We start from the raw sequence: 288,358 nt of genomic DNA on the forward strand, positions 1-288,358 counted from the left end.
GCCATGTACCTCCCAGTATGCAGATCAGCCAGGCCTTTTTCTAGCACATATCTCTCACAGCTTTCCAAGCCTGCTAGGGAAATGCTGTCAAGTAATTTACTCTAGACATAGTTTTACAGATTTGTTTTGGAACAAAGTGCTTTCACTACCAGAAAGCTCACTATTTCAGAGCAGAACGAAAATGCAAAGACTTCAAAACTACTTTAATATACTTCTGTATAATAATCTTTGTGTGATACAAAATGATGGCTGTTCTGATTAAGGAATGACGGCCATTATTTCTGAATGAAATACTTTAAATATCAGGAAACATCCAGTTAAAGTAGCTCCTGTGTCATCCCTCGGTCCTACACAACACACTAACCTCCCCCTTCGTTAGGGCCTATGCCTCTACAGTGCTGGTAGCACAGCTGACCTGGTGTGGCAAAATTTATATCTGCAAAAAAAAATTCTAAATACTCTCCAATTTGGTTCAAAGTTTAAATTCTACTTAGAAAAGTAGCTATTTTCGAAACTATTCTGCTTGTTGTTTCTATTCATTGTTTCCATGGTAGAGCTGAAAAACTATTACAGCTGTGTTTTGGGTGGTCTATTGTATACTGCTGTTGGTTTTGATTATTGTGTTCAACACTCTTGGTATGTGTTTCACTGTCCCACTGTCTCCACACAAATAAGGAGTGGTGCTGCCTCCACCCGTTGTTTATACAATTGCTGTGCGGTTACAAAGTGGGAAACTTAACTTCTTTGCCTTCCTCTGCTTAAGGGGATGACATGTCCATACACCAGTTCCTAGGAGTGTGCCCTAAACACTTGGGTATAGCTTAGTACTTAAGGGGCATCACCCTGCCCTTCTTTTGGGAGTTTCTGAGAACCCAGTAACATTGATGGGCCATACCATCATCAGACTAAAAAAAAAAAAAAAAAAAAAAAAAAAGGAGTAGAGTATAGATAGATAGATACAAGCTAAGGTATTGCTGACCTGACTTTTAAACATGCTTTTATAAACACCTGCTGAAGTCAATCAGACAATATATGGTGCATTTTCCTAGAATATGCTGATCAGTATAACAACGTAGACTAACTTTCGGTAATATTTTTAAAGGTCTGCATTTGGACATTGTTTCAGAAAATGTGATTTATTAAAGTTTCGTAACCCTCAGAACTGAAACATGACTAGTTAAAATACAGTGCTTTCTGTGAAATACACACCTCATTTGCTGTAGAAGGCAGGAAAATAGAAATGCTTCCTGGTACCAAAAATTGTGAAAATGAGTGACCGTCTGTAAAATGCGTGATTATTTGCATAAAATACCACTTTAATGTATAGTATGTTTAAGCTGACTAGCAGAGCACATGCTGTCCTGTGGAAGAGCTAGCAAGGATCAGAATAAACAAAAACAGCATTGTGGCCTGTTTTTTTCCCTCTTTGCAATTCTACAGCATTTGACCTTCTGCAGCTGAAATGGGACCTTGTAACATAGCCATAAAAAACATCTTTTAGAAACTTGCACCTTGAAGTGGGTTTAGGACAGATGATACACATGTACCTGGAATCGAAAGTAACTGATGCCTTAAAACATGCAACAAAAATCTTCCTTATACCACTGATTTTTTGTTTTTAAACTGTGCAGTCTCATGTGTTTTTAATTACTTGACGTAAATGTTCCCATTTTATTTTGGTTTTCATTGTCCAGTTTTCACCAAGAATGAGAAATCTGTAAAGGCAGAGGTTTTAATTTAAATCATTATTCAAATACGCTTGTCTGAAATTCATTTAACTTTCTGCATGTATATCTGTAGTTTAGTTCTGACAATATTCATTAAATGATATTTTTTGTCTGTAAGATCTTCAGTCTGTCATTTATAATGGTGGCAAGGTAAAGGTAAAAACAAAAATCCAGGCAATTATTTGTGCATTATTTAGGGGAACTAAAATTACAGTAAGTTTTCAAGTTGGAAAAATATACAAGATGGGACACAACAGTCTTCTATATCGTGAAAAAATTCTCTAAGTTTTTGTATTCATCATAAACAGAAGTCCATATCCCGGCTGGCTTAACAGAAGAACAACAGTTGGTTGAGTACCCAAATGGACATAACGCTGGGCTGTATGGGGATGACTACAAGCCACACAGATCGTGTCATCAACTCCATTACCTCCTCCCTTTCCTCTGACTATATCTACGTCTTGAATACATATTTCAAGGAATCATGACCTGAATACTGATGATTGATGACAGTACCAGTAGAATGAACTTTTAGTATATATTCGCATTGACAGTGAACCTGATACCAAATTTTAACCTGAAGCATTTTGCTTTTCTGTAAAATAAAAATTCTTTGTCCTAAATTACTGCCTTTTCAGAAAACATAAACAAAAATGCCAACTCTTTTTGACTGGTGAACTGATTTCCATATAATTCAAGGTTTCCTATCTCTCTGATTTCCCATGCACTCCCTCTTACTTTTGCTGATCTCCCATGAAACCCTGGCAGAATCTCAGCAGATCTGATAGTTTCTTCTGGGCTGTCTGCCATTACCATATTTTATGTACTTCAGGGTTTCTGTGGAATTGATGACGCACAATACATCATTGGGCCGCTGTGACCAAACAAGGTTTGTATGATGGAGCTTACCCTAGCATTTTGCCAGAAGTGCTGAGACCCATCAAGGAGCTGAAGAAAGATGAGTAAATGTTGGTGATGGATGAAGGAATAGTGTTGAAACACAGCAGACCTTGGGTAGGAGGAAAGGTCTAAAAAACAGTGGCAGGGAAAGAATTAGTAGGTGTTTCGGAAATACTTGAAATTGAAGAGAAGATACAGATATTCTGTTTCAGGGTAAGATGTAAGGAACGGCTATTGGGGGAAAGAAATGGGGAATGGAACGTAATGGAAGGAAAAGAATAAGGCAATTTTGAATGGGGAGAATGATGAATGTGAGGCAGGACAATGGTGCAGAGGAAGCTTCATTAGGGATTATTAAAATAAGCATCTTTGTACATATGCCTTTGGCTGAACTGAAGTATACTTTCTAGCCATTGTGAAATAGCCTGTCCTCAACCATGACCCATCGCTGTACAAGGCTGTTAGTGTCAAGCAATGCATTCTGAAGATCAGTGTTTATGTCTACGCTGCAGGACAGGTACGTTTCAGCATCCCATGGGTGATCCTTGCAGTGATGTGCTAACCCTGTGATGGGAACACAACTGGGCATGTTCTGTACCCCTTTACATCACTCCCAGTGGAAGAAGACCTGGCTGCATTAGCTGCCAGGTATGACTATAGAGACATCAGTTTGGGCAGCTGGGGAATCAGTGCCACGACGCACACCAGAGTGTGTCTGCCTTGATATGCACAGCCAGTTTCCAGTGAGCCGATGCTCTTATAATATACGTAGGAATGGCAGAAAATGATGTGAGCACAAGAAGCCTATGAAAGTGCCATTTGAAATTAGCAATAAATGATGTCAAGCTGTATGCATGATATATGCTCCTGGTTTCTTACAGGAAACATCATTACCTTAAATTTTAGGTTGTTAAACCACATTTACCACCATCATATACTGTTAAAATCTAATAAATAGCTAGTACAGTCTCTCAGATCACTAGCCAAGCATTCCACCTCAGTCCCACCTCTTGCTACTTCATCTCAGTGAGCACTCTCTTTGAAGAAACATTTGTGGGAGATGCATGCAGAAGACAAATACATGGAAGTGGAAATTTTGGAAGAAGAGGCAGAGGAGTCTCTGTTTTTATGTTATCACCACATTGCCACACTCTCAGAGACTGTAAGGACAAGTGTAATTATATCTTTGTAAAGGCTTGCAGTTTTCCCTAAAAAATGGGGAACTTGCATTTGCTTTAGACAAGATATGCTGCAAGATCTTCCCATAGTGACTCAATTTGATTATTTTGAATCAAGGAAATTAACGTGAATTTGAATTTTAGAGCTTCCAAAGTGGCAAAGGCTTAAAATTGTGCCATAGTGAATATATTTACAATTAAGACATTCTGGGAAATGTGAAAGTAACAGCGGTGAACATACAAAAATTAGTCTGGACAAGTTTCCTACAGGGGAACATTCTTTTAAAGTGTTTCCTCTGTAACAGTTAATAAAAACAAAGCTTAAATATGGAATTTTTCAAAAAGAAGAATTGGATTTGACTTACTTGTAATCAGATGTGCTCCCAGAAACTACTTAGGAAAAGAGTGACCTGCAAAGTGAAGGTGTGACTGCAGATCAGAAACGTACCAGCTGCTGTCTGCCTTGAAAAGTGAATGGTAGCAGCAAGGTAGACAACCAATGGACAGGCACCTCCATAAACTTGGCTACACATACTGTTTAGATACTTATTCTGATACCCCCATCCCATTGTGTTTTTAATGGTTTTATAACTCCACCAGAAAACTGACAATGAACCTGGGTACAACTGACAACATTTAACTCTGCTCTGACCCGTAGTGCCAGGCAGCTTGGAAAATCTAAATTCAGTTCATCAAAATGTGGAATGATTGGATTTTAATGTTGTTTTAATGGCAAATTTCAGTGTAGACTTAACTGAAGGCTTGTGAACACCTCCTTTGTTTTGATCTCTATGTAACGCAAATTATTAGGTGGGGTGTGATTGCAACATATATACATGAAATACAAAGATTGAATGAAGACTTAAGAAACTTTTCAGTGTTCATGTCATTAATGTGAAACAATCTTGTGATTGTCCTTAGTATGTTAATAATTTATCTGACTAAATGTCCCTTCTCACAAACTTTCATTTGCCTTTTGTCCCAAATCTTAAGATTTTAATTTTAAAATGCAGAAGCCTAGTATGTTGTGGGTTAGAATTGTAATGCTTCAGTTCTGTTTGAAAGTTCGTATCTTATATTACACTATGGATTAGTTGGTTTAAAATAATTAGTATTGTTGTCCTACCCTTTCTAGGTAAGGATCAGGAAAGTTTGACTGCAGGTCCTCTGGTAATTTTTTTTTTCTTTTCTTTTATAAATTAACACAAACATCTTGCAGGTTAATTTAAAGCCTTTTATGTCCCCTCCAAAATTTCTATCTTTATTGGATTCACATCTGTAGTTTTATTTAATATGAGCCAGATGTTGAAATCAAGGCGATATTCATTAGGGTGCTTGCTCTGGTGAAGGCTTGCTAGAGACAATGTGTTGTGCTAGTTTTCTGGGTATGGTGTCAAGCAGAAATGAAATACGCTGGATGTTTTTTCTGTTTGTCTAATTAGAAACAAAGCTTTCTAATCAATAACCTTCAAACTCTGATCTTCACAAGCAAAGATATGGACAAATGTAGATAAAATTCCACAAGCTGCTGTACTTTGTACACAAAACATTGCAATGTTGCTAAAACTGCAGGTTGTTAATGCAGCAGTGGAAATGGGGATAAATGGCTGCACACACATCCATGGGATGGAATGATGCTGAGGAGACAACAGAGAGCAGAATGCATAGTTGTAACCCAAACCAAAGCTACTGACGAGAGCAGGAGGTGGGAGCTGGAGCTGCTGCCGTGGAGCAGCTGGTAGGTGCCAACCTGTCTCTGAGCGAGGCAGCAGCTTCTGAGCTGGGCTGAGTCACAAGTCAGGGGCAGCTCAGATCTGCTGCTTCGGCAGAGATGTCAGCATCTTTCCATGCTCCCTGGAATATGTGTATGTCAGAGATGTATAACGTGTCTGGTGTGGTTTAAAGACTGAATTACGTATGTGGTCACTTTTTGGGGGCACTATATGGTGCGAGATGGAGAAGGAACGGAATCTATAACATAGATGAGATAAAGATTTATTCAGTATATATTTTGCTTAGACTCTACTTTTCTGTGCAAAATCATTATTCACTAAAAGGAGAGACATAGCCAGTCTTTCGCCCTCATAAGCTGGAACATTTTGCTCTTGCAGCATAATCAGATTTTCCAAGCAAAACTCCTGGTTATTTCAGTCACATTTATGCAGCCGTACAAGGCCTTGGCAAAATGCAAGCACTGCAGAGCATGGTAACATTTCAAAGTACAAAATTTAAATCAATAACGTATACTTAAATTTTAAAGGCCAAATTAAAAAATATATGTATCTGTTGTGCCTACAAAATATGCATGCAGGTAACTGATTGCATTTTTCAACTACTGAGTATACAAAATACAACACTGGAGACAGTACCTGTAACAGTGAAATCCAGAATTGAAATGGATCATATTCAGCATGCTTTCATTTCCTGGCAGGTTTTGGCTTGTGCTTTGGAAGTTCAAAGGTTTATGTTTAAAATCAAATCTTTATAAAGAAGGGAGAATAAGCTAGAAACAGGAAACAAAAGACTCCAGCAAAATCTGTACAGGAGACGTTATTTTCCAACATAGTTTTTTTCCAACATTGTTTGGGAGCTGGTGTTAAAATAATTAAGTGAAACAGAGTGTCACTGAGTGCATTGTAGTAAGGCATAACTGCAGGTTCAGAGCTGGATGCAGTACAGACTCTGGGAGCATGGATCACTTGAAGGATAAAGGCCTAATTACACAAACCAAATGTCAAATTCATGCCACCTTAGTACCAGAATTTCTCTGTGCATTGTTCCCTCTCATACCAGTTCTCCTGTCTGTCTGTTGCTTGTTCTGCTTGCAGTTTGGAGCAGCGTGTGTCTGCACTGCACAGGATCCAAAACCAAACCTGAGGTTAATGACCACATTTCTGCTACTCCTTTTCTATCATTGATCTCTGCCTTACCTTCCCCACCTGTAAAATGGGGAGAGATGCCCACATGCAGGAAGTTGCATCGTTGTGTCTTTCTTAGTGATCACCACAGTGTCTCCATGAATGTTTGTAAAGTGCTCTGAAGATGAAAATTGCCAAAGAAGGGCTTGGGATGATTATTATAAGTTAACGAATAAATTTCAATGTGTATTTGATTGCAAGGTAATTCAGAAGGGAATCACCAGCCCTTCCCTCCCTTCGAAGAAGAAAAGTTGACAGTCAGCTAGTTGCTAATTAGCACTCAACTGAAATTCCTCCAAAGCTGAGTGCTCCCAGTTGAGTCCCTTAAGAAGAAAGCTTTCAACTAATTGAAATATGCTGAAAGTTGAGCAGTGGGTGAGCTGTGTAACAGGTAAATCAGGACTGGGGGGTTAGGGGAGTGGAAAGAATATTCAGTTGCTCTAGGTAGGACTAGAACATTTTGGGGAAATGCTAGCCAAAAGGAGCAGCTCTTTCATGTTCACCCATCCGTTCCCTTTCTCAGGCCTAGTTTGTAATCTGTGACAGGCTATCCTGCCATGTGTTAGTGAGGACAAGGTAGGGAGGAAGGGTTTCTAAAAGACTGTGTTAGAGTATGGCGTTGCTTATTTCTTAGGATATATTGAAGGGTGATTCTATACCGATTTTGAAAAACACATTGCTTAATATGTTAGAGCTGAGTGTCTGTGCCACCTGCATTTAATTCATGTCGAGCTTGTCTTTAAGGGAAATGAATGCGTCAGAAAGAGGCTTGGATTTTGCTGGCCTGCCTGATGTCTAGCTGGAGGGCTGGTCTACCAGGCCTCCCCCACTACATCTTTGGATTTTTGTTGGCCATCCGCCAATGTTACACATCACAGAACTGTCTTCTGTGCCACTGCAGGCTGCTTGCTTCCTCAGCTGCTGGGAGGTGGCTGCAAGAGGCAAATGACAGGAATTTCATCCTTTTCTGTTCTGTGCTCGATTGCTCTGGATTCACCATCCTCAGTATCAGCTCTTCAAGCTTCCTTCAAGGAAAACACACAGCTAGACTTGTTGAGCACTTTGGGTGAAGAACCCTAGTTGCTTCAAACAGCACTTTGCAGTGCCAGCCTCCAGTGGGAATCCACCCTAACCTTCAGCAGCAGATAGCAGAGGGCAGGAGAGAACAATGGGGTGGGGTGAGAAACTGTGAAGGCAAGCACATGGTTCAGGGAAAAGGACCAATGGAGAGGGGTGCTGGGTAGGTATGGGTGGTACAGAGGAAAACGAGGGAAATGAAGTCAGCAATGAAAAAAGGAGATGGAAGAAAACAAGACAGAAGTGTTGTCAAAGCTGCTGGATTCTGGAGAGCAGCCTTCGTAGCATGCTCAGAGATGCAGTAAGCCAAGGTATACAAAGGCTCTCACTAGTCTGGAAGATGATCTGGTTCTGTCAACGGGCAGATGTTCTGCGGTATCCTGGATGTCAAGGGCTGAGTATTTCACACTTGGGACCTCATCCTCTCCTCCCCAGCACCACGTGGAGCTGTTTCCTCTGGCACGGTCACGATGTACACAGCACTTACCATGCCCAAATGAGATGCAGGGTAGATGCAGCCCCCCCAGATACACTGCTCAGGCTGCAGCTGTATGATGTGATGGCTGCCACTCTCTGACAGCACAGTGAGGAGCAAAATGAAGCCTCTGGTGCTTAAAGCTTAAATCTCTCCCTTGTGAGCTGAAGAGCCAGACTCTGCAGCTGAGAGCTCTTACAGGCCAATATCCTCTCTGTGCTAGGCACTTAACATGCACCGAACACTGGGCTACCATAGCTTAAATGGGGAGATGAGTTGGTTTGTTTGCTATATGTTGGTTTGTCTAGAGGTCCCATCGCTGTAACATTATGATATGGTGTTTAAATTTGTCTCGTTTCCTTCCCCAGCTCTAACTGGCATAGGTTGCTCTATACGTCCCGTGCGGGTGAGGCAGGCTGCCTGCTTGCTCACAGATGGGCAGGCTCCTCAAAGACTGCATTCAGATGAACATTCATAAAGTTCCAAGACAAAATTGAAAATCCTTTTGGTTGTGGACAAAGACCTTGTGCATACTGCAGAGCCCAAAAAGGTTTAACATCTCTTGTGCTGTCATCAATTCAGAGATACTTCTAGCACCATTGGTGTGCACTACAGCTATAACTTAAAATCTTACTTACTAGCATTAAGCAGATGAAGATAATACTTAGGATTGCCATATGTACAGAATTATCATTATAAAGAATTCATGCAAGTTAAGTTTGAGTTTGCAAACAGCCTGAAACATTTAAAAGAGGTGAACCCTTCTTGCTGCAACATAAACTCTGGAACACAGTAGTTTTGGTGGGCTCACATAGGGACTACTGAAAAAGTTTATGATAAAAATAACCATGTCATTTATTAACGACAGAAAAGGACATTAATCACAATTAAAAGAAAAAAAAAAAGAAAAAAAAAAAACAGCATACATGGAAAAAGTCTGGAAGTGCATACTGAGTCTGGCAAATATTTTTAACGACATATTCAAGAAATTTATTTAGTTTCCTGTCCACAAATTGTGAAAGGACAGTGTTTTCCCAAATGTGTTTTTATTTCACTATATTAATATTTAATGCAAACAAATTACAGCTTCTAGATTTCTTATAAATTGCAAGCATCTGCTACACTAGGTTCTATAGCTGTAGAAATTAATGGCAGTGTGCATCTCTGAAACCTGTCAAAATTCTGTGTTTGAGCTCAGTGATTGTGTGTTACATATGACAGGGTATTGCTGGTGTTTCTTTGTTGTGCATCCCAACTTTTGAGAAGCATGTTTCATTTAGTCCTTCTGAGCATTCTCAGGAAAACAGTTTTGTTCTTTTACCTAAGGTCACTCCATCAGAAGTCTTTACTGCTGTCTGGCTTTTGTATAAACAAAGGACAGCCTGAAAAGGTAGTTTGGTTAATTTTTTCAAGAAATTCAAGTTTACTTGAGTATTCTCAAGAAACCTCATTTCGAGTACCTCTAGTTATTAGCTCTTCACTTGCTATGCATCTTTAACTAAGATCATTCTCTTCTGTTCCAGTCTTTTCAACAGCTACAAACCACCTTAAATGTATCCTTACAAACCTGATTACTGACAGAGACTGAACAGTCAATGCATACCAGGGATAAATACAGCAATTACACCTATTTACAGCTGTATCTCTTTTCTGCATTATTATTATTACTAAGTGGTTATTAAAAATAGTGCAGCCTTCAGAGCTGCTTGTCAGTTTTGCAAGGCAAGGACCGTGCCTCGGTTGCGCGGGTGCTTTTGGCAGTGCTGTGTTAGAGGGCTGTGGGTGCTGGCTGGTGGGGTGGAGGGGGACAGCACGGGTGCCCACATGTGTGGAGCATCCCTGGGCTCCAGCCACAGCCTCAGCCCGAAGGCAGCACCCAAATGTGGGGAAGAGTACAAGCAGCAGGGATGAATGAGCTGCCCCAATTTACCCTTCTTCGCTTCCTGCTTGTGTTCTGGAGAACGTTTCCACTGCTGATTTTTGGGCTGTTTGAACAGTCCTGCTATTGTAGCACATCCCGGCTATGTGTAGGCACTGTGGGTTTCACGCTGGGGGGGTGCAGAGGAAGAAAAAACAAACAAACAACAACAGCAAAAAAGCCATGCATCTCCCTGAAATGAAGGAAAATTGTCCTCAAGAGCTGTCAGAGTGGAGTCCTTGACTTACATGGGCCCTTCTGCTTCTGCCCAGGAGAGGGCAATACGGCACCCAGCCATCAGCCAGCACATTGCTCCATGTCTTGAGGCTCCTTGGGGTGTCTGAGGCCCACATGGAGCATACCTGGCCAGAGACACGACTCCCAGCTCCAGGTCCACAAGTGGGGTCTGATGGTCCTGTCTCCCACCCAGCTCCACATGCTCTGTGGGGACTGAGGGCATGCAGCCCACCGCCACCTCCTTTTGTGCGTGGGCACAGCACCCACATGGGGCTAGCACTTTGGGATTGAGGATGCCCAAGGTCCCTTTTGGGTAAGGCTCTGCGCTTGGAGATGCGGGGGTATTCACATGTGTATACGCCTGTGTAAATGCAATGCTGCCCACACACTTTTTCTCATAGATTTGTAGCCATGCATACGCAGGCATATGAATCCCTTCGGTTTCAAGTTTGGGAAGACTTAAATAGTCCATTCCTCCCGTTTTCCTCTGTTTTTTCTTACAAAACTCATTTTCCAGATTAAGCAACATACTGGCCGTCCTAAACCTTGGGCCAGATGTCTGCCTTTGACCCCAGCTCCGCTTTCAGAGCAGTTTCATCCCGGGAGCAGGAGAGCCGAGCTGCGCACTCCTGCAGAGCACGCCAAACTTTAAAGGCAGCTGATCCAAGTGGGAATTGAACTGACACCGTCAGGATCCCTGTAACTTTATTTTCCTTTGATTCCACCTTCTGTTTTACTGTTCGGTGCATCATGCTGGTCTAGATGATAACAGGCAACTGGAAGTGCTGCTGGAGCCTGTAATTAGCACGTTCCTACCCTGGGACTCGGTTCTTGCCAGTGGGCTGTAGGTGTACAATAATTTGCCAGTTAATCAATGGGAATTATTAAAATATCACTGCATTTTTTTTTTTATTTTTTTTTTTGCATTGCAGAAGAGCTGTACACATAGGCTCTTGCATGGGGAAGTAGCTGGGGTTCTAAATCATAAAAGCAAATTGTCCTTCTAATTCAGTGCTTAGAGGTGGTTGTTGTTGTTTTAAAGCAAGCTCTGCCCCCCTTCTACCTCCCTACAGCAAAGTGAAGAATATTAATTTTGTTGGCAGGTCCAACTTCTTGAGGCAGTGATTTTTATCATGGTCAGAAAGTCCTTAAAACAGATACCATTTTGTAGCTGTGCAAAATTCCACCATCTTAATTATAAAAAGCAGTGTATCCTGTCTTGGGTAAACATGTTTTACTTCAGGTTTGCTTTGCAAACAAAGTAAAATCCACAGTTCGGTGTTTTTTGTTTGTTTGTTTGGTTTTTGTTTGTTTGTTTGTTTTTGTTTTTTGACATTTATTTAAGTAGGTGATACTTAAAATAAAAATGCATGTATTAGCACTGTAACTTTGCAATTTTCCCATCATTTTGGTTTTTGGGTTTTAAGGTAGCTGGGATGGGAATTTGTTGGAATACAATGCAGGAAGACCCAGGAAAGTTTTCTCCCAGGCCATGTAGCCACTTTATGGACTTACCATGCAGTCAGTGAGCACTGGAGGAGCACTGTTACTGTCACTGCAGCACTCCTGAGCCAAACGTTGTATGTGCTATTTATTAAACTCAGCATCTCTGGTGATGGTACTGGAGCGACAGAGTAGCATTGCTGCATAGCTAGGGAGCACTGAAGGAGAGAAGTGCAATACCCCGTGTATTATCTGTTGGCTCCGTGTTTAGTGACAGAAGCTGTGGGAAGTCTATAAAACAGCTCAATACGTCACTTCTTCTGGAAACTGTTATTCCACAAGAGCGTACAGAAATAGTTTTGCTAAACAGCAACTGGTATTTCGAAGATAAATTGTGATCCAGATCAGTGGTCAGCAGAATAAAGTGATGCCCTCTCATATTTTGTCCTGCAAAGAGAACTTGGATTTTCCAGATTTGGCCAAATATGGAAATGTAAAAAGGCAAGGAAAACTGGGATTTTGCGAATCTGTCTTGAAATATTCCTACATTTGGCTGGATTAAAATTATTTTGGCAGTTGGGGGATAATGCTCCAACATTTTTTTAGGATTACTACGTAAAATTTGAAAGTGTAATGGTGCGTGCCTCGACTTCCCAATCTGTGAAATGGGCAAGCGTGCAGGGCTGATGCCAGGCGCTCCAGCTGAAAAGCGCTGTGAACACAGCCCGATTGTTACTCTCTTAATCATATTAGTTAACTAAATCTGTTCCTAGAGTGGTTCCATTTGCTTGAATGAATTTGCATGAGAGATTAATTCAGCGCTGTTTATTGTTGTTTTTACATTTATTCAGCACTGTAAATAATGCCTGATACTTTACAGCTGTGTGTAAAGGCAGGCTGTGCTTCGAGGGCTTTTTTTTTCCCCCTTTCCCCCCCCAGGTAATTTGTAGGCTCCCCTCCCAACCCTCACACTTTCCCAAGGAGCGGACAAGCCCATTTTGTTTTTCCCTGCATTTTCAGGACTTTTCCTTAAGGTGATGACCCCTTTCCAGCACTTCCACCTAAGTCTGCTTCAAGTTCCCCCCATGGGGTGCTTCTTGCCCCCCACAACCCCCTTTTTTAATTTTTATATATATATATATTTTTGGAACTTTTGGGTTCACTCTCGCCGCTCTGCGGGGCCGGATTACTGCTGGCCAGGCTGGGAAGCCCCTGAGGGAACGGGGCGCCCCTTGGGGCGGCTGCCCTCAGGTAGCGACGGGGGGCGCCCTGCCCCGGGGGGGAGGTCCGTCTTTTGGGGCGGATCCCCTCCAAACGCAGCACCCCCCGGGGCAGAGTCAGGGGCAGGGGAAGGGGTAGGGTCCCCCCCAGCTCCCCCTGCCCCCAGGCGTGGCGCAGCCCCGTGTGGAAGCAGCGCCGAGGCTCCTCCGCGTCCCCCCCCCCTCCGCCCCAAAGCGGCCCCAGGCCGCGGGTGGGCACCGCCGCGTCCCCGGGCTGGCTCAGGCAGCTTTAAAACCACCTATATGCTAACGAGCCCGGCTGCCAGGTTCCCGAGGGGTCCTGGCGGGGAGAAATTAAAACCAAACCTTGGACCTCTGTCAGGCTGGGAGAGGAAAATGATATTTTCGAACTAGTCCACAGCGTGGACAGGAAATGACCCCTCCAGAAACTGCTTCTTTAAAAACGAGCGGTGGTGCCTGAAGCCATCCAGCTCTCCGGAGCCTGTGCTCTCCCTCTCCCTCCCGCTCCCTCCCCGGCTCGCTCCTCTCCTCTCTTCTCCTCTCTTTCCCTCTCCTCTCCGCTCCCCCCCCCCACCCCCCCGCCGCCTCCTGCTCTAGAGGGCTCCCACAGCAGTTCCCAGCCAGTGTGTGCAGCCTGTATGTGTGTGTGTGCGCCTGCTGCTACTTTGTACTGTGGAGAACACACAGCCCATGTGCTCTGTATGGATGTTGGTGATACTCTGGGTAGCTTGAATCGCTGCAAGCAGGCAAGATGTCCAGCACACCACATGACCCTTTCTATTCTTCTCCTTTTGGCCCATTTTATAGGAGACACACACCATACATGGTGCAACCAGAGTACCGAATATATGAAATGAACAAGAGGCTGCAGTCGCGTACAGAGGTAAGTCCCTCAGCCTTGTTTTACTGTGCATGGAGCGTGCTGGGTTTCAGCCTGAATTCCAGCTGAAGCGTCCCATTAGGCAGTAGAGGATATGCAGGCATGAACCCTAATTAATTTAGTAGTTTAATTGGGTAATCCCTCATTATGTTTCCATGCAGAGCAACTCTTTGAGTAGATACCAGCTTAGGCTGAAATCTTGAAATTACAGCACAGCACTTCAGGACTGATTGTAATGCTGTTCTGAGGAAATTTCTTTGCCTAGTGTGTTGTTTGCTCAGGATCTGTCCTGCTGGCATTTGCAGCTATAATATTGCAAGGTATCTCTTCAGCTTCTGCACAAAACTAATCCAGAACCGTTGCAGGTTTAGGGGGAGAGGCGAGCCTTTATCTGCTTTTGTTTTGTAAACTCGTTAAAATTAAAAATGAATGCTGGCAGAAAACAGGAGCAGAGTTTTAAAAACTTGTGCCTAAGCTGCACTTAAAGGTGGAACACATGTCCAGAGCAGCCGACAGAGAAATTCGTGTTTACATTGGGAATGCGGTTGCTTTTAGCAAGAGGGATGATCCGTTCATGACTTTATCGTATAGCTGTCAAAAGTACCTAATAATGTAAACTACATTCACTGTTGCTTATGCTTTGTATAATCTGTTAGTGGTTTACACACCCTGGCTCCTGCACCCTGATCAGCTACCACAAAGGAAAATGCTAAATGGAGAGGGGAAATACTTTTGTCACTTAGGAGAAAAAATAATCGTGGTGGCTGCATCTTGTTATTTATGTGGTTAAATAAAGCACACTTTTTGGTCTGCTGAAGTGAAAAGTGTGTGGACTGCACCCGGCTGCATTTCTGCCCATGTGGCTGTGTTTGTGCAGCAAACATTCTTGGGGCTGCAATTTTGCATAGTAGTTTTCTAGCGGTGCCCTGCAAACACTTCTCAAAAGTATTCATCTTTTGTAATTAATAGCATTACATAGAGGCAAACGCCTGCCGAATTCGTGTCACAAAGCACGGTGGAGGATTTTAACTTGACCTGTTTGCTGCATTGTAATTCTTGACGAGAACATGAGGTTATCATAAAACAAAACACACATGCATGCCTGAATTGTCAGCTAAGCCATGGAGGGGCTGTGACGTTTAATGTATATGATACAGCTAACGAGATGTGACCTGCTTTCGGATTGGCTAGCTGCTCGGGGGAACTGGGTTTCTGGCACTCTTATCGCTGCTAGTCCTAAAACACTGCTCTTGGGTAATTGTTAAATACACTTCAGGCTGGCTGGAAACTCGAAGCAGCTCCCCAAACCATGGGAACTGCTCTTCAGTTTTGCCCCAAGTAGTTGGTTGCTGGTGGTCGCTGTCATTTAGCTATTGGTGTTTATTTTTTATTTTTTTTCTAAACTGTTTGTCAGTGACTTACAACTCCGATCCTTACATTCCTGTACATACTAGCATCATAATTTCTAGACTGTTCCAAATGAATAGAAGTGTGTATCATTAAGTGATTCCTTCAGGGCTTTGTGTGGAAGCTGTTCTGAAAAGCTGTCAGTGTTAATTTCACATATTATTTTAGCTGTACTTTTAGTATTTTATTAGGCCAATTTTCCTTGATGAATGTTACACTCAAAAAGTTTTCGAGGGACTTGTGAAACAACTTCTGCCTCCTGCATGGCTGAGGTGTGCTGAGAGGGACTTCGGTTTAATGGCAGGCTTTTCTGTTGGGTGGACTGTTGTGAGCAAAAAGCAGTAACCCGCTCCTCCTGCCATGGGTTTCAGCAGGATTTTACTTTGACAGATAGTGCCTAGTCAGTGAAGGCCTTATGCTCAAGGTTATTTTATTTCATTTGTTCACAGTAAAATTTGTGGTAGTTCAGTGTTTACATTCTGGTTGTCTTTTTTAATTTCTGAGCTTGTTGCTGTACGTATTGTTGTTCCTTGAAATGTATTGTCTAGTTTGTTTCATGTCATTTCATTCATCCCCCAATTAAAACAATTTCCTTTAATAAAGAAATGTTTTAGAAATTTACCTCCCTGGGACGCTTACAGGGACTAGGTGCGGGCAGCCTGCAGAGAATCCTGCTGCCTTCTTGGGCAGATTGGGAGTGGAAGTTTCACGTAATTTTCTGCACTTCCAAGTGTGTTTGTGCTCAGTTGCTGAAGGCTTCTGGAACATGTATAACTGGCTCTGAATTTCTTAAGTCCAGACCGATGGAGCCTCCTATGTCCTGGGAGGAATGTGCTTGTGCTTTGGGTGATAGAGGTTTACTGCTTGAGCATTTCTCTTCAGGCAGTCTTTGAAATAATGTGGGCACTGGTCTGAGGGAGGCTGCTTGCACTCTGCGAGCCCCAGGGGGTAGGTGAGCACAAGTAAAGCAGCTTAAGGGGAAAGGAATTACAAAGAAACTGCCCAAAAGACTGGGGGTAGCAAGATGTCAGATTCCACTTGGACCCAACTTCTGGAGAGAGCCGGTGGCAAGTGAGGATTTATTTTAAAAAAATTGAACCCTACAGCTCTTATTCCTTCGTCCATTCCCATGCCTGGAAAGCCTTTGGGATTGTGTTGTTTTCCTATGGAATTAAAGTGGCCTTGATAATCTTTTCGAGTCGGATTCTCTGCTGTCCCTTGCAGTGGTGAAAGTTCGAAGGCAGAGCAAAATGTACATAAATGAGTGAAGTTGTACAGCAGATGGATGGAGAGCCTGTTAAGGAGTAACTATCTGTATGTCATGTCCTTCTACCTCCTCTTCCATCTGTAGAGCACACCTTTGTAATAAATCCATGTAACTTCTCTAGAGAGCTTGCAGGTAGGTGAAAAGTGATTCAGTAAAAGCCCTGGGGTGGTAGAGACACCATCAGGGAAGGCACCAGTAAATGCCATATCTGTTCCTGCCCCACCAGCAGCAGAGAGGATGGTACGTGGGGGAGGTAGAAGAGTCCTGAGAGTGGCTCTGTGCTTAGGGACCCTCCCTGAGAAATCCGCTGCTCCCACTCTGGTTTGTGTCAGCATCCGATGGGAAGGAATAAATAGCCTCAGTGAAGGATGTGCTCAGCGTGTTAAGCAGACAAAATACCGAGTGATAAATAAAGGTCATTTAGATGCAGCATGGATATCTTTGTTATTCTTGTTTTCTTTAGGAAGAAACACTAGTGATGAAAGTAAAGAATCAGCAACTCCAGCCCACGCTAGACGTACAAACTTTTGCTCTCCAAACTTGTTGCAACTTTCTGGGCTCTTCAGGCAGAACCTACAGCTGCCTTTTTAAATTCAGGGTCAGTCTTAGGCGAAGAATTCCAATCACACCCAGGCAGGGGGTGGTTTTATGATGTAAGTACTGGCAAAAGTCCACTACCTAGCTAATTCTTATGTGATCTAAAGTAAATTAGGGGGCCTGAGTTACTAACCAGCATACAGAAACACCTTAGCTTCCTTAAAAGTTGTTCAAAGAAATCTAATCTTGTAATACTTTTTCTTAAATTATTTTATTTTTGTCCTAAATGGAAATGAATACATACTTTCTTAATAATACTTGGGAATGTCTAGTGCCATTTTGTAATATATCAACAATCCTGTTTTGAAGAAGTAAAATGCATATTTCAACGTTTAATAATCTCTGTCAGATATAAAGGCAAATCTTATTTACTTCCATCACAGTTAACTAACTTTCTGGTTAACTGAAATACAGCTGTTTCCTTGTATGTTTGTGGTTTCAAGGATTTCATGACTATTCACTCAAACTCAGTTTATCTCAATATTTTTATATCTATGTTAGTTTAACATTTCAAGGAAGGAAGCCTGTTGTGACTTAATCAGCAGTTTCTGAAGTCCTAGGTAGCAGATACGCAATGTAGGTAAATTAGCTTAAATATTTTCTCTGTTCTTCGTAAAATTTGATGTTAAAAAAAAATCCACAATAAGAACTCTTTTCCTCTTTGATGTTGTAAATCCTTTTCCATTATAATATTTAATCATTTGAAATTGCTCACACTTAAAAGAAAACAAAAGGTGATTATATCTTGTATATAATTATTTTCCAGTAGCATTACAGCATGCTGCACATAGATCGCTTAAAGTTGCTGACAGTTTAAAGTTTGAGGCATTGCTTTATTGCCAATAATCAAAGAAATGCATGAAGCCTTTCACTTGTTTATTTAGTCCTCTATATTTTTAGAACTTTGTCTATCATAGTATATTAAATTCACCTGTCTCTCTTTCTATTAGAAGAGAGTGGAGCCCTTCTGGCTAAGAGTGTTTTAAAGGTGACTGGAAAACTTGACTATTAGCATATTTGTTTTAAAGACAATCAGCTTAATCAGATCATATCATATTAAACTCCTACTGAACTGTATAGTGAATTTTCAAAAGTGGAGATTTCATGATGAAAGAAAATTTAAAGCAGATTAAAAGGAAAGTAAAGAAGGATGTTATGATTATTTAAGAGCTACTAAATGAACTGGAAGCTTACACAGACATTCATATTCAAGCAAATATTTAAAGCAAAGCAAAGCAAAACAAAATTTTTACAGTTTAATGGAAGTCTCTTATTTTACTTCCTTGCGTTGCTACCCGATGAAATGATCTTCTCTTCTTCTTCCTCCTGATGCATTTTTAATGGATTAGTCATAAAAATATCTGTTGTGACATCACATTTGTTCACATAGCAACTTAGTATCACAAACAGATCTGATATTGTATACATAAATCTGAGTTTGTCCAATGAGTTTGCTTTGTGGAGAAGAAACATAAACTTGTGTTTCAAAGTATTTTTGAGGAAATATTCCTTCTTCCACAAATATACTAATAGTACACAGCAATTCTAGGAACATGAGTAAAGTATTTTCAAAGCCTAGTTTTAAACCACGCTTTGCTGAAATTGAAAGGTCAGTTTTAAAAGAAAACCCTTGAACCCATTTAGGCAGACACTGACTTCAGAATGAATTCAAGGCTCTTTTTTTTTTTTTTTTTTCTCTGATTGTCATTTTATTTCATATAGTCTTTTTTCATCCCTTTAAAAAAAATGAGTTGCAGCTGTTTTCAATTAAAATTGTTACAAACTAACAATACTTATGAGGCTGGGGAAAAAAAAAAAAAAAAGACTACTTCCTTTCCATGCTGATCCTTAGCTTACAGCCAGGGATGTCTTGCTGCCTCCCCCCCCTCACATAGTAATATAGAGTGTAAACTTCATGCTGAAGGGATGGGAGGTTTGGGGGACAGGGGCTGGTGAGGGGGTCGAGGGAGAGTCAGTGTGAAGTATTAAAGCTGGATCTCCTCTGTAAATAGCTGTGATGCTTACCGGATCATTGCTATGAAGAAACCTTTTCAACCCTTCGTTTTCTCTCTTTTTTCCTCTTTACTATTTAAATCATAAATCCACTTTAAAAAAAAAACCCTTAAACTCAGTCCTTCTCTGATGTAAACAAGATTTACTATGCAGATCAAGTCTCAAAAATAGAAGTCTCTGGACAGTGAGAAGGAACAAAATAAAGAGCATTACAAGGACCCAGTCTTGTACTCTTACTTAAACGGGAGTTTTGCCTGCAGTTGGATTGCAAGATTAGATTAAAAAAAATATTGGTTTTGATATATACACTTCCTTTGTTTATAGAAAAAGTATATGGGGTAGGTTTCTAAACTCATTACAATATTTTTAGCTAGACTCCTCTCTTCAAATGGTATTTGTTCGTATCTTTTTGCCAAAAGTTGTGTATCTGCTGTAAACAGGCATTCCAACCAAGCCGATACTTTGTTCGGTTGCTTCCTTCCCAAGCAGAGCTTGCTTTCCTGCATTGTGCTGTGTAAACAGGCCAGCATGTATCCTCATTTTGCTGGGTGCTCTCTTCCAAAAGTGGTTCCTGGGCTTTTCGAGATCTCAGAGGGGTGACCCTGGCAGGAACAAGGTTGCCCCCAAATGGCTGATGGTCAGTAGTCTCCAAAACTGGCTGAGGTAGGACAGGGCCTGTTGGTCAGGTCTCAGTGGTTTTATTTTTTTTAGCCAAAAATAGTAGTGAAAGAAACGTTTCTGAAACACTGGCTGAAATCTCTATAGGCTTGTGTGCTTCTTTTCCCCAGTCCTTTCTTTCTGGGTTTGGTTATTGAATTCATGCTGAATATTCAGTTCAAGACTACTCCTAGAATACTGTTTCCATCTCTTTTACGTTCTGGTAGATGGCCACATGCTCCTAAACTGTAGCTTATAAGTTACTGATCTACGCCAAATTGTACTCTTGGTACTTCAGGGGATCAGCTAGAATCACTTGAGGGCAATAAACCTCTGTGGGAACGGTTGATGTTTCTGGAGACAACTCTGGCACTTCTATGCCTTATGGGGCTAGTGAAAAATCACTGACCTGGAAAAATAAGACCTTTCTAGAAATAAAATACTGGGGCTTGGTGGCCTTCTAAGCTTATCTGTTCATCAGGACTGAAGTGCGTAACGTAGAGTCTTTGTAACAGCCGTACATTTTACAGGAGCAGGCTGTCCTTTCCACGAGACATAGGTTCCCTTGGCACCGCTTTGCTGCCTGTTTGTCAAGGCCCACTTGCAGTGAGCCTCCTGGCCAGGCTGCTGTTCCTGTCCACATCATGCAGACCTGAAGCATGAGACTTGGGTGTAGCTGGCTTATTTTTTATGAATAACTCATCAGTAGTATTCATAACTCTGCAGCTAAAAGGTAAGCATCAGGCTAGACCTTCTCCCTAAGGTCTTTCTGTTGTCAGTGCTCAGTACTTAGCCGGGGCAGAGTCACAAGTTCACGACTGGCACAGTAAATCTAGAATGTGATGTAGATTTCTAAGTGTGCTTGAACTCGGCTGCCTGTTTACTTGCAAACTACCTGCTGGATTGTTGTATCCTTCCAAGAATCTGATAAATTAAAGCATTGCTGTTATAACTATCATGTGTGATCTGTACTACCTGCTGATAACCATCCTGCTTGATCCTAAGCCACAGGGTCAGCTTGCCAAGCCTAGGTAGCCAAACAGAAACTAATTCATATCTGTCTGTACCATTTGTGTGTGTGCTTAAAAAGGGAAGGGGGAAATCTAATCTCTGGGTGTAGTTTTGCAATCAGATTGCTCATGTACAGCAGACTCAATCCAGATCCCATCCATTACACGGCTGCTGGCTGAAGAGTAGAGCATCCTTCATGGTCCAGAAGGGTTGCACAGGCTACTTGGGTACCTCATCTGTTGCATTCAGGACACGAAGGAAACATTGTATGTGAATAATAGAGATCAAATATGGGCACCCCTGATTAAGGCAGACCCAAGAATAGACCTTAAATATAGTCTCACTGTGCTCATTCTTCAAAAACTTAATATGTGGAGAAAACAACTGTTCTTGTTTCAGTATTACTATGTGCACACTTGCATCACCTATGCAGCAGACTTTTTTTTTTCTTTGGACTTTCAAGCACTTGTTTCTTCTAATTATTTTTATTAGGTTTATTTGCTAAAGCAGTAAATTGATTGAGAGAATTATGACTTTCAATACCTTGCATGTTTACAGTATTTCATGTACCTTATTGTGACTGGTGTTGTAGTTGTGTAGTTTTGCTTCAGCCATTAGAGGAACATTGTCTCAGAGAAAGACTTGCCATCTGTCCTAGAGCAGGATACAAAGAGATTTCTGAAATATTAATAACCACATTGGACAAAAAGAAATATTCTAAATTTTTAAATAGAGTAGTCACATGGAAAGAGGAAGAAGTTCAGAAACCACAAAAGTAAAGAGTGAAACTTTTTATTTTTATTATTTAATCTGGAGCACCCTCACTTTATCCCTCAGGAAGGCAGCCAGCAGCAGCAGTGTTCCTAACCAGCTCCTTTTCTAGGGGGTACAGAACCTCCAGCTTCAGCTGAGATAGGCATGAAACCTGCTTTGCCTTTGGGTTTGCAACTAGGATAGTGTTGTGGGTTTTGTTGTTTTTTTTGCAATTGGTTAAAGGGAATATGAAATGCCACATGCTCAATCCCTTGTATTCTAATAGTATAATAGTAACTTGCCTTTTCAGATCAGTGTCACTGTCTTCCGTAATTCTTGTTTCCACTTTAAGCACTGAAAATCTTTCCATGTTATTCCATTTCACATCACAATAATGCTATTGCAACTAGTAAACACCATTAAGTAAAAGCAAAATAATTCCTTTAGAGAAAACAAAAATTATTCCTGTAGAAGTTGTCCGGGATCTTGCAGGACACTCCTTTTTGGTACTGGGCCAACATTTCTCCACCTTTCTTTTTCCCCATACCTAAATGGTAAAAACATCAACAGGTTATGGATTCTATATGTGCATCTGCAACCATACCACTTGCTTTACTGCATGAAGGCAGTACAATAGCTTCACCACCTCTACCTAGACTTAATCACTGGAGTATCAGTTAACCCTTAGGGTAATTAGGTAATAATGTTGTTGATATGATTCGAAGCATCGTTTTAAGCAATTAGAAGTTCAGATATAATGTGCTGCAATTATGCATTATATAGCACATCTATCTGTTTTACAGAGCAAAAATTACCATATGTTTTGTGGGAAGCTTGGCATTTTACACCGAGTGGAGTTCTGCTTGTATTTACGAACAGCATGCCTGTAAACTATGGTAATAACTCTTTGAAGGCCACACCTATGCACGTTGCTGATTATGTTAAAAGGCATAGGCCTGTTTTAATGAATGTGTTGGCATGAATAATGGGACATGGAAAGGCAACGCTCTGGGTAAAGGTTCGTTACCTGAGCGCAGCAAATACTACGTGTAAAATTTCCATGACTATTCACTTGAGTTTAACAGTGAATTTGCTCTGGCTATGCTCATGCTCTTTATGTGTTTCTGTGCCTGTTTGATCACTGGAGTTTTATTCCCACGAATAATTGCAGAATGCAAATTTCAAGTTGTTAAGGATTCTCAAAAGAAGTGGTTTATTTTATACGGGCTAAGCTGAGAGGCAGTGTTACTGTTTTGAGTTTCCAGAACCTCCCAGGTAGAACCATGATCTTTAGAAATGAAATACACCAGAGACAAATCTCTCATTGCTTTGCAATGAGGACTGACAAGTGTATGCATATAAAGCAAATTAATGTCAATGAGTGGTGGCAATGGGAAATTAAAGATCAGTAAATATGATGTATTTGGACTTTTTAATTTTTTTTTCCAAGGGGCAGGATATACTGCTTACCATGTAGTTACTTTAGAAAAAAATGTAATATAAAATTGCTGAAAAAAATTAGAAGCTTCCTGGCATTATAAGCTCTAATTCCATCTGTGCTCATCCAGTCAGGGATGAGAAATAGTAACATGCGATATATGACCACTTACAGTATATAGTCTTAGCAGAATATTACATGCTTTACTGCACACTGCTTGTTATGAAAGACAAACATATGTCTTAAATTTGAATAATTAATGCATTGAAATAAGTTGTTATTAATTCCTAGCAATTCTGAGTAGAAAGAAGTGGAATTCGTGAGATTTATTATTTGATGTGAATGATTAGCTCTGCTCTTTTCAATATCTCTTAACACTCTGTCAGGGTTAATAATGCAAAGTAAGAAGATCGGTCAAGATGCCAGCACAACGAGTACATCTCTTCTGTGACAGTGCTGCAAGATTATTTAACACCCACATCAAGAGCATCCTGAAGCAACTGAGTTACACCTTGACTGATTGTTCCATCCAAAGGGCTGCACTCCTAAATACGCAGCATCGCACAGACTTCCTAGTACAGAGCGGTGTTAGCACTGGTATGTAACCTGAAGCCACAACCTGCGTGTCTAGACTGACAAGAATCCTTCCAGTTGAGCCACTGTGACACCTTGTGGCTTATGAAGTAACACAAGTATCTTTTAGAAAACAGGTAAAAATTCAGAGGTTAGTGGGTGTTGATAAATGCCCTCTCATATGAGTATGAACAGAAATCTCTTGGCTAGATTACTGTGCTGTGCTTTTGTGATACAGTAAAATTAAGCAATAATGGGCTCATTTCTGTTCAGAGCCCTTATAATACATATTTTTCTGTGATGTGATGCGTCATAAGATGGGGCATCACTTCACTGAGTCTGATCTGCTCTTATCTCCAGTGCTCTGGTGTTTGCTCATCATTCAGATTACATAAAGAAACATGGTTTTGGCTGCTGCACAGAGTAAATATTTTGTTTCCAACCATTAATTTGGTTAACCAAAAGAGCGCTTGAAGCGATTAAAGTACATTTTGGTGCTGAGTATGTTCAAACAGTAGCAGAGTTGAACGAAACAAAAATACAGTAAGCATTTGGCAATGGGCACACAACTCTGTAAAACCCTGAATTTAGTGGGTTAAATAGATCAATATTTCAGCTGTAGGTAATTCATGAACTGCTTGCCTTACAATGAAGTTATATTTTTGGGAGAAATTCTTGATAAACTTAAAATTGGACCAATAATAATTGGACCAGCACTGCCAAGTCTACCACTAAACCACGTCCCTAAGCACGACATCTACGCATCTTGTCGATATCTCCATCCCTGGACGTAGATGAACCACATCACTGGGCAGCCTCTTCCAATGCTTCGCAACCCTTCCAGTGAAAAAATTTTTCCCAATATCCAACCTAATCCTTCCCTGGCACAACTTGAGGCCATTTCTTCTTGTTGCTTAGAGAAGAGACTGACTCCATTGAGGTAGTTGCAGAGAGCCATACGGTCTCCCCTGAGCCTCCTTTTCTCTAGGCTAAACAACCCCAGGTCCCTCAGCCCTTCCTCATAAGACTTGTTCTCTAGTAGTCTCTGACCCTCACTTCTTGCATTGTTACATCTTGCATCACCACAAGACTTGCATGTCTGTGGTTTCTTCCATGATGATCCCAAGTGTTTGAAAGGAGTTTCCCAAAAACAGTCTCTTTGCTGTACATACTCCCTTGTGATGTAGGGAGTCTTCATCCTTTTGTTGTCCATTACCTTCAGGTGCATCCACACTGCTGTCAATTAAACATAACAGGTAGGCATATGGCCCAAACTTGCATTAAACTAGCTGGTGTGGGAAGCAGTAGCAGCACAGGGCTCGGTGCATACAATCTGTCTTATTTCACACAGCGGTATTTTATCTTTGCTGAGCTTTTAAAGTTGGGTGGCTACTGACGTTCATCCACACTCTTGCCTTCAAGATGTGCAGCGTTACATTTATTATAATATTTATATTATAAATATTTATATTATAAGTATTTATATTATAAGTATTACTTATTACTAGATTCTTGAGGCTGGGACCTTTTTTTCTGTTCTTGTACAGTACCAGCACAGAGCAGCTGTGGTCTGTGTCTGCAGCTCCTTGTTAGCACTGTGCTATATAATGTAACGAACTGAAGACTAGGAGTGGATAGTATTTAAAATACTTTCAAACCCAAATCTAATTATCCAACATTCATTTTGATTTCACAAATCAAATGTTTTAATTGATTTTACATATATTTATGTACTACAAGAAATTCTCTGACTAGAAATACCACAATACAGTAGGTTCTTGGAAGATGACTGTTTAATGTTATTAACACATTTCATTACTTCTCAAATAATTCAGCATGCCCGTGCAAACCTCCTGGCTTTGCCAAGAAAGTACAAATATATTTTAGGGTAGTATTCAGCTGGTTGATTTGTACATCTGATACTGTTATTAAATCCATTACTTTTTAGTGTGATTCTTCAGTAGTTTCATGTCAATCAGAGAAGCTCATTCCAAGTCCATTTTCTCTTAACAGTGGAAGGACTAACTTATCTTAAATTCCCCAAGAAAAACATATTCTTCTCAGTGAGGACTGGTGTTGGGAAATCTTATTTCATAAGGATTTGGGGAGGAAATATTATAGTCTTGTCATAAATAAGTAGAGATGAACCAGGAGGTTGTTCTAGGGAAGAAAGGCAACATTTTTTTTTAATTGTTTGCACTCTACTGATTTAATTAGCCAGTGAGAACAGACCCACTTTGAATATTAAAAAGACAAAATCAACTCCCCCCCTCTCCCATCCCCACATCTGTTGCCTTTTGGAGACTACTCACAATACCAGAACTATCCGATGCCTAGTGGATTTTGCTTTTTAACAGACACTACCTGTATTTGCTTGCAAATAAAGGGGGCAGTTGTAAATCTTTTATTCCGCTTTGGAGGGAAAGGGGCTATTTAAATTGTCATTTTGAAAGAAAGCGGGCTACCTTAAGCAGAACTGAAGCATTATTGGCGTGTTACACAAATGAAGGTAGTTACAGTCTCGATACATTTCTGAATGGTGATCTAATAGCAATATCTTAATGATTACCATATTAAAGAAACTTAAGTTGTTCCTGAGGCTGCTTCAAGTTGAAAAGAGTGGAGTCCTGTGAGGGGCATACATTGGTTAGGGGCAGGACAGCATGGATGGGTAAAAACTACCAAAATGATCTCTGCTATATTTCATTATGCTCCTTCTGCAGTATAAATTGGATTGAATTTCAATAAGGAAGGGAAGCAATTCACTGCACCTCTGCTGGGTTAGGCCCACCCCTGCAAAGGAGCTAGTGCCTTCCCTCTAATCACAGTCTAGATTATGAATATTAACGCCTCATCCTGGATCCCAGCCTCACAGAATTGAGGGATGCTTCTCTTGCTCAGTGCCCATCCTTCCAGCATTTGTGGACCACACAACTCCCTTAGCTTTGTTTAATGCAGCAGCTAAAGAAAAAGGGTGGAATTTTTAATGTTTTTCTTTTTCTTTTTTTTTTTTTTTTTTAATGGAAGTATACTAGCTATTTTATTAAAACATTTTTCCTGTTGAGAGGAAAGAACCCTCCTGGTTTTGCTGAAGTTGCCTTTTTACAAACACAATTACCTGTATAATTTTGAAGATTATTATTAGGGAGTATATTAAACTATTAGGACCATGGGAACTTGGACAAACCCACCTGGCATGCAAAATTTTGTTACTGGAATAGCTGCACTAAGCTTGAGAACACTGAGTGTGATTATAAGAGGCAACTGAGAAATATAAATTGAGAGCTCAGCCCAGCAGTCTTTCCCTTCCTTGGAGATTGATGGCACACAGATGCACAATTGCAAATAACATACTGTTTGTGGGCCAATGGTACTGGTGTGGTTTTTATCTTTATTTTTTTTTTCTCTATCACAAACTTCCTAGATTTGTTTCAGGCAGCTCTTACTATCTCTCTGTAATGCAGTACCTCATCCCAGGCAAAGTTTTCCTGTTTGTGTCAATGGAACTGGGATTTGGCCATGCATTTGGAGGTGCCAGGGCACAACACTGAGGCAGCTTCGAGCACGCACCTCATTCCTACAGAAGATGGTTCAGCAAAAACTCAGTTCAGGGACCTACCTATTCTAATAGCTTTAACAATTTAGGGTGACTCAGTTCTTCGGGATGAATTTCAGGCACTTTGAAGGTTCAGAAGGGCATATTCAGATTTTAGGTGTCGTCTATAGTTGGCGATGTGATAGAACTGTGTGTTCAGGGGCATAGATTATGTTTGCAGTTATCATTTCACAAATGCCAGAGGTACAACAGAAAGCATGGTTAAAAACAGCAGCACTCAGTATCAGGGAATATTGAGTAGCAAAGCAAATAACAAGAAAGGGGGTTAAGTTTTCAGTCAAATTTAGCTGGAGAGAAATGAACTGCACATAAATTAGCAGAATAGCAGTTACATCTGACAAGCTGTAGGAAGTAAATCATTTAGGTGAGCTTATCCACACTCATTGAAAGTGGACTCTGAAGCCTATGATGTTAGCTGTATTAATAAATAACAATTTTCACAAGATTTGTTATTAGGCTTTGTCTTCATTTGTTTGGTTTTAATACCAATCAAAAACAAATCCTCGACATTCATAGTTAATATTTTTCAACATTTTTCCTCAAGCAGCTGCTAGCCTCTCTGCTTCACTGGGGAGGGGAGAGGAGACGATTAAATGAAATTCATAGCCTCTTAGTGTCTGTTCAGTCTGCAACTGGCAGCATGTGTGGTTTGTGGCTGCTGGACTGGCAGACTTGCAGCCTCGGTATGACGTCAAGTGCACACATCATGGATTTGTGTAGGCTAAATATGGGCCTTAAAAACGCACCCTCCCCTGGTTGCCCTCAGTTAGGAGGCTACGGACTTCTCCAAGTAAAAATCAGAGCAAAGAAATTGTGCTCCTCGTTACAGCTACAAACTTGTGTGCTTGGCAGAGTGGCCTCGGTTACTCAGTTCAGCAGCTCTTTTTTATTTTTTTGTAGCTGGGTTTTCTATATTTCTTTATTTGCCTGGCACAGTAAATGATAACTTACTGCTTTAATAAGTGACAAATGGATGCAGCTAGCAAATCTTAGTTCTGCTGAAGTAAACAGCAAATTCTTCATTAGTTTGAACAGCACCAGCGCCATGCATTTACCATAAAGTAAGGATTCCTTCAGCTTGTTATTTGTAGGAACCTTTGAAGTTCTTTTGCTAAGAAAATGAGATTGAAATAATTATCTCTACAAGGTTGTGTGTATGTTGACAAAATGTTACTATCTGTCTTATACTCCGTTGCATTTAAAACCTCTGGGTGTATTTCAGGCCGTAGAGTGTTTACAGAAGTATAGCCACTTGCATTCATAGTCATCTCTCTTGCACCTACTTCATAGCTTATTTATTTGTAGAAATTGCATTTGGAATTTCCAGGCATCTAAACTATTTTCAGCATCAAACTGACCACTGATCTTAAAAAATGATCTACATCAGCACCAACTCAATCATTGACAAGGGCTGGAGGAAATTAAACATCTGGGATCTATTAAGATTTTTATTTATGCTTTTAAATATTGAAGTGTGTATTGCTGCTTGCCTTTTACGCTTTGAGCATGAATCCATTAAAGAAAGCTCTCACAACACAAGCAGTTGTATGGTAAAGTGATTTGGGCTAGAAAGCTGGGACACAGCTATGGAAGTATGGAGGAATCAGAATGAAGTCGATGACTGTGGGGAATGCCGATTGATTTATTTATTTAGTGCTGGCATAGAAGACATTGCCAGATTCTTCCCAAAGACAACAGACTAAAATTCTTATGTGGCTTCTCTCTGAAAATGCTTCACTCTTGCATTTATCTGCTTTCCCTATACTGAGTCTTCGAGGTGCAAACTTGTTGGATTTTTCAGTCTTCCATGGAAGAATGATGGCCTTGAATTTTCTCACTAGCATGCTTTCAAATAATCCTCTAATTGCACCCTCACCAAAGGAGGGATTTTTTTTTTTAATTATTCATTTGCTTTAGTAATCACATAATTTTTTTTTTTTTTTTTTTTTTTTTTTTTTTTTTTTTTTTGAGGAAGAAGCAGGCCTGTTGGGACAGTAGCCCAACAGCCTGCTGAGTTTCTTGCTGAACTGCCCATGCCTGAGGCAAACTCCACAAATTCCCCTCTGCTCCTGTGGAGGCACGGGCAGAGTGGGGCATGGGATTAGCAGGTTAAGCCTTTGAGGTGCTTCATCACCATGGGAACAAGGAGATTTTAAGTATTTTGTTAAAGAAAGACATTTGGGCAACAAGAAATGCTGCTACTGGGCTTTTTGGAGCCGAGTTGAGGAAAGGTCTATAGTATTGTTAGGTTTTCAGCGAATGAAGCCTTGCAACAGAACTGGAACTTCCAACATTAGCATTGTTTAGATGTGTTTTTGTGTTTGAGCCTCAATTTTCCCAATTGCAGGCTCTTAATATAGTTTTCTAAATACAGTCCTCTGCCTTGCTCCTCTTTAAGCCGAAACATTTAATTTCTAAACTAATGAGCTGCATAGGCTATGCTTTTGTTAAGCAAGTACTTGCAGATGCCCTTAGGTGAAGAGGGCACCCTGGATGGATTCTCAGGTGTGGTGTAGGAGCCTGTTGCCAATCTCCATTGGAGTGCGTGTACTGAGCCAACACCGCTGATGTGCAGGCACCTTTAATCAACAGCACGCTCAACACCTGGAATTTCAGCATCTAGAGCAAGAGCTGAAGGCTCCTGTTAACTCTCAGTAAACTGCTGTATCCTATTGTCGCTGGGACCAGTCACTAGAGGGGGTGAGATCTCATACCTAAAGTATTACAGGCATTTTGGAGGAACTTTGTAAATCCTATTCACAGTGAATGGTGGATGGAGGAGCTTATTACCTGGTAGCAGTCCTTCAGTGGAGGCTGAGTCCCTTCCATCCCACAGAAACACTGTTATTAAAGGAACTCAGAAATTAGTCAATGGCTTGATGTTCTTACTGCAGAGACTGAACACAGTATCTGTAAGCAATTAATTGGAAACCATGCCATTTTGTGGGAAGTGGAAGGAAAAAGGATGCACACTTGTATATAATCAATGTATTTGAGGTATATTTCCCATTGTAAGTTTTACCAAAATTTTCCATTATTCACTTTGGATTTACAGAAATGGGAGAATAATACAGTAAATGTGAAAGTTAGCATTAGGAAGGGAAGGGTAGGAAAAGGTTTTCAGAAATGGCTTGCTAGCAAATGTACCAAGCTGACTGGCCGTGACCAGAGTGATTATTTAAATAACTCAAAGGGAAGAGCAAAAGCAGATGGGTTTGTTGATGTAGCATACAGTGTCTTTAAAAGGACATTCTGATTTTGTTTTTGGTGACCTGATGCAAAAGTTCAAGATTGTATAATGTCCTTGATTATATATGTTTAGAACTTGCCTAGGATGTATCTAAAAGCATATATTGAATTAATAACTCAGCAAAAAGCTGCTATATTCTTATGAGACCCCTACTGAGTACTGTGTTCAATTCTACGGCCCCCAGCACAAGAAGGACGTGAACGTGTTAAAGTGAGTCTAGAGGAGGGCCACAAGAGTGATCAAGGGGCTGGAGCACCTCTGCTATGAGGACAGGCTGAGAGGGTTGGGGTTGTTCAGCCTGGAGAAGAGAAGGCTCCGGGGGGACTTTACAGTGGCCTTCCAGTATGTGAAGGGGGCTACAGGAAAGCTGGGGAGAGACTCTTTGTCAGGGAGTGTAGGGATAGGATGAGGGTAATGGTTTTAAATTAAAGGGTAGAGTTAGATTAGACATTAGGAAGAAATTCTTTACTCTGAGGGTGGTGAGGAAGTGGAACAGGTTGCCCAGAGAAGCTGTGGATTCATGGAAGTACTCATGGCCAGGCTGGACGGGGCTTTGAGCAACCTGGTGGGAGGTGTCCATGCCCATGGCAGGGGGGGTAGAATTAGATGATCTTTAAGGTCCCGTCCAACCCAAACCATTCTATAATTCTATGTTTCTGTATTTTTTTTTATCAACAGAAGTTTAGTAGGTTACAAAATTTGAATATCCTTCAGGATTTCCCTTCGGGTTTTGTCCCAACATACACATGAAAATCTTAGCCATGCCATCCTAAAAACTTAAAGAAAAGTGAAATTAGTTGAAGTTTCACCCAGAACCTCCATCACTGATGTAGGGAATTTCAATGAATAGAAATAATTCCACTACTGATGATCATTCAAAATATCAATGATTTTCTTTTTTTTTAGGTGACATTGTAAGATTTTTTTTACAAGTTTAAATTGGCATTTCTCATTCATTTAGAGAGATGCTTAGCGTTCTGACAGCTGACAACCTAAACGTATGCTGTGAATGAAAAAGAAATTTTAAAAAATCTCAGAGCTAGATCATAGTGTGGAAATTCAGCAAAAGTAGCCTATTCACTATAAACGATTAGTTGCAGCACTCCTACTAAATGTGTTTCAATTCATTTTTTGTCACTAAGAAATGGAGAAATAGGTATCATATTAAAGGAGACCACATCCTTTTATGCAAATTTAATGCATTTGGCAGGTTTATCATGATAAATGGTCAGGATGAGATAGTTCATGATGTATCTCTAATCTCTTCTGTGAAGATGTTCATGTCTTGCAGGAAGTAGCCCCTTGAGACATCAAATCTTTAGAAGTGTGTGGCAGATGGTGATGTCTGCAGAGCCTCATAGATTGCTTTGAAGTTCCTCCAAATGATGCCTTCAGTTAGCGTGTTTGAGTTTTTGCAAGTTCTCTTGCTTTGTCTCTCCTTCGGTGTCATCTCTCCTCCTTCCTAAACTTGTGTCCCCAAGTTGTTTTCTCGTATTGGAAACACACAGCACACCCTCATTGAGTGTACCTCAACTCACTCCCCAGTCCTGTCATATCATTGCCTGCAAAGTTGTTCTTCCATTAGGCATCCTATGTATTTTAAGAGCAGTGCTTTACAACAGCAAAACAGTAAAATGGAAAAAATGTCTTAGAAAAGCTTATCTATCACTTTTGCTTTGTGCTCACTGAGTGAACCTTTGGAGCTAACATCCATGCCAGTGTCATGTTAACTAATCAGTTATAATCAATTACCAATATTAATCAGGCCAACTTCTCTTTAGGATAGTAAGAAGAAATGGTTAAGTTTTAATGCTGCTACAGGGAGTCTGAGGAAACTGACAAAAGAAAAAAAAAATGCTGCAAACCTTTTGAAAATGAATACCTAATTTAATGGAATATAGACAGTGAAATAGATAGTCTAAAAGTATAAAAATAATACAGGTTGCAGATCTGAACAGTTGCATATTTTCAAATCTGAATATTTTCACCTTTCTTCAGTTAGTGCTGGTTAATCTGAATTTGGCTGAGCACATTTAATGAAATCAAGTACCAAATTTCACGTAAAATTTTACACCTGTCATGTTCCTTGTAAGTTCACATTTTAGAGTCAATCTCCTTAAGTATTCGTGTTACCTTCTCCGCTGTACATAATTTTTGTGTATTAGACTGTAATATTCTTGTATCTAGGAATTTTGGGGGGCGTTACTTCTCTCTCAAATGCAATTGTCACAACTTGATACGTTTAAAATATCTTCCTGCGTAATGCTTTTTCAATCATGGCCTAGTGATTCCTACTAATTCACATATTAACATTTCAAGTAATAATTTCAAAATCATTCTGTGATTCCTCAGTCTGCTATACTCTGTGTGACAAAGTCCATCTTCTATTAAGGCGAAGACCTAAATATTTCTGTTTGCATCACATTTGCTTTTCCAGTTTAAACCATTCTCTAAGACTTTTACCTTTTTTTTTTTTTTTTACATGTAGAAGCCACACCTAACAGTTCTGTATTACCCAGTTGCTTTAAAAAGGGAAGGGACCAATGAGTTGTGTGTTCTTGGAAAATTGAGGGTAGTAATTAACTTCTGTGATAAGTTCAGTTTAAAAAATCTTGACTTTGAGGCTGTACTTACAAGCTTCTTAATCTATGACATTACCTAACCACTTCTGGAGAAGTTGGCATTTTTTAGAAGATATCAGTAATTAATTGTTGAAGGCAACTTAGGGTATCTTCAGAAATATGGTTTAGGTTCTTATTATTATGCCAAATGTTATGGTTTTATATCACAATTTAGTTTTTTAAAAAAGGCCCTGAAAAACTCAACCACAGTTCTGACTCAGCTGTCCACAACCTAGAAGGGGCTACTAAAGACTTGAAAAACTTGCTTCTTAAAATTCTGCTAGTGCATGAAGGAAAAGATTGTAGTGGTTTTTCTGTCTCCGTGACATTTCCTTCATTCCAGTTACTGCTATATCATTTCATCCCATGGGGATTTGTAGAATCACTTAGAATGATTCTAGATTTATAAGAATTTATTTGTAGAGCAAAGAGTTTTTTTGCCTTTGGAATGTTAAAAGAAAGTACCACTGATAGTCACAATCTTTAATTTAAATATATATGTATATATTCTCATGCCTAATTGGTACTTTACAACACAGCTTATCAAAATGTTTCTTTTCCCCTCCACAAATGATTTTTGAGTTTCTCATACAGACCCAACTAACACTGTAACAATGATGTATCTGGTACTGCATTTAAATAAATGATGCGACTGAATACAGATTTAAATTAATCCAAACTCAGAGTACCTGGCTGGAATGTCACTTTTACATTTCTTCCCCCAAACTGAACTGGCAAAATATTTGTACATGTAAATGAAATCATAAATATTTACCTGCTTACTGTGGTTTTCATGAGTGCATATTTTTTCTGGATAGAAATGAGACAGATCTGGCAGTTGATTCAGTCTATTCCAAAACTCTTGGCCCATATCAAGGAGGCCATGTCAGTATCTGTGACTTACTCTATCACATATGGTATTAAAGCCTAATAGACAAGACCACTGGAGGCAATCTGGCTATAAGCAGAAGACTCAATTGTTAAAATCTCACCTGTTTTCCAAAACAGGTGTTAAAAATATGTTTGGTCATCTCAGTCTTAGGCTTTCTGGAAGAGAACCCCAAAGACTATATTGAGAATATATTCTCAAGAATATATTCTCGAGAATATATTCTCAATTCTGAATTTAGAATATATTCTCAATTCTGAATTTTCCAACTTCAGTGTTAATTTTGTTGTAGTTTTATTTTTTTAAATAATAGCAAAATAAGAAACTTCTTTCAGTACTATTCTGATAATCATCATTATCTAGCCATGTTGCAAATGTGTATTCAGTAGAGTCAAGAAACCTGTGTGAACAGAATGTCCTGAATAGCATATCCAGTGCAAACATTGTGAATTATAACCCAGATCTTTTGTCTAGGGCATCTTTAGACTTTGCTTATGAGTATGGAGTGATCTAGTGATCTTCAGAGGAGAAAAGCTCTGGGGGGTTTAAAAAAAAAAAGTGTGTATCTCTCTCTCTCTCTCTCTAGAAAAAAAAAAAAAAGCCATCGAGACTAAATGCTCCACCAATAGCTATTAGGTGTGTCCACACAACTGATGCTACTTTTTAATCAATAATATGCACTGATGAAAAAGAAGGTTATGTGTTCAACTGCAGAAAATCCAGAAATATTTGCTCACACATCTGTTTGCTTTTATATCAGCAACCAATCTAAACTTTTATTTGCAGACTGTGAACAAAGATGAAACACTAAAATGGCTGGGAAATTTCCTTTTTTTTTTTTTTTTTTTTTTTAAATTATATTTGGAAATCCTTTCCACAAGTGTTGGTTCAGTAAATGAACACGTTTTTAAACTTTAGGCATCGTACATGGTAGCTGTATATACTAGCCAAAGTCGTTTCACTTACAGGAATGCCAAGAAAGGTCTGAGAACTAAAGCAGACCCTAAAGCTAGCTTTAATTGTCCTGGTTGTGTGGGCACATACATGGAGATATGGTGCCATCACTTGGCCAGCCTACCTGGAAAGAGAGATCAGCAAAGGGACAGACTGGCATAAACACTCATGATCTGTTCCTAGGAACACCACAAAAAAAAAGGCAAATTCAAACACGATAAAAGTATGGGCCAGCTTGCAGAGTAAGGAGAATATTGGCAAAGTTACAACCTTGGTTTCAGAACAAGCCAGAGGCTTTTCTCTTTTTTTCTTATTTTTTCTTTTTCTTTTTTTTTTTTCCCCATTAGGCACTAATAGTAAAAATAGTTGATATACGCAGTTTAAAATAGTCAGCTTTGATGCTGTCTTCAAAATGCTAAAGATTGCTTTAAGTAAAGTAGAGGTTTTTATTTGCAGAAGCACCTTCTCCTGGATTTAACAGAAGGGTTAAGAAGGGTAACATGGTGATAACCTGGAGTAACTTTTGCTTTTCCAGGGACATAACTTAGTCATGAGTGTGTACAATTGGCTTGTGTGGCCATCATGTTTATTCAAAGGCCAGAAATGACACAGGTCTTGAAATATGTTACTTGACTATTTTCCATGAGCTCTAATACAGGGAGAAGGTGAAGGAATCTACAAATATATCTAATATAGCTGTAAAAGCAGAGGATATTGCAGGATTTCCCCCCAGCTATTTAAGAAAACAATGTATGTATGAAAGAAAGCAAGAGGTTGGAAGCTTCTAGGATGGTCTGCAGCCAAAAATTGGCAATTCTAGTTACTGAAATAGAAAAGGCAGTGTGTTCCTAACAGGAGAATATCACCAAAAGGAGCAACTGAATACATTGTCTATAAAAAGTATGCTTTTTAGGTCCTGAGAATTTCTCAGGGTTGAATCCAGTATCATTTGGAAGAATAAATAGACAAAACCAAAACCCAGACAATTCTCTTGACACTTTTCCATCCACAATCCCTGTCTGATTTTGTCTAAGATTCATATTTGAAATTAAGTTTAAAAAAAAAATAAAAGCTATATAAAAAGAAAAAAGTGAGAAACCAGAATTGCTTGCCAATAACACTATAAATAGGAGACACTTTTTCTTTTCTTTTTTTTTTCTTTCTTTTTTTTTTTTTTTTTCTCTGATGGTCTGATTTACCTAGCACTGTTTATTATGTAATGTTCAACTTTGCAATTTTTTTTTTTCTGCCTGGTAGTGAAAAAATATTAATTCAATATTTTTTTTGTCTGCGAGTGGCAGACTTCTGGGAGGGATTTTCTGGGACTGGCTGACCTGCAGGACTACTTCTAAGGGCTTCATAAAAGGTAACTAGGAAGAGCAAACTCCCCACTGTCAGTCTTTTATTTGCCTTACAGGGGTTGGCATATCTTGCGTTTATAATTTGTCAGTGTCTGCATATCAAAAAATACTGAAAAATGGCGCACTGTTTGGTTTCGTTGTCATCTTTTAAATACTCGCTCTGTTGTGTAGTGTCTGGATTACAAATAAACTGATCACAGTCCTCTACTCGTGCAGGCTAAGAGACCTTGACAGAGATCCATTGATGTTCATTAGCTCTGCCTGTAGGTTTCAAGTCCGTTTGCTAATTGATAAAAATACTAAACAAAGCCTTAAAAAATTATCCTTTCCACCTCTAGGGAAAAAAAAAAAATGGAAAAGGTAAAAAGAAGTCCTGGATGCCTGAGTTGAACTGCCAGACATTATCTGTTTAAATTCTCCGAGACGGAGAGTGAGATCTACAAAGAAACTCAGAAAGAGCATCTATAGACCGAACATTTTCTCACATGTCAGTGCTCTCACAGGCTGGCATGTCACAAGAGGTGTTGCAGTTTTGTTTTTTAGGGTGTCACAAGCTAGCACAAGCATGCAACATTTTTACATTGCATGAAACTTGAAGAAAATCTGATCCCCTTGGATAAGAATATGAAGGAACCAGGGAAATTCTGCTGTTTTCCTTCCATCTGTCCTCCATCTTGCTCCTGTTCAGAGGGTTACATTTAGATGGAGAGTTTAGACCTCAAACATTCTCTCACACACAACATGTTTTGAAAGATTGATTTGGGATGGGTTGTGTGCTGTGTTCCCATAGACCTTCACCTTTAAAGTGAGGTACCCTTGAGAAGCTCTGCACCCACACACAGCCTCTTGGGGAAGGCTGCATGACTTCGTTGTAAGTCAGGGGCCTAAGTGAGGTTTTTCAGCACAGATTGACACAGTGAGGATAACTTCTGCAGTAATTTTTTATTGTACTTGAGCTTTTAGAAGCCTTTCCCCTTTCTGTGCCTCTGCATTCATGCAATTCATTGTTTCAGTTGAGATCAGCAAAAATAAGCGTGTAGTTGGACGACTGGATGAATAGAAGGAATGAAGCTCTCAAAGCTACCAGCGGATCTTTAACATATAAACTACATGCTTCTTCCTTCAGCCTTTCCAACTATTTTAGTGCGCCCAACAAGAGCTCATCGAAGGGCTGGCATCTCTTTCTCTTATAGTGAAGCAGATTTTTGAGACTCTCCTAATGTGCCGGTGGCAGACGTGGTACAAACACTTGTTGTCATTGTATCCGAGCACTTCCCAAGTGTCAGAACAACAATGGTATCTCTCCCTTCCCTGCCGCTGATGGAAACAGTTAGTTTGTTCTTTCCTAGTAAAGGAACGTAAATGGGGTCAGAGAGCCCGGATGGTTTACAATACGGTTTTGTAACTTAGCTGGATGGGTGGACTTTGTACCCATTGTTGTTTTCTTCCTGCTTTGTGGTGGCTGCGCCCTTGCTCGCCAGCTTCCCTTCGTGGTCACTGGCACCACTCGAAAAAGGAAAAAGGAAAGGAAGGCCCTAAGTGGCTAGCTGCAGACGTGGGGCTGGGAAGAGGCGAGAAGTTGCATGAAGCAGACTGATAAGGAAGAGGCTTGATGACATGGTCAGATAGAGGAGCTTTAAAAAGCCAAAGGCAGATTTGCTGAGAAGAATTTATTGCAGCACCAAGAGGTTGTGCATTTTTCCCTTTTAAAGCCCCACAGGAATGGGCTACAGTGCAGCAAACTATGTGGAAAGCCTAATAGCAAGGAAAAGGGGAGTTGGTGCTCCGTCACAAGCCAGTAGAGATAGACATACACTGAACTGTATGGCAAATGTACATGCTGCAGGTCTTAGAGCTGGGGCAGAATCAAGCTTTTGCTGCAAGTGGGTGCTGTCCAGTAACTTCTTCTCCCAAAGGCAACGACTTTAGCAGGGTGCTTTTAGCAGGCAGGTCATGCTGCCAGAAAGTGACTCTGAAAAATTTTTGTGGAGATAAATACATTAAATCTGCTGATGAAAATATGCTTCTGGCCACAGGTTTTGTTTATCTGTTTATTTAGCTCCAAAACATTTTAGTAGTGACCGTGTACCCTTTGCATGACAGGTCTGAGGGATTTCATCTGACTTCTCCGAGATGGCCTGATGGCAGGACGAAGGTAGCAGAAAAAGGAGAGCAGGGTGCTGGCAGGCTCACAGCTGGAGGACTGCAGGGTACAGGATGGATTTTTTTTGTAAAGGCAGGGCACAACATTGGCACAAACGTATCAGACATGCTGGTCACACGGTCAACTCAGAGGAGTGCCATATCCTCACGGGTTAAGTTTTACAAGTCTTTTCAGAATGTATGAAATGCAGGGGTCTGGAATTTCTTCTTTGCCAGATAGTATTTCCATGTGATGTGTATCCATCCGGATCCTCTCTACAAGCAGTGACAGTGGCATGACTGAGAGTAAGAGACCAGCATTAGGCACGGCGTTTCCACGTTGTTCACTTATAGGCAGTAATTCTGCAGGATTCTCTACACAGAGAGTATTTACAGTAAGAATAGCTGCCAGCTATTCACACAGCTAGAGGCACGCTGTTGCTAGAAGAGTAAACAGCAGAGAGCTGAAACTACCAAGGGCCAAAATGTACCATTGGGTTAATTACAAGAGTCCCCTAAATGCGTTAGGGGGATTCGCTCGTGCACGACCAGTTTACGGAGATGTCTGTGTGAACACTTTGCCTTCCCAGTTTTTGTAGTAGAGGATTCCTTTAGATCTACCTTATTTCTATTTGGAATGAAAGCATCTGGTCTTTAAGAGCACTTCCTTTCCCTCTTGTTTCTCCACTACTTTTTAATTCTTCCCTGGTTTCTCAGCTTTGGTTCACAGAAGTTGATGTCCTTAGTAGATGGCAATGCACAGGATGCCCAGTGATAGCTGGTGATTGATAGGTCCTTTGCTGAACCCATGTCGTCTTTCTACATCCCCTTCCCTTTCCGTGTTTCATTTCCTTTTCCTCTTGACTACGCAGGGGTTTCCAAACTGGATGTCTTTTGGCACTGCGTTGGTTTTAAAAATATTTCAAATTTACATGTTTTGGGAGTTCTGGAAAGGAAAAGGGGATGGCTGGGGGCTTTTTGTTCTTATTTTTTATTTTTTTATTTTGTTCTTATTTCTTATTCTTATTTTCTGCTAGAGTTTGAATTTCCTTGAATTCCCATGGGAAAGAGAACAACTTTCACAAGGAACAGCTTTGCTGGACTGACCGGGAGTTAGACCCTGGGAACTTGTACACCTATTCACCTGTAATGCGAATTCAGCAGGCAGAATATCTCCTGTAATCTCCTTCCTCATGCAATTCAGAGGTTTCTATTCAGACTGCAAAGAATGTTTAGTTCAATATCAAAAGAGGTGAGAAATACAGGTATCCACCTCTTACTAGGCTTCTAAAGCTGCCAGAGAATGAAAAGCTTTCATTCTTGTAGCTGCTGCTGCAGTGCTGTCGTCTCTTGCCTTTGCTGAGAATTGTGCTATTTAGGAGGGCTCTGCACAGCTTACATTAGGGATATTTCTCTGTAGGTATCTTCTGTCTCAGTTTTGCTAGTTAGACTTGACTCCCTTCTGCCATTTTCTTTCTGACTTTGGATTTGGTTCATATATTTGTTCCTTCATAAAGTGTAGCCAGAATACCAGAGGCAATTCTTTCCACATCACTCGCTGTGATAATCTCCCCCCAGTAACTGTAGCGGCCTGGCTGGCTGGCAAAATCCCTCATCTGACAATCATTTGCATTTGTTTAGTTTATGCTATACAAATCTCTAAACAGTTTCTACAAACCCAAAGTTTGGATGTTTGCTATATCTTCTACTAACTCTGCACTGTTCAAGCTCAAAGCTCTTGTGTGCTGATGAGATGCCCTGGGAATGGAGAATTTTTAAGCTAGCTCACCTGTACCTCCATATATCTAAGTGATTGCATAAAAGGAATGGAAACAGTCAGAGAAAGATTTACCATTTTAGTCAGAGAAAGTGTAGAAATCTGCGCGTGACTGTGGTATCAGAGAATTCTTACAGAAGTGTGCTCTAGCCGTGAGTGCCAATGGACATCCCAAACTAACTCATGTGGTATTTTGGGGAAAACTGCTAATGGCAGAAGAAAAGAAATGTGTCCTGACCACTCTGTTTTCATGTAGCAGAAATCTGCTTTGCCCATGGCTTGCTGACTAAGGTGCTGCCTTGATCCTTTTGGTCTTGGAGACTAAGAATAAAAGTACCAAGAACTTAACATAACTCGGTTACAAGTAACTACTTGCTACCCTGAATAACACAATCTAGTTAGCTTTTCCTTCGTTTCTACATACTAGTTTTGGCTTAATAGTTCAGGAGGATGTTCCAGAAAATAGCTCTCATACTTCAATAATTTCAGCAAATGTTTATTTATATTCAAGGAATTGAATGCAGACTGAAGCTCACTCAAGTAATAAATATAATTTCCTTACACATGCACTCATGTTTTCTAGAATCCATGATATTTATTAGCAAGTGTGTTTAAAATAACACTACACAGAAATGCTAGTCCAAGCTTTTTTCCTTGAGCACGATCCAGTTTAACCCTTCTCTGCATGGTGGGTTGTTCCTGTGCTCCATTCCTGCAGGACTTTCTTCTCTCAAGAGCTGTTGTAACCTCTGCAAATGTCAGGCTAAACTAGCCGGCTCACCAATAGCCACTCAACATTTCCCACCTGTTAATTTGGGTGTGAGGGAATATGAAGTAAAACCACTCCTGCTTCCCTGTGACAATAAATGATGTTTTGTTAGTTTGAAAATTAGTCTCTTAAAACATACACAGAATTGAGGAAAATTTTGGGTGTATGGCTGTTAAACATGCTCGTCTTAGTCTGTGTCATCAGAGTTGATAAATGCTGATGTTATGCTTGTATTATTAAGAAGAGAATACGTTTGACCTATTAAAAAAAAGGAAAGGACTTGCCACATAGGAGCATTCAGAATTGAGCCTTCAGGACTGAATGTCACTTTTAAAAGATGGAGAGCTTAGACAAGGCAAGGACTGACTCTGTGTACTCCTGAACTACAGGACATGAAATAAAACACATCAGCTTAAATGTTTCATGTAAGTGGTTTCTGTAATGTGTCTTACCTTGTATTTGTGGTAGGCTAATAGTATGCACACAGTCAGGTATTGCTTGACTGATGCACAGACACTGGCTGGATTGCAGCAGCTCATTTTCTGGGTCCAAGCCCCAGGTAATACAGCAGGAATGGTCTATGTTTAGGGGACTGGGCTTAGAAATGCAATTCCCTAAAGGCATTTCTTACAGGCACTTCTTCTGTAACAGCTCTCTAAGACAGAGGCTCCCTAGCACTATGGTGAACAGAGGTTAGTTTAAAATAGAAAATAAAAACCCACCTGTATGAAGAGGTAACATTATCCATTAGATAAAAAGCACTGCTTTGGAACCTGGAGAAAGAGTAAACACGTCTGATAGCCCTTGTTGCTCCCCCGGCCCTATTTTTCAATCTTAAGATTCAGTCTGAGATTTCCAGACCATAATTGATTTTTCCAAGTCTAAATAGTATCTCCCCAAATACACATTACATACATTATATATAAATGTAGTAAGAGTACATTGTATTCTACCTTTGTCTGCCTTTGTTTTACTCTCCCTTCAAATGGGAAAATGTGGGGGAGATGACATAGTATTGCCCATGTAATCTTACCATGTCCCTGTGTTAAGCAACTTGGAAAAAAAAAAGCAATGGAAGACTGTTTTGTAGAAATTTTCTCTTAGTGATTGCTCTCAGGCATTCCTGCTTAAGTCTTCAGCCAGTGATCAGAGGCAGGGAGATGCCAGAGTTGAAGATCTGTTCCTCTCCATGCCTCTTTGCTTTCACCCTTCTCTTCTGGGTTGCCTCTGGATCATATCAATTAGTTTTGCTAGTGTTCTCATTTTTGTTTTGTTTTGTTTTGTTTTTAATCAAGCTAGTTTCATTTAAAGCATCTAATACAGATTTAGAAATGTAAGTATTGACAGTCAAATTCAAATATCTTGGCCATAATGTTCGTACAGCACTGAAATATTGAATCTGTTCTCACTAACGAGGCAGTTTTTCACACATTAAAGGAATATGTCTAATGTTGGATCTGTTATATTCTTGAAAAGTGTTGGATCTCTCCCCTACTCCAAGACGCAGTCTTCATCATATATTGCAATTCAACAGTAAAATACCGAAACAGCATTGAATCACATAACTTCTTCCCATGCTTCAGTCTCATAAAACCCTGGAAACAAAGCTCAGTTGGCCCCTTGAGCCTGAAATAATAATATTTCAATGCTGCTAAAAGAGAATGGATCTTAAAGCGTTAGCATAATTTTTTTAGTCTTATATGCCCCCAACAAATATTTGGGAAAAAAAAAAAAAAGGGCAAGCCCAAACAAGATTATATGACACTGAATTCTTCCGTGTCTTTTCAGGTGTTTCTGGAGAGCTTGTGTAAAACCAATATGCCTATTAGGTTTCCTTAAACCACGTTTATATGCTCTCCTGGACCTCTGCAGGAGAAATTTTATTCACTGATAAATACTTCATCTGTTTTCTAGGTAAATGATAGAATTTTCCCCTTCAGTAAAACTGAGGTAACAACACAAATCTTGACTAAAAAGTGGAATAGTTGATACTTTCAGATACTATGTAGAAAAAATAAAACTATATAAAATAGAATTTCTGGTGAAATAGTAGACAATGCTGGACCAGAAATATCTTTAAAACATGACATTACCGGATGGTTAAGGTTTTTCTTTTTTGTAGTTAACATTACTGTGTTGCACGTGCGTATTAATGCAGTTTTCAAAGTCAATAAATAGTGCATCAACTCCTGTATGGAAAAAGGATGTTGCAGAAATAATTATGACATGATGCGATAACCCCTTCTTAGAAAAAAAAAAATTAAAAAAGAAAGGAAAAAAGCAAAGCAGAACAATGCTGCAGTGTTCTGGCCATCAGGAAACAGCGACAATGCTCCCACCTTTTTCCTGTGACTTACCCAAAGTTCCTTCCAGGCGACACAGATAACTGATAATGCTGTGGACTGAGTTCTGTGCCAAATGAAAATAGAGTAATTTTTTTTTTTTTGTTAAATTTATATCTGATTAAAAATGGACCTTAACAACACCCTTTCCATGCAGCTTTACAGCTCTTCTGGATAACGTACTTCTGTGTGGCTTTAAGCACTGCATCATTTCCTAGTGTAGGTGTTATTTCAGCAGGGGACAAGCATGAAAAAATATTTTACTTTGTAAATTCATATTGGGTAAATTAACTGGGATTGATAAGAAGGTTGTTCATCACTGTTTCTTTTGAACAAAAAAATCTTTGGAGTAACATTTTTTGATTCCCAGGGCATTGTGCATTCCCAAAACAGCTAGATTTACAAGCAATGCCTTTCAAAGTACAGGTGACTTGGTGAAACTGTTTCATCTCGGAGTACTTTGAATGCAGATGTGGCCTTCCAGTCTACATGTGAGCACTGGAGGTTGTCTGGGTGTCTTTTTGGGCACCCCCTATTCCATGTGCAGGCATGGCCGCGGGCTTTGCCATCTCCGTCTATGGGAGCAGCCATGATGAGCTGCAGCAGGGCTTGGGCAGGCCCTGCAGGCCCTTGGCCTGCCAGCTAACATAGGGCCACCTCTGTGTCTGCTCCAGAGGGGGATCAGCTAAAATCCCCATCAGTGCAGGGCTCTGCAGGCATTGCTGTGCAGCATGGGTTAGTGGTATCATGGCGAGAAGGGGCCCTGCCACTGTGTGTTTGTGGGGTTAGGGCCCATGGGGACTCATGGTGGTTCCCATCACCACGCTTATCTCACACTCTCCACGCGGGTAGGGAACTCTTTTGAGTCCCTTGTTTTTAGCTCTGTTCACTCAGTTAATTTCCTCAGGCAGTCTGCAGGGTTATTTATCCTTCCGCCTGTACTTAGCAGCCAAGTTATTTTTTTTTCTGACTGCTTACTAATGAAGAACAAGTCAATTTATCCTCATCAGTTAAATTACAAATATAGTGAAAACAGAGTGAAAATGTCACCACATGGAGATGGCTTCCTTTTTTTCCATTCCTAAATCCTGGCTTATGTAAACTGAGATAAATATTTATAAAAAATGCTGGGCACAGTAACCCTCATTTTTAAACTATTTGGATTAGCTTGTGAGATGTAGCTATTGATAACAACATTTGGTACCTTTGTAAATAGATTTCTTCTGTACAGTTATGCCTTCCACCAGGATTTACAACAACTGCTGTGTTTTATTTGAGCTGTGTAAGAAAGGAGCTTGTGAACCACCAAAAAGATAAAAGACATCAAAAGAAGGTTAGTCTTCATAGTATATGCTGTGCTTTAAAGAAAAAAGGAAAGCACTGTGCTTACAGGCCAAAACTTTGTCCTAGACCAAATGTAATTAAAGGGGACAGGTAGGAAGGACTTCCTCAGACACTGGATAGGTTTTCTGTGCACCCACAACACAAGATGCGAAGGGTGCCTAAAGGGTGCCTTTCTCAGAGGGGCTGATCCTGCTGCAGTTGAAATTGATGCCAGGGCTTCCCCATATCTCAAGGGAACATGCCTTGGAAGCTGTCCCATGGTATGTTCTAATTGTGCCATTCCCACTTCACAATTATTACTTCTGCTGTAGTCAGTGTGCAAGCCAGAGAAGTTTGTATAGTTTTCTTTTCTAAAAAGTATAGTGAGGAATTTCAGCGTTTTTTGAAGTTTTAAATAATTAATTGTCCAAAAATGCAACAGAAATAGATAGAACGTTAAAGCAAATTTGCAAGCCATTGAAGTAAAGAGCTGCAAATAGAAGCAACGCCTGTATTCTACCTTTAGCTATCAGTATAAAACTCATCAAAGTAAACCAGTTTTATTTAGACATCTGGAAAATGTACTTTGACAAACATTGATGTCATCACAACTTGATGACTGTCAGTGTCTTATAAAGAGACTTTGATATCAAAGATCCTCTGAAACTGTCAGAATAAATCATATTTTTTTATGACAGAAGAATGTTTCCTAGCTGTGATTTCTATTGTCTGGTTGATATGTTTTTAGTATCTTAATACAAAGGATTATTTTTACAAATGTTTTTGTACCTACTTGTGCAAAATAACATTATATTAAGAAGATGTTTTCAGAAGTTAAGCAAACTAAAAAAGCAGGCTCAGTATTCTCACTCCTGCCAGCACTCCTAATTGTTCTGTTCTGGAGGTTAATGGATAGCAACTTTAAGACTTTGTATTTTCAATAGACTCACGGAGCTTAGGTAATCTATCAAAAAACCTTGTCAAACAGATGAAGAGAATACACTAATCATGTACTTTAAATGATATTGTTTCCTTGCATTTATGCTACTGAAATATATAGGAACAGGGCAAAATATGGTTGTTTCTCTTACATATTCTAGCTTTTCTACAAATGGCTTTTCATCAGCCATATGCAGCATACCTCATCTTAGATACAAAGAAGATAATTAGGGACTGAACTGTTTAAGGCTGTAGGCAGGACTGCAGATATCCTTTTTTTTTTTTTTTTTAATTATTATTATTTTAAATCCAAAAAGGAGGTGTTGCCTTGCAGTGTTACTGGAGATGCTGAATACATTAAAATAGGAAGATGAGAGGAATGCCTTGTGGGGACTTCATCTAAACATGCAGCATGATTGCTTTTTGTTGGGGAAGGCATTTCTGCAATGTTTCGTGCAGTGCTGTAGTGCCATACTTAAGATGAAAATGCTATGAAAGCCTTAACCATTTAATTCTCATAATTTATCTGCAAGCACTAAGTGTGATTAGTTGCAGTTTATCCCAGAGTGGAAGCCATTCCTGCTACTTGCATCAGCCTGCCCTGCAAGGTCCTGCTGGAGACAGCCATGGCACAGGCTTTCCGCCCATGGTTGCTGTCACTGGCAACACTGATGTCTTGGAGAGCAAGAAGAGGTCTGGCAAGGTGGTTCGGCGTGAACAGAAAGCTCTGCAAGAGTTTAGCAGTTCAGTGTGGTTAGGGGAATAGCAGTGAAGTGGCTTGATGGCAACTAGAGTGCTCCCACTACTTAATTTGAAGCACCCAGTGCAGTAAAGTTCCCTGTTTTCTCTATAGGGAAGGGAGGCTGTTCACATAGGTGAATAAGAGCAAGAGGCAAACTGAAGTTTTTATTTATATATTCATTTCTAGGTTCTCCTTTTCAGACTCGTTTGGATAGTCTGACTCCTCCGCTGCAGGACTATACTAGCAAATTATTCGTTAAAATATACATTTCTGCACATGCTCTTTTCTGGTACCAGAGAGACACTGTGGCATATCTCAGCATCCCTGCCTTGGGAGAATACTTTGTTTGCAGAAAGGCATTTTACAGGCAGATAAAAGAAATCCAAGAATCTTGAGAGAGTTTGTTTTAGGAAAGCAGACTCCCTTGGGGTGGATATCCTGTATGGAGCCAGGAAGGTATAGGAGGGGACAGGAGATGCTGTGCTTGCAGTCAGTGGCTGTAGATCTAGAACTGGATAAGGGGGGAGGGGGGACTAATTGCTATATCTCACACAGGCTATTTTTCTCTAAGAAATATCATTCAATCAGTATTATAAAGCGGTTCTCCTGAGGAAATGGGGTATTTTCAAGTTTGTTTTGTTTGCTGCAGAGTTTCAGAAAGTTGGGCCAACTTCATCTCAAAATGAAGTGACTGAATTATTTCATTATTTACCTACTGGATGGCTAAACAAGGGTTCACTTCTAAGACACTGAACTATTTCAGAACAATTGCTTATGATGCAGCTAACTACGTGATACAGTTTCCTCACTGAAGGATGGCTGTTCACAGGTATCAGCCTTCTGGGATAGCATTGGGCACAGCCTGAACGTGTTCAGATGTAAATACTGATAACAGCTGTGGTATCACAAATTAGGAGGAGATTGTTTCTGCCTTTAAAAGCCTGTTTTTCGTAGGTAGCTTTCTGAGTATCCTTCCATGTTTTAGGTCAACCTCAGCTAGTGCTCCAGTGCAACAAACTTCAGCCATGCTCCTGAACTGAAAGGTAGCTCCATATAATCCCTGCTATTGCCTACTGTGTATGATTTCTCATGGGTCTGCACAATGCTTTGTCCAGAATTGCCTGATGAAATAAAAAAGAATTATCAGAAGCTTAGATTTTACTGGCATGGGGCAAAGCTTATTTAGCAAGGAGCTAGAGGATCCCTGGGAATATGCATATGTTGCAAGGCAAGACCACAAGCTGTTTTGACTAGGTGGAAAGGTTTTTAAGGGTGAGGCTCCACAAAAGTAACTTGTATCTTTGTGATAGTTGTGTCTTGAATTGTATTCCCCAGTGTGCTTCCATGTGTTTGAGCTCACCCCCTCATATTTTAAGTAAGGAGTTCATTTCTACTTTGGCTTTGACCAAGGCATGGTGGTCTTCCTCCCCACCTGCACATCTGGCTTGAGGAAAGTGGCCTCCTCTGCTGGTCATTTTTTCCGTGAATGTGGGAGACAGAGAGCCAGTTTCCTTTTTTTATTTTTTATTCTTTTCTCCAGAAGTCATCTTCTGTTGTTTGTTTTGGCAAGTGATTTCTGAGGAAGGATCTGTGAGAGAGATTGCTGGTATTATATTAGCTTCCTCTAACTCGTATCTCCCCCCTCCGACTCTCCCTCAGCAAAGTCACCTCCTATCCCTGCTTTTCCTCTTCTTGAATATTTTCCCTCTGATTTCCTTTGTGGCTGCTTGTTGTTGTTGTTGTTATTGCCTGTTTGTGTCTTTTTGTGGTCCTTTCGGTTACAATTTTTCATCCATCAACTTAGTGCTTTTCTAAGCCAGGCCAAGACAGCAGAATAGTTTGCACCTACCCCTATTTAGCCATGCAGAGACGCAAATGTTCAAGCTTCTGTCTGTAATTTGTCATCCAGTTGTCAGCTCCCTTTCTTGCCGTATTAACAGCCTGTGTCTTTCCAAATTCCAATTTTGGGATACTCTTTTTTTTCCCTCTTTATGTTTAATTCCTAGCAGATAGGCTGAATTAGGCAGAATAGATTGTTGGCTTCGCTGCCTGCTCCTTGCTACAGAGAAGTGCCCACACTTTTCATCTCTGTGACTCATAATGTACAAAATTAGTGCCTGCAAAGCTCCAAGAGCAGGGAGAAGCTGCAGTTCCCATAAACACTCTGAGCAGGCGTAAGCCAGTGCTGTCACTGAAGATGGTGTGGTGGTCTTTTTTGGGTTTATTCCTGCTGCACACTGCCTTTCCTTTTCCTATGACAGAAGCATTTGTTTAACTTTCCAAATCAGGGAAAGATCTCAGGTAAAACAACTGGGTAAAAGAAAAGGTTAGGCTTCACACTTTTCTGTCAAACTCAAAGATTTTTAAATTTGATCTTTCTTTTTAAGAAATTTCCATTAATTGCTTTTCATTCTGCTTTTCATGAAAGTTGTGATGATGGAGAATGCTTAAATCCTCTGTTCACTGTTATAAAATGGCAGAGAAAATGTGACAAATTTTATAATATAAATCTCTCCTGGCTTTCCTGTCTAGCCAGAGACGTGGCATTGTTTTTCATCAAAAAACATAGATTCTCTAAGAATTTCCAAGGCCTCCCATAGATACATGAGTTATTTATTTTATTTTATTTTATTTTATTTTTTTATTTTATTTTATTTTATTTTATTTATTTTTTTTTTTTTGCTTTTACCACATCATCTAGGCAGCAAAAGTCACCATCCTACAAGGATTCCCAGTTGAAAGCTATTTTGGTCTCAAGTGGAAGATGAGAAACATGATGTGCTCAGAGCATTATGTCAGCAGCTAAGGTTAAAAATTTGGTTTTCAAAATATTTTAAAACAGAGAATAAAAGTCACCATAGATGTTTACATCTAAGCCCAAACTAGTCTCCTTATTTGAGTAAACTTTCAACACTGTTATAGTTTCTAATAAGTGTGTATCTAATCTGAGTTCACGTACTAAGTGTTTAATTGTCATCCAGAAAACTGAATCTTTTAAGTCAGTAAAACTAAAATATTTAGGAGTCCAAAGATCTACATTTTTAGTTTTTGATTGAGCAGTAATATATACATTTATATGTATGTATATGTATACACCCTTTCCTAATCATAGGTAACAGCGTGTTCTTCTGCTAGGTTAAAAAAAAAAAAAAAAAGCTGTAGTGGTCTGTAATAACCTAAAAGAAGTCATCTGAACAAGCTGAGATGACCATATTTCATTCAAATTTGCATAATTCTGACTATTTCAGAAGTATGAAATAACAGAAATGTACATTTATCAGCACAGTTTTTTGAATTAAACCATGTTTTTTTAACTTTTTAAACAATGTGTAGTATTCTCTCTGTTTAGTGATGTTTTCCTGAAGATGCAAGACTGCTTCTAAATGCTAATGCAAGAGCTAGCTGTGCTTCAGTTGAATTTTAACAAGTGTATGGGTGGCACATTTTGGTGAAATAACATTCAAAGTAACCTAGCAGTGTAGTTGCTTTTCCAGCGAGGATGTAATTTCCCAAGCTAACTGCATGTAGTAGTTGAAGGACATCTTATGGGTTCTGGGGTTAGAAACGGCAAAGCATGCCAAAACTGGTCAGGATAGGTAATGTTATTTTGAGCTCAATGCTGTCTAGGACTGAGCATCTCCACCGCTTTCCTTCTTCCTCATGGGAGACCACTGGGCTGGAGGCACTGGGGAGCCCAGTTTTGCTCTGCCCCATGTGGAAACAGCTCCAGCTGCAGCTGATCCAGAATGAATGGATTGTACCTTAGCCCCGGCCTGGGTCTGCCCATGGAACTGGCTTGCTCACACCCCGCTCTGAAACAAGGACAGCTTTTGGTTTTAAGGAGAATCAGTTCAGAGAAGGGGGTGAAACGTAGCTCGGCTGGCTGTGAGGACTGCGCCGTGTCCCTGAGCTGCGGCATGGAGTGGGAGAGAGGGGGAATGAAGGGGATGGGGAGCAATGTGAGTAAATGAGGTGGGTGAATGGTGGTGCTACCTCCGAGCTGCTGCAGGTCAATGTTTGGTCAATGAGCTCTTAGGCCCCTGGCTTTCATGAGGGAAGACCTTGTGCCCACTCCTGCCATCACAAAGGCATACCTCGAACTGCTCCAGCAGCTGATCCAGCTCCCTAAAGCAACAGAAAACCACTCTAGACAAAACAACAGACACATCTCCCCATTTTTTTGCCAGGTGAATGACTCAAACGGGCTCCCAGGGGAGACAGAAAAGCACCAGAGCTCCAACACGGGGGTGGAGGGTCTGTAAAGCCAGAAGGTGGGCAGGAAGGAGAAGGAAGGAGGCAAGAGGCAGCTGGGTTTGGCACCGGGGCTGGTGGACAGGCTCAGCTCTGCTGCTGGATCCAAATGGGGCTTACAGCTGCCAGAAGGCTTTGCAGGGAACCCTCTAACCTAGCCAACAGGGTACTGCTGGAGCAAAAAACAGTTGTAAATTCTTCCTTCTCTTTAGTCTGCAGAGCAGCACTTCAGTTTGGGGCTGTCAGCCTGACCACTTACCCTGTTTACTCTCTCCTCTTCATCTCCTGTGCTGGTGATGAGGACGCTCCTCAGTTTTCTTGCTGCCAGCAGGGAAAGGGCACAGCATATCTGTGCTCACCAGGCAGAATGGGGTCAGAGAAGGGGCTCGAGGTCACAGGTTGGGCAATGGAAGAAGGAAGTCTGAGATCCAGTGCCAGTACTGGCCACCAGTCTGATTATGGGAGACTTCTGCAAAAACGAGGGGTGGGATTCACCTGACCAAAAGTGTATATAACTTAGCTGCCTTCAAGCTACATTTCTAGCCTCCATTTAAAGTTACTGGAGAGAAACATGTTCTCACAGATAACAACTTATCTCTTTCTTTATATGGACATTTAAACCAGATCAGATGAATTGCAGCCTCAGAGCATCCCTGCCCCTCCACTGACTCCAAGGAATGTAGAGAAGTAGCTCATACGTAGATTGCTACACTGGAGGAGCCTGGTTACTTGAGGTAAATCTTACAACAGGTGCCTAAGGAATTAAATAGGCATTTTGAGAACAGCACTTTACGATTCTATTGCCTGAATTTTCCTTTTGGCATCTAAGTAATTTAGTGGATCTGGGTCATGTTACCTTATAGAATGGGGCCTTTGCTTTCTGGAGTATAATGATTTTCATGTTCAAGAGTGCCCTTCATGTTGCACATTCCAGTGAAATTTACAGCAAAAAAGTAGCACAGAAGAAAGATAAAATACCTGACAATGATCACCTACTGATTTAAACAGTGAGCAGAATTTTTGTGTAACTTCATGTCAACCTGGGCCTTTTTTCATATCATTAAGAAGCACACGCTATTTAGATTGGAGAAAAATGCACACTGACCTTGTAGCCACAACGCTGGGGTAATATTTGCAATGGCTATCAAATTGTTATTGCCTTTGAAATATTGCAGCCTGATCTTGCCAATTACAAAAGCAGTTTTGTTTCCAGTCTGGGAAGGCAATGGTTGATCATAGTACACAAGCGTTCCCACCAGCAGAAACATGGCTATAGCACACCAGGAGCAAGTTCTTCCCATCCAAGCTGCTGTGTTACTGCATACAGGGTCATAAACTGGTGTGCATAGAGGGAAAAAGGAAGAAGAGAGGAAAAATAACTCCCTACTATTCACAAAGCTGGGCTGTACCTCTGGAACTAAAGGTGTGGTGAAGAGAAGTTAATTGTGCCATTTTCTTCAATAGTATCTGATTTTACTTCTGGTTTTATTTGCTCATTATAGACCTCTCATGGAAATTATATTTCTACTTGAGGAGCGAGAGAATTAGAACACTGAAAAAGTGAGCTTGGAAAAAGAAAAAAACATGTTGCTGATTGTAGCACAGTTCTGTTTCCTTGATTTGGCTGTGCCCATCCTGCATGGAATTCACCTAATTTCAAACCATAAAATAAGTATCAGAATACTTGTTTTTCTAAAATTTGTGAAGTTATGTGAATCTTGAAAGTCTGTTAAGGTTTCTTTTCACTGGAACGGATCAATTAAAGGCCAGTTTGGCCACTGAAGGAAAACAACATTTCACTGTTAAAAACACATCCGTATCCATATAATAGGAGTGATTATGATTCAAAAGGGTTGGTGCTGTGCAACTGTGCGTCAATGATTGTGGTGTATCAGTAAGTGCTACATGGGGCTAAACGGGCCTGGTGACTAAAGGCCCCTCTCTTCTCCATAGGTTATCAATAGACAATGATTTCTTTTGCGATCCGTGACTGCACCGTCATGATACATTCTCACTAATGTCATTCTCAAATTCAGAACTTCAGGTCTAAAATCAGCATCTTTATGTTTCGTTGAAACAACAATACCTCAATAAAAATGGGCTTGTAGTTTAAAAAAAGACAGCCATTATTACAAGCATCTGAATAAAATGAATTCATGATCAACTAATCAAATTTCAGTATGTATATATCACAGAGACATGGACTGCAGTCCCCTTGAACCAAATGAGAGTTGCTTTGTAAGGGAGAGATCCGGTACTTCGTCCACAATAAAGCAACAAGTGAAAAACATGGTAATTTAATTCGTTAAACCTAAAGAATCATTTCTCCCTATATTTAAGTCACCGTTTTGGGAAAGAATCACAGAAAAGTTGTTTGTTTTTTGAAGTTGCTCCTACATAGCAGCATTCTTTTATCTATTTTTTTTTCCTAAGCTTCACACAGTGGTTTGATTCTGATTTAGTTAATGCTCAGCCTATTCAGAAGGGTAAAATTACTGGGGTGAGCTTTATTGCTGTAATGGAGGTCTTGAGAAATTTAAATTGAGAAGTATTCTAATGTATCTCTGTAGAATATTATCTGCCTTGCTGCCAAATGCCTTGCTACCGTGTGCAGAACATGGCACATAAGTGGCTTTTGGGGCCTGATACATTTATGCAAGTGTTTTTCCTTTCTGTCTCCTAACACAACAAAAAGACACTTGAAGCCTCTTCTTGGGGCTTATCTTTATTGTTAGCTTAAATGCAAAGAGACTAACGTCCACCACAGTGCGCCTGTAGGTTTTTTTCAAATGTAGAGCTTTTGATGATTTTCAATGAAAAATTCTCTCGCTGATTAATTGTTGACATGAAGGTTTGTAAAAATCTATTGTTGTAGATGGAATCAAGATTAAATTAAACAAAATTAATTTTGCAACTTGTTGTAGATGGAAATTGTTTATAAGCTTATATTAGCCAGTCAGGGAACATAAACTTTATCATGTGCTTTAGCCAGCCGGTCCTACCGTGCAAATGTTGAACTGCATCTAATGAATTATCTAAGGAATATGCTCTGTGAACAGTTGCAAACATTATATGCTGAGATGTGTTCCATACGCTGTTCATTGAGCAACTCTGAAGAGTAATAGTAATAATAATAATAGGAGCCTATTTGCAGACAGTTGCAAGCAGGAGAAATGGCTAAATGCTGCAGTTAAATTAAGCCTTATTTGCCTTGTCATACTGTGTGGTAACAGTTAATAATATAATGCATTTTAGTAATGGGTTGGGTTGTTTTTTTTACTGTATTACTTCCTCTGGCCAGATCATTCTCTTCCATTAGCCCATTCTCAGTGGTTTGTTTGTGAAGTCCTTCCAATGATTGTAGGCTGAATTCAAGCTCAGCCTTCCTACTACGTCCAAGAGATGAAATAATGTCTTCTTGAGGACACTTTTCCAGCAGATCTCCTAGTGGAGGGGTTTGTTGCTATTTTATTTAGTTTCTTCCTGAAAGCTTTATATTGCTTACTCTCAAAGCTGGAGATGGATATGGATCTCCTCTACACATTTTTCAGAGAATTTCTAAGCCCGCTTTCTGACCTTTCAATACCATAAAATACTTTAACAAATATTATGAGCAAATATTATAACAAACTGAGCTTTTCAAATAATCAGACTTGGGATGTTATTAACTCAGTCATATCAGTTTTGTAGTTCATTACATCAGCTTTGTAGTCAATTGCATCAGTTCTGTAGTTCAAATGTAAGACTTTACGTCTCACTAAGCTTTCCTATTTGTATTTAACTCCTCTGGTACTTTCTGCAGAAGAAAATATTCAAGGAAATTGTAGAAAAAATTATCTTCTCTTAGCTGTTTATAACAAAGCTGATTAATGTAACATATTACAGATAATGTGGTAGTCAGCTTTTTTAAGCTAATACAGTCAGTTCATGTCAGACTTTATAAAAATGCTTAAGACACAAAGTGTATTCAGATACATCCATCTAAAAGCAGAGGAACAATGTGCATTAGAGTGAAGCAAGAGGAATTTTAGTGTATGCAATGGATACTGCCACTTGCATAACAATTCACCTCCTTCCCTTGCTAGTGAATATTCATATTCCTGTAGTAGAGCTCTTTGTATTTACTGTTCTGCCGAAGTGCGAGGTGGCATCCAAGCCCTCTAGTGTTTTATCAGAGTAGACATGTCATTTGCAACGTTATTTTAAGCCTTCCTAAATAGAACAAGCTGAGATGAGCAATATTGTTGCATACCTCTCCTAAAACTCCTTAGAATGTAAATGTAACATGCTGTTGACTCCTATATAGCTTCCTCATTCTGTAAAATCACTTAAATGGGCTTGACTTTGAATAGGATCTAAGGTGGGGAGAACGGAGCGTGGTTCTCAGGATGCTGAGCAGGACATATTTGTAATCCTGAAAGCAAACTCGAGCTCTAAAAATGCCCTGAATTAGAATAGTTTTCAGTATAACACGAAAGAAATATTACACAGAAGGCAAATTAGGTATGTTATAGGAAATTCCATTTAAGGGTCCTAGATGTAGTATAGCTGGAGTACAAACTGCAATAGCCATCGCTGCCTGCCTATAGAAGAAGCAGAGCCTGTAATTCTGGGTTATAACTGCTTATAAAATAAGTAATCAGTGTGATTCCTGGCAGTCTGCTCTGCTCTGGTTCCTTCACCCTTGCCTTCAGGGCACTTTCCTTGATCCTTATGCTTTCCTACGTACCCGCACTCAACCTCAAGCCTTCTTTTCCTGCTATTACTTCATGCCAGCAGCTCCTCACCTCGGCAGGTGAAATAACACCTATAAGTTGTGTGCAAATTTTTGCACACTTCATTTATGGCTGTATTTCCTACGTTTCTCTAAGGTATCCTCACTGAAGTGATCTGGACCCAAACTGGGACAGTGCTGGGACAACTTTGCAGGGTGGGGTGCAGCTGAGTTCGATGCAGGGCCTGAAATCTGGGCTCTCCCAGCCAGACCAAGGCTCAAGGCACATCTACAGCACAGCCCCAAGCGCAGTGTCTCAAAACAGATGTAAATACCTGTAAATTTCTGTCTTGAAAGAGATTCAAACCCACCTGTGTAGCCCTTATTGGCTAGCTTGTTCTTACACAGTTAGCTGCTACAGTGTTTGTGTGCAAACAGTGCTTTAAAGTGATCAGGCAGTGTAATTAAGCAAAACCGTACTTTCAAAGCACTGAGTTTCCTCTTCATCGTGGTGGGAAAAGAAGAAACAGCCATCAGGCATCACACTTCAGCACATCAGAGTCTCACGACTTCTGTAGCTGCACTCCAGCACCTCTCTAATCAAGGCACTTCTTTGCAGATTGCAGGTAATGCTGTGGCAAACCCTCATCGGGCTTCAGAGCACTGCAAGGCTGTGGAAGGCAAGCAGGGAAATAGCAAGCTGTCCTTCTGGCAGGTTGTGTGTGATCTGCTGAGGGTGTAGCTGCCCAAGTGGGGTCGGTGAACGCACTAATTGGAGGTGGGTGCAGCAGAGTTAACTTTTAACATGCAGGAAAGGGCTGAGCCTTCAGGATTTTTCAGCAGGAGATGCTCATCCCTGGCTGCGGCTCCTTGGGGGAAGGACGTGGACCTGAACCACACAGGGCTGCACAGCAAAGCCTGCTCCAGGGTCCTTGGTGCAGGGACTCGAAGCGTACCGGCAGGCCCCACCAGCTGGCGTCAGGAAAATACTTGGCTGCTTTTCTCTGCTGCCCTCATGTATTAATGTTCCCAAATACAGAAGGGCTGAAGTTTTGGGGTTGTAACCCCTCACAGATGCGATGGGTGACTTTTGAGCATCGCCTCTCCTCCAGAAGCACACAGTCAGCATGCTCTGGCTGCAGCATGCCACTCCAGGTAGGCTGCATTACCCAGGGAGTTGTCCAGAGCCTCTTTCCTAACAAAAACCCCATTGCTACACATTTCAGTCAGAGCAGGGGACACAGAGCTACCAACAGGACCTGGGTGTCTCATTGGAGAGAGAAATCCTGTTGTATTTCTTTGTCTCTTGAGTATCTGGAACATGGGCATCCTTTTTTTCTCCTGCAGTTGTCATTGCAGGGCTTAAAGGACTGACTTTATTGTGAGTGTTGTTGTCAATAAAGATAATTTTAACCATTATCTTTCTATAACCTTTTCTTAGCTTTTTGGAGTGGCAGGGTTACATTTGCTATTTGATTCTATTGCAGTCTCTGTTAATTCAAATCTGATTTTTGTTACTTTATTACAGTATTCAGCAGCCATTGTATTTTATAAATATAAATGACGTGTAACTTAAAACACTTGAGTGGGACATTATAACTTGTCAGTTTGTATTTTAGAAACCAGATTTTCATTATTTTGTCAGGCAAACAAAGCTAAAATGTCTCTACCAGCAGATGTACAGAACGACTTACCTGCCTGGGAGCTCTGAAGTTATTTGAACAAGCCAACTGAAGTGCTTGCTTCGTGCATCTTACACAGGCAAAGCTCCTATCAAAAATAATCACTCTTAGAACCACCCTTTTTTTTTTTTTTTCTTTTTTTCTTTTTCCTCCCTTCAACACATCAGCAGATACAAGAACTTATTTTAGAGATGTATATGCATGTGTAGAGGTGGCGTAGGGATAGGGTATGTTTCAGATGGCACCAGCTGCCTCTGATGCAAGAGGAGGGGAATGCAATTACTTCTGTGGAAGTCTGTACATATTTGCCAGAATTTATAAATGTTTACAAGTAACTGGTCTTCACATAAGCAGGGCCCTCAGGGAGTGCTAGGCCCCCATCTGCTGGAGAGTTTTATGTCAATTCTGGTGATTTTTAGGTTATTTTCCCTGCATTTTTCTCTAAGAATTATCATCACTTGGCTTTCTTATTTAAATTTTGATAGTGCCTGGAGAGGCAAAGGCCTGATTGTTCCGAGTACTCTACATACATATGGTGAGAGACAGTTACTCTCCCAACAAGTTTTCTATCTAAATAAACAAGGTTAACAGGGCTGGGAAGATGCAGTAACTAACTCCCTGTTTCACGGAGGAAGCACTAGAAAGTGAGAGGAGCTGAGCACCAAGCCCCAATCCTGACAGGCACCAAAATGCTTGCTCCTGGCGAGGGCAGAGGTTTTTGGAAAATATTTTCAAGTCGAAAACAGTTGGAAATGTATTTCAAGAAAAATAAACATTGCAATCTGCTTGGATAGCTAGGAAGGAATGGCATAGAGCTTGGCATCCCAGAGGTTATAGGCATTAATGGCTTTCAGCTGCTTTTATACCCTTCTGGGGCTATTCTGTGGCCTTCTGAATAAGTTTGGTGGTTTGGGGAGGTTAATTTACAGCACTTCCATGTTGTGATGCTGCTTAGAGCTGTGTCTTTGATTGGAGTCTCTCATCGGTCTCTCACACAGCAAAACCCTCACTGTGACTTGACTCTGCTCATGAAGTGATCGCCTTTCCAGCAGTTTCAAGGATGCTGAGAAGGTAGCTGAGATGTCTGCCTCAGTGTCTGCAGAGAAATTGGGACAGGCTTGGTTAAGGAGCTTCTCACATGGCTGCAATGAAACAAATGGGAACTCCTTCTAGGATGCAGCTTTCCTTCTAGGCATTGTTAGTTGGGATGGTGGGGAGTGATGTAGGAGTATGTAACCAAGACATGCAGATCAGTCAGGCTTATACGGAATTTCCCTCCTCTGTCCCCAAAAGCAGCAGTGAGAGTGTTCCTGAGACCTTCTTTGCAGCTTCTGTGAGCCACCTCATGGCAGCATGTTCCAGTGGTTAGAGCAAGATTATTTGCACACTTGCATTTTGCTGACACTTTTAAAGGCACCTTTAATTAGGAATGCATTACAGGTTACAGTTAAAAATTATTTAAAAACTGGGGAAAAAAACAAACAAACTTGAAATTGTAAAAATGGGGGGTGTTTAAGCACAGATATTTGTCACCAGCAGGGAATTGTTTAAGGAGGTGAGTCCTACTTTATTATTTTCCTGCTCTCCTGTGTAAGAATAGGTAGGACATAGGGGGAAGGTCCCTCACAGCCCACTCATTCAGACCTTCCCAAGTTCACAGAACAGCAAGAACAGGCCAAAGCATCCAGATTTTGGAATTTCTTCAGGAAATCTGCTGTTTCTTCTCCATAAGGTCTCGGAAAGGAAATCCATCACAGACCTGCCCAAAGAAACTAACATGAATCCAGTCTTAAGTTGTGCCAGTGAAGAGTAGTTAAAGTTCATCACAAAGTGTAGTTTGAAGAGTCCATCAGGGTTATAAAGGTAGCTGCCTGGTTACAACATGGGGCTGATTTGCAGAGGAAATGAATCATATTTAGGTAGAATCCTGTTTTATTGCTGCAGATTATAATCACTTTGAAAGTGGCTGGATTCACCTTATTCTTCTGAAGTCCTGCTGTCATTCTCTGACCTGATGTGGTAGAGAATGGATCAAACAATCTCTCTATATATTTTGAAGGAAAAAAAAAAGAGAGTGAGAGAGGAAGAGAGAGAGAGAGAGAAACTGTACTTAAACCACGACAGGGTTTTGGTTTCTTCAAAAGGAGAAGTCTTTCCATAAGTTTACCAAACTGCATTTATAGTGCTTATGCCCACGGATTTAGCTTGTAACGGGGAAATATGCTATGTTTAAATACCCAGAAGGAGTCTGGAAGACAGATTTGTCCTGATAGCTTGTCATTTACCAAAATGGGTAGTGATAATTGGACACAGGAGACGCTTGCAGATCAGCCTTTAGTGACAGTGCTGATAGTTACTGAAAACATCAAATATCTCATGGTGGAACTTCAGTGCCTTTTCCTCTGATCAGCCTGGGCAATGTCCCCAGCAAATGCCATATGCACCATTCTCAACTACATTTTATCAAGATATTCTCAGTTCAATCCCTTTCCTATTCTTTAACATATTGTACAGCTGTGTGCATATTAAAATGTACAAAATATTAATGAAATCAGAGAGGTGTAAGATAGGGATGGATAAACCCATCCTTCTGAGGTTGCCTTTGGCTCTGATGGCTCTGGTCTAGAGTGCAGCAGGCATTTTAATTACCTCCCTGGTTTAAACCTGTTCTTCAAACCTCGCTGCCCTTGATGAGTGTTATACCCCTGATCTTCACCTTTTAGCCCCCCCTTTGGTATGCTGCACCATAGGGCTCAACACTGCTCTAGTGGAGTGGAACAAGATGAAGAAGAAAATAACTTCTTCAAAGAATAAAAAATCACAATTAGCAGAGCATTCAAGTATTGGAGAGCCTCCCAATCTTTCTGAATTACAACCTTTTCTTTGCATTGCTTTTAGGTGCCACTTGCTGCTACTTCCTTTTATTTTAGGTAATGCTTTTTAAAAAAGTGTTATATTATTGTAAGGCACTGCACACAACTATGATATAATAGTAGAAATCTCAGAAAAAATCTCAAATCTTTCTGACTTCTCCAACTACTTCTCTGCCTGTCAAGAAACTTCGGAGAACTGTGGGGTTTTTGTTTGTTTGTTTCATTTCATGGTTGGGTGCCACATCTTAGATGCAGGGCACTCATCTCATCTTTACCTTTTCCATTTCCCCTTTGTGCTTCTCTCACAGGGTACCCAACACTGCCTGCAATGGGTGTCTAGATTGCTTATTTGTAACGTTTGTCTGTTTAAAGAGCTGCTGAAAGTGATATTCAGATGAAGCTAAATTGCTAGCTAAATATTGAATTGAGCAGTACATGATGAAGTCCCATGTGGTATTATATTATTAATCACATCAGGAGGTTGTAAAGAACAATACTGATAATTAGTCAGTCTTCTAACCTCACAAAATAGAACCTATTAGCTATGTTACCCTTCATAGTGTATTTTATGAAGAACTTCCTATTGTCCTCATCATATAGTATGACATTTGAAGTATAGTTGCTGGATCATTATAAGGGCATTATATAAATTAAATGATGCAAGTTGACTGAACAGGTACCGTGAAGTTTATAGCAATAAAAATACATTTATTTATGTCTGAGTCAGTGTTCAATGCATTATATATATATATATGTATTTAATATTACACACAGGTTAGAGTGTGTAATATAAAAGGTAACTTCTTGTTTCAGAAATGAGACCTTGGATTAATGGATGCTGGAAAGATTTAAGAATTCAGCTGCACTTTTAGCTTATGTTGTTACCCTAAACACAAGATAGTCTTATATGAATATGTTATATTCATATCCCCTGCTTCTAAGACAGATGACCTGAATGTAGAGAAAAGATAATTCTAAAATATAATGGTAAGGATTTGTAAGGATATGAAATGAGGCCATTAGTTAGCCTACAGGGAAGGTTTCTTTTCAGGAAAGAACTCCTGTGCAGGAGAGACATTAAAATCTGCTGAAATAAATGGGATTCAGGCATATACATAACATTAAATACGTACTTCAGTGTTACTATTAATCAGGATCAGAAAGTTTACTGAAGTTTGTAGTCGAGTCAAGAGAAGGTGTTTGATTATGTTCCCCTTGACCTGTTATGACTTCAGTATACTGTACACTGCGATTTTGTCATTTTCTGAAAAATTATTGGGAATAAAAGATCCAAGGGAGTTCAGTAATGGAGACTGGCTCAAGTTCTCATAGGAGCACAAATGCTAAATGCATTTACAGATTTAAGTTCAAAGTATCTTGCTAAAAAATATTTAATTTAAAATCTGCTGCTATGTGCCAGAAACGGTTTCTCTGACCATGCACCATATATACATGAGTACCAGGCTGGCTTTGTGCTTTGAACTGATAAATATTTACATAGAGAATTGTTTTTCTTTTCTCTAGTTATTAACCTGCTGATGGGCTAGTATTGGTCTCATGCACAGAAAGATGTCATCTCAAGCAGCCCTCCTTAAAGCAGGCTGGACTCTGAGACTGCCTGTTCTGCTGCTGTCCCCTCAAGTGCTCACCACAAGCCACAAATCGCCCTTTTAGGGAAAGAGTAATAAACCGAAGGTGATGTTAATCAGCAGCACCTATTCAAAAGCACATTTAAAAGGGGCTTACAATGCTGTACAAACACACACACAAAAAAAAAAAAAAAAAAAAAAAAAAAAAAAAAAAAAAAAGTAATATTAAGTGTCCAGTATTTAAACTTAAGGTTGAAATCCCATCCCTAGCTTTCCTCCTACAGATTGTTGGGTTAGATAAATGTGTAAACGAGAAAACTCTATTTTTGTGATTAGATATCTTCCAGTCTTCAATTTATTCTTTGTAACTGGCCCAAATTAATCCAACTCTGATAAGCTTAATTTTACCATCTTTTTTCAAAAGTTTTGAGAAGAAGGAGTTTTTTGGTTTCATCATTATGGTGTGCTTTTTTTTTTTTCCTTTTTCTTTTTTCCTGAGAGCATTCTTTTCCATGTGTCTAAGATGCTGAGAGCCAGTCTAGTGGGTCTCTTTGGTGCCTGAGAGCCATGCCATTCAAACACCTTGTAAACCATATTTATTACCTTGTGTAAGATGCAATGATAACAGAAAGAACTGATAATGCTCTGTGTACAAGTTGTGTTTACCTGGTTCTGCACAAGTATGAATGGAAATTTTACTTACTGTTTAACTAATAATTAATTAACCAGCTTCATTAGTTCTGCATATTGGTTTTACACCAGCAGCAAATTTGATAAATCTTTTTACATCTATTAAATTGTTTAATTTCTTGTTTGTAGATACTAAAATTAAAAGTCATGGCTGAGACATTCGGCTGCCAGGAATGAGCACACACCAATACAAACATAATGATAATTCTTCTCCCCCCCAAATTCTTTGCAGCATTGAATCACTGTCTGATCTGCATACTCATATCTTGAATTTTGTACACGTTGGAAATAAGAAACCTCTGACAGTACAGGCAGGTGTCTGAGTATGGAGTAAGATGCCCACTTAAAGGTCCCAATGAGGAGTCATCCAGGTGGATGTTGCAGCCCGAATTAGCTGCCCTGTCACTATTGTCAATTAGTTAAAGGTGCTTACAGATGCACAGAAGCACTGTAGGGTACAGGCCATGGATGTGAACCTACACAAGCTCTAACTGAAGCTCTTAGACATTTTCTTCTGTGTGTAAGTATTGTTCATGGGGGGTAAATGGTGCAGGGAAGCATGTTTGGAGCAGTGCTGGTTAGGAGTGATGCCCCGCTGCTCATTTAGATCATGAACTGTTCGTCAATACTAACAATTAGTGGGCTAAAGATCCCATTGACCACATGACAAGAATCAATATACACAGTACTTGTTAGTTATTTACCACAGAGTGTATTAAAGCCTATAGATTCACCATAAATCCTTTAAAGCTATCCCGCTATGATCCTTGCCACAACATGCATTGACACATCAATAAATCCTTTTGACAGGGGCGATATGTGAAAATCAATACCAGTTTATCAGCTATTTCCATGTAGTCTTTTCTACAAAGGTTTAAAGATCTTTTCCCAAAGCTGTATAAATGACAAGGTGTAGGGACAGATCTTGTACAGTGACCTTGATTAATGCCGTTCGCTCCAAGAATTTTGTAAATCCCGTACAAGGGACATAAAACTGGTTGTGATGAAGTTCAATCTGGAAAGTGCTTTTCAAAGCTTTTACCAAAAGTATATATATATATATTTTTTGTAAAAGTGAGCGAACTTTCTGTATGCACACAGAATGAGTTTGGCTTTTTCTCTTAAAGAAAAGGAAGTTTCTAATGCTGATAAAAAAAATTTCCAAGTGTTTCCTTTTCACTAAGCTATTCGTTATAATGTGAAGGCCATCAGCATACACACACTGTGCTATGTACTTATTCTGCTATACAAACAATGTTTCATTATAAAATAGATTTAAAACGTATGTGTATAATGTAAAAGTATAGAATTTTGGTGGAGTAGCCCTTTTTTAACTGTTTTTTTCTTTAGTGCTTGAGGAAATTTGAGGTGATCCCATCTGATTTCAAGTGTCAAGCAGTTTTTTAAAAATTAGGTTCCTTAGGCTCCCAGTGGTTAGCTTTCACGTCTAAGTAGCGGATTATTTAGATTTTTGCAGTGATTGCCTCTATGCAAACTTTCTTCCAAACTTGTTCAATAGTTTTATCCCGGACTTATGACATGACTGGTTTTGCCAGCGAGTTCTAATTGTCCTGGAGAATGCAATAACCTTGGAAACTATTAGAAAAAAAATAAATCTCACTAAAATACAGAAACACATCTGAGGCAAAACTCAAACAGAAAATAATATCTACATTAATAGCATAGTAATTCTTTTTTAGATTAAACTTTTTCCCCCATTTCTTGCACAACAAATGAATAGCTTGAATTCCAAAGTAGGCAAAATATTTAATTAGTTCTGTATCTTGCATTCAGGGCCATGTAAGTCATGCAGCGGCTTAAAAAGCATCTCAAACCCCACAGAGAGGAAAGGATAAGGAAGCCTATTACATGGCTCTTTGGGAGTACCTCTGCCAAAGTCAGCTTTGATATAAGCAAATCCAACTCCCACTTCAGTCAACGGGAGCTGGCGTTGCTAATGGTAGGGTTCAATTCTGCCCCTTCCGTATAATTTTTCCTGTGAAAGCCGAATGTATTGTGTGCTACAACTCAGTGCGAGCGTTTCCTGAAAAGTGTTCCGCAGAGATACTGGCCCTAAAGGAAAGAATAATAATGCTTTGGCATACCTTGAGAAGGTTTTAAATGAACTGATAGAAAAGAGCTGTAACATTCATGATGGGAGATTCCATTTTTTCTGTCTCCCCTGCCCCGTGCTATACAACATTTTACTATAAAAATCTTACCTAAAGCCTCTGCTCTAAAATCTCCGTTATTCTGCTACACATATCATATAATTTTATACATTGCATTATCTGCCTTTCTTTCTCCCTTTTTTTTTTTTTCCTGACCTCTCCTTTATTTCTCCTTTATGTTTTTCCCTGTGATGAATCTCTCAGTACTGATCAATGTCATGATTAAATGGCAGTAAAATACAGGGAGAACTGTGCATTGTTTGACTGCCTTGTTTATCGTGTAAAGCTTTTTGGATGGCATCCCCTTCCCGGTTTAAATGCATGACCTATCCTTAAAACTTAATAGAGAATTTTTCACTTTTCATGACGGATTTGTTAAATACCTTCTCCCTGTCTCTCTCTCTCTTTTAAAGAGGAAAACTGTATTTTCATTCAGAGCTGTTCTTTCTCATTAGGGTAGTCAGGATTTCTCGGCACACAACCAGGATGGGCTTCTGGTATGTGCTGTAGGGACCGTCAGCTGAAAAGGGAGCAAAGAATGGAGAAGTGGGTGGAATAAAATCCACATAAACAACCGAAGAACAATGATCCCTGAATGAAAAACAAGGTAGAGTAGCCTCGGGCAACAGATAACCCAAGCTCGAGCTGACCTTGGCAACATGACAGGGTCTTTACATAAGGACAGAATCCTCCAGCAATTTCATCAGGTTTGCCCCAGTGTCAACCTTGCGTGTATTGTTATTTTACATCTTCTTTTCTTTTTTCCTGCTGAAGTGTATTTATTGCTCAAGTGTGTTTATTATGGCTAATGCAAGAAAACTCTCTAAGTACGCTTGAGCTCTCACAAGTCTCTCAAACTCCAGCGTACTGATGAAATTCAGGATTGTTTTTTTGTTGCTGTTTCAAAACTCTCGAGCCAGGGAAAATGAGATACTAGTTCTGCACCAGCAGGGTTGGATTTTGGGCATAAGAGCAGTCTTGCTTTTCATTTTGGCATAGACATAGAGTGTATCTTTCGCCCTTTCTGCTGTGAATGTGCAGTTAAACTAACAGCAGAGGATGGAAAGGCAGCCGCTTCAAGCACGTCAGTTGGCAGCAGCAAGACCTTAAGCATGAACAGATTTGTTGAGGCAGCTTTCCCAGCCTATTCAGTAAAGGCAACCAATTCTGAGCCTTGTGTACTATGAGCTGATGGAGTCTATTAAATATCCTCACATAAAACACGACGGGGCCAGTGTAAGGGAAAGAAAGGAGCATTCATTTGGAGACCCAAGTTTGAAATTGTCAACAGTTCTGTCTTACCGAAGATACTTGTTTGATTCCTCAGTTGTGAAGGATGTATCTTAGAAATTGTTGAGGCTGCACGAGATTTTTATATTATAATAACTTTGCTGTTTCTTTGGTTAGAACAAATGATCATGCTGCTGCACCCACGGCTTGTATACACAAATGAAGCTCTGGCCAGCTGAGAGAGAAAGAGTGCTTGGTGGTGGTTTTTTACCGACTGCCACCTTCCCTGCACACCTGTGTTGTCGCATGAGAAGAACTTCTAAAAGTCACAATATATCAGCAAAGCCAAATGCTCGTGAACTAAGCTGTAAAGGATAAAAATGTGTTACCATGGTAGAATAACTTTTGATGTTTTAGTAGTTCAAATGTTAATATTACTGAAGACAGTGAATTGTGAATTAATCGATGATTGCTGAAGGAGCATTGCTACTATTTGAAGTATTTTGTGTACATTGTTATTTAAAAGGATGAGGCTTTAAAGAATCAAACCAGTAAAAACACTATTAATTTGTAATGCTGCTGAAAATAAAGGGGTCTTCTGGTTGCATAGTTAAAAAGAAAGGCTGTTGTCATACAGCTAGTTAATAATTACAAATTATTACATGGAGTGCTGTTTGCTGTTTGTTGTTTTCAAAGGCAGAGAGAAATTTTGTCAGTCTACTGCTGATTGTGCCCATCGTGATCAGATGTGTTCCTGATTCTGCTGCAGAGGAGGTGCAGTGGCAGAAATCTGTGCAAAAAAAAAAAAAAAACAACAAAAAAAAACCCTCTAGGAAATACTGCTGCACAAATTCATGCAGGGAACCACGAGGTCCCTTCAGAAAATGACTGTCCCTACAGCTGACAATTCAGGTTAGGTAGGAGCAACGTTTGAAATTTGAACAAACAAATAACAAGGAGCAAGAGAGAGGATTTCAGAGGCAGGGATTTGTTTGGTAGCCAGGAAGATAGTTTTATTCCTGCCCTCCAATCTGACCTACTTCCTTTGCTTTAGTTGTTTCTCTCTTTTGCATGAACGATGAACTAGCATGTGTATTAAATAAGTAGCAGTGTTATGGCAAGAAGAGGTTATATTTCAGTAGAAAGGCTGTATCAATTGCTTTAGAGAGTTTGTAAATCCACTAATAGACATATCTGAAGTTTGAAGTCTGACAAAGCTGCATGGATATTTAACCTATTTAATGGAAAGGTAAAAGCTTAGTAGAGTTGGTTAGATGGGGAGGTAACAAGCAGATTGTGTTTTCAGCATAACTTCAGTTGTTTTATGACAAAACCAAACCATTTTTCAACTTGTGCTGTGTGCAGTGGGATGACAACATTTTGCTTCTTTCCACGTATATGAAGGTAGTATGCTAAAAAAAATAAAAAGCTTTTCTTCTTGAAACAGTATTTCATCAGCTTTGAGGACTGTAAAGAGAACAGACATTTTAAAAACAAACAAACAAACAATAAAAATCTTAATGGAGTCTAGGCTCTGTGCTCAAGTCTGCCCATCACACATGTCTGTCCCCGGGAATCTGTCAACCCCACGGACTCTTGCCAGGCTATGGGACAGGGCAGGTAGGTTGGGTAGGGGAGGGCTTGCTTTTCGACATGTCCCATCCTGGTCCTCTCAGGTGGCCTAAAGGAATCTGGCAGGTGGCATTCAGGAGACCTCTGCAGAGATGTGTCTTTAAACCCCTTGGACGGCCGCTGAAGAGGAGGGACAGCTGCCAGTCACTCCTAAACTCTTCCCAGCCCTTTTTGGGAGAAACTGATGTCATGATTCATCTTTGCATGAGGCAGTGCTCATGTTACCCTGCTGTTTAATGCCTCGGCACAGGAGGAGGTTCTTTGTTTTCTCTCCCCTCATGCTCGCTCCTTGCAGTCCCATGCAGGGCTCAATGCAATCTGGCCCATGGTAGAGATTTGGAAACCATTTGCTTGCTCTTCTACAGCTTTCAAGGCTTGCCAGCAATACTGTGGGAAGCCTGGAAAAAATTAAAGCGTTATTCTATCCTGAAACTTGTCTCTGCAAAAATGCTATTCTGGGCTCCCATGTTTATTGTTTCTCCATGATTCTCTTATGAAATTTGATCCATTTAAAAAAAAAGGGACAAAAAAAAAAAAAAAAAAGAAAGAAAAAAGAAACAGAATCCCTAATTACCTGTCCAGCAACCTCCCTCGGTGAGCAGCAAGCCAACCTGAATTCTTGCTCTGGAACATCAGGAACAAGATTCTTCAGAGGTATTTAGCTAATAATTATCTTTGATAACTGAGCCACAACAGGGCTTGGCATATCCTCCTATAGCTATTTTGACCATGCCACTAAATAAAAATACCACTGGTAAACACCAGTTAAAAGACCACTGGTGGTATGCACCGCTGGTAAAAAGGAGTCAAAAACAGCTGAGAAAGTCTCTACTATGGTTGAGATTGCATTTTTTTTAGTTGAAAAAACCGAAGCAACTTGACAGCAAATTCACAGTGCAAGTCTATTTGTAAAGGTTAGTATATTGACTGGTTCACAGGGAAAACTGAGGGCTGCAAAGTGTGGGGCAGGAGGAGGGATTTGCTCTTAAGTGCTTTCTTCACCTGTATTTCAGCACCCAGCCTGCAGAGTAACTTCTCTTTCAAATGCAAGCCACAAACCAGTCCTCCACTGAGCCCTCTTACAGCTGCCCATGTCACCCCCATACGTAGGTCATTTGTAGCGAGACCCTGGGAGTTTCAATATTTTATCTCTTTAAAATTCAGTGAAGTTCCTCTCCAACTCTGCTTTAGAAGCTCTGTGCATACTCAGAGAAATGCACATGGCACATAGCTTGGCTTTATTTACATTTAGGCTTGTGGCAGAGAAGTTGTGCTCTGCTGAAGGAGTTCCTGTGCCATTTAATACAGTAAGGTCCATCCTCCCACGTTGTGATGTGAAGGAAATTGGTGAGAACTGGGGATTAAGCACAGCAGATGCATTAATGGTCAGATCTTGCAAAGTGGTGAGGAGCCTTTGAAACTCTGGAAACCGTTTCTGTTTCTGTTTACACACAGAAAGCAAACAAATAAGCTCAATCAAGTCTCCTTGATCTGTGAAAAGTAAAGCTCTTCTGGCCTACAGAGCAGTAGAGCAGACCTTTGAACTGTTCCCCAGGGAGCTAAGAGCTTGCTCGTTATTAGTTAGCTTGGGAGTGTAGTTAGCTCCTTAAATACAATTAACAAAAAAGATCAAACTCAGTGGAGCACTTAGTATGTATTTCTGCATGGAAAAGCCAGGAAACTCAGAAGTCACATTTGCAAATCTACCTTTTATTCTTCTGGTTGCTCCTGTACAGCATGTCTTGATAGACATTGTGAGGGGAGAGGCTTTGTACGAGGGACCTGACCTCACATTTTGGCCCTAGAGGCCCCGGAGGCTGTCTCAATGGTGTTTGTCCATCCAGCATCGAGCAGTGCAGGCAACCCCACACCAGAGCTTTAAAGTTCAGCACCAGGCAGGTGAAGTCTGGCTTCTCTAAGCACGGCAGGGTAACTGCCTCAAGCCTCAGTTCTGGTTGAGAATCCCTCTGGCTATCTGCATTTCAAACTGCCTCTTGCTGGTAGCAGGGCACATTTTAAACACAGCTGTTTTCCCCTTTTTGAACATCAATTATAATATAGCCATTAAAAAAAAATAAATAAATTGTGGATACTTGCAAACAAAGAGAATTGCTGGGCATTACTTGCTACAATCATTGCCAGGGTTGATGTTCTCATTACTTCTAGTTTTAAAAGTCCTTTTGGCCCATGACAAAAGGATTTTTTTCAATTTGATGACATCTTGCAAAATAAAATAATGCACTCTTAAAATAATGTGTAGTGAAATGATTGCCAAAGCCTATCACAGAAGACTGTGCTTTCATTATATCAGAAGCATCAGTAATCACATGTTTTATACTATGTTTTGTGCTCCTTGGTGGTGTAATAGATGAGGTTTTTCTAAGATTGCCTGACATTCTCCATCATAACTCACTGCTTGCAGTCGCTGATAAGTTTGCCAGACTTTAACCATCTCTGTGGGCTGAAGCTTTCCATGCTGGGTTTCTTCTTAGTTAAATCTGTTTTGGAAAATTTCAGCAAAAAATGATTCAAACATTTCCAGGCATTAGGCAAGGGGAAAATATATTTGTTTTGACCACACTGAAAAAAAAAGTTCTGGCAACCCTTGCTCTGAATAGCTGTAGCTTCCCCTCCCTCCCTTTTCCCCCCATCCTATTGTTTTGGAATAAGGATCTGAAATTTGGCAGGGGGGTGATCTTTGTCTTTTAACATTTTTATGGAAGGCATCACATTGAGCAATGTTATAAATCTTTGAGAAAGTTTAATGAAGGCAGGTGGGAGCATGGAATTAGCTGAGGGAAGAAATAGTGCTATCTATGGTTAGTCCTCTGGAAGCAATGGGTGAAAGCACGGGGGAAAGGGATATAAAGAGAAACAATTGATGGGGCATGAGGCACTAGTATTAAACTGGAAACCAAAGGGAGTTACAGGATTTGGTATTTCCTACACAGAAGATTGGGACTCAGAGTCTGCATTTGCAGAAGAGAAGATCCATAGGGAAAGAGGGGTGAGATACCCGCTGTCCTGTCACCAGCAACAGCTGGTTTGGGAAAATACAAATGAGAGAAACACCGAAACGACCAACCACTTTTTACTGATGTACCAGCTCATCCTGAACTGGAGGTTGCACCTGTAGCATGATGGTTAGGCATGACCAATGCATTCTGCCTCCACTGAAGTACTTAGTAATATGTTTTAAAATTTGTTTATGCTTGTGGCTTGTACAGAGCTCGGCAGCAATAAGTTCTGCAGCATGTGCATTGAATGAAAAATTACTTCCTCTCATTGGGTTTAAAACCGAGTGCTAATTTTATTAGGTGTCCCCAGATTTTTATTTTTATTTTATTTTTTGTAATTTATTTATTATAATTATGATTATTATACTGTAAAAAACATTCCTAATCACAGACAAGAAAGTCCAGAACTTTTATGACTTGTAAACCTCTGTTGTACCCATCCCCAGTTGCCTCTTTTCCAAGCTGAAAGCATGCGGTTGGCCTTTTTTATCACTACATATCATTAAGCCAATATTTCTATGGAATTATCCATAATGGTTCCGAGATTTTTGTGCCGAGTGATAATAGCTAGGGTCCGTTGTGGTTTAGATCTAATTAGGATTGTTTTCCCTCATATGCATTACTTTGCATTCATCAATACCCTCTGCTGTTTTATTGTTGTTTGGTATTTCAAGCTTCTCACAACTCCTTGCATTCAGATTGACTATCCAGAGTGACTCTCCATGCCTGGCAAACTTCTTCATGTTATTATCCGTCTTCTTTTCAAAGTCCTGCAAATATGATCTCAGGTCCTTGGGAGATCAGTGGCTTCCTCTTTTCTCAGCTTTCAGCTGTCCAGTTATTTCTACCCTCTGTTTGTTACCTTTCAACGATTTATTAAGCAAGTCTTTGGTTTTCCTGTATTAAAACTAGGAGTATGATAAAACTGTCTTACTTTCATAAAAAAACTTCAATGCTGCCACTTAGGAACTTGAAGATGCAAGAATTCAGTTTGCCTACGGAACTTCAACAGGCATCTTTTAGCTTCTAATAAATTCTTTAATTAAATGATCACACAATGTCTTATCTTACAATTCCTGCTTTCTTCAGTGGCCAGCATGGCCCTATAATGGGAACAAATCAGTATAACAATGGACTGTTATCCTGATTGTCTGGAGAACTTGGTAACTACTGTCAGTACAATGGGAAAATACATCTCCCAGTTAAGGTGGTTAAACACTAAGCTGAATAATTGGTTGCATTTTCACTCCTAACTTCAACACACTAGCACATGCAACGCAGGCAGATACATGGACAGATAGATCTATGCACATAAGCTCCTTCTTCTAGGAGTAATTCAGAATTACATTATTATTGTTAGGAAATTGCTTCTCCTCCAGGCAGTAGCAGAACCACTGTCCACTCTGGTACAGAACAATTGCTTGCAAATGATTAGGCTTAAATGTTGGCAAAATAATATCTAAATTCTCAAGACAACTCTGGTGTTTATAAATCAACACCAGCTGTTCCTGTTTATGCAATACTTTGTAAAAATAAAAGAATAAAATAGAATCTGATATGACAGCTCATATACCAAGACTCAGCTTTCTGCAAAAACAAACCAGGCCCTTAAAAAATGCGGGGTTTATTTCAGATACTCTAACAGAGCCAAGTGGTCTCATGATAATAAATTTAACCATGTTTCTCTAATGCCTTTAGGCATATGGCAGGTACTTGGCAAAGAGATTCCTAAAGCTGAGCCATTAGAGATGTTTTCTTGCTGTCCCTCTGGAAGAACGAAGAGGAAGACCCTTTCATACGTAGCACCTGTCAAGCATTTCTGAGTCATGTCAGGCTCAAATTTGCCCGAAGGGCCAAATTCTGATTTCTGTCACACAGGTTCTGTCACAAAATGTGACGAGATTCTGTGAAGTTGCTGGGATTTGCGGGCGCAGATTTGTCCTCAGGATTTAGCCCCCAAATCTCTCTCATGAGCTGGGTGTGTAATACTGTTGAAGTATTTATTACTCCTTGCATAATTAAAAGCTCTTTCATTACTTATTTTGATGATTATTACTCATGTGGAGTGGTCCAGTTTACACAGTTTGCTAGAACCAGGTAAGTTGGAAAAAAAGCCAGATACTTGGCTTCACCAGTGGCAACCCATGTTGCCATGCTCCCATCCTCAACACAAGGCTTGTGGCAGGGGGGCCTTTAGAAGGGAGGGGAGGCGTTTTCTGTTTTGTTGTGAATGCTCAGCAGTTCTGCAGAGATGGTCCTCACCTACACACAGCTTTCCACCCTAATCCCTCAGGACAGGAACCTGCAATTTTCTTCTCAGAAAATGAGTAAAGTGAGCGCTATTTTTCCTTTTAAATGTCTGGAGGGGGTAATAGGGGCTGCGTCATTACCTCTGCTAGGGTTTTAGTTTGCAGTTAGGTTGCCACTGGTGAAGCCAAGTATCTGGATGTCTTCACTTGCTTGTTGGGTCGCATTGCAAAGCGGTCGTGACGTGAGAGCTGGAGTCCTTCCCAGCTGAACTAGAAGAGGTGCTCCAGGAGCACACCGAAAGGTCTCTAGCTGCTCCTCAGCATTCAGTCTGTGAGCTCTTCTGTCCCCATCTCTCACCCCACAGAATCCACATGTTGTGGGCATGGGATCATCAGCACCCAGTGTTTTGCTCTTATTGCAACTTGCTAATGTAGATGTGCCTGTAGATGCTTCTGTATGGAAAGCTATTGGTTAGCCTCCAAAAAGCCAAACTCTCTACCTCCCAGCAGTGCTCTGTTCCCTGAGATCCAGAGCAGTTTTCCCTCTGGTTTTGTCCCTTCTTGGCCCTGCAAGTTTGTGTTTCCTTCTAAAAACAGTGGCAGATTCTCAAAAAGATGGCTAAGAAGGGATAAGCAGCTTCTTTTGGACTGCACTGCTTGGGTGCCGGAGAAGACAGTTTTGAACCTCTGCATGCTGCATGTTGGCTTGACTTTGGACCTCCTCAGTAAATACTTCAGTGATGAGACTGTCATGTAGAAACTTTCTTGTCTCCAGCTATACTGTCCCATCCCTTCAGGGGCCCTTGGTGCTGTCTGTCACTTGCTGAGCCACACTGCAGCTGCAGGGAGGTCCTGGGCTGGACAGAACTGAAATCCAGCTGATTTAGGATCCCTCAGTGCAAGCGTGACCGTGTTTGCAGAGTGGGAGAGCTTACTTTGTGGAGGCTGTTTTATTAAAAATATGGATGAGGGTGGACTTTAATTGACCCAGTCTCTTTTAGGTAATAAAGGCATTCTTTGGATCTGGCTTCCTATTCTTTCTAGACAGCAAAGCTGTAAGTTTTTCATTCATGAGTTGTTCAAAAGCAGATCTTAAATTTTGTGACTACTTCTGGAAATTGTTCAGATAAGTGTTATATCTCAGCGTTTATTGTTCATGAACTGCTTGTAACAAATTTCCTATCTCTATTCAGATTTGCTACTCTTGCTTTATGGTTGGTCACCTTTACTCATATATTTTTTTTTTTAAAGCAAACAGAAATCCCAACAGAATGTCTATCATCTGGCAGAATAACTAGTAGCAATAGTAGGTTATCATGCTGTTTTTTCTAGTCCCTGATTCTGCAACCTGTTTCTTTATAAGCTACCTCTGTCTCTGCTGGAAATAAATTTAATTTAATCACAAAGTGATTTTTTCTTTTGATGATTGCATTCATCTTGGCAACATGCTCCTAAATTCATTGTTCACAAACATTTGCATGAAATAAGCTTTGGTTGCAAAAATCTACATAAACAAATGACAATGAGACCAGATTTGTAATTTGAGAAATTCCCTACAAAAAGACTCCTTCATTATTCAGTGACTGCTCCTATTGACTGTAACACTACAAACAGATGCCTGTAGATTTGTCACCAGTGTGGTGGTAAGACAAGGTATTAAATTGAATACCTGAGAAGTGGGATGTACTTTTCTCTGCCTGCATTTTATGGGCCTTGCCTTGGTAGAACTGTTCTCAGAATATTTATTGTTCAAAAGCCACCTTTATTTCTAAATAGTATATAGCAGTAACTATATACAAAAACATGCCATCATTTTTTGAGTGCAAGGTTTGGGTGATATTTGTTACAGTGATTTAAAGCAAATCAAAAGGATAAAATTAAAAATACTGTCCTGTTAGCAGTAGCCTGATCGCAGAGTGGAACAAAAGAGCTTACCTGGGAAGGGAGATGTTACATCTTGATCTGCAACCAAATGCTGTAGTCAGTGGTGCCTGAAGACCACCATCTTCAGGGTGTCACTGTCCAAAGGGACATGTAGACATCCCTCCTACTTACTGAGTTGTGGGCATCTGGGAAGAAAAGGCATGAAACTGTGAAACTTTCCTGTTTGGAGATTATCTGGGGCATGACATTTTAGTGGCAGAATCAGCTAAATAGAACACATTATTTTGGAACTCTATTTTTAGCTTATTTATTTACTACTTGGCAGACTCCTAGTCAAGAGGGGATAACCCTGGCCCTAGTGATAAGTTTTAACAACTGCATGTTTATGCACCGGTAGGTATCAGGAGGTCAGTCATAAAAACCTGTCAGTTTGTATTACTTCTCTGTTGACTTTCTACCAAGGCATGAAGGAAAGAGAGCTGCCATCTTTCTTGTCCTAGGAGTGGGTGGTATGTCGTGAATTAGATAAAAATTAAAAAAATAATAATAAGAAAAAAAAAAAACAGTTTTCTTTCCTATGTTGGTGCAAAATGCTCTACCTTTGAGGACTGCAGAAAAAAAAATAATTTCCATGTATTTACTCTGTCACTGAGGCAGAGAAACAGCTTTTACAGGTGAATGCAGTGGAAATAATTTACAAGACATGCTTCTTCTGGTTCTGTAAAAAAACCTCATTGACAGTGCTCTCAGATGCTTGTGCTATCTAGTGTTGAATTCTGATCAGGTCTCTCCAAAGCAGATCTGTTTGGATATTAATGAACCGTTAATTTTTAAGTCATATGCAACAGGGAATAGTGGCACTAGCATCATCTTTAATATGTTCAGGTCAATTTCTTTTGATACCAACACTGAAATCAAAGAAGCTGAATGAAACAAGATCGTATCAAAGATGATCACAGTTTTTTTCTGCACCAAATGAAAAATTTGTACTCTCTTTAACACCCTGCCTCCAAGTAAGTTTCCAGTTTGCTGATATTGATGGCCATGAGGATGAACATCTGCAATTAAAACAGGAAAGCCACTCAGTCATTCCACCCAAAGCAGAGCCAGGCTCTGAAGGATCGTGTGATTGGCTTAAATGTCATTCTATTAAAGAAGAAAAAGAGTTTGGAATTCCCTTTATTCTCTCGTTCATGTTTAAATGCATTTTGTCACACTCAAGCATCTCTCTGCAACCATAGCTACCATCAGGCTAGGCTCCTGTTCTTAAGAAAAATAACACGCTTTAATATCTATCTGGAGTACCCGAGAGCTTCAACTTCAAGTTAATTTTTAGATAGGACAAGCTACAGAGTGCAGGTCTACAGCAGAAGAATAGGAGACCTAGTTACTCTGAGCTTGTAGCAAGAAAGCAGATCCTGAACGCTAAGCTACAAGGCCTAAACGTTTCCTCCCAGCACTATGCCATGCAGAACTGACACTGCTGCATCTCATGTGGGGTAGCACCTATGGGTCAGGAAGTTATTCAGAACTCTTTTGATCATCTTCTGGGTGGGAAATATATATATATATATATATATATATATATATATTTAATATATTGAAATATGATCTACAGTAATTTTCTTGGGGCCATTTATGGTAGCAGTAGTCAAAGTGAACAAGTTGTGTACCCTCTTCTCTTTATTTCATAAAGGGGTAAGTTACTCTGGTGTTTTTCTTTGTCAAAATCTGACAGAATTGAGGCCCTAAGTTTTGGCCTCCTTGGAAGTACAAAAGTACTTGATCAAACTGAAGAAGGACTAAGTCCTTCTTCAATGTAAATGGGCATTTTGTGAGAAAGACAAAGGAGTATAGTCTTTGAAGTAGGAAACCAATTCTTAGAGAGATGGTTACTTCATATAGTACCACCTTTTCACCTTACATGTCTTAGGAGACATTTTGTATGCCCAACTGCTATGCTTATTTTAATAGGAACACTGTGGAACATCATATTTCCCTTTATGTTTGCACACTGCTGCTGCTGGCCCAATAGGTTAGATATTTCCATATGACATTCTTGATTGTGGGACTCATCCTATGTGACACTTCTGTTTTCATGTCCCATCCTGAGCAATGGGATTGGTTGGTACACATCATCTGAAAACCCACAGGACTGTATGTCTGAAGCACACTGTGTAGTACAGTTGAGAATATTCAGCATTTATGCAGTTTTGAGGCCATTTTCCTTGGGCAGTTTGGTGTCACCTGCTCGCTTGCTACTAATGAGTACTTGGAATATCAGTAGAGGGATGAAGAAAATGCTGACAGATTAATCCTGCTTGTGGTCCCTTCAGATAAAGGGTCATGAGTATTTTCAGGGAGAGATGGGCACAGCTGTTTTGATGGTGCACTTGTTCTACAAGTCCATGGAGGCCTTAGGCCTCAAAGGCCTACAGTTGTCAGCGGTACTGGGGGGTGCTGAACCGAGTCAGAAGGCAGCCAGCCTGGGTCTCACCCCTGCCAGATGTTGCGTCTTACTGAACTAGAACATTTCTAGGGGTCTGAACAAGGGGCTGCTTGCTTAATACAAAGCATATTTGATCTTCAGTACACTCCTTTGTCCTTGCTGACATGCACTAGATACGTGGTAGGCTCTGTGCTGAACTGGCAGTTTCTAGTGGGCCTCTTCCAGAGCTCAGACCTCACATGTTGTGGAGGTTATAAAAAGTTCACATTCGTTCTACTGCCCCAGACCAGGGATAACTTAATACATGATTTTAAGAGGCAGATGACCTGATCCAGCAGACTGGGTAGAGGAGCTGAGAATATCAATAAAAAAGTGAGTGCTATGTGTATCAGTGTATCTATTTGTAGGAAAAAAAAAAAAAAAAAAGTAAAAATGCTTCCAAATCAGAAAGTGGAACTGAGAAAGCATAGAAGGAGGAAAAAGAACAGGAATAATTTCTTCAAAAGCGGACAGGTGATCCTTTGGTGTGTCATACAGAAATCAGATGTGAAAGTCAAGCTGACTGTGGAGGAACTAACGTGCAGGAGAATCCTAAAATGTTTGAACACCAAGCACCCAAACCCAGCACCCTCAGACATGGACCTATAAGATTTTGATATAGTCTTTATTGGAGGACCTAGAGAGAGATCCAGCTGTGATCTGGATCTGATCAATTTTATAGTCTCTGATTAAAGACAGTGCATAGAAATATTATAACATCTCACCATGGTTGTCACTGCATTGGTAGAAAGCAAGCTCTTTGGTTTGGATCCACATGAAGTGCCTTCCAACCTCAACCATTCTGTGAATCTGTGATATATTCTGAGCTGGGCTTGACTTAAGCTTCCCCTAGTCTAAGAAGACGTTAGCAATGAATCTTTTCTGATTTCTTTTCTCACTTTCAGATGACAGCTCCTCTGGCAGTTACACATTCCCAGGAATGGGACCATGTAGTTTCTTGGCTTTGTCAAAGGTACTGCTGCCTTCTCAGGCTGTTTAGCAGTCTGAACACAAATCTTCCCAGAAAAGATCAGAAATTGTATGGCACTCATAAGGAACACATAGTACTTTAAAAAAAGTTTAGGGTTTTGAATACAATTATTCCATATTTTAGCTAGAAATACACTGTGTTTGTTTTATTGTAGCAAACCAAACCAAAGCCACCTACTGACCAACCAACCAACCAACCAAACAAACAAAAACAACAACCAAGCCCCCCCCCCCCCCCCAGTATTCTTTTGTTAAGACCATTGAAAGAGGTCTTAAGAATTTTCAGAGATCTTAAGGTCTTTGAAAATGGGTCTTAGTTCCCTGAGAAGTTCATTCCTATACATAGCTGCTTTAAGTTATTTCACTCTCCTCTGCAGCAATTCTGTGCATGATTCACCATGTTATGCAAAAATGTTTTCTTTCTTAAAATAGTTGTCTGTGTGTTTGAGCTTTCTCCCAGGCTTCATATTCTTTATGGTTATAAAAGGCTGTATCAACACTGATATTTTTGTTTAGGCTATAGATATGTACCATGTCTCTAGATCCTCTTCCTTGAAGAAACTGGGGAGAAAGGGAATTGCTTTTCCCGAGGCTTTGTTTTCTCTTTGTCAGAAGGTGCTTTCACCTGTAAGGCAACTAGGGTAAAAATCTACATCAACAGTCCTACGTATCACTCAGACTAGGCTCTCAGACTAGTATGAAAGTTAAAAATCAGAAAGATGTGTTAGTTTTCACAGTGGAGTTTGTTGGATGACATAAGCACACCAAGGAAGCTCATAGTTCCCAAGCAAATTTACAAGCTTTCCATAAGCAAGCTTTGCAAAGTGTCATATGCTTATAATCATTTTTATACCATTTTATGTTCTACCATTTTACTCTAAGAAATTTTAAAAGAGTTAGAAAATAGGGAAGGACAAACACCATTTATCAAAACCTAAGAAATCTCAAGTGAATCAGTTTTACTGCTGATCTAAGAGGTCCACAAAGTCTGAAGCAATAGGTTGTAATTCATAAGAGGCTACTACTGTGACGAAAATATGTTTAACATTTCATTAGAAGCTTACGAACCCAGAGGTGAGGCCCCAGTGGATTTTAGTAAACAGCAACAAAAAAAAAAAAAAAAAAAAAAAAAAAAAAAAAAAAAAAAAAAAAAAGGATTACACCTTCCTGTTACGGTCTTTCAGCTAGATTGTATCAGGTCTCAGCTACAAGGATAACCTTTAGTGGGTGATTTCCATATATACATACATACATACATAGTTCACACTTGGCCTTGCTTACTTTGTTTAAATTTAGATTTATACATTTTTCATGTTTAAGCAGTAGGGCAGCTAGTAACTAGACATTTTTAGTAAATAATTGCTCACATTGCTACTAGCTGACTGACAGCAAATGAAATCCTACAAGGATTTTTATACATTTCGGTGGTAGTGATACTGCTAAGTGGCCACTTGGTAGGTGAGAGCTTTGTTTGTCTAGGGTTTTAGCGTAATCATTAAATCACAGCTTTCTCTAATTGCTTCAGCAGCAGCCAAACTCAGTTGGATGGGATTCTGCAGCAAATGGAATTCTGTCACATTCAATATCGGTGTTTGCTTTATTAAATAGCATTTCTCTGGGGACCCACATAGACTTTTTAGAGTTTTTAATTTGTTACAATATGTAATAGCTGGCTTCTGTGAAGGAATTGTTCACAAACTGGATTCTCATTATTACTACTGATGCCTTTTTACTTTAAATGAGGTTGACAAGATAAGACACACCATTTAGAAGAAAGCTGTACTTTGCACAGTGCAAAGTTTTGAAGGAGAGCACTTTTTGGAGTGCATAAATCCCTCCATTTCTTTGAAGTGAAGATTTAAAGTTAATTATTAAAACAAACATACAAAACCACTCTGTTATCACAACCTCTGAGTTTCCCAACATGTGCTTCATTCTCTCTGTATTTCTTTTGGTGCATTTCAGGACAGGAACTAAATATCCTATGATTCAGCTACCATAACACCCTTGTCAGTTATGTGCTACACTCCTGTACAGTATTACAGCAGCAATAACAGTAAAAGTTTTCATTCTAAGTATTGTTTTCATTGTAAGCAGGTGAATCAGACATCTCCATTCAATCAGAGTTTTAATTTGTAAATGCAAATGCCAATTTAAAAAGTTCACTACCCTGTACTAATGCTGTTTTTCAGTGTTGAGTCTTTCAAACATGCTGGGAATCTTTGACTGTCTGAAACACAAGCCAACCCCACTCTGTCCATGCAACCTGGGCTCCTGATTATTGTTTCTTCATTAATCAGACTTGGCTGTCACGTGCCTGTTAGTGAGTGTTATGTGCTTGAGAAGGATAATACTATACGAGTAAAACAGGGAGTGACAGAGTGATAGCAGAAAACTAAATGAAAAATGGCAATATTTGATATGTGTTGTCTTGACTTAAGATTTCCTAATATTTCAGGTTTCTGAGGATGTATGAAGATACAGCTGAACAATTCTTCCTCTAGTTTAATTGTATGTTGTATGGGAATTTCTAACCCAAATGCAGGATAAGATAAAATGCAGTACCTGAGGGCCTTTATTGGCAACTATGGCTAGCTGGGGAGTGAACTTAGGAAGCCAGGCAAATAATCATCACATCTTCTTCATTTTAAACATTTCATACTGGCAGAAATCTTTAACCAGTGCTCCAACTTCTGTCTGCCACTCGGAGCTTTTTATATGAAACAGCGGGAGCCTGGCAGCCTGGAGAGCTTTGAGCGTTACGAGCTAAAAACTTGAATATCATTTATAGGTTTTCCTGCCAAGACTGTAAAAACCTAGACAACGTAGATACGGTTGTTTCACCCAGATTTTCACTTATGTTTGTCCTTCACTGTGTAAGCTCTCAAAAGCTCAACCAGTTTTGTTACCGAATTTCAAATTCTTGGTAGGTACATAGAATAGGATTTATCTTACCTACCTTTATCCCTGTAAAAGTTACATGGCTAGACTGAACTACTCTCTCAGCTCCCTCTACAGTCATGAAGAGACAGATATCTCCAGGAGGCTTTTTATCTCATATGAATTTAGACAACTGTCTTGGGGTGAAATGAATCCCAGCCCTGTTGTCACCCTCCAGCTTTGATTTAGCTAACACTAACAAGTTCCATTTCCATGCTGGGATTTGGAACGCCACACAGAATATTCCAACATCTGATTTTCACTGAATTTAATGGAAAATGCACGCATAAGTCTTTTAATTAGCCTTGAAAATCTCAGCCTTAATGTTTGAATAAGTTTGAATCCACACACATGGAAAATGACAAGCAATAAATGTAGCACTGTTATTTGCAAAAACCTGGGTGTCTGACAACATCAGCTGATTAGTGACCCAAGACAGGGATATGGCTGATACTAATAACACTGTAGTTTTGAAAATAGGACCATGCTTGTAGGTATGCTTGTGAATAGTAACAAAGTACATTGATTTCTCAAATACTCACCTCTTCAATGTTCTCACTTTTTTCTGACTATTTATTGCTAAATTAGGCTTTTGTGCATGAGATTACCCATCCTGGGACATACGATACACTGGATCTTTTCCACTTCACGTACCTTCCAAAGAATAACAGCTCTTTGGTAAGACAGAGCTGTCCAACATTGTGATATGTTCCTACCTGGTTTGCAAAGGTTAATAGGAAGCAATAATCTTTAATTAATTTGACTTACAGGCTAACAAATGCATACTTGGATCCTAGTCCAGCAAAGCATTTAGGCATATCCTTAATTTTAAAATCCTTTTGCTGAGTCTTAGCAAGAGTTTTCTCAAAGTCTCATAGGGTAGAAGGTATGTGCATGTCAATTAGACACATATCTCCCCACTTGCATGTCTTTTCAACCCATTTAATCTTAGTTTAGGATAAAATCTAGTCTTCATTGCAGCATTTCTTAGCCCTGTCACCACTTGATACTTCTCTTGAAAGCTGGAATGTAACGCAGAAGCATGGTTTGTTTTATTTGGGTTTCTCTTCCCTGCCTGGGCCACTAGATTCGTAAAAGAAGGCAGAAGAGCTAAAAGCAGTATGGTTTCTTAATTCAGTTGAAGAGTTATTTCTTACCTTCCAAAATATAGTCTGCTAGACTGTAGTTCTTCAGAGGCAGGGACTTCTGAAGTCCCAGCATCATATTGTCTGCAGTGTGCGTGGAGCTCCAGTGAGATTCTTTTGAACTAAGAGGGGGCAGGAGACCTGTCCAAAAAGGTGTCAAGGACTGCCTTTGGTGTGTTCCTGTTGTCCATCAGTGGAGTATTTAAATGTTGTCAGTAATAATTCCATTTTCACTGTAATAACTGATCAAGGCATTTGTGTTCACTAAATTTTAGAGCCTTGGGATTTGGTGCAGTTGAGTAGATAGACCCAGGGAGACTCTTTTACTAATGTTGCTGAGAATATGACTTTTTTATGTGCCCTCCTGACATAGGATGTTTGATGTTCTATATTCACTGATGGCAATACTAGTTATTGCCTTTTCATTGGGATAGATGGCATAGTAGCTTCCATTTACTCATAAAGATGGAAGTAAACAAGGTAAAAAAGAAACCAGGTCAAAATGTCAGAATAAAATAAGAACATTCATATGACTGACGGTAGTACAATAGATAATAGACACACTTAATATTCCATCTCTATAAACCATTCTCAAAGGCTGAGGCTGTGGAGCATTCTGCTGCAGAATAGAGGAGTGTAACCACAGCTCATTTTTGATAAACACGAAACTCAAGCCTGTGATTTGTCTTCAGTGATTGTGGATGAAGAATACTACTAAGGAAATGGATCTCTGTTCTCAGCCAGCTAGTGACATCCTCATGTCTACTGAAAAGAGGACTCAAATTTAAAATAACTTTGAATATGGATTTAGCATGCACTATATATACAAAGGCCAAAAAGATACTACACTGGGGGTAGAAGTGTCTCTTTCTGTTAACAGCTGCACTGTGGTCATAATTCAGTTGTTAATGCCCAGGTTTTTTGTTCATGCAGCCAGAATATAGGTCTTGCCTCTAGAGACCGAGTGCAATCTTATCCCATATACTTACAAAGGATCAAAGAGCATCCTCTGCTAGTTATTGATAATATTGCTGTGAAATAGCAAGGATGATGCCATGCCTTATTACCAAATAAGGAATTGGCTGTAGAATATGTCTTTTTGAGTCCAGCTTCATTGCTCTTTTTTTTTTTTTCCCTTTCTTTCTCCTATCTATTCTTGTGTGCAAGTTCCAGGAGTAGAAATAATGAATTCAAATTACAGAAGCAGGTTAAATGACACATTGCATAAATTAACCCTTTCTGCTTTGTCCTTCTTACAGTGTAGTATTAACTCTGCAGTCTCTGTATGTTTGTTGTAGATTAATAGCGAAACATGCATAGAGTGAGTATTTTAAGATTCATTTCTCTTTTATCCACAAGCTGCAGTAAAACTGAAACAATGTCAAATAAGAGGTTTGAGATCTGGTATTCTTTTTTTGATTCTATTAGGCTGAACCAGATAACTCACTGTCTTACCTTTTCCCTACAACTGAAGTGAGAAAATCTCCATGATTTTAGGGACTGCTATTTTAAAAGGATATCCAATTTGAAATACATAATGAAGTACATGTAGACAGAAAAATTGGGCGGCTTAGATGAAATGGGCTAACTATACCTTTATTGCTGTGTGTAGGTGTCTACTGGTCTTGCTATTTGCCAGCCTAGCAAGCAGTTGCCCCAACCACTCTAATAAACTGTCTGCTTCAGTCATATTTTAATAGCCAAATAAAAAAGAAGAGGACAACCATCCTTCTGAACATAAGGAAAATACTTCTTCATATCAGTGTCAGCATATTTTGATTAGTCCGAACTCCTGATTTACTTGCCCAATGTCAACTTGCCATTTGAGAATCTAAGTGAAACTATCTCAAAATAGCATGTCTGCAAAGTTGAATTGCATGGCCAGAATCATTACAGTATTTTTGCTGTAGGGATGCCAATTCCTAGATTTCCAGGTTCAGAGTATATCGAGAAAACTGCATTAATCAACTTGCATATTTTGCAAGGCATCACCCCACACCATTATTTTTTGATGTTTTTCCCATTTTCATCTCAAATCAAATAATTAATTGTTGATTTTCACAGTTCCCCATTAAGCAAACGAGCCATTACTGCTTTCTTCCTTTTTTTTTTTTTTTTTTTTTTTTTTCCTCATAGCATAGTGGTTGCTATTGGAAGCATTACAGGCAATAAAAAGAGGATCATCAATGTATTATGAAATTCCATTGAATCTGTAAGAGTGGCTTTCTGTTATGAGCTTTTTCCTGTAATTCCACTGGATTCTTAAAGTTATTTCAGATTTACATGAGAAGTAGAGACCTTGCCCCCTTTTTGCATTGGATTCGGTCTCTTTGCGGCAGCACTGCTGTGTGTGTTTGTTGCAGGCCTATATTCTGGCTTTTCAATAAAACAGAAACTTGGTCTTGTTTCTTTACTGTACAAACTAAGATAAGTTCCAAAGTGGAATGTAAACAATAATTTAATTAATTAATAAGCAAGCTGAAGAAACTGATATGTTTTGAGCACTGAGTAGAGTTTTGGCAAGAAGTTGGAAGTATGTAATGGAACAGAAAACTACTCATGACCAAAGCCAAGTCTTAAAATCTTTCTGCCAGTTTTACTACACATTGTTTGAGAGATGGCATCCAGCCACACTAGTAAGTGAAATAAAAGCAAGCAACACCATTAAAACTGTGAATATGTGTGAAATAACAAATGGAAATAATAGAGTCGGGCATTCCTGGCTGGGGGAAGGGATCCGGAGATTCTGTAGGATATCATTAGTTGCAAGACTAAAGATGTCTTCAGTGCTATCTAAAACCTGCTTCATGTTTCAGATAAAATAAATAAGATAGAATAACAAATATAAAAGCAACAGGAATTGTCCTTGCATACTAGTCCAGGGCAACCAAATTAGTCCTCTATTTTCACTTTTTTCACAGCTGTACGAGGTACCACATACTGCTAGGAAAGATAACTGAATGTAAGATGGGTGTACATCTTCTTGTACCTGCATGACCACAGACAGCCATTTGACCATGTAGGTTTATCAACCATTTACTGTACATGACTAATCCACTTTCACTCTGTTCATACCATTGCCAAGAAAATTAGTTTAAGAATCAAAAGTATTCTGTACAGAATTTTTATAAACAGGAAAACAAAACAAAACAAACTGTGCCTGATCATAAAAATATTGTGCATTGCAGGGCCAGACCTACAGATCTGTACTCAAATGTCAAAATGTATAAAATTAAGATATATGTATCCCTGTTAATTTGTTGCTCCTGTGAGTTTATATGAGAACCTTAAATACGTTGGGTAGATTCAAGATGAGTCTAATTTAAAGCTAATGGGAAAAATTATTGGTTTCTTGTATTCTGGCATTTTATCTTTAATGCTCTGTCAGTGTGCTCTGAGTATAAACATTAGTGTCAGAATTTTTATGATACTTTATCTTGTGAGTTTCATAATTTGTAATGGCTGTGCAGCTTTTACAGGTGTATTTAATGGTAAAATCTTATCTTGCACTGCATTTTAAAAAAGCTCAAGTGTAGCTTGATTCACTGGGAATGGGGGGAAGAGTGGAATAACATTCTTTCCTTGGGGAGACAGCAGTTTCCTCGTGCAGCATTAACTTGAAAGAATATGAGAAGCGTGTACGTTGCCAACAGGCGTGTGGACGTATAGAGTTCTGAAAATAGTAAGTGTCAATAGGGAAGGGTTGCAGGTGCCAGAAGAAAAATGTAAGATCCCAAGGGCACCATCTCTTTTTATTTTTGCCTTGTCCAATGCCAAGCCACAGAGGTTGGCGTTTAAAATTCAGTTCTTCCCTAAAAAGTGATTATGTAGAAAAGGTCCCATTTCAGAACAGATGTGCTTCCTGTGTGTATTCGGAATCACATTTATTGGTTTTCATGACTGACTTTTTCATATACTGTTTACACCTGTTATATGTTGTGCAACCAAAAGCGATGTGAGGGAGAAAACAAAAGTCTGCCTGAGATTTGTAGGCAGTGTGGCTCACATGGACCTGGGCATCGGCTCGTCTTGGTAATGTGGCAGTGGCCCTTTCCCTTCTGCAACACACTAGGCTAGAGGCTTGTAACAAGGGATTATACCACTTAACCCACAGGGGCAGCAAACCAAGTCATATTTTCTCTCCCATCCTTGTTAGCCACAGAGAAGCGATCACTCTCCTCTTCATACCAGCCTCTTCACATGGTTGAAGACTATCATCACATTCCCTGTGATCTTCTTTCTGACACTAAGCACAACACAGTCCTTAAGTCTTTTGGGTTTTGTTTATCTCCATTTGTCTTTAAACTCCGTGATTCCTGTTGTTCTCGGCTAAATTCCTAAAATTAGTCCTTTAAGAGTGGGTGGCCCAGACCTGGACACAGTGCACCAGAAGTGGATGGTCTGTTCCAGCTGAAGTCTTTCCAGGGATGTGCTTGTTTGAACGGAGGGGAACTATATCTGAGACATTTCATTTATTTGCAAGAGCAACAGTTTGCTGACTTATTTCCTGTGTGATTTGGACCATTTTCTACAGTATTGCTTAGCCGTTTATTTCCCATTTTGTATTTGTGCTTTTGTCACTTTTCTTATTGAATTTCATCTTAATTTCAGAAAATTTCTGCAATCTATCAAAATCATTTTGAATTTTAATTTGGCCCTGCAGAATTATCTGCATCCTCTCCTGAGCTTGGTTTCAGGTACTGACTGTTTACATGAATTCCATTCTGCCTTCCAAGTCATTAAACAAAAATAAAGGAATTTGGAGAAAATGCCATAGGCTCCATTGGCCTTATATTCCAGTTGCAAGATCTATTTTGGTTCAGCAATCACCATCACAGGCAAGAAGAAAAGCCTCATTTGGCTTGCAGACTCTTAATCACATAAGTGTGTAAGGTGTAAAGAAGAACCCAGCTTGACTCTCAGATCACACAGTGAATATGTGGGACTATTAGATGGAGGGGGAAAAAGAACATCATTGTACTTCAAATCTGATTACATTTGCCAAAGAAATCAGAGTCAGGAAAAAATATTGAAACCCTAGGATTCCATTTGCTTGGAGACTCTATTCAGAGTTGAGCCATGCTTCAAATTACAAATAATACTGGGGGTGGAGGGGATCAGGAGGAACAATGACAGTTGTGGCAGAAGACATTTTGCTGCTTGGGTAGCTGGAGACATCAGCGTGGCATCTTCACTTCCAGCCCAACTCTCAGGCTGTCTCTACCCTCTTCTCTCCTTTGACCCATTCTGTAAGTTTATTTTAATACAAAATATTTTTTAAAGTATTAATTTTTTTTTTGTTATGTTTAGGCCATTATTTCAGTGTTTGAGCGTGTGAGTGCACTACGTGAAAGGGAAGTTGCCATGGTAATTTCTCATTATTGTTGAATAGAAAAATAATTACTCTGGCAAAATCCCCCGTAACCTGTCAGAGCATAAGTTAAAGATGCCTGGGGGCAGCCTTGCCTTTGCCATCCCCTTTTTGCAAGAAAAAGGGGGTGATTTTTTTAATTTATTTTTTTTTCTCCATAATATCTGGATCCTTTTTCAGTTTGGTGAGGGGACACCTCATTTGGTTTTGTTCACCATTTGGCTGTGAGAATAGATGGGCCCACCTGTGACAGGGGAGGGGAGGAGAATTAATCAGTAGAGCATACCCAAGCTTGACAGAGGATTTTTTTTTTTTTTTTTTAATTTTTGGGAGAGTGGTAAAGTTGGTGGTGGTGGTATATTTTCTGTTTTTTCTTCTTTCTGACATAAAGTATGCAAAAACATGAGATAAAGACTTTGGACAGTATTCAAGCTGTGACAGAGTCTGGATATTTCATTTATCCAGGGAGAGGATCCACAGTAATTCAGTCTCCACATTTTCCTAGCCCTCAGACTTCTTGGAAGCAGGCGTGCATGCAAGTATGTGTGGTTTTGAGGTGAGGCCCCACACTCTCCCTGTGCTTCTCTTCATTTCCTGTGTGCATGTGCATCCTGACGATGCGATGCGTCGCTTGCACCTCTCACATCACTGGAAATCTCACAAGTAGCTCGGCTGATACCGAGCTGGTGAGGTACTAAGAACTTCCCCACGGTGGATCCACAAATGTTGCGTGTGCCATCTCTTAAACCTTACTCCCCTCGCCTTTTGCTGGGACAAGAAGCCTGTCAGGAAGCTAAAGCAATGCTACAGCTGCTCTTGTGGCAAATGGCCGAGTGTGGTGGCAGCACACTGTTACCAGTGGAGCGGCTGGTGATGCCCCCGCCAGGCTGTTACAAGGGCTGGATGCTAGATACCGGGTACTGCGCTTTTGTGGAACAGCTTATGTTCCTCACCCACCCTGGTGGCACCTGAGGTACTGCTAGTGCAGCAGCAGCTGCGTGTGGAGGCACTCAGCAGGGGCTGGGCTAGATGATCTCCAAGGCTCCCTTCCAAGCCAAACCATTCAATGACCAGGTGGGCACTAGCACAGAGCAAAGGGCAGAAGCTCTGCCTGAGAGCAGACTGCCAGGACATGGGGACACTCCTGGTATCTCTTTGTGTGGCTGAATTCTTGAGCAAGCAGCACAGGGCATGGCAGCTCTCTGTCCAGACGCCTGCCGCTGAGGGGGCTGAGGCTTGGGGAGGAAGGTGAGCTACGGGCTCTGAACTAACCAGGAAGCCTCCTGGGGGTCTCTGTAAGAGCTGTGGTGTCAAAACGGGTCCTCACTCTTTCTCTGCTGGGCATTCGACGAAGATCAAAGCAAAGTAGTGGGACAGTAAAGCCTCTGCTCAGCAGTTTGGAGTGAAATCCAGTAATAACATCTTGTGGAGAGATGGGAGCAGAACTAAAAACATCACATAGTTATTTCTCTGCATGTGTGCATACAATGAAAATGATAGATGCACATTTTGTCTGAAATTGGCATTTTCTCTCTCTCTCTTTTTTTTTTTTTTTTTTCTACAAAGGTAACAAATATTTTCTGGCTTAGTTAAACATTGCTCACGCATTAAGAGGTGTTCCTTGCTTGCCATGTTGGATGAAGCTGGCCTTGCACACCAACCAGCAGGGCTGCTGCAGTGAGGGGCGATGAGGAGCATGTCTGCAGCATCCCCAGAAGTGCATTTCCAGCTTTGTCACTGATCTTGTGTGCTGCAAGTGATTTAAATCTTAGGGCTTCAGAGGAGCAGAAGATACCACACCAAAGATTTCAAACCCAGTTAATAAATATGTCCATAGTTTTTAAATTAAATAACTTGTGGATTCTGTTGTTGTTTGACTTCTGTTAAAAAATACCCTGCAAACTGAACCACTTACAAACGTGCTGGACATGGAAGTTTGAAAGATGTTAATTACCCAAGTCTGAAAATGCCTTGTTCAGCCATCCAAGGCAACAATCACCATAGGGGTGTACAGGTATATGCTTTACGTTGGACACTATATTAATATTTGTTATTAATTGTTATGTTCCATAATTATTATGTTCCAACTATGTGAATTACTGCAAGTCTAAGTATACACAGGTCATTTAAAATATTGTTTTCACTTCATGTATCACACTGAAAAGTAAAGATTTCTCACAACAATTACATTTAAGTAACTAGCTGGTATTTAATTAACCTGCAGTAGCATTGTAATTATATTAAATGCATTGGAGGGGAATGGCTATTATATTTAGTTTCTAAATAACTTTCTTGTCAAGTCATGCTGATAATCGGGTTATGTAGCATTATAGAATTAAGTACTGAGGTTTTTTTCATGATTAGGACCAAGCATTTGAGATACATGGCCTAGAAAAAGGGGGAAAAAGTCATAATTGCTTTATTTGCAACTGATTTATAAAAGCTTTTAAGAAGAACTTGTATTTATGAGAATGAAAGTTATTGCATAGTTAGTATGCTGGACAAAATGGAAGGCAGTTCATAGTATAATAAACAAAACATTTCAGCTCTTTTCTTAATTAGAACTAGAACCTTATCTAAGAACATTAGTTGAAGTATCATATAGACATCTACACCCCAAAATCAGGGCAAGATGTGCAAACTGTTGTGATTTGCAATTTCTTTTAAAAAAAAAAAAAAAAAAAAAAATTAAAATATTTTCATTTTGCCTCCTGTTAAGTGAATGATCTGTTGCTTCCTAGGATAGTGACAACCTCTGGTGGGATGCCTTTGCAACTGAATTTTTTGAAGATGATGCAACCTTAACCCTTTCATTTTGTTTGGAAGATGGACCAAAGCGATACAGTAAGAGATACATTTTTTGTTATAATTTTAAGTCTGAGTTTCTAGACACATGTTATCTGTAAAAGACAGATGCAGACCTGGCAATGAAAACACCCTTTGTTTGTATCCAGTGACCATCAAGTTCCGTTAGAGAATTGCATGTGTTGGGATTCCTAATTTTATTATTTTTTTGGTGAAATTCCTCTGAATTTTACTACAGGAAAATAAATTATTTCCTAGTGGAACAGGGAACACATACAGTATAATCTTTGTATTTTTTTTTTAATTAATTTGCTTTGGCTGCGCTCGCACTCTTTGTTAACTTGGTTTCCACAAACACTCAAATGTTGAGTCCTGTGGGCAAAAATATTCACAGAAAGGGAACTTCGCAGCAATTCTCAGTATTGTTGCTGGAAGGGCTTCCAGATTTAAACAGAAAAAATACCAAAAGATATATCCTTGGTGGTGTAGATAATCATTATTCCATCAGCTGCGTGGGTCTGTGCTGTTTGCACACATTAAGGACCTGCTGTTGTTATTGTCTGAACAATCAGAGCTAAGCAGTGGAAGTCTAGAATACTCTCAATCAAGCACTAAATGCAAGCTTGAATAAAATGAAGCAGTGAATAAATCTGATGGCATTGGTATCCATTGCCCACATATTCTAAGCAGGAAAAAGGGGTAAAATTCATTGAACAAATTGTTTGAAGTGAATAATTCACTCAGCTTTAGCACTAAGCAACAGAGAGATAAGTAAACATTGAAAAACTGCATTGCCAATTGTTTCACTCCATTCCGAGTGACCCCTGCTTCACAGTGACAGCTTGTGCTCTGTGCTTAATGCGCTGAATCCTGCGAGGTTCTTATTTTTCTTGAGAATGACTGATTGTCAGTGTATCACTCACATACTTCTAATTCCTTTTATCAATTATCTCAGGTATTTATTTGACAAGTGTTACCTTCTCCTGGAGAAAAAATAACAGCCACTTTGAACGCACGTTCTGGGATTACTGTTGACAGAATTACCGTTTCTTGCCTTTCAAAGCAAGTGATAACTCTGTAAAGGTCCTCAAATTACAGCCTATAGCAATGTTGGTAACAGCTGATCTGTCCTGATTAGGTTGAGTCAACTTGTCAGATATCAGATTTGCTAGTTGTGTTATCAGTCCAGAAGGCACAGATACATCAGCAAAAAAGCAATTAATGTCCGGTTAGATATGAGGGAGTTGTGTTTCTGGAAAACAGTGCTACATATGAAAGAATTTGTCAAAGAGTAAAATATTCTTGTTGTCACAAACGGTTGATAAAGGTTGTGCTAGCTGGAACAGGGGTAGTTTGGTACAGGGCAATGCTGTGATAGTTAGCCTTGCTGCTGAAATGTGACTGAAAGATCGAATTACTGTGGGCATGCTTGTAAAAGCAACTACTGCACATGATTTTTCTCTGGTTTTAATTTCTGACCTCTGCACAAATGGTTGTTGCTTTTGGTGTTACTCTCAGCATCTGGAATTAAAGCTCAGCCTATGGAGTCTTTCTGTTCATTCACACTTCCCTTCCTTCATTAGCAAACACTTATTTGGTTCTGAAGGAGAATATTACTGATGCTGACACAAGAAGTGTTGCAGTACATTCATACTATGGAGAGGATGCCCGAGCTGCTCTGGTCTGGGGGCTTCCCTTGCCATGGGAATGGGGTCTGTGGCAGGGCACTGGGTGTTGTGTTGTGCGAGGCCCTGCTCACACCCTCCAGGGCTGCTCGGGCAGGGCACGCAGTGGTGGCTGCATGTTAAAAGCAGCCCTCTCTTCCTACCAGTGAAACTCACGTCCAGAAACGTGTCCTGAGGCTGAGACTAGAGCAGTCTGCTCCCCTTTTGGTGCAAACATTGTCAGAAGGTTGCCTCTGCCTGCAGCAGGCCCTTGCTGAGCACAGAGGCCTAACGGAGGGCTCCATTCTCCTTCCCAAAACATACACGCTCAGCCATGAACAAAGGGGGGCTCACCACCTCCCAGGGACTGTAATGCTACCCAGTAACTCCACTTCATGTGCACAGTGATGTTTCTGGCCAGAAAGCCATGGCTCCTGTTATATGTGGGGTTTTGGATGAGATGAAACAGAAGTGCCAGGTCCGCACCTCGCCGGTCCTCAGCGAGACCCCTGCCTCCTCACCCCAACACGCACTCCCTTTTGTATTTAGTGGGCATTTAAACATCAGAGCTGGCTGTGAGGGAAGAGAAGACAAATTGTTTGCTCTTACTCTTGAAGGCACAAACAGTAATGGAGGGAACCAAGATTAGACCCTAGGAAAGAGAAATAGGCATCTGTTGAGAAGTCATTTATAGAGTTGAAATTGATGAAGGATGCCGACCTCTTGCCTTTGCTCCAGGATTCAGCTCAAAATTGCCTTCCTTTGTCTTGCTTCAATCTGTGAGGTATTTGCTTACATCTTTGACATCGGTTGTGGCTGGCACCTCATTTTCTTTCCTGTGGGAAATGGTTTCCTGCTTTTGGGGACTAAAATAGTCTCTTCTGGAGTGAACAAATTCCAGAAAAAGAGTAACTTTTTGTGGGGGAGGGAGGAATACGTGAGGGAAGGACAAATAGTTTTGGCCACAATTTCTTCTCGGTTGTGGCAGTTCTCAGCCCTTATGCTCCTTGTTTTCAGATACTATCCGAATATTCCCTAAAACAGTCAGAAATGAGAAGCATGGGCCGCTCTCCCTTTGCCCCACCTTCCTTCTCCAAAGCTCCGAAGAGTGTTGTGGGAGGCTGCTGGGAACCCTTCTGCTCTTCTCCAATTCCACCCTAGACCCTAGTCCCTAGACCCTTCGCAGGGGCTTCTTTTCCCTGCTTGTTTTAAACTTTTTTCCAAGCACTCCCTGCGTTTCCTATTGCAGCCACCCTGGGCCTTTTTCCCAGTTGGGTCTCTGTGGGCTCTGCTGGTACCTGGACAGCTCAGTCCTGTAGCCATGTTCAGAGCATGTGTATCAGGCCTGTAGGTCATTGTTTGCATAGGTTTACAATATTTCATAAAAATACTTTTACTCACCCCCCTTTTAATGTTCAATATATGCTTGTGTGCAGGAAAATGTAAGTGTTGCAAACTTGCTGTTGTTTTTTGTTTGTTGGTTTGTTTTGTCTCAGAAAATGAAGCTGCTTATTTGATTTTATGGCTCCAAACTAAGGCTTTATGAAAATTACCAAATATTTTTAGGCTTACCTTTCAAATATCATATATTTCAAATAGCACCCCTCTCTATACTTAGAAAATCAGTTTTCTTCCCTTTTCTAGTCTCATTTTTGGGTCTGCAAGGTTTCTATTCAACTATCAGCCCTGGGATTCTTCAATTTGTAGGGGAAAATAGAAATGGGTCAGAGTGGGGATTTTAAGTCACTGGGTTATGTTTACTTTACTTTGCACCAGACAAGCACTGTGTACTGATATTCAAGCAAGCTTTAAATGTGCCCGCATATCTGTATGGCACAGCATGTAAAGATGCTTACTTATGCCCTTGGAAGAGTAGAGGTCTGTTAGTTCAGTGATCCACCAGCGCTAATTAATTTGATTGCCAGGTTTGTTAGACCTAGACCAGTTATCTTTGCAGAACATAATTCTGCCTCGTATAGGTGTGCACTTGAAAGCCCAGCTCAACTTTTCATGCCGAGCTTCTGTGTCAGACCTGAGATCACTGCTGTGCCTATCTTTGCAGCCCTTTTTGTTTCTTCGGTGTTTTATTTCTGTAGATGCAAGAACTTTGTCTTCTCCAATTCCTCCTCCCTCGTACAGCATTCCAGAAAGAAGATACCATCTTCTTTCAAACATTTGCTGAAAATATATGTTATTTCCCTGCTTGCTTACACCCGTGAGCTATTCTTTTGGTCTGCTATTATCTATGAACCCTACTGATATGTTATTAAATTCTATGTTGAAATTGAGTTTTAATGAGAAACGCTTCAGAAAATAAAGATATATTTGAATGCAACAAAGGTGTAAATGATGTGTGTTTCCCCTAGTCTGGCTTTTTGGCTACAGTGAGACAGAGAGAAAGATCACACATTCCAATGCCTAAAGACAGGGAAAGATTCCCAAAACCAGAGAGAAGCTGCCTGTTTTAAACTGCATTGAATTATATTCAACAGAAACTTAACTAATAAACCTGTGAAATTCATTTTAGTGACAGTGAAAAGAAATTTGCGCTGATTTATTTTGCTCTGGTTTATTGGGTCAAGATTTAAATAGGATTTAAAAAAAAAAAAAATAGAAAATATGCTTAATGAAGCGTATTTTTTCCCTGGTTGTGGATAAAACATATTCGTTTCCTGTTAAGAGCCTTCTATCCCTGTAAAAGAGTAAATACTAGACTCTGATCCATTGTTGCCCAGGTTCTTTGTTTCTTAGAGACAAAATATTTCCAGAACAGATAAGAGAAACAAGTTTGATTGACAGCTCTTAGCAGAGTCTCATCAGCTGCTGTGCTGACAGCCTGGTGATGCGCACTGTGCTGATGTGGTAGGGACTGACAGCTGATTGACAGCCCAAGACTGTGGAGACAGGAAAGATGAAGCATGCTCAGTAAGAATAATGTGCAGTGTTTATGCAGCACTGCAGAGAATAGGAGCTAGAAAGTTAACTCTTTCAGAGCAGAGCGCCACTGTAACGCCTCATGCACATAGTTGCCACTGTACAGAAAATTAGAGCTTGCCTACATTTCTGTTCTCTTCACTAAAGGCTGTCTGCTCGTTGAAGAGCTCTGCGCTGTGAGGAAGCAAAAGCATGAGTTGTCACGTTTGTAGCTGTAAAAAAAATTCATGTATGGTAGGTATGATGGAGTCTTCCAAAGGGATTTACTTTAGGTGTAGAAGGTGTTGAGAATTTCAGGCACTTGTTAAGGGCTTCCATCCCCAAATTTTATATGCCATTCATATTTCAATTGCATAATGTTACATTGCAGAAATTTCAGAAGGAACAAGTTGAGCTCTTTGCTCTGTGTATTTCTAGAAAAAGATAAAGTGGTTTCAGTTTTGCTGTCGCTCTGAATCTGTAGATGATAATTGGATATGCATTTTGTGCTATAATTCCTACTGCAGTTTGGGTTGGGAATGTACCATATAGCTACACCATGCTCTGCATTTCATGCACTTACTGTTCGTTTTCCATTTGGTGCATGAACCCTTGATTTTTCTTCATTTCTTGATTTCTGATAACTGGAAAGTTAAAAGTGGAGTTTTGTAGGCGATAATTTCAGAGCACAGTGAACACTGGGCCAAATGTTAAAATCTTTGGCTTTAAAGGGCTTATCTAGGTTTGTCTTTGTGCCTTAGGAATATATTACGTGGATGTACCTTAGACTTTACTACAAATTACTTTGTGAATACACAGCAAGTGAGCTGCAACAAATTCATTCTACCTTTGTCCCTGCTTACAACATGTGATGTACAGGTAACTTGAAGACCTTTGTCGGGTAACTTCTGCTGATGTAATTGTGGAAAGCTATGTCTGGTGGGCTTTTCTTACAAGCAAGGAACATAGTTGGGGAATAAACAGCAAAAGTTCACCACACATTACGCACTTGCTTAGCTATTGTCAGAATGATTGTTTTGAGAGGCTAGCATGCTACATTATCACCCCAGGTTTCTGTAAAACTGTCGTCTAGCTTCTCTCACATAACTCTTACAAAGAAAATTAAATTTGTCAAGAGAAACGGATTGTAGTATTTCCATGTACATGCTCATTCTTTTTCTTTCTTCTTTCTCTCTTCTTTCTCTCTTTCTTTTATTTTTATTTTTCCTTCCCCCAGAGAAATCCCAGTCATTGAACATGGTTTGAGGATTCAGGTACAACGCAGTAAATTGACCTAGCTTAGTAAGTGAGACAGATTATTCTCTGTGACTGCCTGGTCTTCATCTATGTATACCACTCTTCTTTTTTTTTTGTTTGTTTGTTTCACCTTCAGAATTTGTCCGCAGTACTTTTGAGTTTAATTTCAGGACACAGATGAAATTTCCATTAAAATCAGGTCTAGCGTGTCCACAAGTGCTGGTGGATCACCACTAACATCTTCACCTGCTAGTTAATGATCTCTAGTTGATAATTCCTTCTTAAAATTGGTGTTTAAGCATTTCTCAATCCAATCGACATATTCCCTGTATATTACTGATTTTTATTAACAATATAATGTAATGCACTAATAAGTCAAATGCATTACAGGTGTCTGTGTGTATTAGCCCCATGCACTTACCCTTATCACCCAAACTTGTGTAAGCTCATCGAAGAATAAAATCAAATTTGTTTGACAAGACCTGTTTTACATAAAACCATGTTGACTGGCATTAATTACATCCCTTTCACTTCAATCTTTGTCAGTGCAATCCTGTACAATTTTTATCTGTTTCATCTGGGTTGATATCTAGCTAGTGAGTGTATTATGCTATACCATTACCAGACTGTTTAGTGTCCCTTCTCCCATAACAACCCAACAGTAGTACCTTTTTTTGAATTTCCTCAGTAATTATTATTTTTTTAAATAGCATCAGATAAAAACATGCAAACAAAACTCTTAGAACTGCTAATCATAAAACATTTTCTTTGAAGAGATGCTGTTTAAGGTCCTACTTTGCTGCTGATGGACAAGGAAGCACTCATCATCTCAAGATCAACATTCTTTCCAATAGCACAACAAAAACACTTTAAAATAAAAAATGTTGCTTTTAACACATTTACTGCTTCCAAGTTAGTTGTTTTGAATATAATTCAGAAAATGTATTTATTTTCTTTATTCCATACAGTCATGAATTTTGCCGCCTTCATTGCCATCTTCAACATCTCATTCTAATATTTTATGTTTTAGAGCATGTTTATACAGAATGCTTTCACTTTTTTTTTCTGTTTGCTTTTACTTTCTATATTCATCCTAATTATCAGATTGCCTTTTTTTTTTCCATCTAAGTATTGCCTTCACTTTACTACTAACTCTTTAGCTACAGTTGTTTTCTTTCTGACAGTATTGTTGTAGCTTTTGGATATCTTATCAAGTATATTTAACAGATTCTTAATTTCATGCATACTTTTTATCCATATTCTGTCTTAGCCAGTAGAGCTTTGGAAAATGCAGTGTTTTGAAGCACCAACTGCCTCTCTCCAACTGGGATTGCCTTTTCTTTGACTGTCCTGAAAGCATGCTATGGATGGCATTTGTATAGAAACATGTGGTCCAGTTGGAGAGTATCCAGAGGAAAGCAAAAGTCTTGAAAATAAAATTTATTGAGAAAAAAAATGAAAGAATTGGAGCTGTTCAGTCTACAAAAGAGAAGACATGGGAAAAAAAGAGAGGGGAAAATGGGACATAATGACAGCTCCTGTAAAGGAAAGGCAAGTGGTATATTTCCTTACCCATGATGAGCAGAATCGATGCTTGCTTTAAATTGCTTTTAAAAAAAAAAGTCCATCAAGGTGTGAGTTCGTACGCGTAGGAAACATGAGGTGCAGGTAGAGATTTGCTGGAGAGGCTATGGAGCCTCCAGCAGCCTTGGCCCAGGGACGCCCTGTAGTCGCTGCTTCCTAAGCAAGTGCCAGCTTCAGCTTGGTCTTAGCCCTCAGTTTTGAAATGATTTTCTCATCTTGGGTGCTAAACTTTTTGTCATTAAAAACACCCTTCTATTTCTCTTTTTTTTTGCAATATGAATAATGTTTTTCTAATACTGCTGGCTATGCAAGACTTCCCGCATGAATCTTCCACTGATTTCTTTCATAACACGCATTTTTCTTTTTCTACATGTTACTGCCAGGCGCTGAAGGACTAATTCCTTCTGTTTGCTGATTTGTGATTTGCAGCTCTGAAATAGACCTTCACCTGTACCCACTGCAGGCTCATTAGTAAGCACAATGTTCCTGCCTCTGCTTTTGAGTTATCAATACCTCTAAAATACAAAAGTACCTTTTTATTTTTGCTTTGAGGGTACAGCCACATGCGCGTATGTACACACACACACACAACCTCCTTTAGATGCTCCAGGGAAAGGTCTGTCATGAGAACTGTCCTATCAACCACTTGTAATGACACTGATTTCAGATATCTTGCAATGGGTATCCCAATCTCTTCTCCTTATTGCTAAGCATGTTACACAAACGAATGTCACAAACCCCATGTCTGTACAGTGGCACCTGGAAAAGAGCTGCTGAACTCCTAATGTGAATATTGCACAGTTGTATATAGTCTCTAATTGCAATGACACGCAGAAATCCCAGTCAATCAGATTGATTCTGTTGCTGTATAAACAGATTAAGTGCTAAGCCCTCTTTGGGAGAAATCATAATATAATCGGACACGATACATTATAGGAGTCTAGGGTCCATTCGTAGAGCAAAAAAATAAAGCAAAATTAACATGAAAGAATCGTGGTGATTTATGTGTTTTTCCCCTGCCCTATACTAATAAGCCCTTTGTTGTGATTAGCTTTTGTTCACCCATTTGGTCCAAATCATGTAGCATTCAGGTCTTTCTCTCTGCTGTAGGCAATGCTAATAAAATGCTGGAAATACACGCAAAATGGTGGAAATCGGTATTCTTTACATCAAAATATTAAGCAACTTTTCACTATCACAAACTCACGGTAAATTACTTCTTTCTTTGCACAGTGAGAGTGGCAGTTGTGAAGAATTGGTCAGTACTTTTTCTGTTTTGCTGAATAACTGGCAGGCAAAATTACCTGGTGATTTTTTAGATGGTCAGTTAATCAGTATTTACCAAAAAACATTCAAAGATATCTACAGAGTCCATTTAAAACACAAGACTCAGTTTGAATATTCATACAAACCTAGACTTGTGTGTTTTATCTTTGTAATCAGATTTTTTTCCTTCATTTTTTATTTTCCTCTTTGCTTCTATTACACTTTTGTTGTTACTTTCTCAAAAGTGAAGCATTCTCCTCTATAAATGATCTAATCAATACTAGAGAAAACTGGAAACCTTGTGGCAGAGCATATTTTCATATTTTTGTCTTGTTTTTGGATCACAAAGTGACATTTAACTAGGTATAGTAGTTTTGTCCACAACTGGTAGGAACTATAATACTTCGGAGCATCCTGGTTGCCTGAAGGTATTAGAAGTGAATTTCCTTGTACAGTGCATTGAATAACAAAGCAGTGGGTCTTGAGACTTTTTTCTTCCTGTTCTAAATTCTCAGATGTAGGTGAATCAGAGTATCAACCCTGATGGGTCTGGGAGATTTATGCATATTATGGTGACCTTATAATAATTAGAAATTTCTGCATTGTGTGTATACACTTAATGCTGCAGGTAATGCTGTTGCAGACCTCGTGGGTTAGGACATTAGCCGTACAAGACTTTTAGGTGCAGATGGTCTTTTTTTTTAAGCTCAGATAATAAAAAAATGCCAGAAAGTTTGTATTCTACCCACAAATTGCATCCTGCATAAATGATCACACACACAAATAGAGCAGAGTCTAATATACATGTATAAACTTTCATCCTCACACAGCATTGGTTCATTACACAAATGTGCACGTGTTTCTGTTTACCATGCAAGTAAAACTTTAATAAAAATTTTACATTGTATTTCAATACTGCAATAGTGCTGTTCCACATGATGCCCCTTATTTTTAGGCAGTAGATATTTACTGTAGTGCAATATTTTTTAATGGTTTAGGAGAATACAATGTGCAGCATCACCAAAAATTATGGAATCTGTATAGAAATATATTTAAACTGGGTCAGCTGCAGCACCATGATTAGTAGAAATAGAGCCAAAAGCTGACTCTGGACACTGAGATACTGTTCCCAATTCCATATTGGAAGTTTTCTTGAATTAATGTAGTCATGATTTTTTTTTTTAAGTCGGCTCTGTATGGGAAGGCTGAGATATTATACAGTGGCTATCATTCTTCATCATATTGAATTCTGCACTCCAAATTATATTACCTTTAAAATGTTGCTGACATTTTGCTATTCCACTATTCTGATCCATACAGATTTTACACCATAGTATTTAAGCCCATTCTGGTGCATATAGCAGTATAAATAGTGCCTTCCATTTCTTGTTTCTTCTTCCCTTGCTTTCTCACAGAAGTGAATTCTGTCAAGGATTTGTTGAGGACTTTTCAAGACAAATGCAGCCAATAGATACTGTTAAAAGTTTACATCAGCGTATGGGAGTATGTATTGGATTTGGAACAGAATGATTGAGATGTGTGATTTTCCTTTGGTTTTGTGGAGTTCCAACTGCTCTTCTATTGAACCATGAGGAATGTCCTGTCTCCTGTAAGACACTGTATGCTATCCGCCTCTTCCCACACAAGAAGAAGTGCTAATCCAGGCCTATTCTTATATTCCAGTAATAATAATATTATTATATTCCAGTAATAATTACATTATATTCCAGTAATAATATTCCAGTACTCCAGCGCTGCCCTTTTTGGAAGGATCTTGGCTCCAAGTCATTGAAAGTGAGGTTTGCTACCTTTATGTTGTATTGTATGGGAAAGCCAAGAAAAGGAGTGAAAGCTAGCTCTGATGCTCTCGGGATGGCCTGGGCTCCTGAGGAGATAGCAGGACAGCACGAGGAGTGCAGGGAAGCATCAGCAGATGGCTGATGGCTATCTGTACAGCACCAGCTTCTGATTCAACATCATCTATGAGGTACACTGGGTGCCTGAAAGTAGATGTTGACCATTTTGTTGTATCTTTTAAAAATCCATTACTGCTCCCATCTCTATTTGGCTATGAAAAAGGCTTTTATATACAATTTTATCTAGTCCAGAAATATTAGAATACTGTGTAATTCAATTTTATTTTTTCTTTAATGTCTGGACCTGAATTAATAGGGCATTACTTTTCATCCTGGTATCAATCTTGTTCCTTTCATTCAGATCCAAATTCCTTTGTAGTACATGATTTAATTCACTAAAATGAGGTAAAATGAAACCCTGGTCCAAGGAGCATTAAATAACATATTTTTGGTGGCACATATGATAGCAGCAGCCTGCTATCACAAACTGTTTGTGTTTCCCTCCCTCTTTTAGTTGCTTAGAGACTCACAAACTTTTTTCTCTCTCAAGAACTTGCATTGTCTATTGTTTTTCAGCCCTTGCCTTTCAGCCTTAAGGAAAATCAGTTCATCCATTATTAAATGAGATTAGAGAGATTAAAAATACACTTTTACAAAATCAAGTCCTTATGATTTTTTTTCCAGCAATCCTGAACTCAGACTAGCTTGGTATGCCCTAACTGAGGATCAGTGCCTTCTTTTGTGGCAAATTAGCTTTGATTTGACAGCTGTTTTTGTTTCAAGATCTTACGCACACCAGCTTTTCTGCTGAGGCCTGGCTCTTAGGGACAGTTGCACATGCATGGCTGGCTGTGCATCAAATTCTGTAATCCAAAGGGATGCTCCAGGTCATGGTTATTTAAAAAAAAAAAAAAAAAAAAAAGGGAGAGAGAGAGTAAGAAAGAAAATAATAAAAAAGGAAAAACTCAGTCCAAAGAGATGTTGTACAAAAAATGTGGCCTTGCACCAAGCAAATGTTTATCAACTCGGAAAACAAAGGAGTATCTGTCCTTTTCAGACTGTTTCTATTCAATATTCTGCTTTTCTTCATGCACACACAACGAAATAAATGAAACTGGTTAGTAGTTTTAGATGGAAAATAAAACTAGAGGATATCTTATACTGAGAGAAGGATTTGACCTGAGCAGCAAAATGTGTAAAGCCTGTGAACTTCTGTACAACTGTGTTAGAGTAGGGTGAAGGTACTTGAATAAGTAGAAGGGAAGAGCCTGGACAGTGAATTCCAAGGTGGTGATCCAGCATCTCCACCCAACTCCAGCAAGCCATTGGCACTCGCAGGGGCATCCTGCTGAGTCACACCAACAGGTTGTTGTGCCAGGAGCCAGAGGCTGTGGCTACACTGGTAAGTAGTGCCATGTGCTAGGAGAAGAGGCATAGAGCAAAACAGCTGGTGTTGAGGACATGGTGTCCACACCAGACATGTTTGGCAGAGGTTTGCTTTGGACTAGATCCACTCCGGTTGAGTGAACTAAAAGGTTGGGAATGGCTGGAGCACGTGAGGTGCCCTTGTGGAGACCATCTGATTCCTCCCCTGTGAAAGGCGTCCAGGCTTTGAGCTCGGAGACCTCTCTGCAGTGCAGACCAAGGCATGGAAAATGGGGGTGATGTGGACACTGGCTTCAGAAGAACCCTTCTCAACTGAGCCAAAATGTGAGTTTGAATTTCTGTGTCTGCATCATGGGTAAAATAGGTGTTTTTTTTTGTTTGCCTTTTTTTAAAACAAGCAAACAAAAAAAAAACCAAACAAACAAAAAACAAACTTTTGATATAATTTATAGTCAATAACCCCTCTGCTCTTCTCCCTTGCTTCCAAAAGAATCACATTAGTCCTGGAGGAGTCCTTTCCAGCTCTGTTCATGTTAATCTGGTAATACTCTTCTCTGCTCTGATGGCAGTTCCTCTTCCCCAAACACCCATTCAATTTTCTTCTTCTAGAGCTGTCGAGAGGGTAGACTATTTATTGATCAAGCTGCCTCCCACCCTCTTCATAGAAGTCACTTATTTCAGTCTTGGTGAGGTCCACAGCCTTGCTCTTAAACTGTGTCTCTGCTGTCTGGTGCTGCTGGTGTTCCCTTAGTGTAAGCTGGTGCCAGGCTCAGCAGTAGTTGGCTTTTCTGCTCCACACCCGCTTCTCCATGCTGGCGCAAGCACTTTGCCACAGCTGACAGTCCTAAGGTGCTATGGGGAAATCCCATCACTCAGGGAATGAGATCATGCATGTCCTTTGCATACTTTGAAAGACCCAAATGCCTTCTTCTGAAGCTTCTTTTCCCCATCCGTTCTGTTTAAGAATGACAAAGATAAAAGACCTATTTAGGATCTGATGTTGTGATTCTACAGTGTAGAATTCAGATATAATAAATATAACCTTAACTGCTCCTAGCAATAACTTTTTCAAAGAATGTAACCAAAATGTCAGTAAAAATATTGTGGGGCTGACATGACTTCAAATTAATGTTAATGTATCTTGATATGTCTCTTGATTGTAGAAAGGTGCGCACATACATCTAGATTGCAGTAAATTTGTATACTACCACATTCATTTGTGCAAATATATGTGATCATGTAATTACAGTCTGCGTTATTGCAATACAGATGCACAAGAAAGCAGGATTAAGATTGTGCTGTCAGCTTCAATTTACACCTCCCTGGCATCTGAGCATACTGCAATGCAACATTAGTTTGGTGAAGTTTCTGCTGCAACTACTAGAATTAGGATTGGTGCCCTCCTCTCTTTGGGAAGTCACTGCTATCCTAATTGAGAAATGCTGACCTGGTCATCTTGATCTGTGCATTTGTCACCCCCAGCCCCACCACAGCACACCGGGAAGCATTAGGGTGAAAGTAATGTCCATGGAGACCATGTTCACTCATACAGAAAACAGCAGCGTAGCTTCAAAGCAGGAGTGGTTAACGAAAGCTGTGACACCAGCACATGTAGCAGAGCATCTCCTGGATCTGGCCATCACTAGTGCATCTTGCTGCATGAACACATGGAATAGAATGTCCCCCTAGACACTTCGCAAGGACTAGCTCTCTCCTTGCCCTCATCATTACAGAACTGCCACTTCTGTAGAAAAAGAAGGACTGACCCAGCTTTTACACCTTAATCAAGAAAGGAAGATGTCAGTACGTGATTTTTGCTTGTATATACAATGTAGCATGAGGTAGTCATTCAATTCTGTTTAAGTTGAACCATTGTTTACAGACAATTTAGTGTCTACTGAAAGTGCTAGTTAATATGCAGAGAAAATAAAGAATATTATTCATAGAGAGCATGTTAAAGCCATTTTAAAGCAAGGTTGTAATTAGATAATATCGGCATGTGCAAGTTTTATGACTTAAATGTCTTTGTAATTTAGTATTCCACTTCTGTCACTTCTTTTTTAAAATCAGGGTTATTACAATTGCACAGAATTTATAATTTGTCCTTATGAAGCTGATACATCTACTCAACAGACCGTGACACATTTCTCTACACCTGTTGATAGGATCTAAACTATACTTCTGTGTGCTTTAATTTGCCAGCAAAAGTCAGCAGGATTGAAAGGGACAATCACAAATCCTTTACCATTAAATTTTGAAATGATTTAATATTAGAAAAAAATAAGAATGGGGATCCTGTGTGGATCAATATGTTATGATAGCATATACAGCTTTTCACATACACATTACTATCCGATTTTCATTCTCACTGAAGAACATTACAGATGGTTTTTGTCAGATCTTCAAGCGCTCGTCTTTCTCTTTTCTTTCTTTATACAGTCATAGTTATATTCTGAATTTTATCGGTGTTTTACTTAGGAAATGTGCTGTTAGATATTTCTAGCCAGTTTAGCTATAAATGAAACAATGAGAAAATAACATCCCAATAAACGTATTATAAAAAAAAAAATCAACTCAACAGTGCTTAGGCAAAACAATGCTTTTGATTTATATTCATCTGTCTCACCTATACAGTGATGATGCAAAGGGGCAAAGATCAGAATTTGCAGAGACAGAGTATGCTGGCAATCATTTTCAGAAGTGTTTATGTAAACTTCTCAAGAATTTCCAAAGGACTGCCATTCTCACCATTCGAGAAAAATATGCTCTTTAAAACATCATTGTGTTGTGTATTCAGAGCCTCGCTATCATTTATGAAACTTATTCATGAAACTTTAACTTCTGTTTTTTCATAAAATAATTATTAATGTCCTAATGTTACTGGCAAACAGAGATGGTAAAATGTTATGCGTATATAGCCTTCCTATTCAAAAAGCAGTCTAGGAAAGATAATATTTGATTGACTATATATGAGTAAATCTACTATTTCAGACATCACTACCGGAACATATTTTATGCAAAACTATTAAAACACAGGGTTCTTTTAAAACAAAGATAGGCCAAAGCATCAGTAATTATAAGAGTCTTTATGCAGGTTCACAGCAGTACAGCAGTTCTCTTTCATTTGATAATTACCTTGTTAAGCTAGTGTCCAGCCAGCTCTGTATCTTTTTAAGAAAAATAATCTGCTCATTAATTCATGGCAGAGCTCCAGCACTCTTCATCAAAATATTGATTTGGAAATTTAACGGAGTTTTAGGTTTTCTGGACTGAAGTAAGCAGCCCCTTCTCAGATTCACTCTGGATCAATTGCCACTGTCTTTTTCCATTTTATCTTTACTTTTATTTTAATTTATGCCATACTTAGTTGCCTGTATTTGAATAAGTTCTGCTCAGTGCTACGTAAATGGCAAGAACTCCCTGCTTCAGTCCAAATTGAAAGAGTATATTATGTTTTCATGCCTATCCATCTCCCCTCTTTATTTATTAAAATTATAAAAAAGAACACTATATATCACCTTTTTAATTCCTCACATATTTTTCAGACTAGAAAGAGACATGGTTCACATTGCAGAGATGGCAGATAACACAAGAATCTTTTAACAAAACATGCAAAAGTTTCCTTGGATGATGTGAGACAAAGTATAGAAGTTTCCTTGGATGATAGGAGAATGGCTACACATCCTCAAAGGAAGTTTCTTCCTTTCTTTGATATTTCAAATGTAGCTCAGATTTGTTTTGTGGGATTGCTGAGAGCTGTTGACAGACTTAGATCAGTGGAAACCTTTCTTAAAAGTTACATTTTCTTCTTTCTCTTCCTCCAGATGAAATCTAACTTCCTGTTTCAGATCTGAGATGCCTGGTGCTTACGGAGAATCGCAACCATCAGATTTATCCTGTTTCTGAACTAGCTTAAATATAGACGTCTACAAAGATAGCAATAATGAATCTCAGCTAATATCCTGTTTATTCTTACAGTGCTTTTGTATAGATTCCTTTGCTGTCACCGAGGATGCTTTTATGATTTCTGTAATGTATTTCTCTTTCAAAACAGCACAGAAGCTTTCATCTGTCTGCCATCATTACTATTTACAATTGCAGTGGCACTGAAGATGATCTTTCTTAAGTTTCCAATCCACAGTATTTTCTCAGGCGCTTGAAAACTGCCAGAAGTTATCTCGGGGATAATACATTTAATATAGACTATTAAATCTGATGCCTTGAATTCCTCAAGACATGTCAGGAGTGACTCAAGCTCTTATTTGTTTTCCCACAGACCACATGAGAGCATCCTTTTATTTGAAATCAACCCAATTTTATCCGTTGCCAAAAGAGCAATGAAAATTAGTTCAGGATGGCTGAAAGGTCATAAGATACATTGCTAAAGGTATATCTCATCAGAGTCCTCCACCCAGCGCTCTAGACACGCTGCAGAGTAGGAAAGTCTGATTTTCTACTTAAAGCAAAATACATTAAAAAAAAAAAAAAAAAAAAAAAGGATGGGAGGTTGGGTAGTGGCGTTTCAAAGTCCTCCTTTGCTTTTGCTTAACGTGACACCTTAAGTAGTCCATTCATTTTTGTCTTTGTATGCTTTCCCATCCTGACCTCATGCATAATCTGCGAACGTGAAGGTGGGAGAGGGCAGGACGGGGCCCTGGCCTGCTGCATCCCCCACACGAAGCACTCATTACCCCGAGCAGCTCCTAAACTGTCAGTGCACAGTGCCATGCTACATGACATCCAAAAGTGCCTCTCTGCAGCCTCTGGGACTAACTTAATCCCATGCGGAGGGAAGGCTGAACTGGCTCTAACAACATATCTGTGCCTCCTGGTAAGAAGCACCCGGCAGTTTTTCCCTTTCAGGAACCTTTACAGGAGCCTTTCTTTCCCTCACTGCACGCTTGCACACTTAGAGGTACAAGGATCCTTGAGATGCTTAGGAAGTACCTCTTTACTGATTCATCCCTCCCAGCTGAGCCACCTGTTAAAGTGTGGTTGGATTTGTCTAGGGATTTTTTGTTTGTTTGTTTGTTTTTGTTTGTTTGTTTTATAATTTTGGTTAAATTAAGAAAGCACATACAAGACTCAGTTCAGACCTTCCTTCCGTGTTCAAACAGCAGTGCAGGATTTTACTGAAGATCACCTGCGTTTCCTTTGAAGTTTGGAGAGGCTGCTATTTCTTTGAAGTTTAGTGGGACACAGGCATTCATCGGTGTTATGCTTCTGGAGGTAGAAAAAAGCTTTATCGGGATTGAGGAGGATTCCACAAAAGGAATCCAAAAGGAATCTCAGAAAATGTCTCGGTTTACAAATTTGACACAAAACTGAATTGGGAACAGTTTTCCTATTGTTTCCATTTGGACATCAGAGCTCCTTCAAGCTCTCTATTTCTGCTACTTGCTTCCCTCCTCACTAGTGCATGAGAAGAGTCAGTGGGGGCCCTAACAGAAAGGAAAGCTCTCATTCTAGCTGGAGCTCGAGGGGCACTGCTGTGGCTGGCCAGGGAAGCAGGGGACATGAGACCCCAAGGGACACTCATACTTGGTATGGGGGAGAGTGAAGGGCTGTAAGTGTAATGTCTGCCAGTGGGGTAAACCCTGGAGAAGGAGGTAGGAGAAGAACAGATCCCAAATAGTTATTTCTGTGTGTTTATTTCTGGGATGTACTTGAGGCTCAATATTTGGCTTATAACAGATGTGCAAGGAAACTTAGCAAAACGATGATCCTCCCCAGACTGTTGTGTTGTTGTTTTTTTAAGTAAACATACGTTGTTTTTTTTTTTCTTAATGTCATTTTTGAGAGCTCTGAGGTATTAACTCTTGTGAAAGGCAATACAGTATGCTGGATAAGTAGTATTCTAAAAATTCTGAAAATAACAAGTCCAAGATGAATTGTCTTTCTCTCATTGTATGTAGATGCTTGGAAGAAAAAGCAAATCCTCTGAGTTATAATTCCTGAACTTGCACTACAAAATCAGATTTTTTCTTTTGACCACCCTTTCTAAAGCTTTGGACAAGACACTGCCTGGTTACAAAACTATTTCTGTAGTTAACCTTTTCTTTTACTATAGCTTATTTCAATTATTCCTGTCCTATTGCCACCTTTGCCACATTTTGCCTGTTTTGGAGTGAAAGCACTGAAATACCATGGGAACTGCTATTTTCTCAGGGTCAGCAAAATTGTCAAATACCATGCTAAGTTACTTATTATTCTAAGGGATCCAATCTGATTTTAAGATCAAAGTCAATGAGGTCTAGCTGTGTAAGCAAAAGCTGGAAAGCCTCCATGATCTAAACTGGACATCTTGTGAGTTATATATCACCATACAATGCAAAGCTGATATTTTTCTTTTGCTGTAAGCATTGCTTCAGTTCTGAGAAGAACTCATGGAACTTGTAGAGGCAAAAATCTCTCTTCCACTTTGGCATCATTAATCCTGCATTTTCTACAGCAAAATACAAATTAATTTTATGTAGCGCAGAGCTAAAAATCAAAGGTAATAAAACCTTGCAGGTTACTTCTAATCTTCTACGGCATGTCTGACTGCATCACATTATCAATGGAGAAAAGACAGTTTCCATTTCAGCACACAGTCTTTGTCGGCTTTTTATCATATAACCTCTTGTTTTTATGAGGAAAATTACCATGCTCTCATTTATTTTGTCTCTGCCACTTTTATCATCTGGTAGGTGAAAAATTCTGTTTCAGGGATTCCTGTTCAATAGCTGTTCTAAGAATTTGTGCTCTTACATACTTTTTTGAGCGACATTTTTCTTCTCTAATTTATAAACAAAAGCCATGGCAGTTAATACTGTGCAAACAAGGTATTGTAGGCGCTAAATAGAGCTGCTGACCATTGCTGTTATTTGTGACTGAAGATATTACTTCAACAAGTGTAGAAGGTGTAAGGGATGCAGCCAGCAAAGGATCAACTTCTTGTCTACTCAGAGCATGAATGTTGTTTCAGGTGAGATTTGTTCTGTTGTACAAGATCAGGTGCCTTCTTTGATTGCCTGTCCTAAACATTGTGGCACAGTGGAGATTGCCCCAGAGATGGGTCTCCAACAGCTCAAACTGGATGTCTTTGCTTGTGGGCAGGGAGCTCCCAGGCTCATCAGAGGGTTATCTTCTGCCCTAATCAACTGTAAACACTTCCTAGTTGACTTTCTTGGAATTAGATGTCCAACCACATCCCAGATAGCATTGGGGCTGAATTTTGGTCATCACAGTTGCAACGAAGTGTTTGTCTTTACTTGCAATACCAGTCCTATTTATGTTTGGTATCTGCATGTCTGATTGCTGAGGCAGTGCTTTAGTGTTAGACTGCGAAGATGATGAGCATGGACAGCAGGTTTCAACAAGGGGTTCCTAGAATATCTTCTACAACATGTATTTAAAGCCTTAGAAAATTGCCCTCATTTTCAAAATACCAAACCACAGAAGTTTCCACAAAAGTCAGTGAAAGATACTTGGAGTTACTTGTGTGGTTGAGGGGAGGATTTTCAAAGGCACGCAGAAGAAATAAATGCCACATGCACATGATGAGCCACACTGAGATTAGGTGGCTGATGCCACTACTCCATTCGAATGCAGACTTGAATATCGAGGCACATTCTGAGAGCAAACCAGTGTCACAGAACAAGCTTGCCTTGCAAATGGCCAGCATTTTCGCCAGTCAAGTTTTTAGCATCCAGGATAGCCTTGCTCTGTGTTTCCATATCTCTTGTAGGTGAGAAGGCCTCTTCGAGGCAGAAGATAAATGCTGGTGTCTCCGTTATTAGATGTCTGATAGAGAAGGGTAGTGCTGGTTCAATCACATGGCAGTTGTGCACGGGATTTGTGAGGCTAAACAGTTAGTGATTCATAGCTGTCTCGTTCTGAATAGGAGAGGTAACCTGCTAGGTCCTTGTGAAAGACGGAGAATCCTCTGTATCACCACTTCATTCATATCTTTTTAGGTAGTAGTGACAGCCTTTATAGACCGCATCATCTTGTCTGTGTCTGTCATTTGTCTTGTAACTGTTAGGTATCCGTACATACATGGCTAAGGAAATATAATTGAATGAATTATACAATAATTTTATTAGCTGACATGAAAATCAACTTCTACACTTCTTCCCCTAGAGAAATACCATGACATTTGTGTAGATGTGAATTAAAAATGCCATATAGATAGGTTCTGGACTTTGAACTCTGTTGAAAACAGAATATATATAGCTGTCAAAAACAGTCACAAAAAACTAGGCAGCGAGGAGGCAGATCTGTCATTCAGACTGATTGGGCTTACATACATTCTCCACTTTCAGCGTCTTGCACTATGCAGTATTTGATCGTCCAGACGGCTTTATCAACTGCTCCACTGACAGAAGTCCATTGAAAATTGGCCTAACGGTGTGGGAATTACCTTGCTGTGATTCCGCTGGCACCTGAGGGCAGCTGTTAAAGGCTGAATCTGATTCCTCTCTGTGCTCGTGTCAAACTAAGCAGATGTTACTTCTGTTTTTATTTGGGTTATCCGATTATTCATTTAACAGAAATTGCCAAATAAAAAACCCTGACAACTTCTTTTAGCTAAAGAGAGCAGAATTTGCTGGAATGCAGTGTTTACTCCTTCCCTAATGTCACTTTTGCTTGCTTTTGTTTAAGATACATATCCATGTTCAACTAAGTTTAGTTTTCTCAAACAGCCGGTTGTCTGTGCTGCTTCAGAAGCAAATGAGGGTTGAGCCTGCGCTTTATGTAATGTCCAAAAAAGAGCAGAGAAAATTGAAACTGGGAGACCTTATTTCCAGGAAAAATACTATGGATGTAAATGGTTTTGATCAATTGAGTAGATTTTATTTTGATATTTCACAATCTCCAAACTTCTGTGGCTACTTATAAAATGCTGTTCTTGCTGTTTGCCAGCACGATTTTCAAAGAGTGAAGACTTTTTGCATTAGTGGGTTCATCTCCATTTTCTGTCCTTTGCTGTTCTCAGGATCAACCACCGGCTGGCGGGGAGGGCACCATTAGTTCTCAGTACCCCATACTATGCAAACTGCGCTGCCTTTGTGTAACGGGTGAGGCTTTTAATATGCAGTTAAACTGATAGAAGTTGAATAGCAGGCTGCGTTTTGTGTGTTACAGGAATTAAAAGTTGCACACGAAGGGAAATGCTCACATTCTTCTGACCTTGCAGCCACAGCTATCACACTCAGGCCCTCATCGAAGAAGCACCTTTCTCCATTCAGCAATCAGAAATCAGTGTGTTATTTTAAGTGCTGTATTTTTGTTCTGTATTCCTTGCAAGTGTATGTGCATATTTTCAGGAGACTAAAATCATAATTCATGTCTGCATTTTTATTTATAAAGCAAAGGCTTTGAAAATTTTAATGTGCACAGCATGAAAAGGGACGTGTAAGCCTCCCTCTCAGCACTCCTGATGGTGTAAGTCTAACTTTCTAGTATTTGGCTCAAATCTGTAAGAAATCAGATTGAAATCAGGGAATGTGATGGCTGATAGTTTAATCTTCTGAGAGGAATTTCATCCTGTGGGGAAGAGTTCCCATTTTAAAGAAGGAATTTAGGAGGTGAGACCTGAACCTGAGCTCACATTTGGATTCCAGTGCTGTAACTTATTGGCTCGGGGCAAGTTGCAAGACTAGATTTACACCCGCGTGAAATGAGTATTAGTCCTCTCATGCCTGACTCTAAGTGCGATTGTCTAGAGTGATTGAGGAAAACTCGTTTGGATGAGTCTAAATCAAATAATAAAAATTGCTTTGTTTTCCTGGAACAATTGGCAGGAAACTGGGCCTGGTTACATCTCAGCCAATCTCCCAAATCCCAACCAAGTCCCATTGCCTGCTAGAAGAGCTCAGACATAAGTTTATCATCTGTGACCACTTCTCTTGTTCTGGGTTACGCATGGGGACTTGAGTTATCTACAAGCAAATGACAAAAGCATCCCTATGTACTGTAGTTCATTTCACAAGGTTTCTGAAATAGATTACGTGAGTGCAAATATTTGTCAGGGCTGGTCTTGGCTATTCACTGATTTTTAAAAATTGCATGACTGTCGTACTCGTTCCCTAGGTGCTAAAAATCAATGATAATGCTGGAGTACTTCGGTCATTGTTATTTTAGAAAATCCCTAATCAAAACAAGTATAAGTGCTGATGTGTGCTCAGTGGTGGAGTTTTGTGTGTTCCTTGGAAAGATGATAGTCCCTGGAGAGAGAGGAAAGGATTAGAAATGATAACCACTTTTTAAATACATCAGCTTGCTCATGTGTGTGGTGTTTTTTATCAGCTTTACAGCAAAAGCTTCATTTGATTTGTGCAGGGATGTGGATAATAAGGAGAGAGGCCAGCGAGCCGATTTTTATAGTCCGTTTGTAGCTTAAACAAAGATCTGGGATTTTGCGGATAAAGACCAACTGAAATACAGCAGATTATGCAGCTTTGTTTTTTTTTTCAAAGATTTGTTAATTTTTTTTTCCCCACACAGCCTGATTTTCGTAAGTCCACTCCACATGAAAATAAGGAGTTTTATAACAGAATTTCGTACAGAACTTCATCAAATCCTGCTCCTTAACAGTGGCCGACCCTTTTATATCAGGGACTGTGCCATGCTCAGGCACTGTTGCATTTGTGCTAAACACGATTTGAACTTAGACCACCACGATATTAGCAGGCGCCATTCTCACTGCTGAAATGCCGCTGTTCTGGCTAAAATCCCTGAAGTCAAACAAGAGATGGAGCAAGCTGCTGGCTTCACTGGAGGGTGGATATAAATAAGTTGCATGGCTTCAGTTTTGCTGTGCCACAGGTAGAAAGTTGGATGGAAACCATGCTGCCGTGTCTGCCGTACAGGGTGGCACATGCCGCCCTGCCAGCAGGTTTTCCAGCCCAGGCAGAAGCAGTGTTTCCCCCTTCCTCATTTAATTTCTGGTGAGCATTGTAAGTTTTATGCTTAGGTTAGGATCACCTGAATGCCAAGCAGCTTCTGCTTGCTCAGAGCTAAGGGGGAATTGCTGTTCTGCTGCCACCACTGCAGCTCCCGCGCCTACTCTGCCGTCACAGCCTGCTTTCTTGCAAAGCTGAGCAAGATGACTTCACAGTACAGCTGAGGTCCTGCACTGGACATGAGTTTGAAATGCAAAGAACCAGATAAATAAAAAGCATCACAAAGATGCTCAGTGTGAAAGTATCTGCATTGTTTTTAAGTACATAGCAGAAAGACAGGCAAGTGCAAGGCAGCAAAGCAGGGCAATGTTTCAGTTCAGCAGTACTGTGTTTTTTCTTATTCTGTTGAAGTTTTTTGTCCAGTGTTGGAGGAAATGGATTTTTTAAATTCCCTTTTAGCCTGGCCCAGAGTTTAGCTTCATTCAGAAACCTGATATGGAACTGCTGGTCATAGTTATTTTTAAATTCCAGAGGAAACAAAGATAGGAATAAATTAATGTTTCCCTGCAGCACTTGGAAAACAACCACTATTTCATCCACCCAGTGCACGACCACCTGGAAATTCAGTAGCCTAAACATTCACTGAACAAAGCTGGATCTGCAGGGAACGTTTCCACTGCAGAGAGAGCTGCAAGGAGCAGCTCAGCAGCATCCATGCAGGCAGCGTGATGTAGTGGGCAGAGCTCCGGGGGAGCATCGGGAGACACGGGGCTCAACCGCAGTGATTTGTAAAACGAGCAAGGGAAGGGTGTTGACTTATGTGTTTTAATTTTTCTGATACATGATTTATATGCTTTACATTTTCAATGAACCAACCTTAAAAAAAAAAATATTAAAAAAATCTAAAGCTGGAAAGAGCAAATTGGAAGAGGTAGCACAGGCAAAACAGAGCATTCTTGAATAAACGAGAGCTACTTGTAGGAAGATTGAAGCAGCTGTCAGTGACTTAGAACAGCTCAGGGACAGGAGCTGATTTTGCTCTTAATAGCTAGACTGTCCCTAGTTTTAGAAGACTGCCAGATATTTTCAGCTTATGTTTGCAAATTTGCCATCTTGGCTGTAGTCTTATCATATCTCATGTACAACCAAACACCCTGATGCAAGATTTCAGGGGAAGGCTCAGCCAGAGTGATCAATTACTGCATATTCGATCTGTAAAGCACTTCAGGTTCTTAGTGAAGTTAAGGTGCTGTCTGGGTTTTCTGGTACTAAGGGTCGGACTCTGAGACTAGCCCTCATATTAGCTAGTACCTAATCTTGTATCAACATCAGGGGGGATATGTGTTGAATGTGATATTACCAAACGTGAGTTGATTCAAAAGAATACACATCAGTATATAATAGATACTGTTTAAAAATGTTTTTTTCTAAGCTCCTTGGTATACATAAGGAGAACAAGCAGAAAAAAATATTCAAAGCTTTCAGAAAAACAGCTATTAAGACCAACACTTCCAAATAATCAATAAATGTGTTGTATTTTGCAGTGTGCTTTTGAATGGTACCAGGCTGTGAATTTAGATCATGTTTAGTCCTCCTGCGTGTGTCTGGCCACAAACATAGTTCTGAACGAGCTGCTTTTTATTTGGCTGATTTTGAAAGCACCAAAGTAGTGGGGCTGCTCTTAGGGCACTAGCAGCCAATTACTATCTGCAGTGGTATCTGGCCTTCTTCAGCCCCAATAGGGTAAAATCACAAAAGTTCATTTAACAGCCTTTTTTTTTTTTTTTTTTTTTTTGTTATACAGCAAGTGTAATGTTTAAGTTATAGTAGTATATCTGTCATGAAATGCTCAGCTACAGGGCAAAAATTACTAAAGGGAGGTAAGTTTTTGTCCCTAGCAGGCAGATAAAATAGACAGCAAGGGAAGAACATCTGATAAAAAAAAATAAAAAATTAAAAAGAATTAGTATCAACAGGATAATGATGGTTGTGTAAGACAATCCCTGAATTGCTGTGACTTCCATACAGCTGAAATCCAGGCTCAGGTTGTGCAGGATACATGAAGGCATAGTCTGGGGACTTGACACAAGGGGAAGAGCTTGCAGTGGGTCCAGCCCCACCAGCACAGGCTGCAGTGAGGGATTTGGTATGGCCGTGTTCATGGCATAGGACCTGAAACAGAAGCATGTGGCACAGCTCAGGATTTACTTTCCTGTTTGTTTGCTTGTTTGTTTGTTGGTTTTTTTTTTTTTTTTTTTTTGCAATTATAGCAGCCAATTCAGGCCCCTACCATGCAGGGTGAGGAACCCCCTGCCCCAAGCCAAGGAGATTCTCCCCCTGACTAATTTTTGGGTGGCCCCGTGTGGAGCCAGGAGTTGGACTTGATTATTCTTATGGGTCCCTTCCAACTCAGGATATTCTGTGATTCTGTGACACAAAGTTGTTAGGCTGCTACCAGTGAGAATTAATTATTAGCACATTAGCCTTGCTGCTAGCCAGAAGGTTGTCACATAACTAAGTCATTTTTTAATTGAAAAAGTGGGTTACCTTGGCCCAGCTCAGCATGTTGACTTCCTTAGGAGCCCCTGGAGGTGTCTGTGTGCTTGGCCCTGCCGGCGGAGGAGGCTGGCTGTGTCTCCAGCCCCATGTTGCTGTATGCCAGAAGCAGAGGGTGCCCAAAGTTGGGCAGCGATGGCAGTCTTCTGTGCTTCTCAAGTGCTGCTTCCAAGAGTGCCCGTCAGCAGTAACTCCTTGCTGCTGTCTTACCGCATTGTTTCTTGCATTCCATTGATCTGCCCGGCACTTCAGAAATGGTAGAAACATGACCTTTCCCATGAATTTTTAACATAAGGGCCCTTATCTTGCAAACTCGTCTGCCTCTGCAAACCCCAGAGTACTAAAGTGAGAGCAGCTGATAGGGTAGCAAGATTTGTTAGCAGAGATCACCCTGAATCTGGCAGGGCTGGAGCCTAAATACTTTCTCATTCTTTTAGAAATGTCCAACAATTTAGGATTTTTGTTTTTAACATATTATGCAGAATCAAAATTTTCAGCTGCACTTTGTCTTAACTTTCTAGCCATAGAACAGTTATTTCAACCTGTCTTTCTTAGTGTATAATGTTAATTTTTAATGTTTCAGTTTACAATTTGGAGTAAGATTTTATGATGTTCTATTACTGTACATCAATTTGACAAGATTCTGCTATTAAAGTTAAATGTTTTAACACACATTTGTAGTTGGAAGCAATCTCTGTTATTGAAAGGTTGTTTAGCAATAAATACAAGCTGAAATGAGTAAATTTTATCTGTTGTGAAAATAGTCTATCATTGTTAAACAGAACTTCTATTATACACGTATTATTTACTATTATTTGAATTTAAAAGAACAATTTATTTACATTACAAACTGTAAATTTAATTTACTGTTAAACAGTTAAATTACAGCATTTGTGAAGCTAAGCTGCCAGTAATTTGACCATAAATATATGCGATTTCTTCCTGAACGCTTTATACAAAACATTATGAAAATGCATACATTACAGGAACCCAGAGAGGGAGTGCAATTCAAGCTCTCCTAATTTTTATCTGAAAATCTATCCATTTTCAGCATTAGAAAGTAAGATGCAATAATGTATTCAGAGTGAAAGAACAAGGGATTCTGATGGCTTTCGGCGTCTAACACCCTTCTTAATGCCTCTAGGTTTTGATCCTTTAAGATATCATCTTGAAAATCATTGTGAAGAAAAGCTACTATAATGTATGTGATACAATGCATCTGGTATCTGCCTCCATGCATTTTTTTTTTTAACTGCCCTTTTTTCAAGTGCCTTAAACTCATAGGTATTTTTGAACTGGTTTCTATAGTCAACAGTTACTACTGACAACAGTTTTTGTGTAATTCGCCAAGGTCTCAGTCCAGCAAGGTGCTGCCTGCTCTGGTACCGATTTCTCTGGTACCGAGAAACGTTTCCTCAGCCTTAACACACATGCAGACTTCCAAACCAAAGGCCTTCAGTTCAAATTGGTGCTTGGCACTCCTGGATGACAGCTGGTGCTCTCATGGTTCTCTTCCACCACATAAACATCAGTAACACCAGTCAGGCCACTGGCAGGCTTAGTCAGGTGGCAACCTTGGTTTTTAATGAGTTAGCGATAATTTGTAAATTCTTAGTGGGACATTGCTGTTGTTGGATGTTTTCTTCATCTGTTTTTTGGTACCTTGGGACATACAGAACATGCACTGGTATCTGCTGCTGCTCTGACACTTCATTTAGGTGAACTGGTTGATGCTGTGGAGACCTTAAAAGTCTTGCTCCTTCTCAATCGTAGGTACTTAAAATTTGCATTTACTTGTCTTAGCTGTGTGCTCTGGGTCTGGTCTCGAGGTTTTTCTGTTGCTGCTTGTATCCCTTGTGTTCAACATGGTCCCTGCCAATATCAGGACTGTGCCTCTTCTTCTGTATCTGCACAGTGATACTCTGCATCTTCTTTGGATCAGAAGTAAGAGTCTTAACTTGTCTAACATATAACTGGTTGAACAAAAATACGTTTAAATTTGATAATAGCAAAGGGAGGTTTAATAAAGGAAAACCTGAATTGCTCGTGCAACTGAAGTGATTACAGATCCACTGCCTTTTCCTAGCTCTGTTCCTCCACCCACCCTCTTCCGCCATCAAAACTCTCTGACAAAAATCTCATCCTGGCTTCCCATTTCTTTTAAGGGCTGCTTCTGTACCCATCACCTCTTATACTGCGGCACACTTGACAAACCAGTACAGCATATGTCTTTACTGTGCTGTCATGTGCAAGAAGCAAATTAAAGTGTTTGGTGAATCTCACTGCTCGTTTCATTTCTACATGATGAGGTACAGTGTGTTTGCACAAGCTGTGCTGACAGATAGGGTGGAGAACATATACCTACCTCGAACAATTATAGTCTTATCAAGCACTAGTAGCTCTGGTTTCGAGTTAGATCTTCTCCCACAGAGGCAGATTCGGCCAGAGATAAATATATTTCATGTGTTCTTGTAGGTAAGCACACCTCTTCTGAAGTGTTTCCATTCAGAGCACACTGGGTTTTCGAGAGGCACCAACATGGCCAGATGCTGATGGTCATGGTTCTGGCTGTTATCCCCCACATGCCCCACTGCCCCATGCTGTAGCTGTCTCTGATTTATTTGTTGTTACCAGATTCACACGGAAAGCTTTGTGAGTACTGGCACGGGCAGCAGGCATGAGCCAGCTGTTTGAGATGCCCAAACTCCTTTCTAAAATCTGAGAAAAAAACATTACCTGGAGCAGTAAGAGGTCATAGTGTATTGTTTTTAACACCAAGAATGCCTCTCATTTGAGTCATGCAGGCAAATTTGCTTGGTGCTTCTTGTTCTCTTGCTGTTTGCTATTGAGTTGTGCACACTGAGCTCCTTGCCTCATGATACCGTGCCATGGGTACGTCTGTAAAAGGTCAGTGTACAATGATACAGCGGTTTGTACCTGATGACATTTTTCACATGGAATTTTTCTCCTCAACATTTCTGAAAAAAAAAACACAACACAGAGTTTTTAAGCCCTTCCGAGCTGAATTTGAGCAAGCTGCCGGTAGGAATTCGCCATCATACTGCTCACCCATCCCTAACCTTGAAATGTTCAAAAATAAATAAATAAACGGATTAGCATAAAATAATATAGTAACCCACAGAATTTATTTAGTTTAATTTATGCTAATCATGGCATATTGGTGCTCTGGCAGATAAAATAAAGCTGGTGGAGAAGATTGCGTTGCGGAAGCTATGACAATTAACCCTAGAAATTATCACTCTGAAAGTGAGTTCAGCTTTGCCACTGAAAAGAAGCAGTCCAGCAAATTCTGTTAGCTGTCAATAATAGGATGGATTTATTATCTTTAGAGGTGTGTAAATTTATTTTTTTAAGTATGTATACATATACTTATGTGTACTTGTGTTTTCTTAGGCATATCTATATTCCTGTTAGATATTATAAGTTAAAATGTTTGAAAAGATTACAATACAACTTAAACCAGGAATGGATTCAAGCTATTGTGTTTAGGCTTTAATTATTTCTGCCTTAGAATTCCAATTATGCTTTTTTTTTCAGGTTATTTAATATATCTTTTTAGGAATAATCACATGTAATATAGAATTTAATATTAGTTTAGGCTCTCAGTAACATCAGAAGTAATAGAAATGACAAAGCAGAAAAGGTTGTAATCATCTTTGGTGCTGTTTGATCAGAGAAGACTAGATGGACTGTATCAGCTTGCATCTGTTATAGATGTGCCTTCACTCTGGCTCGCAGTGGAAGCATACAGCCCACAAAAATAAATAGCATGATTATCATAAACAAACAACTATCTCAGGGCTGCTCATGTGCTCTAGTTCCTGTGTGTGCCAATTTGCTTTTAGATGTAAATTAACTCCTTTGTTGTTTTTTTTTTTACTTACAAATTTGTATAGCACTCATTGGCGAGAGACAGAATTTTAGCTGTAACTTTCTTTCTACAAAAGATTGAAACGGGGGGGAAGAAACGAAAAGTGCTGCCTCAGACTACATTGCATAAGACAAATGTCAGGCAAGATTTAAGTGCAAGCAGTCTTTGAAACAGTAATGTATGTTTACTGTTTGCTAGGTTGGGGTTCAGATTTTTATTGTTTTGATTTGCTTCTAAGAAATAGAACCACAGACATAAAGGTGATGGCAAGGATTTTCCAAAAGAGATGTCTCAATTAGATACTAATTTTATTTATGACATAAATAGATGGCCTGATTTACAATATTGCAGTACAGGCAATGTTAATCCCGGGCCCATGAAGACTGCAGGATGCTTGCCATTTTTAGAATGAATCCATTTGTTTTGCTGCTGATTTTTGTGGGTTTAAATCATATTATCCTGAACTTTAAAACAGTTCTCTCCTTCTGGATACTGCCTGTAATGCCTAAACAAATGGTGGGAGCTGAGCAAGTAGATGCCTCTGCATGGGCAAGATTATGTACGACTTCTGCCAAGTACACAAAACAAACATGAAAGCAAAGCTCATTTTTTCAAATGCCTTTTGTTTGCTGTTATTATTTGAAGCCAGGGTCACTAGCAAATTGTCAGGCACAATTACAGCCTCTTAAGGACTGTATTACATGTTGACCTTGCATCATAGTTTTCATTTGAACTTCTTGTTTTCAGTCACTTTTACAAGTTGCCAGAGTGCTCACTTGGGGTTAAAAACGCTTGTGCTGTGTGCCTGGGAGTCCTGCTTGCCAGTCTGAACAAGGTCTGAGCCATTTTCTAACATGGGCCAAGATGCAACATACTTTTTCACTTCTGCAGAGAATATTTGTAGACTCAGACAGCTTGCTCGGCTGTAGGTAGGAACTTGAAATTTGGCATGGAAATAGCTCTCATGAAGGAGAAGTGCTGCTGCTTTTTCTCGAGAAAATTACTTTTGATTTGACTGAGCTGTAAGCCTTTGAGCAAGTGAAGAATTGTTTCTTTTTTCTCCTCTGAGCTTGCAGGGTGTGCAGCAGAGGAAAGACTCCCTGTGCATATGGTTAATTTAGTGCAAGTGGAGAGGATAGTGCAATATGCTTCTGAAAATAGGTAGAGGCACCTGAGGCTGGGGCTTTATAAGGTATGAAGGACACACTGAAAGAACTTTCAATTTGTGTGAAGTGCAGGCACTGAGCCAAAGGCTTCCTCTCCTCAACTCCTAGAGATCTCCTAACTGATGCTCATAACACAAACAAGTGGGTTTTCCTACACACACAGTCATGTTTCTCTGCCCCAGAGAAACAAAAGAAGCAAAACGCTTTGTACAGATGTTTTTAACCTCTTACAGATTTGAAATGTTGGTTGCACTGTGGAAAATCCAGCAGGCCTATGACGCTATATCACGCTATACACCATTGTCCAGGTGGCAGGTTCTGTATGCGATCTATCTCTTGCCACATCTGCTGCCTCAGTTTCTTCAATTCTACCTAACAACAGTCCCACATTTAAATATTTAAAAATCCATCTTTGGGTATCCTACATGTTTATAGTTTACTCTAAATTCTGTTTTTCCAGCTGTCTTCCCAAGGACAACATGTGCCATTCAATCCTATATTATTTTTTTTCAGACTTCCCATAGGGGCTCTATAGACTTCTTTTCCCTAAAGTTCAAACTTCTCCTTTGTACTTGGTTGCACAGGACAGAAGAAAGGATCTGTGGTGTGTTTCTATCAGAACAGTTTTTGCTGCCTTTGCAGAAACCAGCTCTCCTGAGCTCTGGCAGTTTCTGTCCTGGCTCCAACTCCCTCTGCATCTCCCTGCCTTTCTTGCTGACTGAGCCCTAAGCTTCCTTTTATATGCAGCTGTGTCACCTAGCTGTCACTTCATGAGCAGATTTTCAATTCCAGCACCCATGAAGCAGCTAAAATTGTTGAACCCAAGACACGCTTAAAAGGCCAGCTCTATAACAGGCCTGAATACTTTACACTATGCAGTTTTACACCATAAAGCACTACCCAATTATAATTCCTCTGACGTGTACAGATTAAGCACCCCCAACTAGCTCCAGTTTCACCAAAACACCCTGCCATCAATCCTGGCTTACCTCCCTGCCCACAAACACAAGGACTGAAATGATGTTGTTTTTTTTTTTTTTTTTTTTTTTTTTTTTGGTTTGGTTTGGTTTTTTTGATCAGTTTCTCACTTGCATGCAGTCGGGTGAACAAAAGCATGACAGCAGTGTTACTGGAAGAAGGGGGCAACTAGGAAGACACACAGGATGAGCACTCTCCAATGATGAATTATAGACACCCACACCCTTTGTGCCCCCCCTTCCTGGTATATTGGTGACCTTCTGAGTCCAGGTTCTCCTTCTGTAACTGAGTTGTAGGGATGGATGATCATTTCCTTCCTCCAACAGTTGTACTCTTTGGACTACGTCTTGTTGCTATAAAGTCCTTGTGCTGCTGAGGAAAAAGACCTGTTTCTGGTCCAATGGTGTAGACAGTGTGTTGTACTGTCTACCCTCTCGCTCTCTCAGGGTTCCCCATCACTCATAGGCATGCATGTTCTCCCATCTCTTCTGGCAGGCCTGTTCAACTCAAAGTCATCCAGCCAGGTGTGCTGTGTGCTCCCAAGTAAGCTCTGTGGTTCCTGCTTTCATGTGCTACATCTCACAGTATCTTCAAGCAATGTTTCCATTCTTGCCACAACAGAACCCTTGCTTTAGGAGTGAGTGATATACTTCCCTTCCTTTCAGAAACATTTTTAGAACCTTCTTTTGCCAGAATCTCCTCAGCAGAGGCTGCAGCTGAGGATCAGAGTTCCACATCAGGGGTCAATAAAAGGATATAATTACAATTTTTGTATTTCCCCGTCCTTATTACAAAGCTGTTTTTTCCAGAAATGCTGCTGAATAAATATATCATTTATGCTTGCTCAGGCCAGGCTGTTGGCCTGTCCCAGTCAGCTCTCCTTCCCTGCTCTGTCAGTGCCAGTAACACTCCTGACCCCATTGGACTTGGTCCCTGTGGAGATTTCAGAGAAGGGTTGCTTTGCTTCCTTAGGCCTCTAGCTGCCAGGCTTCCCAAGTACAGACTGACAGAATATCAAAGCCAACTTATTCACTGCTAAATGAATTATGTTGTTAAATGGTTAACCTACGGCAGACCATATGGAAAAAATGCTTAATAGGTGTGTGTTGGCAATAAGTGTGGATGGAGCTGGGCAATGGAGATGCACGGATTATGACAGTGGGACGTTTTCATTGTAAAACATTGAAGGCTGATGTACTATTGAATGTTGTAAAATGTTGTTTTTATCTGAAACTGTAACATCCTTTGGAATTAAATCATAGACTTGTGAGGACTGAGCTCAGGTAATTTGGTATCTCCTCACTTTTTCATGATTAACCATGTGGTCCTCAAGCATTCTCCTGGCTACCTGATGCAGAGTGCTGAAATGGCTGGAACCTGGGCCTTGAATCTGGTTCTAGTAAAAGTACAAAATGCCACTGTGAGCATTTAAGAATAAAAGAAAAATTTCCAGAGCTAAAACATCTCCAGCAATGTGTTGCAACGAAAAAGGCCTAATTAAATTACCCAAATCATTTTAGCCCCAGAGCTTGAAAATGTCAGTAAGTAAATAATTGGTTATGTGAAGATTACTCTTTTCTGCTAATAGAGCACAGAAGAGAAGAAACTAAGCCACTAGGGGTTCCTTCTTTGATCCATAGCAGGTAATAAAAACACAGACAATACCACCAAAATGAAAAAAGAAATTTCCTTTCTTAGCTGTCAGTCCTCTCCTTGCTTTGGATGGGAGGAAGGCAGGTTATCACCTGTGTGTGCATGAAATTCAGTCTTGTTTGCAGTACGATTATAGAAATGACACTTTATTAAAAGCCAACTTTTATTCGTAGACTTTAAACTTAAAACACAGACAAGTTCAGGGATAGATGTAAAATCAATATAACTCTTCAAGTATTACAGACAACGTTTTGAAAGGCACCTATTTAGACTGTGTTGAGTGATTTACTGATAAGGTTGTTCAGCCAACACGTTGGCTGTTGATTTGCTGCACCTTGTCTGTTAACATGACTGCAAAACAGGGCAGAGAACTTGGTTTAATTCTGCTGTAGGAATCATATTTTATCCTCTGAAAAAAACTCTAGAGCAGTGTCTCTGAGAGAAAGTTTATACAAGCGGACATCTAGCACTTAATGTTAAACCACGGTGTGTTTTTACACAAACAAAATGTGCTGTGCATAACAAAAAATGCTACGTTACCAATAATGCCACTAATATTAATATTAATATGATAATATATTAATACTTTGTATTGTCAATACATGGATTCTGATCAAATTATATATAACAGCTGCAGTATTAATAATAATAGCATGTTCTTTATGTTACATGGACTGAAGTGAGCCCAATAGCGACGAAACACAGTGCCAACGTTTCATTGATGGCCCCCTGATTTCTTACTACTTTAGGTTTGTAGCTTATCTGGTTTCTGGATAGTGTTCCCAGTACCACCTAATGTCATTCATGTCAGCGACATTAGTCTGATGTCAAATGCAACTTAGGCTTTGAGGTTGATGGGTTGATAAGTAGCCCACCCTTTCCCCCTGTGGGAGATAATGTCTGCAACCATGCTGCCTTTTTACATTCAAAGGTCATGTCCAGTTGAAAGAGCAACATGTACAAATGGGAATTTAGGTACACAGTCACCTTTTGCCCCTGAAAGTACTGGGTGGTTGCAGTGTAATAAATATGCAGGTTTTTATTCAATCATGCCTATTACTATGACTATTCAAGCAATTTTAAAAATGTACACAGCTTTAGCTTAGGTATGCATTTCTCTTTTATTAGATCCTTCCCCCAGAGAGTCAGCTTTTCAAAGCACAAATCAGTCAAACAATTTAACCCCCCCCACACACACATACACAAGTATAAACTGGACAAGTGTCTTTATATATACACTTACGGCGATGAGCAGGGTAGAAGAACTCCTATATGGTTGGAAGACAACAGATGGAAGTGCTTTAGAAATTCTTTTCTGAAGAGCTTTTTAAGTGAATTCAATGATGATATGATTTTGCCCGCAATTTCTGTTTAGTATTTTAAGTCTCTCATTTTACTACCTACTCTAGAGATCTGAAAAAAATAAACTAAAATATGGAAAGAGGACATATAAATATATGCTGATATAATGTTGAAAATGTGATGGAAAAGATTCTTACCACTTTTCAGGCTGCATTGTGAAAATATTCTTTTTCAGTTGTGGTATTTGATATATGGCACCATATTTTGGACCACTGTGAGTTTTGAAAAGTAAGACCCAGTTTTGCCCAAGGAAATACAGAGTTTATGGTGGTATCACTGCTAGACCTCTGACTACTGTTACCATTACACTTTATAGGGACACTAGTGACCACCTCTGTTATGAGTGTAAACTCTCCATGCACTGAGCTATTATACACAATTTGAAGGATGAGGGAGAGAGGAGGAAGAGGAGACAAGGCTGTACAATGCTTCATGACTGGCTTAAGGGATATTAAAGCAACCTTAAATCCTTGCCAACCGGCTAGATGGATACTGCACTGTTTCTAAAATTTGCAAGTCAAAGGGAGACAGGCCTAAATTCTTTCCGCTATGAAACCCCCACAGTCCTCTGCCTTTCAGGCAGAAGCAAAAAGGAATGGAAAATTCCAAACTAACGAGCGCTTCATTTTTTTTTTTCTGCAGCACTATGCTTAGAAAAAATTGCACTTTTTTTTTTCTTTTTTTTTTTTTCTAAGGCAAAGAAGTAAAATTAAAGTTGTATGACTGTTATAAATATTACATGTTCAGGGTATCAAGAGTACCTGTAGTTCTCTGGTTTCTGAGGGTGTTTTTGAATTAACCCTTTTATAGATATCAGGTTTTTATTGGGGGCAGGGGGAAGGATAACATTCATGCTTAGTCAAATCTTACACTGTTTGCTAGGAAGGCGACAGTCCTATTTTAAAAGAACACTCATAAGACTAATAATTTTTGGTGTTGACATTTACACTTGTTTGTACAGATTATATCTATTTTGTAGAAGGGGACTGTAGAGCACTGAGAGAAATAATGACTTAGGTATAGTGAATAACGACTCAGGATTTGGTGAACTTCTACTGAATTTCTCAAAGGCTCAGAGAAACATTTCATTCACATGGTTCAGAAGAGCTTCTGACTGGTCCTTTGGGAAAAGTAATGTAAGACACAAGCAGCCAAATTCCTTGGCTGAGACGTCTTAAGTCTGAAGGACCTATACTTTCGAGGATGCTCGGAAGCAGTCTGTCCTGACGAGACATGCACTGTACAGTGTGCCAGCCTTCAAGCACTGGAACTCCCTTAGTCATGAACTTCTTTAGCTGAGCACTGCTCTTGCAGGTAATGAGATGCTCCCAGATATACTTCCTACGTGGTCAAAGCTCATGTCTAGCTTTCTGTTGGGTCTTCGATAAGTCGTAGAGAGACTCTCTGTGCTCTCACTTCACATACATGTTCCTACGTAAAATTTATCTGTTGTTAACCCACACTGTCCAGGTTGCGGCACTGAAGAAGAACCTCCATCCTAAGCCAAAGTCATAAAGAATACTGCCAAACTTGCTGTATTTCCTCTTATGATACTATGGATAATTTTTTATAGCTGCACCACTTCTGCTCCAGTGAATTTACTAATTGAATCTACCTCTGTTTTAACCTGTCATTGTAATACCCCAGACATGCACCCTAGCACCTCTCCGCCTGCCTCCAGCCTTCATTTTGCAGGCTGCTCGCAGCCAGCAGTAAAGCTGTCCTTTCATTTTCTCCATAATCTTTAGCTGTCTTTGGGGCGGTTGATGTTTCCATGATTTAGGTAAATGCTACCCTGTTTAAATAAAAAAGCACATTAAGTAGATTGTCAGGTATTTACATAGACAAAACATACCTAACTTAATTATTGTTCCGTGTATTAGTGTTTCAGGTGTGCACAGCATTATAAGACAATTTTAGGGGAAATTAATGCCAACTCTTAAATTCACAACTCTGTCTTTACTGCAGAAGGAATTAGTGGTTTTTGAGAAAATGTATCATTGTGGATAATCATCAATAACTTTACTAATTATGCCACGGGCAAGAACAACACTTTGAAAATATGCTAAATTTTATATTTAATTTATGTGGCAGTTTTCAAATGCCCCCCAACATGTATATCTCTTTAAAGTATTCACTTGCTTCAAAGCTATTTTTACTTCTGACCACTATCTGATGAGAAATTCACATGTGCTAAATATACCCGTGATAATAATCTTATTTGCAGTCCTCCACTAAAAACGCTGATGGCCTGAAAGGGATTTGAGTCCTCAGTGTAGCTGCTCTGCCATTATTTTTCCAGTGGATTTTAGGAGAAAGAAATACTTAAAATGTTATGCAACAAATATTGCTGTAGCCTTGTTTACCAATCATTTTGTCAATACAACAATCATATAGCAGTAACAATATGCCAACATAACAGTAAGTATATATAATAATAGCAATGTTTGTTGGGAAAAGGACTCTTAGTAAATAGGTGACAAGAGAAAGGGGTTGGAAGAAAAGAATCAATTTGGCCCTCATACTTACAATACAGTGCCAGCTGTGAGTAGTATAATTTCACCTACATGATAAATTTATGGCAGAAAGGAATTTTGCAAAATTGTGTCATTGTTCAACCAAACATCAATTTCATTTTCACGTCCCTGGGCTAGCTCTTGAAATAAAGCCCATGGCAAACCTCTCTGATCAGTACGAACACATAGTCTGTAGCTTGAAGTCTATTGCACAATCACATTAGAAAGAGCTGGAATTGAATCCAGGTTTCCGTTAGAACAGACCTAAATGTCACTTTCCACTCATTATTTTGGCATGTTTAGGCCAAAAGAGGTGTGACTGTAGGAGTGTGTTGTGTTTTGGTAGCTAGACCACATCTTGTTTAGAACCATTCTGTCATTCTTGTGTTAGTCCTTCAGTTGAGGAAGTAGAAATTCTTAGTTCTTGCATCCAGCAGACACAGCTCAGGTAGATGGTTTGTGTACAATGGCACTGCTGGGCTTGCTGTTGTAGTGTCCCACAGGAAGAAGGGGCACCCTACTACATGGTGCTTCATTGCCTGAGAAATATTTATGTAGCTTGCCAGTAGCAATCTGGGCATTTTTCTCTCTCCCTGCCTGATCTGGTCTGTGCAGAAAACAGTGGCATCCTTGGTGTCCACCAGACATTTCTGTGAGCTGAAACAGAGGAAAGCTGCAAGGAGATGCTGAAGGCTGTTGATGCAAACCTTTCAGACTACCAAAGAAAGACTGAAAAAATAATATAAAGACCAAAGAAAACAAATCAAGAGAAAATAAATTAACTATTAACAAAACAAACAAACAAGCACCACGAGATTTAAGAATATGGACACATCTGCTGGAAAAAGGTGGAGGGGAATAATTTTGGATGTTATACCAACCATGGTTTCATTCCTGAATTTTCTTTCAGGTTAAGGCAACCTGGAAGAGTGGGAGTATTTTTAGGATTATGAGCAATAGAAAAGATCTGGGACAGTGTCTAGACAAGACACGACTCTACCTTTGTGATCTCCAAAAAAGTTAGGAATCGGTTTAATTAACTTACTTTCCAGAAAACAGGTTCACTCTCACATGTTTAACTAGTGTGGCCAGAACTAACTGCTTATGAATGATAAATCTGTCTCCAATAGCTTTAAAGAACGTAATATTTTTCCTTTTGTCACTTTATTTTGCATGTTTTGGGTGTGTGCAGTTTCTGTTATCTAGGTTTTCTTCTGTAACCACTAACTCTATAGGGATTTTCTTTTTATCACATAAAAGCTGTTTCTCATTCCAGGACTTGGTATTTAAGAAAGTCTTCAACTATCATTAGACTTTCAGTAAAATTATCAGCTAATGGTTAATATGGACTGCATTCTTCAGGGCACTGTCAATGAGGCACAGAGATGCGCTCACCCACAGGCCACCATTTCTGACTCCCATGAGAGGAAGGCTAATGCAGGCATGCAGAACAGGGATTTTACTAGAAACCTGAAAGAGCAAAACTGAACTTACTGCATACAAATCAGAGGTAGGTGGAGAAAATTAAAAACCAAAACACTGATCAGAACCTAAACTCCTAATTTAATTTAATTATTTTTAATTTTAATTTAATTTAATTTAATGTTATTTTTGAGCTCAGACCTAAGCATGTGTAACTTTGAGGCTGGTATATTTGCCTTATTATAAATAATGCCTATAGGATCTTTTTCTCCATGATTAATTTTGAGTTCCATGATCTGTTCCCACACTTAATCTGTGAAGGTCTACCCATCTGCATTTTTTACTCATGGAAGCAGACAATGTCTCTTCTCCTTGAAGATTTGTGTGAATTTAGGGTAGTATTTGCAATATCCCATCCATGAAAACCATGCCAACATTACTGGAAGTTACATAAAAAAGACATAATAATAACACATAGTGCTGAAACCAAATAATAATTCCAATTATAAATAAAAAAGTATTTTACTTAATTACCAAGTCAGAAGATGCAGATAGATAAAAGAGTCTTTCTGGTAACATTCTGAATAAAAGCATAATTTTAGTGAGCTGGTGAACATTTTCTTCCTTCAACTACCAAACTGCCAGAAAACTGCAATGCAAATGTATGCTTATAATTTAAAAATGCATTCCTTCAACAAATATTAGACTTGGGTCAAGACGAGAGGTAGATTATAGAGTCTTTTGGTGTTTTATACTAAAGTGACGTTAGTTAGGAAAAACTAGGAACGTGGTAAAGAACTGCAAAGAATTCTGCATTAGACAAGTACAATGTATTTAGAAAATCCTACTTACTTTTGTATATCTTAGGTGAAAACAAATGACATTCGGTTTTGGCTTCTTTGTGGTACACTCCACTAGTTGACATGGAGGTTTCTCAGAACTTAGCAGTAACAATACTTCAGCATGTATTATTTTAAGAAATTATTTGTAGACTAAACTGTTGTGGGGTTTTCTTTATCTTGAAGTTTTATTCATGTTTAAATGGAATTTTGTTATTTATATAACTAAATTTGGACTATTTGTCCAGCTCATGGACATCAAAGTCACATTGTGTCAACTCCCGGGGGCTAATTCAGCCTCCTAGTGTGGGGAGAACCTTCAGATAAGGTGGGGTTGTAATACTCATACACTAGTTTTGGTATGTGCTAAAGGATCACAGACATGGCTAAAACACTTTGAATTCTGGGTTATTTCCATCATGTGGAACAAACTCTGAGGATTGTCATCCTTAGAGAGAAGAAAATATAAATACACCTTTTGCCCTCTTAACCAAAAAGTCAGTCAAGTGAATCACAGAAATATTTAGGTTGGTAGGGTTGTCTGAAGGCAGTCTGGTCCTTCCTCTGCTTCAAAGCAGGGCTGACAACAAAGCTAGAAGGTATTCTGTCTGAAATGTGCAGGTCTAGGATCTAGTCAGTGACAAAATAACTTTTTCATTATTCATTTTATTTTAAAATTTTTATTTTAGTTTTCTGTTATAAAGAAAACGTGATATTTGTTCCAGAAAATGAAATAGTGAATCTCTAGAGTATGCACGGATTCCTGGATCCTGTAACACATTCTGGATTATCTCAGTCTTAACCCAGTGAAATCCCATCATTTTTTACATATAATTTGCTAGACTAGAAGCATGATTAATATTTCATCTTTCTACACATTCTACGCGATCTAGAAGGAAAACAGACTGTTCTTCCTTATTGTACAGAAACATAATCTGAAAGGCTGCCTGAGATCTCCACGTGCAGAGACGGGAATCAAGCTGTTAGATCCAACTTTCATCCACAGGTGGAAGAAAATCTCTCCAGTTCCTGCTTGGCTGTCCTGCCCCCACACACTAATGTAAATATTTCTCCCGTAGCTACAAATAAAATCTCAGATTTCTGTTTCCTTCCCTGCTATCTAGTAAGTAAAAGGGCAGATAGTTGGTCATTTTACCATCTAGATCTTAGTTCATATGGAAGCTATGTAGCTTGCTCAAGGCATTAGGAGTCCACAGTCAGGACTTGAGGGTCCATGAAACAGGGCACGAGAGCAAGTTCTTGACAGGACAACGCAAGGCTGGAAGAAAATAAAAGAGTTTATGGATTCGACAGCATGAGCAAACCTTCTGCATTGAACACTCTTAATCTCTCCATGGTGTTATATCATACAATTGAATACAAGAATTTTACATTTCAGTCACTTCTCAGGCTTGGCTTTGCACACCCTTCTTAATAGCACTGTAGACGGGGAACTGTGAAACCAGTTATTTGTCTTTTTTGGCCTCAGTGGTCACACTGCATTGTTTTGTGTCTGTTGACTTTTGCGGAGCAGTCCCCAAAAGCAAAGGGGATAGAGAGCCCATGGTGGTGATCCAAGAACGAGGAAGTTAACCTCAGGGCCTTTGGGCCCTGCAGGCCAGCTGTAATGGTGGCACACGGACTGCTGCTCCTCTGTCTCTTCTGCCCTGCATGGTGCCAACATGTTTCTAAAGAACTGAGAAATTTGGATTTGTTGCCATCAGCTCTTTAAAAACATCGGAGTGAGCCTTCCCCTTCCCTGAATATTGAAGGAGAATGGAAGCAAAATATTAGACAATGGGCTTTGGCAGCTGAGGCCTTTCCCAAACGCATGTGAAAAGTCAAAAACATTTATATCAATCATTTCGAATGGTTTATTACTATTGATAGATACAACCCCCCTCTCTTCCTCTCCACAAGAAAGAACTTCAGGCTTCATTGAACCCCTAGAGGATTCATCATATGAAAAAGGAGAAAAGCACAGATAACAGAAAAAGAAGTCAAATAGGGAAGAAAAAAACAACAACTGGAAATGTTCTCAAAGCAATGTATAAACCCTTCTAAAATGTCTCTGAGTTATTCTCATAAAGCAGTTTACATCTAGGTTTTGCCACTCTTCATCCAGTGTTTGTGTGAGAGAGGGCAAGGAAGAGACTGATCATTAGGTTTGCTTTTTTCTTCTTCTTCTTTTTTTTTTTTTTTTTTTTCCTGATCGTTCCCTATTGAATATTCTGAATATTCATTGTCCTCTTTCCATGCTTGCACAACTTGATGGTGCTTTACATCTACCTGACCAGAGACCTGGGAATGAGAAGAGTTTAATTTCCTCAATGAACCCAATCTCAGCTGGGATCACCTTTTCTTCTCTTTCTGCGTCTCTTTGTCCAACTTCTCAGCTACATATCTTCACACATGGTTTTAAGGCCAGGAGACTCAGCCAGGAGAGGAGCATGTCTGCACTTGTATCTGTGGTTTAAAGGAATTATAGCATGGAATGATTTACAGGTATGTTCTAAAAGGCAGTATTTTGCAGCATGCACCATCTTTTATTTTTTTATTTAAAAGAACAAGCAAAGAGCTGTAGTAATTACCTTCAGTCAGCATAACCCTCAGCGTTCATTGCTGTCACAGAATAGAAAAATATTTCTTCTTTGTATTTCTGGATGCAATGTTTTCCACTTTTAACTACAGTATAAAAGGATGATGATTTTCTTCTCCACCCCCAGAAGAGTGAGAGATGAATGTTTAATTAGAGCCAGAATTTGTAATGTTCACAGAACATTTTTTTCCCCATAAGTGTCTGCGCTGATACGGATACCGTTTGTAGCTCATCTCCATACATCCTTACTATCTGCTAACAACAGAGCCCGGCTGCAGTTGCTGCATAAGCAGTTTTTGCTTTTTTAATAAGGGGAAGGGAAGTCTTGTGGTTCATCCCAGTGGTGCAGTTTAAGAGAGAAACAAGAAATGAGGCAAACAAGGGCAAAGGCAAGATTCTTTTAACCCTCTGATTGCTTTTGCCTTATTGCTAGACTTGCATTGGCAACAGGAATTTTGGCGGAGTGTCCCCAGTGCGTTTCGCTCCTCCTCGCTGCCCAAAGACATCAGCTGGATGCTGTCAAATGACTTCTACTTGGCCATTTTTTCTTGCATTATTTGTGATCACTCGTTATCTGCTTGGACAATTGGCTCCCTCAGATTGCTGTGGCATGGCAAAAAGGAGGAGGGGAAATTGCAAAGTGTGTCCAAATGGGACCTGCTCAGTGTGGCACTGGGGAGGGAAAAACCACTGAAGCGAAAAAGAAAAATTGGTGTTGGGGGAGCCGGGGAGAGTAAAGAACAGGACACCATATGCCTCCTATTTTAAATCACCTGTAGAAATCAGCAATTGGTTTCTGTAACTTGTGCTCTTACAAAGCAATTGTAACTTAAATCATCCCATTGTCTGTAAAGGAGCTCTTTGCTGCAGCTTGTTCATGAGTTGCTTTGCCGGGGTCTCCTGAATCTTTCAGGACTGGGTGGGACCACCCAGGGCTGGGTTTTTGGGGCAGGTTTACCAGCCAGATGCTGCACTGACCCGTGCAGTCTGCCCTAATAGCCCATTTAATTGTTTGTCTCTGATTGCAGTGAAATGATTTACAGAAAAGCAGAGTAATGTTGCCAGGCATAAAATCCAAAGCTTGCAGAGGAGTGGGTATAGGGAAAGGTGTGATGTTCATGTTAATTCACTAATTCCAGTAAAAATGAAATACTAGGGAGGGAGGCTTATGCGATCGCAAACATATTGCTGGAGTGAAGCAGCTGTAGTATCTATCGCATTTATGGAGCAGTGAAATGTAGGAATAATAATAGCTTGAGTTTATATAGCACCTTTCATCACAAAGGATCCAGAGGTGATTTACAAACTTAAACTGTTGTATAGATGGCACTTATAAAACAAAACAAAATTGCTGTTTTCCGAGTAATGGTCTGAAACACTACAGCTTGCATTAGTGTAGCTGAAATGATTTGGGCCATTATTGGAGAATAGGTAGGATTTTTTATTTTTATAGAAGAAAACTGGATCACAGTGGCCAGCTCATGAGTGAGCTGTGACAGCTGTTTAAATGTGCCCAGGAAAGCAATGCAACTGAGGAGCCAGCACATCTTGGGCAAGAAGGTCTCTCTTGTCACAGAAAATGTAGGAGTGGTTCAGCAAAAGCACCAACACCACCATCCCGTGGAAAATACCATGTATCAGGACTGCTGGTCCCCACAGAGTGGCACGGGACTTTCAAGAAGCCTTGACTTTTAATTTTCATTCAAAAGTACCTCGAGCAGCTTGTGGCCCAAAACCTTGAGGCAGGGAAAGAGGGCTGCAGTGTAGGTCCTTGGTGAAGAGCAAACTCTGCTGAAATTGCTGTCTCACCATAGTGCCTTTAGGTTTCCTTGTAGGTTTCCAGCCCAGATGCCGGTGCTGTTTAACATTACTTATGGGAAAATACACTGCGGACGTGCTGTGTGAGAAGTTGACATAGGCGGATCAGATACCTGTGGGAGCTGCTGTCTTTTTTTGCCACTTGTTAGCCCTCACCTTGTGATAGCTGAAGTGGTCTGTGCAGGCCCAGCTAGATGAAGGCTCCTGCTGACTGAGAAGGTAGGCAGGCCCCCTGCTGCACCAGCTCTCCAGTGCAATGCACACAGTGACTCACCTGCCCGTGAACTGAGCTGGAGCGCTCTTTAACATTTTCAGCCCACGCAGTGTCATGGGTAACGCTGAAAATCAGACATCTTCATTTGGTACAGTTTGAGAGCAGATGCAGGTGAAAAGGGGTTCGAATGACTGCTCATCCTGGACTGCTGATGCCAAGGAGAGGTGCTGAGACTGTGCAGACTGCCCTTATGCACTGTGCCTGCATGGGAGATGGCAGCTTTCCTGCGCAATTATCACCACGCGTGCAATTATCACCAAGTGAAGGTTGCTCTCATCAGAGCTTGCAACAAGGTTCGCATTTCCCAGTCTGTAGGAACTGTATAAAATACCCCACTGCAAACTGTTCACATGAAGTGTTCGGAAATGTTTAAGAGAAGGGCAAAGGAACCGTGTGCTTTTTATTTCAGCAGTAGATTTGGTCCATTTTTATTTTTGTTTTCCTGTTATCCTGACTCATTGCTGACCTACCTACTCCACACAATTTATTTTGATCTAAAAAAAGTTCCCAGATTGTCCCAATGCAATGCGTTTTTGGTACGTAGGATTGAAAGTAGTGTTTAGCTGACTGTATAGAATACTAATAAAAGAGATAGTGAAAAAGAAATCAAAAAAAAAAAAATAATCAGTTGAAAGATGTGAGATCACCTTGACGCTAAACAGAATGCTGGCAAATCTCTGCTGTGTGGTTCTGCAGCAATGTGAATCCCGTGCCCTTTACTCTGGAAAATACAAGCCTTAAAACTTTGTGCAGCAAACTGAAAACATTTGTGTCTGTCCTATGCCTATTCCAGTACAATGTGAAGGGTAATTCTACATGCAACTACAGTAATACAAACTGATCTACATAATGGGATTTGTAGATTAAAGCCTAATTAGGGCAAGTGGCTCCTGAAAGCCTCCTCCAAAGTGCAGCTGCTCTCCCAAAAATACACCATAGAGTGACTTGCAGCAGTCTTTTAGCAAACAGTTCTGTATTTGTAACTAGGTGGACTAGGTATCCAAAACAGCCTTGGTCTTGACATCATCAGTATTTGCATCTCGACTCTTTACAAAACTAGGGTAAAGGACCACTGGAGGAGATAAATGTGATTTTTTGTTGTTGTTATTCTTTGGGGTGGTGGTGTTTTTTTTTTGTTTCTTTGTTTGTTTGTTTGGTTGGTTGGTTGGTTGGTTTGCTTGTTTTTTTTTGTTTTGGTTTGATGGTTTGTTTGTTTTGTGGGAGATGGGGAATTTGCTCAGGAATATAAGAAAGTTAAAATAATCAACTACATGTAATCCTTCTTTGCAAATGTCTGTACAAAACTCAAAGCTATTCTTAATTCTTCCCCAGGAGATCAAATACTCTGCCCTGAACAGGTTGCTTTTTGAGCTAGCTAGAATAATAACAGGAGACCAAGCTTTTATTCTATTTTACTTTTTTAAAAAGTCTTTATTCTATCATTATTATTCATGTTATACTAATTTAATTTCTTATGTATGGATAAGAGCCCTTGTTGAACCAACAAGACAATATAGGACAATAACATTCATTCACATATTCACGTTTTATCAACTCTGGATTGGTGTGCCAGCTCAATATAGGTGTGCTTAAATTTAAGCCTGTGGATAATTACTTTGCAAAAGTGGGATCTTAATGTTCTTGTTCAGTATTTATTCACTATTTAGTAACACTATGCTTGATATCAATGGACATTCTGCCTCAGAAAGTATTCATTACAACAAAAAACAAATTTGAATGTATGACCCAACCAGAAAAGGGCTGAATTTGCTTGCCCCAGAAGTGCAGCCACAGGAAGCAGCCCTTGCACAAGGGATGGTAATGGAGTGTGGCTCTATCCAGCTGAAATTACAAAGCAAAGTCACAAAGAAATAATGTGACAACCCAAATTAGATTTTGGCAAGCTGAGCAAAACTAGCACCTTACCCTCCATTTTTTTTACAAGATTTCCAATGTCCCCAAGTGGTCAGGACCTTAGATTTATTTCTTGTAAGAAGACTGGCATGTCCAGAAGCAAGAGCTGTGAATAAGAAGAAGAGAACAGGGGGGAAATAAGTCAAACAGAGAGAAAAAAAAATAAAAAAAAAATCCTAGATGCACATTTACTTGTATGGGTAGAGGTGTGTGCCTGGAAAACTAAATCTAATTCTCTGTGTAGATCTGAGAAATGTTCTGCTGTTTTATGAAAATTCAGCGTTGATCAAAGGGAGGGAATCAAGCACTTAGCTTCTTTGAATGAATGCTATGATGTGTGTTTTAGCAGGGTTTCTGGTAATTTTCTGAATGCCGTCCCTCGCAGCTCAGCCTGCTGGGCCTGCTGGGGGGGATGTCTCGGTGCAGGACTGCGCGTGCTGCAGCGTGAACGCTTCTTCCCAGCCAGCGTCCCAGCAGCGAGTGCTGATTTAGAGCAAAACGCTTTGTGGATGCTTGTTTCACCGATGGCCGGTTTTTGTGGGAAGGCAGGACCCCTTGGAGACTGCAGCAGTGCTGTGCTGATACTGACTCGTGCTTGGTTAGCAGCAGACTGAATCAGAGCTGGGAGAGAACTCAGCCTTTGCCGGGAGTGGTTCTGGGGGAAGAGAATCAGCTCAGTGAAGCAGAAAGTTTCTTCTCGTACGCAGTCCCCCTGGCTCATTCAGCCTTGTTTCCCAAACTGACTTCAGGCTCTTCTGGGCTGGGTGGGCTGCAGCCAGGGAGGATGCTGCCTGGTTCTGCATCTCCTGGCTGCGGCTCCCAGGGGACACAGCCCTGGGGATGTGGCCTCCCTCACTGTCACCTCACCGGTGTTTGGCACGCCACGCAGCACAGCCCTGCCACCTCTCTGCTAAAGCCCATCCCTTTGTGTGGATTCCCCAGTGCTCTCACAGGGCCGATGCAGGGATTAGAGTAGGAGTGTGTTTCTTCTGCCTCTCCCACCACATGGCTGTGCAGCACGCTGCTGCTGGGGACACGCAGCGGCTGCCAAATTGCATCCTACATCTGTTCCTTTCCAAATGCCCCTTTGTTAGGTGAAAACGAAGGCCTCATTATTGGCTGTGAGTATGTAGTCACTTAGGAAAATAAGTCCATAAGTAAACATCTGAGCGAACAAATTGGTGATTTGCATCTACTTGTTTCCTGAATGTGTTCACAAGTGGTAAGAAAAAGAGCCGGTGTCTCCAAATACATCCACATGGCACTTCCCCACAATTTATTTCTCAAATGGGCTGTCTGGCCTTTGCAGCCAAGTGATAGGCAGAGGTGTCTGGAGAGAAGAGAGATGAACAGAGGGAATTGAGTAACAAGGAGGACCAGGGTAAAGGCTCAAAGATTACTTTCCTTCTGGAATAATTCCTCCAAAACATAAAGTTGACCATATAGAGAACTTCTTATGATTGAAAAAAATACAGCTCACTAATTCAGGTCTGTGAGGGGAACTTCTGCTTCTTATGACAGTAAATGTCTGGGCTCTCCATTTGTACAAACTTTCCATTTTTCTGTTCGGTAGATGGAAGCTGAGGTTCAGGAACGGTGTAGAAATAAAGCCGAATCAACTGTTAGAGAAACTCTTAAGTCATATTGACTTAGGCGGTGAGATCATGCCAAGAAAGTTAATACAGGCAGCTCTAGGGGAATGCTGATCAACTGATTTATTCACCTCTGTTTGTTCTAAGCAAAAACATATGTCTGAGGAGGAAGCCTCTCAAAGCCGAACAAAAAGCTAAAACAACCAAGTTTCCTTCAAACCCTTGTTGTCTTCACTTCCTTCGCTATATATTTTTCATATAGAGATAAAGCAGTGTGAAGACGTGAACACATAGCACAAATGCATTTTAAATTTTCAATTTTGCACAAACATTTATAAAAAAAAAAAAAAAAAAGTGGATTCCAGGTTCTGTGGTTCTCCATCGGGAGTGCAGAATGTGACCATCACACACTTCAGTTATACCAGAGGTCACTGCCTGTTGTTTATTCTAAAATATTTTCTGCAATTTATGCTTGCCTGTAAAGTTGCACAAAGGTAATTTGACAGCCTAAGATCTAAAGTGAGGCTTGGCTTTTTCAAATTGTAGATGCACGTGCCCACACAGGCACACACACTGCTATGTTAAAAGGATTTTTTTTTTTTTTTTGTTAGTCCTCTCATTTATGGAATCCAATTGCACCCTGACATGCAGATTTGCTGGGAGTCTGCTAGTGTTAAATAAGGTCTGTTTTCTAGTCTTCAGAACAGTCTCAGAAATGGAACTAAACAAAAATCCCAGACAAATATACACACATATAGGCAAGACAGAAACTCTTGGAAATACCTTCCATTTCTAGGACATTACTTTTCCCTGAAGTTAATTAATAAGTATTTATTAACAAGTATAATAAATTTAATACTTATAAATATACAGCTAATAAATAAAATCTGTGCTTGATTCAGTATGAACTGTAGTATAGTTATTCATCCATCAATGTGAACTATGAAATATTTACATCAAGGCACTGAACAAGCTTTTAAATATTGTATTTCTAATATATTTGATAGGGACTTAAAAGTTTAGTTGTGATTGACTCTCAAGCAAATAATGCACATCTCCTGCAAACTAGCAGCTCTGAGGGTTCACTGTGTAAATTAAACTCATTTGTGTAACTGTGCTTTTGCATGCATCTGTATATTTCTGCAATAGAAGGAGACACTGCCACGTCACCAACTAAAATCCCACCCATGAGAGAATTCATGTCTCCATTTATTCAGCTGTCTATGACCAGAGTTCGAATCCCTGCTTGTAAGAATCCTTTGCATATATTCACCTTTATTTAAATGTGGCTGTGCCTGTCGTATGCCTTTGCTTACCTAAAGGGAGAATTTAGAGGCTATCTTGTCTTCCTCTTCCATATGTGAACATAAAATAATAATAATAAAAAAACGATAATTTAGCCATGTACACCAGGAAGCAGGCATGCTCTTCTCTCCATGATCACATTTTCTTCTTGTTTCAGAGAGTCATTGTGTCTTTTCCCCAAAGTTCACTGCTGTAGCTCATTGCCACGGTAGAACTGTAAAGAGATGCCTGACAAAGCGGGAGCCAGTTTTTGGGAGATTTTTGCAAGAACCTTGTAGTGGAGTGGGTATGGACCAGCACGTGAAAGCACAAGTCCAGTTCTTTGAAAGGGAGAGAAGAGAATTAATGAGTGTGGTCCAGACAAGAACTGCAGCTGACAGTGAAAAAGAGGAGGTTTAAATATTATGGGAAAATATAACATGGGCTGTACAGTGCTCATCACTGAGAAGTGGTTAAATAAAACTGTTGCTTTCAGTTAAAAAATAAGTAAATAACAGGCTGGGAAAAGTCACAGAAATGTACTCTGGGAATGATCCTACATTGTTTCAGGAAATGACCAATTGATACATGCATTCTTATCTCAGTAATTCATATTAATATGAGCCAAACACTCTTCAAACCTCTGATGAAGCACATGGCTCATCATTTTTTTGTGCATGTAGGTGACCCCACCAGGAATGAATGAAACCCCATGTTTGTTTTTCTTTTTCTTTTTCTTTTTCTTTTTCTTTTTCTTTTTCTTTTTCTTTTTCTTTTTCTTTTTCTTTTTCTTTTTCTTTTTCTTTTTCTTTTTCTTTTTCTTTTTTTTTCTTTTTTTCCCTTTCCCTTTCCCTTTCCCTTTCCCTTTCCTCTTCCTCTTCCTCCTCCTCCTCCTCCTCCTCTTCCTCTTCCTTTTTCTCCTTTCCCCTTCCTTCCTTCCTTCCACCCACCCACCCACCCATCCTTTTCTTCAGCTAAGACACTCACTGTTAAACCTGATACACTCTGAAGAAAAAGCTTTCCTCAGTAAGCACGTAAATCCTCGTGAACATTAAGATTCCCCTGTTGCTGCATGATGATTATCTGCATTAACTGATTATCTAAAAAACATTTGTTGCAACTTCTCATCTTGACCTAGTTTTATCTGTGAATAGAAATTATGGCACCAGCCAATAATGTCTGCATTTAGTAATTTAAAATAACTTTTCACCAAAGCTTAAATCTCTCATGGCATAAATGATGGCAGTATTATATTTAAAACTGGAATTGTAAATCCTTCATGTTGTTGAAATAGATTGTGCTGGTTGATCCAAAAGCCATAACTATAAAAATATTGAAAAAAGTTCCAAAAAGTCCCTGACAGAAGACATGTAAAATCATCTTCAAAAAGTAAATACAAGTAAATATAGAAATAATGGAAAATGTGGAAGTAGAAGAAGTGAATTTAAATTACAGGTTAAAAATGTATGCAGTGGATAAGAGAAGCTAAAGAAATCAATGAGCTGTAAGTAGAAATAGAATTAAAACAGTAAGAAAGATTTTAAAGCATATTAGGAATAAAAATCACCTTAATCCAAGACCAGGTCCATTGCGATATGCAGAATGAAAAATCAAATAATACAGAAAAGTCAGGAATGTTCGATTAATAATTCTCTTCAATGTTTGAAGAGACGTAGGAGATGATACGGTGGATGAAATGAGAGGTTTACCATCTGCAGTGAAATAGAATATGAAACAGGATCTGCTATAATTAAATGCTGTAGAAACAAAAGGCCCAGAAAAAGTACAATTAGAAGTCTTAAAGGAATTATCTAAGGAGCAGAAAGAGCCAAATCACTTGATGATTGAGCTGTAACTTTAGGACTGGACACGGATAATTACCCATGGAAGACAGGCTTGATGGAAGCTTAAATGTTGCAAACAAAGGCACATAAGGGTCCAGTGTGTAAAAGTTGAACTTAGACAACTTCAGCCTTGAAGGAAACAGATTTTCCTCATATTAAGGTAATTTAGCACTGGAGCAGCTCACCAGGGAAGGTGGCAGGCTCATCACTTGGTGACTCTAAAATGAAATGAGAAGCACTCTTTACCAAGTTGGGTCTCAGAAAAATTCCATCCTGCATATAGACAAGGTCAGACTAGATGACCAGAGCAGTCCCTTATGGCCACAGAGTATATAAATTATAAATTAAACTAATTTAGAAAATGATGTTTCAACCCAAACTGGAAACTAATTTACTGTCTCCTGCATTAGACTCTTCCCGCTTACAATGTCTCCAGCATAACTGCCATTGATTTTTATTAATTAATGGTACATGTTTCTAATGTGGTCTGTTTTGTGGCCAGTGAGTACTCATGTTCCTTTTGTGTTGCTGTTGTATACTTACAAGTAATAAAAGATACGTTAAAAAAGGATTGTAATAGAACTTACACTCAAAATAATGTCATGACAGACAACAGGTGGGCACAGCAGACAAACTGAAGGGCGATGAGGGATGGTACAATAGCAGGTAGGACTGAAATGTTCCTATTGAGTATAATAAGGATGCCATCTGTCCAGACATGGCTGCATGTACTGTGGGGGCTTTTTAGCAAGACGGACTGCTCTAGCAGAAGGCTCAGAAGTAGTGTTAGAAATTAAAATTAAATTAAAATTAATGTTAGAAATTAAAAGAAAATTTTGTTTAATTGTCAAAGAATTGGACTCAACAAAGAGGTTACCACAAATCTGTGAATGCAGAGAGCATATGCACAGAATTCAGGCCTACATAAACATAAATATTTTCAACATCCTTATTTGGGAGGATGTTGACTGTAAGGATGTTCAACCCTTACAAAAGTTGAACTGAGTCATTTGAGTTACTCCTTGAAAACTTGGTTACTTCTATTCTGTAACAGTTCAAAAAAAATCTGAGCAATAATGAATGTTTTATCATCAACTCCAAGAAAGAATGGGGCACCTCCCTTACCATTTAAAAGAAGTTTAGAAAGAGTATGCCATGAGAATGGCCAGTTCTACTAAGTGCACTTTTAGGTAAAAAATGGTATCAGTTCCTTTTCACTCACTTGGAAGGGCAGAGTGTGTCTAAGCCCAGTAAAAGATGCCTTGCTTTCAAATCCTTATTGACATCCTGAATGTACTGGGTACTTTTCACATGTTCAGACACTGTTTTACAAAAGTATGGTTAATTATTTTAAGAAGAAAAAGACAGTAAAAGACAAAATGAGCCAGATAAGCATCCCTAAGAACAAGTTGTAGCACTTCAGATATAGGAATGTAGTATTTTTTATATATGCCAGAATATTCTATGACAATAATGATTATATATTATATATAATATGTAATGCTTGCTTGCTTATATAGCTATCTCAACTGGCTATGCTAGAGAATCTACAATGATTCCAATATTTCTGGGAAAGGGTCTTTGCGGGACTGGGTAAAATAATCTTAGACTAAGTGCAATGGTATGTACTCGCAAACATGCATGTTGATACCTCTGTAGCTATATGCAGGACAAGTATATGAAAAGTGGTACTTTCAAACTCTTATGTGTCATCATCATCTCAGATGGCATTTAGCGTCCACTGTATATGGTACAGACTCTAGAGGCTGTTAAGAGGCACGGGCAGTGTTTGCTAATATGCTCATATACACAGTGCAGAACTGCAGAGTGGATCATTTCAGAAACAGAATTTGTCCGGTGAGTTCAGTGAGCTGCAGATCAGGCCAATACCATTCCTTGTAAGTCCTGTTTAAAGGCCTGGTAGTTGTTTCTGAAGAGTTTTTATGAATAACAGAAGAAAAGCCTTGTATTTCCCAGCAAATAGTTAATAGTCCTTGAGTGAAGTGCTGCGTCTGTCTGGGGGAGAACAAAGGTCCTTCTGCTGCAGTAAGGCAAGACAGGCACCTACGGGAATTTTCCCCACGCTGAAAGCCCAAGCCTGGGCCAACAGTGTAGTTTTTGCAGAGGATGCATAAGTCAGTTTGTATTAGCATCATGGCTCATGGTCCTTGGCACAGGAGGAAGGATTAAAAAAAAATCTTAATACATTTCTCAGGGCCTATTATCATCTGTATAGCTGTCTGCCTCGCAATGTGTCCAGTTATCAGTCTTAGTGCTGGGTATTTATAATTTTAGCAGCTTTTTCAGACTTTTTTTTCTCCGTACGAGCCTAATAAATGTATAATGCAAGCTGAAGTGTTTGTAACATCCCCACAATTTGTATATATTAACTTACGTTGGTGATGCTCTTCCTTGCCCCTTCAGTTACTTACTCAGAGCTGTTGTATTTTTCCTAAAAATTGCAGCTACAATCCCATGCAAATGTTACGCAGTGTTAATTTACCATTATTTATGAAAGCAGAAATATTGATTGTCAAACGTAAGTGACTGTGGATCGCTTCCTTTGTTTCTGACTGCGTTTGGCCTCAGCATCTCTGTTCTTAGACGGCGACTCTTTTTATTCTTCTCTGCAAGGCACATTTCATATTGTATTACTGAGAAGTACAGCTGTGTTTAGTAGCTCCATTCTCACACATTTAAGAATAGCTGTGCCTGATTTTTTTTGAGACTGTGCCAATATTCCAAATGGCTTCTCTTTTGTTTTTGAGAAGTTAAAGCTTAATTTTGGCATTTATCAGTTCGGAAGCTATGTTGGGTTTCAACAGCTTTCTTGTAAGCTTCCTCATCTGAAATAACCCACTGTACTGACAGGGGTGCGTCGGGCTGCAGCCGGGCACCTGGCCTTGGCGGGGCAGGAGGCGAGGCCCGGTGTAGGCCGCTCTCCCCACGCTGTCCCCGTGCCGCCCCACGCCGTGTGCGGTGTCAGCAGCACCCCACCGCCGAGGTTGGGCGGTCTCCAGTCAGTCGTTACGGCCCCTTGCTGCTTGTTGTTCAAGCTGTGTGTCACAGCCAGTCACAACAGTTACTTCAAGCAAATTTTCACACTCTTTGGCTCAAACTGCTGGCAGCATTCCTAAAGACTCTGAGGAAATAATTCCACAAAGTGGCATAAATTAATGTGACTAATTAACATGATGTTAATTATTTGTAAATTGTATGTTTGGATACACATTACTTGAGAGGCATATGTTACATTCAATGTTTACTGAAACAAGTGACTGCTAATCGCATCTCCTGAGTGTTCCTTTCACAACAGTCAGCAAATAGAGGCTTCTCTAAAAATAAAAATTGTGTCCTGAGGGAATGCATGAACTATAGCACACAATGAAATGAGTAACTGGAGTAGAGAGTTACCTTCGTGTTGGCCTGAGAAACATATTGTAGCTAGTTTTGTAGGTGCTAACTACTTCCACCTCACGTGTTATTCGGGACGTATGTGGTATATTAGCAGAGTGTTTTTAAATGGTCCTTCTAAAAGCCTGTGGAAAAAAGAAATGGCACTCATGTAATTACAAGCTGCATACACAAGGACAAGATTAACTCAGGGCTGAAAAAGAGAGAGCTTTTGTTGCTGTTTTCCAAACTTGTGTGTCTTAGGTGTAGTGCTGGGAGAGCTCTCCTGGATCATTAGCAGTGGATGCACAGCACTTGGGTGGGAAGTGCCAGGAGGGCATAAACAGCGTGTTCAGTAAACGACTGCTTTCTCAGTGTGAGAGCCCCATGTGGTGGGTTACAAGCTGTCTGCAGACAACTGCTCCAACTGTACCTGGTAGCACACTAAGCCACACATACCCAGAGTCCACACGGACTCGCGTGCTCTGGAGGGCACCGATGGATCCATGCTTGTGCCCATTGCTGCCGGCTGCTTTAGTGAACAGGGAATTTGGTCTTGAGGAAGGACATGGACAATGCTAAAGATGCATAACAGGCAGATGCAGTAAATCCAGTGTTGTGGTAGAACAGACCACCAAATCATATAATCCCATTATTAAATTGGTCAAGCTGCATTATTTATGATTTTTTCCTCGTTAGTTCTGCTGGAAGGTTATTTTAGAATACAAGGTGGTAATGCTTAGAGACTCTTTTGTAATTTCTAGATTACATTTCTTTGTGATTGCTTAGAGCTATTTTTTTTTTTTCATTACATCAACATTCTATTTAGATTAAATAGTTCTTTTACCTCTCCCATATTTTCCCCTGATTTCTTTTACATCATGTCTCTCAGACTGCAGGTACGTGGAAGCTTAATTACTTTAAATGCTGGGTTATTTGCCTGCCACAGCAGCTCCCTAAACTCATGCGCTGCCTGACTGCACATGCGCTAGTGGTGGTGCAAAGGAGAGGGAGGAACCATGTCACTGGAATAGAAAGAGACAGATAGATATATAGGAAAAAAAAGGACAAGCATATGGTAGCTGTGAATTACATCAGCTTAAGCTGCCATGGTACAACACCTTCAGGCTTCACTTCTCTAAACTGAAAACTTTAGCTCTTATTTAATCTCTTCTCAAGAAACAAGTACTTCTGATCAAACCCTTCTCTTCCTCTGTGCTAGTTTAAGTTCAGACGTTGTTGTATAGCTGTGAGGAAGTGAGTTGCTGTACCTCAGCACAGATGGCCAGTGCCATTGAAAGCACCCCCGTGTTGCACTGCGGCTTCCAGCTACTTGCTCCAGAGGAGTGCAGGTCTCTCAGAGGTCTGTGGCATTTGTGCCAGCCCCATGGGAACATCTCAGACACCCTACAGCATCTCAGGTGGCACTAGGCACTTCACATTTGGCCATCTGAACCAAGTCCTGTGTAACTGACAGGTTTATGCGTGCAGTTTCATCTCCTGTCATGAGATGTAAGTTATTCCTGAGTCAGCAACCTCAATATTTTTGAAATATTGTTGATTTTTTTAAAAAATCTTATTCTCTATCATTTAAAGCAAACACTGTCTTGAGAATTGCTGGAATCTTTTGCTGCACAGAATATGTCTCCATTTCTTGAACTATGCAGCTGGCAGCTGCAGGAAGCTCCTTTTCCAAGAGAGGTACTTTAGCAGCCAGAACTGACGGGGAAAGTATGGTCAGTACAGCAGAACATTTGGTGACTGAGATGACTGATCTAGTGGCCTCTGATGTATTTATTGTGTGAGAATCACTGATTTTTGAGAAACTGATTTTCAATCATAGTAACAACCACATCCTGGAATAATGGGGAAACCTTTGCATGTTACTCTTTCTCGTCATCCTACCATACTTCCTATTCATGCTTCAATGCATCAAGGCATTAGAGCTTCCCGGTAAAGAAAACAGTTTTGCCTTTTATTTAACACAGGCAAATAGCATGTTTCCCTAACCTCCTTTTTCTTTCAAAAAGACAGAAACTGCCTTTGACGAAAGTTAAAAAATAAAATTTCATCTGAGGCAAACATCTAGCCTGGAAAATTTCAGCAAAATAATTACAGCTTGGCAAAGACACAAGCAACTGAAACCAAAGTATTATATTAAAAAATGTTAAGCAAACTTAACCGGAGCTCTTGTCTATAATAAAAATGTACGCATGCATACATATGTATATACTGTGCTATTTTCTTATATATGTAATGAATAATGCAGTTCATTATTTTTGGAACTGTGTCATTTGCAGTACTCTTTCAAGCCAGCTCCTGAATTCAATGGGACTCATTGTATATGTAAAGTTTAATACATGCATAACTCTTTTGCAGGATCATATTCTACAATATTAATGCAATATTCACATTATGAATTTACCTGCCTGAAAATCCAGAATATTTTAAAATATGGCTGCACGCATAGTGGCAATTAAATTACAAACCCCAGCATTCTACATTTTCATGCTTTCTTTGTGTAAAATAGTTGCATTATATTAAAAAAAAATAAAAATGACAATGTAACTCCTTTACTCCTTTTTCATTTCAAAAATAAGTTATTGTGGTTTTGTAGTCAGTCTTTCTTTCTCTCTCTTTCTTTCTTTCTTTCTTTCTTTCTTTCTTTCTTTCTTTCTTTCTTTCTTTCTTTCTTTCTTTCTTTCTTTCTTTCTTTCTTTCTTTCTTTCTTTCTTTTCCTCCCTTCCTTCCCTCCTTCCTGAAGAGAAGACACATTCAAATGCAAGATTGCTCGTTTAGGGCATATTTCGACAGCTGGGTGCAAGGCTGGGATGGAAACCACTCTTGCTGTTGTACTTGGGCGCATGTGTTCAGAAAGCTGTTTGGGGTCCTTTGTTGCTTTAGCTCTTCTTGAATAAAGAGCCTTACCCAAGCAGGTATTCTGAAAGTATCTTTTGTGACCAGGAGTCTGATCTGTTTAAACTCTCTTGAGTGTTAAGTTACTGGGAAAACTGTGCATGGATGGGTAACTGAGACAGGGATTTGGTGCTGAAGTTATACAGAGTACAATAAAGAAGATATTTTCAGAAAGTTACAACTTCCAGCCACATTTCAAAAGAACTTAGAAGAGCTTTATTATGCCAGAGTTCACAGTGACTCAGAATTCTCTGTACAATGCATTTTTAGATAAATGGAAATAGGTGAGTACTGGGAAAAGTTTTTGTTCTATAAAAACAAAAATGCAATTTTTGAGGTTTTGCAGTCATGCTGAAATCATATTAAGGCTTTTGAAAAGAGAAACAAGCATGAAAGTGTTACGAATTACATAAAAATAATGACTAACAGCAGGTCTTTAAGCTGTGAAGTCTATTTCAGATAGGAATGTCTATATGTCTCTTTCTTAGCTGAAATGTTAACATTTAGGTATTTCCTACATGTTTCTGACATTGGTCAGACAACAACAGAAAACTCTGATAACTCAAAATATTTCTACAAGAAAAAAAAAGTATATTTTCGGAGATTAAAAAATAATTATGATCCCTCACTCATATATCCCTCTCAGGTGGACAATTGCTATCTGACTGAGAGAGCAATTGAATCAATTACACTGGTTAAGCCACCCTTTAAAAAGTGAGATGTGAGGGTAGGTCTTGTGTTGTGTGGCTGTGCTCAGTCAAGTGAAATAGAGCCCCTGCTCACAATAAAACAAAACCAAGTTAGGATAGGACAGGACATAAATAACAGAAATGGCAGAGAAGAAATTGCAACCTGCAGGCAGAATTAATCATCAGAGCTGGCATTTGGAGATACTATGGAAATATGTCCAGAGAAGTCCTGTGGACTTTTCATCTAGCGTGCATGCTAAGGACTATGGGTTTCTGAAGCTGCTCTCCCCAGCTGCATAGTTCTTCTCATCTAACACCCTGCCCAGGCAATAGATCAGCTGAAGGGAAAGATTTGACTTGCTTGATGGCCTCTCCATCTTGCAGTGCTTGAGTTTTCTCTAGAAGTTTCAGGCACATCCCAGCTGTCACCAGTTTGAGGAGAGGACAGGCTGAGACATTGAGGAATCAGCCATATGACGTGCATGTAATTTTAAGAACCTGACACAGACCTCAAAGATCTGTCAGGGAAAACTGACTTCCATCCAACTACTTCTTGTTTGTAATTTTTTTTCCCTGTTGACTATACTGGCTGTGTTGAAGAGCACAAACGAACCACTGTGAAGTGCCTCTTCTGAAGGACTGTGATGTAAGGCTAAGAGACAAGACTTGGTAATCCCACAGATTCCAGTGTGAGCATGACTATAGCCCAGAACACCAAGACGCAACAGGAAAATCTTGATTTCTTTCTGAATTCTTCCAATCTCCAAGTGATGTTAACAGTTTGACTTCTTTGAAATATCCCTACAGAAATACATCTGAGAAGAACTGCAAGAATCTTACATATATATTATGAAATTTATAACCAGAGTTAGCGCAATCCCATACTGCACTAAGAATAGTTGATACCAAACATCACTGAATTATTTTGCAGTGTTGAAGTAATTGCGAACACATAACTTTTCCAATGTATTCTAGGGAAGCATTTAAGTTTCAAAACTGTGATTTCTGATTTTGTTTTACTTTCCTTGATGTTTTATATTATCTTAAATCTTTACCTTGATTTTAAATTATTTTTAACTTTTTATACTCCTTGGCATTTGCTAGAAATTTTCAGCCTCATAACTACTGCAGCTATAAAGTCATCACATGTACAGTTAAATTCATCACATACGTATGTCACTACTCAACTCCAAAAGGTGTTTTCTGCAATGAAAAAATAATTACATTGGACTTCCAAGTCTCCCTAGAACATCGGCAGAAGGTTGCTAGCAGGTAAAGCCACTGAGAGTAGACCCCACAGTAGCATGTAGAAATGAGGAAATGCAGAAACTTCAGTAGGCTGGCCATTTTTCCTTAGAGGTTCATTTTGTTTATGTGACAGGAATGGAAGAATCTCCAACAGATTTTCATGAATCTTTTCACTAAAGGGTCAGATTAGGCACCTAAAGTTGTCACTACCTCTCTAACTGGGCCAAATAAACAATTGCTTAAGGAGTTTAAAGTTCAAGTCAGCACCTTGGGTTCCATATTAATCTTTCACTGTCGGGTTTAGGCGAGTTTTTCTAAAATGCATTCCACATACTGGCAAAACTGTGCCAATTAGAGTTTTGAATTTAGGATATACTCACAAAAATAATAAACTAAGGTAAAGTGCTAGCATATTTTGTCTATACTTTATCTTTCTTCTAGGATTGTTTTTAAGTTACATCGTTGGGAATATGCACTCCCCTTCACAAAACCAGAAAAGCCTCTCTTGCTACATCCATCGTCTTGTTCCTCCCTTCTCTGCCTGGTGTGTGATGTACATACGTGACAGAATACACCAACCAGCCTTTCCGATTTCATGTGACAGGACACAACTACAGCTGTTGTTAGAGCATGTATCTGCACTGTGCGTCTAAGAAAATGTGTTTCAGGCATGTAACCTTTCCAGAATGAAAAACTACCCCAGTATCTCCACACGAAAATTACATTTGTCCAAAAAGTTAACAAGAACGTGAAGTTTAAATCCTAGCTGTATTCTTAAAAGAATGCAATGACATAATATTCAGTGATCTATTTTAAGAATTTTTGTATAATACTTGCAAAATTTGCTTATCCGTCACTGAGCTATCTCTAATTGAGAGATGTTGTTTAAAAGTTCAACAGTAATGCTACTGGCTTGATTTATAGTCCATTCTTGTCCCTAGCTTTTTGGCCTGCAATGGGATTTATTTTGTGGTCTATTGTTAAATACCAGCATAATGGATACTGCAGCTGCAGTGGACAGCTGTAATTTTTGCTGACTTCTGTGTTGGTGTGTGACTTAGCAATGCAGTTTAGGTACTCAACCCATGTGTTTTGAAAATGATTTTTTTTTTTAAATAAGTGTATATATTGTTTAATTAACAATAGGCAATGTTTATTCTTTTGAAATTCACATAGTTGAAAAAGAAACAGAACATGTGTCTGTTTTGAATTTAATATTGGCATTCCCTATGTGAATAATGAGAGAATGTATAGGACAGCTGGTTTAGATGTATACAGAATGTAAACCCTCAGTGGAGTGTTTAACTTTTTGAAACTACATTTAATCTTAAAGACTCTTGAAAGGTAAAATACTCACAAAATGCTGAAGTCATATGATCTTACTACAAAGGCTGCAGGAATATGGTATCTATTAGCCAGGATCCTTGGTACCTAACACCGTCTTCTGGTGTTTGAAGAAGGGAAATTCTCTTTCTTGCCATCATTTACCAACCAATCCCTGCACAAAAGCTTTAGAAAATGTCTTCAGTATCCCTGAGCTCAAATTCAATTGATAAACCAGTCTTTCACTAGAATATCCCAATACATTTAACTTGTCATGTTGTATGTTGGAGCTTATCTCTGGAGTGGCACCTGATACCCCATGTAATTGAACAGGAATTGTGTGCTGCTATTGTTGTGCTTTGTACTTAAGAACGGTTAATACCTACTTATAGTTAACTTGCTTGAAAAGCTGAATATGTTCTTCCAAACAACTTGTACTGTGAGATCATCTGTAGACACAAGCTATCCCCACATCATTTATCTGTGGAACAAAAGAATAGGGAACATTATAGATCTGTGTAAAAGGGAATGGAGCAATGTACCCAAAAAGTATTCCAAGTTTCACTGTAAGCACAAACCTCAGAATATCCCTTAGAAGTAAGACAAAGGCATCACCCATCGGCTTGGCCTCTGTTTTGCACCTGATATGCCAATGAACATCCCATTCTCAATGGTATTCTCAATGAACATACCAATCTTATAAAACAAAGCTAGATTACTGAATGTTTGGACAGTATTTTGCAGGTGGCAAACCCAGTGCTAACTACAGTTTAAAAATTTAAATACTAAGTCCTCTGTTGCATTAGGTACAAATCTGTTTTCTGTCAATACTCCGGCACTCCTACATAGGATTTTAAAGAGAAATTACTGCTAATCTTGAGACTATCTCCAGGCTGCTTGAGCCTCTCTGATGTATAATGTCAGGAAAATTACCACAGGACTAATGCATATCTGGCACTGAGGCATATAGCACTTGTTCTCCATGAGATTCGGTGGGGTAGGAAAGTACGGTGGAAATAAAACATTCAGCCTCTCTAAGAAGAGGTGCATTGGTGTTCTGGTTGGCCATTTTTAATATAATTTGGTAAATCTTGTATAACAGTGTTGAGAGTTAGTAGCCTGTTTTTCTTGTGTTGCAACAGGAGGGCAGGTGGTTTCCATAGCTCTCCTCCAAGTGAGAACTGTTTTTTGTTTTTGTTTTTGCTGGCACCTTTAAAAAGAGGAGATAGTACAGGTATTTCCATATTTCTATCTGATGACAGTAGCTATTTTAAAATATTTTTATACCCTTATTGATAAGTCAGAAAGGGTGTTAGTTATAATCTATTAAAGAAAAATGAAAGGTTTTGGTTTTCCTTGGAAGAATTTTGTTCAACTTCTCAAGTGAATGGTTACTGGTGACACTGGACATTTATGACACTTAATTTTGAGCTTTTAACTATCAACAGTCAGATTCTGTACTGCTCTCTTAAAACTCAGAGTGCAAGGCTGTAGAATATAATAAAATAATTGAATTTGTTGCCTTTGATATCCATAAAATTGTGATAGCCGAGGACATTTTGAATATACACAGTTAAAAGTTTTTGGCTTTGGAAAGCAAGATTTGTTGTTTTGTTGCTATGTATCAGCATATGGTTTACTGTTCCATTTTAAGTAGTTTGTTTCTTAGCTGGTTTAATTCAGAGAAACATATTTAAAAAAAAATGTTGTTCTAAATAACCTTTTGGCCTAATTATGATTTACATGACTAATGTAACTAATGTAATAATACATGTATAATTAACAATTCTCATAAATATTCCAGGAACAGTATTATTTGTTTATCTCTTCTTTGATATTTATCCTTTGCACCTGTGTGCTGTTGATTTCTCCTGATAACAGTTTATTTAATTTTGTACTCTATTGTAGAAGAACTTCCCATTACAAGAAATACCTGGTATACAAGATCAAATAGTGCTGTGTATAACACCCATTAAAGAATCAGTAAGCTATTTTCTGTATTGTAAATAGCTCGTTCAAAATAGGAGCGTGCAAAAGTAATGGTGATACATCTCCAATCTGCTTTTTCTCTTTCCCTGGGTATAAAAAAGAGCAGCTGAATGGAATCTGCCTGCCATGTTAAATAGCATCCCAACAGGAACTGCTTCTCTTTTAAAGACAAGACTAACACTGCAAGAGTTACAAAAATGTGCAGATTGTAGATTCTACTTCGGTTTTTACTTTAATTCATTCTGTAGTTTATGTCCAGTTGTGTGTGGCTACTTTAACTGATTTTCTATGTACTAGCTTTTGAGTGTTTAAATTAAAATTACTAAGTGGAAGGGAACAATAGATTTTCTAGGGAAGAATGTAAAATGAAAGTCCTGATTTCTGTCTGAGTTTTAAACTTCCTGGGAGGAATGAAAACCCTATAGAAATATTTTGGTGATGGTTACAATCTACATGTTCACATACTATATATACAGGTGAAAGTAGTACATAAGATTTTCCAAAGAGGTCTGTGCAAGGTGAATCTGCAAATTAGATGCAAGTTATTTATTTTATATAAAGTGTATAGCCATTTGTGACATAGCTTGGAAAAGAGCTGTAATACAGGGTATGTTGAATTTTTCACAGTTTAAAATATCTGAAGAGCATTCTGTTTAGGTGACACCTTCAACTCTTAAGTACAAGGTACTCTTCATCTGCATGCCAAATATAAAAATGTTAAGACAGTTATTTGGCATGCTGGACTGTTATATATACTTTTCTGTTTTTTAAAATTTATGTGATAATACTTGTTAGATTTGTGGAGGTCTGCCTTTGTTTTTCCATCGGGATTTGTAGGTGAGTGTGTCTGGAATATGCTTGTGTAGGTGTCCACAGACATACACACTTAGACATATGTATTAAATAATGAGGTAACAGTTTATACAGTAGTGAGCTATTTATACTTAAATATTGGTTACATATCCATTATGCTGTTTGACGTTATATTGATAAGTTTAAACCATAAATATCTCTTCTTCCATAGCAAACTAAGACTATATTACTAAAAGAAATATACAGCAGAAAAACAAATAGTGGTTAACTGGTATGTGAACTCAGTGACTTAAATTCTCCTGATTAACCCACATCCCCTCCACTGCAAGGGGACATGAACTAACTCTGTGCAAACCATTGGCACAGGAGTAGTGGTTGCTATTACAGGTTCCAGCTATCCAAGAGTCCGACTTGGCCCAGTAGGCCTTATGGCAGGGGTGTGTAACTGCTGTATCAGCGGCTGCTCCTGTACAGGACAACACCAAGGGCACCCTTGTGAATTAACAGAAGTGCAGAATCAGGTCTGGCAGACAGGAGAAGATGTTGAGGCCAGCTGAGATGCAGTGTCAGGAACCAGGTCAGTGGTATCTTGTGCCGTGTTGCCATGCATTTGCCTTGAGGTACAACTTAGGAAGAACTTCTTTACCGAAAGGGTTGTTAGACATTGGAACAGGCTGCCCAGGGAAGTGGTGGAGTCACCATCCCTGGAAGTCTTTAAAAGACGTTTAGATGTAGAGCTTAGCAATATGGTTTAGTGGGGATTGTTAGCGTTAGGTCAGAGGTTGGACTCGATGATCTTGAGGTCTCTTCCAACCTAGAAATTCTGTGATTCTGTGAACTCCAGGCCACTGAGGAAAGGCCAAGGGAAAGGCTCTGAGAAGCCATCAAAATGAAGTGAATGCATTACAGAACGAATAGCTTTTTCATCCTTGGCCTTTCTTAAGATGATTTGCTTGGTTTATTTTTCCTTTGGAAGGGAATCTTAGACACATATGATTTCATACTACCTTCAGTGAGGGAGGTCGGTGAAGTGCAAGATGGGTTGCAATAACTTTGGTGTTAGAGAAAGCACACATCCCAGTGATAATCCCTGTTTGGCAAATGGCAAATTACTCTAGCATCTGCAGTTCCTGTAGTAATTGCAAATTTTTGTGTAGTAATGAACTCTGTGATATTCTACTTAATTATGTTATCATCCAAAAGGAGAAATACTGGGGTCTTTCCCCATTTGCTTTCCTGCCCAGAGTACCATAGCTCAATGCAAAAACGCTGCTCAAAAGCACATGGAGGAGAGTTTTTTTTCTTCTGTTCCTTTCCAGTGTACTTGGTGGTTGGACCTTAACACTTCCACTTCTAGTATAGAAAGTGGAGAGGAAAATTAGGTCTGCTTGATAGTCTGGCAGCTTAGTTAATAAAACAATAGCTTCCATCTTTTAATTAATATAATCAGATTCGTTCTCCAGCCTGTATCTTCTTATTTTGCTGTTCTTGTTATTGGTAATCAATTCTTTGACTCTCTTCTTTCCAAGAGAATTTCCACCATTTTTCCTGTTAAATTTACCGTTGCCTTCACATGTGTTGCAGCATATCCCAGAAGGACTTATTTAGGTAACTAAATAATCTTGGAGCAGCAGCATCTTGTGGAGTTCTGTAATTATTCTGAGAAACCAGATTAAATTTAGTGCAATAATGATGTAGGATCCTTGGCACGGTCACGAAAAGATCGTATTTAAATTGTAGAAACATTTTAATATTATAGGTTTATATTAAAAAAGTCCAGGGTGAAGGAAATAAATTCAAAATCTGCTCTTCAAATCTGGAAGTGTCTATCTCAGATTTACCTGAGGAAAGGAGGAAGCTGCTGCAGAAACTAACTTTATTCATGTGATAGAGATTGACATTGTACCAGAGGAAAGGGTCATCACTCCTGAGCTTTAAACAGTCTTTTAAACATCCTGTACCCAGATCTTTAAGCAATTTGGAGCTAAGGCTGCAACACTGACCTTAATGTAATTTTCTTGAGGGAACTGGCATACCTGGTGGTGGTGACAGATCTGACATATTCTTGGCAGTAGTGCAAACCTTGTGGCTACGGTAGCCTGTAGAGACTCTTCAGGAAGGGTTTGGTGGCCCCCTGCCCTGTTATCCGACTACACATGGTTGTCCTCTGGTCCATGTAAAGCATATGGCAGTTACATGCCTGACTTGTGGTATATTTCAACTTGATGCTTAAAGTTCAGGCAAGCCGTAATGTTATGGTCTAGTCAGACATTCCTATCAGCTGCAGATAGGCAGCTTGATTTAGTTACATGCTCTCAGAAGCATCCTCGTTGCCATTCATCACAGTTTGTAGTGGTTGCTTCCTGCGTGAGTCCTCACAATGTGAGTCTGGTTCCCCAGTAAATGTCTAAAAGGCTTGAGGAAAAACTGGGTCCAGTGGTGCAGAATGTCTTCCAAAACTCCTTACTCAGCCACATGTTAGCTATTGAATTTAGTCTAACAGCTGCAGATCTTCCAACTAGGTTGACTTCTTTTCTAGCAATACAAAGATAAATAATCCTGTTAGAGCACAAAGATAATCACCCTCTAATTGAGTCTTTAACCAGCATGTAAAATGAGTTATCATCTGTTTAAAGAGTAGAAATTCTTAATTTTGTCAATTTTATTTTTCTGCCTGGCACTTAAAATAAGTTTTTGTTGCTATGCTTCATCTTCTTTGAGAAGCGTAATATATTATCACAGGTCTGTGCTTTTTGACTTTTTTTCTTGTATTATGAAAGTGTATGAATGCTTAGTTTGCTAGTAGATGTAGAAAGGTATTTAGGTTTAAAACACAAGTTCAAGTTCATAGAAAATTTTATTTTTTTACAACACATTGTATTGTTCTAAGGCTCTAGAACAAAGCTAGTTGATAAGCTATCCTTCTTCTTGCTACCCTTTTTAGATCATAGTTAAGAGCTGATTTTTTAGTGCTTTAGTTAATTTCTTTCATATAAGCAGTGATCTTTATTTCATTGCAGTTCTGAAATAAAATTTCTCTAATGACAGTTTTTAACAGGTAGTGTTCTACCATTTCATTTTGTCTGACTTTTAAATTAATTTTAAGCAACTGCAATATTAGAACATTTGAATGAATGCAACACAGATTTACAAAGTTATGATCCCAAACAAAACTGATAACTAGATATAGAAAATGTGGTAGATCTGATATTATTTGGAGTTCAGCATTTGATGGGGAATTGCTAGTCCAGTTCAACAAGGTGGACGTTAGTACTGCTTTTGCAGAACGGAATGGAACTGAATAAAAGAGAGATGACAACAGGTTATGTTAAATGGAGAACTGTCACACTGGAAGGAAGATAATGGTAGAATTTTTCAAGGATCAATCTCGAGGACTTAACTTACTTAACATTTTAATTAATGATGTTGGCAGAAAATGTAGAAGTAGAGGAATGGAATTTGGTGATGGCAAAATATCGTGAGGCATCGTTAATATAAAGGATGATCAGAATATTACACAGGAAAAATGTTCTGACCTTGAGGACTCAAGTAATAGAAATGAGATGAAATTTAAGAGTACAGATGGCACTTAAGGGCTGATAAAAAGAATTTCTGCTAGAGACTTATCAGTTGAAAATGACAGAGGAGGCAAAAGACCTGTGTGTAACAATCAGTCATAGAATAACTATGAGTCACCAATGTGATACAGCTGTGAAGAAAGCGATCTGATCCTAGAAAGTATCAAATGAGATATTTCCTGCGGAGATAGGGAAATGTTAATGTTGCAGCAGCGCTAGAGAGATCTCTTTGGAAAAAAAAAGCAACCTGTTAACAAAATAAAAATAAAAATCAAATCCAACTGGAGCAGTGTTAGAAAGGGTTATAGGAATGATTAAAATGATCTAGAAGCAAAAAAATAATAATAAAAAAATAAAACTAAATAGTGAAATACTGTGGCTTGTTTAGTCCAATGATATAAAGGTTGAGAAGAGAAAGGATTGCTGTCCACACACTATACAGGGAAAGAAGCAGCAGCATGAGAGAAAAGCAGCACTTGACACTAATAAAACAAATAGACATGAGTAAATGTAAGCTGGAAATTAGAAGAGCGTTTCTAGTCATCAGATCAATGGTGTCTGAGTCAGTAGTAACCGTGAAGGAAGAAATGGACCAGTTTAAAGGCAGAGCTCAGTAAGCTTCTGGAGAAGATTATATGGTGTGATTTGCTGAGTAAGTAGGGGACAAAACCTTCAGATTTATGAGGTCTTATGTTCTACGTTGCTGTTAATCACCTCTCTCTGCCTCATATATGGCACAGCTTGCTTAGAGCATGCTAGCTTGTTTACCCTGAAATTGATATTGAGCAGCAACATGCAGCCTTTCCTTAAGAGTTATTTTCATCTATATCTGAAACATTGCTCTGAAGTACTGAGACTTAGAAGATTTACTAGATGCACTTTAGCTTTTCCAAAAGCTGGTTTGTATTCTAAATACAATTATGGAATTATTCTTATTTATGTTAAGGATATGTGACATAATTTTGGCAAAGAAAAACCAAAATGGATGTGAATATAACTGCTGTGCTGGCCAGATGATATAAAACACTTTTAATATCTCTAAAAACCTGGTCTTCTTTGCACACAATTGCAAACCTTAAAAAATATGAAAAAAGCATGCTGTCTTCTCTATCCATTGTTCATTTGTTTCCACAGCTAATTCACTGGAAAAGAGTGGTAGTAAGTTTTACTAAAGAGGTTGAATTTGACTCAAAGTACAGAAGGAACTTCTTGGGTTACCATTGTTGTGATGTGCATTCCACTAGTAGAACTTTAAATGCACATCCTTTTTAGTAGGGTAATAAACATGAAGGTGCTGGGAAGCTAAAAATACATGTTGTTCTGATAATTGTCAGTAACAACTATACAGGAAAGTTTTCCTATTAAAAGTATTTGTATTGGATTAAATTAATTTATGACTTTAGAAAATAAAATTAATGAAAAAATATATGCAAGGAGAGAATGGGGTTCATGGGAGGAAAACAGGTCCAGGTTATCTAATTTCAACTGTGCAGAGGTTATACTCACCTACAGTAATGGATTTTTGGGGCTATGTCTTAATAGAGCTCTTTCAATGACAAGCATTATTATTAAACAACAGAAAAAAAATCTTATGGGGAAATATTTTGTGTTTGCCTGTCTTGCACTAATGGATACTACTTGCTTGGAAAGGATTTAAGAATTACAATTACAGAACTTTAGGCTCTCCATCCCTGAGTATCTGCTGCTTTACCATAATGCACGTTGCAGAAGGTTGTGCATAAGGTTTGGAAAAAAACAGTTCTTCCAATATAAACATCCTTTTTTTTTGTGGAAAGTTGAAACAAAAAAAAGAATGTGGTACACTGATGTGTTGCTAAGCAGCAAGCAAAAAGAAGGGTATGAATCAAGGACCATCTATATCTTTTGTATTGCTACACTTCCTTTCCTCAAACCTTCATCACACAACCTGTTGTGATTCTTATGTACTCATAATATGGAGAGAAGATGACAGAGGCTAGTTGTTTTCCTTCATTTCTTCCCTCTCTCTTTTTTTTTTTTTTTCTTTTGAAGATCTGGCGTTAAAGAGAGGTCCCTTGTGGATATAAGCTGGTAGAGTTATTACCAGTTTCAGCACAGTCCAGAGCTTTAGGCATTTTTGATGTAGCTAATTAGTTCATTAGTTTTGGGGCATCATGTTGAAATCTTCTGGGCCTGGGTTACTCTCAGAAATGAAAGGAAAATCTCACTGAAAGACAGAATATTAACCTTAGAAATAAAACTGGACTCTCTAGGGTGTGAGGAGGTCAGCAGTGTTCTGCTGCTTTGCTTTGGCTGGGACAGTTCAGACCTGCAAAATGGTGACTGCCAGAAAAAAAGAGGTCATCTGAAAACGTTACCAACCAGGAGTTTCAAGATGGTTTGCACTGACCACCAGTTTATGGTGCTGACCACATTGCTTATTCACTGGAGCAGGTGTCATTGTTTCCTGGAAAGTTTTCACTGAAAAAGCATTAAGGTCACCCTCTTGCTCTCCTGCAAACATTTATTTATGTGAGTGGTTTCAGTGACATATATTTGTGAACTGCCTCATATTAAAGAACTTTTGCTAATTGATTATATTCTTGCAAGGATGTGTTTTATGGTAATAATGTTCCCTGAGTTTAAGAGCATATGTTTACTGAGAAACTATTGCAGAGTAATTTCAGGATACACGGTCTATCCGCTAACAAATGTCTCCTGAAATGAAAAAGAGCTTTTCTTAATTTAAAATGTCAATATTGGGATTATTTTACATTATTACAGCTACTTAATAATCTCTTCCAAGTAGTTTCATATTTTCAAGGTCAAGATTTTTTAAAAGGACTAATGGGGCCCAAATTTCTTTTCACTTTTGTCAGACCAACTGCCATGAAGCAATGGTGTTCTGCAAGTTGGCATTAGAACAACAAATTATACATCAGCCTGGATCTATCAGCCAGGGCACATGGCTTTTTCCCTATGTGCCCTACGACTATATGACTAATAGGATGTCTATTTTTATTGTGTGTGGTCCAGCCTCAGAATAATAATCATCCTTGAAGATTAAATTAATGAAAAATCAATTTAGCAATCACATATTTCAGCCATAGTGGGTGGCTGAGTTAAGAAAGTATTGTAAGCAGAATATAATTCGTTCAGTCATACAGGCAGCTGTTGAATTTCTTATTCAGACATCAATTACTACAAAATGGGTAGATGAAATTAGAATTAAGTAACGGTTGCAAACTACCCTGTTGGAGCATGGTCACTCCTGGGGACAGCTGTAGGCCTTTTAGAAGTCACCCTTCCTGCTATTGGCTACTGCTCTTCCTGTGGGGTTCCTGACCCTGGAGGGGAGCTCGTGTCTCTCGTCTCCTCGCCAAGTCCTCCTTTGGAGCAGGAATCATCACAAGGTTGTGGTGTCTCCCTGTGGGCTTGTAACTTCCAGCAGGTGGGCAGCAAGCTGGCCTTTGTTCACACAGAAAAGCAGTCCTGCAGCAGCATGGTGTACCCCTTTCACACCGATACATTTGCAGCACCACGCTTCGTTCCTGCGTGCCAAGAGGGATAATCTTCAGCTGGATAATAGCCATTTACCTGCTACTACTGTGACCAACCCTAGGATGTTGCTGGTGTATTTTGGTAATACTTATAGTCCTACAACTGTATTTCTGCCAAACTGTGTGTAGATTAGGAGCTAGGCTGGGAGAGCAGTATTTGCAATAAGCTTTCTGTTGCTGTTTCCCACATATTAAGTACCCAACTTAATGACAAGAGTGAAAATAATTGCTTCTTGATGAATAACTGCCCTAGTCTACTCTGCACCATAGGACATTATAGAAACAGCTTTGAAATTTGTTCTCAAGCTTTTCAAGGGAATATGATGATAAATTAACTAAAATTTGGGGCTCATCATGAGCGTGCGATTCCATTTTAGGGGTCAGTTTATCACAAAAAAGCAGGGACATAATAACGCAGGCCAAGTCTTTCCTTTTTATTCATGGTACAAGTTTTTTCAGTACTTACCATCTCTCTCGCAGAGCGTTATATGCTTGCTTACATATTCAGGGGAAAGGTTGTTCTCGGCAAGCTTATCTGTTGCAATATTTCCAGCTATCCTGCTTTAAAACACTTGCTAGTGGCATATGTATGCAATGCACCATGAGCAAATACCAAAAGAGATCTCATAAAAACTTGTTTGGTGTATTGAAAGAGGATGTGGGTTCAGATGTGCTCCAACATAGCACCACTACTGTGTCTTTTTAGTAGTTTTACATGTAGGCGTTTGCTATTAGGTGTTTGCTATTGTTAAAAGTGACAGCTACATCCCCCTTCTGAGGCAAGTCTTTTAAAAATAAGTGTGATTTACATGTGATTTGCATATTTTAATTCATGATTTGCATATGTTAATTCACAATGCATCACGGTGACAAATCGTATTGCATGGAGGCAGCCTAAATTGTAATGAGCTCTAGGAAAGTTTGTCTGCTCAAATGCAGGGCCTGCTCTATATCTCAGCAAAGCCTCAACCGCTGTTGGCTCTTCCCAGTAGTCCCAAGGGGAGTTTCTGTATTGAATAATTGAAAAGCATGAGTAAATAAACACAATTTTCTGATTTCAGAATATATTCTGCAGCTCTGGAAGGGAACCATCCCACGTGATCACAACACTGATCTGAAAGTTCTGAACCTTTGTACCAGATCACATAGGGATTTGCTCTGAAAATGAGCCTGTGCTTCCAAAACTTTTTCAGGTAATGCGATCTTACTTCACCAACAAAACCATATGTAAAGTAAATTGTGTAACTGCTGCGGAGGAGTCAGGAAGCAGGACCACGGTGCGGAGAGAACCAGGTGACACAGCACTTTGTAGCATGAACTGCCATGCCATGACAGGCAACAACGCTACAGCATGATGCTTGTTTCTTCAGATAGTTAGGGTTTTTTTCTAAGCACCATCAGTGGGATGCTCAAAAATATGCATTGGAAGAAACATCCAAGTTTTTACTCAAAAAAGCATTGGATAGGAAAGGATGCAGTAAGGAATAACTCCTTTCATGATATTTAGGTTGGTGAATATTGCAACAGATGACCCCTACTGGAATCATGTTCTGCAGGGAACCCACTGGAATCCTTCTGCTCAGCAGCAGACACACTGGCATCGGTTTGTTTTCTGGATCCCTATGTTTCAAACAGGAGCAGGTTCATATTACTACTGTCAGTGATGCATTGAGAAAAAATAAAAAAGGCAAAAAGAGAGCACATGTAATTCTCCATTACAGTAACACGATTATGGTATCGGTAATATGGATCATCCATCTTGCAGGAGTGTGCTCTAGGGGTTAGCAGATGTGCAAGTGGCCAGTGAATCTTTCCTTCAACATAGCTGATGTTGCTGGCAGTCCAGTTTTTATTCGAAGTTTCAGCAAAACCCCTGCTCAGTATCACCCTTAATAAAGACAGGACAGCAATTCCTGTTAAATCTAGGAGAATGATTCGTAGATGGATAAGCAGTTGGAAGAATCCCTCATAGTTGTCATCTCACTATGCCCACTAAGAAACATCCACTGGCAGTCTTCAAAAGCTAAGTCCTTTTGGGACTAGGTTGCAAAGTTGGCAGGAAGCACTGCAATGTGCCTGAGATACATCAACCCAGCACACCACAGGCAGGGTGGGGAGATGGAATATGTGAAGGAGTTGCCTATTCCACACCAGTCTTCTAGTTGTATAAAGGCTTTGTGCTTTTGTGCTTCAGATAAAATCCTATAGAATATGGGAAACCATTTTTAGTTTCTGGGACCTCCGGAGAGACAAAATGGAAACACACAACATGGATATTGTCTTTTTTTTTTTTTTTTTTTTGTTATAATGGAGTGTAAATATAAAAGTTTCTCTGAAAAAAAAAGAAAAGGGAAAATTTCTTTTGGTTTCTGATCACATTTGGGTTAAAATTTGCTCTTATAAAGCAAACGCCACTTTTTTTTGACACTGTTAAGAATGTCATTCTTCAAGTGTAACTTGTAGCTCTGACGCAGTAAACAAAAATGTTGTTTTGTTAGTACTACCATTTGCTCTCCAATCTTAGCACGGTTGCAAGAAAACCTGTGTTCTGAAATTCAACCATTCCCATCATCTTTCTTGAGCTTCTGCAGTTTGGGGTGTACTTATCACTATCCAGAACATACGGCATGCTGATAATTTAACAAATAAACAAGTGGCAAACACAAATTCTTCAATGGGAAGGCTTTGAGTGACTTCCATGTGAGTGACTTCCATGGGAGTCCCCATTTGAAGGACAGGGAATGGAGCAGACAGCTTATGAAATGGGAGAGCAAAATGTGAATGGGTTGACATACAAGTGATGAAACCCAGGAAATAAAGCAGGTGGAAATAATGGAGGAGGAGCAGAAGTTCAGCTCCCCTCAGCAGCATCCCCACGCAGAGCGAAGGCTTCCTGTGAAGTTGCCTCTTCTGGGGGAGCAGCCTGCCATCTGCCTCAGAAACAGTAGATTTTTTAGGAGAAACTAAGGGTGAGAAATGTCCCTTGGAGCCCCTGGTTGAAACTACACTGTACACCACCTCACTGGGACAGCTCTGGGGAGTCAAGCTGACATTGCTTTGCTGGCACAGCGTGGGTACGGCTGGCAGCTCCTGTTCCACCCCAGAAGGATATCGTTGGGAGTGTGCGTGCACAGAGGGTTAGCTGAAGAAATTCAGGATCAGTTTGATAAATGTTGATCCCTCTTGGAGTGAGCATGCCACGCCAGGCACAAAGAACAGGCTCTGACAGAGGGTTGCTGTTTTCTTCCAGCCACGTAGGTCCCCAAGTGCTGGTATTCCTGCTGCATCTGCAGCAACAGGCGAGACTCGGCTGTGTGATGCGGCAAAGCCAAAGCCCTCGATGAATCCTTCTGCAGTGATGTGACATGAGTTGCATTATATCGTGACATGGGCTGTGTTATATTGTGCAGTCAGCAGGGGCATTTATTGGCTACCAAGTCCAGGGGAGAAGAGTCTTCAGTATTGCAGTGGTTGCTGTGAATTGTTTTCTACATTAGCATGCATGCTTTCAAATATTTAATGAGTTAGTGATAGGTTCCAAGCTATAGCTCAGACCATCAAAGTTAATTTCACTCTTTTTCAATGGCAAACAATAACCATCCATTTTTAAGAACCCTTTGCCTCTGAGGTTCTCAAAAAGGCAGGAAACAGCAAGAATTTCAGGCTCAAAAACCTGAGAGAATTAGCTCTCTTATCTGATTTTTAGCACTTCCTTACTCCAACCAGATGTGAGGTATGCAAGAATAACCTTTTAATTTATATTTCTAGCTGTGCTGATTTTACGAATAGGAAGACAGGAGGGATGTGGATAAAGTATTGTATAAAATACAAGAGTGCTGATCCAAAAAAATTTGAAATGTCATGTTCAGTCCAGGGTTTGTGCAGAGGTCTGGGAAAAATGACATTTTAGTTTTGAATTAATCCACAATTTTACTGAAAAAAATTGCAGGAATCCATCTGTACTAGGGATCCAGATGAGCAGGGAGGAGTGCCAGAGGAGCCTCCTGTCCTGCACCAGTGCAGTACTCCTTCTCCGCCCTCACCTCCTTGTTTGCTGGTACAACTTCACAGCAACAGAGATAATTTTCCTCTGGGTTTCTTACCATTACGCAAACAAAATTCCCACTGGTGAAGTGGAGATCCATGAGGGACCAGGATTTGTCCTTGAATAGCATCTGAAATAAGACCAGAATTAGCAGGGGGGTAAATAACTTTAAAATATTCACGTAGGAGTATAGTGAAGGGAGACTGGCTTTAGCCAGAGGTATTTTTCTGTGGTTATAGTAAAAAATATCTCGATGAGTGTTACTTTCTATTACTCTTTTGTGTAATGGATGCCCACAACATAAAAATTTTTGACTGCCATTTTTGCAGTTTATCCTTTTTTATTTGTTGTCTAAAAAAAGTATGAATTAGTTCCTTCCAAGCTTACTATTACATGGTGCTAGGCTTTGTAAACAAATAAGTCAGCGAACTATTCACTGCAGTAATTAGCACACACATTTGTTTTCAGATACTTGGTTAAGTTTGAATGCTGCTGTTAAAAAAAAATAAAAAATAAATCTTATCTGTGAAATGTTCACAGCTCAGTGAAATCACTTAGATTTGAAAGCCATGGAAATGGTTCAAATTTGTGTATGTACAGTACAATTTTTTCATTCTTACATTGCAAGGTGGAACATCTCATTTATTTATTTATTTTATTCAGAGAGCCCTGTTTGACTATAACAAATGTGAAAATTATCGAATTTGATCTTTTTTCCCACTTTCAGTGATTTCTGTGCTTTTTTCAAGTTCCGTGTTTTTTGAAAAAAAATATATTTAACTTGTCCAAGGAGTATTTGAATCAGATAGCCATGATTATGCCAAGATATCAGAAGACTGAGTTATCAGTTGGGATCAATGTCATCAGGGATGCTTATTGACAGCGTTGCACCATGACCCTATGGACACAACCTACTGCAGGAGAATAAATGTTTTTCTAAAACTTCGGAGAAGAATTTCCCACCTTGAATTTCTCCAGTTCTGTAAGAAAATATGTTCCAAAAGAAATTCTGGGGTGTGTTTCCAGCCTGGGATCATAAAGTTTGTATAGCTTCTGTAATTGAAACAAGAGTTGTTAGGTTGCTGTTTGGAGCATGGGAATCCCTGCGATCTCGTTGTACAAGGGTGTTAACAGCCGTGACTTCCATGCGTAACTGAATGCAACCATCACCTTGGTCACTCCACCTGTTCATTTTTGGAAGTGGGTACATTGGGCCAGGGCAAGCGTCATGTCCCTCTTGTCTTTTTTTATTGTTTATTCTTAGGTTTTTATATGGCTGTTGTCGAGCACAGACGTTGTTCCAGGCAGGTGTTTGGGCTGATCCTGCTTGGTGGCTGTGTTTTGTGGTCAGGAAGTCCCCGGAGCTGTCCTTACTGTGACGCTTCAGCTTTGTCCTAGTGACTGCACCTTACATGCGGCAGTTCCAGAAATCACAGTCAGTCGTTGTAACAACAATAAATCGAGAAGATGGTGCAGTGACTCTGTGAAATATGGAAAAGTGTGTCGTACAGCTGAAATGGCAGAAAACATAGGAAGAGGTTATTTCAGCTTCAGCATGGATTTGTTATAGCACTTATTACAGATGTTGCCTTTTCCAAGTTAAGAGCATTCTGCATTACTTACTGCATAAAATTTTATTAAAAATTACGTATAATGTGTGCTCTAAGTGAGGCTTATAAACCTGTTACATTGCTTGCCCTTTTCTGAAAGTGGTTATTTATTATTTGACATTATTTTGTCAGACATCTGATTTGTATAGCTGAACACAGGGCACTTGCCTTCTTTTTAAGGATAATAAACAATCTACACTTTTAAAACCAACAAAACACTTTTAAATGGTAGAATATTTTCCTAATTATTGTGTCTAGTGTGTTGAATACCTTTTTGCTTTCTCTGCAGTTAGCTTCCATTAGCTTGAAAGAGAAAGAGAAAGAGAGTGGGAAAGCAAGCTTTGCTGTGGAAAAAAAGAAATCAAAGCTAACCACCAACAGCTTTTTGAGAAAGAGTATTCTGGTTGTTATAAAACATGTATATAACCGACAACTGATATTATCCACTGGTGAGATATTGTTCATACGTCTGCAGCATAAAATTACCCCAAAAATCATGCTGGTTATCAATCCACATGTGCTCAATGCACTTTCAGGGTTTTGAGAATGCCTCGTGTATCTTTTATCATATCACCATAACCCCTCACCTCCCACCAGTTCTCCAGACACACTCCCCACTATGCTACGGCCCCTTTGATGCCCATATAAACACATTTCACCTCCGATATTTTTAACCTGAATGCGGGCCATGCTGTGATGCTTGACTGACGGTGCTTAAGCCCAAAGTCCTACGTTCAGGGGAGGGACAATTGTTCTCCTCCACATTGCCTACCATGGCCTTTGGCCTCGGCATGAAAAGGGCTTCCAGCACTGAGGAGGTCAGCTCTGCCTATATGCAAAGGTCCATGTGAGCCCATTCTGCCCACCCACTAAGCTGACCAGAAGCCATGTGGCCATTCACATCTGGCTCCGAGCCCAAAATAACGTATCCTGCCTCTTCCCAGAGTTCACTTGCATAGTCACAGTGCCATGCTGTGCAGACACATAGCTTTTGGGTTACTTGCAGTGTTAGCAGAGCTAGTTGGCATCTGCCTACCATATGTTTAATAGACCCATTCATGACTATGTTTACTCTGTACTAACCACAGTGAAGGGGTAGCTTTAACTACCTTTAAACTAGCTGTCTGAAGTACTGCTGGTAGCTTTCTCTCATGAAAAAGGGGCTTGCAGAGAGATGCAAAATGCATCCAAGAAAAAGTAAATCCTGCCTGAGCTGAGCTGTGTTTGTCCTTAGGCTTCTGCTCAGGAAAGTCAGCACTGGGCATGGGACTGGTGGTGTGAGATGCTCTTCTGGAACTCACAACCTGGACAGAAATCAAAACCATGATTTAGCAGTGTTGCAGCTCATGAAAGGTGCATGTCGCTGCTGATTTCACCTGGATGTAAATCAGGAGCTTTAGAAGTAAAAAAGCTACATACCATGTGCTGGCTCATTTGCTCACAACTCTTAATGTTTCTAAAGGTTTAAGGGTCCTATACATTATTCAGATCAGTACTTTGTCAGTTGTTTATCCTTCCCTTATGCAGACTGTAAATGTTTCATACTATTTTTAGAGCACATATAAGATGTTTTTCCTTGCTGCTTCAGCTTCCCATCTCAGCATGGTTCAGAGGAGACACTGGAGATCAGGAGTGGTAGAATTACATTTTTAGGCAGCTGCCTTCAGAACAACTTTGCACCAGTATATGTAGCACAACAGTTCTTCTGACATGCTTTTGTAGTAATAACTTGAGTACTTATACAATTTTTGGTGAAAGATCCCCAGTTTAATGGCCAAAATCTTTGAAGATTTTGGGGTGGTTCTTGGGACTTGCTTAATTTTCATGGAATTATTTGGGCTCAGATCAACAAGAGATTGAGCAGATGTATGCACTGGTCAGTTAACCTACAACCAGCATGAACATGCCACAGACAGACACCCATTTTCTGCATCAACTAGTCATTGATGCTGAGCTTTAGGCTCTGCCCTAGATCAGCTTGAGTACCTATGTTTGTTTTATTGCCACAGGATTGTGGCAGTATGTGAGGGTATGGCCAATATCATTTTATCTTAATGTCATTCTGCTTGTGTTTTTACATAACTTGTTTAATGCCGTGTTCACTATTCTGCTAGGTCAGATGAAGTCAGGGGCCAGGGGTGTGCTTGATTTAATACAACTGGATGGTCTGCCTGCTTTTTGTCTGTTCCTTTTGGTGTCCTGTCATTTGAATTTTATGTTTTTGCCTTTACTTCTTCAGATGACTTTTCTGGGTATCATTTTCTGTGTTGTGTTGGTCCTTTATGCTGGTACAGATTGCATTTGTTCATCTAAAATGCCTGTCCTGCACAATTTCCATCATTTTTACGGTCTTACATTTTGTCATTTTCTGCTTGAGTTTGGTTGTGGTTTGTTATGTTTTGACAGTGGTTTGTCATACAGCTGTGAATAACCTCTTTGGCTTGCCTTTAAAACTTTTTTTCTTTGCAGTTGTTGAACAAAGTTAACTGAAATACTCTTTCTTCAAACAAAATGATCAGCATAGGCTATATTCTGCAACCAGGCAAACCATTTGTTCTGGTTTTATTAGCATTCGAAGTGCAGATTTTTTATGCAAATATAAATATTTTCTTCACTGAAATATTGGTGTATCGGTCTTTGCTGGGGAATGATAATTTTGATGTATAAGATGTGGAAGTTTTCTAGTTAAAGCTACAACTTCCTCATCTACAGTATGTCTTTTGTCTGTGAAAAAAATACATGGGTAACCCCTCAAACCATTTTCCCCCCAGCCTAAAAAATCAGCTTAGACTGGCTGCCATTAGAAATTCTGAATTCTTCAGTGTGGGGTAAAGGTATGGCTGCTCTGTGCTACTAGAAACATAGTTCAGGTTTATACCTTAAACCTAATTTAAGCAACAAACTGTCTGAGCTCTGAGTTTTCGTTTTATGATCAGTTAGAATAAGGGAGAACAGCATCGACTCCCTGAGTTATTAAAATTGATGGACACAGAGCAAAAACGTGAAGCCTGAATCTGGTACAGAACCATGCGGGGTTCATACTCTGCTGTTCCTGCTGGAGTTTGAGGTGCTGGTTATGATACACCAACCTTTCATGGTCAGTCTGCTCAACAGACAGTGGCTTTCTGTGTGTCCTGTCACCACTCTTGCAGTCAGCCTCGACACCGAAGCTGGAGACTCCAGCAATGGGCCCTGTGGCAAAGAAGCCAACAGCCTCCAGGGCTGTGTTAAAGAGAATGGTGCCAGCAGGCTGAGGGAGGTGACCTTCCCTCAGTACTGAGGAGATGTGTCTGCATTAGGATTTCCGGCTCCTCAGTAGGAGGAAGACATGGGTGTAGTGCAGTGAGTGGAGCTAAGGGCTGTGACTGCGTTCAGAGTCTTGGAGCATCTGCCACACAAGGAGAGGCTCTGAGAGCTGGGACATTGTGGCCTGGAGAAGAGAGATGTCATTGAGGTGTATGAGTATATGATGGGGGCAAGTCAAGAAGAGTCAAGAGCCAGAATCTTCTCTGAGTCACCCAGTGAAACACCATTCTTATGTTGAATTACATCTCAAGATAAGAAAAAGCATTTTCCTCAGAGGGTTATCAAACACTGGCACAGGTTGCCCAGAGTGGGTGTGGAGGCTCCATCTGTGAAGATGTTCAAAACCTGACTGAACACCGTCCTGGGCAACCCCCTGTAGGTGACCCTGGTCCACATGGACTGTTGGACCAGATGGTCCCCAGAGATGCCCTCCAAGCCCTGCCATGAGCTGTGGTCCTCTGAAAGGGATCTTGGACTCTTTGTCATTTGGTCTCCATATTCCTTGGTCCCCAGTTTCTTACTATGGTGCTGAAACCCTCTTCATCTGAAGGCTCTGAATCTTGTAGTACACTGTTATTTTAAGGCTTTAGTAGAGTGCTAGTATAATAAGGAAAAGGTTGGGAGGGAAATTTATTATAATAGGTAAACTGATTGAGTTACTTAATGAAAAACTAAGCTGATGGAGTGTTGCTGTGTTGAGACATACAAAGTTTTTTATAGTTGTTTTCTGGCAATTTACACCAAAATGAATTATAGCAAAATATTGTCTCTCTTCACAGAGATGGATTTAAGACTGAGTTGCAGATTATGTATCTGTGAGAATAAGGGTCATAGAGTGTGGAGAGTTAAGCTGAGGTCTCATTGGCATGAAGTTTCTGTTACCTGTTCTTGACTCAAGTGTCTTTTAGAGGACTGAAGTGCTAGTTACAGAGTTCTGAGAAAAGAAATAAACTGTCAACTGAATCAAAATTATACTGGAAAATCCTCACCAGGGTAAAATGTTGTTAGAAAATAATTATTGGAAGAAAAAAGGAGAGTCGAACCTAACACAATTCTTGAATTACACAGAATGGAAGAAACCATAGAAGAAGAAAGAGACGTACAATTTTATGTTTTACTATTTTTGTTTAAAACTGTTAAGTGATACTATTGATGCAACAATAAATAAGATAGTGCAGGTATCATGGATTAGAAAACATCCTAACTTGGGGTTTGGGTGTGGAAAGGATTCAAGCCCCTCAGTCACACCACTGAATCCATGTTACACATCTTTGTAGTTTTGTTAAAAAGTTGAGTTTGTTAGTTGCAGTTTTGTTAAAAAAAAAATTGAGGAAAAAAAAGGTAAAATGGTCGGAAACCTTAGATTTCCCCAATTTCCACAGAGTTCTAAGTATATCAATAAACACAAAATTGTATGAACGTGGGAGGAATGTTTAAACAGCTAATTTTACTTACCAAAACCCTGTACTTTATTAGCAATGTAGAGGTAGTACTTGGAAACTGTCCTCCAAACATCATGGAGATTAAAAACTATAGCATCTGTAGGTTATACAGATATTTTCTGAATGTTTAAACGCAATGTAATGCATTTCTATTAGTAGTAGTAGTATACTACAACTTATTGTATAGCATATTATAACTGCTACTATTGTATTAGATTTTAAATCAGACATTTAATTTTTATTTAATACTTCATTTGCATAAATAGCTAGATTTTTCCTATAAGATAAATACAAGTTAATCATACATTGTAATGGTTATTCTATAACTAGTTTAAATGATGGGAGCCTAGTTTTACCCACTAGATAGGGAGTAAAAAAGGACAGGTCTGTGTGTGTGCCAAAATTTCCCTTGGATGCATGTGGGTGGTTTAATCAACATGGCCCACACATCTCCAAAACAGAATTTGGACTTTAATTAGACTGTCTTTTCACTGCCTTTCATGCCATACCATCAAATCTGACAGTAGCTTTTCTTGGCAATTGACAGAATCTTTTTTGTTTGGGTTTGAGTCTGCTCACCAGATAAGATCTCAGAAACGTGGAGGGGTGTTCACACCAGCAGCCTGCTCTGTTTGCAGAGTGCCCACAGCCAGAGCCCATCATCTGCCCAGCTTTGGTCCTCTCCCTTGCTCTCCTGCCCAGCTTTAGCAGAGCTGCTGCACAAAGCCTGGAGAAGGCAAGGATCCTTCCCTCTGCATCCCAGCCAGGTGAAGCCAGTCTGGTAGAGAACACACCTGATGTGATATTTCACTGAGGGGAATGAAACAATCAGGCAAATAAAAGGAAAAGTATGGGCAAAATAACAGTAATGACATCACTGTGTAACTCCATCATGTTTTGCTCTCTGTGCACTCATTTATTTTGGTTACGAAAGCATGCATAAATGAATATGCCAGGCTCTGGTCCACACAGATGTCAATTAGCCATGCCCAGAGATGTCAATTAACAATTAACAGAAAGCTCAGGCTTTCTTCTGCAGTGCTCAGGGAAGTTCATTTGCTATCAGTAAGAAGTCATCTCCTAGTCCCTTGATCTGGCTGAAGGAAAGTTGGTCTTCACTTCTCCATGTCATTACTGAGATCCGACTGTGATGACTTCTCAAGCAAGAGGCTTTCATGGTCTGCCTAGAGCTGTACAGGGCAGCTCTACACATTGGGTTGGGAGCCAAAAAAACCTGCAGTCCCACCCAGCGTTGTTCCTCAACCCCATCTATAACACATTGATGAGATAATCAGCTGCAGTCTGCACCACAGCTTCCAGACAGGGCTGATTTAAAAGCTACAGGCTGTGTATTTTTTTCATTCTGCTGCTGATTCTCCAGAACCTTTAAAGGCTTTTCATATTTTATGTTTTTACTTTTGTGTCTGCTTTATTACTTATTTTATATCATAGCTCTAATTGAAGACATAGGACTTGACAGGATTCGGAGCTGCAAAAGAGTCTGGAAGCAATCAAAACAGTATTTTTATTTTAGTGATTAACACTGCTATTGTTTAACTTCTATACCAATTTGGCAGTTCTCTTACATGCTGTGTATGTGTTTGCTAAACCTGAGTCTCTGCTGCTGAGAGCTTCTGCAGTAAAGGCAACCCTTGACAAGTTCAGCAAGCAAGGAGGGGGTTGCCATCAAGCCCTGCTTCGGCAACAGAGGCCGTGAACCTTCATTCTGCAGAGAGGGCACTGAGATTTTGACAGCCTATCTTTGGCACACAAAGGGAGGAAGTGTTCTTCTGTTCCTAGCCCACAAATAATACCCGCTTCCTGTGAGCTAGAAAAACACGTTTACTTTATATTTTATTTGAATCTTCCTTGGGGGGGAAGAAAAAAAAAAAAAAAAACTACAGCACAAAAAGACAACAAAACAGTACCACCACCACCACATGGTGTGTGGTGGTACCACAATTATATTACAGAATATTTTTTTAACCGACTTTCCCCTCTGGCTTGGTCTGAGGCTTGCAAGCCTCCTGAAATTCATGGGCTACCATCATTCCCACCTAGAGATCTTTAGACTCTTTGGCTCAATTTGGGACAGATGGAAAAATAATTTTAAACGTATTCCTGAGAGATTAAAGTATTTTACTCTCAGGCAAACATTTTTAAAAGGGGATATAAATGAAAGGACAGTGTAAAAATAATGGTCGCTAGGATCGGCATGACAGAGGTGCACCCCAATCGTTACCTTTGTGTGCTGGAGCCAAAAAGCAGGAGCATGACGTAAGTGTCTCCCTCCCTGCGAGGCAGGCCTGGGGCCGTTTAATATTTCAGATAGTTTCATTCTTTCCTTTAGAATTCCCCCCGGGATGATACTTCAGAAATGATATATGATGTAACTGGTACTGGACTATAAAGCTTCTTGCCTTTGTTCATAGGTTGGATTAGTTGATTTCTGGACTGCTCATATCCAGGGGAGTGTCACACATCTAGCCATCATATTTCAATTCTAAAATTGCATTTAGGTCTCTGATCCACCAGAAAGGTAAACAAAATCACAAGCAGACAGGCTGTTACACCAGGGAACAAGCTAAAGGTACGTCATTCCAGCGGGTGACTATATTTTGTGCAAAACAGTCACTTCAGACACACCTTTCTTACAGACACCGTCACATAAATAACTATTACCTGTTGCTAAATCCAGCTGATCTTTGTCAGTTTGCTTCGCTGTCTGGGGAATTGCTAGCACAAATGAAGCAAACGTTAAGGGGCAGTGCCTGCTTCTCTGGGGAAATAGTACAGCCTCACAGCCTCAGCTAGGGATGAAGGATGCTGCTCAGGACAAAATGATAATTTAAAGCAACATTCCAGCAATCTGGAGTTAATGCCTGAATGCTGAGGGACAGGAGAATTTTCCTTCCAGTTTATAGTATATCTGTTTTTTTGAGTGCAGGGCATCATATCTCACACCACAAAGAGGTCTTTTCTGGGTAATGTCACTGTAAGATCCTTCTAGTATTTTTATAGATGCAGGTAGGAACCTATGCCAGCTTTCCTAACGCTGAGTGTTGGGCACAGAGTCTCAGCATCTGCAGTCATGGCTATTCTACTCTGCTCTTGCAGGCAGGTGAAATAGCATCTATTATTAATACTGCTTGATAGGCCCTATTAAAAGAACTTACTTCTAGTTACTTACGATTTTGCCAAACTTAAACCGATAAAAGTGAAATTTATATATATATATATATATATATATATATTTTTTTTTTTTTTTTTTTTTTTGCTTGTAGACAGTTCTTATTTAAGTGAAAGAGGATTTCTTTCTCTGAAAAATGAAAAAAAATATTTTGTCCATGCTAAGAAATTCTTGCAATTTTTTTTTTTATGTTCAAGAATCCCTATGATGCTCTGGGGAGGGTTTTTCACCTTTGTGGTGGGGAGTTGCCTTTTTTCTTCTCCATGGAAATCGGATTGAATTTAGCAAATGTATATATCTTTGGGGGTAAAACTCTATTCTGAAGTACTCCATGCTACATGGACTCCTGGACTTTTCCACTGCAAATCCTGTTTCCAGAGCCTGCAGGGAAGGCTCAACCAGTGCTGCACATGACAGCAGGAAGCCCTTCCTTCTCCTGAGCTCCCAGCGGATGCACCAGGGTCCAGGTGGCCTGAGAAGGAAGCAACTTGACCTGGATGTAGAGGAGAGAAGAGGGAAGAGGAGGAAGGAAAAGAGGAGACTAAATAAGAGCAAGAAGTTCGATGATACTAAGGTGGGATAGGGGAGCAAAATAGTAACTGGGAGGTGAGAGGGAAAAAGTAAAAATAAGTGAGAGTAGAAATGGACCAGACTGGAAGGAGATCCTGTCACAGGGAACTCCATGAGGATGTAGGCAGAAAGCCTTGCTATAGGCAGGCAAGAATTCCCCTGAGAAGCTGGAAGGAAAGGCTGCCTGGCAGCCAAACCCTGCGGCAGGTGTTCCCCTAGGCCCTGGCACCCAGGAAAGGCTGTTCCAAGTCTGCCCATCCTCAAGCTGCTGCTGCAGGCAGTCACAAAGGGCTGTGCAGTGGATCTGAGGTGTCCATGTGGTGCTACTTCAGGTGGAATAAGAAGTGTGTGGTATAGCAGGAGCTCCCCTCTGAGCAGCCCTGGTGGGATGGCCCAGAGAAGTGTCCACAAATATCAAGTTGTCTAACAGTCCTGCCTTCCCATTGCTCTGAGTCCTCCTAGGAAGGAGCCTTCAGCTGAGTTTTCTGTCCCTCAGGAGATATATGGTGTTGCTACAAACCAACAGGGGCAGATACAGGAGGAGTGTGCACATCCACAGCTGGGGACGTCCATCTCCTGCGTGATGGGGAGGAGAAAGGCCATCTGCTGCATTCCCCTTCCTATGCCCAAGGAAGGAGGGTGTGCACACAGCAGAGCTGAGTGTTTGTATACAGAGTTACGTTTTGGAGGAGAAAAAAATCAAGGAAAGCCTTTTGCATTTAAAAATCAGAAAGTTTGTAACTATCCTAGGTTTTATAAGAGCTTGTTCCAGAGCCCTTTGTTGTACTTGGAAATGTATTCTGCACAAATAAGCTTTGTTACTGCTGTAGAGAGTTTCATGTTTATACTAGAAAAGAAATGATCTTTTTAAGCCATTGAGTGCTTCAGGAAGAGAAACGAAGCCTTGAACCTGCTCCAGTCTTCCGTAGCAAGGCGACACGGTGAGCTGTGAACAGGTCTGCTTGTTAGTAGGGTTTCCATGAATGTTTCTCCTGGAGGTGAATATTAGCTCTAGTTGTTTATGCTAGACATTCACATTAGCAATTTTCACTTTTACAGACAGACAGGGTCTGCATGTGCATCAGCAGCTGAAAATAAGGTTCCATGGGGCATATCCTTGTGTGCACCTCCTCATCCTTTTGGTCCCCCGCTTTGTTATTCACAGCATATCCCTGTGGCAAGCACAGATAGTGCTTACTGGGAAAAGTAATAAGAATAAGGTATTTAATGTATTTCTAGCCATCTTTAATATGTTATAGCTGCAGACACAAGGCAGAAAGCAGCACTGTATGACCGTGCTACTTTGGGAATGGTCTATAAACTGCAGTTAAAATGGTTTCAAGATGTTTATGCAGTGCCTAAGTCACATGAATAGAGGTTTATCACAATCAGTAGGAATGCTGGATTTTCATATCACACGTTCACCGCTTAGGATGATTAGCAGGAAATTTAATTTGCACTAATTAGCCTTAGGGGAGCAAGAAATTAACTTGATGGGTAAATTTCACATTTTACTATATGCCATACCAACATGGAAAAATTTGAGCTAAATCTTGAGATCAGTCTTACTCTGATACACTGGACTTCAGTTTCTCTAAATTAAGTTAAAAGACTGTAGAAAATTAATATATGCACAGTGAGTGGGTGGGTTTTTTAGGAGCTTGAGTTGTAGAATAGTTGTTCAAAGTATTCATTGAATTGTCAGCCACATCCAGAGAGTGCAGTATATTTTTATACATAAAATGATGTTAATATCTAATATTACAGCAAAAGCTTTAACAAGTCCTAATTTTCTATATTTGTATATTTTCATTATGTAATGTGCATTCTGACTGCACAGGCGATATTCCACATTGTAATGCATAGAGCAGAAACAGTTTTCACAGAACTACTTCTGTGAAAACGCCATAGTTTTTAATTTACAACACCCACTTGCAAATACATTTTTAGGGTCAGGCGCCTTTGTTCGTATGCTGGCAAAATTCCTTTGGAAATAAGATTTTTAGAAATTACTCTAAAAAGTATACAGCAAATGAGAGAGGCATGAGTCACCACATAGTCCTAGTGGGTAAATACAAATTAGGAACTAATAAACTCTAATTTTGCCTGTTGATGGTGACTTTTCTATCTCATTGTTCCAGAACACTTAGTTTAGATCTCTCGGTTTTTCCCTCTGCATAATGTAATTTTTTATATCCACCACTCAGAATTACTGTAGATTGATTAATGCATGCAAAGCAATGACTCATTTGGTATGGAAGTATCGGTATATTATAAACTAAAGTGTTCTGTCATACAAGCTTGAGGTTGCGTCCAAATTTATCTGTAAAAAAGGAGGTGGAAAACATCAGTTGCATATGAGATAATTGCCTTTGATGTCAGTGCTTCTGCTAGTCTGAAATACACGCCGAAGGTCACTATTACTTACTTGTAGAATTCGGTACCTTGAGTCCGTCCTCTTGGGTTTAAGTGGTAGATGTAAACTAGCTTAGGTGTCTGCTCAGACCTTCTAGCCTGTGACACAAATACTTTCAGTCTAAACAAAAATCTCAGATAGGCTTATGGGTAGTCATATATTGTATAACGTACCGTATTGCGTTCTCGGCTCTTTCTCCATGGCTCTAATTTCTCAGCAGTAGCCTTCCTATTCAATTCACAGTGTGTATGTATGTGTGTGTGGCTACATATAAATAGACACGTGCACACACACATACACAAACATATTAAGTCCCCTTTATATGAATGTGCTTTGCCTTTTGGGGTGTATGAATGTGTTTCTGTAAAGGCTCACCACTTGTATTTGTACATTTATGAGTAATACCCAACTTTCAGCCGTAATTGACACCATGTGGCTCGCTGTATTATAATTACTTTGGGACAAAAAACTTGCAGATGGTTTCAAGAGTGACTCTAACTCACCATCAGCATAAAAAGATTAAATAAGATGAGCCCACTCCCTCTGAATAGAGTAAGTCGTTTTCATTGATTTCAATGGGAGCAGACGCAACTTCATTTCTACAGCAGACAGAGAACATGTATTAAATTCTTTAAATGAAAGTTTGATTTCATTGCACTTAAAATTATTCATGTTCTGTTAGCAAATGGTTTGAGATTTTATAACCTAGAGCATTTGCTGAATTCTGCTTTGTATTTTCCTCACAGCAATTGGAAGGACCCTCATTCCTCGTTATTTTAGCACTGTCTTTGAAGGAGGTGTAACAGACCTGTATTACATTCTCAAGCACTCAAAAGAGTCATACCACAACTCATCCATCACAGTGGACTGTGATCAATGCACCATGGTCACTCAGCATGGAAAACCCATGTTTACCAAGGTAACAGGGAAGACTCAATAAAGCATGTTGTTGATTTTTTTTTCTTTTTTTTTTTTTTCTTTTTTTTTTTTTTTCTTCAGTGTATATGAGAGTGAAAAATATTGGCTGTTGCATTTTTCTGGTAGACTGAGATTATTTCTAATACTGAAAACCCTTGAAGCCCTTTAATTACTGTTTTCTGTATTCATTACGTGACTGGAAAATTCTGTGGGCATCTTCTGCAATTCTCCCAGAAAGACTGCAAGAGAAGTACATAATGCCAGGTTTCCAGAACTACCAGATATACATGAATTAAATTCTACCTGCCCAGCTCCTTTTCTCTTGGCTTGATTTTAAAGCAACAATGAGATTTTACATTGCTGATACCTACCATTTTGGATGGAATGCTTTACACTTGATACTTACCCAGTCCAAGAACTGTAAATCTCTAGGAAAATAGTGATTTAATACAGTAGGATGTTGGTCCAAAGGGCAGTGTAGTCAATGGAAGGACTCAATTGATTTAAGCATGCTCTGCATCAGCTAGTTAGTACATATTCAATATTTGTAACTGGTAGTGAATTATCCTCATGCATTGGCCACTTCAATCCTGTAATTAAACTGAGTGCCATATATTTATGAAAACAGTACCAAAAAGGTGGAAAATGCAAATCGAGACAAAAAAAAAAAAAAAAAACTAAAAAAATACAAAATCGGTAAAGTAGTTTTGAAAACAGAAAGGTATACTTCCATAATTTAACAGAAATTGTTTATTTTATATTGTGTACCTGTTCATCTCTATGAGTGTCAATCTTCATGAAGAAAAGCACAGAAGGAGGAGGTGCATCAGGAGGAGATAACCTATCCATGTTCCCCTAGGCATGCAGGAGTGGGAACGTTTCAGAGTCTAACAAGACACTATTGACCAGGGACTGCATGGCATATGTAGCATATGTAGCTTTAGCATGTATGTGAGTCCAGTCCCTTTGTAGTGGCTTCCCTGATTTTTCTATGCCTCTTGGTGTGGGGCTGAAAGAAGAGGGAGAGGAAGTCGCTCGTGTGCAGAGCGCTGGTGAGCTGGGAGGTGTGCATTTTACGGCGTATTTGTTCCAGCTGTTCCACTCCAGCCCCCTGTGACTTGCACAGACAGACACAAACACAGAGAGAGTGATGAGAAGAAACCAGATATTCCTAGGTGGCCCCTCTTTGTCACCTCGCTGCTCACAAAGAGTTGTCCATGGCTGCCACGGGTAGAGAACATGGAGGGGGTGTATGGTAGCTGCTTCTTTGCAGAGCTCCCCAAAAGGATTTCTCCATCATTTCCCAAGCTTTGTGTTAGTGCTAACACAATAGCAAATAAGATAGAATAGCAGCAGGGATAGGGCTGGATACAGCCTCAGGAAGGGGAGCCTGGTCATGTCCTGGAGTGCTGGTCCTGCAGGGAGTCATGAGGCTCTCCTGGGTACCACAGCCCTAATAGCACCCGTGGGCATCCCTTAGAGGGCTCTATTGGGGATGCTGATAAAACCTCTGCATCCCACTAGAGAAGTTCACATGGGGTGGAGGGGGGGTCTTATTTGGATTCTAGGAGGAAAAATCTTTTTTTTTAATGGCCATATGTTAGAATATGACTGGGTAAGTAAGAAAATTTGAAATAAAAGGCAGTAGTTGGTGGAATAAGAGAGAAAAAAATATATCACTCTCAGTAATAAGTTACAGCTGAATGTTGTCTCAGCTGTGCGTGTGTAACTTCTAGCAGAGATAGCAAGGATGCAGATCTTGCACCCAAAGGTAGGTGCGTAACTCCCACAGCATTGCTGGTAGAAGCAGACCTCCCATAACAAGCAGCACTCCAGTTGAATTCATAGCTCCTCATATCATATCTGAATTTGACCCAGTCACGGTGTTTTATTAATGCAAAAATGCAAACCAGCCATTCTTGTTAATAGCTGTCTCAATTTCACAAACAACTTGTAAGCTACAAATTCACTAACTTCTAATATGATGGGCTAAAATAGTTCTCATCATGTATTGAAGCAGAAATCCACAGCTGCATTTTATTCATTTCGACATTTTCCCAGTTAGAGCAGCTCACTGCTTACTGCAGCATTGGATAAATGTATCAAATGGCATTTCCAATTTTTTTTCTTCTAACAAATATGGCTGGAACTTGCCTATCAGTGAGAATATGAACAGTTCAGCTTGTCTTTAGAGGGTGGCTGCTCCATGTAAAGTGAGGCATACATTTAAAAATTGATTTTATCACAATATAAATAAATACCATAAAATATACAATTAGTGAATTAAAGTGGAGAAAAAGAGACCAAAGCTGTAACTACTGTGTTCATTTACCTGGTAGATGTTTCTTTTCTTTTTTTTTTCTCCAGGTAAAGGAAAGCATTAGGGGTGTTTCTACTACTCCGTTTACCAACACTCCAACTTTATGTGTAGCCAAATTGTTTTTCTGCAGTTTGTGATTTTTATATTTCCTGATAAACTCACAAAGGCGAGCCTTACCTTCACCACAGGAGCACCCACTGGTAGGACAAGTCTCCTCCTGTGCCCACCAGTGGGTCCATTGGCTTGATTCACAAGCATAGCACTAAAAAACTCACGGTGATTTTGATCCTTACGAGCAATCTTAGGCATTTCCCAGATTTGTGTAAGTGTTAGATTTCTTTCCAAGCAAAGAGTCAGGGTTGAGAAGTGGTTATTAACAAAAGGGGGAAGTGTTTTAGGTGCATTGTACCAGGGCACTGAGAATCTGAGCAATAAGGAACAGGACTTAAGTAATTTCTCATCTGTGCAAGCAGCTGAATTTCCTACAATTAGTAAGTGCAGTGAAGGGGTTAAAAAGCTATTGGTTAGTTTGAGAAATGTTCTTTTTTAGTTTTTTCCTGGCCTAGTCTAGAGCAACCACGTGATATACTGAATGCCTGCCAGCCTCTTTCTTGTTGATCCTCCGGAGACCATCTGTGCTGGGGGCATTGATTAGAGTGTGTCTGCTGGGATTACATCTTTTCTGTTGCCATGCCAACTAATCAGCTGATTTTGGTTACCACAGAAACAAAATGTCAGAGCTCACAGTACGGTAACATGAATTCAGCACAACAGAAAATGTTTTCTTAATTGGAGACCCTTTTGATTTTTGGGATTCTATGTAAAAGGCAGCATTAAAAAAAAAAAAAAAAAAAAAAAAAAAAAGAAAAGAAAGAAAGAAAAAAGGAGGCCCATTTAGAATAAGAACTGCACCAATTTTATTGATTAAAAGCAATGCACAAAATTCTGCTCTACATAAGGAAATTAAATTCCTTTATAAGATGTATATATTTTTACCACTGTGATATGAGGTATGTGTTTCAGTTTTATAATTAAAATTTGTTAATGCCATTGCATAGAATAGATCTGTTAAGAGCTGTGGGCTTCTGAGCTTAACAGAAGAAACATTTGAGAAGCTACAGGTATTATTAAAAAAAAAAAACAATCTGAAGTATTTTCACGTTAAATGGTCAATAATCAGGAACTTTGGCCTCAGTACAGTGACATTAATACGAGAAAATGTTTTTCTTCTTGTATGAATTCTTCTGTGCACACGTGTATCCCTGTGTAATTTCATAGTGCAAGTGATGTGAAAATCAAAATCAGGGTCAAATGACAAAATAAGTCACATTAAGAATTTCAAGGCATCACTGAGGTATGCTGAAAAGGACAGAGGAGAACCTGTTGCAACATTCTTCTTCATAGCTCTACAGTAATTTGTCTGTGTAATTTGCCTGTTAAAATTACCTATATGTTTTTGCAGGAACAGCCGTGATGATGTTAAGTGAACTGTTAACCAGAAAAGCCACACATTGCTTTAGTGGGAACTAGTCAAATCTGAGCTGGGGCTTGTAAAAAGGCTCAGCAGGCTCAACCAAATCTAGGATGGCTAATTGTTCAATCAAATATTGGTTGTATTAAAGTTGGAAGAACCATTTATTTTAAAAGCTATTACACCCTGTGTCCACAATATCTCTATACCCTGCACTTGGAAGTTTACTTTGAACAGGTTGTAAGTTCAAGCATCCAATTAAATAAAAAAAAATCAGCTACAGAGATAGCTAAATTTTGGATCATTTATTTGTTCCAGAGTACCCCTAGCCAGGCATGTATTTTGCACTCACTTATTTTAAAGACGGCCAAAGCATTTTTTTTTTTTTTTTCAAATTAAAGTTGTGGACAGTTGCACCAGTAAGAAAAGAAAATACACACTTCCTTAGACATGCCCCCTCTCAACACTGGATGAGCCACTGTCTATGGATGCAGCTACACTGTGCATGACCGCATCCTCTGGCTGTTCATTGCTGCCCCATCCCTGTCTAGCTTTCTTTGTAAGGGTGGTATTTATTAAAGTAGATAAGAAATGGAAGGGAAAAAAAAGGGGGGGGGGTGGTTAAAAACCCAGAAAAGACAAAAATACTTGGAAAAAAAAAAAAAAAAGGAAAACTGTCAAGAACCACCACAGCCATTCAGGGCACTCAACTAGAGAGGAAAGGAAGGTTTACGTGCCAGTCACCGTAAGATCAGTGTAAGAAAAGCTGGGAATGGTGGGGTCAGCAACGTGACACTGAGTGTACGCAGTTGGGCCACGGTCACCTCTACGGTGAGGTTGAGTCATTAATTAGCAGTCATGAACCGAGAGAGAAAGAGAATTGACGCAATAGATAAAATTTAGTGAGCACAGTACTCTATGTTTGTAAGATGCTATAAAATCCGTAGTATTATAAGTTACTGTCTCTGCAGTAAGGCCAATGAAGTCATTTTCCAACATTCACTTTTTCTCCCCAGAAGAAAGAAAAACAATTAGTCCAGCAGAGATGAACTGCTGATGGTACTACTCTGATATTTTTGAATGTTATTTGTTCAATGATACAATACCATTGAAAACAAAATTCCTGGGAATTTATTTCATGCATTTTATGTATTCTAGGTATGCACTGAAGGACGTCTTATCTTGGAGTTTACTTTTGATGATCTTATGAGAATAAAAACATGGCACTTTACTATTAGACAGTACAGAGAATTAGTCCCACGCAGCATTCTAGCCATGCATGTAAGTAATCCTTTTTTCATTTGACCTAATGCAAAGAGCTGAGATTAGGTTTATGAAGAACTCCAGCAAATTTCACACCCAAGGCAATTAACTATAAATATTTTGTTTTGCCTGCAACTATGTCCATTTACAAGTTCTTTCATCACTCCCTCCTTTCTCAACACTGTATTGTTGCCACTGTTGCTGTGTTTTCATTTTGGTTTAGCACAATTTTTCTTTTAGTCCCATTTGGTGGTCTGTATAGTTTGGGCCCAAAATCTGTTATTATTGATACTAACTGCAGTAACATCAGTGAATTTTCATCACTGTAGATACAAATTATGTTTAGTCTTTAAATGAAGCTAACTAATTTTGCTTTTGCAAGAGACAGAAAATAAATAAATACCATACATTTACTCAGAATCCTTCAGAACCATAATCCAGGTGTTCTTTTTTCATATTTCAAGGATGTTTTCTTTTGTAATTGGATGAAAACACACACAATGGAACATTAAAATATTAAATATTCTATAGATTGAAGTCAAAATATTGTAAGGTAAATCACTGGGGAGAAACAAAGGACAGAATATTATTGCTACTTTCAGTGCTGCATTATGGAAGCATTCAGATTAGTAGCGCTCCATATCCAAAATTAATTGCAGGGCTATGGATTTATAGAGGGTAAAAATACAGCCCCAAAAGCCCTTATTTTGACATCAAGTTACTTAGACAGCCAAAGATAAAGATATATTTTCAAAGAGAAGTTTTAAATAACGTAAGTGGCTCAGACTTTTTTTTGAAAATGCTGTTACATACTTGAAGAATATACACTTGAAAAATTTCCCTTATATTTCTATCTTTTTTTTTTTTTTAAAGAGGCATGATCTTGTGAACTCTTCAATACTATCCCATTAAATGAAGATAGCTGTAAGCAATGTTTTATATTTAGGGGAGTTGTAATTCAAAGACAGTAAGGGACTAGAGCCGGGTTAGCCAGTGACCAGCAGGTATTAATTTTAGTAATGAGATTGATCTCATTTTAAAGAGGAGACTGGTCTCACAGGTAAAACTCCCAACTAGGGTCAGAGAAGGACTGTACTCATGTTTTTCCTGTTTCATCTGAGGAAAAATAACCTGGCCAGGAGGGCTCTTCAGTCTGTCCTTAATGCCCCTCATGCAAGTAGATCTGCTGAAGGTGCCTTGATGAGTTCTCTCCGCTTCAGTTTCTTGTCCACAAAAAGAAAGCAATAGCTTCATTACTCCTGCCTTTATCTGTTTAGTCTCTTGGTCCTCCAGTGAGCACATGGAAGGCTTGAAGTCTACCGTGATCCTTTGGGAAGTTCTTTAGTGGGACTCTGCTTGTTTGCACCCCATGCATGACCTGACTTCCTAGGGCTATTTCTTGAATGGGCAGGGATATTGGAAAACAGTCTTCATTTTGCTCCCATTTTGTAAGGTTTTGCTTTTTCCTGTGCAAACAGAACACTGTAGCTTATGACATAAATTTAGCATCAATAGGAATGGCATATTGCTTCAGAGAACCGTCCCCACATTTCACCAAGCACATAAAGAAAAAACAAATAGATGAAAAGCAAAGTGAAAATTCTCTTTCCCTCTGTTGTTTAGGCACAAGACCCTCAGGTGCTGGAGCAGCTGTCCAAAAACATCACTCGAATGGGTCTGACAAACTTCACCCTCAACTACCTCAGGGTAAGCATACCATAGCTAACGATTATTGCAAGCATTTTTTAAAAGTCACTGTTAGGTTTGAGTTAAGGTAATGAGAGCAGAGCCTGTGTCAGTCAGGTAAGAAATGGACCTAACTCTTAATGAGGAAGAAGGAGAAACACAGAAACTGCACTAAAGATGTAGCTGCTATTAATGCAGCATTACAAAGGGGAAGAATTTTGTTAGGGAGTTGAAGCAATGTGTGCATAGCTCCCTGTTTTTGATGATCTTTCTTCTCAGTTTTGAAAAATTGGTTTATTTTTTTGCAAGTAAGAAATTCCCGACCATTTTTCCTCTCTGTTTCACTGTTCCTGAGAAAATGGCAGCTCATTCTTACTAAGAACTGCCAGTCTTCTCCACCTCTTCGACCTCCCCACCTCCCCTGGCAGAGGCAGGGCTGAGCAAAATCTCAGCCCTGTTTGCAGCAGTTCCTCAAAGCAGTCCTCACTTCTCTTGCTTCTGGGAGCCTGAGCTCCCTCCTCAGCCTTGCATTGAATTGAGTGTGTTTTTTTTTTTTTATGATTAAATAATGCATTTGTTCCCATTGCTTTTTGACCCTTAAAGTGCATTCAAAGTTTGGAAGTTTATTTTTGAGAGTATTCCCTGGTGTGGGCTTACAATGCATACACTGAAATATGGGTTTGTAGAGTTCATATTTCAAGGTTAAAATTCAGATTTTTCTTATTCCTAGACATGCTGTTAATAGATAAAATGGGGCAAATTGCTCAGTGATACACCAAGCTAAATTGTCCAAGAATATCTGATTTTATTCCTTCTAATTGTGTAATTATTCGAGATGCTTCTTCAAGATGGGAACAACACTCTAGAAAATGATTTTTTTTTCAGCCTAAGGTAGGGTTATACCTGACAGTCTTTATTTTAGCTGCACTTCTTGCAGGGCTGTGATCCTTGTAACAGCTTCCCTAAGGATGGAGTCCTACCCCCAGAGTGTTTTGGACTCCAGTGGGGGACACTGTGTAGGATGGAGACATGTGGTGAGATCTCTCTCGCTGCATGTCTACAGCTTAGAGACAGCCTGTAGCTGTCCTTCCCCTTCCAACAAGATAAGCCACTGTTGATAGTTGCTTATGTTGTGTTGGCGTTAAAGATACCATTCAAATCAGCTGCGTTATGCAGAGCAGGTCTGCTGTACTGTAACTGAAGGAAGAATTTGGCATGAAACCTCAGAGGAACAAGACATTGTGTTAGAATTTCCCATGTATAAATTCAGGAACAGTATGTCTACGTTGTGTGCATTGTATTCTTACAATTAGCTTAGCCCCTGGCCTGGTTTGGGGTGACCATTGTGCTTCAGTAACGTTGACGCACCCACACTGCTGTCATCTCACAGCTCAGCGCCCTAGAGCGCGTTCTCCAGAAATTCCCTCTGGGGTTTCCTCGTAAGTCACACCACATTTTGCATTATGGCAAACCGGGCAGCAAGCAGCTCTCTTTGGTAGACTATTTCCATGTTTTCTTTCTGAGTTTTCCTATCTCACAAGGCTTTGCCCGGCTTTTGAGATCTTTGATTCCCTTAGCAAGGCTGGACACACTGGCGATCACTTGGAACGGCCCACGCTGGCTGTAATGCTCATCACACAGCCTCCACAGGGCTCCAAGGTTGAATCTGTGGCATTATCCCTATCGCTGATCCCTTCCGGGTCCTTTGTGGCGTGTTCTGTGATTGCTGAATATGACAATGCAAATGAGAAAGGCAGGGGCCCCGCTAGGACGCAGCTGGCACCGCGCACCCGTGCTGCTCCCCCTCAGCATCAAAAAAAAAGGAGGAAAGGAAGAAAGAGGGGGAAGACAAAAAAAATAAAATAATAATAAAAAAATCCTCAGGAAAAGAAAACTGGGATCAAGATAAGCACTAGGGAGATGAGCACTGAAGTGGAAGGGGATGAAAAGAAGAAGTCTTACTTTTTTCTTCTTCCAGACTAGTTTGGTTAGCTTAACAGACATTAGGTCTCTGGGTGCAAAGCTTCCTCTGGCTCCTGCTGTGGTGATTCCAAAAGGAAATCTTTTTTTTTTTTTTTTTTTCTTCTTTTTTTTTTTTTCAATCCAATCTTTGTGTCTTTCTTTCTTGCAGTGAGGAATTGATCATTCTGCTTTTTTTTTTTTTTTTCCCTTCAGATGTTTGGTTCATCATGGGAGCTCATATGAGATAATATGTTTCCATTTGGTTTACTTCTTTCCCAATTACTTTGTTCTGTTAATTTTAATATGAAAATCCTTTTTGAACTTAGAACTATAAAACCATGCAGTACAAACAAAACAACAATAAACAAAACAAAACAAAAAACAGTAAATGCACCGAGGTTTAAGGTGTCTTATTCTTTATTTAACCAGCATTTATTGTTATTTTATCCAGTCTTCCCAGTATTTAGTAATTAGCACTGTTACATGTGTTTGAATAAGGATTTCAAACTAAGCATAAAAATGATTTTCATTTTTTTTCTGCTGCACACAGCAAAGGCTTGTGATACTCATAAGCGAAAACTTCACTGATGGGCAGAATTAATCATTTTTATTCTCCAACGTGCACACAGCAGCAAGTCATGCTGCAGTCTCTTAAAAGGCAGAATTTAAACCTGGATTTCAGATGGTTGTGATATAAAGGTATAACCTGTATTTTTTACACTCTAGACATCACAGAATGCTAAATCATTGCTATTTGGGATAATTGCAGTTGCTGGCATGTAAACCTTCATTCCAAAGTGCCACATGCCTGTAGAACCACAGCTTTGGATGTGTGCCCTATTTTTTCTTCATTCACTCTGAATAAGGCTGTCCAGCGTAGAAGAACATTGATTTTTTTAAATCATATTTAATACAAATTTAAAGTATATTTTTTGGAAGATATTCCAGAAACTGGAAATGAATCGTTTTGTCTGTGTCATTTGCCAAATTATTTTTCTCTGTTTCTCTGGCTCTGTGTAAAACCATAGGCTTCCTTTTCCTTCCAGTTACTAGTTTGTTTTGTTCCAGCATAATTGATTACCTCATCAATGGGGTCAGCAGACTTTGCTGTAGCTGCTGAATAGGAGTTGAACACACTGTCTCAGAAATAATGAGCAAAATCTTGTAGGTTTTAAATTAATATCAAGCTTTTTAAAATGTATTTTCTCATCGAGTCATCAAGTAGTGGATATTACAAAGTATCAGATAATAAGGCCAAGACCTATATCCTAGTCTTCGTCTCTACAACTCCAGGAACAAACAGGGATCCTGTACAGAGTTTGAGAATGGAGACAGCACTCAGAAGAACAGTTTCTACCAAGCTACAATAATTTAGTCCCCACACATTACCTTCATATTTTTTTCTATGTAGTTTTCTAGTTGCTCTGCTATTTTATTTAGATCTTAGTGTGCAACAGATTTGAATGTATTCTAAACAGCAGCTGTATACCAGCAGCACTACTCACAGCTTGAAGCTCAAATGTTTTATGCTGCCATCTATAAAATGATCTACTCTCTCAAAATTTCTCGCATGATAAAAATGCCAGCCCCTACTGCCAATTAGGCAGGACTACCTGGCCTGAGCCTTGAAATATAGCTGTACCTTGCCCAGCAGGCTTCCAAAAGTTTGCCTCTACTTTCTTGTACTGGATGGGTTGGGGTGATTTCTTAGAGCTCTTCTAAGGGCAGCGATAGCATCCGCCCCATGCCATGGGTCTGCTCTCGCAGCATGTTTGTTTGAGTTGGTGGAGCTGAGCCTGCATCTGCCCTTTGCAAAGTGTGTGCTGGAGTGGCAGAGCCTCCTGCCTGTGTCTGGAGAGACATCGAGGCAGGGCGATGCACAGTCCCATTTCCCCTTACATCCTGTATGGCTGCATTAACCAAGGCTTATCTGAGCTACAAATTATCCAATTTGTTTCCTCTATAAACCAATAATGAAGTGTTACTATTGCAACAGAGGACAATATTTTCTGAATTCCCCCTTTCACTAATTTAGTTTCTCACTAGACACTCAGATTTCTTCTGCTAGGAGTATAACATGAATTATTTAATGGGCCACAATTTTCTAAAGGCAATACTTACAATGCAATCAATCCATTTGTATGTATACCCATTGTGCATGCAAAATTTTCTTTTCAGTATGCAAAATAGACACACATGCAACAGCTTTAATGTGCAGGGAAATCTGTTTTTCTAAATATGGTTTCATGCATGGAAAAGATATAAACTCCAGTCATTTGGGTGCTAGTTTCCTCCTGATATGTGACAGTTCGTGGCAGCTATCTGGTCAATATTTTACAGCAGTTTGTGTGTCTTGAGTGAAGAAGGAGAAACATTACATGCAAGCATTGTTAAGGATGCAAAGTCAGGTGCTCAGGGTAAAAAAATGCAGTATTTATAGTCACCCATGCAAGATTAATCCCTCTCCCTTGGTGAATAACGTTATGTTATCATCTTTTAACTACAGCGTTGTGTGTTGTGGTTTCCCCAGAGCCCCTGACTCAGACCAAGTGCTGCGGTGCTGCTCATTTCCTTGTAGGCTTTTCTGCAGCATCATTGTAGTACCTCATCTGCAGATGGTGGTGGTTATGTAGCACCCACCAGGTGACGAGCATTGTCATGTGGCACTGAGCACTCAGAGAAGCACACGTGTGGTGGCATGGAGCAGTCAGAGGAGGCAGCTAACTGGATGTGGCCATTCAGAGGAAATAGGGGTCTGATTTTGCAGGGCTCTTGGGGTAACAAAACTCTTGGCAGTTGGGTGCAGTCTATTGTCTCAGGCTAGCTATATAGCTGAAAAAGGAACAGACAAGTGTTTCAGCCTGTACTGGTGCAAATGCTTTTAACGTGACTACATACCACAGCAGAGCTCAGCAAGGGCAGTTTGTTATAGCAGCCTTTGGTTGCTCTAAAATCTATGCTCATCCTTTCCCATTCTGCAGTTCCCTTCTTCCTTCTTCTGCCATGTTTCAGTGTCTTCATCAGATAAGCACGACATCCTGCACACAGCAACTTCATTGCCTTAGTTCTGTGCACGGAGTGTGGAGCATTAGGGAAGCAGGGTGTGTGATCATGTAGTGAGATGCTGTACCCGAATGGGTATGAGTAACAAGTTCTATTAAGGTTTCACGAGCTCTCAAAAGACGTGTTTTGGATTATTTAATCATTCCGGGGATTTTTCTATGAAAGCTGTCAATTTTAAAGAATCCTCAGAACTCTTGACACTGAAAGCAGACACAACATTCTGTAGACTTGATTCCTATAAATGGTAAAATTTTTCAACCTAAAACAATTCAGCTTGGGGCAACTCTCCCCAGGAAAACGCAATCAAAGTCAGAGGGTTCTCACAGAAGGATTCAGATGACTCTTAACTGGCTATCCATTATCTATCTGCGCCAACTATAATTAGCAGATTCTGCCAAGGTTCTCTGGTAATGTAATTTCTTGCATTTATTTCAGTAATGATCACAGTGGTTTCTTTTCCTCACTTTCATGCATCTACTGTTTTATAGACAATGTTATATGTCACTTTCAGAATAATAAATGAGAAGAAATGTGTTCTTTGCAACAGCTCATACAATCAAATGCTAGCTTTTCATTTTTTTTAATAAAGACACAACATCACAGAATATATATAGTAAAAATTATTCCATCATAAGCAGAAGAGATCAGAGAAAACAACACAGCATTTTTTTTTTTTTTTTAGAAAAGAAGCAACCAGGATGGAGTGAGTGGGGAAAGGGAGCAAGGAAGGGAGAGATGCAGGAAGTGGAACAGGTAGAGAATGAGGCACTAGTGCAGAAATGGTCTGAAAAGATGGAATCTGACGTAGCAGAGATAGGGCACAGGTTGGAAAAGTGACACTCATGTTGGTAACAATAATAGTATTGTGCTTTTTGTCCATTGATCTCTAAGTATTTTATTGAAACAAATGAAGTGTGCTATTGATGGGAAGGATTGAATGGCAATTTTAAACTGGACTTTAGACCAGAGGACAGTCAGCCTGTGCAGTAGTGACAGCTCTGCTTCCTGTGTCTAGGAAGTAGATTTGAGTCTCTGTGGTTAACAGAAATTGTGGATGTCAGTAAAAAACGGGGAATGGGAGCTGAGCATAAGAGATCAGAGAAGAAATCAGGATTTTATCAGAAATGGTAAATTTTACACACATTCTGGAGATGGAAATGGCCAGTCTTCACACAAAGGGCACTGATGGGCTCATGAGATTCAGTTAAGGAGAAAGATGTATTGTGTATGAACACAAGTCAGCTACTATGCCCACTGGACAGACAGACTTTATGACCTTTGAAATAAAATTAAGGTCTGGACTAATGAGAATGGAAAGATGATAATCAGCGATGTGAGTCCTTGAAGCATCCATGAGTAAGAAATAAGAATGAAGTTAGGTTGGAACAGTTTTAAAATAATAAAAAAAATAAGTTAGAAGGGTAAAAGAAAGAGAGGCAAAGACAAAACAATAGCCATACAAAAACAAGCTACAAGATTTAAACTAATAATTTTATTTCAGAACATACAAAAAGGGGAGAGAAAAAAAAGAAAAAAAAAGAAGAAAAAGAAAAGTCCAAGAATACAGCCACAGGCTCTGTTTTTAGAACACCAAATTAAAGCCTGGACTGGTATGCAGTGCAGTCATAAATAATAATAACTATTAATTAAGTTTAGGAATGAGAGCTGCAGAGGTATGATTTGTATGAAGACCTGAAAACGCCAAAACCAGCTCCTTGTTCAAAGCAATGAAGACAGCAAAAATTTTAATTAGTTGTTGAATATTGAATATCCATGGGTGTTTGGTGCAAATTGTTATGCAGGGAGGGTTGAGTGGTAGAAGAGGTCAAGAAATAGGCTTTTATGCAAAGCCAGTGGTTCAAATCTTTGTTCTTGGAAGCAGTTATTATAGAGCCTGAAATATTCATTGTAGAAAGCCTATGGCAGCCTATGGTCTGCTCTCTATTTGGAAAGTGAATCCAATACCTCCCCCATGTTTTTAATCTTCAGAAGGATTATTTCATGAGTGTGTTTATTCTGATATCAGAAGAAACTAGGTCAGACAATCATTTTAATAATTTTCTTCAGGTAGTTAACCTCACCGGTTAGCTTGCTTGTCCCTTCTCCCTCCTTTGCCACTTTTTCTATAGATAGTATGGTATTACTCATTACATATCTCTGCTGGAGAGATCTATTTTGATGCATTTCAAAATGAAATTCAGCTTTTCCATGTTTACATACACTGGAGGTACGCTTTGGGCTCTTGAATTTGTTCCTGTTTGAAGGATGCTCCCATAAAAGTCTCATCTTGGAGATCTTTTCCAACCTTAACGATTTTACGATTCTATGATCTTTCTTGTGTGACACCCCAATCTTTGTCTGTATGGATGGTGCCTCCCCACTTTGTGTCATTCAGAGTCCATCTATATCCTCCCACTTCTTCTGCTATAATCTCACCCTATTTTTATTCACAAAAGAAACTCTAAAAAGCAACATCTGACACTAAAAAGTAAAATACCACAAGCATATAAAAAGTGATTAATAGTCCTGGGTTTCTGTGTTTTGTATGGATTGGCTTACACAAAGCTAACTTTGTCTTCTGGTCATCTGCTCTGTACTTGCACAAGCACTCTCAGAGCTATATAGTTATTTGGGTCAATAGACTGGTCTGGTGGAAAAACTCATCATCCTTTCACCCAAGCAATGGTCATCCTCAATAACTCCCTTGGTGCTACTCATGTGGGCAGGGAGTACATGGATTCCTATTTGCTAGCATCTGTCTTGAAGTTAGACCTCACCTCCAAATTTGCCATCACTGAAGGGAGAGGGCAATAAATGTGCTGGGGAATCCTTCAGATCCTAAGCTGTGAAGTTCCCTTTCTTACTTCTGAATCTGAGAACATTATAGCAGATGTGTCTGACCTTTTTTGCCCTTACGCTGATACAAATATGTTCTCTTCAGTGGAGTGACTACTGACTTTCAGCAGTACAATTTAGGGCAGACTCTTGCTCATTCAAGATTACCATAATTGACAAAACAACTTGAATTGAAAACAAAATAAACAGAACGAGGAAAGGTTGGTTTATCAGTGCACTGGTTTTGAGTGAAAAATATAGAAAAAAAAAGAAAATATAGAAAAAAAGAATATGTATGTCTGTGTACATATATATAAAAATGGAATGCACGTTTTTGTAAGTACCCAAGGAACCTTACTCCAAGAAACTTAGCAGTTAATTGCACTAATTGAAACTATTTTCTATTTGTGCTAAACCTTTGGAAAACTTTGGTAAACTGTTTCACCGAAGTATGTACATTTCTGTGAGTATCAGTGTTTATCTAGTGGTCATAAATGTGCAAGTCCATGCATTGCTTTTGATTTTAAAGAGTATCTTGTATTCATATTAATGGATATATCGATTGGTATATCTAATTAATGATACATTAATTAGATAAATTAAAGAAGCCCATGATTTTGCAATCACCTCACCTAATGTAGAGAATTTACAGACAGTGCTGATGAGCAGAAGCACTGAAGCAGGCCTGTACTGGTGCATACACAAAGCTTGTGAGCAGAGTGTAAGCAGAAGACATTTAAAAGATGTTAACGCTGTTTTCCATCTGTTTTGTTTTACTTCTGGTACTGTGCTCTGCACAGCTAGAAACCTGCTATATTGAATACTCTTCCCTTCCCCAAAGGGCTTCCTTAATCCTGTGCCTCGTTACCTTTTCCCATCAGTGTCGCTGCCTCACCACTGCTTCACAATAAGGCAGTTTGTTAATCAAAGATCCAGTTCAACATCCATTGAAGTCAATGGGTATCTCTCCTTTGATCCAAATGTCATCTCATAGTTTTTCATTTATTCAGAGGTCTTTTATACCCATAAAATCCAATTTATTGAAATTAATTTCTCCATTCCCTTGGGCAATTTTAGCCATGAAAATGCCATGCTTCATGAACAACAACAACAACAAATGGTTATTTTTATTGCATTTTTTGTTGTTGTTTTGTTTTGGAGTTTTGTGACAAAAGAAAATTAACTTGATTTAGCCACAGATTATAGTTCTTAGGTGAGCCCAAAGGAACAAATATCAGCTCGAGGATCTGATTTGAAGAAAAGGTTTAGGAATATAAAAGAATGAAAGAATACAAAAGAATAGTGCTTTCATAGCAAGACAGAGAATTTTCTCATTTTATTAATCATTCAGGCAAAACTTAGAGCTGATTTAATTAAAGGACTGTGCACCATTTCTACTCAAGATAAGATGATTTTACATAAAGTAAGTATGAAGCACATGAAACAAGCCCAGAGCCCTATTCCCTAGCCTGATTTCATAGCATCTCATTTATGAAGCAGGATTGGACCCAGCCAGGTCTGGAACAAAACCTCCAAGAAAAATGCAAGCACTGTCTAAACAAAATGGTGTTGGTGATTAAGCAGAGATCATTGTACTCTCTGGAGCAGACCTTGTCTCACTCTGGTGCTTCGCTGCACCAGCTTCACCACAAGTACTACTACTCTCTACCATGGTGTAATGTAGATCCCAGGCCTACAGGAAGGCAGAGGTCTCTTTCTAGAGACTTTCCAATCAAACTAATGAAATTATGAAATGGAATAATCTTCTGATTGTGATATGCAAATGAAGGAAGTAAAGTTTCAGTCTTCACTACACCAGGCCTTTCCGTTTATTAGCTTTTGAGAAGGTCTATTAGAGCGAAGTTGTCATTTGAAATATTGTAGTCTATTTTAATAGCGAGTCAGCCATTTGTAACTCTCCCCATATCCTGGTGGTATTCCAGTGTATCCTTGGGTGCCTTACTGTTTTTCTTTGTTAGTGTGTGAGATGAAATGTTCAGCCATACAAAGGAGACAATATCATATATTCTATTGCTATGACTTTGAACAATGTAATTTTAAAAATGAATTAATTTTCTGAAAATGATTGCAATAAGAAACAGAACATGAAATACAGCTTGCTCATTATGAAAGCCAAAAGTATAAGGAGAATAAAAATCATTCAGAAGAAAAATATATACTCTTGTAGCCTTTTAGTGTTATTACCAAAATCATATTCATGGCACTTCTTGTTTCTTTTGTGAACCTTCTTGGTGGCTAATTGTATCCTGAAGACCATCTGGTCTCTTGTCAGCTTCTTCAAATTCATCCTGGGTCAGTGTCAGGGTAGATTGGTTCCTATAATCTTATTTTAATATTTTAATTCTTACTGTGGGACACTTTACAAGCTAAAATAAGCTTCCTGTTGCTATAATGGATGATAAAGAAAAACATTACTAATTATTATGCAAGTATACAAGCTAGAATACCATCTCAGAAAGCCTTTCTCCAGATTCCAGTGCCACAACTGGGTGCAAAGCTTCTCCTGTGGTATTTCACTTCCTTAAAAAACACAAGGTACAAACACTGTCAGATAAATCCCAATAATTTTGTGAATTTCACAGCAGCAAAGGACATGTGGACACTGCCATATTCAAACCTCCAAGGCTTGCTCCCAAGCTGCTGCATGTCAGCCCAGCTCTGCTGAGATGATGGAGAGCAGCCACGCACTGCCCGAGACTCCTCCGAGTCCAAACCCAGAGGGAAAAGGCTGCCTGCCTCTCTTTTAGAACAAAACAAACAAACAAACAAACAAAACAAACACCAGCCCTCAAACCACAAAAGCTTCAAGAGCTTTATTTTTATTTTTAACTGACTACTGCACCGGAGACTAGAAACACATGAAGAAAGAGGAAAAACAGCAGAAACAAAGCCTACTAACCACATGAGCCAGTGAACTGTAGGGCAGGCAGAAGGATGCTGTCTATGACGATGCTCTCAATTCTCTGCTTATGCTGTCCTCCCATGTTTTTTGCACCAAATACTGCTAATGACCATTTCCTTCAAGAGGAGGGAAAACAAGAGATATCATAGGAAGGGTCAAAATGTAAAGCAAAATACTTTTTTTAAACACTGATTTGTTCAGAATGATCCTTTAGGCTCTTTTCTCTCTATTTCCTTTATGTGAAATTAAAGAAGAAAGCAGCCTTTTTGTCACCTACCATGAAGGAAGTTATTGGTCCTTGATAGCTCCTCTGTTTAAATGGATGTTGTGGCTGCTTAGTACATCTTGAGATGGATGTGTCATGCCAACTTTCACCCCTAATTTATATTCTCACACAGACCTAAAGGGAGCTTACATTTTTAACTTACAGTGTTTGATTTTATTGTTCAAAGTTTTGTTCTTTCATAGTTTTTTCTGGACAAGAATTAGATGAGAAACATCTTCAGAGGATATCAACTAAAATGGGGTTGTTGATTTTAGTGGAATTATACTGAATTATAAAAGGGAAAAATCAGTCCAAAACAGAAAAAAAAAATAGAAGAAAAGTACATACATTTAATATCCTTAGAGCTGGCTTTGACAAAGCTTTTAAAATGTGCTCCCTTCTTTTAGGCATACATACATATATTTTCCCAAACAATTCATACAATTTCCCAAATAATTTATACAGTTTGTCTTTACTCAGCTTCCTACTTGTTAGGCTGGAATCAAGTTTTTGAGGCTCATTATGGATACAGTCCAAAAAGCTATTTATCTATGTGTGTAATCATGGAAGGTGATGCATACAAAGGTGAAAACAGCCATTTGTCATCACGATCTAGCCCAAGGATGATTTGTATTTGTGCCTTGGGAATAAGGCAATACAGGCAGTTTTTCTTCTCATTAGCTACTTTATTTGTATCTGTAGGGGCTGTCAGAAACATGCATTTAATAACTCAACAATCTGTATGTTAACAAATAAGGCGCTGTGAATCTATAGAATATCTTAGAAACCACAGTTGTGCAGAAAATGCCTTTGGTGATGAACAATTCAACCTCCCAATTGGGAGTGATGAAAAAAAAAAATTAAACAGAAACCCAGAGTGGATTCATCTATGATGACTTTTTTGCCTTTCACTTATCATTTAGGGATTTTTACCTGAATACAAAATTCTGTTTTCCCCAGTTTTAGTTGCAAAAAAAACCCCACCTATATTAGTTGGCCGGTTTGGGCAGAGTGTTACTGAAGCAATGGGAAAGTCCAGGGAGTGCATCTGTGGTTGGTTATCAGTATTAAACACCTTGAACGAATTGTGTAGCATCAGGAAAACCAGATGACTTCAGCCATCCAAGAAGTACAAGAAAATGCTTTGCCTGCAGGCTGTTGCAGCTATTATAAAATAGAAATAATTATGAAGAGGGGAAAAAAGTTCATCCACATACATTTACTAAAGTATATGCCCGTGACATCATTGAAAATATGCCTGAAAGTTTTAGCATAGTAAAGTTATTTCATATTATAAATTGTGTCATGCCTGTTCGTATTTTCTGTGGCCTCAGAAAATCGATATCTACCTGCACTCCCATTGTCATCGTATCTGATCTTTTTGCAATTTTTAATTGTTCTAACAATATTGTTGTAAGAGCCATCATAGCCCTTGCACAGGTGAGGAGCTTTAGGATGCTCAGAAGTATATAAAGCCCCAGTCAGATTTAGGGGTTTCCCTGGCACCTTCTGTTAAAGTCTTCAGTCTTTGACTGGAGTTTATTACTTGGAACACCACAGGTATCTGTGCCATCCTGGTTCAAAGGTTCTGCTCTCCTTCATTTAAGAAACATGCTCCAAAAGTTTACTAACTTGCTCATGATTTAATAATGGTATTGTAAGCAAGAGAGAACCGTCTAGATGAAAATGTAAATATGCCTTTCTCTTTTGAGTATAGGTACTAACAATAGATACAAAACACCTTTAAACTTCTTGGTCAGGTTGATGGTTGGACTTGATGATCTTGAAGGTCTTTTCCAACCTAAATGATTCTACAAATCAGCCAGCCGTCCTTTTGGTTATTTTTGCAGCACAGGACTGGAGGTGGTCAGTGATGCCTGGCTTCATCTGGTACACCAGAACCCTTGCCCAGAAATCTGGACATGTGGGTCAATGTCCTCCTTAACCTGTGGGAGTTCAAGCCCTCATGTACTGATGCTCTGTGTAGAGGTTCATGGTTGTGAGGTTCTTCTGAAGGTGGGCCACAATGGGAGGGAGAGCATGGTCCCCTCGACCAGAAGACAGTATGAAAAGGAGAAAGATAGTCTCAGCTGATAAGGGAGCATGGCTGACTAAGAATTAGGACTTCTTTTCCAGTCTTAGCTCTCAGGATTCATTTTTTTAATCAAAGAGCCAGTGAGTAGCAGGTAGGTGTGAAAGTGCCAGTGGTTGCTCTTCTATGTACTCAACTTGTACTTGTGTGTATTTAAGTCATCCAGGTCTGTTAGGCAGACTTAGATTCCATTTGATTATTCAGACCCTCAGGTTATGTCCATCCTCATATATTAAACAACATCCAGGGATGTTATTAGGCACCTGAAAGCGATGTCTATACTCTCTTAGAGCTGTCCCTGGTCTGCTTTTTACCCATGCTGACTCTCAGAAAATTCAGGGGCAGAGCTCAGGAGTTAGTGTAACATAGAGCCCATTGCTGGAAGGCAGTTTGTAGGTGGCCTCTCTTGATGCATGAGGAGGTTTAACATTATGAATATGGGGCATTCCCTGCCAGTTGCCTTGCTGCCAGAGAACAGTGCTAGCACATTTAGTTTATTAAGGTTGCTGCAGCTTCAGGGGCCTTTAGCACAGAGGGTGCCTAGTCTGTGAATTTTGAACAGCGTTTGAGCATGTGCCAGGCTCACCTCATCCACAGTAGGTAAACTGCAGGTGCCTCAGCAGGACTTTTATGGCTGATATTCTTGGAGTGGAAAGGGCTTAAATGTGGGTGCTTTTGGATCCTTTTTTTTTTTTTTTTTTTAAATTTCCTTTTTGATGTTGTATTTAGTGTTACGACCAAGGTCACAGACCAAGTATAAGCTTGAGGACCAGATCATCAAATTTTTTGCCTCAAGTCATTTTGCCTCATTTTGCCACCATTTAATTCCTGTTTTCTATATTAAGAGAAATGCATGCTTGTGCATATTTGTTCTTTCTGTCACAGGAAAATGCTGCCGTTGTTCTGCATGCTGGGACCTCATTTGCAGTAAAAGTTTGCTGTCAGCTAACAGTAGCAATGGCAGTCTCTTTTTATGGCCATCCCAGATACACTTATGGGGGCCAGAGGAATACCTTTACTTGCCCTTCTGGAGGAGACCAGCAGCCTTGACTGGAGGCAGGCCCAGCACCAAAGCACCCAACTGGTACCCAACACACAAAAGCATGTTTCAGGATGGGAGGACAGTGCCTGAATGCCACTGAGAACTGTTAGCACTTGGAAATGTATATCTGGGTCCACAAAACAGAGCTAAAATCTGAAAAAAATGCAAACTCCTCGAGTATCTCTGGTCCTTGTGTTCCTGTCTGAGTAGAGTAAGAATCTGCTCTGTGATTTCTTTTGTTAGTGTTACAAAGTCATGCGGCTCACAAAGAGGAGAGGGGTTCCTCCTTTCTGAGTTGCACTTTACAGCAGAACTGTTAAGTGCTGAGCACAGTGGTTTATGGAGGTGATATATCAGACAGAGGGAACACAGCTTGACTTTCAAACTCCAAGCAAGAGTTTGCAGTGCTAGCAACTAAGAAAAAGATATTTGTACATGCAAACTGCAAGTTTTATCTGGAAATCAGTGTGAGATAATAATCTTGGGACATCATGACGGTGTTTTACACAGACACAAGTGGAATGTAACAGCAGTTGTGCGAAACTTTGCACAAATCTAGTAATAGATCAGCTGGTCTGTTTTTAAAAGGAGGGAAGGAAGACTATTTATTTCCCCCCAGAGGAACTGCTACAAAGCTGTTTTCCTTATCAGAAGAACACCTTTTTCCTGAATGTTATCTCCCTGACATTTGTGCTGTATAACCTAATGAGGGCAGGTGGAACACCATGGAAATGAGTTATTGTTGATTTGATATAATTTTAACTTTTCTTTCAAGCCTATCCACAGAGTTGGTATTCTGAGCCTTCATTTTGCTTATTTGGTGACCTTGGGCTATTTTATAGTCAATAAGAAGGAAAAAAAATATGGCACTTATTTTTATTGTTAGGCTGTTAGGTGGCTCAAAGTCTTATCTAGAGACCATAACAGAGTTTCTGTACGTTTTTTTTCTTCTGTGAGCAGCAGAGAGTGTTCCTCGATCTCCCCACATAAAATGGCAGGGAGCATTTTTGATTTAGGGTCTTCTCTGAATGTTTGATTTCGACCCCTTGCATCCCGTACCAGACGCACAGCAGTCCTCCTGGCGTAGGGATCCGGCTGTGCCAGTGGGGCGAGGAAGCACACCGTGGCCCTGCCTGCTGTCCCCATCACTCCACGGGGCTGACAGTCCCCTGGGACTGCCTGCCCTGACAGCGAGACACAAACTGCCCTGCCTGCATGGGGAATGCTTCTAGGAATCCCCCCCAAATGGTATCTTGGCAAGAAAACAGTGAAAATGGGGATATGCTGATGTGACACAGAAGTGGGCTTCCCTCCGCCAGACGTAGGAGGATATTGCAAACCTGATTGTCCACCAGTGCCAATGGTGTTGGTGTGGGGGTATATCCTTGCCAGGGCAGCTGCAGTTTTGTGCATGCAGCGAAGCCCAGGGATGGGGAGAGGAGTTTGTCCATGCTCAGCTCTGCCAGTGCTCCTTCCGCGGCCAGCCTGTTTTCATTTGTGTTCCCAGCACTAAACAAATAAGTGCGGGGGGGACTTGATGTGTAAACATTCACTATAGAAAGTAAAGCCTGGGATTTAACCTTGTCTCTGCCCAGGTGTAGCCTTTTCCCATCTTGGCAGTGGAGCAGAGGTGTGTTAAACTCCAGATCACACAGAATGCAAGGTAGTCGAGCATCAAGGCCCAGGGAATACTTGGACACAATCTCTTGAATCTTAAATGGCTGAGCATCCATGGTTTGTTTACATGAAGCTAGAAGTTTTGCCACTGCTGATGTTTTTCTGTTGCTGTTTGCTCAGAATCCTGGGGAAAAAGAATCAACAAAGTGGTTCAAAGCTAGGATTCATTTACAAATACAGTATAAAAAAGAAATCAGAAATGTGAAAGGAAACTACATCCACAGAGCCACTCCCTGGTGCTTTACATGTATTTTTGCTTTAATAGCAAACCCTGAAGGAAGGCAAATTCCCAGTGCTTTTCTCTGCCAGGATCGGGGGGCAGCTTCTATCACAGTAAGAAGAAAAAACTGCAGCTTTAGCTCTGCCTATCAGATAAATGACCGTTCTTTGGATTTCCATCAGGAGGCTGCTTCTTCTAAACCACTTTCTCCTCTTCACGATAGTTGGCTACTGGGAAAACTAGTATAGTTTTCTAGTCATACACAGACAAGAAGAAATCTAAGTGCAATATAGAAAGAAATGTAGTTTTCTCTGTTGTCATCTATCCTGGCTTCTGGCCAAAGAGATCTGGTCCCCAGCTGTTATGTTAGCTTACTTATTAATCCCCATGCAGCCCAGCCATTGTGTGCTTCTGGAGTTGGGGTGGTCCCCAAGAGCTCCTCCAAGTCCAGACCCAAGAGCCACAGCACCATCAAGCAGCCCATCTCAGCTCCAGAGTGACCCTTTCTGCGGAACTGAGATAATCAGCCCTAATTACAGCCGAAATAAGATAGCGTTCCTTAAACAAGCCAGCAAGGTTCTGGCTCAGAACGCAGTCCTAAAAATGCTTTCGTCTATCACCAAGCAGAAAACCTCCAGTTTCTTTCAGAAACCCACACATGGATTGGCAGTCTGTATCAGTTGCTTAAGCAGCATTTGTCCCGCATCACCAGTTTCAGCCACACGTTTCTGCCCACATGCTGCCTATTCCCTTGGTTATTTTTCAGATGGACCAGTTCCCCCAGCTGGTTTTCTGTACAGCCATGCAAATAGCTGGGCTTGTACAATACTGGGGTCAGCATGGTGCATTGCCACCTAAGAAAGAGCAGCCTTTGTGTAGTGTCCTTTGGATCTTGTCCCTTCATGGAGCTTCCATGTGGTTTCTTCTAGCCTTTCTTTCTGGGGAGGGGGAAGAAGGGAGAGGAGGCAGTCAATATGTACTAGTGTCTGTGAAATGAGATTTTTGCAAGTAGTAGTTTATTCAGTATTTCATGGGCCATCCAATCAAAGGTTTTCCAGTTGGGCAAAAATACTTGCAGTCTTCTTGCTGTTTCTCAACAAGAGTTCAACCCATTTCTCCACATAGCCACAGATTACTGAAAGGTTGGGGAAACAAGGGCATACCTAGTGAATATAAAATTATTGCCAGCGCTTCACATATTCTCCACACTGTAAATGTTCGCTTACTTCATGGTGCACATACTATATCACTTCCCAGAAACCAAGACTAGGGTTCTTTTGCTGTTTGAAGTAGAAGCTTAAAAACAAAGGATGTGAAAAATCATATTCCTGCTACTTTGCTGGTCAGTGGTGTCTGCAGACTAATTTATCCTTACATTTTGATCAATTGACTTGTGCCATAATGATCTCATACTTTTCCCATTCAATCTCAAAATATTTTTAATGACTGGAAATCTCTGACTTTGGCTGTACTTTATACTTTGTGTCATCTCTTAGACTTCATGAAAATTCTTAGCAAGAGTTTCTATCTTTTGGCAGAGCTAACTCTCAAAGCTGTAAGATTCTTCATCATCAGCTCCCAGAGTGAACCCACTCTGGAAGAACGAGATAAATCAAACAACATAGGCAAGGGCATAATGCAGACAATTCACAATAATAAAGTAGCTGCATTAGTCTCAAAACAGCAATTCAAAGGAGCATAGGATTAAGCAAATACTGTATATGCCAGTTCATTTGCACCATCTGCTGAACCAAGTATCAGAAGGCGAAAGGATAGTAGACACATGGGACTGTGTGTTGAAATACATTTGGAAAAAGAAAATTGTTTCAGATAGCTATGAAAACAAAAATCTGGGTGCTTACAAGTTTGCAGCCAGGAGAGGGAAGGAAGGATGATGTCATTTCACAGACCTCAGAGATTTGATTTTTTCATTTACCACTTTTAGGAGTGGGAAGGTTATGGAACTTAATATTGCCTACTCTAGAGTCTAGTTCAGACTCAGATAGGAATTTCTATTTATCTATAGAAAGCGTAAGTACAGAGATTATTATACACAGAAAAAGTACAGACTTTTCAAATGTGCTTGGGTGCTGTGAGTACATGCAAAGTTTTGGCTTGGCCACAGTCGGCAGGATATAGCCACAGGCTGACCGCGTTTTAGACGGCTTAGATGATGCAGTTGCTTACTGAAAATGTGTTGTGTTGATCAGAATGAGTGATGGTCATCTATGTTTCAGCTGATCAGTAATATTATTAAGGAGGTTTTCATGTAAAATGCAATCAAAAGCTGAGGTTGTTCAGATACTATTGTGAAATGTGAATTAGCCAAAAGATGGTATTGGCTTTATATGATGTCAAACCTAGGAACAGTTATATACAGGAAAAAAAGACCCCAGTATCCCAGTAGTCTGGGAAGTGCTGGTGTATCTCTCTGAAGCATCATATGGCATATTAGCATATACCAACCCATTTCAACCACTGAAAATGTGTTTATCTCTTTTCATTGAGACTGCTTAAATATTGAAGTTACACTTTTCCCCTTGTAATATACATTGCTATAAGAAAGGTAATTGAATTGTTACTTATTTAATTGATAATAATTACACTTAACAATCTGTGCCACAAAAGATAATGGCTGTGGAAGTCAAAAGACATTTGCACAGAAATTTAACTTGGTGATAAATGACTTCTTCTGTGAGATGACACACAAAAGCTGCAAATTCTGTCCCATATTTAGAGACTGTTTTAGCTGTAGGAAAAAAAAAAAAAAAGAAGGAAAAAAAAAAAAAAAGAAAGAAAGAAAAGAGGAGAATAATTTTCCATGTCCTTTCCTTTGGAGTTGAATACAACAGTATTTTGGAACATGATTATAAAAATTAGCAGGGTTCCTTAAACAAATGCAGTAAAAATTATCAATTGCTTAGACAGTTCAATTTTCAGTTCTTACAATATCAGAACACCTCAAAATCTCTTATAAAAGCACCACTGATTCATAGCTAGATGGTGTTAAAAGACATAAGGTATCAGCAGAGAATCAAGTCCGACTTTGTCTATATCATAGGCCATTACATGTTACTGAGTTACTGCCAAACCGAGCCCAGTGGTTTCCATTTCACTGAGACATAACCGGTGTTTGGCAAGAGCAGAAAGTACCCTCACAGTACCCATTTTGAATTATGGAATTATTAGTTTCCTTATTATATAGATGGGACACAGAGTAGTTCAGGGAACCATTGGAAGGCCTTTCTGGATGCCGCATGCTCTACCAGGAGGTTATTTTCTCCGAAAAAAAAATATGAGAACACCACAGGAGTCTTAAGGTCCCAGTAACTCCTTCCCTGTAAAACTGACTTCTCCTGACACTAGTGGTGATAATGAGAATTTGACGATTGTTCTGTGACTTGTGTGATATTTTCAATCCTGGCTGGAACACATTAAAAAGCTGTTTTGAAGATAGAGGATACATTACTGTGATCACAGTAGCAGAAAAGTTCAAAATCCGCCCTTGCTCTCTCTAAAAGCACTGAACTGCCTGAAGAAAATTGATGTGTTAGCATAGCCAAATTACCAAAGCCATGTGCCAGGAGTAAAATTCGCATTGCCTTGCTCACATAAGAAAATGCAAATGGCAAATATTTTTATAAATAAAGTATTAAAAGTAAAAGCATAATTGTCCTTGTAGCCACACAGATCCCGTGTCTCGTGAACTTCCAGGAACATGGTGACTGCTCTGGAAACCACATCTACACTGCCCCCAGAGTAGCCAGCAGCACTGCACACTGCCTGTGTGTGTAAGTCATGTACAGACAGTGCTATCTGCACACAGTCAAAGATTTGGGTTCCTGATCCAGAAACATAAGCCGGCCCAAGTACTCAAGCTCCTTGTCACCACAGAAAGTAAACAGGACCTGCAGTCACCATACGTACATGAGCACAGTGCCACTCCATCACGCGCTGAGGGACAGCCGATAGTCCTCACCCACATACCTGCGGGCACGAATGCACCCACCAGAGCTGTGGGGCCATCCCCATCTGTACTGGCCCTTTGTGCACGCGATCACCAAGCAAGATAAACCTACCCTGGATCAGACACGTGCAAAATCAAATTTCTGTCAAATTAACTGCGCGTTTGTTGTGATCTTTAAACTGATTTTGGTGATAGCTGATCTCACGCAGGAGTGGAACTGGCAGGTGATACCTCATCCTGCAGGAAGCATGTGGATACAAAAGTAAGCTGTCAGATATTTTTGAGAAAAACTTTGAGCTGGTCAAGTTAATTTCTACAAGAAGAGCTCTCTGCATCGCTGGTATCCAGGAGCCTTCATGCCAGGGTGGCTGTACTGCTGAGGGCAGCCCCAGAGGCACAGTTATCGGCACTGGGAGCAGCGCTGCAGTGCAGCTTGTAGCACTGATACACACACAGAAGACCTTTTTCAATATTGCTGTTATTGAGAACTTCAAATGAATGGATGAATTTGAAAGACTTCCCAGAAAATACATTTCCTTTTCAGCTGGCAGCTCAGTTATTCATCTAAGTAGTCTGTGGATTAAGTAATTTGACAACCACTGAAAGGTTTCTTTTTGTGAAACAATTGCGTGTTATTGCTCTACCCTTTTTCCATTTCACCTGTACAAGTAACCCAGAAATTCAGTGCAGACATATCAAGACACAGATCAAAACCAGACATCAGCTGCAACAAGAAGCATCTGATGGTGCTGGTGCACCTCAGGAATTACCACGTGGTGGGTGTGTAAAAGACCAGGGATGGAAAACAGAAACAGGCAAAGGGTTAAGAAGTTTATTTATTCCTGTTAGCTTTGTAGCTCACTTCTGTACCTACATGTGGGAAAGAGGGAGCGTGGATCTTAGTCATTTCACGTCACAGAAGATTAATGCAGGAGAGGCTAAGTGGAGGTACAACATCACGTGTTCTAAGGCCATTGAGCAATTCAGTGTCTAATTTATGAAGATAGCAGGCAGATTGGGCAATCTGATATTTCTAAATGTGTAGTGGCTGTTGATTTGGTACCTCACCACCTTTCCATCTTGGCTATGCTACAGTGTGGGCAAGTGACAAGAGGCTGTTTTGTCCCTGTCTGGCTGTGTGGTGGCACCTTTCCTCCCAGGAGGGCCTCTGGGTGCCTCTCCCTGGGCCTGCCTTCCCTGCCTGGCCCTGGTGGCGATGACCCCATGGGATGACGAGGTGCAGCCGCTCCAGGACACAGGGCAGCATGTGCCGGTGTTACACCTCCCTGTCACGTCCACCCACCTTAAATCCCAGCCCTGCTTTTGTATAGATCCTGACAGAACAGCTCGGGTACGCTGTGTACAGTCAGAGGAACAGTATTGATTTTGCTGTACCTGAATAGAATTCTTAACAGGAAAACAAACCTAGCGTTGTTTCTTTTTCTTTAGACTTTTGTGCGTGGGTTTCTGTACACACTGTATAGTATTTGATCTGTGTGAAGTACAGAGGCAGAGCTTGATTTTTATTATGAACACGACCCAGGCTCTGATCTGTGCAGGCACAAATTCAGAACCAGTAAATAGTTTTGCACATGTTTTTATGGCGTGTATTTAATTGAGGTGTAAAATAACAATTTCCTTCCTACCTACAAATCAGAGAATCAGATGGTCAGTTTTTCTACATTTTTTCTGGTACAATTATCAGGAACCATACCCTACTATTTCAGCATTACTAAAAAGATTAAAATGTTCTTTATATTGAATTCACTGGGCCAGCTTCATATAAGCTAGCCATATCCAAAGTGTATCGTGATTTTTTGAGGTTTCTGCTGTGCATTAAGTTTACTAAAATATGATTTTGAATGCAAACTTCAAGGCAAAGTATATGTTAGTTGTATTACTAACTATATTGTTACAAAGACAGTTTAAAGCATTGTTAATGCACACACTATCAATACTTAAAAGCATCATTGGCTGATGGTGATAATACAGCTTCACTAGTGGATGATTTATGATGGTAAGCATTAAATACTCTTTACTTTAAAGTCATTAATCCCTACTTTCTTCGAATACGTTTAATTAAAAAGTTCCATTTTCCAGTAATTGCTGTTTTTATATAACCCCAAAATGGAATTTTATTGAGGCACAAGGTCTTTTATATAAACATCCATCTGTCCACCGTGTAACTGTGCTGGGACAAGTTTTGTAGATTGGGTGAGAAGTGGAGAGATTACAGAATACTGTGTCCCTGTAAGAACTGTGAACTTTTGTCCTCTGAGTAAAGGCTCTGGAGGATTTTTGCTTTCATAATTTTGATACCAAACAAGGGAACTGCAGAGTCAATAGGAGAGAAAATCATGAAACAATAGATTTAGTGTCTAGTGGAGTTGCTTTATTAGTTTATAAAGAAAAGCTCTTCTTTAGTCTTTTTTTCCTGTGTCAAGTTCTGCACGGCAAAGTATCATCTGCTTCTTACATTGTTCCCTTCTATTCAAATGCAGAATTAAGGAAACCTCCACTGCATATATAATATATATATACATGCATGTATATATCTATGTTTCAAGCTGAGAGATATGACTAATAAAATAAAAAATATGTTGGTATTAATAAGGTTGGCATTCAAAAAGTATGAAATAAATGCATGGAAGTTTGTCAGCTTATTAATCATTCCATTTTAAGTGGTGTTTTTACTTTCATTGCTCTAACGTCTAACCACAGTTCATTGGCTAAAGGCCAAGCTAGCTTTTGCATTGGCACATTACCATGCGGTGTAGTTCTGTACTTCTCTTCCATTTATTAATGCTGCAGACTTCCTACAATTCAGGCTAAAAATAGAACTGGTTATGTGAAAAACACTGCATTTGTGCTTGAGCTGCAGTATAGAAACAAGAGGATTTTATATGGACGGGGAACAGATTCATGACACAGAAGAGCTAGCTGCTTATACTCTGGAAAAAGCTTTATTTTTGCATGGTTGTAAATAAGATTAGAGTTGCTATGTACACGTTAGTCTGAAGGATGAATCATATTTGTGGTATGCCTCAGAATGTATGAATCTTCATGTGTATCTGTTGAATGAAGGAAAGCTGATTTCTTGTACGAGGAAACCTGGAAGTAGTGCAATGTAAAAAAGTGAATTTGTAAAGTCAAAGGCATATAGTAATGTTTTGTTTTGCAGAATAAAGGGTGTCTTCATGTGTGGCACATGTTTTGAAGTATTCTCAAAAAATTACACACTAAACTAAATCTTCAACTGCAACACTACATTTTCAGACTTGTATTTTGGCAAGGCATAACCTTTCCTATTGTTCAGTAGCTCAAAGGCAGCATTTGCCATCTCCAGACCATTTCACCACAAAAAACATTCCTAAACTTATTTCTGAGTTGTAATATAGCTGCACACTAAAAACTGCCAGCATTCAAATGCAGTCCCTGTGTTCTTGATCTTTTTTATAATGCTGTGATTTGTTTTGGATCAGCAGTATTTTGAACAAGGCAAACAACGTCCCTTTTTCCATCTGAACCTAAGGGAGCTGCCAGGGACACAGGTGAAGAGTGATAGTGGATGCATTTCATAGTCAAAATGAAAAGCAGCAAAACTGATAAGGTCTCATTGTTGCACAAATAGAAAAAGCTAACAGTTTGCATATCAGAAATATCAGGTGTTAGGACTTGACTCAGAACTGCTGAATAGTAGCTTGTTTGCCTTTGGAGAAATAGAGAGGAAGGAAATGTCATGCAGCAACATCACACATGATAGTGATGGGAGATGGCAAACAGGGAAATAGACTTTTCCTATGCTGTTTCCTAAAGATACTATTTGGACTGGCTGTGATGGTGGATTATTAAGGAATTCTGATTATTAAATATCTGCACTTGGCAGAGAGGAACATCTTTTGAAGTGTACAGCAGTCTCAGAAGTTACTCTTGTTTCGCCCTTCACTCAGTACTATGTAAGAAATAAAAGTGGTGATTATGTTAGGAGAAGAGGCAATAATAATGAAATGGGAATAAATTGTAAGCTGTATGATTTTTCAACTATCTAGAGGAAATGAAATTAAGAAAGCTTTCAAATGCCATGTGCTTTGCAGCAGGCCATTGAAGCAGTGAGGTAGAACAACAGCTATTGGGTAGCTGTGTCGATTCCTAACCTACAATTCAATGTAGGAAAAAGAGATTAGTTCACAGGACAAGTATTTGGTCCAAAGTGCTTAGCTCCTCCCCATAATTACTATAGACCAGCCTTAGCCCTCATATAATGGTGAAAAAACATCCAAATCCAACATAGGCTGAAATCAATGAATATGTTCCTATTTACATTAAAATTTAATTTTGTCCAGACAGGCTCTCTGAAATTGACACTCCGTGCTATACCAAGTGCAGTATAAAGAATTATATCATGCAGTCAACATGATGCACTTTTGCAATATAATTTAACACTAAAGTTAAATTAAATTACAAATATAAATTTTATGGTCTCTCTTAAAATCATTTCAGAGCTCAGTTCTGATCAGAGATGTGTAAGACACAAATCCTGCCTATTGATCATTAAATATACAAACAGTTGTGAGGGAAGAATCTCATAATACGATGGTCTGTACGAGACGTTCGTTATGATGCAGGCTGGTGATGTGATGTATTGATCCTCTCCTGCAGTTAGGATCTCCTCTCGAGGAGCAGGCTCAGGCAGGCTGACCTCACTGCAGAAAACACCAGCCAATCCATATAATTTGGGTGAGGCCAGATTCCACCAGGAAGGTCCACAAGAAAGAGGTAATGAATTATTCAGATTCTGGGTTTTCACAGCCTTCAGCCTTAAGCCTGTCAGGAGGAAGATGAGACTTCTGCTGCATGTCCTTTTGTTTTCATTAGCTGAACTACCGCAGTTGGATGCAGTTTGCCTCTGCCATAGGGATTGCAGTAATAAGTGCACGTAGTATGAAAGCCAACCGCCCCTACTTTGCCTGATTTGTCATCTGGGAAGAAAAGGAACCAGATAACCTTCACTCTTCACTTTGGTGTAGGAGGTAGAAAAAGGCATGAGTTCAGCTGGTACAACAATATTAAAATCTCGCAGCACTGTTGTGATGCCACTGAAGGGAGTGTTTTTCAGAACATCTCCCTGTTGTATAGAGGGTGAATGGGAAAAAGGAACATTTACTGAAAGGATATTCTTTTAATGTCTGGGTAACTTGAGGAAGGGTGGAAAATCTGAAGTTTCAAAGTTCATTGCAAAGAGTCCAAAAAATATAAATCTATTAAAAAACAGTATTAAAACTTCAAAGAAGGAAAGAAAGAAACATAAATACAAACAATAAAGCCCCTTTCTAAACCCATGAACTGCAGATCAAAATAGAAAGATTAAGCAAAATCACAAAGAAGATAGTAAGAGCTACATTTTCCAAAAGTCTGAGGGGAAAGGTTTATCAGATAGTCATAGCAATGGCTGGTGGGCCTAAGATACTTTTATAATGTTTAAGAGTATTGCAAACCAGAATTAATTCCAGCACTTACTGTAACAATGAACACGGTGCCAAAGAGATAACTAAATGAGGCAGATGTCAAACTCATCTCCACAAACACACCTCCTGCATTAGTGCTTGCCCTCGGACAGGGAAAGGAGGGCACAGCTGTCCAGGACAGCACACATTACGTGGGGTCTTTAAGGTGGTTGATGGAGTTCTTTACATAATGAGCTGAAGATGTGAGTAAGACTGCTTCTGTCCAGGGTAATAAATGTTTAGTTTTGTCCAATATGTACACCAAGGAGGCCTTTGGATGAGGTTCTCTTCAGGGTAGGGTGCGCTCAGCTGTCTGCCAAGCGTTTCCGCAGCAGTTCTGCACGACGTAGGGAGTTTTCAGCAATGCCTTTTTGGTTACAGTAGCATTGAACCCACAGCCCTTTCACCACCACAGGGAGTGAGAAAGATGGAGTCCCAGATGGGATGCAGGAGAGGAGGGAGAAGCTATTGGAATTGTAGGGAGGTTGGGGTCCTCGTGGTCAGCTCACGGTTGTGATGCTGTCACTGCTGCCACCACTCAGAAGGGCAGAATCAATGGCCAGGAGAGCTAGCAGTTATTGTAATCACCTACATTGTGCCAGGGTGCAGACAGGAGAGGGCACTGGTGGAAGCTGTTAGCTAACAGCTCTCTTAGGGAAGAAGGGAGAGAGAAATGAAATAGGGGTCCCACACACTAGTGAGAATTAGCTGCAGTGCTGGGCATAGCTGTGCAGTGTTAGGGACTGTTTCTCTTTCCTACACACTCATCGTATTTGTCTGGAAAAATACATTTATTTTTTTTTTTAAGCTTAGACTTACCTGAAATGAATGCTGCTTCTTTCCATTCTCGCTGTTGCTGGGAATTGAAATGGCTGCAGATACAGAGCAGTGTAAAAACATGATGAGCTATGTAGCTTGGGAGCAATTGAGCAGCTGAATACTGCATTATTGAGAAATCATTTGCTACCTCTGGGTGTTAGTGAGAAACTGGAGAGTCCTAGACTGGCATTCAGGGCAGAGCATAGGATGAATAAACATTACTGAGTGCTGAGTATTTACTAGTGAATCCAGCATGGAGCTTCAGTAGTTGCATGTCATCCCACTGCATCTTGCAGGGCTGGCAGCACACAGAGAAGAAATCTTGAATTCCAGAAGATTTGCAGCAGAATTGATCTCATATTGTTTCCTAAATAACCAAATTATCAATGAAATGAATGACATTTTGCTTAATGTGCAGCAGGCAATCTGCATAGCAAAACAGTCGTATTTTCAAGTGACAACACGTGAGAACCATTTAAATATATATCAGCAGTCCTCAAGGGACTTGTAGATCGCAACATGAAATTGTTGTTTTCATGTGCATACCTTATTGTTGCCAAATTACCCCTGGCTTAGTATTTTCTTTCTTATCTACTTGAGATAGGAATCTCTTCAGAATGAGGGGCTCAGTAGTTTGTAAAATAGCCGTGTATATCTCTAGCATTGCATAAATAATAAATAATAAGGCTTAGATGCTAATGATCATTAATATTGCAAGTGTTAAGCTGGAAATTCTAATTCCTAGTTTCTTAGGTAATTGCAAATATAAATATTTCTTGACTCAGCATGATGAGCAGTCACAAAACGTGGAACCCTACCCTGTGTGGAGTGATGGCTATTAAGCATATCCTGGACCCAGTAAATCTCAGGCTATGGAACTTGTCCCAGAATCTGCTCTTGCTACAGAACTGTGCTGCAGAAACTCATCCTGCATTTTTTAAAGCTAACACAAAATATCCACTCCATATGGTTTTGGAGACATACTTAAAATATGAGCCAAGTTCAAGCTGATGCAGTTCTGTCTTGCTGAGCCCTGAACTAGTCTTAAACAATTTCTTTGAAAGGTGCAAACACATTCATCTCAATGAAATTTTAAGTCAAAGCCTAAAGAAAGAAATTTCAGTGACAGTTTTAAACCTTTTCATTACTGTCTGTTTAAAGTAAGTATATTTAATTTAGGAGTAAATATAGTACGTGTTCCTATACCATATTTACAAGCAGTTTTTCACCTCCTTCTGGATATCGAAAGCTCATATCATTCCTTACCTTTGTAACAAAACCAGGAACTTCAATCTGCTTATACACTGCCAATTTAAAAATCTTTGGCACGGAAGGAATCAGAAAAATGGAGAGAGAGAAGAGTAGTCACAACAAACAAGTCAGGGATTAGCCCATGGTATTGGACTACTTAAGCTGTTGGGGTTGAGAGCTGTCCTTTCATTCCGGCCCAAGGATCATTTAAGGTATCATCACTGAAGTAAATGATCCTATAAAGACTGGATTTTGAATAGCCAGGTTCAATGGGCTACTTTTATAATTTAAATCAAAGTGGCTACTGAATTTGCTGCTTGCTGCATTAAGTACTGCAAAATCTCTGAATTGGTAATTTGTTTAGCAAAGCCAGAAATGCACTGCACACTGATCACACAATGAAAATTTCTTATTAGTTTCCACATCTCAGCAGGAGGGTACCTGGCTCTTCAAAAAGCGGGTAGCAGGAGTGATGGGAATCTTAAAAACACTTACTTTGGCTTAAGGTGTATCATGTAGGGAAGGAGCATGGATATAGTTGATCCACTGAAATGCACTGATGGAAGAGACTTAAATTTGTCTTGATATACTGTGCATGAGCTTAGAACAAAGCAAAAGCAATCCCCTCCAGAAAAGCAAGTATGTAAAAAAAATAAAAATCAGAAAAAAAAAATCATTTTTTGTGGTTCATAGAGATAAATAAATAAATAAATGAACTTCTCATTTATATCTCCATGTTTTTAATGGAAAGCAAAGATGTTTTTTAAGATGGAAATGTTCTGTATTCACATGTGATTCTTAAAAAACACGAGCTATTTTGAGCAGTGAATTGCAAGCCGGCCAGTGAAAGAAGCAGCAATATGTTCCTAGGAAATTTTCAGTCCTCCCTCTGTTCTGCAGAGGAATGATGCTTACATTAATTTTGAAAAATAAGCATGAGCGAAGAAATTTAAACTCGGCTATAAGCCTACCCTATTTCTATTTCCAAGGAATGAACCATATTGAAGACTGCAGCAAAGCACAATTGTTTCAGTACCACCCTGCAGGGAGTGCAGAGTACTTGACATTACCCCTGGCAGTCACACCTTCAGCTATGGCTCTTCTACAGTGGCTGAAAAAATACCTGTAGTGTGTCCCCTGCCTCATTGCAGATAGATCAGTAACATGTCATGGACCTCTGAAAATAGGTATTTGTGGTTAACCATAAAACAGCATGCAAAGACATCTCAGTTCTTTTCCGAAGTCCCATCCCACTGAAGTCAGTGGGACCTTTCCCAGGGAAATGCTCTGGGGCCAGAACAGCTATTCCCATCCCTGGATCTATTCTCTCTAGAACATGAGTAGTGTATGCAGAGGAAAGACTGCATCTCAGCGTAGAAATAAAATGTTATTGTCTTCTGACTCATTAGTTAATAACTCAGAATCTTTGTGGAGGAGAAAAAAACGAGCTCAGGAAGAAAGCACTGAACCCCACCAAGGCTGCACCATCTATTCCAGGTATACCTTCACTGTCAACATCCTTCCCAAACATTAGACAGTGATGAATTCTCCCATTGAAATGTTTCTTGTCACTTCCATGAAGGGTTGTAAATCTCTATGAGCCGTGACTATTCAACAGTTTCCATAGTTTTTGAGTGATTAATACAGGCATTCAACCAGGAAAAGTTTCAAGCACCAAACAGTTAAAAAATAAATTTTATGGAACTTCAGGGAAGGCTCATTGCCATTAGGTTCCTCACTGGTTTGTTTCAGAAAAAACTGATGTAGCCTCATCATACATTAACATTTTTAAGTGTCATCTACATGGAATTTTAGAAAATTCCATTTTTCACTTACAGCTAGTGAAACTTTTGCTTTATATGGACAAAAGTGGTAATGATGGGAAGACGCAGTTCTCAAAAACTGCTTTGTTTGGTAGACTAGGGCTTGGCTGTCCAGCACCAAATATGTTTCCTTCTTTAAAGAAAGCGGCATGGGATTATGTCAGCCTCACCGCATAAGTATTGCAAGTCTCGAGTCCCACTGAATTCTCTTTAAAATGCAAAAGGCATTGAATGACTGAAACAATGCAGTTCTTTTGTGCTCTGTGGCATGGAAGCAGGGGGAGAGATTGTTAGCTGGGTCAGCTCTGCCACCTGCAGCTCAGAGCTGGCAGAACCGCAGCATCATCACCAGGAGCGCATGAATCCTTCTCTATAGGAATCGTAAAAAGTCTGATGGAGACAAGAGGTTTCACTGAAGAGGGTGTGCAGAAATTAAATTACTGATAGACTACATAAGCTTCTGTATGCCATACAAAAGTAAAGCAAAAGAGATTTTTCACATTGGTCTTTCTGCTAATCCTCAGTGCTGTCAGAACAGACATCCTTTCTCAGAATAGAATAGAAAACCAGCATCAGAACAACAATCATAAAGCTGAATACATTCTCGGTGTGACTGTAGTGGTCTCAGAGCTGGGTCTGACCCCGTACTGATGCAGGCAGGTTTTGGCTCTGCTGATAACTGAAGTGCTACAGGAAATTATTCTGTGGATCCATATTCTCAGAACCCTCTAACTTCTGTCTGCAATGCCTCCAGTATCTCCTCATATAACTTCCTTCCTAAAACACACTCCTTTCTGAAACCTATAAATTCTAGTCTCCTCTAAAAAAAAAAAAGTCATTTAAAAAATAAAATAAATCAAATCCTTCCAGATGTGTGCCTTACTAATGCAGAAAGCCACGTGCTTTATTATGTTCCCTACTTTCACTTCCCTGAGCCCCAAGGGTATAACATTACCATTTTCTCAAGTTGGATCTCAGCCCTGTAATTGATGAATTGGATATAAGATCCATATGGAACTCTATCAAAGTCGCTGACACTCTATACAATGCCAAAATGCATGCATATATGTCCCAGTGGATGCTGGGCACCCAACATGGACTTTTCAAGCCAATGACTTGTCTTGCTCTAAAGCACTGTGGTCTACTCCAGGACCAAATCCAGCTCAGTGCTACTCACAGTGAAACAGTGATGGTTCTGCAGCAGTGGTCAGACACCGTGGTGATGAGTTCAAATAACAAAACATGACTGGAAACCAAATCTAATCACATTGGGCTAATACGAGTAATGTCAAGATCTTTCAGGATGTTTTAGCACTGGAGAGGGAAAGTGTATCGTCTGTTATGATACTCATTCTTCAGAGATTTAAAAGCCAGAGAAGCATATTTTTCCTATTAACTTCAGGCTTAGTTCAGATGCCCAAGCACTTAAGACACCTTCTAGTGCCTGAAACATCCACACGGATCCTTGTGTCTTTCTGGGACAGCAAGAGAGACCATCTGGCTCCGATCCAGCGCAATCTATGGCATTTCAGCTGGCATGAGACCCTGTGTGCAGGCAAACGAGTCCCACCTTTTGTATTGTCTAAATGTGGAGCATGGAAATGTCTAACTCATGCCTTGTCAAGCATTGCTATTAAGGATTCTGGGTCCCTAGAAATGTAGAAATTATTTCTGTGATCATACACTGTCACTGCCCTGCAGTCTTTAAGTCTTTAGGGTATTTTCCTGGGTGACTGGTTCTGAGCTGTGCAGAAAATGCTTGAAGAAGAGATTGGTTTAGTTGGTGTTCTAAATATTATTATTATAGTGCTACAGTAAAGGCTTGTATATTTTAATACTACGCAATCCTTGAAAAATGTTAAAATAGATATTTTGAAATGGAATCTTACAGACTGAGATGAGGTGGTCTGTGGGGAATAGGCAGTTGATGCCTCGGGCTTCTTCTGTATGCAAATGAATGTAGGAGTATGTAAAACATTTTGTTAGCTTTGTTTTAAGGAGTCACTCGGTAAAATAGTACAGACAAACCTGTCTGCCAGTTACCCTGCTCACGAGTAGTTAAAGATGGCAGGTGGCAGGTCTCAGGACATAGTCCTGGGCAAGCTGCTCAAGTCCCCTGCTTGAGCAGGGGGTTGAACCAAATGGCCTCTGGAGCTCCCTTCCAGCCTCAGCCACTCTGTGACTCTGTGGTTTTGGCCAACCCATATATTAAATGCATCTTTTCCCAGCATTTTTTGTCTAGCTCTTTGCAAAAAAACAAGATACAGATTGTCATTGGCAGATGCCTCAGACTTAAGGTAATTGGACCACAATCTTTTCCTCTTTCAGGGATTTGGTTTTGAGTCATGTTGGATTTCAAGTAGGTCTCGAAGGGCACAGAAAAAGACTGTGAGATTTAATATCAATCATCGTTAATCCAGTTCGTTTTACGAATGTGTCCAATTCTCATGAGCTAGACACATTTAAAACGGACTTGTCATTATAGAGTGCAATGTCCTCCTGTTACTTGAGCATCTGACCTTACAATTTGCAGACTTCAGAGGGAGAAATTGGTTGGGAATTCCTCAGCCCCAGCACCAGAAGAGGAATTCACGCAAGCCTGTACAGCTCCTAGATATCAAGAAGATGAGCATGTCCCATGTCACAGTGCAGGGCCCCTGTGCCTGTCACTTTGAATCCATGTGTGTGACATCAGTCAGCCTTGCTGTGTTTTGGGTCCATATCCAACTTTAATCTTGGGTATGAAAGGAAGGAGATTGTAAGCAGATAAAGTTAGCACCAAGTTATCTACAGACTACAGTGACGGCATAGTTCTTCTCAGTGCACATTACAGCTTGTACACAATAGGAAGCATCTTTGCCAGATGATAAAGAAGAAACATTCTCTTTGTTGCCAACAATAAATATATACAGAGGAGTAAATGTGTCAGGAATAAAGTGTCCCTAAGGAAATCTTGGAAGACCCTATGTGTATATTTACATACTTTTAGTCCCAGCAGCAGTAGAACTGTGTGAGTGTAGTGCTCTGCCCAGGCTAACTAGTTTGTTAAGAATTATTACAGCTATCTTTTTCATACTAGTTAGTATCTGCGCATAATGACACGATTTAGGCTGCCCTGCCAGAAACAGATTTTTGAGAACCGAAGCAATGGTGTAGATTATAATCACAAATTCCTCTCTCTCACACACACATTCACAAAACCTGAGCGAGTGCCTGCAGGTTTCAGAATAAATTGAAGAACTCAAAATACAACATCTCTTTCACAGCACAAACTGGATCCTGCATGTGCTTCAGAACCTGATGTTCTTAATTTTTGGTAGAACATTGAACCAGAGGAAAGGCTGAGCCCAGAGTACACACTATGATAGAAGCTCTCTGTCTATTAGATTACCTTGCAGATATTTGTGTACAAAAAATATATTTTAGAAGTCTATGTAAGAAAAAAGTCAATGAGCCAATTGCAGATTCAATTTCTGCAGCTGGAAAAAAATAATTCTTCATTCTGAAGCTCTTAATTCTCCCTGCTGCTTTATGTTATCTTTGTTTTAACTGCTCTTAATGAAAGGCTCATCAGAAGATAGTGTCAATACATAATAATATTTAAATTCTGAATTCATCTTTAAGTCCTCATGGCAGCTCCCTTTCAGCTATTTTTCCTGCATGCTCGGAATCTCTGTTTATGTGAATGAGAGTAGCGTGTGCATGGGGAGACTGGAACAAACATTGATCAGCTGTGCAGCCCAGAGAGAAGAATTTGCTTCATGTCTTACACGTTTGTAGAAGCATGGAAGGAAAACATCACCTGCTGAAATAAATCCAAGGTGCTCCGTCAGCAAGACCTACTAAAAATTCAGTAAAGGACTGTTGCACTCAGATCAAGAGTCACATTACGTTATGCCTGCCTGCAGTGCCCATTCTGAGCTCTAATAATTTGACCAACTTGTTGCCCTCCTCCTGTTGGTAAAAAGCCAAACCTTCCCTGCTTTTAAATGCAGTTCTGCTTTGAGAAATGTCTCTAAAAGTGACATGTGGGCTCTATGTTTGTTCTGTGTCAACTATTTCCTTATCAAGTGTGCTCAGTTAACAAGGAAGGAACCTTTTACAGAATTACAGAATTACAGAATTACAGAATTTCCTAGGTTGGAAGAGACCTCAAGGTCATCGAGTCCAACCTCCAACCTAACGCTAACAGCCCTCCACTAAACCATATCCCTAAGCTCTACATCTAAACGTCTTTTGAAGACTTCCAGGGATGGTGACTCCGCCAGCCCTGCAAATTTCAGGTAGAAGCCAAGGGTCAATCGGGATTTTTTCTTCTTATGTAGGATGACCAAAAAACAAGGGTTCTGCAAATGAGGGTAAGCCCTCAATTACATATGTGCAATTCTGTTGTCTTCTGTGGCTTTGCATAAGGTTTAACTGACTGGAAATGATTCTTTGGTGATAAACAGGAGGGAATAGAAACCAGTTCACTCCGTTCTTTATGCTAGATCTGCTGTGCTAACAGGAGCAAAAAGCAGTGAACAGTGATTTTAATTATTAAGTGAGCAGATAGAAAATGTATAAGAAGCAACTGTATTTGAAGAAGGGGTCTGCTTCAGAAATGTTCAGCTTCAACATAATAGAGCACTCAAGCTGACAAGGAAAATAAAATGCTTTTTTCTTGGACATGTCATTATACATGTGATGGGAAGAGGATGTATGGTCCTTGTAACAAGAAGGCAACAAAATTATTTGAATTATTTTGCATGAAATAGCAAGATAAAAGATTTTCTTTAAAGCCTCATTCCTGAGAACTCCTCATTGTGGGTGCAGCAGGTCAGAAGATCACTATGTGTACATCTTGCTATACTGGAATGAGAAGCTGGTATGGGCATTTTATGATTTATTAATTCATCTTTACAGCTATGCCAATCAAGCATGACAGTTTTCTGCTCTCCAAAAAAATACCTCAGGTAGCAAATAGTGAGCAAAAAGTTGTCTCAGTTCAGAGTTTTGGTCCTGCAATCCCAGTGCAGATTAAACTGAGCTGTAGGAGGCATACTGTGTTGGCTAGGGTAAAAAATAAAATTTAAAAGCTGAAGATATACTTTCCAGCTATGTAAATACTGATCAACTGAATCTTTGATTGGGTGAATTCATTCGATTTTGACTTTTTCTTCCAGTTGTGTGTAATACTGGAGCCAATGCAGGAACTGATGTCAAGACATAAAACTTACAATCTAAGTCCTCGAGACTGCTTGAAGACTTGCTTGTTTCAAAAATGGCAGAGAATGGTGGCCCCACCAGGTATGTTTGTTTTCTAGCATTTAATTTATTTTATAATTAAGTGAATATGGAAACAATGGGAAATTTTGGTGCAGATTTACTTACAAAGGAAAATAATAAGAATTAATACTGTTCCAAAATTAAGCTTGAAAATGATCTTGATTTTGCATGATTTCAGTCTGATGCAACACAATGTAAACCAAGTTTTATAAATGTGCACGTTCAAATGGATCCACTGTGCATAGGACATAATTTAGTTCAAAAATACATGTAGATAGAATACAAAATGCCTACTGGCTCCATTAGAATTCATAGTTTGTGTAATTCAGCTTCCCGCTGTGACTCTGAAATTACAGCTACAATTCATAATTAATTGTCTTTGAGTCTAATATAATGTTATTTACAGGCCTGGACCTAATCTCCTTTCTCTTACCTGAAAATAATAATTCTCCCTTTTTACAGATTATTAAAGATTTGCGTATTTAAGACTATTTACATGGATGCCCAGGCCAAATTTTGCAAAGTACAACTGCTACCTTTGTTCTACTCCAATTTAGGACAAATTATGCAATTGTCCCAGTTTGGTCTAAGTTTGGAAGATTTGCAAATAAATGGCATTCAGTACTTTTTAACATGTTTCTTGGGAGTGTCAGTTTTAAAGATGAAGCCCACACCAGAGCCGGAAGGGAATTCTGTGGTATTTGTTGTATCACTGGCAGCAATAGGGCAGAAAGCTGCCTGCCTCGTTCCTTTGTCTCTGGCCAACGCAGCTGAGGCTGTAATCTACATCAGACTAAGATCTGGATTTTTCTTTAGCAAAAACTTCAGCAAGTTACACAGCCCCTTTTAACATTATGATAATTACCATGATATCCCCATTGGTAGAATGCCTCCATGTGTCTTTATAGATAATCTGGGAGAATAAACTTCATTAGTCCATTATATAAAATTGAAAGCAGATTCCACTGGTTTGGTTCCAAATAGTATTCCAAGGTTCATATGTTAAATCTAAACTAACTACTACTAGTAGTAGTAAACTTATGAACGTAAAACTAGATGAAAAAAGTATTTCAACACTTCTACTTGTGGTTCAGTTTAGCACACACTTTACAACATTTTCCATTTTCTTTGCTTCTCACCATTTTATTGCAGCAGAACCCACAAGACAACCGACAACCAAACGGAGAAAAAGGAAAAACTCCACCAGCAGCACTTCGAACAGCAGTGCTGGGAACAACGCAAACAGCACCAACAGCAAGAAAAAGTCAGCTGCTGCAAACCTGAGTCTATCAAGTCAGGTACCTGTAAGTCTCACTTTCCTTTTAGGCCCCAATCACTTACAGTGCTTTAATTCTTTCCTTGTAAAGAAGGTGCATTCTTGAGCCTAAAATATAACAAGCAAAAGGCGGCCTTGCACACACGGTATGCCGTGGAAGCTGGGGAATTAGTGGGGAGATGTGAAGAAGCCATTCTGCAGTGCATGTTGAATGATCCACCCTGATGCAGGGCTACCTTGAGGAACAGATGTGACTTTTTAAGGCTGAGGCCAGCTCGCCAATGGGACTCTTTCCACTGGTGGTAGGATTCAGACTGGGCCCCATGTGTTCAGATGTAGCATGAGCAGAGTGTCTTGCAGATGTCCAAAAACCCAGTGCTATGTGGGCATGAGCCCCTCTGGAGCAGGGTTGCCACACCTGAGCAGACCACTTGTCTCGCTACGTTAGTACCTTATCTCTAATCAGTGCTGGGTTCGGGTGCTCCAGTGGACAAGGTTATGAGTCACCTTGCCTGCAGAGTTTAGCTCATTCTCAAACCACTCCATTTGCACAGGGTAGATCCCTTGGAATATGGGTATCAGTTTATTCACCTCGCTAGCTGTAACTGTTGGCATCCTAATTATATAGGGAAACACGAAATCATTTATAGAACTCCACCAGCATTTAAATAATGTCACATTTATTGCCTTAGTCATGATATAGGGGTAATGTGACCCCAAATTGTGACAAAGTATGCCTTAGTCAATAAGGAGATAGCTCATGCATTTTAAAGTTGTGGAAATTAATTTGATATTATAGGAACTATAAAGTGGTATCTTGGGAATAACATGCAGGGATTTTTATTGGATTTCTGATCAGCAGATAGGAAAGGGCTATGTCTCTCCTGAAGCCTGACAAAGAATATAGGCCTTTTGTTAGCACAAAGCAGGCACTTCCTAGAAAGCTTGAATACTCAGATAAAAAAGAGGAGTAGACTAACACCAGTGAAATGAAATGAAATGAAGATTTTTGTTTAGCAACTGAGTCAGCAATCCACTAGCTTACAGCAGCTTTGGGCTTCAGTACATTAAACTCATATTTTCTCCTTGTCATATTAAAATTTTCACGTGGCTCCTATCCCTGGAGTCAGATTCTTTCCCTAATATAGGCATCTCTGGGCTTTTCTGGCAGCACGAAGCAGTCAGAAGGCCAGCTACCTGATCCCCTGGTGGCAGAGACCACTCTGCCTCGCTGATTGTGTCTGCCAGAAAACCCCTTGGATCAATAATCAACCACACTTATGAAAAAACAGCAATTAGGTGTAAAACTGAGCAACCAGCTAGTTCCCTGCTGCCTCCAAGTTTAAAAGACAGGAAGATCACTGTATCTCAGCTGCTCCCTGCCCTGAGTTCAGTTCAGCAGGACCAGAGCCTGACCCCCCTGCCCCTCTGAAGCCTGCTCCTCCCTGGAGAGATGTTGACTTTTGTTGGCTTCAGTGGTAGCTGCGTGTGCTTGGATGTTTGAATGTAATTGGGCCCTCTGATAGTTACCTGTCACTCCCACTGATACTCAGGCTGACTTCAGGAACTCAGAGGCTATTCCTGACAGACGAAGTAGTCAAGGCTGCTCTTCCTGTTGGGGATAATAGTTGAGCATCTGAGACATCACGGTGAAGTTTAGCATGGTGTGAGGGATGGATTTTTAGTCTTCATTGACTTTCAGGATGCTGCGTAGCTATTTTTTTTCAATGCTATTTGCTTTCTGTACCAAAGTAGCAAGATGGTCCAAATTCTTCTTTTATGGAGTATTAGGTTTCTTTTTTAGGACCCTTCTCTTTTCACTCTGCACAGTGGAAAATGGTTAGCTGTTCAATTTGACATACTAACAGTTCTCCCCATCTTCCCGAAGGCAAAGATAGCAAACCAGATGGAATTGATGGTTGGGCCATCCTGCAGGATAGACAGAACTCAAAATAATTTTAGCAGTAAGATATTTTGGTGTAAAACTATTCAACACTTTTCAGTTAAATAGAGAAATGTTACTGTGTTTATTCAAAATTATGCATTTTTGAAGCGGTCCTTCTTATTACAGACATGCCACTGCTTTCTGAAGTTAGTGGCAGGTAGCAGTAACTTGCCTTCTATTTCTTTCTCTTAACTTTACCTCGGTGAACTAGTCAGTAGTTAATGTTTGATTTTCTTCATATGCAATAGAAGACAAGATACCTTCAAACACAATATGAGAGTTTTCTCAGTTTTCCAATATTAAAAGCTTCATTCAGCCACAGAGCTTTCTGTGAATGGGTCTTTCCTGCTCAGTAGAAAAAAAACTTCTGAAATCATTCATTTTCCATGTTAAAATCATTCTTTCCATTATTATTAGAGAAGAGGAATGAAACCACTGCATCTTCTGTCCAGATGACTTGCATAAGCCAAGGTAGTTCCAGTTCCATTTTTCCCATCGTCTTTGCTGGAGAACCCCAACAACGGGCTCACATTCATACCAAACCTGCATTAATATAACGTCATGTACTCCATGTGCAAGCTTTCTCTTTTTCTCCAGTGGTTTCTTCCCAGCCAGCAAAGACAACCAGACAACCCCTCCACCATAACAGAATCTAACTTCCTGTCACTTCTATGCTTCTATATTGTTTTCTCTTTGATAGTAAATTAATCCTGGTTATAGAACATTTCCGCGGCCTCTACTCTATGTAATGTTTCTTGGTTTAGGATATTAGCAATTATTCAGTTTTGCTGCTACAGTAATGCTGTGTACACTGGCAAATATGTGAACTTACCATAACCCTCATCAGCTTCTCACCCACACCATTAGCTTCTGTTTGTGTAATGAGGTCTTCATGTCTGGAGAGGCAAATTTTCCACTTTCAGGAAAGCAGCTGGAGTACTGTCAGCTATGAAAAAGTTTGAAACTTCAGAAAGATTTCTCATTTTCCCCATAGTCCCTTCCAGATCTTCAGATAAATACACAGTGCTAAACAAAATTAGATCAATGAGATGAAATGGTGTTTGTCACATACACATGCTTCTTCATTAATAGGAGGTTGTGCCATTCCCTCTACCTGAGTATTTTCTGATCAGTTCTTCAGGCAGGGACAGTACTGACAACAGAGATCCAAGCCCAGAAAGTAAAATGTTGTTGTATTTCCATGCATGGGTCAGGTTAGTACTGCACCCTGAAGTTCAGCTGCTGAAACCTAATCAATCAGTATCATTCGTACCCTTTGTGTTGCCTTAAATTTATTAGCACTTTGAGTGTGCTGACACGTTCTGATACATCTTTAATGACACAGTCTTCAAAAGCATCCTAAGGGGCTCTGTCAGTGGGTGGGTATGCATCTTCCCTCTCATCAGTAATTTGAACAGGGTCACTCTTATGCTGTCCTTATGTTTCTAGCTGTTTTTTAATACTTTCTCAGCTCTGCTAAATAAAATACAAAGTTTTGCCCTTTTGATGGTTACTTGCACTCTGTTACACTCATTTTCCCTTATGTATATTTCCCATCCTCTATGATTCTGTTGATTCTCGTGCTACTGGTTACAGACCTTCATCATCTCCTATTATCAATAGGATTCTTCCTGCCCAAGTCCCTTGTTTAACACTTTTCCTACATATTGTGAGCTTTCTTAAAACAAGTGTAGTTAGTCAGTGTGCTACATGATTGCCCTGCATAACTCATGTGTAGGTTGGTTTTTCAGTTGTTCAGTGATTCTTTTGACTGGAATCTATTGATGCTGAGGCAACGTGCTGCAATGGGTTGGAAGCAGGACTAAATGCCACTGAAGTCTCTCCAACAGCACAAATAGAAAAATATTTTTCTCACCTGAAGTTTGCTTCTCTTGGGCTTTCATTGGTGCAGGCAGAATACTTCTACAAATGCATTGGGTTTTGTTTAGTGTGTAAAGAAAGCTGACAAAACAGGGACAAAAAAACTGTAGTCCACTCAGATGTCTTAGTCTCAGCAGATTCCAGTCATTCCAGTCAGATTTGTTCATGATCTTGATCTTGTCTGATCTTTGGAAGAAACATTAACCCATTGTGCAGAAACCAGGATTACCGATTTCCTCTTTCCTCCAAGAGCAAAGATGGTGAAGATTCCTTCCACAAGGGTCATAATGAACTTGTCTTTCTCATGTTAGCTTTCCTATGATTTCAAAGTAAGGTAGTTATCTAATTTGTATGTGTCATCATTTATCATTTACACATTACTAATTTCCTCTAATATTTGAAGCTAGTTGCAGTGTTCTTCCATACCTTTGTTCAGGTTTCAAGCCTCTTCACAGGCTGAGATATGATTTCATTGCTTTATTATTATTATTATTATTATTATTATTATTATTATTATTATTATTATTATTATTATTATTATTATTATTATTATTATTATTATTATTATTATTATATTTCAAATAAAACTGTCATGCAAAACCAGGCTCTTGTATGTAGACCTGTACACTGTGATCTGTGGATTATAGGTGTAAGCAAGATGATCAAAAGTGGTTAATATCACTTGAAAATCAATTTCAGTTAAGTTTAATGAAAACAGTCCACATTGATCTATTTTAATCTATTTGAATTTGGAAATTTGACAATACACAACTCTCACAAACTCAAAGAACCTCTGTGCTGCTCCCAGTCATAACTGTAAAAATTAACAGGTGGATTTTGCTTTTATTTACTAATGAAGATCTCGTTGAGTATAATACTGTAGCCATGAGCTTAGTGAAATATCATTTGTGTTGAAAAGAATAAAGCATCACTGCACGCCACTAAGTAAATCAACTATTCTTTGTTATATCCAGAGTCTTAATTAGAGCCTCTTTGCGCTCTTTAAATGAGTTATATACCTCAATAGTCTCAATTTCTCTTTGTAGTTCTTTGTAAGCTCCTCAAAAGCCAAATCCACAAACCTGCTAATGTGGGAGGGAGCAATACAATCTCTTACGTGTTTCAGAAACAGGGAGCAGGTTTAGGTGTTTTGTAATAGATGAAGGACTGGAGCTACAGTTCCAGGGCTAGAAGATTAGTGTCAGAAATTATCCCTAAGTCTCAGAACAGTGCAATTCAGAATCTAAAATTTAGCCTTAAGGAGATGAGAGTGAGCAAATTGGTTTCCAGTTGTTGCGCTTTACTAAAAATGTACCAAACAAGACCAGCACGTCAAGTTAACAGAGAGGACTGTGATGAGATGTGAAAGATAACCATTTTCCTCTAGAAAGTGTTTACTCTGAAACCTAATTAAAATGTCAGTTCTGTTTCTACAGATCATTTCAGCACAATGTCAGTCTGATGTTTTATCTTAGAGGTAAGTGACCATTACTGCGGAGGGCAGCAATGGGGCTCTAAGTCATTATATTTTTTGTGGCAAGGAGTTATGAAGTCAATTATTTAAAATAATCACCACTAACACAATTCTGTAAGAAGGAAGGAGAGATACCCTTCTTTTGACTTAGCACTTCCAGGTGTGCAGGCTGCTTAAACTAGTGTAACTTCCAGTTCTTGAAGTATGAGGCTTGTTTGAAACATTTACTTGATAGTTTCAAGCATTTTTTAATTATCTCAGGCTTGTGAAGCACTGCTTGTGTACTTCTGGGGACAGTGACACCTACATATTAACAAAACAAATTAATAGCAAAGCAAAATAAAATAACAAAGCAAAGATGGAAAGCATAGGTATGGGGATTTTTACATGGCTCATACATTTTTTTTTACACTTTCTTACCTCCACACACCAGTAAGATATTGATTAGACACAGAATGATCTTTAAAATCCCAAGTTAAAAAGTCTAGTTCTAGAACTGGGTATAGCAGAGCTAAACTTTGAGGCTAGGTATAAAAAAGATGAAGCCTGAGAAATGACCGGTCTGTTAAATAGAAGTGCTTGCATTTGGGTTGTGTATGAAGTGATCTCTGTGTGTAGTTTATATGCATCAATTTAAGTTTGGATGGTAATTAGGGATATTGCAGGATGAAAGGTATGATATACATGAAAGCTGCTTTTGTGGTTATATTATTAAATAATACATTTCTATCACATAATGTAAAACATCCACTGCTTTATTTACAGGGCTTCACTGCAACCATATTTTACTATCATGAGACATTCCTTCACCAAAAATGTTGTTTCTAATCACGGAGTAAATTAATAAGATTGAGTGACTACAATCTAAATCTTTTTTAAACTAATCTAGTCAAATATGTGCTACCATAACTAGGCCGTAGCAGAATATGCTGCCGTGCAAGAGACTAGGGTTTAATTCTTGGATTCTGCTTCTCACTCCATGAGCAGGAGCTAGGAGCACTCCAGAGCTGCAGCCTCAACCCTGGGAGGGATGGAGCCTTGTGTCATTCAACAGCAGTGACCCCCACTGGCCAATTTAAGGAGAAGCATTGAGGGGCTCTAAAAGGAGTCACTTCCAGTCCTCCTCAGAGGTTGGTGGTCATTGCACGGGAATTAGTGAGTGGAGGTTCAATGGGGTGCACTCGGTGGGGTCTTCAGCTTTTCAGTCTGAGGAGCAGAATCCTCTCCGGGGAGGAACCAGCATGTGCGCTTCCTGAGGATAGTATTTTGCCTGACATAACTCTAAGCAGCAGGATTGTCAAGACTATATATATTATATACACTTTTAAATGTCCTGTAACTAATGCTGTGATATCTATCTCTTAAATAGAATGAGGGAAAACTCCACTAACCTCAATATAATTCTAGTTTAATTCTCAGAGAGAGAGAGAGAGAGAGAGAGACTCAGTGTCATGGAGAGAAACATAAGTGCAAACTGTCCTCTCGAGTGGTGTCATTAAATTAAAGGAATAATATTTGAGAAGAGTCAGATAAATTAGAGAGGGAAAGGCTTACATGGTCGTTGAGCATCTCCCCACTGATGCACAAATGTTCCCTGCCACAGATTGAGTTTTTTCCCTGTCCACTGTTAGGTGACCGGAGCAGCAAAGCTAGCACTTTCCATTGGGGTCATTAATCCTCAGTCCGTAGTTCTCAGCACCAGGAATGTTGTCTTATCAGTAGGGGTTACATTTTCAGTTCCTTAATGGCATCTTAGTACCCTAGCACTTCAGATTAGCCTAAAGCGATACTCTTCCTTTCAGCACCAGCAGCTATTAAGCATATTTACCCCTCCCAATCATTTGGACGATGCAATACATGTTTAATTCTTTTCCACAGCCTCCTCCCCAGCCAGCTGCTCTAGCCCCATAGCTATTTTTGGTGCACTTCTCTAAGTCTCATCCAAGCTGCTGACCTCTTCCTGGTATGGCAGCGCACAGAACTTGAGGCAGCATCAGGGGTCTGTACTCAAGAGCACTGAAGTTAAAGGAACTGTTGCCACCTCGGTCTGTGACTCTGTATTGCACTCACTGTGGTCCTTTTTGCCTGACGTATCGCTGCACGCTCCAATCCATTTTGCTGTCCTCTGCCAGGTTTCTCTTGTCATTAATGCTCTCGCAATGCAGTGGGGTCAGGTCTGTTTCAGCAGTGCACGCTAGAAGTTTTCTGTTGTTTAGGGGGATGAAATGAACTAGAATAAACTTTTGGTTACAAACACCTTTGTCTTTTAAACTTCTGGGTTGCAAAGCTATGTGTGAGATTTATTTAACAAAGTCTTTTATGGGTATGTGGAGTAACAAAATGCAGAGAATGCAAAGAGGAAATCATGTAGCAGTATCCATCTACTCACAAATTTTTCACATAGCACAGGCTGAAAATGTGATAAAAACATTCTTCTGTAGCATGTCAGCCTTTGCTAAGGGATATCAAGATACAGTGTAAATAGAGGCAGTGATTTGTGTTGTTTCGTGGGGAATGAAGCACGTATCAGATTAAATAAAACAACACAACAAAACACAGCACCTGATTATATGCAAACACTTGTCTTCTGTTTGCTTTTTACAAATGCTTTTACATTCACAAGGAGGACCAGATCCTTTAAAATATGAATCTGTTGTTCTCTAGGACTCTGTGAAGGGCTTGTTAAATCAGTAGTTACAAAGCTAGACATCTGGAGTTACTGCACTTTTACCAAACGTTACCTGATGCCCTGCCACCTGAGCTGCATGAAAAGATGCATCCCACATACTTCTTGTAGTGGTTAGTTCAGCAGCCTGATTCTCCATTGAACAGAGAGAACAAGAGAGCTCTCTGGCTTTGCACCTTTGCTTTCCAATCTCAAGTTTGCACCTTTCTATCCCATGCTGGTTAGGTTTTTTGCAGCAAATCTGTGATGCACTGGAGTACAGTAGGCGGTTTACTTGTTTTCATGGAAGGACAATTTGTACTTAAAGTAGTGATTAGATGAATTCTTTCTTTCTTGCATGCTTCAGTTTTTGATGACTACTAGCTTCATCAGTGTAATTATAATTAGCACTCTTCATCTTCCTTTTACGGTACCAGCTGGACAGATTGGTCCTCTTACTGCACAGATTGGCGGCAGGGTTGCCTACATGGAGTTAGGTGACAGGCACCATGAAATAACAGATGGTAAATTCAGGGCTTGTTGGCAATCAGCAGGTTTTTGCTAATGACTTAATTAGCTATGCAAATTGTCAAATCAGTGTGAACATTGTTTTTATCGAAAACTTTACCTAAATTAATTACCATAATTAAGTAGCAGAATGTCAAGTATATTGGATGCGTAAAAGGGCTTGGCTGGCTAAGGATAAGAGAGTTACCATCTTTATTAGAGTGCTGTGCTCCACATTTGAAAAGTCTGAGGATAAGAAATGTGGTTTCTTTTAAACTAGTTTTAAAATACGCATATCACAGAGTTGCAACTGAGAGGCACCCTGGTGCCTTTTCATATGGCTCAGGAAAGAAAGCCTGGATAAAGGCTGAATATCTCAAGCAGGAGTTTAAGGCAGTTTCAGAGCCTGCTTGTTTTAAAAAATAATAAAAAAAAAATCAGTCTACCTGCTTTTCAGTTCTGGGGTGTTTAAGATCCAGAGCCATGAGCATGCTGCTAGAGAGATGAGTTACAGTTTTTCGTTTAAATTAGTAGTGAAATGTAAGCCTGTCTCCTAGTTCCTACTATGCAGGAACTTTTAACTCTGTTGTTCAAATATCACAAAAGTAAAAGATGCAAGTTCTCTAACATAAATTTTTTAAGTTGATTTTTTCTCTCTCAAGGTTTCCATATAACAAATATTGGGTGCTGTTCACAGGATGTGATGGTGGTAGGAGAACCAACTCTGATGGGAGGCGAATTTGGGGATGAAGACGAAAGGCTTATCACTAGATTAGAGAATACGCAGTATGATGCAGCAAATGGCATGGATGATGAAGAAGATTTCAACAATTCACCTGCACTGGGAAATAACAGCCCGTGGAACAGCAAACCTCCTGCTAACCAGGAGACTAAATCTGAAAACCCCACACCACAAGCTTCCCAATAGGTTATTCTGCAGCAGTAGCCGCTGCGATGTATGTCAGTGGCTTACTAATTACTGTTTCATAACATTCGTGAAAAAAAAATAAATAAATAGAGAAACCTTTCAATGGATACAGTACCTATTTCTAAACTAAAGCTATCTGATTTTTTTTAATTAGGGAAAAATCTTTTATAAGCTTCCCTATACATTTCTTGGAAGCTTTCACATACAACATGATACTGGCACTGACCTCAATTAAAATAATTGAAAATTAAATAGCATCTCATGGCAAATTTCTGACAATGCATTCTATTGGAGGGGTTGTTTTTTTCCTCATCAAACAATGGCCATATTTTAACAAGTCATCAGTGCTCAGGATCTCATTAACGCAACTATGTAAAACTTTTTACAATTGTAATATATTTTCTGCTTTTCAACTTGCACCTGAAATTTCTTGTTTCAGAAAAAAAAAATAAATAAAAAAACCAGCTTTTAAGGAAAAGTAATTTAAAGTAACTTTTGTTCTTTCTTTAACTTTTCTTTCATTGGTTAATCTTTTAAAGGATCCAGCATTTTTAATTTACATTTAGCTGATGCCAGTAGATACTCTTTCCATCATTTAATAAAAATGCTGAAACAAGAAATGTCTTTTTTTCATCAAAGACATGAGAAATATTTTTATGTGGAAAAAGACACCCAGTCCTATGACAGTTTATGCTTTGTAAAATTGCTGTTGATCCAGATATTTTAAAGCCATGTAATCCATTAACTTTGTGGGCAGCTTAATAAATCTAAAACTTTTGTGTTTTTATTATTGTATCTGAGTTGGCTTTGTTGTTATTTCTTTTCATAGTATATTTCTTGTATAATATTTTTGTAAAGCCCTCAAACCATTTTTTTTTTACTTTTTTCCCCCCGATTCTGGTGTATTTATGTGAAACTTTATAAAAGAAACTAATTTTTTCATTTACATATTAATATGTTCAACTCATCATGTAAAGACACAGTGAGTCAGTGTGTTATATAATACAACTGTATTTTATGTATGCTTTGCCAATAAGTGTGCCAATAAACTGTGTTAACAAATGTGCTCTTATATCCTGCATTTAGTTCCTTGCGTGCCAAAGTCATACGCCCATGTGCATAATCATGCACCAGGAATTTTTGGAATCGGTGTTTCACCAAATTGCAACCTTTCTCCAGCAAAAAGGATAGGCTGTAGTTTAGGTGCGAATTGCTTGGAGCTCAATTTGGTTAGCTGCTCTTTTTTTAACATTAATGACGTGTAACACCACGGGTCAGGAACAGCAGCGAGAGCCACGCACAAGGGAGCGCAGGGCATCCAGCAGGAGCACCTCCATCCTGAACTTTGCACCCCTCGCCTTCCAGGGCCGGGGCTTATCAGAGCAGGGATTTCCACTCTGCTGAATTCTGTCTGATAGCTTCACAATGAATCCCTCAGCTGGGGCTGAGAGGATTTAAAAAATTCTGCTTTCTTCCCTTTGCTATGAAACCAATTGTTCGTGGGAGCAAGTCTCCAAAGCAGGATCTCTGGACTGATGCAGCCTGCTCTGAATGCAGCCTGGAGTGCACAAGCCCCTCAGCTAAGCTGGGAGGCACAGGGGGCACATGCCCTCACCCCATAAAGCTGAGAAGTCCTGCAAGGGGCACCCCGTGGGTAACATAACATGGACAGGGAGGGCAACTACCGACACAGACCACCGAAGGTACGTGATCCAGCCCTTTGTGCAGGGCAGTGATGTGTTGCTTATATGTAATGCTATACTTTTAATATTACAGGAATTATAAAAGCACCTGAAGAACTCTGTGTGTGTCTGTTGGTTTGGTTTTTCTGACTTGACTCAGAAGCCAGTCTAGGGAAATATGTCTCCCAAATGAACACACACATTTTTTAAACTTGCTTTTGAGGATGTGATTCCACCAAACAGTTTTCAAACCACCGCTGCATTGCCATTTGGCTCCTCAGTGGGATACAGCTCCACAGTGCCCAAGGAACAAAACTGAGCCTCCAACCTTGGCATTGTTCTGCTGAAAGCAAAATCCTTCTTCAGTGAATTTCAGCACCTAGGGCAGGCCCCTCAGGAAGGCAGCCTAAAAGATACTCCAGGTGTCTCTAGGATCTAAGCCCTCTGTGCAAAGCATATCATTTGTAGGGTATAAATTTATAGCCAAATAAATAATAAACACGGACTGAGTATATCAGCGTAGCCAGCAGTGTTGCTCCTTCATAACAATTGCAGGGGGTAGGAAACTGTAGGTCTATCACTCAGAGACTATATCAGCACTGATTTTTCCATGTAAATAATTAAAGTCACACCGTATTCCATTAAGGGATCACTGACTCCTATATAGCTGCTATAACATTACAATTATACACAGTAATTCTAATGTTCAAAAACACTAATCATTCATATTACATCTCCATGAGCACACTCTAAAAGGCGTTCCTTATTATTAATCTTTCAAGGCTGGCACTACTATTTCAATTTTTAAAAGATTTATGATGTCATATTACCCCTGTTGTTTCAGTAAATAAACATAAGAACATTTGAAAAATGGGGAACAGACTCCTTAGAGTGCTGTCCTTGAATTAATCTGGAAGGACATTTTTCCGTATCTCCTCAAAAACCCACTCTACAAGCTATCAATCCACCCTATTGTGGTTAGGGTGAATAACAGATGGGGCTAGCTGATTTTATTTATTCAGTTATTCATAAAAGGAAATGTTCGAATGGTCTGGCTTAATGAAGTGGCTGGATATGTACAGACGTTGACCACGCAGTCTCTTCGTTGCCTCCTCCTTCATCCCCATGCCGTGGGCTGTTGCATGGGCTTTTCTTACCAGGTTTCCAATGACACAGTAAACTCTTCAAGACCAATCCTCTGATCCCGTGTCTTCCTACATGCTTGTACCCTGTTCCTGAGAACATACCCTATGGGTTAGAGGATTAAGACACAACATTTACATTAAGTACTGGACTTCTTGGTTATTTTATTTTTTAAATGACACTGGTTTTTGTATTCTCTTCTACCACCTCATGCGGAGAAGTGCGAAAGGTGACTAAACACCAGAGGCAAGTTGAAGTAACAGGTCCATAAGTGCTGAGGTCGAGCTCAAAAATGAAATCTTGAAACCAACAATTAATTGTACTGTAATCTAATCTCACCACCTACAAGAACATTGTAACTCTTTTAGAATTTGGAAGGAAATAATGTTGTTGACACTTTCCCCTGGGGAGCCATGCAATTATTAAAAGGAGGAAGGAAACTTATCTTGTGATGCTGAAATACTTTCAAAGAGAAAGCCCTCGTTTGTTTTAGCTAAATGGAGGGAAATACTGGCCCTGAGAAGTGCCCTCTCAAATCAGAGGGAGGAAATTCCGTAAGTTTACTTAGAAAAGCAGGATCATATAATTAGCAAAGTGAGCAAGTAAGAACACTGATAACTAGGTGGGTTGCTGTTACAAAGGACTTACACTGTGTGAGAATCATAAGAAGTGGTACCTTTTGATTATGCTTTGAGTTGCTTTGTTTCAAGGGTGGTTTTGTTTGGTTATCTTTTTCCCTTGGGTCAGCAAAGTTGACTTCTCAGGGAGCTTCCAAGTCACCAGCTGGTCTCACCAGCTGCCCCTCATGAGGACATTTCACTTCTTAAGGCTTCTCCTTTCTCCCTTTCACAACAAGCAAAAAGGAGTAGTATTTGCAGATTTGTGGTATTTTTCAGAAAGAAAGTGTCCTCAGGTTTCACTATCTTTGCAATGGTACGTGTGAATATAATAACCTCATAGGATAATTCAGTTTGCAAGGGGCTTCAAGAGGTATAACTGATGTTTGTATTCTTGCAGCATCCCAGGGATCTGTGAAAGTCGTAAGTAACTATTTTTTAACCACAGCCCTGGAGAAGGGACTACTCTTGTGCATTTGGAAAGTGTAACCAGCTTGCATCCCTGGGGAACTGAGCAGAAGTACTCATTATTAGAGAGATGCCAAGGTAATCAGTCTTGAAGTATACAGCAAAAGAAAGGGGCTGAGGGAAAAGAAACTACTGAATGAAACGGCAAAATACAGAGCATTGCTGGGTATTCTGTAACACCAGCGTGGAGCGAGGTTCCTTCCCCTAGCCTTTGCTGTGAAACACCGTTAAAGGAGTCTAAACTCTGGAACCAGCCATGAGAACAGACTAAATTTTGCAATTTCATGGCCTCCATGAAAATCCCATTTTAGCAAAGACAGGATGAAAGAGAAAACATGAATGATTGATATTAAAAGAAACCCAGTTTGTGCCTAATATATCCTGGAGAAACTGCTAATGGAAATTGAATAGTCCTGAAAATATTTCCTGAGACTGCAACTCTGATCAAGTAGCCCTATGGTGATATATTGCATGTCCAAATTAAAGCTGCCCTGGGGCACAAGTAACCCCAGTAGCTGGTTTTACTGTGTCGGACTGGATGATATGTATGGGTTTTGTAGCTTTTTGACAGCGTATTTTTATACAAGGCTAAGGCCTGAATCTTCTCCTATGTAAGAGGAGCTCCTGAATATTTAACATCCCGTGGAACTGACGTTACTCCAGCATATCATTATGCTTCTATGAGGAGTCTGGTGGTACCCCAGCATTGCAGATTGGCAGATGGTAACTTTAGCTTGAGAGTCACTTTTGGAAGTCTCTAAATTTATGGACCACGCTGCTGTGCTTTATGAGAAGATATTAATTTCCACTAAACATTTGCAGTATTAAAATCTGTTCTAATTTAGCATGTTATTTTGACAGCAACTAGTAACAGTGCTTTCAAAGGGAGAGACTTTATTAAGAACAGCAATGGAGCAATGTAACTGCAGGAGCATTTCTTCCCTGACCCTATGAGTCACTTCTGAAATAAAAGAATTATATCCCTTACATCAAGAAATAATTTTAATTTTAATGGGTCTATGGGTAGTCTTAATCCATAAGTACATTTTAAAACACCATTATGCTCTCAGGATGACATCAGAGGAGAACACACTTGAGCATAAAGAATCAAAAACTTCATAAAAAGCATCCAGCCACACCAGAGCACAAACACTCCAGTTCCTCAAGAAATGGTGCTTCCACCAGCTTTACAGGGAGCAGGATGAAAAAGATAAGCTTCAGTTTGGATAAGTAACTAAATGTATCCCTGATAACTCAGGTGCACAATGCCATTGCTGCACGTTAGCAGAGGAGCATGCCTCAGCTGAACCAAGCAGATGCCCACCTGCCACACCTCCATTTCTGTTGTACGCACAAATTGAAGATCCTTTAGGTCCATAACTAGGGTCTGTAATACTTTAGGCTGGTTTTCTTTGGGGGGGGGGGGGGTGGAGGGGAGTGGTTTGGTTGGGATTTTTTTGTCTGTTTGTTCATTTATTTGAGGAGAGGTTTGGGTTGTTGTTGTTGTTTTTAATTTGTATTTTAATCTATGATATACATATTTCCAGCTCTCTAGGATCCTACCAGTTGAAAGGTGACATGCAAATTGGTCATTAGAGTGTATAGGGGGGGGAGCAGTATTTTATACTATGCTGAAAGGAATTCTATCTCTGGAGATCCTCAGGTTGTGTATTGCCCCAGTTTAATTAATAGCTCTGTCTCAACAACCCTGAATTCATCTGAGATAGTATGAGCAATTTGGTATTGAACAGCTATAATGTATAAGGCTAGTGTCTCCTTTGTAAGTGCATTAGGAGACATTTTAGCAAATGCTTGATATGAAACAGGCATTTAACACTCCTTATCACATTTGACTGCAACTCTCATTTCATCACATAAAGTTTTATCCTCCCTGAGTGATCTCCTGGGGGGTCTGAGTACTGGAAAGGCTTTTAAGAACTGTGTTCGGTGCTTTCAAACGTTGGGCTGGCTTTTTTTTCTTCTTCTTATTTTTTTTTTTTTTTTTTTTTTTTCCATTCATTTTTTTTCATCTCTCTTTGATAGCTTATGAAAATTTGTTTGCCCAGAGTTTTTAACCTTCCACCTTCTTCTGGCTATGTGTAAAACAAAATGCAGACAAACCCATCAAAACTAAGGTGGGTTGCTCCTGGGCTGCCAAGAGAGATCAAATTCAGCAGACAGTAGGTGTGAAATTTAGGAACTGTGATGGATAATGGGGCTTGTGTAAGTCTTCAACTGTAAACTCCATTTTGAGAGGGAATTTTTAGCTGTTTTCATTGAAATCTCCGCTCAGGTTACACTAACCTTCCAGAAGGTGATAATAAAATGTGACCAACTGGGACAGCTATCTTTTCATAGAGTTTTTTTCATCAGCTCTGCAACAGTCTATTCTTAAATCACCTGCTACTCATGAATTGCATGCATGGTGTGACAGGGGCTTCGTTTATAGGAGCAGGGATTGCAGCCAGGTGCCCCTGGATGGGGATCAGTAGCAGGTGCTGTGGCTCCCCAGCTCTGCAGCATCACTGCTGCATCTCGCAGCTGTCTCCTCTGCTCACCCTTCTGTCAAAGGGGACCAGGAGTTTCAGGTTGGCTTTGTTCAGCAAATTTCTATGTCTTGCTGTTATTTCAGCCTAAGTGCTTAGAGAAACACAACTTAAATGAACTTTCTTTCTCCCAGAAAATTTACCATTTTTAAACATGTCCCTTTCCTTCAAGCCAGAATCCCCTTGAGAAAGGCCTAACACTAATTTCAAACAGCAGGATTTGGCTTCACTGTAGATGCCGACTGTATTCCTGTGAGGGGAAAAAAAAATAAATCCTAATGACCAGTTTATAAGGAGTGATTGAACAGTGGCACTCCACAGGGAGTCAACATTTTTAAGCTCAAGATCATGTAGTAGTGGGATGTGGGCTTTTAAAACAGAAACAGAGGTGTCCAGGCCTGTGATGTTACTGTGAGCCATGCAGTACAGTCAGTCCTCAGATGCAGAGGGGAACTATCAGGGAAGACGAGGGGGTTGTATAGCGATTGCCTATAAGCCTTACAACAGCATGACATGTCATAAAGTGGCAATCTAGAAGATGGCAGTTTCTAAGAAAAAACAAACAAACAAACAAAAAAACCCAACCACATACAGAGGCAGAAAATTGTGACCAGCAATGAAGGAAATGTCCCGGAGATGGGCCTTGTGCAGGCCTTGCCATGGAACTGCACTGGCATGTATATGTAAGGTCAAGACTCCAAAGGAAAACATAGAATTGATTTTATTTGTTTTTAATCATATGTAATGAGGCAGGTCATCACCAAAACTGTTCTGCTTTCTTAATTGCAGCAAGCTCCTTTAACTGATTAATAGCCAGATTCATTTGAAATAACCTATGAGGTAAAATAAGCAAATACATGGAAAGTCCTACCCGGAGACCAGCAGAGACCTTTGGTTGCACAGCAGCCTGGCTGGCTGCCACAGGGCTTTTGGGGGGTATTGCACCCCCATCTCCTCATCCACTGCCCCTAAGGCCAGCAAGTACCTGGTGGGAAGGGCTGTGGCATTGCAAAATGCCTGCCTACAGGACCACAGGTGGCTGAGACACCCAGGCGAGCTGTATTCCCCTCCTTCCCATCCTCTTCACTGAGCTGTACCCCGATGTCACCATGCTGTCCTTCATCACCTGCTGCCACCCTGAGCTCCACCCTGAAGCCCCTCCACACTTTACCTGACCCAAGGCACCTGTCTGTCACACCACTTGTGAGACTCAAGCAGAGCTGTGCCCATTTGTGTCCCTTTATTAGTGGTACTCAATGCTGTCATGCAGGTATTTCCACAGCTGTGAGTTATTCAGCATAAACTCCTACTGAAGTAGAGAATAGGCTGCAAATAACCCACCAGGGAACAATTTCTTAAGTGCTAGTCATCCAGCAAATTCCTTTATTCTCGGTTTTTATAGCAGGATTATCCGATGTAGAGGATATGTCCAGGTTATAATGTATTTGATTATTTATAGCAGATATCTTGTGGAGTGAACTCCATTACAAAACGGACAAGGATTATTGGAACTAGACAGATGTGATGTTAATTTCCAAAACTAACCTCATTTTCAGTGTAGCCTGTGCTATTGCTTACACCCTTGAGAATATCACTTTTCTGGTAATTTTTCAACCCCCCCCAATTGTTTTCCTACTAAGCCTGCTTCAGCCAGCGATTTCTCTGTTTCCCATATCTTTTCTTCATGAATATTCCTATTTTCTAGTGAAATACTTCCTTCCTTGTACCACCAAATAAATTTCCCCTTATAGGGAAAGAAAAAAAAAAAAGAAAAAAAAAAAAAAACACTTTTTTTCCCACTCTTCATCCTTCCTTGAGATATGTTTTTAATTCTAGATAAACCCCTAACCCAGGTGTTACCTGGTTTAAATCCCTCATTAAAACACCCTGTACATCACTGAATGGGAAGTCCCTCTTCTACCTTTCCTCCTGCCTGAGCCACTGTCCTGCAGTTTTATCCCACAGAGAGATATAGACACATTTCTGAGTGTGTACCATGGCAGCCTGGGAAATGGTAGTTTATTATTATTACTATTTCTAATGTGCCATGAAGCTGATTTGCAGTTGAAGTTGGGACCACACAAATTTCTGCACAGACTCTTTCTTCATGCAGTGACCTATGCTCCATCAAAATGCATGCTTTTTGAGCTCTCACTGTGGTTGCTGACTTTGTGTCCAGTGCAAGCCCATGCTGGGGATGTTAGAGGCATAGCCCTGCCTGCTTTATTTCCCATGTACTTGTGGACCTTCTGTCCCTTTTTGTAGCAGTTGTTACTCTCTGCCTCCTCATAGTAAGACCCACAGAATCACAGAATTGTCTAAGTTGGAAGAGACCTCAAGATCATCGAGTCCAACCTCTGACCTAACACTAACAAGTCCTCCACTAAACCATATCGCTAAGTTCAACATCTAAATGTCTTTTAAAGACCTCCAGGTATGGTGACTCCACCACTTCCAGGAGCAATCCTTTCACTATTTGAAATGCTTCAAACTGACCGAGGATTTCTATTGAGGGAGCCTATTTCTTATACCACAGGGTGGTTGAACAACAGCTTTGCATTCAGCTTCTCTGCCACCTTCCCACTTCCATAAAAACAAACCCATTATCCTGGATTCCTGCCTGCAGATTTCAGAGCAACACACTAACATCAGGCTGGTGTTGGTGCCACCATGTGAAATGCTCAGCAAGCCAGACCGCTAGCTGGTCAGTGAAACCTTAACAGACACTGTGCCTCTGTATCTGCAGCTCAGTCTGCCTCTTTCCTCCGTGTGATGGAGAGACCAGTTCTGGGATGTATATTCATGAAGTTATTCCACAGTGAGCTGATGCATTACAGTGCATTGCCTACAACTATGTTTTTTTGTTTATTTTTTATAATTCCATGCATTTATGGCCGCACTTTGGTGTGGTTTCAAAGTGCTGTGCGTGGTTTTTATTTGTGTGACTTCCATTGATTTTTTTTTTTCTTTACAGAAACTTTGTAGCTAAATCTTCCAAGTGCCACTTAACAGCGCTAGGATTTCATTCCTATCACCCCTATCCCTTTTTTTTTTTTTTTTTTTTTTTTTTTTTTTTTTTTTTGTAGACTATTCAGCCAGCAATATTCAGGGTTTTTCTTAATGTCTTCCATCTCCTCTGCACTGCTGGGAAGGGGCCAGACATCAGCCAAGCAGCAAGTAAATAGACAGCGTGCATTTAGTGTAGTGATGAGCACATATGTTTTTAGTGAAGAGTTTATTTGCCAGAAGAAAAGTAGTTTGAGAATTCAGGTCAACTTTTGGTGAATCACTTTGAACTAATAAATAGAAGAGGTGAGGACAGAAAGGTTTCAGAAGTGCAGAAAAAATTCCTATCAGCTTTTCTGAAAAAAATCAGTTCTGTTTCGTTGAGCTAGGCTACTCCTGTAACCAACAGGAAAAAAAAAAAAAAAATCAAAACAAAACAAAAAAACAAACAGGGAGGGAAGGAGAAAAGGGGCAAAGGATTATCTCACCCCAAACCCAATATCTAAGCCAGAGGCGTGAACAAAATCCATTCCCTTTGGCATCCATCCCCCCACTCTGCCCAGGCCTTACCCCATCTCCTGTGCCAAAGGTCCTTTTTCCATCCATTACAATCTTTTATACTGCTCGGTCCTTCCCACCACGTACCCAGGTTCCAGCTGGAGAATCCCCACCCTCTGCCTGAAATGCCCCTTTCCCAAACCAACCCAGAGCTGCCCCAGCTCGGGCATCTCCACAAAACTTCCTGCTTCAGACACCAGCATCAGAGCATATACTTGGCACTTCCCTGTAGGCTGCTTATGGTGGTTTAACACTGACAGGCAACCAACTCTCTCACTCCCCCTCCTAAGAAAGAAAGGGGGAGAAAATATGATGAAAACAAGCTCGTGGGTTGAGGTAAGGACAGGGAGACTCACCAGTTATTGTTGCAGACAAACAGACTCAGCATAAGGGAGAGTAATTTATTGCCAACTGCTAATAGACTAGAACAGTAAGAATGAAAAACAAACTAAAAACACCTTCCCCGCATCCACTCTCATCTACCACCTCCTCCCAAGCAGCGTAGAGAAATGGGGAATGGAGGCTAGGGTCAGTCCCTGATGCTTCACCTCTGCCGCTCCTTCACAGTCACTCCCTACCCCTGCTCCACATGGGTCCCCATTCCCACGGGATGCTGTCCTTCCCAAACTGAGCCTGTGTGGGCTGCCCACAGGCAGCAGCTCTTTCAAGCACTGCTCCCACATGGCTCGTACCACGGGGTCCATCCCCCAGGAACAAGCTGCTCCAGCACAGGTCCCCCACGGGCGGCAGCTCCCCCCCAGACCCCTGTTTCCTGCGTGGGCTCCTCTCCACGGGCTGCAGCTCGGCCCAGGGCTGCTCCTGCAGGGGCTCTCCATGGGCCGCAGCCTCCTCCAGGCCACATCCACCTGCCTCCACTGGGAGCTCGTCCAGGGCTGCAAGCGTGGGAGATCTGCTCCATGTGGACCCATGGGCTGCAGGGGGACAGGCCTGCACCACCAGGGGCCTCTCCACAGCCACAGGGGAACTGCTGCTGCATGCCTGGAGCACCTCCTGTACTCACTGCAGGGCCATTTCTCACTCTTGCTCTCCCAGCTGCTGTTGCCCCAGCAGTATTTTTCCCTTTCTTCAGTCTGCTGTCTCAGAGTGCAAACAGCATTGCTTATTGGCTCAGCTCTGGCCAGCAGTGGGTCCCTTTGGAGCAGCTGCAAACTGGCCCTTATCTAACATGGGGCAGCTTCTGGTTTCTTCTCATAGAGGCTACCCCTGTGCCCCCCCCCCCCCCCCCCCCCCCCCCCCCCCACACACACACACCCCCACACACACCTCCCCCCTCCCAGCCACATAAAAGCCAATACACTGCTGAAGCCCACCAGCCCATCTTTACTTCCTAAAAATACCTCTGACTCTGCTCCAGCAGAGAAAGAAATTAGGGTGGGGGAAAGCAGTTTAGAAACGCTGATTCAAGTTTAATTCACAAGAGGCTAGAGGTAATTTATATTTTGGCAAAAATGTTGTCCTTAACACTTAAGGCGTTAAAAAGCTGGATTCAGTTCTCAGTCTCCATGTTAAACAAGGGTTACACAGGAGGGAGAGTGATCTCCTCTTCTCTTGTTGAAAGGCAAAGACAAACCCAATAGTGCCTGGAGCAGGAGAGTGTTGCTGCACCCAGAGGATGCTGACGCCCTCCACAGATACTCAGTGCATGTCTTTTCTCCAAACGAGTCAGGGGGAGAATTCAAGGTCAGATTTGAAGCCACCCAGAAAATGCTATCCCTTTCGCTGTTCAAGTGTCATTGTGACCATGCTCCCTTCATCTACTCCCTGTCAATCCTAAATCTGGCTGTTGTTAAAGTACCTAAAGAAGCAAGTCCCGGTGAACCGAGTATGTTTCTTTCAAGGATTTCCCAAAACTCTGCTTGAAAGGTGATTTAAATCATATTGCAAAATTTATCTTATTTTTAATTTTTAAAATCAGAAAACACTGTTACTGAGAATGCTCCAGTCTTGTGTCTGTACCATGGAAAGACAGGGTCATTTTGGTGCCAGGAGGTTTGTCCCTGCCATGGAGAGAGGTACCTGCTCAAAGTACCCTATGGTAATGTAGAAACTTCTCTCTGGTGTAGGCAAAATTCCAACAATTTTGGTGAAATGAAAAGCTGAGAGGCTCAGAGCTGTTAATACAGTGGTAAGCTGTTACTACGACGCTCAGCTGTGGCTCTGGCTTTTCACATTGAGTTCGGCCTGTGCAGCCCCTGGCAGCAGCCACCAGTGCAGATTTTTCGACATCCCAGTCCTTCTTCACAGACACTAAAACAGAGCTCCTGCTGCAGCTTTGAAGAGTCTTATTGATGAGCATTTTGAATAGCATTGTATATTTAAAGACAATCATCATGAATATTAATGTGATGGACCACAGCCTGACATTACAGTGCCAGTTAGGATACCTGTGCCCACAGAGGTATGGTCTGTGTCAGAGTAGTCCCTGTCACCTGCACTGCCTCCCATCCAACTCTGCAGGTCCCTGCTCAGCTACAAAGCTACAATCCTCCCCACACCTGCTGGGGGTCCCTGACTTTTGCATACCCCATTGTTTAAATCTCATCTTCAACTCACCAAATTAACACACCTGTAGTCTAACTGCTGGTCATTTAGCAAACGACCTCATTTAGAAACTAACCCCCTCAGTCCAATTATCCCTATTCTTCAGCCACATGTCCTTATGTAGCAGCATTGCTCATTTATATGCTAATTTTGCTAAGTCTACTTCAAAGGGGAGAATTGTTTGTTAAAAATCTTACACTCCAGCCTCAGTTCAGACCATCTCATTATTTACCTGCAAATTTAGGGAGATATGGGTAAAAGCTCTGTTCTTTTATGATCTATTGTCAAGGTGATCAAAGGAAACCATTCAATATGAAGATCAAAAAGAGTCTGGCTCCCAGCAGCCCAGCAGCTGGCTCTGCCAACTCCCAAAGTCCACAACCTCTGTTACAAGTGAAGACTGATTTTACTATTAAATAACTTTTGATTACAAATTGGAGGGAAAAAATACCCTTCACAATCATAGTCTCTTTAGTAAGGTGTTAATGAAACTGGGCTTCATATCGATATTATCTCAATTATTAGTCAAGGAATAATCACTATGTATACGGTGTCTCTATTAATAATCCTCAGATAATGAAAAATATCCCACAGACATAACTAATACTGCCTGATAAATTGCTGGTGGCCCACAGCTAACCCAGATTTTCTTTTTTTAATATAGATATACTGCTCAAAGGATTTTTAAAACAGGAACTCACACACAAAACTGTTTACTATTTAGAGAAGCCGAAAGCATTGACTGTAGGTTGAAGTATCAAACTGGGACACCTCATGTCCCACTCTGTTAGGGAATTATGTCAGCAGTGTAACACGATGTGAATAATGAACCCATGTTTTTCAGGGCTGACATAATTCCTCAGCCTAAGGAATTTCAAGAATCACAATTTGTAGAAATCCAGTTCTTATAGAAAAGATAACCCACAGAAAATTTTAGCTTTGCCAAAAATAAATGTTAAACAGTATACAGTTTTCCTTAGAAAAACAATGTGAGAAGCAAAGCAGTATATACTTTCAGGCTTTTATCTTCCCTTTAAAGTCAGCACTCTGATATTCAATATACGTCTCTTTTCCACACTACAAATGGCAATAAGCAAGAGGCTAAGAACTGAAGTATATCAGTATATCTGGGTGCTCCATAGGGGACATAAGGATATACTTTGAGTTCTGAGATAATGAAATGATAATGAAATTTTTTATTTTTTTTTTTTACAAAATCATTGATGCATTTCTGAAAATACACCGAGTTCTTCTAAAAATATTGAGCTGTGTCGAGAGAACAGCCTCCAGTGCTGCTAGGGAAGGTATTTTTCATGTTGTGCTATAGCTGTTTTGTGTGATTAGGTATGTTGTACCCTTTTCTGTCAGTCACTAGTAAATGAATACCTCAGAAGGTCTTGGATGACTTTTAGTGCTGTTCTCATTTGGAGCAGATCTAAAGCTGATGTTGCGACCATTTGTTAGCATTAAGGGTCTGATGGCACTTTACAGGAGGGTTGGGGTGTAAGTTCTGGTGTCCTGGCCAAGTTCCAGCATGGGTAATTAAATTCTGTCCATCTAAACTTTCCCCTGTGGCGTTCGTTGGCTCAGGTATTCTTAATTTCCTGTCTTAAAATGTTCCATAGTGTTGCAGTGGTGCTGTTAAATAGTTGTCAGGTTTCACCTCGGCAATGTGTGAGATGATTCATACCTTACAGATTTGCAGATATCTGCACGTCAGAGCAGCCTGTGAGACCTGCAGGAAAGGCAGAGTAGAAATGACAAGATGTCATAATGACTATTTCCTCAATTAATTTTCTAATTTTGTGACACTTCAAAAAAACCTCTTTCTCCCATTGTTAATAAAATAAATTCCTCTCTCTCTCAAACCTTTCATTTCTTGTATGCCCAGGAGAGAAGATAGCAGCTGAACAGAAGTGTGCGGGGCTAAATGAAAACCCATATCCCTGATTATGCCAGCACATGAAGAAAACCAAAGTCCAGGTTTGAACTCCTGCCTCACCAGCAAAACAGGCAGAATCACATTTTTAACTTTACATACTTGGAAGCTTTCAGAAATGTCAGTTCCAAACCCAGATTTATGCCCTAAAATCATTCTTACAGTAGTTTTTTTTTTTTTGTTGTTTGTTTGTTTGTTTGTTTTTCTTAAAAAGTACAAGCAAGGCACCAAAAAGTGCCAAAGGTGAGATGAGACCGAGTGAACGTGTACTTTAATTTGCTCCTTGTTTTGCCCTTCCACTGACAGCTAAAAAGCTAAACCAATTCTAAATCACATACTCCATAAAAATAAAATACAACTTCCTCAATATCCTTGTTCAGTATGGTCTGTGTGAGTCTCTGTTGCTTGACACTCCTTCATCATTATCTGCCATGATTCCTCCTCTAGATAGTTTGCTTCAACACTGAGAAACTTCTGCAACTTCTGAAGCCAGGCTGGATGTGGGAGAGGAGCTTAAAGTATTCAGTCTCTCACCAAAAATAAGTCAGGAGGTAAAGTTGTATTTGTTAGGGAAGAGAGGAAGGCTTTTCTACTGGTGGTTTCAGCCAACCCAAAATCTCTGAAGCCCCCTGGAGATGTCTACCTGAATCCATTGCTCAGATATGAAGTGGAAAATGAGGCTTTTAACTTCAGCACCGCAATTTGTTGCCTAAGGTGGAAGGAGCATCCATGCCATTTTAACACAAACAGTGTGTAATGTGTCTGTCTTGTGGTATGTCTTGTGGTATGTATGTACATGTCTCATGTACAATTCTGTGATTCTGTGATGTATTTATCATGAAGTGGCAGAAACAGGAGACTAACAAAACGGTGAGATTTCATTTTAATATAAATTTCTGAAAAAGTCTCAATAGCTACAACCGTCACTAGGAGCCCAACAAAGACCCACTTCTGTCTTTCACATCATCCTATATAAGAACGATCTCTTTTGCATGAGCAGGGGAAGAAGCTGAGGTGCATAACAGCTCTATACTCCTGTTTTTATGGCTTTCTCCTCCAAGCCTTGCTTCAGAACTGGATACCAGCATGGCTCACAGTGGAAGCTTTGTCTGCCTTGTCTGCTCAGTAACAATATGAGTTACTGGCTGGATTACCATTGCTTGGCTGTCCTGTCTGCAATTGTGGAGAGGCTTGCAATGTCTGCAATGGGTAGGCTTTTAAACATGCTCTCTTAGAAAGGGAAAGCGAATGCATGCCAGGTGTTGTTAATGACAAATACAGAGCAGTAAAGGTGGGAAAGCATTAATGCTGCTTAGGGATAGCAACATCTTGAAGAGTCACATCTCCACATGATCAGGTCTAAGCAACAAAATTTATGCATCTCATTTCCTGGCAGAAAGCAAGTCTTTTGAGTCTCAAGCTCTCCTGAAATATGCTCAATTAGGGCCTAATCCTGGAAATTTGAAAGGTGCTGAATTCCCAGGAACCACTCTGCAGTACACTTGGGAAAAAAAAAAAAAATAAAAAAAATTCTGCCACCCTGAATGAAAGCAAAGTCAAGGACTTTCTTAATTAGGACAATCAGTGTTTATATAAAGCCAAAAAGTGATGGAAAATGTGGTGTAGGAAGTTCCAGTAAGTCAAGCTTGGTTTGAAAGTCAAGGGTTTTTACTTTGCCCTCAGTGAACACAGGCTGGGATGATTTTTATTTTTTATTTTTTTAACTGCTCTGATCCTGTTGCCCTTAAACATATAAAATTCCCACTTCAATCAATGGGAGCTGTGCATACTTAAGAGCCACCAGGTCGGACTCATAAATGTCTGTCACTGATTGTACAACACATCAGCACTCTCACAGCTGATTAAAGGAACAGACATGTCAACAGCAGAAGAGACCTTTGCACAAATAGGATAATGACATCATGTCAATATTTTCCTAATGTGTGAATAAGTGCTTTAAGGGACAGAGCACACAGTATTCAAGAAACTGAAGTGAGGGAGATGATTGGGAGAGCTTACTGAATTCTTATCTAAACACAAAAAGGAAATATTAAATATTAAATCAAATTATTAATACTAGAACATACTGTGTTAACATGACACTTCACCTTCTCTAAAGCAGGCTGTTACCACTTGCCTTTGATATATAATCTTGCACTAAACATGATTTTCTCTTACTGCTTCACAATGCGGAATAGCAAGGGTGGAAAGGCTTGCTTATTATCAGAGAGACAAGTTTCCAGACAGGGCTGTATGATGTGGTTTCTGGAGGTAGCCAGCAGATGAGTTGCAGCAGTGGGGGATATGCAGTTGGCCTTGGGGCCATGTGGGGGTTGAGGTATGAAATGGCATCAAGCCACTCTGAAGTCCTCCAGTCCTCCACCAGTCCTGTACGAGAAGTGAAGCTGCACTCTTTCTTCCATCTTCTGTTAGGTATGGCTCAGAAGCAGCTAATCATGTAAGCATAATAGTGATTTTCTAAATCCACAGATAGTCTAATTATATCAGCAGATTTGCTTATCTAATCACCTAAGTTTAAACAGAAATTTCGTCATTTAGGTGTTTGAATGATTCTGAAGAGTCTTGTCTAGTGCCCAGGACCATCTGGAGATATTACAGAAATGTTATCCTTGTCTCTCCATTATCAAGGACAGTGTTAGAATTCAGAGGAGCAACTCAGAGGAGGCAAATAAGGGAAACTCTGGTCTGACATGTACATAGATATGGGTTTCCCTTCTCGAGAATCCATCTGCTCAGTTGTCTTGACATAAGGCACCTCACAGTGCAGGAGATCTTGCCTGTTTTCTCACTAACAAAAAAGTTACATGTTTATAAACTTTTTTTTTTTTTTTCTTTCTCACCATTTTATTGAGGGGTAGGCTTCCATTTGTCTCCAGTTTAATGCAGGAAGAGCAGCCTTCATTTACATCATTCTCCCTCTTTTCTGGAGAAGGATATGTGACACGGAAATATCAATTCATCACCAGCTCCATGCTGACTTTTGTCTTTCCTCCCCACAAGCCCTGAGTACTCAGAGTCTTTTTTTTCTGATAAATCTTGTTTCTGGAGAACAAGTCCTATGAGGAGCAGCTGAGGGAGCCGGGCTTGTTCAGCCTGGAGAAAAGGAGGCTCAGGGGCGACCTTATCGCTCTCTACAGGTACCTCAAAGGAGGCTGTAGCGGGGTGGGGGTTGGTCTGTTCTCCCACATGCCTGGTGACAGGACGAGGGGGAATGGGCTTAAATTGCAACAGGGGAGTTTTAGGTTGGATGTTAGGAAGAACTTCTTCACTGAAAGGGTTGTGAGGCATTGGAACAGGCTGCCCAGGGAAGTGGTGGAGTCACCATCCCTGGAAGTCTTTAAAAGACGTTTAGATGTAGTGCTTAGGGATATGGTTAAGTGGAGGACTTGTTAGTGTTAGGTCAGAGGTTGGACTCGATGATCTTGAGGTCTCTTCCAACCTAGACAATTCTGTGATTCTGTGATTCTGTGATCTTGTGTAACCCATTCTTAGAGTACATGGGTGTGCAGTAGAAGCGACAGAAGGAGAATGCACAAAAATACTTTTGCAATGGATAGGCCCAGCTTAGATCATGGCTAATCAGAAGGAAAAGGAAGGAGAAGCTTCATGAAAAGGTCCTTCAGAAAAGGACCCCAGAGCTCCCAGAATACGAGGTAATACTTGCCAGATTTAGATGACTTGCATTAGTTTCAGGACATAAACATACAGGATCAACAATTAAGTGAAAATGCAGAAGGCCTTTGAAACGCTTCAGGTGAGCACCTGATGTCTTAAACTGATGGCCAGGAATCTCTGGGGGATTTGGAAGTCCCCAGCAATGATGCGGGTATGGTTCAGTCCTTCCCATGTCAATTTAACGATGTTGTCTGATTTCTGGGTCCTACCAGAAAACTGTTTGGTTATGTGTCAGCAGTATCACAGCAGTGTTTCACTGACACAGTTTCACTGACAGTGAAACAAAAGGAATTTCACATCTGTGTTTTTACAGTAGAATTTGTAATTCTGTAAAGTACTTCAGTGCTTGTGGAACTCATTGCACGAATTAATAAATAATACTAGCTTGGAAACTGCAAGACACTCTGCTTCAAACCTAAGAGGACTCTAATCCTTTCAAGCTATGAGGACATCTTTTCTATATTCCCTTTCTTGGGATGTAAAAGATATATTTTTCCAAAGCATTTGAACAATTTGACTGGGACCCAAGGGGAAATTCTGGATGCTTCATGATAGAGTAATGAGTCAGAAAGTTTTCCTGCCAGGGATTGAGAAATGCCTGACCTCATTTCTGAGAACACTGCATGCAAGAAGAAGATTTTGCCCTTAGTGGAATTCTAAATGTTTAGTGCAGACCTCTGAGCATAAGGCAATGGCATCAATTTCCAAAAAAGAAAGATTTTGTGATTATCTTTGTATTTACTTATAGAGAAATGCATGCTTTAGGTCAAATTTTAAATCTAAAGAGCTAAATTTAAATCGTTGTTTAGGACTAATTTTAAATGAATGTATTAAAAGGAAGTAATAGTGAAGAGTTTTTTATTATTGTTTGTTAAATATATAGCTTTGACCTAAGCTATAGCTTTGTATACATAGCTTAGTCATCTAAACCCTAAATCTGGGAAAGCTGCTGGAGGTCCACTCATTTGCACCAAGGCAGGATGAGCCATATCTATTGCATTTCTGACAAATATTTATCTGATTCTTTCTTAAGGACCTCCAGTGTTGAAGACGCCCCAGGCAATCTATTCCCAATGTCTAATCTGAGTTGTCCTTGCTCCAAATGTAAACTGAGTGTTTCTCATCTGATGTGCTATGGAGAACAACAAGCACATATTAGCCCTGTGGCTATGTGGAATAAGTTCTACAGAACTGGTGGTAATTAAAATTTCATCCTTATTTGTTTTGTTTTTATAGTGCCTACATCTGTAATCAGCATACATGTTTCATAAAAAGAATTACTACTGGACCTAAGTAAAATTATACATGTAATTTCCAATTTTGTATAATTTTCTTCTGCAAAGGATCCCTTATCCTTTAGACATGCAGCAAAAAGCCTGTGGCATCTGTTCTTTGGGTGACAGACTGGATAAAATCCCTAGTGCATGGCATGCATGCAGCACTTTGCCTTGTTTTTTTTTTTTGCTTTGTTTTGCTTTGTTTTAACATTTAGATCAGTAAGTCCATAAACAATATTATTCACTTAAATTCCATTTATTTGCCACATAACTGGTTGAATTGGCTCCATCAGAATTTGACTGCCACATGATCTCAGTATCTCATCACCACATAAATGCACATGGGCATGTATAAAAATCTATGGGGAAGTTACCAAAGCTGATACAAAACTGAAGTTTTCTTTATGGTAATTGTATGAATATAAGACATTGTACAAATGAAGATCCTAAATAAATAAAATTTTATTTATTTATTTATTTATTTATTTATTTATTTAAGGCAGTAAGTACCACTGCCTTTAATGAAAATCAGCCTTTTTATCCTGGAGACTAATATAACTCCTGGCCTTGGAGTTTGAACCCTATCTCCCTAGACTGCCAGAGCATTCTCATTTTTCATCCCTGCTGAGAACACAGCTACAGCACATTTCCTAATTTTTATCATATGCTAGTGTGTTTCGTAAAAAGCAATTCCTTTTTTTATTATTATTTTTAATAAAAATAATCAAATAAACCACATGGCAATGAGTAGATATTTTCTACTTTTTTACCTTACTTGATCAATTCATTTGAGAAGCCAGCAGTTATTTTCACTTGAGCTAGAATTTGTAAGACTTCAGTCAAAAATGTGACTTTTTTATATCTTATTAAATTTCATGTGGGTTATGCAGAAAATAAATTACATACAACTGTACTACATAAGTACCATTGCTGTATTTTTTTTTTCACTGAGCAATTTCTGAAGGCAGCATAAATCATCAGCTAAATTCTGCCGCCCTTCCTCCAACCTCACTGAGCCAAAATCCCATTAAAGTTAACTTTGAGATTTGGCCCCATGACTGGATGAGTATGGGAAAGCCTGTAATTTATAAGGCCATATCCAGTCTATTATACTTCTGGAAAATGTGCAGAAATATATTTTTAAGAGACTTTTCTCTCCAAGTTCCTAAAAAAGCCTGAGTAATTTCAGGGAGGCAATCTGATGGACAGATTTGTATGAATATTTATATAGCTAATAACAGAGCCAATGCTTCTAAATATTTTCTAAGAATATTCGCTCAAGTAAAACAGTGAATGCGTTTTGGCTGTTTGTCCTTTTTCTATTTACTTGCTTTGAATATTCCCGCAGATGAGTTCACAGGCAGGAGTGTTGAAGAATGCTTGCGAATAATGACACTACTTACAAATTGGGTTTAAACGTGTAGCTCAGAACAGTTTCATTAGAAATCTCTCTTAATTTGTGAATAGAAGTAATGATACTTGGCAACTGATGCTCAGAAAAGTCTTACATTTTAATTTTGAATAGTTGGGTCTTTTAAAATACAAACAATTGCAGGTGATCTGCAGAGAACCTATTGAAAGAGTAATTTCCACTAATCCAAGAAAATTATAATGTATCTGCAGAAAATATGAAAACAGAGAAAGGTTAAATCAATTAAGTAGGTTATTTACTACAAAATACTCGATCAGCCATAGAAACTAACCCCGAACAGATGTATACTGTTCTGATATACACTTGTGGTCTATTTGAAGATAAGTTAAAATGCTTTTCTTAATATCAAATAAATACTCTTCAAAATGCTCCTTCAGATCTTCAGTCATTACTAAGAACATGTGCAGTGCAGGATTAAACACTGCAAATATATGCATCTTAAAGGTCAAGACCTGAATGGAGAAGTCTTTATTGCCAGCATAAGAATTCATAAAATCCCACATATCCCGTATGCCTAAAGTCAAGTTCTTTAAATAACTTGAATTTTGATGTCTGGGATGAAAACAGCCCAGTATAATTTTGAGAAGTACTGGAAGCCATTTCAGTTGCAGCTGAGGTCCCTGTTCCCATCCAGCCAGGATCATCTCCAGAAGGACACCATAAAGCTGGCTGAGTCCCCACCACAGGGCAGACACTAGGCAGGTGAGGGCCCCCAGTTTACCTCTGCCGTACATTTCTGAGTAAGTACTGAAAATAAATTCATGAAAACATGTCCATTAGGTCCATTTCTCTCCTTACTGCCTGCCTGCTAGCTTTACAATGCAAGGGGCATGAGACTAAAGCTTTCTGATGAATGGGCAGTGAGGACTCGTTTATAGGTCTAGAAGAAAAGCTGGCATTGATTACAAGACTCTCTTGGATCCATTAACAATATAGCATACCATAGATTTTAGAAATCACAGGCTGTTCAAGCAATGGACATTTACTACAAGGCTAACTACTTTATTCATGGAAGTTTTATATTCTTATGCTTAAACTGCTTGCACACATATGTGTAAATCATCTGCTTAAATGTTCACGTGGTCTACAATTGTTGCAATATCCATAACTTGTCAGACGTGGCTGGTTATTATATTTTACAAGCGCTAATATGTATGAGTGATGTTGATATGTTCTGATTAAATTTGCTGCTGATTAGTTGATCATCACTTTGAACAACAAGAAATTATATTTCACTGTTTTTATTACACTGATTGGCATTCAGTTTATGAACCATGGCACCAATGGGAATTATCAGAGATAATTGATTTCTAATGAGGATATAGTAATTACATAGATGTAACGAAATGCAACCATTTTTATTCTGTTTTAAAACAAGCAAACATGAGATTATGAAAAGGAAACATCCAGACCCTACAGTAATCCTTAATTTCTACACAAGTGCATTGCCCTTATATTTTAGATTGATCTTCCTTTGTAATTGGTCTTTACTTCTGAGGACTTTTCCTCTGATTCTGACTGAAGATTTGAAGAACTGTGTCTTTTCTTCTTTTAAGTTTAACATACTGCTTTTTTCATTAAAAAAAAAAAAAAAAAAAAAAAAAAAAAAGATTCCTAATGGGCAAAATAATTGTTTTGGTTTTATGTTGTAAAGCTCCATATCTTCTGGGATAAGAAAAAAATGTTTTTAAATAACACTGTTATTAGTTTTAAATACATGAATAAAAAGGAATCAAGGACATAAAATATAAAAGTAGAAAAAAAATTAAAGCAATTAAAAACGTCTTCAGAGTCCTTACTTAAAATGTCATATATCTGCTTTCCCCTGCCTGTGTGTGCCAAGATGAAACGTTCAACTAATTTTGCAGTTTTTAATACTAGCTTACTGGGTTTCGGTTCATGATTCTATTACATCCCTGCTATCTGGTTCTCGCATGTTGATACCATCAGTGCCATTGGCCCTAATTCAACAAAGCACTTACGTATGTGCATAAATCCCACTGACATCCATATATGGTTGCACTTTGTTGAATTGGGGCTGCTGTCATCACAAAATTAAACATGGAAAAAACCTCCAGTTAAGACATTCATATGTAACCTGGAAACTAGCAGATGTATTTGCAGACTTCTGCTTACATTTTATGCCGTGCTCTGCCTGCAAGCCTACAGGTCTCTGCTGTATGCCCAGGCTGTTCTGAAGTGTTGGGACACAGCATCCTCACTCAAATGCCTGAACATCCTTGCCTTTGCTTCACATGTTTTTCCTCTCTCTCTTGTTCTCTCTTTGTTTGAATATGATGTTTTGCAACCCACAGTCTCAGTCCTGCTTTCTGAAAGCCACTTGTTGCAGGCTTAGGATCACATCTAACTTGTGTGCCTACACTTTCCTTAATGCTGTTGCTCACTTTTAGGCCCCCTAATAAAGGCTGAAGTGTTTCTACTTAATATACGCAGAAGGACCTTTCTGAACACACTCTAGTTTGAGTATAGTTGAGAGTTTCTTATGAGCACATGCTCCAAGAAGAAAGCCATAGACTGTATCCTGAAGGAATTGCTGGCTGCCTTAACACCTCTCCAGCATGATTCATGCAAAAGCACTTAGGAATATCCATCTGGGCATGTGCTCTTCGCCAGCTTCCCTAGCCCATGCAGGACCAGCAGCAGTGGCCTATTGGTGTGAATAATTTATGTCTCTGGGTAAAGCATTTTTACATCTTCATATGTTCACCCATTAAGTGCAATTCGAAAGCCACAGGAATGCACAGAATGTCCTGGACTTCACTGAGCTCTAATATCCTTAAAGGAAAAGAAACGTATCTTCATATACCAATGCTGCATGCAAAAATTACTCAGGAAAATACTTCTTCCAGCAGAGGATCCTAAGACACTTTATATTACTTAATTATTTTAGCACTATAGTCCTGACCATAAGATAGATACCAAACTGACAGTGCAGTTATTACCTGGACACTAAACTTTAGCTTTACAGACAGATGTGCTTGCTGTATGCACTCATTAAAACACAATTCCAAATATATTTTATTTTAGATTCTCCCCTTTATAGTGTTACAAAAGTCATTACGAATAATATTAGTTTATTATACATTGATAAGACGGTTATGAAGCACAGGATGATGTTTATTTTTATGAACCATTACCTCAACTCATAAAAGTTTGGTTACCTTTACAGTAAAATAGGAACCTGGCTGTCCTCCTTCCAAATGTGTGCAGTTTATTACAACACTCAAATTCCATATTTAAATATGCTCGTGTTTTTTTTTTTTTGTGGTGGATATTCAAGTAATGATGTTTAGCTATCAGCAAATACTCCATAAGTGATGGCAAGAGTATGCCAATAGGGCCTGTGACGTGTCTCCAGGTGGACTGTGCTGTTCTGGAAGGAGGAAGGTTGGGCATTCAGGCTCAGCTTGGGTATTCAGAGAGTGATTAGCCAGAAATTAAGCATCAGGTAAACAAAAGACAGCCATTCAAGAGGAAGGCTCATTGTAGACAGTCTTCCTCAAACTACTGGAATACGCACGATCACTACAGACCAAGAGGTCCTCCAAAAGTGGCATGTTTGGTCTGTTGAAAGACCTTTTAGGTTGTCAGTATTCTTGTTGGGTAGTTCCTTTCAACAGAGCTGCAGTGTGGCTGAAAAGTCTGAGTAGCCCTTAGTTAATATACAGCAGTTATCGTGCTGGGAGGTGGCTCACGCAGAGAACAGCCTCACTGGCAGACAGGGGCTGTGAGAAGATGGAGCCTTCCCAGTTCTGAAGAAATCCCACAATCAGCTACAAAACTCTTACGTGCCTCAACAGGGCAGGAAGAAAACACAGATCAGTTTTCATGAGCTTAGAAAAAAGGAATGTCATTCACACCAAATCAATCCTACTGGACAGATTTCAACTTCTGCTATAACTATAGGTATGGTAGTAGGGTGATGGTTGGACCAGATGACCTTGGAGGTCTTTTCCAACTCTAATGATTCCGTGATTCTAGGATTCTAAGTTAGAATCTTAGAATTTTATTATTTATTTTTTTAACGTAGTATCTTAACATTAAGAAATAAATATTTCTGAGTCTTAACTCTGGAAACGCCTGAAATACTGATTCCCAAGCACTCCAAAAAGTATCAGCCTGGGGCAGAAATGCAGAACACAAAATTTCAGCCTAGCTGAAGTCCTGAGATCTCATAATGGGAATGGCCGAGTATTTCCCTAAAGATGATGGCGACGGACCTGAAGATCTCATGGCTGCAAAGCCAAGCACTGAGCAGTCAGAAAACTCTAGAATTAATGTTGGATGCTGTACTCTAATTTGCATCCCTCTGTGCCATACATAAGCTTTAAACATGATGACTTTCTTGTCTTTCTCCCTCCAACTAATGTCTCGTTCAGTGCATAAGCAGGGTTCAATTAATGAGCAGATCTTTTCAGAGAAAATGTTATGGAAGTCCAACATGAGAAAGACCAGTGTTCCCCTTTCTTATCCTTGGAAATGGCTTACTTGTACTCACTGAAATAAACAGAAGTTTTTAAAGCATCCTTCTGAGCTAGGCATCCATGATAACAAACTAGTGAGGTACAGCAATCTGAAAGGCATCTAGAAGCAGGTCTCAAAATGTGAAAGTCTGTGAAAGTATAACAGCAGTGAAATTAGCAGCAAAGAAGAAAACATTTTAATATCATCTCAGAAACAAAAGCCTACTCTTAAGGAGTGCATATGCACATGCAGGTTTGTCAGCGGTAAAGAAAACTTTTATTACTGTCTCTATAGTCACAGTGAATATGTCTTTAGCCAGAAATAACACTTTGATATAAACATTTTATATTTTAAAAAGTGATATCATAAACCAAAAACATGTTAGACAATGTCAGCATTTTTTTTTCAGACAATATTTTGGTATTAAAAAGAAAAAAATACTTGGTTCGTGATTTTTCTTGAAACTCAATAGCCTTGGCTTTCATTCTTAAAGGAAGTGTACAAGAAACTTCATGTATTTAGAGAGGTGTGGATCAGCAGTTAAATCTGGCACTTTGGTGGGTTAATGACCATAAATGCTGTGTCAATAGAACGGCTGCTACCACACTACTTTCTGACTTCATAGGAAGAATTAAACTCAAGAATGTTTTTGAAGGTAGACAGCCCTTGCTACTGAAAGGGGAATTCATATCTTGGAAGAGATGCTTTGCATCAAAACAGCTTTATGAACAAAAGCTGTTTCTCTGCAGAGGTATTTCTGATTCTGTATCTTTTCTTATGGATGTTTTTGTTCCTCTGTCATGACACTGAAATGGTTAACAGCAAACTTCTGAAATCAGATTTGAAAAGCTTGATGAAAGAGCCTGATGTTTTGCCTGATTTTTCTTTTCTTTTCCTCTGTGGACAAAGGCCTTGAATGCTGAAGGCTGAAAAGCCTATTATCACCAGAAAGAAATGTAAGTAAACAAGGCATTACAATAATGAATTCTACAGTACATGACACGAAGGCAAGAACCAGCTCAGTGCAGCAAGCAGTGAAAGATTTGGCTGTATCTTGGCAATTTTTCAAAAATGATAACAATAAGAGGTTTTGTCGCTTCAGACATGTAAAATCAAAAGGATATTTCAGCACTAAAAATGATACTGAGAGTTTCTAACCACTGACCCCAAACCAGCATTCAAAAATAGACATTAAAACTAGGAAGCTATAATCCTACAAGCCATGCACAATCAAACCTAAAGAGCTAAAAAGATTGAATTTTTAAAGTCCATTTGAAATTAGGTTGGCAATAACTACCCTTAACCACAGGAGAAGGATTTTTGATATTCAAAGTTAAGATGTGATAAAAAGGAATAATCCAAAAATTATACCACGAGTATATTTCAAAATCAGCATTTGAAATGGTCTGAAATTCCCCAGTCTTGTTCCTAAATAAACAGCAAATACAGAGGCCATGCACACAGGTAGTTTGGACTATAAAGGCTCTAGGATTTGTATTTGTAGGAAGTGAAACTGTGCATGAGTGAGATGATGAAAATTGATATTCAGTCTTGCTACAGTGTATTAACAAAGTGTGTAAATGCGTCTAAAATCAAGTAAAACCAACACTTTGTCCAAACTGGTGCCTGAGTGATTTGGCAGATTAGAAGGGATCTGTTCAAAACTGCGTTTACTGACAAAAAAAGTTGCATGCTGAAACTCCCAAAGCAGAAGAGAGTGCCTGTGTGTGTGAGAAATACCTTACAAACTGTAAATGAATACAGAAATGAAGGCACAGTATAACAACCTCTTAATGGTGAATCGTGTCTTTTTTTGCACTATCTGCCTCATCTATGAGCGAGGAGGAGAGCCCTCGCTGCCTCTGCACGGTGTAGCTCTTAATGCCATTGACAGCAGAGTATTGCTGACTTATCTGGGGCATCCTATGGGGATGAGCAGTGTCGCTTCAAGAGACATATCTAAGGAACAGACAGGATTGGACTGGGCACTTGTTCCTTTCTTTACCTAGGCCCTAACTAAACACTTGAACCAAAATAAATAAATAAATAAATAAATAAATAAATAAATAAAATAAAACAAAAAAAAAACCACAGGGCTTTAAACATGACAAGTAATGCACTGGGGTGAAGCGAAATCCCACTGCAGATGGGGTGCAGGGTGTATTTATGTATTGTCACCTCACTAACTGAGGTCAGCGCTGTGCCTGACAATCCACAGCGGAGCAAAAACAACTGCCCTTTTTCTCCCACATTAAATTGAACAAGCATGACAGACTTTCAGCTACTGCATGACCTTCCCTTTGGGATTTGCCCCTCTGAGAAGTTTGTCAGAGCGGTGTTCGCAGAGCTGGAGCAAAGGAAGTTCAAGCAGCAAAAACACCACAGATCTCAGTTCCTGACTTTGTGTTCTTCTACAACAAACTTCCCCACAGAGACGAGCCCCAAAGACTCTTCTTTACAAGCCCAATGCCTGAAAGGCCAGGGGTATGACCAAGACTGGGAAGAGTAGCTAAGATGATTTCTCTTAGGTGAAGATGACCTTCAGGGGAGAGAGTGATACACAGTGTGATACACACTTTTCTAACGAGGAGTGGAAAGCAGTACTGCTCCATGAAAAGGCACGAAAAACATCTTCCTTGTAAATATTGTCACCAATGAGTCAGCATCCAGGCTGTGACTTGAAGCTGGCAATGTTAAAGAAAGGATTTGGGGCATGGGAAAAGTGTTCCCTCTTGACAGGATCAGATCAGGCTCTGATCCAGGCTTGGATGGATCCCAGGCATTTCTGAGCAGCTCAGCTGAATCCCCACAGCAGAAACAATCCGAGCCTGCTCTGGGACCAGCAGCAGTAATGACACATTACAACCACGATAGTAGTCCTGCCTAGCCCAAATTCAAAGATTTCTGTGTGGCGTTGTGTGACATAACATGACATGCTCTTATGCAGCTACAGGGAATTTTGAGTAGGGTAGAAGAGTCTGAACATGTTCTTGATTACTGCTTATCATTATTCCATCACAAGCCAACACCATTCAGCAACAGGAGCACCGACAGAACAAAAACAAGCAAAACTGCCTTCACCTCTTTAAGATCTACACTAATCGTGTATGTATAAGAACTGTGACATTAGTAAAGTGTGAGACCTTTGACAGGCTTCTCCATATGGGCCAGAGTGGAACTGAAACCTGGACTCTCCAAGGAAATTTCAACTTTGAAGGTCTGCCCCAGCTTCAGTGTGTGGGGCTGAACAACCAAAAAAACAGTTCTCAGCTTCAGCTAGTACCAAAATTGGAATCAAGATCAAACACTTGGTTCATGATGAGGTCCTGCTAGCCCTGCTCTGCTGACGGCAAAATAAATAAATAAATAAATAAATAAATAAATAAATAAATAAATAAATAATGTTAGTTTCAGTTAAAGCTCTGAGTTGGGCTATATAAATGAATGAAATAAAGTGTCAGAAACTACCATCTTTTTCGGTAATAAACAGTCCACTTTGATGTATGTGTTTGTTGTTGTTTTTTTTTTAACTGATTCCATGAAATAAATCATTTTCATGTGCAGGTGAGGTAGCACTTTCATGTCAATTCAGTTGCTTTGTGCTGTCTATTTTAACATCTATATGTACAGAAACGAGGAAGACATATGAAGACAAATAGAATTGTAACAATATTTGTAAAAATAAAAAAATAGTAAAAAAAAAAAAAAAAACACGATTATTTGATAAAACACATACTTAGGTACTTCATAATGTGTAAACATTTATCTGAAAGTCAGAAAATAATAGTTCTCCTATTTTTACTATAGAGACATAACCATATACCCCTTTCACGGGCAAAAATTACTGCCATGAATACTGTTGTTTAATTAATGTGCAAGGGAAAAAAAACATAATATTCAACATAGGCACATTTATTTAGAAGTACTCAGTACCCAGTGCAATTATGGGCAGCAGTGGGATTATGGGTGATCATGCTCATAACTTTCAGCAATATAAATTACTAAAATTTCTGCTTTGTCAGCATATCTCATGCATCCAGAAAATTTACTGCTGTTTTTTTTTTTTTTTTTTTTTTTTTTCTTAAATTGTTGCATTAGCCACTGGGCTGGGATATTCTTTCTCAACATTAAATAGTTCCTCTAGAGTTCACTACTTTCCACATACATAATTGAGTCCCAATGGATTTCTGTGAGTCTAGTAACACATTGGCGCCATCAAAACTCTTCTGCCATCTAGATGGTGAACCCAACGTTTTTATTAATTTACTGCATTTGAATTAAAATATGAGTAGTGAACTACAACTCCCAGACACATTCCACAATATTCATACTTAGTATGTCACAAAATCATTAAAGCGTTATTGTAAATCTCAGGAAGGCTGTGGGGTGGGGAGGGCAGCAGGGAGTGGGACAGAGCAGAGTGAGAACAACCAGACCAACTGAGACAAATTGCACTGAATTCCATATGCCATACATACTTACCAAATGTTATTTATCCAGAGAAGACAATGTTATGCAGGAATGAGGAATAGCACAGTATGATATAAAGAGGAATTGCTTGGCCAATTAATTTATTTTTCCTGAAAGGGAAGGAATCCGTAAAACATTGTCATTGGACAACTTAGTCCTAACAAAAGAGTGTAGGCTTTACAGTGAGTATTACATGTGGCAGGTTGTTTACTTGTAAAAACTACTGAGTGGGTTGCAGAGACGAAAGCATGAAATATCTGCTGCTTTTGTGTTTTGGTGGCTATAACCAAACCCTTTAATTTCCAGCCTGGCAACAGAAACATGAAACATGGGAGTTTTGTTGAGCATTATGCCCAAGCTAAAAAATCATAACGATATTTTTTTTTCACTATAAACCTGTTCCTAGAGATATTTTCCTATTTTATAAAACCTATTTGGCTCACAGTGAAAATCCCCCTCTGACAGAAGCTTCATCTGGTGGCTGTTTAGGTATCACCCAGTGCGCTAAGCTTCTTGGCACTGTCGTGATATATTTAATGCCTAATATGAACACATCTGATGGGTACGTTTCCTGTTTACTGCAGTGCCTGGTCTGATAGCTAATTCTGACTACCTCAAATAGTAGTGGTGGGTTTTCTACTTTTGCTCAGCTTCTCTTTTCATTTGTATTTGCCAGGGGCTTAAATTACACCTGTCTGCTTCATATATCCTACTGGGTTACTGCTCCATGCAGCTGCACCTGAGAGACCAAAACCCTATTAGACTAAGTGGTGTGCAAACATCAATTAAAAAAAAAAAAAAAAAAAAAAAAAAAGGAGAGCGAGAGATTGATTGATACTTACATAAAGAAAAAGGCAGAAATGGAGAAAGAGGATGCCTGAGGAGATGTAGTAATGCTAATAGGCTTTTGTACATGTTATAAGACCTCCTCATACAATGTTTTAGAAAGTATGTCTGGTTGCCAAAGTGAGGTCAGAAGAGATGAGAATAAAAGGAAAATCAAGATGAAAGAAAGGAATGAACCAGTGCAGCTAGGAGTGACCACAGAATGAGGTGGGGCTGGTTTGGCCCCACAGGCTTAGATCCAGTCTGCCTGGGAAGGTGGTGACAAAATAATTCTTGCCTTACTTGTAACAATGCAGCCTATAATATGTTTAGATAATAAGGGATTAGCGATTAGATAATAAAGATCTACATGCCCTACAGCAACTGTCCTCGGCTGTTGAACACAGGTGGTTCTGCAGGGCAGAAAGCACTTCCTCATACCTTAGAAGCAGAAGCTTGAACAAGGGTTACCACCAATTGGCTAGCTGTCTATTAACATTTTTTGAGAAGTTTGTTGTTAAGGCTTCCTTTCTGTTATGTTTATAAAATTGTGGTACTCTTTTATCTCTTTTACTCAGTATTTTTGTTACAGAAATTCATTTACAGCTGTCTGTTATTAATATTTTCAGTTAAGTTGCAATAATTTACTTTTTTTTTTTTTTTACAATGATTTCTTGAAAGCTACCTGAGATTCCCAGATCAGGTCTTGGAGTCTTCTGTCACTTCTGTGAACATATTTTTAGTGTCTGACTCTTCGAGTTCAAAACCCTGTACCTTGTGTTTCTGAACTGGCAGAGTGGCAAGGTTAGTATTTGATGGTCTCGGCACATAAACACCAACCACAGCAAAGGGCCTTGAACAAATCCTAACACTCAGGCAAGGTGGGATACATCTTCTCCCTAGAGACAAAATACTGCCGGTTTTCTGGATGTCAGATAACCCAAACATCAGGGGGCCCTCAGTTCTATATCCCAATAATGTAACAAATATTCCTTTTTTTTCCCCCTCCTTAAACGTATTCAAAAATTCCCTGTGGATATCTTTGCTTATATAATCAATTTATGGGTAGGATGCACTAAGGAATAAAGAATAGGTATCCTGTCAACAATTCACTATTGCAGAAAATAACATTTGTTAAAATTAGAAAGTTGTTGAATAAGGCCTTGATGATAATTGCTAAAGTTGAGTATTTATGGTAAAGTGACACAGACTTAGTCATTAGAAAAGCAAAATTCAGCATTTTAAAAGTGTTGGTTTCCACTGACTATTGAAATTCAATATGCTATCACTGGAATTATTTATTGATCTATTTAGCAGTTTTACAGACTATTGCTATATACTTGTTAACATTTGAAAAGCAAAACCAAAACAACTATCTTTTCTGTTCAGTCCATCTTGTACCATGACACATTTCCTGGATGAACCATAAGCAATAAATTCCATGCTTGCTGCATGTTTTTGCAAAACTATAAAATCTATGGAGGCATCAAAAATAAAATCTAATAACACAGATGATGGCCAGGCATTCCTTTCACATTGAAACTCCTGTGGTCTGACTTGCAGAGGAATCTAGATGTGCATTTCACACTGATTCCAGTAAAAGCTATGAATAAATCCTCAAAGCAACTTAGTCACTGAAATATCTTACTCATAGATGATTGCCTTCTAATACCATCCTCCTTCCTGATTTAGGAACTTGTGGGAGCAGAGAGCACTTCTGAAAGAAGAGAGATGCTTTTTCAGATACAATTGCACTTTGGAAGAAAGGACAAGACCCAGAAGCCAAAGCAGGCAACCTGCCTGGATTTGGGCACCTAACTCAGATCAGGTGTGACCCTCCATCAGGATCCTGAGTAGTGAAACACATTTGGCAACCATGCTTTTATTTTATTTTATTTTATTTTATTTTATTTTATTTTATTTTATTTTATTTTATTTTATTTTATTTTATTTTATTTTATTTTATTTTATTTTATTTCTTTCCCCTGGTAAGAAATGTAACTAACATTTTCCATATCATTGGTCATTTTAGGATGAAACTTTCCATCTCTCCATTGGTGCTGTTCCACTTCATATAGTTACCACAAGAACCAAAAGAGGCAGAACATACAGAATACTGGCTAATGAACATGGACAAAAATAACTTTTTTTATTCCTGCCCCAAGGGATATAATAGAATATCTATAATTAGAGACATTTCACAGAGATTTTAAAAGAACAAGGCCTGAGTAACCAAATAACTTGACCTTTGGGGATGTGGTAGACCTGAGATCAAGTAAATTCTTCAGATCCTGCAGAAAAAGAATTTGAGTCTTTGTCCTTCATCTCCCTAATGATTGCTCTAACTATGTAACTCCTTTGGCCATGTGCACAGTCTCTCCTTTGTCCACTCATCCATTTCCCCAAATGTTTTTGTTTCCTACCTGATGGATATCCTCCTGTTTCTTTGCCTAGACTAAGTTGTTGGCTTTAGCTCTGGCAGCAATAATGGTAAACTTTATATAATGTTCTAAATGATAAAGAATGGAAACGTTTTGTTAGTGTACTTGGTTCAAGAATTGAAATCACAATACATTGAGTATAGTTCTGTGATATAATTTGCATCCTAATACTACTAGTAATTAATTCTAGTCCAAAATACTGTAAAGATTTCATCAAATGCAATTCATTTATACCTAAAAGAATTACTAGAATTTCCCCATATTCTTTTTTTGCAAATCTTAATAGAAATACTCAAAAAAATAGAAACACTAGAAAAAAAGTTGAAAGATGTAGATGCAACTGAAAATGTTTAGAGAAGAAAAGTGAAGTTTCATAGTCCAGTACTTAAATTCTATTAAGATTTGACTGTGTCAAATAAATTGTCACACTTCTATGACTTTATGAAAGTTGTTTTTCAGGGTAGAAGGTAATATTACTGAAAACAGAAAGCTTTATGCTGAAAATTATAAATTTTGGAACAAAAGAACACAATTTATTTAGATTATCCTTTCATACTTAGTTAACCAGACGCTTCATCTAAGGTGTGATACCATTTAAAAATAGTCATTCAGGTAAAACATAAGTATCACCACTGTAATAGTACATGGCCAACACACTATCTGTATTAGACTTGCTTGGAATTGACGAACATGATCTTCAGGTGTGTATAAAATATAGGTTAAGTATTTCATCTTTAAATCTAGTTCTAAAAGCTAAGGAGAAAATCCTGCAGAAGGAAATGAGAGATGAGTCACAGTTACCCATGTGGGCAGTATTTCACCATCATCATTTGTCCTCAGTCCTGGTGCCCAGTGAGGGCCAGGAAGACAAGACCTGAACCCCTTGTGGTGCACCTCAGTGGAGCTTTGCAATGGAACCAGTCAGCTGAGCTCTGGCCAAAAAAACTTACCCTGAAATCTGAAGGAAAAACAGCCAGGTACACACCAAGCTGTCCTCTAACCCTGGAAACACATGACCATTTGTCACAGCCCCCAGGGAAGTATTGATGTAAGCAGCTTTATATCATCTTTTATTTGCAAGACTGGACAGTCTTCTGGTAACCTTGCAAGTGTGAAAACTCCTTACTGTTTTTCTGTCACAGTGCCTCTCTACAAATTGACCAGAATGTAGTCCTCTGTAATTTGGGACATCGCAATTAACAGTGAATGTTTTCCAATAATGAGAAAAAACATTTTCACCCTTTAGTCAATAAACATTTTCAAGCACTGCAGAAGCTAAACAGGAGAGCTCTAAAGGTTTGGGAATACTAAGCCCTGATTGATTAGCATTAATCATTTATAATGAAAGAAGCAATTGCTTCATTCATGTCTCATAGTCATGCAGGATTTCATGAGGTATTTGAGAGACTCAGGTTTTGAACTAAAATATGACATTTGAAAATGTAAAATTCAACATAGGAGTTGCAGCTAATAAGTCTGAATTAGCTGAAAGTAGGCACTTTTACTTTCTGTCATTTTATTTTTTTAAGCTATATATTTCCATTGGTGGCTCAAGTTTTGTGTTAATGCATTTGAATATTGTGGCACATCACAAATATTGTAGGACTGAGCTGAGCTGCTAGAATGCAAGTGTTGATTTTATGCCATGCCTTGCAATAGATGTGCCTTTGTGTAAAGCAGTAAAAATTGGTAGAGATGGGATACAAGTAGCAGTAAAAAGAAAAATGTTGAGACTCTTTCTTTTAAAATACATCCTGCAGTTTAGCTATAAAGCTCCTTATTTTTAGAAAACCAGTAGAATTGTTCAGGCTCTGCCCCTGCAGTTTCAATAGCAGTCTAGTGCTTTAAAACCATGACCTTGAAAAGAAAGCGTTTACATTGTAAATGTACTGGCAGTATGTAGACTATTCTATGAGTGAGTATCCAACTGCGGCAAAAAGTTCAGAAGCAGGTTTTCTTTATTCAGAAAGGCCTAATCCATGGGGCTTTTTTAGTGGTAAAAGCACTTGGCACTAATTGTGACTTACTTCTAGCAATGAACCTGTATAATTCTCAACTTTCACACAGCCAATTATTTCCAATGAATACCAGAAATTGTGGATTCTGATAGGTGTTGATAGGTATTTCTAATGTTCGTATATTCTACAAACATAGGGGAACTCTCAAAGCTTGTTCTTCTGCCCCAAATGCAATATCGTCTCATAGCTTGTGATTGTACACGAGTTTACGATGACCAGAGTACTTAAAGGCTAAGCAGCAAGCAATCTGTGCCGGAAACACAGGGACGAAGCGTGGCTTTCGAGGGATTTGCAGCTGCTCCCACTACTGGAGAAGCCCTTGGGGCAGCCTGATGGAGGAAGTATGATGGAGAAGAGGCCAAGCAAAACTGCAGGGACTCCCTGCATTGGGACCAATTCACAACAAATCTTTTGTGAAAAGTCTCCCCTTAGAAAAGCTTGTTGAAAAGTGTAGCTTTCCCTCACCTAACCACAAAATTAATGGGTTCTCCATTCTTGTATGGAGGCCTTGGTCACAACTCTACACTTTTGGGAGACTTCTGTATTGTTACTAAAGCAGAGATTTACCATTTTTATTATACACGAAAAATAACATACCTTCCCCAAGCTTACAGTTCTCGTCTTTGAAAAACAGGATGAATGTTCAGAGCAGTAATAAATAAATCTGTTAATTTGTGCTAAAATTAAACCGGTCATTTAAAGAAATTTAGCATCTGTTCTTTGTCCTGAATAATCTTAAAACAACAGATTCTCTCTACTCTCCATTTAGTTAAAAATAATTGAAATCTTTTGTACAAGCTGTACTTGATAAAAATAAGTTGTAATTAAGATAAGTCACTAATTATTGTTTAATCTAATTTTTATAATTATATAGGATCCAAATAGGGTGGGGTCGATAGCTCTGTTAGCTTTGAAGTGGAACCATGTCAGTGATCAAATGGTCACCATCCTCCTCTACTGCTGGCCTTCACCAACCAAGTGTGTTAGATATGACAGTGATTCGGTGGTAGGAGGTAGATGGGGCAAGTCAAGAGCCCCCAGTGTATTTCTGGCACAAGTATCATTGGCCAACTGTGGGATAAATGACTGAAAGGTCTCTCATGTCATTGCTGCCTCAGCTCAACTGCATATTGAAATAACCCTATCAGGGAAACCAAGGTACCTGTCCGAGGAAACCCCTTCAGACAGTGTGGCATTAAAACTGTGCTAAGGAAGTCTAAGGAAGGCCATCTGTGGGAAAGACCTATATATTTCTTAGCTAGTCATGCCCTACTATTTAGAGTGGAGTAGCTAATAAAAATATAAAGAATAGAAGCCTTCTAATTGTTGTCATGTTTCATTAATTTGCATCAAATCATGACCTTTTAGAGCAGTCTTGTGAAAATTTGAGATTGGGACACCTTCAGGAAGGTTACAGAGAAAATAGTTGCTGCTGTACATGCTCTCACACCTTTCAAATGCTCCAGCAATGTGTCTTATGTTTCTTAAGTATATGATTGCTGCAGCCTCCATATCGCAGCTGGACACTTTAATATAGAGCTGGTTATACTCCAGTGTCAATGGCAGTTTGATCGTTATGTCCAGGGACTCCATTTGACAAGATAAATAATCCGGTCAGTGTACACTGCTTGTTACACATTCAGTTGAATACCACCTGCAAGAATTCATCAAATGGAGCCAACAAGACAATGCCTTTCTAGTATTTGATATCCTGAGGTAAAACTGTCAGCTCAAAGGTCCTGATTCTTCTTCAGCATACCCATCAGTCAACGAAGACCTCAAACAAGTGAACGTAGAAGGTCACAGTCTTGCCAAATATAACCACTTTGTCTACTGGCAAAGCACAAAATACTTACACATTTTTAGGATTTCACAAATAAACCAGGAAAGTCAGTCTGGGAGTTAATTGTAATTAAAAAGGGCAAAAGGCAGCTTGAATGAAAGTAGAACTCTGTTCCTCCGATTACGTGATCTTAGTAAAATAAGTGATTCTCTATGCTTTCAAAGAACTTAAAACTGTGCAAGTCTTTTTGTCTAACACTTAAAGATAGTCTTGTAGGATTAACAACCATTTCCCCTCTTAAACAGCATTATTTTAAAAGTTCTTCTGCAGAAAATTTCATGGAGAATGTGGAAAACTTTCAAAACAGTTGCTTTCTCCTCAGTGGAACTGAGAGTGCTGCACCTATACCCCAACTTAAGTGGGCATATGAACAGGGTATAGCCCCGTATACTCTCTGACCTGGCTCTCTGAGGGATACTTAAGGTGACAGATGATTACAGCTGAGCCCCAAGTGTCCAGAGCACGCCATCTCAGGCTGGCCATCAGTCCCAGCTCCCTTAGCAGCATATGGTATGAGATATGGGATGGGTGTCCTTCTGGGGAGGGATGCCAAGAAATTTGGTCTGCGGGCTGTCAGCCAGACCATGGCACCAGCCTGGCAAAAGCAATGCAGAACAGCAGCCTAGTTGTCGTGCCGCTCACCCTGCGGACACTGCCAGTGCGTACCCAACCTCACCAAGCGACAGAAGTACCCAGAAATCCAGCCTGACCCTGCTCTTCCCTGGCTGCTTTGAGGCTTGCACCGCTGGTGTGAAGAGAGTTTATGATGAAAAAGCAGAGCAGAAGAAGCCTATATCCACAGGGGCATTTTGAGAAGAACAGCATGTTTCCATTGTTCTTCCTGCAGCTGAGATCACAGGGTTCTCTTAACCAAAGTAGCTGCTGGCTGTATTCTTAATGGGAACACTACGATGGCACAAAGGAAAAAAAAAAAAAAAAAAAAAAAAAAAGTATTTTTTTATTTTAGGCAATCATTTTTAGACTATCATTTGAGTCTGAAACTAGAAACACAAAAAAATGCCCCTCAGAATAATTTTGTTATTTGGTAATGTCATTATACAACAGAACTGAGGTTCTTCAGGTGCCTTTTCTGAGCATTTGTCATAGTATCTTCTATGTATTTCAATAAAATGTCACCTTTCTTCTAAATTTTAGATATTATTTTTCTTTCTTTCTTTCTTTCTTTCTTTCTTTCTTTCTTTCTTTCTTTCTTTCTTTCTTTCTTTCTTTCTTTCTTTCTTTCTTTCTTTTATATGGCTTCGACAAATTTCTTGTTTAGCTTCAGGTTAAGTTAAACTTTATTTCAACATAGTTTGTCTTCTTTATTTTGACACAGCCTACTTTCCGCATTGAAGCACCTATAGATACTCTCCCACAAGTCCTAGAAAACAGTAAATAGGTCATATTGTCTACTCCTCTGCCTCAAGGAAGAATTCTCTATACCTGTGTCATTCCTGACAGATATTTGTACAACTTGTTCTAAGCAGCTCTAATAATCAAATTTCCACATTCTCTTTAAGTATTTTATTCCAATGTTTAAGTATCTTCTCAAAATTGAACTTATTATGAGAAAAAAAAATATGAAACCATGACACCATGTTTTGAAGAGGAGTCCTTTACATTAATGTGAAATGACATCTTAATGTAAAAATGAGCAATCGTGTCTAGCAGTTTGTTCAAGATTGGTGCCCTCCCACTCAATAAGAAATAAAGAATTATCACTAAATTTCCACCTCTATAAGCAATTGCAAACTCATTCTTCTCATTTCAGGTTTCTTAATTCTAGGAGCAGACGCTGCATATCTGAACTACCCGTGCATCTTTCAAGGTACTTCAGAAGGTCTTTGTTGGAAATCATGAATCATGAATGAAGATCTTTGTCTCATGAATGAAGATCTTCCCATTTTACGTAGTTGATGTTCCACCCATGTTCTCTAACTGAGCTATATATGAGATTTGAGATCTTATCGATAATGTTTTGTATCTGGGATGCACTCTGCTGTTGCATGCAGTGTAGCTTGTGAAAGAGGGACAATTTTACGTAGCTGGACATTGCCATCTCCCAGTTGCTTGTCCCATCTTTCTTTTCTGTATGGTCATTGACTGTGAGCTCCACAAGAAAAAAACTGTCTTCTCTCCACATATTCGTACGCCTTGGATGACAAAGTCTTGGTCCTTTCACTGTAATAAATGCTAGCAAAGCATAACTAAGGTCAAAGTGATGACAGTATAGCATCAAAAGCTCTTTAATAATAATAGTAATAAACAGTGGTGGGTATTTCATGTAAATAGGCAATCTTTTAAATGAAATTGCTTTTCAGAAAGCATACTGCATTTCATTAGAGATTCACAAAACACTGTTTCCATTTAAGAAATCTCTGGTCCATAATATACAGGATTCTGAGTAAATTTCAGTGTAGACATATCAGAGTTTCATTGTTATTGTTGTGGTTTTTTTTTGTTTTTGTTTTTGTTTTTTTTTCAGGGGTGGGGGGAGGTTGTTTGTTTTGTTTGTTTTGTTTTTGTTCCATGATATGGGCAATAGCTGGCATGGTCCCTTCATTCATTCTGCTGCCAGCTGCTTTATTAGCCATTTTAACTGTCACTGAGCAGGACTAACGAGCCACCAGAGAGACTGGCTGAAAGGGAAGTTAAGCAGCTGAATGGAATGGGATTGAAGGAAGAGGGGAACATAAAGCAAATAGCCCCCCAAAAAGTTACTTTAAAACCTTGCTCTGCTTTTCTTTAAAACAAAAAACACCGTGGGAATTACTGGGACACTTGCTCTTTTTCGTGAAGTGCAGAGCCCTGATCTTCTGAAAGGCTGGGGACCAATGAAATCACCTGCACTCACAGCCCAAGCACAGAGTCCTAGGAATAGTTTTTACTACAAGTTTGAACCAAAGCTTGTATAGCCTTGCTACTATTGTTTAGGCACGCAGTAACTGAAAGGAAGGGGAAAAAATAAGAGATCTTTCACTGTTTCCATTAATGCTGGGTCGCCCTCTTCACCCCCCTGCAAAGCACCTCTGCAGTCGCAGCAGCTCCACTCTGCTAAAGCCTGAGACCTTTACCTGCAGAGCACAGGCAGAAGTCCAAAAAGACTTCTGCTCCTTTACACAGTGCATCGAGCCAAGTGTCCTAACCCTCTTTATAAAGAGAGGCTTGCAAAAAGCAAGCTCAGCTCGGCGAAGAATGAGTCCTGCTGGAGTTCTCCTAAATCTCCAAGGCAGAAAGGCACCTCCCAGTCCCAGCAGAAGGGCTCAGATGCAGATTACCCTGCTGCTGTGCTCGCACAGCCGATCACGACTCAACATATGTTCTTTGCTTTTTTGGCTGGAGTTACGGTTGTCTTTCCTTTCCTCTCCTTCCCCCCCACCCCCTCCACCCTCACTCTGATTCTCACAGGAGCAATAAATGCCAGTAGTAAATATTCTCAGCCTTACAAGGATTTCACTAAATTAAGGTTCACATCCAAGCTTTGGGCAACTTCCTGTGTTCTAAATGGGATCCAAATGAGGGTTTTCCAAAGTCTATACAGTATAATAATAATAAAAAACATATCTAAATCATTAAAATGAGTGACAGCATTCCCTATACCAGTTCTGGGCTCCATAAATAATGTATAAAACCAATCTGCATTATATTAGCAAAAGATAAAAATCAGAAAAGGGTGAGAGCAAGAATGTTTCATTTTTCGATAACACAAAGAAAGCCTTCCCTGCGCCTGAGCTGAGAGCTCCATCTCGTGGGTGATGGTGGGCGCAGAGTCACCTTCCACTAACACAACATAGTTTTCTTTTATACTTTCACTCGTTTAAAAAAAAAAAAAAAAAAAAAGCATTATGAGAATACAAGCCCTTTACTGAAAAACAACAGCAAACCAAAAGGGGTAAAACAAATCAGCACCAGCACCCACAGCAGTATCACCAAGCAACATCACTCTGCCTCATCCTACACCTTCTCCCAAACTCTCTCATTAGAAACGGACCAGTAACTTGTCCTCATCACGTACGGTGGCTATAGCCAAAATAACTAGTGTACATTGGGGTCAGTGATCTGCTTTGTGCTGCTGCTCATGAGCCAGGCTTTGCTCACTGTTCATGCCAGTGTTGGTGGCTGGCGGCTCCCCCGATGTCCCTGCCTTGCGGGACTGCAGCCGATGCCCATTGAAGCACAGTGAAAGACTCCCATGGAGCCCACTGGACTTTGGGCCAACACAACTGGGCCAGATCCTGCTGCTGGGCTTACTCTTTTTGTGCCATTGTGAGGTGGAGCCTTGCACTAACTCTTCAGTACCTGTTGAGCTCAGCTTCACCCATGTGTGTGGGTACTGCTCATCACCTCCTGCCCCTTCACCTCCTCAGCTGACAGAGCTCAGTTGCAGAAATCCTCCCCCCAAAATTTGTGCAACCTATATTGTATTTCTTAACATCTGCAAAGTGCTTGCAGGATGAAAGGCTACGTATCCAGTTAGCATTATTGCCTGAGTCACCCCATTATGGCTTGTTATGCACCCCTCGATGCCAGCAGTACCTGTAGGGCAGCACCATCTCTTCTAGCCACACTTTGAATATTTGTGAATATTTGTGAAACCCCCTTCTTTTACCAAGAGAAAAGAGATAAAGCATTAAAAACAAACAAACAAACAAACAAAAACAAACAAACAAACAAACAAACAAACAAACTAGCTTTCCTAGCGGTTTACTTTTTTTTTTTTTTTTTTTTTTTTTTTTTTTTTTTTTTCCTTAACACACCCCTTGGAATCTGAGATGCTTTAAATTTAACCATTATTTTCTAGACACCATTAACCAACAAAGAGTGCTTTGTTCCAGGCAGTGGTGAACAGCTCGGTACAGTTTATGAAGCAATATCCTCCTATCCGCTACAGAATGCAGCAATCTGCTGCACTGTCACAGGCTCGTGATTAATAGAAATTTGGATGTAGCCTTGGCTTTTAAAAGTTGTAGACTGGAGCACAAAGGGGGGCTGAGGAACGACACAACACTGAGAAAGGAAGGATGCTGATATTGCATTGAAAAAAGGCACGGGAACAGACCATAACAGAAAGCTCACACAATGTGAACGTACCCTTGGGTGGGTTTCCACAGCCATTGTGCCACCACAAGGATGAATCAGCAGGGAGCTGCTTCCCTCTGCACGATGGTGACACTGGAGCCCCATGCCTGTAGGCCCAAGGCCTGATCTTTGTTTCTGTGAGGGTTGAGGAGGGCCCTCTCTGTGACCCCCAGGTGCTCCTAAATGCTAGCTTGAGCCAAGTATCCTGCCTCTGAGGCATCTGCAAAGGAACAAAATTCTTACATAGTCTCCTTTTTTCTTCCAGAGCAACTATGTGAGGTAGATTTTTTTTTGGACATACTGGGAATTGTGTCCAAAAGAATCCGCACCAGCTCTCCAAACTTCAAATTTTGAGTGAAACACGTGAGAAGAGAGGAAAAATCTGACAGAAGAGGTGAATCAGAACTGAGGATTGTGCCATTTTGCACTCAGATGGGACAGGATCTTGCCTTGACTGTGCTGGCAGCCAGGCATGTGCTGATTCTGCTGGCGAACATGGCAAAACCCAGACTCCTCAGCATGGTGGTGGGCTGGGGATCTGGGACCAGCAGTGCAGTTTGTGATGGAGAAGGCAAGAGAGAGAAACAAAAAGCAGACCAAAGGGAGGCAAAAACGAAGAAGCTTACAAAATTAATCTTGTATATATTAGATGGAATATAATGTTAGTGTTCTGTAACATTTACACTCGAGGCAGAAGGAAGTACAAAATACTGTTTGGTGGATTGCTGCAGTTCAATGGCCATCAGCTGTTCATAAATCAAGTACATAGACAGACTGCAAACCGCCTTGCTGGCATGACAAAGACACAGTGATTAATGTTTCCGCTATGGATTAGGGAGGCACTGAGGTAATACTATATGTAACTCCAAGATGCTACCCTTTTTTCACTTCTCAGCTGAAGGCCAGGCAAAATTTAGTCAATGTTACCTCAAATTAAACTGCTAAAAGGGTGCTGTATGTTTTATTTTTTGCATGCATGCATAACCTTGCAATATATTTTTATTTTATTTTATTTTTTGGGGGGGGGATAAATTCGGTAACTATTAGGCAGTAACTTTATCAGCACTTTCTTACATATATTTCCTTATTCTGTGCTTCTGCATACGTTTCTGTACAGGCTGTATTTTATCATACATGTATATCTAAGTCTCCTTCACTGAGGTGGTTTTTTAGTCTCTGCAGTGTGGCATCAGCCCAGTATCTGTAAGTCACCCAGTGTCCTCAGACTGGAGAAACAAAAATAAATAAATAAATCAAAAGAAATTCCCAAATTTCCTCGGGAAGGAAAAAGAGAGAGCCCAAAGATGCTCGGGAGGAAGAAGGGCAGTGCCCCTCCACTGCTGGGGAAATTAGGAGGGGTTTGGGACACGGCAGGCATTGCACACACGGCTGCCTTGCATTGCTCATCCCCTCCAGACTACAAGGCTGCCTCCTCTCATATTCCTCTCCTATACAAATTCTTGTCAGTAAACTCAGATTAGTTCAGCTCTTAAGACATGGGTGTAGCTGGACTGTTTTCCATGACAGATATGTTCTGACAAACTTCAAGGAGCAGCAGTTTGTAAGCGCCCTCCTCTCCAAAGCGTGGGCCTTTCAGTGCTCCCTATCCAATGCTATTTTCTGCGCCTCTCTGCAAAGACCCAGGGGATTCATTAACAGGATTTACTAATCTCTTTAATTGACTAAGTCTGGGAAAAAAGTCGCAGATGCTTCCAAGCTAATATTTGATTCTGGATTCCCACATTAGAAATAAGACTTATTTTTTGGTGTTCTTTCTTACAGCTAATCTCCAGCACTGGCTACTCTGGTCCTACCCACAACATCCAACACTTGTACTTGTGTGATTCGAGGGACTTTATTTGGATGTGCTATCTGATGGACAGCAGTGTTCGAACAGAAACTGAAAGACATTTGTTGGAATCATTGTCAGAAAAAAATAAATATTACTCTAAATAAATAAATAAATAAATAAAATAAAATAAATACTGCTCTATGGTTTCATTTGCTGTTGAAAGAAATAAGTGAAATGAAATGAGTCAAAATGCAAAATACAATCTTACATTAATAGAAAAAAGCCATTTACTGCTATTTTAGCAAAATGCTCATGAACAGAAATCATGCAACACATTTCCACACTTCTTTGTTATTATAGGGCAATTGTTCCATGTTTATCAAAAGACTTACAGGAACATAATGTTCCTTTCTGACAAAAGCGTAATGATAGTGGATGAACTGTTCACCTGATTTTATTTGGCTTCACAAAATAGGCAGCTGTTGTATTTTGATTAACCAAAGATGCCCATCAGCTTTCCAATCCTTTGTAATATGTATATCTCACTATTTGTCTGCTTAATTCTGCCAGTAGATATTTTATGCAGGGTACAGACTGGTGCAAAGAACATGTAACCAAATACTTTGAAATTTATCCACACCTTTCTTTTCCTCGCTCTTTGTTAAGGATACATGGACACTTGTCTTCCACATATTTTACTAGACTACAGCCATCCAAATTTTTATGAAGCAGACATGGTTCCATGATAAAGGCTCATCAAAGTCATTCATATTCTGTATTTATTTGCATTGATCGGTCATCAGTTAGCTTTTTACATATATGAGATTCTTCTTCATGTTCCACCATTATCTCTTTTTCTCTCATACAGCTGACTAGTATTTTTCTTTAACATTTCAAGGGAAGAGCAAGATTGTTCATAATATTACAGAGGTTCAAAATTAAAAATAACATTAATGATTCTGATTCTTTTTTCCTCTGGTAAAATATTAAAAGCAATATTTTATTCACATTGATCTTCCTTTGCATACATTTTCTGGTTCAGTAGGTTTCACCTATTTTCCTTTTAAATCTAAATAAAGCTTTTCAGTACAAATATTTCTTTCAGATCTTCACCATGATAAACATGCAATGCAATTTGACTGAATCACTATCTATGTAAACAGTTCTTTATTCTATACAAATTGCAGAAAGTGTTGTGACAAGTATTTTCATTCTTCATATACAGTTCTAGCTCTTTCAGACACTCAGAAAAAGCATTTACACTAAATGCATTGCGGTTAAGTCATAGTACAGGTTCTTTACTAGGCACGATTCTCATTTCAGATGTTTCTCCCACTTGAGAATAACTCTCTATCTTCTGACATAGGATTAGTTTATCAGGTCCTGCTGTTACCCACGGGCTCATCAATGCAAAGCGCAGAGGTCTGGCTTTACAGCACTCAGCTTTAAATGGATGCTCGTCTTTCCAAGGGTACGGCATCGTCAGCCCAAACATAACAGTAACTTACCGAAATATGCATAGCAAGCACCAAGTAGGGGCAGGAAGGATGTTGAGTGTATTTTTGTCATTTTTCTTACCAACTAGTTTATTAGTGGTTTATTGCAAGGAGAACAGACAGTGGATAAAGAGAGGTCCCTAAAAAAATGTTGGCAATGAAGCAGCAAGTGGAAAAAAATGAAAGATAACTTTACTCAGCTGGCTTTTTCCAGGGAAAGACGAGCTTCCCCTGAGAAGTTTGCTTTCCTGAGTTAACAACTGTGCTATGCTGGCTGGGCTCCCGCTGGCCTCTGCCTCTACCTTTCTTTCTCTCCCATCCTTTTGGCAAGGATATGTCTTAGACTCTGTGAGTACCAACATGAAGGCTTTATTCAAGAGGAAAAGCTACTGGTGTGATTCATTACTACAAGTGAGAAAATCTGAGGAGCAAATTTTAGCAGCTATTCATTCTGATTATTAGGACTCAGTCTGCAAAATTTCAGGCAATATCCCACATCAAAGAATAAAGAAACAATTACAAAGGCCTACGTCTTCAGTGTAATGATCGGTGAATGATCAATAAATACAGAAAACAGTTTCCTGTGATGTACAACAATGGCCCAGAGGAGACCAACAGCTTAGTGACATTATACTGCAGCTTTCCTCATTAGAGCTCTTCGTAAGGTGTGCCCCATGATTAATGACAGATCATTTATACAGCATTACCAGCAGGAAAATAATTCTAATTACCAATAACATCAAATCATAATCACTATGCAAATAATTTACATAATGTAATGGAATATCTGGTCATTATAGGGCAAACAAATCACAATGTTAACTGAGGTTAGTCAGTTATCGCAGAGTAAATAACATTAGAAATTAAACAAAGCCAAGCTAATATCAGGTTTTATCCAGTTAATAACCAGTGAGCATATCCCTAGCAAAACATATCCAACCACATAAAGATGTTAAGTACTTACTTTGGTGTCTAACACAATAGGGATTGGAGATAACATAAAAAACATCCTATGTTACTGGTTAGTTGGAGGTGTTTGAATAAGTGGTTGGGGGGGATTCAGAGTGAATCTTACTTTTTGTTGATTCATGGGGTTAAGTCTTGAGATGGTGGCCACAGGATCCTGCTTACAGCGTGGAGGATAAAGCATTCTGACAGTCAAAACCAGCCCAGATGAGGCTGGTTTTTGTTCAAATACTTGAACGATAGCTGTAGAAGTAGCATTTTTCTAAATCTGGCATTAATCTAAATCTATTAACAGAGTTATTTACAACCATGGAATCAGATAATGTTCTCATCCAGCACATGGGGCATGCAGTGTGCCAGAAATGTGGTGGGATCCAAAACAAGGAAGAGAGCATAATATACAGGAGGTAATAATATATCTTGGAACAGAGCAAAAGGCAGCCTGGAGAATGCTGGATTACAACAACAACTGTGGAAATATGGATGTGAGGACTGAGTTATAAACTTGACTAAGGAGATGAAAATATTAGCTGTTGGGGAGAGGTAAAGGGAATGGTTGTTTTTCAGCTTTTCACTTTCCTATTGAGAGGAAAGCATAAGCTGCAGATATTGTTGCAGTGAATAATGCCTGAAAGCTAACAGATGTATTTGTGAACTTTAATACAGATGTTTTTTTTTTTTTTTTTTTCTGAAGAGAGATTGCATTTTATTTGCTTGCTCTCATTTTCTTTTGTCTTCTGAAATCACAAAGCAGAGAGGTGCATGGCCTGCAGACTAAAGCACCATTTTTAATTTTAAGGGCATTAAAAACTTTTTCATGAGAGACTGGTCTCCCTGTGATGCTGAAGGACATGCGGACATAAGCTGTGAATTCAAGTTGAATTCACTTCCATCCACGGTAAGCAGTAGAATCAGAGACAAACCCTTGATTTGGACACTGTCTGTATTCCGTGTTGCTCTTGTGACTCCTTTCTGTTTTCTCAGTGTCTCATATAACTCCATGTTAGGCCATGGACAGACGTCCTCCCCACGATCCCAAAGTGCCTTTTTCACCATCATTATGGCCAGCTGTTTGCACAGCCAGCAGCTGGAAGCTGTCTCCACCGCTCTGTTCCTGGAAAGGACCTTGGGTGGTTTCGCTAAAATGCTTCGGGCAAACTTAGCCCCGCTAGCACAAACCACTTTCATCATCTGTTTAAATTAACCCAATTGTGGTTGTCTGAAGCAGATTAGCAAATGCTGACAAGATTCCTCCTGGGGACAGTAATCTCTGGCATAAGCAAGTAGCATACAGATGGGGGAGGGAGATGATTTCTAATGGGCATAGCCATGTGCTAAGACAACGTCCACCTTTGGTAGCTGCAGTGAATAGCTGTATAATGAGTGAGTGCACTGACAGAAGGTTAGCCTCACTTAGGTCAATAAAGGGGACAAGAAGTGTGGGGCACAGTCTTGAGTATTGGTATCTTCAAGTACCTACATAAATACCGTAGTTTTCAAGCATGCTTCCTGGTGTCTCCTCTTATGGAAGTCAATGTTAGTGGCTCAGCACTTGCGGGACTGCCAATTTATTCAGGCACCTCAGTCTTTATTAAAGTGCCAGATTTAATCTCAGTTTTGGAAGTTTTTCTCCTGTTCATAAAACTTTTGGGATTTTAATAAATTCTCTTTAAAGGAATCCTAATCTCAGCTCCTTCGGTTCTATTATGAGGAATAATATTTAGAGTGTGATGGCTGCTGGGAGAGAGATCAGCAAGTCCTACAGCAGGTATCCGAGAGGCTTTTGCAGTAGCTCTCTAGTAAAACATCCAACTTATTTAATGCGTTGTGACTGCAGCACACATTTGTGTTTGTCAGTCACAGTTTCATCTGAATATGCACAGAAAGTCTTCAAGTGATACAAGGAACTATTCAAGTGTTTGTAAATCCAGACATAATAAGAAAAACACATAAGGTAGCACTGAATGATCTATTTTGATATTAAGACTGTGGAACATTAAGGGGTGACAGGGCTTGAATTGGGCTGAACACACCTGTGGTAGCCTCAGAATATTTATGGTGCATTTCTTTTTTAATTACGGCACTATAAGTTATAGATCAGTCTTATCGTATTTGAAAGTCTAAAATTAGAGACAACAGTTGACGCTACAGTGCTCTAAAATGTAGCTGTGCACTGATTAATTCTGCCCATGTTTGGCAGATCCTCAGTAAGATGTAATGCGTTTCTGTGGACTGGTTCTGAGAGTCACTAGTGGCCCCAAGGAGAGATCACTTCCAGTGGGTGATGCAAAGCTTCATGTCCTGCTTGCCTTTCTTCCTTACACACATTGCAGGATAGCTAACACCTCTTGGAAACGATTTATGGAAACATTGCTGCATTACCTCTGATCCACCTCTACTGTATTCAGGCAACAAAATCTAAACCAGGGAATAACACTTACTCTGAGTGGATGAAAACGAGTCTGTATAGTATTACTGTACCAACATACTTACTATACTAAAATACATCACTGGTCATTTTCTCATCAGAGAAGAGTCCTTGAACTTCACTCTTGTTTATGTTTTTTTCTTCTTAACCTTAATGTTGAGGGCATTACTTCTCCTGTTTTAATTTAAAGTTGAGCTCAAGATGGAAATCTCACAAGAAGTATTTGTTTGCTGACCTCCCTGAATCTGGGCAGAGGAGATAGTGTGTGATGGATTGTATGGAGTAAAAAAAATAACATTATTTGCCTCTTGCAAACTGATATGGCAAAGAGAACATAAATGAAGCAGCATTAAGGCAGCAAAGGAGAAAGGAAAGTGATAACTGACTTTAAAAGGTGACTTTAGAAAGGGTAAGAAATATACAGACCAGCTGTACTTACAAAAAGTGGATGAAAGTTCTGGGCTAGTTAGGAGCGAGCTTGAGTGGGAAGTAATAGAAAACATTAGGCAAACTTCAGGTTATCAGAAGAAGCAAGTGGAAAAGCAAACACGAGCAGAAATGGAAGTTCTAACCAGGCTTTTAACCCAAGAAAGGTATAAAAAGCAGAGCAGTCTCCTGCTAAATGAGACATTGGTCGGTATTTCAACTATTGCAAACTTTCAGAAAACATGACAGAAAAGATAACTGTAACAAACAACACATTTTGTGAAGTCAAGAGAATGGAAGCCATGGAACAGAAAAAGAGTGTATGAGTTCTTCAAAGAATTTTGATTGAATTCTCAGTTCTTCTACCAGAATATTGTTTTCCTTAACTATGAGCATTTAACTAGCTATTAAGCAGTACCATTAGTGTCTGTGGTCTTTAAAACCCTGAGTAATCTTAACCACTACAGACTAAAAATAGATTAGTCTAATTTCCAAAGTATTAAAAATACATTAGGAAAGTCCCAATTTATTTGCAATTTCATGGCTGATAACAGGTATATTACTTTGCCAGCAGTCTGCTATTTAGGTGTCCAAACTAGCTGCAAAATCCCAAAGCCAGAAATCAGCCCTACCTGATTTTATCTATTTTTGTAAGGCCAGCACTTGCATGTCAGTCTTCTGCATGAGTGGACTCAAGGCACCTCGGAGGTGCAGAATGAAGGAGGCCTGCAGAGCCCCCTGGGGAACAGTACTGAGATAGGGAGAGGCTTTAGGGCCATGAGGCCATATTAAAAGGCACTCAACCCACCTTCCATACCACATGGCTTTGGCCTCTTACCATAAAGTAGGTTTAGGAAAAAGATTTAGGATGTAGATGGTGTATGGCTTACATATTTCATCACCAGGTCTCTGCTGCTTAGAGAAAACAGGCTTTGCAGGCAGCATTTGTCAAAGCAAACCTTGAGAAATCAGGAACGTCATGGCATATTTGGGTTCAAAGATTAATCTCCTGTCACCCCTCCTCAATCTCTACCTTGCTGTTTTCTTTCTAAGCACCTGTAAATGGTACTGTATTTATTTTTGCTTTCCTGCATACAGGGAAGTACTCAAAAGATCTGCTAAATGTCACACATCTCTTATGCTAATCTCATATATTTCTGTGTTACAGCTTGATCATTTCAAAATATCTGTTTTTGCAGCATCTGGCTCCTTTTAAGACTTTTCCTCACCAGTCCATTTCCAGTGCAGCCTCCATCTTCAGTGCCACTCATTTAGCTGACTCTGTCTTTGGGGGCACACCTTCTAACATAGCAGGAACTTCCACTCTGCAAACACACACTACATGCACAGAATGTCAGCTTTCAGATCCATCACGAAATGATGCATCGATTGAACCTTATCACATGTATACATGATGAAATATGGGTGATACATGCATTGCCTGTGTACCAAACTGTGCACTTTAGTCTGCAACACAGCACAACATACCAAATGTGCTGCATGTGCTAAACAAACAGCTCCACCTAGTTTCTAAACAATGCTATTTCTTAGTTCATGATAATGTACTATATGAACAAAGCTGAAGGTGAACAACAAATTAATATAGAAAATACTTAAAGCAATTCAATACCATGCAATTGTTCAACTGGACTCCTTCTCCCTTCCCTATGCAAACTTCCAACCTGGAGCTACACACTGCAAATTCTTCCACCTCACTACAAGTGCACTTCCCTGGGAAAGAGTGAATCAGCCAGGCTTCATCAGTGTTAGAGATCAATTTAGGCACACTTAGGTCCAGTGGTCTTGAACTAATGTTTGAATCTGGAGTTTCAGCTCAGCAGGGATAAAGTAGAGGTATTTGTTTCCCATTCAGGCCTTCCATTTCTCTTCCACTTCCTTTCCTGATGGGAACTGGATTCCTCTCTGTGCATGTGTCCCTACTTCCATCCAGCGCTCCCCTCTTCTGATTCTGGCTACATCTGAGTCTTGCAAGGTGTTTTGTTTGTTTGATTTACATTCCTTCATTAAGATACCTCACTTTCCATGTGCTCATGTAACAAAAGCTCTTTCTGAGCTTCCAAAATCTGCTGTGTCGTTAACTGCAGCAAACACTGCACTGGATCAGAAGCAATCTCACAAATTCTGGCCAGCAACCTGTCTTAAAAACACTTGAAACAACTTCACCAAGATTCATCTCATTACTAGGTAGGTTTTTGTTCCTCTCACAGATGGCCACTTCAGACCCTCACTGATTTAGTGGTTAGAAACTCTTCTCTACAGTCTAGACTAAATCCATTCTCGGACAATTTATGCCTTTACTCTACTGAATGATACTTGCATATAAAGCTAGTACTTCCACCCTCAGACGTTTTTCAATGACTGGTAATCAGTATGTATGCTGGCTTTGAAAGTTGGTTTCATGCACTGGAAGGATTAGAAGTAAACATCTACCCTGCCATCTAGCCATTCCTGTACAGCTAGCATGCCTTGAGGTGCTGACTTCATCTTGAGTAGAAGCACCAAAAATTGAGGCTTTCCAGACTGAGTTTACTTTGTGCTGGTAGCACAATGCATGGTATTGCCTATTTTTATGTGTATTTAGCAGCTAACAACCACTTTTACTACTGGCTCTCATTCACTCTTAGCCCCACAAAGCCAACCTGCAGGAACAGCTGTACAGGATATAATGCTTTATAACTTTCGCTTATTCAACCATGTATTTTACTTCAAACTTAAATGCCTATTCCTTTATCTTACAGAGAGGAGAAGGAACTCACAGGCTGGATGTTATCCCCTTATGGATAGAAAGCTCATTTTTACAATCACAGTATGGTTTGGGCTGGAAGGGACCTTAAAGATATCTAATTCCAACCCCCTGCTGTGGGCAAGGACACCTCCCACTAGACCAGGTTGCTCAAACATTTAGTATTTTTTTTATTGAGCTCTGAAGAAGGGCTGGCTGGAAGTTCACCCACAGGTAAGAATTGATTTAATGGAACCTTACAGAAGTTTCCTTCTCAGAAGCTTTCGTGAGCAATGACTTCACCGTGTAATCATCCTACTCACAACGGCCAAGTTTATGACATCTCACTGATGACTGCATTAGCAAAAATATTGCCAAAACAGTGTCTGTTCTCTACCTGCTGATTCAGTTTGTAGTGACCATATAGGAATAAAAGGAGTATTTCAAGTAAAGTGTCCTCTCTGAACTGTGCAGGTCATATTTAAACAACTTCTGACTCTGTTTTTATGCCAGCAGGTCACATTTGCAGTCACAAGATGGCAGCATAGAATAAAAAATTACCGATGCATTGTATTTGCTGCTATTAGTTTTATTTCACTTTGATTTTATACTATACATGTACAGTCTAGCGGTGCCAAAATTATTTTACCCTTGTTGGTGAATTTATTCAGTATTTTCCAGAAGCATACCCACCTCTTTGTTCCACATTTTCCTACTGAATTCCAGGCCTTTCTTTAAAACCCTGCTAACCTCTGGATGTACTTCATAGCCAGTCTTTAAAAGAGAAACTGTACTTGTAATCCAACAAGCAGAAACGATTTATATTCACATCAGAATTATAGCACAGAGAGTAATAATTCAGCTGCTGGCAGGAACTCTTAGCTGGCAACAATTTAGATCTGACAGAAGTCCATATTAAAAATAAAAATGACATTGAAGTGAAAGATACATCTTTAAAAATCAAGGGATTAAGCAAAAAGATTGTCCTGGACACACCAGCACCACAGAGTAGTGAACAGAGTTCTGGTCTGAAGGTCCCTGAGGTCAACAGAAAGCTAAGAAATGCCATAATTAAAGAGGAAATACACCACAGGTATCCTGAGGCTACCCAGGTCTGTTCAGCCCCTGGATGAACACGCAGTGTAAATGCCTCCTGCACCTTGTCCTCTCTGCTCACTGCTCCCCCGGGGTCTGTAGCAGCCAGATAACAGGCAGGGTGTCAGGCTGCCCATAATATATTTTTCTCCAGCTCCAAATATTCACCCAAGAATATTCTGATGTGTCTCACAGGGACCGCTGCAAGTGGCTGGCAGATGGACTGTCAGTATGACTAGTTCCACCCAGGTATTTGGGGGATCCTTTTTGGGCTTGCTTTGCAGTTGTTCTTCAGTAGCCTAGCTGGGACAAGTCCTTAACATTTGTTTGCCGACTGCTTCTACAGTTCACAATGCTTTCTATTATTACTAAAGATGTTAATCTAATGTCAGTGCAGATTGACAGTTTGTTATCATTACTAAAAACATGCATATTCAGTAGGCTACATCACCAATGTTTCTGAAATACCCATACAGAGAAAGAATGCTCAGACTTCATGGAATTTCCTCATCACAGAAGTCATCAGTCCCCACATTTTTTTTTCTCCTTTGGAGTTTACAAAGCAGGAACAGGTGAGTGGTTGGGTGAGACCCACAAACAGCCTTCACTTTCTGACGGCTGAAGCAAAGCAGAAGCCCCAATGGAGTTGGATGCCCTGGTACTGCCTCCCATGTGATGCAGGTTACGATGGCAGGGTGAGACAGAGGCTGGTGTTCGCCAATCAACAATACATGAATTATCTCTGTCAGCATGAAATCCTTCTCTGCAAATTCTGTCAAAGCTGCAAAAGGAGGAGAAAGCAGAATATAGTGGAGGGCCGAGGCACAGCAGAGCCAGTCCTCTGTTTGACCGAGCTCATTCACAGGACTGCAAACATAAAGGCATTGTGCAGCCACTTTGGGGGTCCTTCAGTGTTTAAGAGGATATTTTTTTTCTGGTATCTCCTTGCTTACAGGTAACCTACAATACTGGAATGTATAACATCTACACATGTTTTGGATAGACAGGCAGGCACCACAGCAGCTGATGAGATCACTACTTGTCATGAGGCACTATTCTGTCTCCAGCATCCTATCTCCAATCCCATTGACTTCTTAGGAGGAAAGAGCAAGAAAGCCTGCAACAGACCAGGCTGGAATAAAAAGTGCTCCTATCGACAGGCTTTTCTAATCTCATCAATTCAAATTGGTTTATATGCAAGAGAATGGAAATTAATACCTTCACCACACAACTGAATCTTTACCAACACAATTCTGAATATTAGATCTTCATTCTCCATTTGAAGGTGTTGTGTCGCATAGCCATATGCTGTTAAAAGAGCTTTTCCTTACCCCATATTGAGTGAATTTCAGTTGTAGAGAGTCCCTATGCTTTTCAGCAGGTTTATTATCATTATTATTATATTTTACATGTATACAGTAAATCCTGGCAGACACGATTACACAATCTCCAGAGGACAAAGTGAAGGACTAGTTTATACCTGAATGTTTATCCAATGCTGATATGAATGATCTTAGATACCACCATGCTCTTGAATTAGAATTGGAATTAATGATTCCTGTCAATAAATAGTAATGCTAGCTATTAATGATGCAAGGAAAAATAAAATAAAATAAAATTTTTATTCATGGCCTACATATTTTAAATCCAAGTTTTTGTTGGTAAAAAGATTAAAAACTGCTATAATTTTCAAAAACACTTGAAAACCATTGTGTTTTGGACATGTTAAATAATCCTACATTTGCCTATTACACCAGCAACCTTCACATTCATTTTGTACACTGAGAAAGAAAACCTCTTTGCTTGTAAAAACCACCTTGTCCTTTTGGCTACTTGGGTGGACTAATAAAATATGTACATAATAGTACCTGCTTTGTTACCTCTCATAGCTATAGTCTTTACTGCCTTGTAGTGTACTTATTTTTCATTGCTATTACTTGATTAATTATTTTTATATTCTCCGATTTAGACAGGAAAAATGTTTGAAAAAAATCTTGTGCTTTATTTGTATCAAAGATACAAATGTATATAAGCAATGGTAACAATCAAGCAAAGGAAATTCAGATGTAAATCAAAGTTACGATATGTGCGTTCCTGATGTTCTTCCTCTTTGAGGATTTCAGAGATATTAATAGATGTTGCTGAATCAAGGATCACAATTCTGTGAAAAGGTGCCATAAGGAATGGTGTCCTCACTTTACACATGGGAAAAATGCACTCTGGAAATAATTATTCTACTTCTAACCAAAGAATCACGTTGACTCCCCATGCTTTCATCATAAACTGTTCTATCCTCCTCATATTTTAAATGATCATTTAAAGTCTTCTAATTGACTTCTAAAATGATCATTTAAAGTCTTCTAATACAGAGAAATCCCTTCCTTAGCCCCTCTGATCGAGAAGCAGATATGCTTTTCATTCGTTCCAAATGGATGAGATGGCTTTTACTAAAATAGTTTACTTTTTGTTCTGTGCATTTCATTTCCAGTTTGATTCAAATATCAACAAATTGATCCTTGGCAAACCAAGCTCTCCACTAGGTAATGCCATTTCCTCATTGAACTAATTACTTCACTGTATCAGTTGAAATATTGCTTTTAAAGTAATTGGAGACTTACATATCCATGTTCTTTATGCAAATTAAAATGAATAGCTATACTTAGTAAATGGGAAAACTGCCTAAGTGCTAGAGCTGTACCCAACCTGGAAATCCATTTCCCACAAGAGAAGTTCAGTTTTTAAGCCACTTCTGAATTCAAGTTACAATTTTTAAGCCTGTATGGCTAAAATGCCACTCCTCAACCAGATTGAAAAATCTAAATACAGGTGGCTTCACTGCAAAACTGCTTGTCACCTACAATTGCCTCTAACCCAATAAGATCTGTCAGTGTTCTCACTTTCTCAAAGCCAAATTATCTGCTCAATTACTTCCTTGAAAGTCCATAGAAATCAGGCGTTGTTGCACAGAATGAGCTGGCTCGGGATCAGTCTGTTTCACAGCTTCTGAGAGCAGGAGGCTTGTGGCATCACGGTGGTTGAGTGGTCATTGCAAACAAATGGTGGAGTGTGACTCTCTCTCAGGACATCAGTTATTTTCCAGAGCTAACCACTCAACTCCTGGCTGTCCCTTCAGGGGCACAATGCTGCTGATCCTGCAGCTGATCCAGCAAGGTATATACCAGCTCACACAAAATGGGCTGGAGGTGTGAAGGGTCAACACGCTCATTCAGGCAAAGCTTTAAAAATTTGGCTACTGAGGACATGAATCAAAGGTGAAGCAAGGCCAAGATCTGTGAGAACAAGATATGAATGAGATCATGGAGACACACGGTAGAAAAGAAGGGTGAATAGGCACCATCCACAATCTCAGTTTGCCCCAGCTGAAGCCAAGAACATGCAGTGAGTAGGAAAGTTTACATCAGAAGACACACTAGTTCTGTGACAATTGTTCTCTTTTCTTGTTAACTCCCAGATATTGTTTTATTAGTCTTGCTTGTCTGTGTCATGGATTACAATTTAAATGCATGTTTCAATTCTGCAGATATATAAGGACATATAATTCAACCATCTTACTGGAATTGTGAAATATTACTGTTAAACAAGGTGTGCTTAGAGGGCTAAAGAATATTGCCACAAAGTGAAGTGCACTGCATGCAATTAAAACTACAGCTCTGCATTCATCCAAGAGGCAACACTCAAACATTTAGCTGTGCTTCTTTTTATGTTATTTATTCTCCTAATTTAATTTTGAATAATCTCACTTACGGAAAGGGGAAAATGACTGCTATGGATTGTGAAATACAGGAGTACTAAGAGGGAACTGAATGTGCCAGCTGGGAATATACAAAGGAGGGAGTGAGTCATGTAACTTCTGGGTATTGCCAGTCATTCGGAAAGGGGTCGGCCTAACTGTGCAGGACTGCAATTATTAAAATTTATGTAGCAAGCACAGCATTTATTCCTGGGTTGAATTAATAAATGATCTGCTAGCAGATTATAATGATCATAAATGATCTGCTAGCAATGCTGTGTTAAAGGTTCTGTCAGCAATTATATTATAGAGATTTATAATATCAAACTAAAATAGTGCATCCTGGTCACTAAAATAACTCCAGAGTCAGACTTTGGATCAAGTTATCATAACCAAGTAGCTGACTAATGCCCACAAAAATATCTGTGTGCATGAGCATATCTTTGTGCATGTTGGTTGGGTAATTGCTTTTGTAGGGTGTTTTTTTGTGTGTGCATAAACATCTTTATGGAATGGATGGGCACTTGTGTGTGGTGCGCAGGTGCTGTAAACAAACATATGAACATCAGTGCATACCTGTGCATGGGTTTTACACCAACACAAGCTATTAGACTGTAAAGAACTGAATATTCTTATGGTTAAGTAAGAAATAATCCAGTACATCTCAGTAAATCCCTGTAACAGAAATGCTGGCAATACTTTAAATGTGATAGTGTTAATAGGGATAATTTAAAGGATTTTTTCTTAGTCAGCTGCCTGTGGTTGAAAATGTGCTTTCATAAAATTTTCTGAAAATGAATATAGTTCACTTTGTTTAAAATAAATGGTTGGATTCTTTAACTAGTTGATGTTTTCCGCAAAGCCTATGTGCTGATATCCCAAAAATCAACTAAGTGGACTCTCAGCTTGTACTTACAATGTCCCTCCATGCGTTCTGTCAACTCTTAATCTGGCTTTGGTGCATATTACAGCAAGTTTGCTGTAAGTTGCAGAATTGCATAACAATAATAACTTAAAAAAATGAAAGTTAGTTAACACTCTGCCTGTTAATACAAAAATAGGGCAGGTAGGGTTATTTTGCAAGAATATCAAACATTTTCAGTGTAACTGCCTGTCTTTATGATCTGCCAGGGCTGGAAGAGCAATCCCAAACACATTCCAGTGCATCTTGTTATTCATCAAGGTAGAGCAATCCTCCTGGGGTTCCAAATGGTGATTGGATTTGTACGGAGCCTGCCAAATTAAAATTGCCTGCTTTAAAATAAAAACTTGAACAAAAAAACAGGACAAAATTTTGAGTTCCAGTTGACAATGTATTCTTATCTCATCATGCTACCATAGAGGGCCCTGAAGAAAAAAAAAGAGTGACATAAGAAATCACTCCCTCAGTGCTGTGACTCTGCTATTGATAGACCCAATTTCGTATATTGATAGACATGTTTTGTGAATGCATCAAAAATCCAAGTCTATACACTAATATGTAAAAGATCATGTAGATTGCATTGGTGTTACTGGAATCAGAGTTGAATTTGTTCCAAATGCTGTTGTCAAGTTTGACAACTGGATTGTAAGAGTTAATAGCAGAAGCAATAAGCAAATACAAATTTCAAAGGAAGACAATTATTCAGAAGTCTAGCACTGAACCCTTGCCTGAAAGAGACTTGCTGATAAAAGAACTTCTCTAACATTAAAATGATACTTAGCTCCTAAAGTTGATCCTGATTTCAGCATTCTGTTGTTATATATATGTAAATAGCTGTGCATTTATATATAAAAACAACA

The 288,358-nt window shown here is 39.6% G+C and overlaps 1 protein-coding gene across 10 annotated transcripts; it reads left to right on the plus strand.

Moving 5' to 3' along the window:
• Positions 1-13,381: 13,381 nt before the first annotated feature.
• LDB2 (LIM domain binding 2) lies at positions 13,382-230,232 on the plus strand. 10 transcript variants are annotated; one of them, XM_032186605.1, is made up of 9 exons: positions 13,382-13,419; positions 13,922-13,997; positions 90,093-90,195; positions 177,494-177,666; positions 182,615-182,737; positions 184,343-184,426; positions 219,014-219,137; positions 220,269-220,420; positions 229,562-230,232. In XM_032186605.1, the coding sequence occupies exons 1-9, from the start codon at positions 13,397-13,399 to the stop codon at positions 229,790-229,792; spliced, it is 1,089 nt and encodes a 362-aa protein (XP_032042496.1). In that variant the 5' UTR covers positions 13,382-13,396; the 3' UTR covers positions 229,793-230,232. The 10 variants fall into 10 exon arrangements, with proteins under 10 accessions (XP_032042496.1, XP_032042499.1, XP_032042498.1 ...); XM_032186608.1 differs by lacking the exon at positions 13,382-13,419 and adding an exon at positions 226,680-226,822 and having other exon boundaries at positions 13,701-13,997; positions 220,272-220,420; positions 229,562-229,620; XM_032186607.1 differs by lacking the exon at positions 13,382-13,419 and adding an exon at positions 226,680-226,822 and having other exon boundaries at positions 13,702-13,997; positions 229,562-229,620.
• The last annotated feature ends 58,126 nt before the right edge of the window (positions 230,233-288,358 follow it).

The sequence above is a fragment of the Aythya fuligula genome, chromosome 4, assembly GCF_009819795.1.
Source record: "Aythya fuligula isolate bAytFul2 chromosome 4, bAytFul2.pri, whole genome shotgun sequence".
Taxonomy (NCBI): Eukaryota; Metazoa; Chordata; class Aves; order Anseriformes; family Anatidae; genus Aythya; species Aythya fuligula.

What these genes read in the sequence shown, in the direction of transcription:
- LDB2 (XM_032186600.1), top strand. Translation starts at nt 13,866, where the DNA reads ATGTCCAGCACACCACATGACCCTTTCTATTCTTCTCCTTTTGGCCCA. An exon ending in GAAAACCCATGTTTACCAAG is followed by an intron (nt 177,667 to 182,614) that starts GTAACAGGGAAG and finishes TATGTATTCTAG; the next exon opens with GTATGCACTGAAGGACGTCT. An exon ending in GAGAATGGTGGCCCCACCAG is followed by an intron (nt 219,138 to 220,268) that starts GTATGTTTGTTT and finishes ATTTTATTGCAG; the next exon opens with CAGAACCCACAAGACAACCG.